Below are 288,358 nucleotides of genomic sequence, written 5' to 3' on the forward strand. Positions count from 1 at the left end.
ATTTTATAGAAGTCCTTGTCTTAACAGGGAGCAGGGAGCAATGTTAAGTTACAAGAATGTTCAGATTGTACAGTTTGTCATATCTTCCCCAAGACCAATCATCTTAGAATCGCTGGACACGGAGTCAAACATCAGGATATCAGCCCTGTCCCCTCAAATTGAATGTAACTTGCAGGCAGTTTATTTTTCTGCTTGCGTGTGCGTGTGCACTTAGGTATCCACGGAGGACATTGGCTCCCTTGGAGATGCAGTTATAGACGGAGCTATAGGTGCCTCGTGTGGGGGAGGGGAACCAAACTCTGCTCCTTGGCAAGAGCAGGTGGCTCCGTTAACTGCTGGGCTATCTCTCTAGTCCCTTACGGCTTTTCTTAAGAGCTTGTCAGCCGATTGTTAGAGAAGATTTCCCCTCAGAGAGAGACTAGAAGCCGAATGACTTCAAGATGTGCTTGTTTAAAGGGATCGGAACCCAGACACCGGCTGACATTTCAAAATGAGAAGTCACCAATGGCTAAAGGGCCCCGGAGTTGCCAGGCAGAAGAGTGTCTGTAGACCGAAAGGATAAGATGGAAAGAAATCTTGCCCTGGCTTTTCCACATTGATCTGGGGGACTTTTCGGGCATGGAGGAGGCTTCTGAGATGCTCAGGCGCTCGCGGCCTGAAACTTCAAGGAGCTGTGGGAGCTCTGTGGATACAATGTGTCTGTGAAGTTTCATTCTCAGAACAGCTCTTGGAGGTAACGCTGTTATTTGCAGTTTAAGATACTGACACTGAGGAGGACCAAGTGGCAGCTTTGAAGGCGGGTCTGCCTGTACACACTGGACTCGGGGGGGACGAGCAAGCAACCTCTGAGGGCTGACATTCAGGAGACCTATCAGCATCTTTCAGAAAAGCCAGCGTTCCCTTTCTATCTCTTCCCAGGTCACACAACAAGCACAAGGGTCTCCGGAGCAAGCTGGGCAAATTTCTAGCACCCTATCCCTATGTCTTGACTGCGATTGATTTTGTGACTGAATATTTTTTTTTCCTTTTTTTTTTTTTTTTCCGGAGCTGGGGACCGAACCCAGGGCCTTGCGCTTCCTAGGCAAGCGCTCTACCACTGAGCTAAATCCCCAACCCCAATATTTTTTTTTTAATGCACGTCTCTAGGTAAGAAACTCGAGCTTCATCTCTTGCCTTTCCCCGGTGAACTTTTTATTTTTGCTTTCAAAAGGGGCATTGGAATTAACATACCCGTTGTCTCCTTCCAAGAGCATCGCTTTTAGACACAGACTTTGATATAGCGAGACTTCCATTTCTGGGACTCATACCTTTATAGCACTTCAGCAAAAAGAAACTCATTAACTTTATTTAATGGGAAAGCTAGAGGCATCGCACGCCTGTTGAAGCCAAAGTTTTATTTTAACAGAAGAGTACGGCCTGACATATGCTGTTGGGCTTGAGATCATTCTGGGGGTGGGGTGTCTGACCAAACACTGACCCCAATTACAGGCGGTTTTAAATGCTTCTGTGCTGCTGTTTCGAACAGAAAGCAGTAACTAAACCCAGCAGAGAGGGCCTTATAAATGTTCCCCGAGAGTGTATAGCTCATTTCGTTTTCCATGGTCATTGAATTGATTTTCCTTGCTAATTATATGTAGTATTCAATTATAGTGAATTTCTAAAATCAGATGACAATCGGCCATCAGAGACGCTATGGAGCTCAAGGGGGCGGGGGTGGGGAGTGGAAAGTTTTAAAGCTTCTCCCAGCCTCTTGGTCTTTCATCCTCAGAGTACCATTTTTAGACTGTTTGATCAGGCTGTTTATACTTTGCCATTTGTGAGAATGATCAGTTACTGCCATTACCACGAATGTATAAGTTGTTAATCTTCTATTTCTGGATGTTTCTAAATCTGATAATCTTCTATTTCTGGATGTTTCTAAATTGTAAATGAAATCATTGGTAACCCCCCCCCCACACACACACACAGGCCCTTTGTAATTAATCTTATTTTGCCATTAAAAACAAGTTAACCACCACTCAAAAAAAGTATAGTAAGACAAACCACGGGCCAGATCCAGATGAGTGTGTGTCCAACTTGAACCAGTTAACTTGATGGCCCGAGCAGCACCTAGGGGAAGGGCTCCAGGGGCATAATGACGTGCACAGTCACGTGACAGGTAATATGGACAGGTGACGCTGGAAATGCTGGCTGTTAGGGGATGTACAATAATCTTAGGGGTAAATGTAGATTATAAGTAAAGTGTGTTCTCCAAAAACGATGTGATAATTTAGGAACAAATAATGCAGAGAATAAAATAGGATTATAACGTGTGACTTGGATCAGCAGTGATTCATCCTTACGCTGGTAAAATCGAGCCAAAGTTTCTTTAGGATAGCAGCAGAGAGCAGAAGCAGCAGAGGAGAGATTTGAAGGAGGCTGCCTTTGATGGAAGAGGCTGCTGTCCCTGCAAGCTCTCCAGTCTTACCGTAGGGCAGTGAGCACTCCAGCCTTCTAAAAACATGTGCGATTTTGATTAAAAATAATTAACTATTTAATGCTGCGCCTTTGTACTTCTTTTGACACGTGATAACGCTTGGTGCTTTCCCTTAAAGCTTTTCCCTTAAAGCCTTCCCTTGTGCTTTGTGGTGTCATGCTAAGGGCTGGTGAGACCTTTCCCCAGCATGTGGATTATGATGCAACAGCAGACTTGGGGTATGTGTGTAACAACCGTAGGACGCCCTTCTGTCTGGAAGGGGCCTGGTTGGAGTGTGGGCATAGCCTCTTTGGCTTTGGACTGTGGTGAAGAAGAAGACAGATTTTCACAAGGCTCCTAGGGCTGAGCTGTGAGCGTGCATCTGAGCAGCTGGGCTGCACCTCAGTATTGCTGCTTGTGGTTCTTGTTGTGAAAAGACGTCCTTTTGCGTTGCCTGAGTGTGCAGGACTAGTGCTTAAATCCTATACTGTCAGGATAGCTTGCAGGACATGTCCTTTGGGTAAATATAGAAGTAAGAGGCTCAGGACTAAGGCTAGATAGGTTTTTAAATGGGTTGGGGTTTACCCTAAATGCTTGCCTAGAAGCAGAGACGGTCTGCGGCTCCTGGTCCATTTCTAAAGAGATGTTTTTACTTTAGCAGACAGGATACAACGTTGGTGGCAGGCGTGGGCTCCGAGCCACAGTTTGACTCCAGGTTTCAAAGTCTTCCATGTGCAGGTCTTGCCTCATGACTAACTGTGTCAGTGTTCACTCATGCCTCAACCGTCAGATGGCAAAAAGCCTTCTGGGACTGGCAGCTGGTCCCAGAGTGAGGCATGTGACATATTTGTTTACAGACTTGAATATGTACAGTTGTTGATATTCGGGTTAGGAATTAAGAGAGTGATACATTCTAGTGAAGGCTCAGATTAAGAAGAAATGTGTGTTCGGGAAAATAAACTAATATTAGTTAATCATCTATTCTGTACCTATCACTTCGTGTATGTTATTTTATTAGTTCATATAAAACCATGTACTATTATTCTTATTTTATATGAGATCTGAAGAGACCAATGGGCTCTACCCAAGACTCCTAGTTAATAAAGAGTAGAACTAGAATTTGGGGGGTTTTGTTAGCAATAAAAGAAGCTTGTCCGATCTACAGATTCAATGCAATCCCTATCAAAATACCAATCCAATTCTTCAGAGAGCTAGACAGAAAAATTTGCAAATTCATCTGGAATAACAAAAAACCCAGGACAGCTAAAACTATCCTCAACAATAAAAGGACTTCCGGGGGAATCACTATCCCTGAACTCAAGCAGTATTACAGAGCAATAGTGATAAAAACTGCATGGTATTGGTACAGAGACAGACAGATAGATCAGTGGAATAGAATTGAAGACCCAGAAATGAACCCACACACCTATGGTCACATGATTTTTGACAAAGGAGCCAAAACCATCCAATGGAAAAAAGATAGCATTTTCAGCAAACGGTGCTGGTTCAACTGGAGGTCAGCATGTAGAAGAATGCAGATCGATCCATGCTTATCACCCTGTACAAAGCTTAAGTCCAAGTGGATCAAGGACCTCCACATCAAACCAGATACACTCAAACTAATAGAAGAAAAAGCGGGGAAGCATCTCGAACACATGGGCACTGGAGAAAATTTCCTGAACAAAACACCAATGGCTTATGCTCTAAGATCAAGAATCGACAAATGGGATCTCATAAAACTGCAAAGCTTCTGTAAGGCAAAGGATACTGTTGTTAGGACAAAACAACAACCAACAGATTGGGAAAAGATCTTTACCAATCCTACAACAGATAGAGGCCTTATATCCAAAATATACAAAGAACTCAAGAAGTTAGACTTCAGGGAGACAAATAGCCCTATTAAAAAATGGGGTTCAGAGCTAAACAAAGAATTCACAGCTAAGGAATGCCGAATGGCTGAGAAACACCTAAAGAAATGTTCAACATCTTTAGTCATAAGGGAAATGCAAATCAAAACAACCCTGATATTTCACCTCACACCAGTGAAAATGGCTAAGATCAAATGCTCAAGTGACAGTAAATGCTGGCGAGGATGTGGAGAAAGGGGAAAACTCCTCCATTGTTGGTGGGATTGTAGACTGGTACAACCATTCTGGAAATCAGTCTGGAGGTTCCTCAGAAAATTGGACATTGAACTGCCTGAGGATCCAGCTATACCTCTCTTGGGCATATACCCAAAAGATGCCCCAACATATAACAAAGACACGTGATCCACTATGTTTATAGCAGCCTTATTTCTAATAGCCAGAAGCTGGAAAGAACCCAGATGCCCTTCAAGAGAGGAATGGATACAGAAAATGTGGTACATCTACACAATGGAATATTACTCAGCTATCAAAAACAATGACTTTATGAAATTCATAGGCAAATGGATGGAACTGGAAAATATCATTCTGAGTGAGGTAACCCAATCACAGAAAAATACACATGGTATGCACTCATTGATAAGTGGATATTAGCCCAAATGCTTGAATTACCCTAGATGCACAGAACACATGAAACTCAAGAAGGATGACCAAAATGTGAATGCTTCACTCCTTCTTTAAAAGGGGAACAAGAATACCCTTGGGAGGGAATAGGGAGGCAAAGTTTAGAACAGAGGCAGAAGGAACACCCATTCAGAGCCTGCCCCACATGTGGTCCATATATATATATACAGCCACCCAGTTAGATAAGATGGATGAAGCAAAGAAGTGCAGGCCTACAGGAACCGGATGTGGTTCTCTTCTGAGAGACACAGCCAGAATACAGCAAATACATAGGCGAATGCCATCATTAAACCACTGAACTGAGAACGGGACCCCCATTGAAGGAATCTTAGAAAGGACTGAAAGAGCTTGAAGGGGCTTGAGACCCCATATGAACAACAATGCCAACCAACCAGAGCTTCCAGGGACTAAGCCACTACCTAAAGACTATACATGGACTGACCCTGGGCTCCAACCTCATAGGTAGCAATGAATATCCTAGTAAGGGCACCAGTGGAAGGGGAAGCCCTGGGTCCTGCCAAGACTGAACCCCCAGTGAACGTGATTGTTGGGGGGAAGGCGGTAACGTGGGGGGGGAGGATGGGGAGGGGAACACCCATATAGAAGGGGAGAAGGAGGGGTTAGGGGGATGTTGGCCAGGAAGGGGAATAACATTCGAAATGTAAATAAGAAATACTCAAGTTAATAAAGATGAAAAAAAAAAAAAAGAAAGAAAGAAGGAGAAGAAGCTTGTCTGACCAAGTTTTGCCAACAAAAATCCACAGACAGGAATGTCACCCATGGATTTGGGGGTCACCCATGGATTTGAGGGAAATGGAAGTGGTGGGCCTCACCCTGTTCCAATAAGACCCATAGTTCTTACTACTCTGAACTGGAGGTCCACCTCTCACACGATGCTCCAGCGACTGCAGATTCTGTGATGTCCTCGCCTGGCCGGCCTTTCCTTCCAGTGCAGCTCATACAGATCACGAGAAGTTCTGCAAAGCCTATATGAAGAGCACGTAAGGCCTGTGCAGAGTGGCACACGTCTATAAGCACAGCCCTAGGGGAACCGGGGCAGGAGGATTTCCTTGAACTGAAGCTAATCTGAGCTACAGAATGGGACCCTTCTTTCAAAGAAATGTGTCGTGTGGTTCCATGTTAGACAGGAATTGGAAGCATGGCGGAATGGGAAGCATTGGGTTGAGAAGACTCGGTTATCCTGTGTGGGCAATCATAACAAGACTCATATCCCTTTATTGGCTATGGGGGTCATGATGTCCCCATCCGTTCTGACTGATCTGGGTGCCCATCTCCCCTCCTTTCAACTTCACACGAATTCTCTCTCCCTTTAGCCTTCATGCATGGCTTATGTGTCAAGTCCCTTTAAGAAGATGTGAATATTCCCAGGAACCCGAGAAAAGCTGTTGCCGGTTATGTTACTACACATGTTTACTAACACATGCATGGTGACGGATAAAGAACCAGTGAGATGAGAAATCCAGAAGCGAGGGAAAACAGATAAGAACAGAAGAGTTGGTCCTTGTTCATGTTTTCTTCAACGGAAGTAAACGGGCCATGTCCTCCTAGATACAAGGGCAGAAATGGCGGAACGAAGACACAGGGCAGATGACCTTCTCGTTCCTTCCGTGCCTCTTTCCATTAAAACAAAACAAAACAAAAAGCTCGCTCATGTAGGAAGCAGAGGTAATCAGAAGGCTACCAGAGTATTCATTTTGATGACCATAAATCAATGGATATTAAAACAGAAAACCATATCTGTGCCATCGAGTCTGAACTTAGCAAATACTGATTAATTGACCTCGACCCTGAAGCCCCACAGATTCTGAAAGGCTGAACTGTTCACTCTTGGTGCCATCAGACTCGAGTTCAAGTCCCGCTTCTTGCATTACCCCAAAGCAGGTCCCTCTTCTCCACCACCCCTGCATCTCTACAGAGGAAAAAAACCCAGCAAGCCGGATGTGCCTGAGGGTCATACAAACTGTGGCATTTGCAACAAATGCACCATGAAAAAAAAACCCAAAATACAAAAAACAAAAAAACAAAACAAACAAACAAACAAAAAAACACTTGGGTTGTTTAGGAAATTTGGGGCAAGGTTGTCAATTTCAATTCTGAAAAAGATTAAAATCGTACAGAGAGATCCTGAAAGCTGGCCCAGCAGTATTTTTTGACTACTACAGCCAGTAAACACAAAGCCGGTGAGAGCCTTAGGTAGCATGTGCTTTGTGTCTGAGACAGTTATCAAGTTGGCTGTTCTGCTGATAGAAAGAGAGGGGGATGCTCAATTTGCAAGGCAGAGAGAACCTGGCTTATCTGCATCCTAATTACCCCAAGGAGATACCTTATCTGCACTCTACTGTTTCCCCATGCATTGACAGGTTTACTGAGTTTCAATTGATACATGGGGAACTTCGCGCTCTAAAGTAAATAGTTTTATGTCATGGTCTATGCTGTCTGTGCGTAGGTTCTGTGTGACCAGGAATCCATTACCCAGTCAAGATAATCAGTCTGCACAGTACTCCCCTAAGTTAAACTGGGGTTCCTGGTCATCACCCTCTCCCTTCCTGCCTCCCCTGTTGCTACTGGTTACCAGGCAACCAGTGGTTTGCTCTTTGTCACCTCGCACTCATTTCCATTTCCGAGGCTTGTATGCAAACAGGATTATAAGAGCGCATCTTCTTCTGCCGTTTATCTAAACCGATCGGCTGTTCTCAGAGTCACTCACGGAACGACATGTGTCAAGTTTATTTCATTTACTGCCAACTAGTATTCCATTGGATGGGTCCGACACCGTTTGCTTAGTGACTCGTGAACACGAGGGTGGATTCGGGTTTGGGGCTGTTACAGATTCACCTTTTAGGAATCTTTCTGTGTAAGCCTTTCTGTGGGCACACACAGAAAAGACTGGCTCACTCAGCAACTACAGAAAGAACTTCCAAACTGGGTTCTGGATAGGCTGCTTCGTTTAGATAACAGCAGCAACACGTTTGCGGTTGTTGCTACAATTTATTTATCTTTGAATAAGATCCTTAGCTCTGAAATCTACTTAGTGTGATTGTGACAGACCATGCCTGTCATTTTCCCCTCTGATCTACTTGTGCCTTTCAGTTTGATAGGTCTCTTATCCATGTCTTTCTATTCAAAATAATAACTCTGCCTTTAGTTTGACGTGTTTAGATCATTTGCACACCATGCGATTATTATTATAGCAAACTTTAAATATCTCATTGTTTTCTTTTTTATTGTGTGTCCTCTTTGTCTGTCCTTTTCTTTTTCTGACTTCTTTTGGATAAACTTGTTTTCTCGTTTTAGTAAACTCCCTGGGGCTTATAATATTCCTCTTTAACTCAGAGGAAACTAACTTAAGTGCTATTTGTACCGTTTCTCACGCAGCATAAGAACCTCGTCGTCCTTGATTTTCATTTCTCCTCCCTTGGTTTTTGTACAGTCCTTACCCAGTCTGCTTCCACATACCTTACAACTCTGTATCCTACCTCTGTGCTTTTTATATAGTAAAATTCCCGGGAGATGTTTGAGTCTGACAGCAGGACTTCTTGCCTTTGTGTAGAAGCAGATTCCAGGCGGTGTTCTTCATGAGAGCCTGAGGGACTTCTGCAACTCCTTCTACAAATGCAAGATGACCTGTATTAAACCCTTCCCACCTATCAATGTTGGACAAGGCTTCATGTTGCATTTTGTTGAAAGATGCCTTCATTGGGTACAGAATTCTAGACAGATGGTGGATTGCTGCCAGTGGGTCCTTTAAAAGGTTGCTTTGTTTTGTATCCAGTGGTGTTGTTTTGGACAAGATATCGGATATCATCTCGTCCCTGTTCCTTGGCATTTAGTGCTTGTTTTCCTTTTACTTGTGAAAGTTCTCTCATGACCACTGATGTTTACCGTCTGTGTCAGGTGTCGGTGCAGTGTTCTTCACATTCCTGGTTCTGAGGGCCTTAGCGGTTTCTTGGCTGTTGTTTGTTTGCTGTTTTCCAGACAGTGTCTTGTTATGAATGAAGCCCAAGTTAGTCCTACAAGCGTGACCCTCCCTTCTCAGCTCCCATCCCGCTAGGTTACAGCCCGGTGTAATGGGAGTGGTTCACGGGAATCAGCGTTTTGCCTTCGTTGCTGGGAGTAGAACCCAGAGCTTCTGACATGATGGAGCAAGTGGTCCAACCCCGGGGTTCTTGACTTTCTTGATGGGTTAAAGTTTCCATGAGTGGGAAAGCCTTTGTCTATTATTCCCCGACTATAAGTTTTGCAGCCTCCACTTTCCTCCATGTACTCTAGCACAGACGAGGTCGTTCCAAGATGCCAATGATGGTTGCCCTGTTCTTCTTACTGTCTGGCCTCTTACCCTTTGTCTCATTTTAGACCTCAGTTACGCCTCCAAGTTCACTGACCTTCTGAAACACTTAATGTGCTATCAATTCTGCTACATAAAACATTATATAAGCATATTACATATGTTTAGGAATATATATTATATAAAACCTATATCTTATATAAATATATAAATATGTTATATATTCATGTATATGTCATATTATCATATATACATATGTTTTTCTCTGTGATATTTCATTTAATTTTTACCTCTGATGTCTGACTGGGTCTTTTTTTGTTTGTTGCATTTCTAGTCACATGTCCGACATTTCGTCCAGCTTTGAACATAGGCCACAGAACTGCAACGTTCTCCTGCCCTGTTAGTTTGTTCTCACACATCTTTTAGCTGTGGGTTAATTTGGCTTCACAGGATTTTCTCCTCACAGTGGTGTTAGCCTATACTGAACGCTTCAGAGCAGATCCCAGACATTGTATATTTTGTCCGACCAGGTGCTGCGTATGGATGTTTGTATTATAATACCAAGACTAGCTAGCTATTTGGCTGCTCCGAGCCTTTGTTCTGGGGCCCGGTTAAGTGATTTGGAATCAGTTTTATCCTATTTACTATTGGTTTTTAAGACCGTCTAGGCAAGCAGTGTTGTTCTCCAGGCCTGCCTCTTCTCCACTACTGAGGCAAGTCTCTTTCTGTGTACTCCAATGCTTCAGGGGAATTTTCTTCTCTGAGAGAAAACAGCATTTTTCTAGCCACTTGTGATATCTTGCTTCTATGTCTTTGAGCATTTCTTCCCAGCCCAAGACAGTCTCTGCCCACACACGTCCTGGTCACTACTCTGCTCAATGAGGAGGCTTCCCTGCTGACCTCCAGGTCAATCTTTGAACCTCTCCTTTCTAGAACTCTGCCCAGCTCCACAACGCAAGGGTTTCCCTGTTTCTGCCTTTAAGGTTTCTCTTTCCTGTCCACTGGCCTGGAAACTCTCTTGAGGCAATGGCCAAGCTTGTTTATTTACTACATCTAAACTTGTTTCTGTATCTAAATGAACAAGTGTCTTTACTTTGATAGTTTAGCTGTTCAGGCAAGAGGTTAAATTTAATTCTGGTTAATTTCTCCTTGTTAAAACTCTAAGTCTGTAAAAAAAATAAAAAGTTTTTTTTTTTGAAGAGTAACTATATTTAGAAAAGAGAGTAGGAAGACAGAAATCATTGGGGTGAACATTTCAAAGTATTTGGGCGGTAGAAATAGCCCTGATGAGTTTGAATGGATGAATTTTTGAATATGCAAATAAAATAAACATTATTATAGCTTGGGTTTTTAAATCCAACTCGCAGAAGAGCTCGAAAACAGCTTCCGGAAATATATTATTTATAAGCGTGCCTTATAAATTTCTTCACAGCCATCAGTACTTTTACATAATCTCCATGTAAAATATAAAAGCCAAAATACCATTCCAGCCCTGAAACTAGGTTTAGTTTTAGACCCCGTGAGCGTTCCCTTTGCCCTAATTTAGCTGTGCTGATCTGTTTACCTCGCTTCCAGTAACTTCCATCTGAGAAGACTGTGGGTGGCATCCAGACTCTGAATGCCTTTCTGTGAGAGGAGTCAGGTCTTTTGTGGCTCCTTCAAGTGATCGCTTCTGCTGTGAATTTTAAATAGAACAATCATTTTGATTGCCCTGCTAAAGTCTGACTCAGGGAGCCTGCAAAAGCATCTCCCTCTTCATAGAATCCTAAGCAGAAATCTCAGGATTCCACCAGATGTTTTCGGGAGGAATTTTTCTTTTTAAACGCCGGGGTTTCACGCCGGTGTCAGCAGGTCGGTCACTGTGACTCCTTGACTGCTTGAAAGGATCTGTGGGTATGGAATGGAAAGACCGACCCGGACGATAGAACATAATGCCACGTTAAAATCAGCTCTTGAGTTTTTAGTCGGATTTCATTCTCTATTATTTTCCCTTCCCCTTCGCAAAATGCTTTCCTGATTTTTCTCCGTCCTACGAAGAATCTGTGATATTTAAGTTTCTTAGGGTGCTTCAAACAGCCGCTCACTACATGTAAACAGCAATCTGCTGTAATGGCTGACCTACTTTGAGGGCAAAGGCCTCCCATCTACAGCAAGAAGAGAATCCATCCTAGTCTGGTGGGATGCTAAGACTAGAAAGACCCTAGAGTTTGCCTAGTCCAGAGGAGACGAGCATCAGGCATAAGGGACCCCATTCTTGTACCTTGTGCTTAGGGGAAACTTATCAGGAAACATTCTCCTAACACAGAGAGATTGAGCTATCTCAGGTCAGGACCCCAGGCAGTCAGTGATAATCACTCAAAGGAAGACTATAAAATTCTAGCAGGTCTCTGTCCTAAATAGGATGTCTTCATCAACCACTGCCCTCCCAACCCCTGAGCAAGAAGAGGCAGAAAGAGAGTAAAAGCCAGAGGCGATGGATGACTATAAGGAACCAGTTGTGTTCCAGACATAACAAGGCTGATGGACACACAAACTCAGAGTCTTGTGGTGACACGGGCAAGACCGGCACAGGTTCAAGCCAGACAGGGTCGAAGCACTGAAAAGAGAACGTGGACATGAGGTGCCACCCGTACCTAAGAAGTTAACTAAGGTCGATACCCTCTGGTAAAGGGAAAAACCAGTTTCTCCCCAGTGGCTTATCACCAGGTACACCAACCACACTCCAGGGCGGGTCCCATAACCAGGGGTAGTGGCTAACACAGAACAAAACCAATGGGATTTTTTGGTGGAGGTTTTTTGTTTGTTTGTTTGTTTGTTTTTTGCTTTGTTTTGTTTTTGTCTTATTGGTCCTTTGTTTATTTTGATTTTTTTTTTTTGTGGGTGTTTGTTTGGTTGTGTGTGTGTGTGTGTGTGTGTGTGTGTGTGTGTGTGTGTGTGTGTGTGTGTGTGTGTGTGTTTTCCTGGAAGGAACATTTTTTCCAAGATGGGTGGATAGGGAAGAAGTTGGGAGGAATTTTCATCAACATATATGAAAAAAATTTTTTTTCAAAAGATATCCTAGCTGGACAGGATAACACACACTTGTAATCTCAGCTATTCGGGAGACTGAGGCAGGAGGATTGCAACTTTGAGGAGTACCTAACAACTTAGAAACACTTCGTCTTTTTGTTTTTTTGTTTTTTTTTTTTTTAAAGAAACTTATGGAGAAAAGGCTGGGCAGACTGCTTGGTGGCACAGTACTTGGCTACCATGTGCCGGGCCTGGGTTTGTCTCTAATAATTGAGGATTTAAAAAGAACATAGTTAATAAGAAAATAGTCACTCTCTGAATTTTATAGATCTAGGAACTGAGGCTTCCAGTCGGCGGCAGCAATAGTAATGGGACCAGGCGTCTGTCTGAGCAGAGTCCTTCCAGAATATTCCCGCAGTCCTGGGGCAAATATATTTGTGTGAGGCAGGGAAATAGAGCCGGCAGGGAAAGAAGGCAGTATCTTTTAATCTGTCCTTGTAGCCAGACTGAGTTTAAGTATGAAAAGGTTTTTTTTTGTGAAGAAATACATACCTTTTTCCTTTAAATTATTCTTGAAGATGGGTCCATAGGAAAATTGAGCCTCCCTCCCACTTGGATCCCCATCCCATCAGACCTCTTTTTCCCTAAATATTTCCTTCAAGCTGGACCCTAAAATAGATGACCTCCAAACAATCCAGAATCCCAGGTAAGAGGAAACATGAGGAGGAGCTTGGTTTACAACATTAGGGTTATCAATGCTATTCACGAGAATAACACTTTTTTAAACTTGTATTTTATTATTATTTGTTGTTGTATAAATATAAAAATAAAAAAAAAATGTATTGTTGTCTTTTACCTTGCTGGGTCCGCACTGTGGTGTCCCAAGACATCTGCTAGATATCTCTGCGGAAACACATCCCAACTCTGCCTTGAGTTTCCAAAAGAACACTTTCCTACGTTAAACCCTCAAGAAAAGGAACACACAACACAATTTTTTTTCAATTGATAGGATTTTGCCCACCTAAACATACAAACCCAGTGCCATCCATCCCTAAGAACATTAATAACAACTGTAAATACACAGAGCAGAATCTTAAAGTCAGCCTCCATTGTCCTGCCAGGCTTCTCTCTCTCCTTCCTGTCTCTTCCCTCTCTATTCTGTCTCCTCCTCTTCCTTCAAACTTCTCTCCCCCCCCTCCTCCTCCTCCAATGGGCCTCCTTCTATCCTGTGAGACAGGCCCTCACCTGTAGCCAAGATTCAATGGGGAGACAGTTTCAATCTGATTCCTGAGTACTGACTGAGGCAAGCTGTCCTTGGGGCATGGATTAGCATCAAAATACATATAACTTCAGGGCAAACCACAACAATTACTATTATCTTTAATCTTTTTTTTTACAGTCCAGTAGTTGTCTCCCACCTAGTCTACCCTCTGACAGTTCCTCATGCTACCCCTCAGCCTCCCACGCCACCCCTAACCCCGGTCTCCAAGATGATGTCCCCATCCTCTCTCACCCCGCCCCACCAGGACTCCCCGCTCCATGGGGTCTCAAGTCTCTTGAGGGATTTGGGATACAGAGCCTGGGACGGTTTCTATATGTTCAACCCAGGGAGTGGCACTATTAGAAGGTATGCCCTTGTAGAAGTAGGCGTGGCCTTATAGGAGTAGGCGTGTCCTTATAGGAGTGGGCGTGGCTGTGTTGGAATAGGTGTACTGTGGGCATGGGCATTAAGACCCTTATCCTAGCTCTCTGGAAGCCAGTGTGACGATGCTAGCAGCCTCCAGATGAAGATGTAGAACTCTCAGCTCCTCCGGCCCCATGCCTGCCTTGATGATAATGGACTGAACCCCTGAACCTGTAAGCCAGCCCCAATTAAACGTTGTCCTTTATAAAACTCACATTGGTCATGGTGTCTGTTCACAGCAGTAAAACCCAAACTAAGACAGTGACCTCCCTCCCCTTTTTTTCACTTTCTGATTTTTGCTTATCCGACTCTACATTCAACCAGAGGAGGTGGATACATATTTCCAATTCATTAGAAGTTTGCAACATATGAGAATTCCTTTTCTCGGTTCCTGACACCTGTAGCTGCTTCGATACCTATGACCTGTCCGTACATACTGAATACACTAGAAAACAAATTGCCCTAGGGAGAAGAAACCGTTGCCAAACCGTGTGCAAATCTCAATGGATTACACTCGGGGGGAAAAAAGTTGTGATAAAGGAAACTCAAAAAAAAAAAAAGCGCATAAAAAAGGATGGGTGCTAAAAATAAGTCTAGGGCAGCCCATGTCAACGGCAACCCTAAAGGTGAGAATTTAGTGAGCTCTACCAGGTCTTTCTGGTGAGATGAAATTTTAAACCCCAAATAATCCCTAATCCCTTGACTAGATCCAGGCAACATTCTATTTTTAATGCAGCTCAACCCATCCCTTAGAAACCTTGTCTATTACCCAAAATAGCTGACCTAGGATGAAAATAAACATCTACAAGACAAGCATGTGTTACGTGCGGTGGTAACTGCTAGGTGCTTTTTCCGGCAGCACCTCAGCGTGCACACGGGGCTCACGGGATATAGTTTTCTACTCTCTTTGCTTTATAAGTAACTGGTAATTTAGGTGATTCCTTTTGTGCTGTTTCTGGTGACCATACTCTTGTCTGTGACATCCGTCTATTCGTAAAACCACTGACTTGACTTTTGTCGGGACCGTTCTTTCTTTTAAAAACTGCTGTGTGAACTCTGAAGCCAGGGGCCACAGTTTTAGATTGGCTTATGTCGCTTACCCAGAATGCACCGGGTATTCCTCCATGGTGTTCATGTGTCACGAGTCTGTTCTTATTTCCTACTGAGTAACATTCCAGCATTTGGATTAACGGCAGCTGGCTGAACAGTTTCATTCACTTGCTGCCGAAAATCTGGTGTGTCTTCAGTTTGAGGTAACTATTAATATGCTACTTAAATATTATAGACAGTTTTTAAATGTAAATACAAGTTTCCCTCGTCTCTAAAGAAAGCTACTTAGAAAGTACTGTTGGGTCATGCAGGATATAGACACACCTTCCTAAGGAAACGTCAAACCCTTTCCTGCTTGACTATGACATTAAATGTCTTGACAAGGAACGTGTGAAAACCCCAGGGCTTCCACACTGTCAAAACTTGCTGTTCCTAATTTTGGGGTGAAGGGTTATTTTTTTAATTATTCACTCTGTGATGGGTGTATGGACAGCACATAAACTTGCCAAAAGATGCCGAACATATTGATCACTGGGAAGACAAACCTTTTGAAGCCTAGGAATGTGATACCTGTTAGTTTTGTTTAAAATACAATTACACCATCTCTCCACTCCATTTTCCTCCTCCAACTCTTCCAATGTCTGCTCTTTATTCCCTCTTAAATCTATGGCCTCTTAGTCTTTATTGTATACACACACACACACACACACACACACACACACACACACACATACCACCACACACACACACACACACACACACACACACATATCACATACACACACACACACACATCACACACACACACACACCACACACAACACCACCACACCACACATACACCACCACACACACATACACATACACCACACACACACCACATACACACACACACACATATCATACATATTACACCACACACACACATATCACATATACATTATACCACACACACACACACCACATATACACTACACAACACACACACACACATCACATATACATTACACACACACACACATCACACATACATTACACATCACATATACATACACCACACACACACACATCACACATATCACATACACACACACACACACACATGCACACACACACACATACATATACATTACACCACACACACACATATCACATATACATTACACCACACACACACACATATCACATATACATTACACCACACACACACATATCACATATACATTACACCACACACACACACCACATACACACACATTACACATCACACACACATATACCACATACCATATATACCACACACACACACACACACATCACACACACCACACACACACACACACATATACATTACACACACACACACACACACACACACATATACCATATACCATATCACATACACACACACACACACACACACACACACACACACACACACACACACACACCATATAAATACAACCCTCTGGTTCCAGTTAGCATTGCTGTGTCAGTGTTGACAACTTAGTATTGGGTAACCAAGGTGCCATGTTTTATGCTACAAAGATAAAAACATTTGTTTTTTCTGGGAACATACAATTGTGGAGATGTAGGAAGAGCTGACCTAAGCTAGATGCAGCCTGTGTTCTGAGAAGTCAAAAGGAGGCACAATAAAGACGCTGGAGGAAGGCCCAGTCTAAAAATAAGAAAACACCTCGTACCTGCCCACTCCCCGAAAGCCACTTGCTAAGTCTCTCTAATCTGTTGTAAGAAATCAGGGGAAGAATTGATTTCCCAATAATGGATTTTTGACAGTTGGTTAAAAAAAATGTTTTCAGTTGAAATGTGTAATTTTTTCTGTGCTATTTGAAAATTCAATAGTCCCTTCCCTACAGGAAGCAGCGTGTTATGAGCAGATAAGTGGAGGTAAAGTGAATTATGGGGCATCTGGCTCACAATAGGTCTCCATAAAATCGAGAGAGACACTTCAGTGGTTTGTATAAGTGCCTGAAATGTGAAGGGTAATTATGGTCGCAGAATTACCACCCTGCCAAATGCAAGCACCCCCAACAAGTTGTCCTTCCAGAGAGTTCACGATGTCTCCATTCCCTTCTCTAGTTCCTTTTGGTTGCCTGGAAATGTGGGCTCCCTCCTTCCCTTTATTTCTTTTTTTTTTTTTTTTTTTTTTTGGTTTTTTTCGAGCTGGGGACTGAACCCAGGGCCTGGAAGTGCTGAGCTAAATCCCCAACCCCTCCTTCCTTTATTTCTGAAGGATGCACGAGACCCACGCTGTTTCTGCTCTTCGGGTCTCATTGTACCTCCCATTTTCCCCCAAGCCTTTTTTCCTCATGTGTCAGCCTAAAAGCACGTTTCTCTGCTTTGAGGTTGAGAAGCGCTGTCGGCTGAACTTCGCAGCACACGTCTGAGTTTTGGTTGAGCTGTTTTTTTCCCACTTGACTATAGTAAGTTTCCATCACATTTCTTCTTGCACTAATCCTCGTGGTGGATTCATTATTTCAAGCCATTTAAGCCCAGTACTAAACTGAGTGCTTCACTGTTTGGTGAATGATTAGCGCCCAAGAACGCTGGTTTCCACAAGCTCCATTACTGGGTTGCTCTATGGTATGCTGCCTTAGGGAAGTCCTTTGCAGCCAATCATTTTCCTCTATTCATTCTGAAAATAAGAGATAACATTCTCCTGGGAGGAAGAATGACCTGAGAGTAGGTACAATAAAAGCCTGGGGTACAGGCACGGGGTGATTTGTGTATCCGTTCTGTTGTGGACCCATGGCAGGAGCTCGGAGAAACTTGCTTCTTGTTACCATGAGAAGTGCCATCTCTTGGGTTTCAGAAGAGGGAGGAGTCCTTGTGGGATCTGTTTCCCAACACAGAGCAAGCCCTGGAGCTCCTCCACTGCAAAATCTGCTCGGGGAACTAGGGAGATATCTGCCTTGGATACCATCACACAGCCTTCCTAGTTAATTTCTTTTTATTGGTTATTTTATTTCTTTACATTTCAAATGGTATCCCCCTTCCCAGTTTCCCCTCCTCAAACCCCCTCTCCCATCCCCCTCCTCTTGCTTCTGTGAGGATGCTCCCCCACCCACCCACCTACTCCTGCCTCCCCACTATAGCATCCCCCTACGATGGGGCACCAAGCTTCCACAGGACCAAGGGCCTCTCCTCCCATTGATGCGGGACAAGGCTATCCTCTGCTACATAGGCAGCTGGAGCCAGGGGTCCATCCTTGTATACTCACTGGTTGGTGGTTTAGTCCTGGGGCACTCTGGGGGTGGGGGGAGGGTCTGGTTAGTTGATACTGTTCTTCCTGTGGGGTTGCAATCCCCTTCAACTCCTTCAGTCTTTCCCCTAACTCCTCCATTGGGGATGTTGTGCTCAGTCCTTTGTAAGGAGGATAACTTGTGGAAACTTGGAGAAATATTGTCTAGATGACTGTGTGAAAATATGCACAGAATGAAGAAAAAGCTTTAACCCCAGTTTAACAATTCCACAACACTACAAGCTTAGGTTAACCAAGCCTGGGGCCCACAAGGTCCCAGGAACTTAAGGATCTTTCTCCTCTGACCACTCTGCAACCGTGTGACTAATGACCCAATGACCTAACATCCGCCTTGCTTAGAGCCTAAGTCCGGTCAGAGCAGGTATGGTGTCATACTGTGCTTAGCGCACTGCTGAGGGCGTAGGAGAAAAAGCAACTTTCTAAAGAAACATCCAAAATATGATTTGAGCATGAAACTAATGTCAAAATCCATTTCAACTGGTATTCCAAGTTACTCAGGAGTGACTGATCAATTCCCCTCCGCTTATCTTGTCAGCACAGAGAACAATTACTATTCGGTGCGTGCGAGCGATTACGGGTCTTTTCTGTATTTATATTCCTGTGTATGATATGGGTGGCTGCGTGTCTTCCTGTGAGCTTGTGGAGGCCAGAGGTCAACGCCAGGGGTAAACAACTCACCTTTTCAATCGCCCTCCTCCTCACTTCCGGAGTCAGAGTCTCTCATGGAACCTGGAACTCACTGGTTCAGGCTGGACTGGCTGGCCAGCCAGGTAGTTCTAGGAATCTGCTTGGCTCTGCCTCCCTAGCGCTTGGACTGCAAGGGCCACACTATTAAATCTGGCCTTTGCCAGACAGACGTTGGGGTCCTCGAGTTTGTGCGACACTTTACCAGCTAAGCTATCTCCTTCGTCCCCAACTCTAGATCTTTAAGGTAGGTCTATCTTTCTCATTTTCGATGACACTAAAAAGTCAGCGTAATTTGGCTGACAGACATTTCTGAAGCGTAACAGCACAAAAAGACTACTGGCACAGGCAAGTTTGGCTAGAGGTGTAAATTGCGATAGATTCACGGAATTTAATCGTCAGTAAAATAAGTCAATCCTCATTTACTTGGTTTTTACTAAATATTAGTTCTCTAATCTCTCCTGTTGATAGGAGGATCCAGCTTTTCCTTAAAGCTTTTTTAAACATTTAAACATTTAATTAATTAATTAATTAATTAATTAATTAGTGTGTGTGTGTGTTTGAGTGTGTGTAGGGAGGCGTGCACATGCCATGGTGTGCACGTGGCAACTGGAAGACAAGTTATAGGAGTCAGTTCTCTCTGTGCACCATGTGTCCTCTGGGACTGAACACAACCTGTCGGGTTTGGAAACATCAGCTTTTATCTACTGAGCCATTCAGGCTGCTTTTTCCATTAAAAAAAAAAATCTCTGTCTATAGTCCAATAACCCTCACGGATCTCCAGTCTGAGTACTCTACATCACAACCCTACAATCTAAAAGCCAGCCGTCCCTAAAATGGCTTCAGACCCTGAACCCCAAACTCTAGCACATGAAGAAGTGTATGTAACGGTTCAGATAGAAAGACTGAATAAAAATTAAAAGGGCGAAATGGGAACGCCCCCCCCCAAACATCCTCTATTATTCGGATCAATGTCAGGAATCGGTACACCTAAGGACCAACAACCTCCAGACGAATGGAAGACGCTCCAAGATCTGAGGACGCTCTTCCTTTATCTTCCAACTATGGAAGAATGTGCAGCAGAGTTTTAAAAGGACAAGGTTGTCCCACACGGTGGCAACCAGCATGGGAACGTTTTGCCTGAAGAGGAATGGCGAGAAATGCTTTCCTTCCTTCCCTGCCTAGTCGCCACTTTTCTCCTTCCGGTGCGCACAAACAAGAAGAGGGCAGAGTGTTTTCTTTATGTTCCAATTAAGTTCCGCGCTATCAATCGCCGACTCCGAGTGGGGACACAGACTGCTTTCTGTTGAGAAGGCTTGCAAAAGGATGGAAAGGATCCGGCCAATGCATTTTCCATGCTTGTTGTTTTGGTATGCAGGTGGCTTGGATGGTCCCTATGGTTACATGCCCCGTTAGCCCCGGCACTTCCTTCGAGCAGACAGAGGTGAAGAAACAGAGTAGATGGGACAGCAGGAAAAATGCCTAGCCAGCAGTTTCGGTGGGAAAAGTCATGGGTTCTGAATGATGCAAGAAAGAATGGTTTGAAAAGCAGAGACAAAGTTAGGAGAAGGATGCCGAAAAGAATGCTGGGAGTAAATGGGGGAAAACAAGGTTTTTATCCACAAAGGAACAGAGAGACGGAAACAAAACAGTTCTTACAAAACCAGATCCCCGGAAGTTTTGAGCTCCTGAACTATTATCTGAACTTTTCGAATGTAAGACATTTGAGTCTTATTTTAATAATAAAAATATTTTTTCAGTAAAACCTGGATGTTAATCTGTTTAACGGTATAGACGTCCTCGTGTTTCTAGCCCTAGGGATACGGTTTTTCAGGTTTTTGAATCACATTATTTCTTATATCTTAAAGAACTAGGGAAAAGAGTTAAGGAGACCAACCTCTGTGGAATATCCCATGCATCTGGCCTTTATTTGTGGGATTCCAATATTCTCTGAAAAGACTGAAACAGAGTTTACCTGACGAGTCAGGTACAAATCGTTGTTCAGAACGATCCTTTTGGCCAGTGGATTGTGAGGACCTCAGGAGGTAAGCACTGGAAGAAACATTTTTTTTCCTTAATCTCAAACTCTGAGAAATTATTAGCATTTCCGCTCTCTTATGCTTTGGTACAAATTAAACCCAATGTAAACAGGGCTGCCGGGCCAACTCAACAGGGGCCGCTTACATGTTTTCAGAAAGAGTAAAAAATGAACATTTCAATTGATCTTGTTCATGTAAATTGCTCATCTGGTCCGAGGCAAGGGGTCTTCAGAGAACAGGGCACAGAGAACCAGGAGAAACAGAGCCCAGGGGTGCGGGTGGGGGAGGTGTTAGAGACAAGCCGTGGACTGGAGATTTCAACCTTGAAAATTTGAACTGGCTCCGTGCGTGGAAATAATCATCAACAGCTGGAACACGGACAGGGCAAACCAGGAAACAACCGAACGCACTCCAGTTTGCAGGACGGACTCTGCACAGCACTGAACTTAAGTCTGGTTTGCAAGAAGGACTCTGCACTGCACCATACTGCAGTCTAGACCAAAATATAAAGGCCCACAAATTGCTAGACTAAACTTTGGAATAGAAACCACTTCAGTGGAAAGAGAGAAAAAAGAAACTGGAGAAGCTTGAAAGAATTCTATGGGCCAGTGAATAATAATGGGCCAGTGTGAGTTTCCATTTTAACATATGTATCATGGCTGCATAAGATGTTGCTGGGGAACTTGGGGAAGGAAGTAAAGGATATTTTGGGTTAGATTAATATCACTTTTGCAAATCTAAACTTATTTTAAAATAGAAGATTATTTTTAAAAATTATCATGGACAGGGGTACAAAAATGGATCTTGGGGGGGAGGGGGAAACCAATCAAATAATCAAGTATGATTCTAGAAAGCTAAGGGCCGCCATCCTACTTGGGAAGTTTCCCCTGGGTTCCTGCTTCCTGGCCTTGATCCATGGTCACAATCTGTCTTACATCTAACACAATCCCTTCCGCCATGCCTTGCTTCACTCACCATGAGAGGCAAATGCCTGTTTGTGCACGCTTTAGCCTTTTGTATTCCTGACTTAGCGCTTCTGTCTCCTGAAGCCCAAGGATGTGTCTTTAATCATTTTTGGCAGTCAAGTCCAGAAATCAGCCATTTCTGTTCCTCGCGGCCTTGTTTCGAGAGCCTCTGTTTCTCTGAGGATCCCATGCACAACCCGGTTTAACTGGGAGAAACATATTATTAAGTGGAACATCTCGGTATGTAAGCGGGAGGGAGAGGGAGTCAAAAGACAGCTTCTCCAGTGTTTGAGGAAATATGTTGACTAGCTTGATTTTTAAAAGAAAGATTCACTGAACATTTCTTACATAATTCAGTACAGCAAATGTGCACTGAAAGTTATGAACCACGGGATGGGCAGGCAAAGCTAGACGTCCCCTATTTCAAAGAGGATTCCACAGGCAAAGGGACCTTGTACCCAGTGCCACTCTGAGAAGCGCATTTGGGGCATTGCAGGATTGTGTAGGAGGACGACAGGACTCTGGCCAAGCGTACAGTGGATCCATTCTTTCTGCTTGCTGTTAACATCTCCATATCAGGTGGGAATGGTGCTTTCCTGAGGCTCTCCCTGCCACAGATGCTTTTTTTCCATAGTACAAAGGACCCTTAAATTGTTCGCCTCGGAACACAATGGCTCTGTGACAACCATTCCTGTGAACACTTTGTTGTACTTTTCCCTAACATGTTCTTTTCCCAGCGGCTATTTATCATGTGCTCTGTGCTTGCCTAATGAACTAAAAGTGCAGGCCTAGGAAATAAACGTGAGCAGAACAACAAGAAAGCAATCACGAGCCATCGATTTAGTGGGAGAGGAGAAGGAGAAAGACGGTGGAGGCTCAGCTACACCCGAATACCGGGAAACGGCATCTGTGTTTCTCAACACGTTAATGGCACCAGCTGTGCCAAGCAGAGGGCTGAAGGCGGGCAAGAGCCAGCCATGTTGATACAGAAAGAAAAGAAGGAAACAAAGAGGGAGAGAGAAAGAAAGGCCGTTCATATCTCATGTGAACACACACTGTGGCTTCTCTTACTGAGATCGTGGAATAGAATACTTCAACGCTCGGAACCGCTTGTATCAACCAGATCAGACTTCCATAACAAATATCATAGGGTTTTCTCGATGGGAACAAATCTGTCCCAGTCTGGTGTGATGTGTAACATTCCCAGGGAAAAAAAACCATAAAGCAAGTTCTTGGACCCACATCTAGAGTCAGGGCTAGCCTCAGCAGCACCTGGATCTATGAGTGCCTTCGGCACACCCTCATGACTGTCAAAACGAAGAGAATGTTCTGGAAAACCATGACAACACACAGGAAAGGGGATGACACGGTGGGTGGGCAGGGGCTAGGGAATGGGTGGACGCAGAGGTGGTGACGTCTGGTGAGCAAAGCTGTCCAGATGAGGGCGTTAACACTAGGAGACCTAGTAGGTTTCTGCACTCATTCATTACAACACACTGGTGACTTTCCGAGTAACACCTCAGAGGAGTGTAAAACCCCACATTAAGAAGAAATTTGAGGATGGGTACGTAAGTGCTTCCACATTTCTGTTTGGATGTCGTGGAATGATTTAGTGCCTCCAATGTTTACATAGAACGGCACTGACAGCTAGGACTTACTGGAGTAAGATGGGGCATCAAATACAATGCTTCGGTACTCAGAGCCAGCTTCTTCATAGGACTAGGACTAGCAGTCTAGGACTGCTCTAAGCTACCTATCTGACAGTGTGCCCCTTTGACACGGAAAACGAGAAAGCCAATTCTCAGACAATCATCTTCATTCACGACTATCTATCGAATGCTTGCTGTATGCCCGCATTGAACTCCAGGGTGATGTCAGGAAGTCAGTATCCCTGCAGGGTCTCTCCTTACAGAGGAGGTGGGAACTGAAGACTTCCTCCTGCTCCTCCCAATGTCTACCACTTCCGTGCACTATGAAACAGACGGTGACATTTTCTTTGACACTGCACAGAGCTCACCCCCACTCCCATTTTATTTTGACTTGAAGATGTAGCAACAGGTCAACATTACGGAGGAAACGGACTATATTTGATATCCTCCGTGTGGCTTGCTGGCCCGGAGAGATATCAAATGGTTACTTTACACAGCCAGTTACAGGATACTATGGTTGACTCCAGAATAATTTCTTTACTTCATTTAGGTCAATGGTGCATCAAGTCTTGCTTGCACGAGCACTGATCCAAATAAGAGAGCTAATGATAGCAATTTCACAACCAGAGTAATGCTCATCAGGAGAATAAATATCCAAGATATGCAATTTATAGAAAGGAAAGGTTAACCCTGCTTCAGGGTCATGGAGGCTTCAGGCCATTGCCTAAAACGGGGGGGGGCGGGCAAGGGGTGTTGGTAATGTTCTGAAAAACGTAGAAGCCTGGACCAGAATGAACCCGATTTTCTCTATATTCTTCTCTTTATACGTTTATTATCTCAAGGGTTTAATATAGTGATGGGAAGGGATGTAAGAGCTAGGGATTGCCACAACTTGAGCTAGGGTTTGCCATTTCTACTGAGGCCGTAGGATTGTGGATTCACATACGTTCTCATTAGTTGTCTGTTGGATGTATGGAGAACAGCCACGTCGTGTTCAACATCCCTACATTCCAAACTTCCTAACAGCCCTTCTTGCCAAGCCTTTCAGGGAAGACAATTGCTTTCCTCCTTACAATTACCTGGGCAGCTGAAATCAGAGAGGTTGCTCCTTAGGGTCTTAGGGTCAGAGAATAGTGCTAAAGGGAAATAGACTTCATTTTTATTTATCTATCTATCTATCTATCTATCTATCTATCTATCTATCTATCTATCTATCTATCTATCCCAAAGGCTCCCTCGTCTAAAAATGGATTACTTGGTTTCATTTGTAGGGAAAAACAAAACACTTCATTTTTTCATTGCTGAAACAAAGCTGAGAGACATTTCTAATTCTTAGAAGTGAAGGGAAAGTGCATGGAAGCGTTTGATTGAAAGGGAAGGGTAGCTTTATTAATATTCACCTCTGTGGTGACTGGCTCATGGAAACAAGAACAAAAACGAGTCGAGAAAGAAGAAAACTCAGGGGACCGTCTTGTTTTGGTTTGGTTTTTTGCCTGTTTTGTGTTTCTACTACACTGTGCAAATGCTACACATCCTTAATTGTGCTTATGCAATATCAGGTTACATAAGACAGCGCTTGCATAATTATTGACCAGGTAATTAGGTAGTCTTGTGTTTCCCTTGACAGAGCAGGGTGCTGCTCCTGTGACTAGGAAATTCTGCTCTACAGCTTAGCAGGTAAAGAAAAGGCAATCAGACTATAAAAGACAAATGTTTAATCCCAATAGCATAAACATCTAAATTTTATTCTAATGAATTAAATGCAGATGTGAATGTGTATAACTTACAGTGAGGCTATGCTTTGGCTTGCTACTCTGTTTACTGCAACTATCAGGACATTGACTTTTTTGTTTTATTGTACCATTTACATCACACTTTAAAATATCAAATCAATATAATTCTGATTTTTGCCTATTGTTTTGAATACTTTGTTTCATAATATACATATCGGGCCCGTTATTTGAAAAGCTTTGCAGAGTGATGGCAGTGTTTAACTCAGTTATTTACTGAATTCCAGCATAGCATCCTCTGGAGATGACTAAGGAGAGCATTAATGTCATAAGCTAAAGAGTTTAGCCTAATAATCCAATGAGCTGGTGATGAACTGTGACTACGGGATGCTCAGACGCCATCTTTGCAGAAGGATGATAGGCGAATTTTCATGCTGGAATACTATAGAGTACTTCTCAGACATGAAGAACAAGCCAAGGATGAGAGCTAAAATCCCTGCCCACATCCTCTCTTTTCCTTCTTCTCGTCATCCTCCTCTTTCTTCTTCTTCTTCCTTTTCCTCCCTCTCTCCTTCTTCCTCCTCCTCCTCCTCTTCCTCCTCCTCTTCCTCCTCCTCTTCCTCCTCCTCCACTTCCTCCTCCTCCTCTTCCTCATCCTCCTCTTCCTCATCCTCCTCTTCCTCATCCTCCTCTTCCTCATCCTCCTCTTCCTCTGTTATTGGAATTTAGGACAACTCTCAGGCAAACTTGGATGCCTTAGTCTCCTAGAAGCCTTTGTTCCTTCTGCCCACCAGAAGAACAAATGGGATACACCAAGGTGTGGGAACCATCTGGAAACATAAAGACAAAAGCTTTCTGGAATGATTAAAACATCAAGAGAAAATTCATGGTTCCCCACATGAAGAAATTGGCAGTCAGAACAAGGGGAAAACACAGCCATTCTAAGTACAAGTGTGAGTACATTACTTCAGAAAAGAGGAACCCAGAAAATATTGGTGGCAGCCAGGGGAAAGGGCCTATAAACATTGGAAACCAAGGTTCTAATCATGGTTCTTTAGAAACAGTAGGAAATACCAGAGGTGTCTTAGTTAGGGTTTTACTGCTATGAACAGACACCATGACCAAGGCAACTCTTATAAGGACAACATTTAATTGGGGCTGGCTTACAGGTTCAGAGGTTCAGTCGATTATCAAGGCAGGAACATGGCAGCATCCAGACAGGCATGGTGCAGGCAGAGCTGAGAGTTCTACATCTTCATCTGAAGGCTGCTAGCAGAATACTCACTTCCAGGCAGTGAGGACTAGGGTATTAAAGCCCACGCCCACAGTGACACGCCCACTCCAACAAGACCACACCTACTCCAACAAGACCACACCTACTCCAACAAGACCACACCTACTCCAACAAGACCACACCTACTCCAACAAGACCACACCTACTCCAACAAGACCACACCTACTCCAACAAGGCCACACCTACTCCAAGAAGGTCACACCTCTAAATAGTGCCACTCCCTGGGTCAAGTATATTCCAATCATCACAAGAGGGAAGCTTAGGGCTTGAGGAAGATGACAAGAACCTAGGCAAAATCAATAATAGTGTACGTGAGTAAACTATATCCCTAACTACAAAATACACATAACTTTCAAGTGTACATGGTAAAGTCACCAAAGTCACACAAAATATATTTTTTTAGCCACAACAGAAGTGAATAAAAAAAAAATCAGTAACTAACACATCTGATATTTTGTTGCAGACCAGAATATACAGACAAACTTACTGGACATATTGAAAAGACAGTGTGCTACAATTCATGCCTAAATATTACTGGTCAGAAACTATTGATCCAAGTAATATAAAACAAAAGAATTATTATGAAATGTCCAAATGTCAAGCTCTGGGCAACAATGAAAAGTTATAAAGGAAAACTTGAGTGTGAGCATTTCCAGATTAAAAAAGCAAAGGTGGAGAGACAAACTATTAAATAAGTTAATTAGCACATAAGGTGAAAATTGTCCACACTTCCAGGAAAGGTAAACAATTCTCCATTCATTCACAAGTTCTTGTAGCATCTATACTGAGGAAAGGTTCTTCACAGCTCTTTTTCCTGTTGGACTCAGCACATCCAGAACATGTCAACTCAATTCTCTGCATCTTAATGCTTCTGTTTATTCGTATCAACCTTGGCCATGGGCTCTTGGAAGTGTTAATGAATTAGCAACCTGAAGCCGCTTATAACTTGTGAAGATGATGATATAGGCTTTATTCCTTAGAGCAGCAGTATTGATGGATGGCCAGTGTGCTTTCTCAGAAGCAGAATGAAGCAGATGACTACAGGTTTTGAATGATCGGGGTCTCTTCTATCTGGTGATGAGTAAAGCTACCATTTACTCTGAGAAGTCTCTGGGAAGGAAGGCCTGGGGACCAGAGGCCAGACTTTAATCACCCCTGGCTGACAGTCTGAGTGACAGTTTCCAAGATGGTGGAATTCTTGTAGAACTCATTAAATGTGTGTAGTGCGTTCCTCTGCACTCCCACCCCAAGTGACCTTGTTAGCCAATTCTTGACTAAAACTTACAGAGCATAGAAGTCTCATTCAATAATTGGGTCACTGAAGAGGAGGGCACTTATCTCCCCAAAGGAAGAAAAGCTGTTAACTTTACCTTAAAACCGATTCAATGTATTAAATTAACAAAACCAACTTTAAAATGCTTCTCAGTTTCTCGATGTAAAATCGTATTTGGATAAAATCTGTTCCTAAAACAGATTCAAACATGGCAACTTAATAAATGTGTTTCTCGAAAAAGCCTATGGCTTGAATAATCTGACATCTTCTGTTTTGATGGCACTATATTAAATTTGAACTATTGTGTTTTGGAATAACTAAGGCCCCTAGTAGACTGTACGTTAGAGAGAAAGATACCATGATTGCTTTGTGACAGTATTTTAACCTCTCGGATATGCTGAAGAGCTCAGACGTGAAGAGAGCTAACCTTCAGTAGATAACCTAGCAGAAGAAATAACAATAACCAAGTTGTGTTTTTTCAGTCCATCTCTATTGCCTCACCCATAGACTATCAAGAAAACATCGTTACTAAATGTTGTAAAAGCCTAGATTACATAGGACAAATAAAGTTCCTTAAGACGCTTGTTTCTCAAGTCATATATCACCATGTTCCTGCTTACTCTCTTCATCCTCCCTCACTGCTCATGGTCTTTACCAGGAGCTTTTGTCCATCCCTTTCTCCTCTTCCTTGCTTCTTCCTTTGCCCTGTTCCTCTCTCTGTCTCTCTTCTCTCTGTGTGTCTCTGTATTTCTCTCTGTCTCTCTGTGTCTCTGTCTCTCTGTCTCTGTCTCTCTCTGAGTCTCTGTCTCTCTGTCTCTCTGTCTCTCTCTGTCTCTCTGTCTCTCTCTCTCTGTCTCTCTGTCTCTCTTTCTGTCTCTCTGTCTCTCTGTCTCTCTCTCTCCCACCCACCCCCTGTGTCTCCTCTCTCCCTCTCTTCCCCTTCAGGTCATTGCTTTTCCCTCGGCCCTTCTTCCAGGAAGGGTAGTGGAGGTGCTGGTAGTGTTGATGAAGCCACTACATTGGGGGACACAGGCTTGTGCAGCATGCCGCTTGGATAACAAGGGTGAGAGAGCAAAGTGTGCGTAGTCAGCACTCCCCAAATCTGTGGAGCCATAACTTTTATTCTTGGTAGTTTCTCTCCATTTTTGTCATATGATTTAAGATCCTTATCCTTCTCTCTGAAAAATAGCTAGCGAGGGTGCTGTCCCACTCTTTCAGCATTTCAACACAACAAGACGATCTACAGCCTTGTGATGCCTCCATTCTATGCTAGATCTGGAGTTTACCCATCTATGTGTCAGCCTCACCCTGTCAAACCCAATCCTAAGTCTTTGAGGACTGACTTTGGCCAGGGCTTATAGTTTTCCCTTCAATTTGCACATAATATATGGAATTGTAAGTCAAGTTCATCATTCTAGCACCTAAACTCTGTTTATGGGGGTTTTTGTTTGATTGGTTTTGCTATTTTTTTTTTAAACAAGCTTACGTATAAAGACTTCAGAGGCCAGGATGGCATTTGAGTTGACCCCTTACGTATGTTGTCATTGTTGCTGAACCGCAAACTGAAGTGACATTATTTGCTGAGGAATTCATAGACTGCAGCTTAATGGCCTTTCTTCCTCGTGTGGCATCGGTTGTGGCCACTCGTGTGACCGTATACAAGTGACAGATCCATGGGTTCTGGGCTCCCATTTAGCTGTGATGGAGTTAGGTCCAGATGCCTAGAAGGCTCTGTTGTCAAGTCTGACAACTTGGCAGTAACGACTGGGCAGGCAGAGGCTGGACGGGCATCCTTCTCTGTGTGGTTTCTGTAGCCAGGAAGCTGGATCTCTTCGCCAGACTCTAGTATGTGGTAATGGCAAACAGGAGCTCTCATCATAGCCAGCATGCTCATTTGTTCACCATTCTGTTAATCAAGGCTAGTCCAAGGGACAAACAAGATTCAAGTAGTTCACATAGGGGGGTGGGGAATAACTTCTTGGGCAGTTTTCAAAAACCTCCTTTAAAAGGGTCACATGGAAAGCAAGATGTGGGTGTGGCTATCTTTAAAAAACAGAACCCACCATACTTGGCCTACTTCCTATTGTGTAGTTTGAGTACATTTGAAACCAGCATCTTTGTGTGTTAGAGCAACCTAGTGGTTTATTTTTCATTGATTTTTTTTTATAAAATGTAACATGGGTTTGGTTTTTTTTTCCCCATTGTTGTTGCTCTGAAAACCCTCCTTTCATTAAAGCGAATTTTAGGCATAAGTTCAGGATTACTTTTTCGTGTGATCATGAACTTTTGACCACTAACTGCTGTTTTGTGTCTGTTCCAGCCAGTTTTGCACATGCGCATAAACATCATTAAGAAAGAAAAGAACCATAGATCTTACCAACCTAACATCTCAACCAAGCGTCAACATACCATAGAACATCCTGTAGTCTAATGACCTCTCGGTGCCCAGACATGCGCTGTGACATGTTAGTGGGCCATATGATTTTCCTGTGACTTCCGTAATCATTATTTAAGTAAAAACTATCCTTGCATTGAATTGAAAGTAATACCAGATTCTTTCAGTAACAGAAATAATTCTCCCTTCTTTGTTCCTTGCCGTTCACTTGCTAAAGCACATTGGAACTTTCCTCTCTGTACATAGCTCATTGAATCTTAAAAATGTTCCTCTTCTTGGTGTTTCCGGAAGAACAACAATTCATTCCTAAGGTCAGAGTTCATTTTGCTAGCCTGCATGTTTTGCAGGTGATATTGAATACTCTTGACTACATCCTATCAGGAGGGCACAGAACATCTGGTTGTCTCTTGTTACTTGAAATGCTTCCGTGGGCTTAGATACCGTCTGTCTAATCTCTCCAGTGAAGCTTTCTCTAGATAGCTCCCTCTTAATTCTTCTCCCAGTCAAAGTGAGTCCTCTCATTAGATGTCGTGACCTGTTTCTTGCATATGTCCTTTTAAGTTTGTAAGGTGGAATTCTTCTAAGAACTTTTGATTCTTTGACTCCACAGATCGTAGCCAGGTAAACTTAAGACTTTATTTTTATTTCCTCTTGTTGGCTAGTTCTCAGAATACTGATATGGTGCCTAGTAAGCTTGGAAAGTGACCAATACACTTTGCATTTTGTATGTATGCATGTATGTACGTATGCATGTATGTATTTTATGTGTGCATGAGAACACACATGCCACAGCTTACATATGAAGGTCAGAGGACAACTCTGGGAGTTTGTTACCTCATGACATTTTGCCCAGGTTGTGGTAGCTGGACTCCAGTCATTAGTTTTCGTAACAAGCACCTCTACCCACCAAGTCATCTTGCTCCCCGGAAATTAGTTTTTAAAAGACTTATTTTTATTATCTTAATCGTTGTGTACATGAGCAGGTGAATGCAGATGCCCTTGTTGACTGGAGATGTAGATTCCTCCTGGGTCTGGAATCAAAGGCAGTTGTGAGAAGCTGACGTGTGGGACTCACTCTTGGGTCTTCTGAAAGAGCGGGAAGAAGCCTTAACCACGGAGCCCTCTTTCTAGCTCTCTCAAAATGTTTTGTTGAATTCCTAAGTCTTAATGAGCTTGATTCAGTCCGTCGGAATCATTGTTTTGTTGACTCATAGACCGTTCTTTTTTTTTTAAAGATTTATTCATTTATTACATATCAGTACAGTCTGTCTTCCAACACACCAGAAGGGGCACCAGATTGATTACAGTGGCTAGAATTCATTGTTTGGGGGTGAACTCAGGACCTCAGAAAGAGCAGTCAGTGCTCTTAACCTAGCCCCTAGTGGTGCTGACACTGTGGTATCTTGAGTCTTCCTGAAAAGGACAAAGGGTCTTTGGACACTTTCCTCCCTAGCATCTTAAACCGTTGCAGGCAAATGCATTTCTTCCCAAGAGGAGGCACCAGCATTTCTCTGAGGATCTCTGGTTACTTTTAGTTCAAAAAGGTACTTTCAAAGGTTGGTCATGGATAATGTTTACTCTGTTGAAATTATTTCCAGGAATTTTTAGTGAGTGAAACTAAGACCTAATTTTATTTTAAGTAAAAATAATCATGAGTTTATACTGGTCTAAACAATTCAAGTTTTTTCTGTTTTTTTTAATTAATTAATATTAACGTATAGGAGAACACTGTCATTGTCTTCAGACACACCAAAAGAGGGCCTCGGATCCCTTTACAGATGGTTGTGAGCCACCCTGTGGTTGCTGGGAATTGAACTCAGGACCTCTGGACAAATAGTCAGCACTCTTAACCACTAAGCCACCTCTCCAGCCCACAGTTCAAGTTTTAAATGAGGACTTGTTTTTCTTTCCTTTAACTCATTTGATGATACTTGCATTCCACTCCACACATTTGAAAACAAGATCTCCTAAAGATGTTGACATAATTATTTATGGGTAAACTAAGTAAGCAAGTTAATGGCCTCTATGAGAACATAACACATATCTACATTGACCATAAAATAGTGGCAATATTAACTTCCCCTTGAGAATTGTGAAGTAATCGCCCCAGACAGGGCACCGGCGGCAGACAAGATACTGAATCCACTCAAGCCTTCCTCGGTGAACCAGTGGGCTTGTTGAGCTTCCTCACGGGAGCACGCGTGAGGGTCATCTTACAGGAGTACGACTCCTGTACAGCTACACCACAGAAGCGTTTCGCCCCAGAACAAATGACGACTTCCTCTTTCACCTAGCTTTCCACCTTCTACTTACTCTGGCTCTACCAGGAACCCCGCGCAGCTGCAGTAGAATTTCAGGGAGCCGAGAGGGTGGGACGAGGAGGAGGGAGTGGCTGGCAGCTCAGAGGAGCATCCAAGGCCGCTTCTCTAGCCGCTCTTTCTTAAACCTCACTGAAGATGTGCCGCAGGTGACGGCTTCGCACGACATACACCCGCATGCTTAAGATCTGTTTAACAACCAACTCGAACGACTGACTTTTGAAATTCTTTGAAGGATTTCTCTGGGCAATGAAGTCATCAAATAACGCACAGATGCTCTCACTTGTTTCATTGGGTTTTGTTTTACTGAGGAATTCATTGGGTTTTTTTGTTTTTGATTTTTTTTTTTTGGTTTGTTTGTTTGTTTGTTTGGTCAGGTTCCTTGTATGGTTGTCGTTTTAAAAAGATTTGTAGAGGTATAGGTCACAAAGTTATATATATATATATTATATATAATATAGTATATATTGTATATTGTATAGTATAGTATATACTATAATGTATGGTATATGGTATACTATATTGTATACTATAATGTGTAGTATATGGTATACTATATTATATACTATAATATATAGTAGTGTATAATGTATAATATATAATGTAATATAGTATGTAATATATGATATAGTATGTATTGTACATGGTATATATGTTATAATATAATAAAGTAGTTATATATTAATACAATTGTCCAGTCATTACCCAATGTAAGTTTAGATGATTTGGTTTCACTTTTAGAAAGTCCATTTTTATGAGCAGGAACTTGATTATTCTCTAGTACCTCCATATCTGCAAACTCTAGGAAATGATTAGTCTATGGTTCATGTCTATGGAGTGTCCACTCTGGACAATGAATAGAAACGGGACTATGTAATACGTAGACTTTTATAACTGGCTTCTTTCCCTCATTGTGAAGTATTGATGCTTCATTGATGCTGCAGTGTGTACCAGAGCCCCATGCTTTATGTTGACGTGCAATATCCTAATATAGTTATATGTAATATGTATTACATTTCACTTTTCTCTTCATAAATTGATGGACATGTTCGTTGTTTCCATTCTAAGTATGTCTGCGGTGGTGGCGAATTTTGATTGACAGTTTGATTGCAGAATTCCCTAGGGTATTCATGAGGTACGTTTTGGGGATGCCTGATATATTTCCAGATGGGATTTAATGATGGGACACAGATGTGGGTGCCACTGTCCCATAACCTGGTGACTGGGTCCTGACTGAATAAAAAGAGAAAAAGGGAAAAGCCAGTCGAGTGTCACTGTGTTCTGCTCTCTCTGCTTCCGGGGCCATCAGGATGTGAAAGTGCCCCACCCACGATCCCACCACCATGAACTCTGCCATACCTTGCTGCTGTAATACACGCACCCCTTCCAAGTGGGAGTAAACCCAGTAAAGAGTAAACCCCTTTCCCCTTAAGTTGCTTCTATACAGCATTGATTTTCATTTTCCTCTGGTATGGCTTCAGTGAAACATGCTGCTTACTAAGTTCCAGCTCCTTCCTAATAATGTTTTGCCATGTGATAATGTCGTATATAGTGCTAAGAACTTTATATGTATTAAACCATGTAATAATGCGGGGGAAAAGGGCAGGAGAGGTGACTCAGTGGCTAAGAGTTGCTCTTACCGAGGACCTGGGTTCAGCTCTTAGCATCTACACGGCAGCTCACAACCAAGTGTAGACTCCAGTTCCAGATTTAATGCCGTTGTCTGGCTTCTGAGGGACGAGGAACACATACATGTTCATACATGCAGGCAAACACTCAAACACATAAAATGTAAAACATGAGAAATGTTTTTCTGTCCTTTATTTTTCTTGGTACATCAACATACCAAGGAAAGGGGTTACCTCAAAAGTAACAAAGAACCCCCCAAAGTCCCTCCTGCACTTTTTCAACTCAGAGTGTGAATGTGGTTCTAACTCTCTGTCTACAGATCAAAAATAGATTTGATGGATTTTTTTTCTCATTTTGTGCATTCCCTCTTCATCAAAGCCAAACTGTCGGGGAACTCCAGCTACAACGGAGGAAACAGAGAACCATGTAGGCGAGCCTGTAGCTGAATGTCAAAGGTTTGGTTAGACTGTGTGATTCGGAAGCAACATGTTCCAAAGCAAGTGGCTTATCTTGTCTGTCCCAGGTACTTCTCTCTCAAGTAAAGAAAAAAATGGGTCACACATACTTTGTCAATCTTGTGAGGATTCAATTTCTTTTTTTTTTTTTTTTTTTTTTTTTTTTTTTTTTCGGAGCTGGGGACCAAACCCAGGGCCTTGCGCTTGCTAGGCAAGCGCTCTACCACTGAGCTAAATCCCCCAACCCCGAGGATTAAATTTAAAGATGCAAAACACATATCGGGTGCCTGTCATGTTCCATGCCCTTGACAAATAATGGAAATGCTCATTTTTAATATCAATCGGAATTTAAAGTAAATCATTTTATACTTCAGTAGAGTTTGGTAACTTAACTGAGCTATCTCTGGCTACATATCTATGTATCTCTAGGCTGTATATTATGACTACTGCCTACTCAACAGAAGTGGCCCGTTATCAGGATACACACGCTAAGGTGGCTGGGCAAATCACTGAGGGAAACTTTTAAGTGTGTATTTAGCGACTGGTTTTTCTTCCTTTCTTTCATATATTGTAACATACAACTTGAGAGTCTCAACTGGACTGAGGAGTTTCAGAAGGAAAACCTTGACTGCAGGGAAGCGTCAGGCAGCTGGGCTTCCCAGCTTCCTCTGATTAGTTAGAGGTAAATACTCACTTAGCTTCCTCCATTGGGACTTAAAGCTCTTGTAATAAAGTAAAATTAATTTCTCTAGACTGAGTTCCTAATTATAGCCATGGGTTTCTGTGCTCAGTGACTGAATCCAGGTTAGAGGAGCGCAACCCAGAGCCGTTTGTCTCAAATTCTGTTTGCCAGGTTCAGTTTATTCAGTAGTCCAGAGGTTGCACCATGCTTGTACATTTTTCAAGCACTGAAGTGTAAACTTAAGCTTAGCAATTTAAAAATAATATTTTATTTTATTTCCTGTAATACTGTACAGTCAAGATGACAATAGCTCCATGATTCTTAAATCACCTTCCTTTGCTAGTTACTCTGTATCCCGCATTTCTTTCTTGGTATCAAAAACAACAAATTTTTATGAAATAAGACATTACTCTATAGTAATAAGACTTTTCAGAATCCTTATTTAATCGCTATTTTTAATTATACATAGAGGAAATCAAAGGTGCTCTATCACTGGTTCTCCTAAACGTGTTTTAAAAATTGATTAGTGTTTGTGTAGCATCTGCGTATGGAATACTCATGCCATAGCACACGTGTGGATGTCAGGGGACAACTTTGTAGAACTGGTTCTCTCCTCCCACCTTTACATAGGCTCTGGGGCTCAAACTGGGTTCTGGCTTCTAGGCTTGTTCAGCAAATGCCTTCACCCACTGAGCCTTTGCTGACCTCCACCCTGGGGTTTCTGACTGGGTTTGTAGTTACAAAGATGTAGTAATTCTCTGCAGAGCAGGCCCAATTAGAGAGTGGCTGGCAAGTCCCACAAGTGTCATGCCACGATGGCACACATGGGCACATCATGCCTATCAGGTTAATGTCACGGATCCTGGGGTTCACAGCTAGATAAGACCATTGATTCCCTTTTCCCTCAGCAGCTGAATAGTACCTTTGACACTATGAAAGAGAACCAGCAAAGAAGCTTCCAGATCAGTTCTTCTGGCCTTCTCCATAACATACAATGAACATTTGTGGGGTCTTCGAAATGGTCTTATCAACCAGTTCAAACAAGAGGAATGGTGAGATCCTGTGTTATTTGGAGGCTTTGGGGTCCCTCTGATCAATAACTTATCACCCCACACCTAACATTGGAGGTTCTGTTTGATAAAAGTTTCTGAGAACAGACTTTCTAGCCATGCTGGGTATTTCCCTTTAGACGCCCCTCTCTTCTGGAACCTCTCTACTCCTGGTGTTTCTCCCCTCTGCTTCCCTATGACCTGGATTCTAATCTCACCCATCCCTTAAGGCGTCTCCCTCCAAATGGCCTCTTCCTACTTTCCTGGCTTCTAGACGAACTCCGAATCGAGCATGCACTAGAGATTCAAAGCTGGGAACAAGGTAGGAGGGAGAACATGTGGTATTTGTTTACCTGTTTTCCTATGCCTCGATCAGTATAACCTTTCCACAGTAACATGTGCTTACCCACAGGATTCGATTTCCCTTTACAGCTAAACGAAACCCCATTGTGTGTATGTAGCACGGAGTCACCTTCAGCCCCAGCTATGGTGAATAGGGCGCTGAGGTTATGGATATGGACGAGCAAATATCTCTCTAGTAGGATATGGAGTCTTTAAGGAGGACGCCCCACCTGGCAGTTCTGTTTCTCGATTTTGGAAAACCTTTCTTCACACTGATTTCCACAGTAGCTGAATCAGTCTGCACTCCCATCAATAGAGAATATGGGTTCCCTCCCCACAACCCCCTGCTTCTTGAAGTCATTGTTATTTGATTATTCCCTGAATGCCATTCTGATAGAATCTCAAAGTGCTGTTAATCTGCATTTCCTTGGTGACTGAGGATGCTTCGTAAGAGGTTACAAGCCCTTTGCGTCTTATTCTGAGAATTCTCTGTTTCTACAGCCCACTTCATTACGTTGTTTGTTTTGGTTTTTGAGCTCTTGGTGTTTTCTGGCGATTAATCCTCAGTCATGTGTACAGATGGCAAAGGTTGCCTCATTTCATAGGCTGTCTCTTCACTGGACTGTTGCCTTTGCTCTGTGGAAATTTTTCCATTTCCTGAGGTCCCATTTGTTAGCTGTTCACGTTCTTTCCTGAGTGACCAGAGTCCTGTTAGTTAATCTTTGCCTATATTTGGATGTTGTGACAACTTCCCACCTTCTCTTCTGCAAGTTTCAGAGTTTCATGTTTCTGTTGAGGTCTCTGATCCATGTGTAGATTAAAATACCTTCTCAACTAGGTGTCAGTCCATTGGCTATCTCTGACTGTCCAGGTTGGTTTTGTTTTTTTTTTTTTTTTTTTTCATCAACCCTAAATAAGCAAGAGCCATGTGGAAAGAAAGATTCTCAATTGAGAAAATGATTGATTTTTTAATAAGCCTGTAGTACATTTTCTAATTAAGGAGTGATGTGGGAAGAAGGCCCAGCTCACTGTGGGTAGTGGCAACCTTGGGCAGGTGGCTCTGAGTTACATAATAAAGCAGGCTGAGCAAACCAGGAGGAGCAAGGCAGTAAGCAGCATTCCTCCATGGCTCCAGGTTCCTGCCTTGAGTTCCTGCCCCGACTTTCCTCGATGAACATACACAGAGAGTGGTGGGAAGAAATAAACTCTTTCTTCCATACGTTGCTTTTGATTGTGGTGTTTTACCACAGCAACAGAAATCCTAAGTGTGACACTGCACTTTTAGTCAACCTTTTAGAAGGTAATAAAAAGCTCTTAGGGTGTAACACCTAACGCATCCCCAGAATGCACACAAGAGTATGCACATAAAGGACTGAATTTCAAGCGACAGCGTTTAGTTTTGGCTTTCAAGAAATCTGTTTGATGGCCAAAGAGAACCTCATTCTAACAACACAGAACTGACAGACAAGCCTGGCTTTTTAGGTTATTTTCCCCTGACACTCTTGTAACTTGTTCATTTATAAAAGATGTTTTCCTCCTTCACCCAAATGAATACTTGATTGAGGATAAGAAGAAGAAGAAGGAAAAAAAACATCCAATAGGTGAAGTAAATTAAGTAATTTAGATTTCTGTCCACTAAATGTCTGGCACAAGAAAAGAGATTCACTGTCAATGACACAGCTGACTCCTCTCCACATTACCCAGATGTGTCATTCGTCCATATTTACAGAGCCTTGTCCAAGCTGGTTAAATGTGTTCTTTCTTGTCTATGTCTTTCATCATCTGAGGTAATTTTGCACCTTAGCATAAAACTTGAGTTTGTGTCATAAAGAAAGCCCCTAACACTGGGCTGTGGAAACGGCTCGGCAGGACAACAGTCAGCTCAGCAGGTAAATGGTGTTATGGACCTGGGTTTGGATCCATAGACTCCACATGAAAGCCAGGCATGGTTTTATATATCTGCAACCTCAGGACTAGACATTGAAAACAGATGGATCTCAGGAACTTGTGGCCAGCCAGTCTAGACAAAGTAGCAAGCTCTGGGTCCAGCAAGACAACTTGTATCAAAAATGAGGTGGAGAAGCAACTGAGGATGACATCCTGATGTCAATCCCTGCCCTACACACACACACACACACACACACACACACACACACACACGTGTGTGTGTACACACATGTGCACACACACACATGCAAAACCATGTGCACTTTCACACATACATTTATGGAGACAACATATATGCATACAGAGAGAAAGAGAGAGAGAGAGAGAGAGAGAGAGAGAGAGAGAGAGGGGTATTGCCATACTAAACCAGCAATGATAATGAATTGGCCTAGTATTTTCATATCTAAATTTTATCGTCTAGCATTAATGTAATGTAATTATATTAATGTAACTGGAATAACAAGTAAGATTCACAAGTAACAGAATTCAACGAGCAAAGCCATAATTTTGTCTGTAGGGTGCATTTATGCAGACTACACACACGAGCGCGCGCGCGCGCGCACACACACACACACACACACACACACACAGACTCTCATCATCGACAAAAAGCTATAGACATCTAGTGCATACTAATTATAATCTATAAAGAGGAAGAGACTATAAACAGATTAAAGTGTAACCAATAAGTTTCTTAACAGTCTAGGATAAAAGTGACTAATGCACTGATATTTTTTTGGTTAGTATTTTGTTAAATGCCACTAAAGTTTTCTATGCTTGACATGTTTTTTTCTTGCTCCAAAGCTCAGATCAAAGCAACCTCACTCATAATTACTTCTCAGTCATTAAATAACTGGAAATTTTTAAAAAATTAGGGCCATCTCTACTGGGATCCTAACTATTAAGTGAGTATTCACAATTCTTTATTCACATTTAAAGGTATTATTACTATGGTGTTTAATAAGCCAAACTTGCCCCAGCGGCTTTTTTATCCTAAGAACATCCTAAAGACTGTGTCTCCATATGGCTAGTGGGCACCTGTTCTCACAGGGCACCTCTAGCTTTCCTTCCTACTGATACACGTAGGTCACTGAACAAGCCATCTGTACGTAGCACAGTTAAATGAGTTTTTCTGTTACATCATGTCGGTGTAGTTTTCGACTATAATAGTTCATGCAATATGTACATAGTTAGAATTTGAGGAATAATATTCTGGCACATTCTAGCCCCAATGTTTGATATTTTCAGTATATTATGTGTATGAATTACTTCAGATATTCTTTTTCTATTTATTTCTGTGGTGTGTGTACATGTGTGTGTATGTAATGTGTGCATGTGTGTATGTATGTGTATGGGTGTGTATGTGTGTGATGCATGTATGTATGATGCATGTGCATATGTGTGTGTACATATATGTATGTATGCATGTGTGTATATGTGTCTGATGTGTGTATGCATGTATGTATGTGTATATATGTATGTATGTACACATGTGTATATGTGTATATACATGTGCGTGTGTGCATATGTGTGTGTTTGTATGTGTATGTGTTATATGTATGTGTGTGTATGTGTATGTGTTATATGTATGTGTGTGTATGTGAGATTGCACTTGTATGTAAACATGCAGAAGACAGAGGAGAACACTGAGTGCCCTGTTATACCGCAATCCATATTATTCCCTTCCTGCATGGTCTCTTGGTGAATATGGAACTTGCTAGGGTTTTTGTCTGGGTTCAAGCTCCAAGAATCCTCCAGGCTCAGCTAGCTCTTCTCCAGCGCCAACAAATCAGTTTTGTTTTACTTTGGTTTGGTGGGTCCTAGGGAATCCAACCTCAGGTACTCACAAATAAGCATTTTACCCGCCAAGCCATCTCCTCAGCCCTAAAAATGACTTTTATGAAGAGCTGGTAAAAATTGAAATTTCTATAAGTAGGAATGGCAAAAGTTTAAGCAAGTCAGAAACAGAAATGTCCGGTGATTAATCTGTTTAAGCTGAAGGAAACAGTGTCTCTTTGAATGGGACATAAATAAAATGGTCTATTTAGTTATTTTTCTAGGACTCTTGAGACACCTCAGGCAGCAGTGTGGCTCTCCAATAACACCAAATATTGGGAAGCCATGTTCTGAATGCGTTTCTGCTTCCCATAACTAGCACAGTGGTGGGACTCGGGATTTGCTGTAGGAAAGCTACGGTCTCTCATCTCTTCAGTGATATGCTGGTAAGGGCCTAACAACTGGCCCAGGACAGGGGATCTCTGATTTATAGAGCTAGCCAGCCAGTTTCCTTCCGTGGCTACTTTAAGCTAACAACCAAACATTGTACAGAGCTTGGGAGAGATGGGTGGCTGCTCTCTGTTATACAATATCTCCTCAGTACAGATAAAATAGATGTAAGTCACCTCAAGGACGCAGAAAACACTTAAAAGATGATGCGGGTACGTATAAGCTTAATTGCATATCACTTAGTTTTGTACTGTGTAGTTTCTAGGAACCACTGTGTCTAGCAACCGGCCTGCAAAATTCCTGAAATTTTGACGTTTGGATTGTCAAGAGTCAAACAGCAAGTTGGAGTAGCCTCTAAGATCACCGATGTCTGGATGGCTGCAGGCCTTAGGGCTAAGAAATGAACACACGTGTAAAGTAATCGATCATAGGTAGTACACGTAAGGGATAACTTGACTGCGGACCTCCGTGTTTGAGATGAGGCCCTCCTGCACCCTCTCTGTCTGTGAAGGAAGACACATTCACAGTTGACTATATTCAATCTGAACTCGTCTTTCTTCTTTGTAGTGTGAGTTCTGCTCCACGTCAGCCTTTGGCATTGGTTTTGGTTGCTTTTTTTTTTTTTTTTTTTTTGACTCTATTTCCCGAGTTGCTTTTATATTTCTTTCACTATCATCTAAGCAGCCTTTTATCCTGACACGTAAGCCAAGGTAGGAACAAGGTATTCTCCCAATGCCTTCAGCTTATCCTGCAGGGTGACAGCGTCTTTCAAGGGAAAGAGTAAAACTATGAATTGTTTCGACCTTCCAATTGTATCATAACTACGTACGTCTCCTTGGCCAAAGCAAGTTTCCCGGATGGACCCAGAAAATCAGCAGGAAGACATCGCAAGGCAGCATGGCACAGGCTATGTATATGAGGGATGAAGAATTGTTGTCACTGGTGCAATTAACCTACTTCACTTATCGTCGTCGGGAAGAAGTAACTAAGTCACCGAATCATGTATTGGATGTGCTAAAAGCGCTGATTACCAATTTTCAAGATTTTTCTTTTTAAGATGAAGGCTAGTTGTTAAATCGGTCTGTAGGAAGTATTTGTCATGCAAAAGCCTGTGACTGCTGCAAAGCCGGGTCTGTGTAGAGGCAACCTACTAATGCCACTAAGCTCATTGCAAAAGAACTCATCCTATGGTTCTCCTGGGTATAAGTCATTATGCGATCAGGTTACCGTCCCACTCCGCATCGGAGAAAATAGCACAGGCATGATTACGCGGTCCCGGGTTCTCTTTTTCTTAGTTACCCATTACACATGCAAAGAGCCGAAATTAATTGTTCTAAAGATAGACGGCTCATCGCTTCTTCAACAGGTACTATAAAATGGTAATTAGGTAAATATCATCAAGGAAATTACTGAGTTTAAAGCTTCTAATTTGCTATTTTAAGAGTATTTTAATTCTCATTAATTCTGTACTCTGGCTACAAATTTACTTTAGCTAACCCCGGGGTCAGCATCAGTTTGCAGTAGTGCTTGTTTGCTTATTTTTTATTTATTTATTTATTTATTTATTTATTTATTTATGTATTGCTCCATGGAGAGTTGAAGCTGTTAAGTTAGGCTGACATGAGATTCCTTTTTGCTACTCAAAGAATTTGAACATAGGTATACCCCCCTTGTATTATAAATAAAAATGGAAACTCATTCTGTCTCACATAGAAGGAAAGATGTGTCATAAACCCCAATACTGATGGTACTGGGGATGCAGGAAACTCAGGTCTTGTCAATTTCAAGGTCACTCTCCAATTCCATTTCATATCACAGTTATTGTTGGGGCTGGGGCATGACCAGGTCACAGTTCAAGGAACCACACGGAATTTGAAGAACTGAAAACGGACAGGTCTTGGTGTTTTCCCTTAGAGGCAAGGCAATCATTCCCTTTTTGTTAGTTTGAATTTTTCATTCTTAAACAAACTCGCGGCATACTGTTTCCTTGGGGTTTGTATGCATATTCCACTTCAGTTGATCTCTCTCCCCTGCCGTCGCCCCTTGGCCCCAGTCCACACTTTCCGCACTACAGATACACTTGCGAGTCCATGTCTATCGGCATTCCTCTGACAGGAGAAACACGGGGAACGAGCCTAGATGTCACGCAACAGGTGAATGGGTAATGAAAATGTACTTTCTTTTAGCTGTAATAGTTGGTTGTGGAAGTAAACTCATATTGTTTCCTATTGAATAAAAATAATAAATGCACAAATACATACCATTTTGTCTTTTTTCTCATATATATATGTATATATATGTGTATGTATATATATATATGATACTTATGCTACTGGAAATATATAAGTATGTATGAATATATTTATGTATATATTTACTTATAAATGGAGAGAGAGAGAGAGAGAGAGAGAGAGAGAGAGAGAGAGAGTGTTTGTAAGCTGAGGTAGAAAAATCACAAGTTCAAGGACTGCCTGGCCTACAGAGTAAACTTAAGGCCACCATGGGCACCTTAGGGAAATCCTGTCTTTAAAAACGTTTAGAACAGACCAGTGGTAGAGTAATTGTCTGGCACCTATGAGGCCCTAGATCCAGTTCCTTGACCTGGGGAAAAAATTACTCATGTTCAGGTATTTTTAACGATAAAAATCACCATGTTATGAATATTTACTGACATTTTTTAATCTTTAAAGAACCGTAACGTCATCCTAGAGCGAGGGTGAGGCGTAAGTGACGAGTTGGTAGAATACGCCTAGCAAAGTCCAGAAGAGTGACTGGTTTTGGAAGGACATGTGAATTACCTGGAAAATAATGCCATAATCTCATAGTGTGCTAAAAAGATATATAGACTGTTCTATATTGTGTAAGCACAGAGCTTGCATAGAACAAGTAATTGGAAATCTCCTCGACAAACGCATGAACGTCACAATGAAAAACACCTATTAATGTAAAAACTAAAAGTAGAGAAGTTAATATAAAAATGTTTTCACAGGTGCCGATAGGTAAAGAAAAAATACAGTAATTATATGATAGTTGTGTGTTCAGAATCAACCAGGGTTGAAGCACTATTCAGAAGCACATATTTTTCAAATAACAGCATTGTTACACCAACTTCAGTGGGTTTATAGTTAGACAAGATAGCAGAACAAAGAATTAATCTGAGAAATAGTATGAAGGTGTATTATAAGACTCACAAAGTCTTTCCTTACACAAAAAGGCACATTGTCAATGTACCTCGTCTCATATTCTTTGTTTAAAAAAAAAAGGCTACTGCATATACAGAACTCATGCTTTCCATTAAAAGAATGATACTTCAGCAGGAAAGAGTATAGCAGTGGCTCTCAACCTCTCTAATGCTGTGACTCGTCATGCTGTGGTGACACCCCCCCCAACCATAGGACTATTTCATTGCCACTTCAGGACTATAATGTTGCTACCACTATGGATCCTGCTATAACTTAATCTGTTATGCAGGATATCTGATCTGTGGTCCCTGTGGGGAACAGGACCCACAGGTTGAGAACAGTGTTTGATTCTGCAGCAGTGTGCAGATAGGAGACCTCTGTCCTTTCAGTGCTTTGGAACGAGTTATTCATAGACTTCCCCTCCTGAAACTAGTCTGACATTTTTATACCCTGCACAACAATGGTTACTCCCTCTACCACGGCACTTGCTACTTTGTGTCTGATTGTTAAGTTCTACTGTTTGTGGGAAAATATGTATTTACAGAGAGCTTGGGGATATCTTTGATGTTCTATATCTTTCATCCTACTTATTTCCAATTTTCTTAATCAGTACCCCCAGTGTACATGATTACTACATAGAATGCCAAGGTCAATTACCATCATAAAACAAACCAGGACCATGGAAAAAATTTTAAAGTGAATTAAAGACATGGTGGTTTGTTTTATACATTTTCCTTCAGATGACAGTCTCCCAGAAAGCTGCCAATGTCTTTCTTTAAAACAAAACAAACAAACAAAACCAATCTTTTTAGTACGTACCAAATTCTGAGAAGTGGGTTATCTTCATGAAGGTAATAGCCCTCTCACAGGTACATTCATTCTCAGAATAAAGCTATTTTTACTTACCAGTGTGTCAGCACTAAAGAGCTAAAAGCATTTGTTCAGGTTGGTAAATCAAGCCAATGGAGACCACATTTGCTTGTTCTAGTGTGTAAACCAAAGCCACCATGTGGTTAACTACCTCCCCAGTACCTACCAACCGTGAGAGAGGAAAAGACAGAGAGAGAAGACGCGGTTCTGAGGTTTGTGAGCTGAGGGATAGCAAACAGGCGTGTGCAAAGCCTCCAGAATAGAACTCTAGGGTAAGTTCTAAGTCACCTTAAAATTGGACACACAAAATTTTCCATAAATTTCTCCTCTCCCTCTTTAGAAGCCATTGTTATTACAAAGACACATGAGCCTAAAGAGTGATGAACAAAACAAAAAACAAAAACAGAAGCTCTGAAACAAATGTAACATATTCAAATTAACTACCTGAAGTGTCAGGGAAGAAAAGAAAAAACAAACCCAGGTTTTGGCCGGCATAGACGTGGCTGTTCATCCATAAGGCGAGGCTAATAAGTGTCGTCTGTGCCATCGATTACAGCACATGAAGGTGAGAAGCACAGCCATCGCATGCTGCACTGGCCGAAGCCCCAGGTCTCACCAGACGCTGAAAAACTATCACACTAGCATAAGAAGTTAAATGCTTGATTTGTTCTGTGACACCAGGCAGACCGGTCCGATCGACACACACTGACCCAGATCTTTGATACCACTAACTCACGTTCACATGGTTAAAGACAGCCTGAAGAGAGAGGGGCAGGATAGAGAGACTCCTGAGAACTACAGCAGACCAGTGAGAACCCATCTGTTTAGCTTTTTTCTCTTTTCCTGTGTCCATACACCTAGCTGGGTACTAACAAACAAACAAACAAAAAAAATAAAGATTGTCTGTAGACAATCACTGATCCATAAAAGGAAGAAATGATATACAGTAGCAACCAGGACAACAGGATTAGCAATGCGCTGCTTGGCAGGAGTGAGCCAGCTGTGCTCAGTCTGCTCGGGGGCTCAACTTTGCAAGCAGCTAGACTGGTGGTTTTCAACCTGTGGGTTGTGACCTTGTTGGGGGCTAAAGGACCCTTTCACAGGGGTTGCCTAAAACCATCAGAAGGCATAAATTTATATTATGATTCATAAAAGTAGCAAAAGTTACAGTTATGAAGTAAGGATGAAAATAATTTTATGGTTGGGGGGGGTCATCACATGAGGAACCATATTAAAGGGTTGCAGTATTTGGAAGGTTGAGAGCCACTGAGCTAGATGAAGGCTGAACTCAGTCCACCAGTTCTTCTGCAGTCTGAGGGAACAAGTGTGACTTCTGAGAACCCAGTTTTAGGTGGCAGATAAATCACGACCTAAGCCCTATCGCATTTTTGTGAAGGGAAATGAAACTCTCTGTGTGACTGGATGATAAGAGGACCGTCATATGAGAGACCAATGAGCTTTCTATCACAACTATGGCATTAGCCAAATCCACAGAAGTCTGTGAGAACCTCTCCATGAATATCGAAAATGAGACTCCTTCCTTATTTCATGGGCTCTCAAGACCTCCACAGTCTGGAAGATTAGCTCAGAATCTGTCCCCCCCAAAAAATGTGTGAAGCCAATAATGCTTTGCGGGTATATGACATTTATCCTAAAAAGAAACTCTTAACACCATGACTTAATCAGGTCTCTTGACATGTCCCGATTTTAAAATCTTGGATATCACAGAATAGCCAAAGACACTGTACAAAATGTAACTATACTACAACCGTTATGTCCTTTTTAATATGTTGGACATAACTGGTTTCAATATCACCTATGATTTAGAAGAATGAGACCAGTTGGTATTTTTTTTCCAGCTTAGAACACAAGCCTTCAAGACAGCTGTTACGTGGAATGCTAAAGCCACGTTTGATCAACTAGGGATATGAACTGTCACACACTGATGAATAGGAAAGAGAATTTCTGAATATGAACAAAGCTGGTACGTGGGTGAGAAGCAATCCTAATCAAACAGTTCGGATGGCTGCAAGCTGCTCCTTCAGGCAGTGGACCATCACCACGTAGACCTAGGTGCTGTGTCCTTAACAGGAAACTTTAGAACTCATTCAGAGAGCAACAGGAACGCAATCTTGAGACAGGCTGCAGTATTTGCAAAGGTTTTGTCTAGAGGAAAGAATCCGAAGAGATATTTTGAAACACAGAGCAGGGGAGGGAGAGGAGAAAGGAAACAAAGAGACAGAGACTTCTGAAGAATAGTTAAGTGCCTCCAAGAGAAGTCCAAGAAGCTGAGTCCTTGATATATATAACAAGGTTATGTCTTGCTCCTTAGGTAAACCACCCTTCAAAAGGTAATATAGTTTTCCTAATATTAGAAATGCCCACATTACAACTTGTTCTAGCTATTATCGATAAGCCATATATTGGTAGTAAAAGAAATGAGAAATCCTATGAAAATTTGACACCTTTATGAAGATTACACGATATACATGAAAACAGACTAGAGCATTAACATCTCATTCACATGTTCCCAAAATAGAGTGTCCTGGCTAGCAAAAGCTGACAATTACCTGTCTATGTGCCCTTCAGTATTTCCATCATCTTAAAGTCCTCCTGTGAATAGCTACTAGCATCTCCTCTTGCTAAATATCTTTGATACAAGTGCATTCTAAGTGTCTACCCACTTATCACCACTATAAGAGTGATAACTTGCAGTAGGAAATCCTGGTAGGAAAATATCTTTGTATCCTCACAAAAAAAAATAATAATAACCCTAACAGTCAATAAGATGTGTTTATTTCTCCCCTTCTCCACAAGTGTGTGTGTGTGTGAGTGTGTGAGTGTGTGTGTGTGTGTGTGTGTGTGTGTGTGTGTTATGTGTTGAGTCTTCCTACCTAAAAATTTCTCATTATGGCCCTTTGAGGAGGCTAGTGTAGACAGGGTTTAGAAAATGAAGCCTACCTGAGAGCTGTGTGATAGTTCTTCAGATATAAATATCACAGAGAAATCTCTGGGCGACATGTGACTGTTACGTTACCTATTCTTCTAGTCATGAGTCTGCAGCACATAATGCACAGGTGCAACAGTGCAGCCAAAGAGGGATCTGCAGGATGTTTGCAAAAATAGGAAGGCATTTAGGTTTCTATAGGCCTATGTTTCAGCTTAGGAAAAAAGCTCTCGGAAACTAAGACCTGCTCATCATTATGAGAGCTGCTGCTGTATTTTTGCTAAGATGAAATGTTGCCAGGACATCTCTGGGCCATATTTAAAGAGACACAGAGACAGTGTTTCAGAAGAACTATGTTAGAGGGAACTATCCCAAAGCCTTATTTGTCAGTAAAGAATAAGAGGATGCCGGGGGTGATGGTATACACCCATTATCCCTGCACTTAGTCGGTAGCCTGTGTTACATAGTGAGGTCAAATCAAGACCCCAGCCTACCATCTTTTATCCCCTGAAACAAAATCACTTCACCTGTAGCCTATGGAAAAGCATAACCTATAAAACTGCATGTGTGAAGGCAAGAAAAATAACTTGCGGTAGAAACGGCCATATTATGACTTATGATGACCACATACTCACCCACCCCCTGTTCATCATGTCCTCATTCTTGAATATGATGCTGTTCTGCAGCAGATGATGAAAAGAAAGGGCGGGGCCACTGAGGAGAAGAGAGAAACACTGAGTACCTTCCTCCTAAAGAAGACCCTTCTTTTCCCCACTCCATTCATGTCAAGACTCCTTCCGTCAACACGAATTTCTTTAAATCGTGACTAGTGACAGCGGAGGACGGTTCAAGGCAGCCTGATCTATGGGCCATTTCTGTTAGCTTTATTTATTTACAAGCTTAGAATGGCAGCATCTAGAGATTTCGCTTTAGCTTTTAATAATCTACTGATACATTGACCAAGCCAGCTCAGTCAGTCAACAGGGTCTCTAGGGAGGGAGGGAGGATTAAAGGAAGAAAAGGCAATTAGACAACACTATAACGTCAGCACAGCAAGTGCTAAAGCAGCTTTAATTTTTCCAGTCTGCTTTTATACAATTCTAGGTTCACACAAAGAATAGCATCAGTTCTAGATCAAAGGCAAAGTAGTCGAAGAACAAACAAGGCATAAACGGAGTAGTTAAGGGACTTATAAGGCATAAACAAAGGTCACTTGATTACTGCATTCAGGGACAATCAAGATACAAAGAACACGTTCCTCAGCTGTATTCATCTTGAGCCTTGTCCTAGCCCAATGTCAAATTCTTGCCCGAGTCTACTTCCTTGTCCTAGCCCAATGTAAATATTTTTGCCAATACCCTTGAGGTGGCATCAAGAGCTCTCCATTCTATATCATTGGAAAACAGCTAGTGGGTTTTAAATAGTGGGATAATATATAGTCGTTGTTCCTTATGGAATTATTATTTATAATATATAAATATTATTATAAAATAAATAAACTTTATCATATGATTTTAGTATTTTTGACAATTTTGGAGATATAGTACTGCAACATCACTATCATACCCACTGTTCCTTTTTCCAACCCTAATTATAATAATTCCTAATCTGTAATAACTCAAATTTTTGCCTACACCGTAATTATCCCCCAGTCTCTCTAATCTCCGTCCATTCTGTTCATTCAGTGAAACAGACTAACCTCACAGCGCTGCTTTGCAGTTTTATGTCTGTCTAATGATATTTTCGCATTAATCCTAGAAAACGGCAGCCTTGTCATTTATGGAGCAAGTACTGATTAACTGTTCTCATGCACTGGTCCTAGTAGTGGTTCAGATTAAACAGGGGACATAAAAAGGATGGTGTCAATGACTGTCATGGAGAAATTGATAAATTAGAAACGATGACAAGAATATTAAATATGTTCATTAGACAATTGGAACAGACTTGGGGGGCGAGGAATGGGAATTTGATAATAAAGGTGGGAGTTGAAGCATCGAGAAGAGATTAAAATTCATGAGAATACATGAATTCTCCAAGGAAATAGCTTTAAACAGGAAGGAACATGATGCCAAAGGTTGAACTTTAAAGACTATCTGCCCTCGAGAGGACAGGGTAGAAGTTAGAGTTGAGAAGCATTAAGTTCCCAGGCAGAGAGAGATCTAGGAGAGGTCAGCACTACAGAGATTCAGCAGAAAGAAAACGCTGAACTATCAAAGAGACTGCAGATGAAAGGAGGCCTTGATATTTAGTGATTCGAAAAACCTCACCAAATTGAACTGACTTTCGAAGGCTAAGAATCAGAAGGCTATAGATTGGCGATCCATTTTATGAGGGTTAGTAGTGAATGGAGGTGGTGAATAACTTTGACAGCACTTCCCAGCTTGTGGTGAGTTTCTTGTAATATTGGAACAAGCATTCACAAACTGAATAGCGATTTGTCCAAGTAAAGGCATTTTTTTTTTCTAATTAAGGAGATTTGAGGGTGGGCAGAGACATTAGTAGAATCAGGGGATGGGAAAGACTGAAGAGGCTGGAGTTGGGGAACGCAAGATAATTACAAACTTCTGATGGGAGCATGGATGATGGGGTGGGGGAGAGAAGCAAGTTTTACCAAGACCCATTGAGTCAATGATGAGAGCAAAGAGCTAACCCTTCAACCTTTATTCCTGGCCCTCAGGATAATTATTTACATTTATAAATTTAAAAACTTTCTACCTCTATTGAGCTATGATTGACATATAAAAATTCATATATTTAGAATGTTCTTTTGATGTGTGTGTGTGTATATATATATATATTTGTATAAATGATCAGCACAATCAAACTAATTATCATGTCACTTCAGCTGTGTGTGTATGTGTGTGTGTTTGTGTGTGTGTATGTGTGTGTGTTCGTGTGTGTGCGTGTTCATGTGTGCTTGTATGTGTGTGTATGTGTATGTGTGTGTATGTGTATGTGTATGTGTGTGTGTTCATGTGTGTGTGTATGTGTGTGTGTATATATATATATTTGTATAAATGATCAAACTAATTATCATGTCACTTCAGTTGTGTGTGTGTATGTGTGTTCATGTGTGTGTGTATGTGTGTGTGTTCATGTGTGTGTGTATATATATATATATTTGTATAAATGATCAAACTAATTATCATGTCACTTCAGTTGTGTGTGTGTATGTGTGTTCATGTGTGTGTATATGTGTGTGTATGTGTATGTGTGTGTATGTGTGTTCGTGTGTGTGTGTGTGTGTGTGTGTGTTTGGTAGGGACATATTTGATCTATTGTTAGAGCAAATCCCAACTTTGGCACACATTTCTGTTATCTATAACCACCAATCTGCGCATAGGTCTTCAATACTCAGCTACCTCACAGCTGAGATTTGAACTCTTTGACCAATAGACCCCCTTCTCTCTACCAATTACAAATAACCACTACCACTCTATTCCTAACTTTAGTTTTGCTTTGTTTTAGATTTCACATACCAGTGAGATCACACAGTGTTCATTGTACCGTGTTCAGCTTAGTGTAGTGTCCTCAATGCCCATCCATGTTGATACAAATAATAGAATCTCTTTTGTCAAGGTTAAATAATATTCCATTACATATTCACCAGTCAGTGGATGTTCAAGCTCTCTCAGTACCTCGGCCTTGAATGATGTCAAACATAGGAGTGTGAATCTATCTGTAAAGCACTCTTACTTTTAGGTAACTGTCCAGTGTTGGAATTGTTGGGTCATATGGTAACTCTTCCACTATGACCTTGAGACAGCGTCATACTGGTTTTCCCTTAGTGCTTATACCGCCCTACATTCCCCCAAGTTTTTCTTTGTCCCATATTCTTTCCAAAACTTGCTCTCTCTTGACTTTCTGATGACTACGTTACTTATTATTGTGGAGTTTTACTTCTATGATTGTTGCCATTGAGCATCTTAAATATTTTCTTATATCTAAATTTTATATTTCTTCTTTGGAAAAAACTGTCTATTTAGATCCTTTGTCCATTTTTTTCCATTGGGTTACTTATATTTTGCTATTGAGATTCTTACATGTTTAGTGTGATGCTAATAACCATAGGTCCTATATTTTTTTATATTACTTAGGATGCTTCTCTGTGTTATCTTGCTATGCAGATACCTTCCAATTTGATACACTCTCTGTTGTCATTTTTTGGTTTCGATGACTGTATAATTGATGTCAAATCAGAAAATCCACTTTTAGATCCATGCTAAATATTTACTCTGTGCTTTTTTATTGTTTTATGGTTTCAGCCCTTTACATTTAAGTCTTTAATCCATTTTGATTTAATTTTTGTGTATAGGAGAGGTTCCAATTTCATTATTTTTATATAAGGTTAAGTCTGATCACTCTCTTTCTCTAGTGTATATTCTTGTGTATAGTTCTATGGGAAACTGACTGCACATGTGTGAGTTTAATGCTTAGTCTTCTACTCAGTTCCAATAGTCAACATGTCTGTTTTTATGTTAGTAATCCAATGTTTTGAGCACAAAAGCTTTTGAATATAGCTTAAAAAACAGAATGTGTGGTGCCTCCAGTTCTGTACTTTCTACTCAAGCTCGCTTTAGCTCTTTGAAACATTTTATAGCTTCATGACATTAAAGGGGATTTTTTTGTGTTTCTGTGGAAAATGTCAGTAGAGATTTGTTAGAAATTACATCGGATCTGTACACTATGTTGGTTACTGTGGACATTTTTATATTACATTTTCAGATGAGGTAAATCGATAACTTACATTTATTTGCCATTTAAAAGTCATTTGTTAAATGTTTGACACTAATTTTAGTGATCTCTAAATCGTTGGTTAATTTTATCCCTTACACATTTTAGTTCTTATAAGTTACTTTACATTTAATTATGTATATATGTACATGTGTGAGGGTATGTGCCTGAGTTTTAAGTACCTGCATAGGCCAGAAAAAGATGTTGGCTTCTTACAGTTGGTACTAAGCTGCCAAGCACATACACTGAGGCCTGAACTCCAATCTCATGCAAGAGCAGACTGAGCTCTTGATGGCTCGGTCACCTTTCCAGACCTACTTTTATTCTTTGGACGCTACAGAAAATGAGATTACTTACTTGTTTTCTCTTTAATTCCTCAGCAGTCTATACAAACACAACTAACTTTTACATATTAGCTTTTTATCTTGCAACTTTCTTGAATTTATTCTGATGATTTTTTTTTTTTTTGGTGGCAATTTGGGAGTGTTTTCATAGATCCAGGATTTAGTTAGCTGTAAAGAAACAACTTAGCTGCTTCCTTTCCCATTTGACTGTCTTGGCTTCCACCTAATTATTTTGGCAAAGGCCTTCAGTACAATTGCATAGTTGAGTGGAAATAGCACTAGTGAGCATTTCTGCCTTAGTCCTGATTTAGACCTAAAGAGCCTTTTGATATTACATGTGCATTTGTAATATCTGGCCTGTATTTTCTCAAGGTATATTCCTTATACAACTAAAATTTTGAAGGTCTTTTTTTTAACATGAGAGAGGATGTTAAATATTGATAAATAGTTGTCTTGTATGTATTGATGAGCCTCCTCTTTTTATTTTTTGTTATGTCAATATTAGTGCATTAATTGGTTTGCATATTCAACATATTCAACCATGATCTTGTCTTAAAAGTCTCAGTACTATAATCATAAATCCAATCCAAATATACAGATGTTCTTGGTGTTTTAAAATGATTACTGAACTAGTTCAAGAACTCTGTACTACGAAAACGTTTACATTTTTAAATATGAGATTCTAAGTCTCCACAGACAAGAATAGTCTAACCTTGTATTTATAGTTCATATAATCCTGTTATACACAGTTCTCATTTGATCTTTTGTGTCGGGACACAATTTAGGGTCACAACAAATTAATTAAAATTAATTAAATTAATTTGAATTTAAGATATTTTAGTTGCTCTCAACCTCCTATCAATCCTGAATTTTCTTTTGTCCCACTGTTCATAATAAAGGCTTAGGAAAGGTTATAGCAATGTTATGAGAGGAAATGTCAAAAAAAAAAAAAAAACTCTGCCTTCGTTTATTATGTGTTTTATAATGGTTTCTATGGTTTCTATGGTTGTTCGGCTTCCTTTCTGTTTTTCACCGAGGCATGGGGAACTAGGGGTTTAGAATCCTACCCAAGTTCTGTTGCCTGCTTTCCTTTGGCCTTGATAAAAACCCTAGGCAGTCCGGAGGAAGACGGATAAGCACAAAGTTCTGCCATTCAATTCAATGACTCCGCATGTTGTACGGCGTATCGTCCTTGGTGGACTCTAATAAATATGTACCTAAAACAAATACCACGAGGGAAATAAAACAAAAAAGGTTTGGAAGGAAGTATCAGTTCTGTATTTACAAGGTCAGGTGGTCTGGGCAGCTAACGATGTCTGACAGAAAGGTTAACCTTGTGTTGCACCACGAAATGTTTGACAAGGAACAAAGAGACAGCATGATAGACTACTGTGCTTTCCTTTATATTTTACTAAATCCTAAACTTAATGAGTTTGTATATAGATTTATTAATTTTTCAAATATCAATCCCAAAGTTGTCAGTAGTGATAGAGGAACTGGAAACAATGTGTATTGGCAACATTTGAAATAATTAGTTCTGTCTTTCTTCTAAGCTCAAATGAAGAAAGTTTCGAAGGAAGTGGACTGTTGAGCTATAGATTTGAATATACACAACAGGAGAAGAATTACTACTATGTAATTCTGTTACATAACGCTTTCCTCTGAGATTGAAACATTCCATTCTACAGAAAACCCTCTTAAACCAGAAGGTAAACATTTAAACAGCAGCTTCAGGAAGTCCCTGAAACTTACCAGATTCACTAGGCCCTCCCTGCCAGAGTAAACAATAAATGATGAATCATCCCTCAGACCAAAGGAAGCTGAGCCACAAAGAAGACTCTCAGAGAATGAAGAGCTGCAAAGAAGACTCAGACCACACCAGCTGCATGGGAGATGCAGAAACCAGCCAAGCTGCCTAGAAGAGGTTTGGACCAATCACTTGGAAAGGATACTTATTGCCTACAGGTTGCGCTATGTGGTCCAAGTTCCAGTCTTTTGTGAACTGCCATTCATACTGGCACGGGCCTTGGTGATGGGTCTTTGAGTCATTTCTGCTCCTGTAAGGAACCCCATACCCACTCCTGAAAGTAACCTTCAGCCATACTTCTATAAGTGACTCCAATAATTTCACTGGTTTACCAGGCTGGACTTTGGTGGAATCCATACTTTTGTCTGTTGAGAACTCTCATCTAAGTAGACATGAGTATGTGTTGCATCTCCCCTGAAAAAGTTTTGTCACGCAACAAATATTAAAGGAGGAAAAATTGGGGCTGGAAAGATGGCTCAGTGGTTAAGAATACTGGCTGTTCTTCCAGAGGTCCTGAGTTCAATTCCCAGCAACCACATGGTACTTGCAACTGTCTATAACTGTAGTCTCATGAATACCAATGCCCCTTCTATCATGCAGATGTACATACAGACAAAAGTACCCATATGCATAAATAAATAAATAAATATTTTCAGTAAAAATTAATGACCTTGTTGGTGGCATGTTTGTGTTCAAAATAAATACAGTTTAGATGAGTCCATGAGGACTTTATCTGTACAAGAAGATAGCTTCTTGTCAAGGGCTCCAATGTTAGGTAGGGTGCTGGTTAGGATATGATTGAGAGGTTTCTCAAATTTGATTGAATTCTTGATGTACACATAATTCTTGATGTAATAATTCTTGATGTACACATAATTCTTGATGTACACATAATTCTTGATGTAATCATAATGTGGTTGTCTTTATAAGGGAACTATAAGAAACAACTGTAAAAATAAAACAAGAGAGGTGCTGGAAGAACTGAATGTAATTACACGGACCAGCTTAAAACGAACGGTACAGGTTTTCACTGTGACAGCAAACGGCTCAAGCAGATAAGTGATTTGTCTTATTTTAAAATGATTCCTGGAGACATAAAGAGGTTCTGCCCCCTCTGCACTCCATTTCCCTAGCCACAGCCTAGAGGCTGCTGACTGACTGCTAGGGCCAACCAGGTGAGTTAGTTCCCCAAGTCCCAAACTCCTGCCTGCTGGGTCCCCAGCAAGCCCAGCAGCTTTGAGGTCTGCCCTGACCTCATTGTGTTCCATCTTCTGGTTCCACACCTTTAACCGCAACCCCAGACACCTGTAGCCATCAGCAACCACCATATGAGACCCTTATACCCAACAACCCCTTGTCTGAGGAAGAGGCTCCTCTGGACAAACCCAACAGCAGTGAGTTCTACCCTGCCCCTTCCACACTCCTTTCTGGGGTCACAACACCACATATATCCTTGGAAGCCTGCTGCTGCCCAGGACAAACAGAGGCTTGCAACCATCCAGGTTAAACCAGCTCTACTTGCAACCCTGGAGGCCTGCCCTGACCAACGGAGAACAACTATCAGCCTAAAGTCACGAGGGTCTACCGTTATAACTGCATCCCTGGGAGCCTGCTACCTTCAGGGGCAACTGGCTTTATCTGTAATTCCAGAGACAACAGTAACCTTAAATCTCATGAATATGATAGAAGCCTTTAAAGAGAAAAGGAATAAATCTCGTAGAGAAATACAAGAAAATACGATCAAGCAAGTGAAAGAAATGAATAAAACCATTCAAGACCTGGAACTGGAAATAGAAGCAATAATGAAAACACAAACTGAGGGAATCCTAGAGATGGAAAACCTAGGGAAGAGAACAGGAACAAAGGATGCAATCATCACCAACAGAATACAGGAGATGGAAAGAGAAAATCTCAGGTGTAGAAGATACCATAGAAGAAACTGATATATTGTTCAAAGAAAATTTTAAATCTAAAAAGTTCCTGACACAAAACAGTCAGGAAATCTGGGACACTGTGTAAAGACCACATCTAAGAATAACAGGAATAGAAGAATAGTTGGGAATAGAAGACTCCCAACTCAAAGGCCCAGAAAATAATCTCAACAAAATCATAGACAAAAATATTTCCCTAACCTAAAGAAAGAAATGCCTATAAGCATATAAGAAGCTTGTAGAATACCAAACAAAGTGGACAAGAAAAGAAATACTGCCACAGTAATAAAAACATTAAATGTACAGAACAAAGAAAGAATATTAAAGGATAAAGGCCAACTAACATATAAAGGCAGACCTATTAGTCTACACAAGACTTCTCAACAGAGACTTTAAAGGCCAGAAGGGCCTGGGCAGATGTCCTACAGTCTCTAAGAGATCACAGATGCCAGCCTAGACTTCTATACCCAGTGAAATTTTCAATCACCATAGACAGAAAAAAACAAGATATTATATGACAAAACCAAAGTTAAACATATTTTTTCATTTAACCCAGCCCTAACAGAGAATACTTAAAAGGAAAACTCTAACACAGGGTATGTAACTACACCCAAGAAAACACAAGATATAGATAATTCCAACCAGCAAATCCAAGAAAGGAGAATCACAGACAGACAGATAGACAGACAGACAGACAGACACACACACACACACACACACACACCCACACACACACATAGGTCCACCATCAAAATCAAAATAGCAAGAACTAACAATCATTGGTCATTAATATCTTTCAACACCAATGGTCTCAATTCTCCAATAAGAAAGACTCAGGTTAACAGAATCCATCATTCTGCTGCATACAAGAAACACACCTCAGCAACAAAAATAGACATTACCTCAGAGTAAAGGGCTGGAAAAGGTTTTCTAAGCAAATGGAGCCTCCAAACAAGCTGTAGTAGCCATTCTAATATCTATCTAATAAAATACACTTTTAGCCAAAAGTAATCAAAAGAGATTCAGAAAGACACTTCATAGTCAAAGGAAAAAAATCCACCAAGATGACATCTCAATTCTTAACATCTTCGCCAAATGCAAAGGTACCTGCATTCTTAAACATTACATACATAGCATTAAATCATACGAAGAACCCCACATATTACAGTAGGAGACTTCAACACCCTACTCTTACCAATTGACAGGTCAACGAGACAGAAACTAAACAGAGAAATAATGAAATGAATAAAGGTTATGAATCAAATGGACCTAACAGATATCCATAGAACATTTCGCCCAAACACAAAAGATTGTACCTTCTTCTCAGCACTTCATGGAACCTTCTCCAAAATTGAATACATAAACTCAGTCACAAAGCAAGCCTTAATAGATACAAAAAAAAAAAACCTGAAATAACTCCTTGTATCCTATTAGACCACCATGAATCAAGGTTAGACTTGGACAACAACAGAAAGCCTACATACTCATGGGAATTAACAACTCTCTACTCAATAACCACTAGGTCAAAAAAGAAATAAAGAAATTAAAGACTTTCTAGAATTCATTGAAAACAAGGGCACAACATACCCAAACTTATGGGACACGAAGCAGTTCTAAGATAAAAGTTCATAGCACTAAGTGCCTCCAAAAAGAAATTATAAAGTTCTTATATCAGCAATTTAAAAGTACAGCGGTATAAATTTTTTGCAATCTACTTTTAATAAGGTTTCAACCTCTCCTCTAGCCCACCACCCAGCAGAGGTAGTGGAAGAGAAAAGCTATTAGGATCTGGGGGAAGTTGACCTGTTGTTCAGCAATAGTTCTTTGGGAGCGAGCTCGATCTTCTTTGGCAGAAGTTTAGTCCCGTAGTAAATACCAAATATAACTCAGCAGCTGCAGACTAGTCCTCTAGGCAGGCCGATACTACATAGGAACCAGTACCTGTAGTTCAATCCTGAAGAAACTGCTAGATTCACTAATGGGCCTGAGGCAAGGCTGTGGAAGCAGCAAACTGCCTCAGAAACATGCCAAGCAGTTCTTGGACACATTTCTCTCAATGTCAGAGTTATCACAAGTTGAGCTCAACAATGGTATGTAAGGTGAAGCAATACATATGTGTAATTATTGAAGAATAGCGAGGCAGATCAAACCAAACCAGTGCTCAGTGCTTTTCTGCCACCGTCTGTGGGGTCATATTTACACTCCCTCATCAAGCACCCTTCCATGTCTCTGCTACATCCAAGCACCCTTTCACCTGTGTCTGCTTCAGGAAAACACTCTTTCATATGTCTGCTTCAGCAAGACATCCTTCACCTGTGTGCCCCAACACAATATCATTTGGCATAACTAACGTTCCAAAAAAAACTACGTTTCCACTTCAGAAACTCTAGAAAATAAAGACATAAGCACACCCAAGAGGAGTAGATTGTAGAAAGTAATCAAAATCAGGGCTGAAATTAATCAATTAGAAACCCAGAGAACAACACAAAGAATCAATGAAAGCAAGAAATGGTTCTTGTTGAGAAAATCAACAAGATAGACAAACCGTTAGTCAAACTATCTAAAAGGCAGAGAGACAGCACCCAAATTAACAAAATTAGAACTGAAAAGGGAGACATAACAACAGACACAGAGGAAATTCAAAGAATCATTAAATCTGGGTTGGGGATTTAGCTCAGTGGTAGAGCGCTTGCCTAGGAAGAGCAAGGCCCTGGGTTCGGTCCCGAGCTCCGAAAAAAAGAACCAAAAAAAAAAAAAATCATTAAATCTTACTTCAAAAGTCTGTACTCCACAAAATTGGAAAATCTAAATTAAATTGATTATTTTCTTGAGAGATACCACTTACAAAGTTAAATCAAGATCAGATAAACTATCTAAGTAGTCCTTTAACCCCCCAAGGAAATAGAAGCAGTTAAAAATCTCCCAAAAAAAAAAAAAAAAAGCCAGGGCCAGGTGGTTTTTAGTGAATCCTACCAGACTTTCAAAGGAAGTCTTTTAATACCAGAGAAGAGTTAATACCAATATTTCTCAAACTATTCCACAAAACAGAAACAGAAGGAATATTGCCAAATTCATTCTATGAGGCCATAGTCGCCCGTATACCTAAACCCCATAAATACTCAACAAAAAAAAGAGAATTTCAGACTAATTTCCCTTATGAGCATTTATGTAAAAATACTTAATAAGGGGCTGGAGAGATGGCTCAGTGGTTAAGAGCACCGACTGCTCTTCCAGAGGCCCTGAGTTCAATTCTCAGCAACTACATGGTGACTCACACCATCTGTAATGGGATCTGATGCCTTCTTCTGGTGTGTCTGAAGACAGTGACAGTGTATTCGCATACATACGATAAATAAATCTTTACAAAAATATTTAATAAAATACAAACCAAATCCAAGAACACATGAAATAAATCATCCACCACGATCAGTAAGGCTTCATCCCAGGGATGCAGGGGTGGTTCATTACAAAAACCCATCAACATAATATACCATATAAAGAAACTGAAAAAAAAACTTAATGCTTTCATTAGATGATAAAAAAAGCCTTTGACAAAAGCCAACACTCCTTCATGTCAAAAGTCTTGGAGAGATCATGGATACAAAGTGCATACCTAAACACAATAAAGGTAATATACAACAAGACAATAGCCAACATCAAACTAAATTTGAAAAAACTTAAAGCAATTCCACTAAAACCAGGGACAAGACAAGGCTGTCCACTCTCCTCATGTCTTCAATACAGTGCTTGAAGGTCTAGCTTCTCCCTATCTCTTCAATATAATCCTTGAAGTCCTTGCTACAGCAATACAACAACTAAAAGAGATTAAGGGAAACAAATTGGAAAGGAAAAAAGACCAAGTATCACTATTGACAGGTGATATGACTATATATATATATATATATATATATATATATATATATATATATCCCAAAAAATTCTACTAGATAACTCCTACAGTGATAAACACCTTCAGCAAAGTGGCTCAAAGTAATCAGTAGCCCTCCTTTATACAAATGATAACGGGCTAAGAAAGAAGCTAGGGAGAAGACACCCTTCACAATAGCCACAAATTATGGAAAATATCTTGGTGTAACTCTAACCAAGCAAGTAAAAGATCTGTATGTTGAGAACTTCAAGTCTTTGAAGAAAGAAACTGAGGAAGATCTCAGAAGGTGGAAAGATCTCCCATGCTCATGGATGGGTAAGATTAACATAGTAAAATGGCCATCTTGCCAACAGCAATCTACAGATTCAATGCAATTCCCATCAAAATTCCAACGCAATTCTTTACAGACCTTGAAAGAACAATTCTCAACTTCATACGGAAGCTAAAACAATCCTGTACAGGAAGAGAACTCCCGAGGTATCGCCAACCCCAACCTTAATCTGGACTACAGAGCAACAGGAAGAAAAACTACATGGTATTGGTATAGAAACAGTCAGACTGATCAGTAGAATAGGATCAAAGACCCAGAAATAAGCCCACATGACTAGGGACACTTGATTTTTTACAAAGAAGCCAAACTCATACAATGGGAAAGGGAGAGTATTTTCAACAAAATGGTGTTGGTCTAACTGGATGTAGAAGAACACAAATGGATCCACAGTTGTTACCCTGTCCAAAACTCAAGTCCAAGTGGATCAAAGACCTCAATGCAAAACCACATACAGTAAATCTAATAGAAGAGAAAGTGAGGAATAGCTTTGAACTCATTGATATAAGAGACAACTTCATGAACAGAACACCAATGGCTCCGGCATTAAGATCATCCATTAATAAATGGGACCTCATGAAACTGAAAAGCTTCTGTAAGGCAAAGGAAAAAAACAACCTAAAGATGGGGAAAAGCTCTTCGCCAACTCTACATCTACAGAGGGCTAATACCCCCAAAATATAAAGAATTCAAGGAGTTAGACACCAGCAACTCAAATAACCCAACTAAAAACTGAGGTGCAGAGCTTAACAGAAATCTCCACAGAGGAATCTCTAATGGTTGAGTAACATTTAAAGAAGTGTTCAATGCACTTAGTCATCAGGGAAATGCAAATCAAAACAACTCTGAGATCCCACTTCACACTCATCAGAATGGCTAAGATCAAAAACTCAAGGGACAGCACATGCTGGTGAGGATGGGGAGCAAGGGGAACACTTCATGGCCGATGGGAATGAAAACTTGTAAAACCACTCTGGAAATCAGTTTGGCAGCTTCTCAGAAAATTAGGAATAGTTATATCTCAAGACCCAAGTATAAAACTCCTGGGAATATGCCCAAAGGATGTTGAACCATCCCATAAGGACACTGTGTTCATAGCAGCTTTTTTTGATACTAGACAGAAACTGGAAACAACCTAGATGTCCCTCAACTGAAGAATGGATAAAGAAAAATGTGGTTCATGTACACAATGTAATACTACTCAGCTATTAAAACGGACATCATGAATTTTGCAGGCAAATGAATGGAACTAGAAAATATCATCCTGAGTGAGGTAACCCAGACCCAAAAGGACATGCATGGTTATGTACTCACTTATAAGTGGATATTAACTATAAAGTACAAGATAACCACGTTACAAATCCACAGACCCAAAGAACCCAAATTACAAGAAGGGCCCAAGAGAGGATGGCTGAAGCTTTCTCAGAATCAGAAATAAAAGAGACATCAGAGTTGGGTGGAGAGAGGGAACAGAGTGAGAGAGGGGACAGGGAGGGAATCAGGATGGGATGTGCGTGTCAGGTGTAGGAAGAGCAGGTGAAAGAGGATGGAAATCGGAAATTGGCAGTGGGTGGAATCTTTAGGTCATGCCAGAGACTTGGGTCTGGGTAGGCCCCAAGGTGTCTGTGGGATGACTGTAGCTGAAACTCCTAGCAGTGGGGGAGATGAATCCTGAAGTAGACATCTCCTTTAGTTAGGCAGGCCTCCCAGTGGAGGAATAAGGACAGCAGCCCACCCACAAAACTTTCTACCCAAAATGTGTCCTGCCTACACACTGTGCAGGGACAAAGACAGAGCGGAGACAGAAGAAATGGCCACCCAATGACTGGCCCAACTTAAAACCCATCCCATGAGCAAGAACCAATCCCTAACACTATTAATGATACTCTGTTATGCGTGTAGACAGGAGCCTAGCCTAACTGTCCTCTGAGAGACTCCATCCAACAGTTGACTGAAACAGATATGGAGACCGACAGCCCAACATTTAGATGGAGCTTGGGGAGTCCTGTGGAAGAGTTGGGGGAAGGGTTGAGGGACGGAAAGAAGACAGGGACTCCACAGGAAGACGAACAGAGTCAACTAGCCTGGACCCTTGGGGACTCCCAGAGACTGAACCACCAGCCAAAGAGTGAGCATGGACTGGACCTAACTCCACACTCCCACTCCCCCAACCCAACACCCTTCTGTATATAGCAGATGTTCAACATGGTCTTCATTTGGATTCCCCAATAATCAGAGCAGGGGCAATCCCTGAATCTGTTGCTTGCCTGTGGATTCTGTCTCCTTAACTGGTCTACTGTGTCTGGCGTCAGTGAGAGAGGTTTATCTAGTCCTGCAGTGACTGACGTGCCTGGTGGTGATGGGGGACCCCTTCTTACAGGAGAAGGGGAGGGGGAGTAAGGAGAGGAGCTGTGAGGGAGGACTTCGAAGAGAGGGGGACTGATATTGGAATATAAAGTGGATAGGTAAATACACTAATTTTTAAAAGAAAAAGGTTCCATGAACTTGAAAATCATGCCAACGGTTTTTGGAATAGAATGGAGATTTCTACTTCCTCTTGCGTCTGTGACATTCCTTTCCTCTAGTCGTTTCTAGTAGTTTGCTTTAAGATGGTGACCACAACTTATGCCTGTGTATTTGTTTTTGTTTGCTTGTTTTCAGTTCAATCCATTGGCTTTTTCTGAGTGATAAGTAGCATGTCTTTGGTAGTTTGGATATTTCCGGCCAGAAAGAAAATATAGTGTTTGCTAAAGGCACCTTGCTCTTAATGTGATGGTTCTTGGCCATTCTCTTGGCTATCAACCCAGCTACAATATGAGTACTGAGGAACGTTTAGCAGGAACAGGAACTCCTGCCTTCCATGTTATGGGTTGAATCTGAAATCTCCCCCTCGGGTTCTCGGTCTGGTTGATGCTATTGGGAAGACTGTGGAGACCTGGAAAATGGACACCTGGATGAAGAAGTGGGTCACTGGGACAGGTCCTTGGAGATGTATTATCCTTGGCTGCTTCCTGCCACTCAACATGCTTTCTCATCTGCCATTAGTGAATATGGCTTCCCTATTATGGTAGGCTGACTGTACCAAAACCGAACCAAAATGAACCTTTCCTCTTCTCAGCTATGGTAGCAGTTTGGTAATAGTAACGGGAAGTAATTAATACATTCTCTTTGCCTATGATGTCCTGCTCAGTTGACTGAGTGAGGTCCCCGACTGGGATATATATTCTCAGTACCGGGTATATTGCCCTGATATACTTGTAATAATATTTATATGAATTAAAGTTCTAATGTATGCATATTATATTTTTCAATTGTGGGTAAACTATATTTTGTAGTTTACAGTTCCTTTTGTGATTTATAAACCTGAGAATTCTCAGAAAGATGAACCCACTGTGCTTTGGCTGTCAATACCCAGTTCTACTGATCTAGGCTTTTGAATATAAGAAATTCACCAGTAACTACTCTCTTGTCATTTCCCTTGTCAAACAGTAATTTACTCTCTCCTTGGAGTATCTCCTGCTTTAATACTGAAATGTTTTTCTTTCCAGCTCAAAACAAAAGGTTCATCTCATTAATCCCCAAGTTCATAACGAAGACATTTCACTTAATGATACCAAATTACCTTACACGGATTTTTATCAACCTTTGATTGTGCCAAATTTTCTCACGGGCTTATTTTATCTAAGTGGGTCTTTCCATTTTATGAGACTTCAATCAATTAGATTTAGTTGTTTATGGCTAAACGGATGTGACTTGAAAAGGTAGCATATAGCAATCTATATGTAAATTGTTTTTATTGGTGAATAGCTATGCTTGAAATTGGCAAATCAGTAAAACAAGGAACATAAATTATTACCAATAACCATAAATAATACAAGGGGAGAGGGGCCTCTTTTGGTCCCGTGATATCAAGAAAAACAAAACAATAACATTCCGAATCAGCAAATGGCAACAGAGGCCAACAGGCTGTCACCTATATCGACTTTATTTGTAAAACCTTTGTGCCATCATAGTGCACTGAAATATCTTAGGTGCTACCAAAAGCAATGGGGCGTGCAAATATGGCATAACTGGAAGACCACAGGTCCCCCTTTCATTTTCTAGGGTAACAAAGAACAGGTGATGTGCTTCAGCCTGCATTTTCAGTCAGAACAATGCCGGGCCCAGGGAGAGCACTGAAGACTTGTTTGTTGGGTGAGAAGGCAAGCTTACAAGTGGCTGTCACCCGGAAGCTGCCTCCTCAGCAGCCAGCCACCAGCTTCCTGCTGCCTCACCTGTCCCACAGCACCGACCTGAGTTCTTGCTCCCTGCCCGGTGCAGTCCTCAGGTGGCCGCTCATTCCTCACTGCGGGGACCTTGTAAGGAACGTCGGCTGGGCTCGCAGAGCCGGGAAAGGGAACCTTAGGCGGTTCGGGCCTCAGTTTCCCAATGTGTGGTCAACAAGCAACCAGCGCGCGCTTGTCTCGTCGCAGCCCGGGGTGGCAGTCCTGGCTCTGCCTGGCATTGTGAATAGAGCCTATCCGCCATCGCCGGGCGAGCGGACGCGCCGAGCAGCTTGCCACAGCCCGCGCTTCTGGCGCGCTCCATCCTTCTTCGCTTCCCGCGTGAGAAGGCGCGCAGGCTGCGGCGCCAGGGAGAGCCGAGAGCGCGTGCGCGCGGCAGGCGGGGTTAGGGAGGCAGTGTGGGCCGCGCGCGGCGCGCGGGAGAAGCCGGGGTAGGGTCTACGCGCCCGCAGGTGGGTTGCGGGTGCGCGCCACCCGGCGAGGGCTGCGAGGGAGGCAGCGCGCCCGCGAGTCAGAGCGCGCGCGCGGCATTGGCTGGGCACAGAGCCCTCATGAGAAGAGCGGAGGGCGCGTCCTCGTCCTGAGCGTGTGCGCGCGCGGGGGGGCGGGGTCCGCGAGAGGTAGAAAAGGGGCGGGGCCCGTGTGCAGACAGGTTGGCGGGTCCACGGACAGCCGGGCCTCCGTGCGCGTGCGCGTGCGCGTGCGCGCGGCAGACAGGGGGCGGGGTCTGCGCGCGGTAGGAAAGGGGCGGGGCCCGTGTGTAGGCAGGTAGGCGCGTCCACTGCCAGCCCCTCCCCCGTGAGCGTGCGCGGCCCTCCCTTCAGCCGAGAGCGCGCTCCTCCCGCGCTCGCGCTGGCCGGCGTTCAGTCTACGAGCCGCGCACTCGAGGGAGCTTCTGCCGCCGCCGCCGCCGCCGCCACCGCTGCCGCCGCCGCCGCCGCCTCGGCCGCGACTCCCGACCGGAGGCTGCCCTCGTCCTCAGCCGTCTCAGACCTTTCCCGCCCTTCGCCCCGCCGGCCGCTGGCGCCTGGCTTTGACGCGGGGTCGCGAAGATGGAGGTGCCGCGCCTGGACCATGCCCTCAGCAGCCCCAGCAGCCCGTGTGAGGAGATCAAGAACCTCAGCCTGGAGGCCATCCAGCTGTGTGACCGTGATGGTGAGGCACGGGGGCACCGGCGGGAGACAAAAGGAGGTGTCCGGTCCATGGGAGAGGGCGCCTCTCGGGTCCGCGGGAGAAGGCTACTGGAGGGAGAGGGCGCCTCTCGGGTCCGCGGGAGAAGGCAGCTAGGGGAAGAGGGCGCCTCTCTGGTTGTGGGAGAGGGCGCCGCTCGGGTCCGCGGGAGAAGGCAGTGGGGGGGAGAGGGATCCGATGGGTCCATGGGAAAGGACTTCACTGGGAAGAAGGAACCGTTCGGATCCACGGGAGAATGCTCCGCTGTGGAGAGGGCGCCTCTCGGGTCCGCGGCCCGGCGCAGCCTAATCTGCAGCAGACAGGTCCAGGGTTTCCCGACCGGCGACTTACCCGCCACCGCCAAGGCTAGATAGGCTTGACCAGAAACTTATCCATTCCCCTGCAAACCTCTGAACCCCCCAGAAGTGTCTAACTGGGGTGAGCCTCTTAGTGTTTTAGTCGGGGGCAGAAAAGCTGCGTTTCAGCACCAAGGACAGACACTAGGCTCTTGTCTCTGGGCAGGGATTGTGAGACTGTCAAAAATCCTAACAGGAATTGGTCCTTTACGCCTGCTGCGATTCGGTGTGTGTGCAGCACACACCATTGTGTGTTGATGTGTCGGTACTCTATTGTTAAAGTTGGCAGTCTACGAAAAAAAGAAAATGACTGATCACAGGTCCCACTGTTAAAGTGTTGGCACTCTGCAGTGTGGGCACAGCGCTGTGTGTTGGCTACTTACAGGATCAGTGTTGGGCACAGAACGGTGTGTTGGACTAGTTGGTGGATATGTGTTGTTTCGGTGATTTGTAATAAAACTTCATTTGTAAAGAAGACGTCTGATTGCTGATTGGCCAAATAATTGTTAAATTCTGCATACAACACGGGAAAACCGGTTGACATGGAAACACTTGGTTTTCAGTGAAAATGTTTAACTGTATGTGAGTCATGGCTATAAAGCATTTTAAAGAAAAGTTATGAGAGATATTAATTGGTGCATGGTAAGGTCACAAAATTTAGCAGCTTAACGCACAGAGGAAACAAAGATCTTGTTTTTAAAGGCATCGAAATGGTAATAACTGTTTTATGCCTTGCTAGCTTAAACATTTAAGTCGACTGAGCACCGAAGTCCTGCTTACTAATAATTTTTAATTGTTAGCATGAATTTGTTTTTAATAATCTCGAAATGGAAATTCAAGCTCTTTGAGCGGAACAAACCTTAACTCATGAAAGAGAGGTAGCCAGAATAAATAAGTATTCTTGTAAAGGCTGCTTACTTCCTTTGTCAGTAGATCACCTCTGTAAATTGCAGCTATTTTTATTGTCTCAGACTGGTTTCAGAGACAACCAAGATTCTAACAGAAGTAGATTGGATTTGGATTTGATTCAGCGGCTTAGCAGATGCTCGTTCAAATAGTAAGTGGAACTAGATAACCTAAGCTGTTCCTCAGACCTTAGTAATTTCAGTTTTTAAAATTGCATTCTCTGTGTTTTTCACGGGTGTCAGGGAAATGTTTGTTTTAATGAAGTTCAGAGTACTAATATAGGGTGTGGGAGTTAGTTCTGCTTTTACTACAGTCTGATCATCTGGAATAGTAGCTCTTTGGATCCATTTTTAGTTGTTTCAGTTGGCTGAACGAATCTGCAAAATGAGCAAATTATGTAACCTTTAATTGAGGGGGGGTGTTGGGAGCAAGCCATAGCTATAACAATTATTATTTATAGTCCTCTAGACTAGTCGGGTTTCATTTTGTAAAGTAGTTTGAACCAAAGAGTTACAAAGAACCATGTCTTTAAAAATGTGAGGGGGTGCGGGGGGGGAAGAGAGACATTCCACTGAAAGGCTGTCACATGCTTATGGTCCTCCCTCCCCCTGACCCTGTTCCAATATATGGCAATTTCTAATCAGTAAGTTGGCTTTGTGACAGTCCTTTAGAGGGAACAACACAGGTTTTTATAGAAGGGTTTGTAGTGTGCTGCATTCAATCTGTATTAAGACTTTCCTTAGTACCATTTCCTATTGAGATCTTTCCAGATGCATGGTGTCTGCTCCCTGCCTTTCGCTCACTTTCCTCCCTCTCAAGTCTCACTTCTATCGATGTACGGAGCGGAAAGGCAAGATTACGTATATTTTGTCTGTGTGTGTTTTAGGTCTACAGATCTATAGTTTTATTTTATTTTATGAAGATGGGACTACGTAGTTTTGTTTGTGGCTTACGTTTTACCCTTCCATTTTACTCTTGCTAATTTGGTAATTGACAAGACAAATTCCTTGGAAATGAAATAAAGTGGATTAGGGCAAAATATGAGATGATTGTTTATGTCCATTCCTTTCGACTTGCAGACGTTTTGAATTGTATCCTGCTCTGTGTGTCTCATGAGTCACAAGCTATGGTTCTTGGTAGAACATAACTGTCTCTCACTTCTTTGGCTCTCCTCTTTTACGCTTGGTCTGTAGCTGATTTGTCCTCTAAATTGTAGTGTGTGTTACTAGCATCCCCCCGCAGCATTTCTTTTCATTGTTTTTATTGTTTCCAAATATTTAGTAATCTTGGGAGACTATCTGAGTTCAAATAGTCATGCTTTTGATTTTTTAATAAAGCAAGAGGATTCCTGTAAGTGCGCATCCGTATATCCTCATTTCCTAGTTGTGTCGTTGTTGCTGGTACATGGTCCCTGCCTATGTGCTAGTCACCCTAGTTCAAAATGAGGATTCTAGATAGGACTGTGTAAGGAAACGGTTGGAATATGGACAGTAGCTATGGGGCATCTGTTAGTCCATTTTCTAACTAGGCAAGTACTCCTTTCCTAAGCTCTAGAGAGCTCTGGTATACTTACATTGAATGCACCGTGTAGCTTCATAATGGTTTTTTGTTTTGTTTTGTTTTTCGTAGCTGGGGACCGAACCCAGGGCCTTGCACTTGCTAGGCAAGCGCTCTGCCACTGAGCTAAATCCCCAACCCTTCATAATGGTTTTTTAACAGGAGGAAAATATCCAGTCTTATCTCTGAAAATATCAGGAATATGGGAATCCATTTTTAGTTTGTTCCTTCCCATAATAGCACGTGGCACTTGCTAACCTGTCGCAAGAAAGAAAAAGGAAAAGAACAGAGAAAAACAAAAGCTCACTGCCCGTATACAAAGTTCCATATCTGTTCTGATTCTCATCATGTTTCTATCACACACACACACACACACACACACACACACACACACACACACACACACACGTGCTTCTGATCCTTTCTGAAAAGGGTTTATTCACATGTTGCCATAGATAGGTAGGTAGATAGATAGATAGATAGATAGATAGATAGATAGATAGATACAGACAGACAGACAGACAGACAGACAGATGGACAGACCAATAGAGATGATAGATCTCTATGTGTTTCTTCAAACTAACCATATTGTTGTTATAGAGGTAGAAAAGACTAGTTTTTTTTATACTATTAACCCCCCCACACACACATCCCGGCTTTCTCTTCTTAACAGTCATTATCCCTCTGAGTAGGTCATTTTATGACTGACTGGATATAGTGTCATCACCTCTAGGTATGAGGTTTATGACACTACTTAGCAAATGAATACAGCTTAAGTAAATTACTGTTTATTTGTTACCGTCCTTCGGTGGAGAAAGGGAAAGGAAAGTTTTTCTCTTTTATATATTCCAAACATAGATTTCTCTAAGGAACCTTGTTTACTTAAATTACAGGAGCTGAAACCTCCTTTTATGCCTTTGACCTATGAACTGAACACAGTTTAACTTTGGCAGTATAATAGCCCAAATATATGTAATGGCTCAGTTCGCCTTAGGTGGCCTGTAATGACATCTCTAAAACAAGCCAACACCTTGGAAGAACACCTGGAATGTGTCCCTTGAATGCCCTCATCACAAGAATGTGAAGCAGTCATGACTCAGTCCCACTGACAGCAGCATGGAATAGCGAGAATACCTTTTCAGATCACATGGCCGGGTTACATTGTTGGCCCTGTAACCGTGGGCCAGTTACTTAACCTCTTAGCCAGAGGCACTCTGGTGCAAAACAGGCATAATAATGCCGTACAGGATTTTGAAATGTAAAATGGAAAATTGTGTAGCATAGACCACAACTCTTGTTGCAAAATAGAAACAAAAAAATTGGGAGTGGAATGTTATCTTCCACATACTCTCTTGAGTTGACTGCAGTTCTCTCTCTCTCCCTCCCTCCTCCCTGCCCCTCCCTTCCTCCCCCCTCTCCCTGGCCAGCATTTGTATCCCTGTTAACAATTCAGTTGTGTGCCCTTGAGGAAAGCATTTCATGAGAAATTATTGGCAACCATAAATTCTGAATTTTAAGGGCAAATTGAAAACCATCTCAGTGGTGGTATTGAGACCCTTGGCTTGGTAGTACCCCAACAGTAACACTGTTGTCACTCCTAGTTCTAGAAGCTTCCAGTTCACATCTGCTGCTGCCTTCCCTGTGCCTTATGACCTGAACACACTCTTTCAACCAGTGTCTGCCTCGGCTCCCCTCTGCCCTGGCTTGACAATATTCTCCTTCATGCTCCTTCCTAACAGCTGCCCTGCTCCGTGTCATATGTCTCTGTATTCATTTCTTTGCCTCAGATAAGCACTGCTAGGGGGAGGTCCATTTGCCTTAGGGAGCAAAGGACCCAAATGAATGAATAAAAGCTAAAAGAATCACACAAGCGCAAGAAAACCATCATCTGTGTTAAACCGATTCTTACTCTTGGTAGGAGCTCTGTCTCATTTCCATAGACGACCAAGAAGTTTTAGAGGGAAAGTCCCATCAAAGGCAACGTGAACAGACTCCCTCCAGTGGCAGAATGTGTGTGGCCCAAGCAGTAACTGGCACTTGACTGGCTGCCCAGGCCTCTCAGAGCCTCATTCTAGGCAGAGGGTTGGGTAGACACACACAGGCCACTTGGTTTTGTCTTCACTAAGAGTTCCTGCTCATTTTGGTCCACCTTGCTTTTCCCCTAACTCAAGTGAGAATTCTGCTTGCTTTTATTCATAAATCAGCTTCAGCAATCACAACAATTGATTCAGTCACTGTAAGCACAACACTCTTTTCTATGTTCATTTCACTGCCCTCAGTAAAAGTTTCAAAATTTAAGTTTCACCTCGTTGAATTTATCTCTCTCTTGGGTTTATTTTCAATTTATCTTAAAGTTCTTCCCAAGAATCTCTTGATTCGTTTTCTCTTGATCTCTTCAATGATCTTTCTTACTATGTTAAAATAGATAGCTAATATTTTAACTATTTGAAATATTTTATTACTGTCAGACTATAATTACTGTAATGTCTCACAGAGTAGACTATGTTTGTACATATACATTTAAGGGAAAAAGTCAGCATTTGCGGAGACGGGGAGCGGAAATACGTTGCGAAGCAGCACCATCTGGGTTTAATTGTGCAGAGGGATTTAGCATGCTCTGCCCCCTGGGGTCAGGATGCAGGGCGATGGCAGGGCAGAAGGATGCACAAGTACAGATTCCAGGACAGAATTCCAGGCAGTGCAGAATATGATCAGGAATAGCTAGAACTGTAAGTCTGGAAAGTTAGAAATCAGAATTAGCGATGAGGAAAAATGAGGCAAAACAAATGTTTGAAGGCATCTTGATAGCATTCGTGTCTTAAACTTCAGATGTCAGGTCTCAGTGTACATCTGGGTATGTCCTACATGCTTTTCAAGAAGAGCTCCTCTGGGCCTGATATAACTGTCTCCTGAGAGGCTCTGCCAGAGCATGACAGATACAGAGGTGGATGCTCACAGCCAACTGAGAACGGGGTCCCCATTAGAGGAGTTAGAGAAATGTTAGAAGGAGCTGAAGGGGCTTGCAACCCCATAAGAACAACAATACCAAAAACAAAAACAAAAAACAAAACAAAACAAAACACCAACAATACCAACCAACCAGAACTCCCAGGGACTAGACCACCATCCAAAGACTACACATGGACAGACCCATGGCTCCAGCTGCATATGTAGCAGAGGATGGCCTTGTTGGGCACCAGTGGGAGGAAAAGCCCTTGGTCCTGCCAAGGCTGGACCCTCACCCCCAGTGTAATATCAGCATGGGGAGGTGGGAAGGAGTGCGTGGTTGGGGAGGGGAAACACCCTCATAGAAGAAGGGGGAGGGGAATGGGATAGGGGGTTTATGGGTGGGAACCTGGGAAAGGGGATAACATTTGAAATGTAAATAAAAAATATCCACTAAAAAAAAAGTCTCATAAAAAAAAAAAAAAAAGCGCTCCTCTGCTTCCTAGCCACTGTATGGCTAAAACACTGTGTACTGCTTTGCCATTGTTTCAGAGGGAATGCCATATTCTTTCTAGGGCCATCTTTTTTGTCTTTTATACTGTTCAAGATAGTTCAGACTTTTTAATTAAATTGTCTTACCAAGAAGGATATATACACATATCTTTGAGAAGAAAAATAATGTTTAGAAGGTTTGCAGCAGAAATGCAGAATACTTATAGTCTAGTGATAGATGTTTTAGAATTATTACTCATCTACATAAAGATGGTGTTGGAATCTTGGGAGGCATTTTAGGTGGATAACTATAAAGACAGAAAGCATTGAGCTAAGGCATTTTAAATCCAACTTTAGGAAGCTACTCGGAAGCATAGCCTGCGTTCTTCAGTTGTGTTCTCTAAAGAGGAGTTCTAGAACAGGGAGAACAATTAGTCATGGCAAATACCCAGGTCACTAGGGAGACTAGAACGTATGGGGAAGAAAGAGGTTTGGATTTTCCATCAGCTTTAGAGTGGTCTTTAAGGAGCTTCGTAGTATCTCCCTCCCAGACGAAGAGTGAACCCAGTCTGGGGAAGGCTGAAGTCGAATCCAAAAGATGAACTAAGTCTGCAATCCAGGTTGGTCACACAATGCTAGCAAGAGGCTGGCACTTTAGAGGCGCACCGTAGCTATGAGGGAACCAATAGCACCTCAACTGCATTTGCAGCTAGTTCGCCATTTTATGACCATTTGAACCGTGGTTGTGGTCCATTTACTCTGGGAATTCCCTCTGGCTAAGGGAGAGTGGCAACTTGTATGACTACGTCCTTCTGTTTGGTTTGGTTTTCTACAGCATGCAGGGCTTTCCTACCTGTCCCTAGTACAGAAGGTTTATAGCTTCGTTCACTAGTCATACGCCACTAAAGATGAGGGACACACAACTTTACTGTATACTTTGGGTTTAATGAAAACTTGTCCTCCAGGAGTCAGAAGTTGATGAACTTCTCGATCTTTAAAACTTTAAAAGCTACTGACTGAGGCCAACAAGAACCAAGATAATCTTGCATGTTTGTTGTGTGGCCAGTTCCTAGTGGCAGTATTTTATGTCTATGATGTAAACCAGAAGTTAGTTATCACGGTCCTTGAGCCAGATCCCCAAGCCTGCCACCTGTTGATATGTAAAACCACACTGGAACACAGACATGCCTGTCCTCTATAAATATAATAAATGTATATTTATAAATTTATTTTTCTATTGATTACACATTATCTATGTTCTTAGAAAAGAGGTAACAGGCTGTGACAGAGACCACATAATCTACAAACCCACAAACCCTTTTAAAAAGTTCCTTTGTGACCATTAACTAAGGCATACACTCACACCTACTCTAAGACTGGCTGGGAGCTAACCCCTCTTGACAGGATAATGTTGAAGTTTGTGAAAGAAAGTTGGAGGCTGATTTACTTTTGCACATTACCAACGTTTTGAGATTGTGTACATTGTGCAGAGATCCAGAGGAACTTAAATAATACAGTAGCTTAGTCCTGGGTAGGGTTACTCCAAGATGGATGACCCTCTAGGTCCTCCAGTTTGAGTTTAGGAAGGAATGTTTCTATGTGCAGACACATATAGGTGGACTTAGAATTCTAGTACTAATATGTTTTCAAATGCCAGAGGGGGGTATCAACTCTGAAGGCATGTTTATCTAGACTAATAAATATTACTTAAGTATATATATGTATTATATTATATTCTTTATTCTTTTCTTTTTTTTTTTTTTTTTTTTTTGAGCTGGGGACCAACCCAGGGGCCTTGCGCTTACTAGGCAAGCTCTACCACTGAGCTAAATCCCCCAACCCTATATTCTTTATTCTAAACCATGCTATTAGAAAGGAGTTGAGCCACGCATGGTGAAACATGTATTCATTGTAGAGTCATTGTAGAACTTGAGAAGTAGAGGCAAGAAGATCAGAAATTCCAGGCCAGTCTGAGCTATATGAGATTGACTCTCAAAAGAGTCAACATTTTTTTAAAAGATTTATTTGTTTATTATATATAAGTACACTGTAGCTGTCTTCAGACACACCAGAAGACGGCATCGGATCCTATTACAGATGGCTGTGAGCCACCTTGTGGTTGCTGGGAATTGAACTCAGGACCTCTGGAAGAGCAATCAATGCTCTTAACCACTGAGCCATCTCTCCAGCCCAAGAGTCAACATCTTATCATTTTCTTGTCCATAATCTATCTAACTGTCTGTAGTAAAAGACATTTTGAGAGCAAATTTCCTACTTGCCAATGCCTGATAAATAAATTTAAGGTACTAAAAGTGAAAATGAAAAAAAAAATGACAAGGGTGTCACCATACAAAATTAACTGATATATATATATAATATATATATATATTTAAGTTTCTAAATGAGTGGCTGAGAGATGGACAGTTCACACACCATCCTTAGTGGCTGAAGCAACCGTCTAAGTAATATCAGTGCCATTTTGTTCTCTGGGGATTCATTTACAGGTACTGATCTTAAGTAATTAATATGAGGTCTGCTTTGGGGCAGGAGAGATGGCTCAGCATTACAGCGCTGCCTTCCAGAGGACCCAGGCTTGTTTCCCAGCATTTCCATGGTGGTTCACAACCTTTATAACTCCAGTTTCAGGGAATCTGAAACCCGCTTCTGCCCCTTCAGGCACTGCAACATGCTCTGACACAAAACACTCTTACACATAAAATAAAGATAAAACCTAAAAGAGCCCTACTTTCTTTCCCATTGTTCTTTTACATGCTGTTTTTTATGCTATTTATTTGTATATGTGTTCCACCCTTAAGGGTCTCTATTCAGAATAGGCAGAGGTAGAAGGAAGGCTCCCAGGATTCATAATTACTTGGATCCTGCATTCAGAGGAAGTTGAAGAATGCAGAGAAAGAGTGTTGACTCTGTCATCAGTTTGGGAAGCAACTGGATGTTAAAAGTAAAATATCACAGGGGGAGAAGTAGAAGACCAGCATTTCTGATAGAGATGACAGTAGGATGGGCGCATTCGTGTTTACTCGTGCTCATGCTCTCAGGGTACATTGGGTGTGGTGTTGCTGGGGAAAGGAAGTGTGTCTGGGATAGGAGAGTATGCTAAAAGCCTCTTAGAGCTGGCTAACAAGTAACTTGTAATGCATAATATACATATATGTATATGTAATATGTAATACATATATTGTACATTGTATATGTATATTGTAAATATATATTACACATATATGCATATACATATATATTTCATATATAACTTGTAATTATGCTATAACCTAATGGTTAGGTTCCAAGTATAAGTTTTCTTGTTAGTAAATAGCTGCTCTCAAACTTTCTAATTGATAGAGGATCTTTTTTCTCTTTTGTTTTTTACTGCTTTATAGGTCTAAACTTCTGATTCAGATGAAAGGGAATAGCAAACTGATACATTTAGCCTTCTTTTCTTTCTCAGTGCATCCCCTAGCTTTGCTAATCTGGACTAACTGAGAAATAGTAAAAGTCTCCCACACTTGAACTGTGAAGGGCAAAGTGTTCCATCTGAAGGGAGGTGGCAGTGTGTCAGTTTAGCTCATTGTCGATGGAATACTATTTTATGAAAGCCACATACTTATTGATCATATTTTAAATGCACGTTCTTTTATGCTTTTCTTTATTAAAATTTCAGACCCAATTTGTATTGCTTGAATGTCGAATCTCAGCCTTAATATGCAGTTTATTGCTGTATTTTATAAACATGGAAATATTGTGGACATATTTTCGTTTTTGTTTTTGTTTTTGTTTTTTTTTGTTTTGTTTTTTTTTCGGAGCTGGGGACTGAACCCAGGGCCTTGCGCTCGCTAGGCAAGCGCTCTACCGCTGAGCTAAATCCCCAACCCCAATGGACATATTTTCAGGTTGAGGTTTAGTTCAGCTTTCTAAAAGGTTTAGATAAATTTGTTTTTCCAAGTTATTTATATTTGAGAGATAGTTATCAAAAATTATTTTAGTTGATAAAATTGTTATTTCCTCTGAAACATTTATATTTCATTTCACAGTGCTGAGCTAATGATTTTTGATATTTTCTGTCTATAATATTATAGTTTGTGGGAAAATCATCTGCAATATGAAAGAACAATTTATATGTGATTATCCAACACTTTTCGAATACCTTAATGCCTAATCGTTACCAGTGGCAACTACTACTTTATGAAATCTGACAGCAGATTTATAAGAGATGCCCTCTCCTGGTATTTCTAATTTCATCTTCTCCCCTTAATATAGCTGTCTCAACATTCCTTAGTATCTCATTGATGGGGCATTAAAAATTGACTTTGACATTCATTCTTTCTCCGTTGTGTGTGGCTTTACCATTTCGAAGTGTTTCGAATCCACACGTTGAACTCTGCCACTTAATCCTTGCTCTCTCTCATTCCACTAAGCTGGTAAAGATGTTAGTTAAACTCAGCATTTGTGTGACAGGATCCTACTGAATACCTTCTGTATTCTCTGCACTTGAAGACAGATATCAATGATCTGTTTAACTTTTTAAATAAGAGCTGATTTATTTAACATATATTTGCAATACTAGAAATGCAAATTTAATATTTTTAAATCCATGCATATCTCTTATGTAGTATGATGACTTCATTTTTAATACATTTTAATTATCTGATTTATAATAACTTCAGCCACTATTTTGCTGCAAAACTCTGGAACTGTCAGAGATCATCTAATTGTTTTGTAAAGTATTTCCATAAAAAAATCCAAGGAAAACTTGTCAATTTCATCATTACAGTCTAAGTCCTGACCAAAAAAAGGACTATCTTTATTTAGTTTTAGTAACAATTTCTGAAAGCTTATAGCTCTGTCTCGTTTTATTTATTTATTTATTTTTTTATTAACTTGAGTATTTCTTATATACATTTCGAGTGTTATTCCCTTTCCCGGTTTCCGGGCAAACATCCCCCTAATCCCCCCCCCCCCCCTTCTTTATGGGTGTTTCCTCCCCATCCTCCCCCATTGCTGCTCTCCCCCAACAATCTAGTTCACTGGGGTTCAGTCTTAGCAGGACCCAGGGCTTCCCCTTCCACTGGTGCTCTTACTAGGATATTCATTGCTACCTATGAGGTCAGAGTCCAGGGTCAGTCCATGTATAGTCTTTAGGTAGTGGCTTAGTCCCTGGAAGCTCTGGTTGCTTGGCATTGTTGTACATATGGGGTCTCAGGCCCCTTCAAGCTCTTCCAGTTCTTTCTCTGATTCCTTCAATGGAGGTCCTATTATCAGTTCAGTGGTTTGCTGCTGGCATTTGCCTCTGTATTTGCTGTATTCTGGCTGTGTCTCTCAGGAGCGATCTACATCCGGCTCCTGTTGGCCTGCACTTCTTTGCTTCATCCATCTTGTCTAATTGGGTGGCTGTATATGTATGGGCCACATGTGGGGGCAGGCTCTGAATGGGTGTTCCTTCTGTCTCTGTTTTAAACTTTGCCTCCCTATTCCCTCCCAAGGGTATTCTTGTTCCCCCTTTTAAAGAAGGAGTGAAGCATTCACATTTTGATCATCCGTCTTGAGTTTCATTTGTTCTAGGCATCTAGGAGTAATTCAAGCATTTGGGCTAATTAGCCACTTATCAATGAGTGCATACCATGTGTGTTTTTCTGTGATTGGGTTACCTCACTCAGGATGATATTTTCCAGTTCAACCATTTGCCTACGAATTTCATAAAGTCATTGTTTTTTTTGATAGCTGGGTAATATTCCATTGTGTAGATGTACCACATTTTTCTGTATCCATTCCTCTGTTGAAGGGCATCTGGGTTCTTTCCAGCTTCTGGCTATTATAAATAAGGCTGCGATGAACATAGTGGAGCACGTGTCTTTTTTATATGTTGGGGCATCTTTTGGGTATATGCCCAAGAGAGGTATAGCCTGGATCCTCAGGCAGTTCAATGTCCAATTTTCTGAGGAACCTCCAGACTGACTTCCAGAATGGTTGTACCAGTCTGCAATCCCACCAACAATGGAGGAGTGTTCCTCTTTCTCCGCATCCTCACCAGCATCTCCTGTCACCTGAGTCTTTGATCTTAGCCATTCTGACTGGTGTGAGGTGGACTCTCAGGGTTGTTTTGATTTGCATTTCCCTTATGACTAAAGATGTTGAACATTTCTTTAGGTGTTTCTCAGCCATTCGGCATTCCTCAGCTGTGAATTCTTTGTTTAGCTCTGAACCCCATTTTTTTTTTTTTAGTCCCCATCTCCTACACCGCGAAGGTACTTCCTGGGGTTATTCTTTTTTTTTTTTTTTTTTTTTTTTTTTTATTAACTTGAATATTTCTTATATACATTTAGTGTTATTCCCTTTCCCGGTTTCGAACAAACATCCCCTTCCCTCCCCCCCTTCCTTATGGGTGTTCCCTCCCCACCCCTCCCCCATTGCACGCCCTCCCCGACAGTCTAGTTCACTGGGGTTCAGTCTTAGCAGGACCCAGGGCTTCCCCTTCCACTGGTGCTCTTACTAGGATATTCATTGCTACCTATGAGGTCAGAGTCCAGGGTCAGTCCATGTATAGTCTTTAGGTAGTGGCTTAGTCCCTGGAAGCTCTGGTTGCTTGGCATTGTTGTACATATGGGGTCTCAAGCCCCTTCAAGCTCTTCCAGTTCTTTCTCTGATTCCTTCAGCGGGGGACCTATTCTCAGTTCAGTGGTTTGCTGCTGGCATTTGCCTCTGTATTTGCTGTATTCTGGCTGTGTCTCTCAGGAGCGATCTACATCCGGCTCCTGTCGGTCTACACTTCTTTGCTTCATCCATCTTGTCTAATTGGGTGGCTGTATATGTATGTGAACCCCATTTTTTAATAGGGTTATTTGTCTCCCTGCAGTCTAACTTCTTGAGTTCTTTGTATATTTTGGATATAAGGCCTCTATCTGTTGTAGGATTGATAAAGATCTTTTCCCAATCTGTTGGTTGTCACTTTTTCCTAACAACAGTGTCCATTAACTTACAGAAGCTTTGCAGTTTTATGAGCTCCCATTTGATGATTCTTGATCTTAGAGCATAAGCCATTGGTGTTTTGTTCAGGAAATTTTCTCCAGTGCCCATGTGTTCGAGACTCTTCCCCACTTTTTCTTCTATTAGTTTGAGTCTACCTCCATTTTTTTATGTGAGGTTTTTAGGGTCAGTGCATGGCTGGGCCTCTTAACACAGCTCTTTTCCAGCTCATGAAGCTGGAGATCATGACAGTGAACATGACAGGCTTGTGATGAACCCCCCATGTGTTCTACAGAGAACAACAACTTTTCCAATTTTGTACCCTTGAATTTAGAAGTCACAGGGAGAATCACCACATGGCCATCCAGAAACCAGAAGGATTCTTTTGTCTTACACACTCACTTGCTTATCATGTGCTGTTTAATGAGCTATCTATGTTCACTCAAATGCAAAAACTTGGACTTACAGACAGCAAGTTAGGCTGAATCTCTAAAATGGTATACTGTATTCTGTTCAAGTTCCTAAGGGCTATGGGAAGGCCGGTTTGAGAACCACGGCCACAGTCACCCTCTTTTCACTTCACTTAATAGGCAAAGTCTTCGTATTTGATATTTACTGCAGATCAGGTACTGCAGCCCAATTCGATATATGCTATTTGTGTCCTGGTTTTTAAAATAGCTTAAAATAATCACAAAGCTAAACGATGTTTGGTAATCCTTTAATCATCCCTGTACTAAAAAAGTTTAAATCTCTTGTCAGTGGGTCCGATTCTCAAAATATAGTCTCAAATCGTATCCCCTGGAGGGCCTGTCTGAACACAGCCCTTAGGCCTCATTCCCTGAGTTTGTGATTGATTAGATCTGGGGTGGAGCCCAAGAATTTGTTTTTCTAACCAACTTCCAGATGAGCTACTCTTAGTAATCCAGGGTGCACACCTGGAGAAGCAGTGCTCTGAGAAGCATGACCAAATGCTTTCTTAGGCTGGCAAACTATGTTAACCCATGGTCCATTGCCCCAAGGAAGTACCAGAGCCAGAGGGAGTGCTATAGTTAATTAACATTTGCGGCACACATCTGTGAGCTTTGTGATTTTACTAACAGGATGCTATCTATGTGAAATAAAAGTCGACGATGGCTTAATATGCTAGATTGCGGGTTGACTGTCTTTTGATACAAGTAAGTCAGATTGGGCTGGTTAAGTGAAGGGAATCTGAAAGATTAAACTTAGTAGTAAGTGACCGAAGTCATCTGAACAACCTGGATTTGAAATGTCTGTGATGGAGCTAGCAAATAATATAATAATAATAATAATAATAATAATAATAATAATAATAATAATCTGGAAGAAAGGCTATTAGAAATAGCCATCAGGGGCTGGAGAGATGGCTCAGTGGTTAAGAGCACTGACTGCTCTTCCAGAAGTCCTGAGTTCAAATCCCAGCAACCACATGGTGGCTCACAACCATCTGTAATGTGGATCCGATGGCCTCTTCTGGTGTGTCTGAAGACAGTGACACTGTATTCATACATAAAATAAATTAATCTTAAAAAAAAAAAAAAAAAGAGCACTGACTGCTCTTCCAGAGGTCCTGAGTTCAACCTAACAACCACATGGTGGCTCACAACCATATGTAATAGGATCTGATGCCCTCTTCTGGTGTGTCTGAAGACAGCAACAGTGTACTCACATATATTAAAAAACAAACAAACAAACAAACAAAAAAACCCACTTAGCTCACCCTTAGTAGTAGTAGTACACTCACTCAAACAATCTATTTGAGGTGTTGTATGTGCTTGGTTTCAATGATAAAAACATAAATTAGGGGGTAGAGAGAAGGTTCAGTGATTAGGGGAACTGGCTGCTCTTCTAGAGGTCCTGAGTTCAAATCCCAGCAACCACATGGTGGCTCACAGCCATCTGTAATGGGATCCGATGCCCTCTTCTGGTGTATCTGAAGACAGCAACAGTGTACTTATATATAATAAATAAATAAATAAATAAATAAATAAATAAATTTAAAAAAAAAAAGAAAGAAATAGCCATCAGATTCTCATGGGAAGAGAGTTTGAGGACAAGGAAAACTTGGTGGTCTGTCCCAAGCTGCTGAGGTGGCCTCTGTCTCCTCATCAAGCATTCCTTGCTGTCCTTTAGTCAGTTTTGATAATTCGCATGGAAGTGATGGGATAGGAAGCTGGTGCCTAGTTGGCTGGTTGGCTTGTCATCTAAAAGCTTTTGATAGAGTTCTTTTTAGAAAAGATATTGCTATCAAGCAGTTAACATGGAAAAAAAGCCTTTGTAACACAGAGCTTTCCCTCCTTTTAAATGGTAACTTTTTTCATGTTTACTGTGGAAGACACTAGATTGTTTTTCTCTCTTAGCAGTACAGTATGCTGAAGCAAATATTAATTCGTAAACCAATTAAAACGTTTAACCTTAGATTGGAAGAAAAATAATGGTACTGGAAGCTAAAGGAAAACTAAAATATTTGTCAAAGCTATTTTTGTAGTTTCTTTTTGAACATATATTTCTTTTTTTAAAAAATGTGCATTCGGGGTTGGGGATTTAGCTCAGTGGTAGAGTGATTGCCTAGCAAGCGCAAGGCCGTGGGTTCGGTCCCCAGCTCCGAAAAAAAGAAAAAAAAAATGTGCATTCATGTTTTGCTTGCATGTCTGTGTGAGGGCATCAGACACCCCCCCATCCAGGCTGTGAACAGCTGTGAACTGCCATGTGGTTGCTGGGATTTGAACTCAGGACCTCTGGAAAAGCAGTCAGTGCTCTTAACCACTGAGCCATCCCCCCAGCTCCCTTCAATATATATTTCTAACATGTACTTTTGACCTAGAAGTCTCAATTTTAGTGTTCAGTGGGTTATTTGTTTAGTGCTAGTGTCTTTTTACACTTAGAGTTTGTTCTTCCAGATTATTTTAAAATAAGTCACTTTATTTAATAAGCTTCACTTTGCATAATATTTTGTATGTCATGATTGGGCATTTGGATCTATTGTTATGCATTGTCTTCTGGTGCAGTTTACCTTTTCTGGGACTTAAACTGTAATAGACCTTTCGAAGTTATTTTTAGTGATTACAAAAGAAAAGGAAGTTCAATTGAGCAGAAACTATTGATTTTGGAAACTAATATTTAAACCACTTGCTTTGCTAAAAGCTTTGCTCATGAAATTCTAATGACACAATTTACAGCAATAAGATTTGAACTCGAAATAATGGTAAATAAATCATTAGATACAGTGCAGACAGTTCTAGCAGCAGACCATGCTTTGTACGGAGTGTAGATGTGTGTTTCACCTCTCTGCTCCCCCGTTGAAGCGTCACACACACTTGGTAAGTGTTCCATCTGGATCAGCTGGTAAACTTTTCCTCAGACCTCCCCTTCATAGGCTAAAGACTCTTTTCCCGCGACTTCTTTGCCTGTGGTTTAATACTTTCCAGTTTTAATTTTCTGACGTGCAAAGACCTCTTAAGACTTGTTACCATGTAATGTTTTAGTAGCAATAGTCCGCGTGTTTTAGGTGTATATTCATGCTGTTCACACAGATTTGGTGTCTTATTTTCACTGTACTTTAAAATGCAAATGTACCTTCATACTTTAAGATCATATATCTGAAACATAAACTTATAAAATATATTAGTGATGGAACAGTTATTTTCCCTAAAATTGTGTTTTCTCCGCATGCTTCTGAAGAATTTGTCAGGAATACAAAATGGCATTGACATGGGATGTCAGCTAGTTGCTAACACCTAATATTAGTTACTCATTCTCTAGGATTAAAGAGAGGAACTCTATGGGATTTGGCCCCTACCTCCTACCCCAGCCCTATTTCTTACCGTTCTTTTTAATTTTTTAAACCAATTTTTTTGCATTTCCTTTAATAGTCCAATGTCATCTTTGAAAGTTTGGGAATACTTATAGAAAACTATTATTCAAAAGAGTTTTGAATCTAGCTAAGTATGGTTGTACACACTTTTAATCTCAGGACTCATTAGGTTTAGGTAAAAGGATGCTGAAGTTAAGGCCATCGTGGGCTCACCGGCAAGTCCCAGGCCAGCCCAAGCCACATAGTGAGATCCTATATACCAATGAATGAATGAATCGGCGGATGATTTTTTTTATGTTAGAAAACTAATTAATTTTGAGAAGAAATAGTTTTTTTAAAGAACATTGAAAGTAAAGCATTGTAAGTTACAGAACACAGCCTTCATGTAGAGAAAAATGAGATTCTAGAAAAATAATGAACGATTATTAACTGGCATTAGTTGTTTATGGGTGGTGCAGCTCAATAGATAAAGCCATTTGCTATAGGACAGAATACTGGGTTTGGAGAACAGTTGAGTGCTATGCTTCGGGCTCTTTTGGATTTGAGGTGGCTTGGAAGCACATCATGAAGTGTAGCACACTGCAGTTCTATCATGGCGGAAGGTTTGTGGTTCACTCTGAAAAGTAGCATTTATCAGGAAAGAGTCTACAGCAGACCCCTGAGAAACACGAAGCTTTGGTGTGACAAAGTTCTCAAGCATGGGAAGAAGTAGGTGCCAGAGGAAAAAACTCTAGTGTGTCACTTACCTAATTCTAAAACAATCAGGGCCTCGAGACCCATGCAACCAAGGAGGCTACCAAGAGATACACAATTTATCGAATAAGTATTTAGTGTGACAAAGGACTTTAGAAACGAGGGCATAAAAAATCAAAGAGAGCTGTGTGTATTTTATGCTCTGTGTGATGAAAAATAAATCCCTGTTGAGAGGATTGTACAAAGGAGGTGAGCCACGGTGAGGTCTGGTTGTTGGAGTCTTCTCTGGGTCTTCAGAGATAATGACATTCTCCCTTTCTAGGTATAGGGAAGAAACTTCAGGAATGGGTCTTAGAGACCTGCTTTGGAAGAGTGTCAGAATTTTTCATGCTGGCAGAAGTGGGCTACCTCAGACATTCCCTCCAGTGCAAGTATGCGTGAGTGGCATATCCTAAACCCCTCAGAGAAGTCAGAGGAGGACTGAGAGGGAGCTGTTGCCGCCATCTCAGGACAGGAGGATATTTGCTGGAGTCCTAGAGACTGGAACTCAATTTGACCAAGCTTAAGAGTTAGTATGACTTAAAGAAAAAAGCAAATGTCCTGAGAAATTGGATTATAAAGGGAAGCAAATAACTTACCTGGGGAAAATGTGTAGCACTAAGGGTTTAAATTTTGCATATAGACACATGTGCATGTTTCTAGACTGTAATACACAATTTTGAAAGCATGGACCACAATGTCTCATAATCTCATCTCTAGTCCTCTTGTACTGATGGACAGCCAACAAATGTGCATATCTGTTGAATATAAGTCACAACTTTCTGTCAGCATAAATGGTTTGATTTTTTTATCTAGTCTGAGGGTGAGACTATCTTCAAAACTGTATATATTTACTGTTATAGCTATAAAGTGATGTGTTTGGATATTATATTGACAATCTGTGAGGACTTCTTCAGAGAGGTTTAGCTGAGGAGGGGAAGCTAGTGCTAAATGCGGGTGGCTCACACAAGGGTCTGGAACCTGTGACTGAATAGGAGGAAAGAGAAAGCCTGGTTGAGCATCACCAACAGCATCAGCATCAGCACCAGCGCTGGCTGCTTTCTGACTGTGGGTGGGCAGAGTGGGGGCCATGCCTCATGCTCCCGCTGCCGTGCCTTTCCCAGCATGTTAGACTGCATCCCCTCAAACCGTGAGCCAAAAATAAGTCCTCGTCCTTCGTCTCTGAGTTGCATGTTAGGTGTTTGGTCATAGTGGATAGAAACATAACGCACAGATTGACCGAGCAAGAACTACTCTTGCCTTCCGGAGCCTGTAGTTGGCAGGCGATAGTACGCTGTGACGCCTTCTTCAAAAACACATTCTCGCCTGTATTTGTTTTGAAACCGAGACACCTTTTAACCGTCAAGTATGAAGGGAATTTGAAATGATAGGGGAAATGAACCATCTGTTCCTGTTGGGGGAGGTAGATGCCGTTAAGCTTATCAACTTCATGACAGCTCTCTGAGCACAGCATCATTTTTTTAAGGGAAAACACATCAGAGTGCAGTAGATTGTCTTGTTTATAAGCTTGCATGGCGAAAATTGGAAAAATATAAAATAACTAAGTAATTTGTCAATATCAGTACTTAAATGTTTTAAGGTGCAAGTTTAATTGTTTTCTAGGGTATAAAGATGTCCATCTTCATTTTTTCTGTAGTAGACAGTGTGGTTCTTACATGAAGAAGCTCCTCGCCTTGGAGGGTCTCAGGTGTTTCTGTGCATTCTGGTCTCTGTGGTTAGTATACTGCTGTTGTCACTGCATTTGAAAACACTTTATATATAATTGTATCAAGATGGAAGGGTAAATATGGAAAACAATACCCAAAATGGGGTATAGGAATTATCTTTTAAGATCATTTAATTAAAAATATTCTTATATATACCCATAATGATTCATAATGAGAAAGTCAAAAAGAGGGAATATAAGTCAGGTTTTCCTGGATAAATATAATAGCATTGCATCATGCCTGCCTCATTTTAAAATTGGTTCTTTTTAACCTTTAGTCCCTTATATCCAGGAACCCAGGTATGTTGCCAATGTCAACTTTCAACTAAGAGAAAACTTACATTCTGTTCAGTCTTTGTTACTTTGCAGTTGACAAACCAAAATAAAAAATAAATAAATAAATGAATAAATAAATAACAACAAAGTTCTAGCATTAGAAATTCATCTCATTTGTGTACATACCAGTAGTCTGTGTCATCCAGATCCCTTGGCTAAGAACTATTGGTTAACTCTCTGATCACTTACTGTGTTGGGATTGCATATTTGTGTTATTGTTCTAGGCAGCAATGGATCCAGATTTTAGGGCATATCAAGGTTTTGCAATTTTGAGTGTCTTGAGAAAAGCAGCATAATATTTTGAATATAAGAAATATAGACTAGGGTCTCTTAAAAATGTAAACTTCATTGGCTTCCTGGTCGATTTACCTGTCCTGGCGTAGTGAAAATACTTCTCTTCACTTTTAAGGTAAATCATTTGAACACAAATCATAGAACTGAAGGTAACGGAGATCCCTGACCTCAATCTCTGATTCCCAAAGCAATTCAGTACTGGAGAGTTGGACAGAATTGAAGGCTCCGGCCTGTCTGCGTATAGGTAGGTACTGTCAATGCCAGAGGAGTTGAGGGACAAGCTTGCTGGAGTCCTGGTAATTATGAGGCACGCAGGTCGTATGACCAGTTTTAATGAACAGTCAAGAACAGCAAAGAGCTGAGGGGACGGCAAGTTGGGGAAAGCACTTTTACTTCACAAGGATGAGGACTGGAGTTTGGGTTCCCAATACCCAATCTCACTGTGAATCTCAGAGGAAGACACAAAGGTACCAGATAGGTGCAGAGGTCAGCCTCAGGAGACAGGCTGGAATAAGACTAGCCCAGTCAACAGGCTCTGGGGCCAAGTGAGAGACCCTGCCTCAGTGTGTAAAGTAGAAAATGGTGAGAAAGACACTTGACATCCACAAGCACATAAGCACACACACACACATGAACATACATGCATACCATATGAAAATAAACAAAATAGGATTATTAACAAGACTGGGAGTGTTGGGCAATCTATGTTTTAAAGTGTGTGAGATGATTCGGCCAAGCCTACGTAACATTCCAGTGAAAGATACTCACAGTGAAAGTATGGTTGATACTCAATGAACTGAACTTTTGCAAGGAAACAATGACAAAAGAATCCCGAATACGAGGATATTTAATCATGAGGCAGTAGAAAATTCATCCAACAAATAAACTTTAAAAGTCTAAAGGGGCTAGAGAGAAGGCTCAGCAGTTGTGAGCACTGGCTGCTCTTCCAGGAGACCCAGGTTCAGTTCCCAGCACCCACATCGCTCAGCCCACAATCATTAAAACTCCAATTCCAGGGGATCTGTTACTTTGTTCTGGCCTCTGTGGGCACCACATATATGCACAGACATACAGACAGACAACTGTTTTTAAGTTCAAGAAAACGAAGCTTGACAAAATATGGTAACTAATGATTCATATATATCAGAGCTATAAGTGACGTTAGATTCTCATGCAAACCATTTCTAGTCTATAGATTAAGGAGAGTGAATGGTATAGTAAGGAGAGTGAATGGTATAGTAAGGAGAGTGAATGGTATAGATTTTTCCCCAGAATGCAAATAGTTCTAGAGCAGGTAGGGCAAACCATCTTGGGGTGCTTTGATGGTTCTAAGCCCACAATTGAATGGCCCAGCACTTGGTTTGAAATCATGGCTTTCCTACCAGTTGTTAGGCGTCGTACACGTTATAAAGCATCTTTGGATGTACCCTATTCCTTCATTTGGTAGAATGGAGATGATACTGATACTAGTCATAAAATTCCCTAAGAATTGAGAACAGGGCTGGAGAGATGGCTCAGTGGTTAAGAGCACTTGATATTCTTACAGAGGGCCTGATTTCTTTTCCCGACACTCACAATAGGTAGTTTATGACTACATATAACTCAACTCTAGGAGATTTAATGCCCTTATCTGGCCTTGGCGGATACATGATCATGTTTGACATACACTTCCACAGATACACACTGAAAAGAAAAGAAAGGAAGGAAGGAAGGAAAGAAAGAAAGAAAAAGGAAGGAAGGAAGAAGAAAGAAAGAAAGAAAGAAAGAAAATATATGCTAAGGATTTAAAATACTGTCTTGCTAGTGTAAGTGCTAATAAGATTTTTCCATCATTAAAAGTTCTGGTCTGATGCTATCTAATCTTATCTATAGTGGTCAACTGGGACTTTATTTGTATCTTAGTTAGTTTGCCTAGATAGTGGGAGAGCCTTAGATAGAATCACCAGCTGTGTTTTTTTATAATCATATCAAATGATCCCTTTTATTACAAAGATCTGCTGAACTTTAGAAAAACTGTTCCTGTTCGATGTTAGCATCGGTCAGAGGCTTTCCAGGTGTACACACTGGATGGTTTTTAATACTTTTTAGCTATGGCGCCAAGTGAAAGGAAAGCACTTCATCTTAAAAACATACTTAATAATGGGATCTTCTGTCATTTGTGGGTTTGCTTTTATAAGGGACGTTAACAAAAATCTTATTCCTTTTGCCCATATATACATATATTACTAGTTATCCCAATTTGTGTGCAAGTGGGTGCATGCACATGTCTTCACTTGTTGCATGTTTACTATTCCTCAGTTTGTCTTTAGGGACATTGACCCACATCTGCTTTAAAACTCATTAGAAAATGTAACGTAGACTCTGACACCAGATACTGCTATTAGAAATGAGGTTATGAGGACTGTGAAGTAGTAATTTTGTACCACTTCATGTTTAATGAAACCAGAAATTTATGTTAACTTCTATGAACTGGAAAATCCAGGGTTGTATGTGAAGGATCAGCCCTGCAGGAGAAACAGGGTTTTGTTTTTGGTTTTTTTGGGGGCGGGGGGGGGCGTCATAAAAGTTTAACACTCTAAAACCAAGGAGCAGAACATACTAACTACATTCAACTTCTTTCCAATGCTGGTTCTTGGTCGTCCTAATCCAACAGGAATAGTAGCTAAGACCCAGTGCTGGGTTTTTATGATTTATGGTTTTAAGAATGAAAATGGGGATGAAATTTGTAACTACTGTGTACATGCTCCTCAAAAAAATATATACTATGCTTCTTTGGGTGTAGAACTATTGTTAGAAGCAAAGATAATTAGAGGCATTGCACGCCTAGATAGAAAGAAAACTGCTTTGTGAAGAATGTTGAGGGTATAGGAAGGAACAATAAAATATGACATCATATGCAAATGAAGCTCAAGCCTTCCCTCTTCTGTATTACCAAGCAGCACCGTCAACTCTGAACCAAAACAGAACCTTAAAGACATCTCTCGGAGATGCTCTGCAGTGGGATTCCCTTAGCAGAAAATAAAAGGGGGGGGTGTATTTGAGAGAGAAGCATGAAATTAAATTTAAATCCACACATAAATATTACATCAAAACTAAGAATCGAAGTCTCTTTTAACATGGACTTACTAGAAAGTATATATATATATATATATACATGTGTGTGTGTGTGTGTGTATACATACACACACATCTCGCCACTAACAAATGTCAACAAAATAGAATTTCCAAAGAAATAAATCATTGAAGATTACCAGGGGTATTGACAGCAGAGTTATATATTAATTAGACCAAGGGAGAGTGAGGTTTTAATCATTTCCTTTTGTGTGAGTGTAAGCTAACATTGATTGTCTAATTCAGGCCCAGAACTTAGTTTTTCATATGTGGTTTATTACCTCTTTTTACACTTGCTCAAGGTCACACATCTCTAAGACCGTGTGACCTGTACGCACGCGTTTAATCATTCTGTAAGTAATATCGGGCCCTTCTGCAAGTGAGATTCAGCAGTCGGCACAGGAAAATAGCTTAGGCATTAGCATAATGGAACTACGTAATCTGTAATGATTGATTAGAAGTATCAAAACAAATACCAACTGAAAGTGAAATGTTAAAGGCCACATTGTCCTTTGCCTTGTTTGTGAGGTCTGCGCATGTGTCCCCTTAGCCTCTGCCTTGAACTTTGTCCTGCTTCACCGCTACTTTTCCATCAGTCCTGAGACTCATGCCTGTCTCTTACAGAACGGTGTGTTCTCTTTTGCTGCTGCCTGCTTTTTTTTAAAAGGTAAAATAAGAGTTAAAAAGGATAGATAGATAGATAGATAGATACATACATACATACATACATAACATTCATACACACATATACACACATACACAGATACATACATACATACATACATACATACATAGACAGATACATAGATTTTTTTGTGTGTGTATGTATGTATATTCTGGCAAGGTAGGAATTACATAACTGAAAATATAAAATGAATGCAAATCAAGATCCTTGATGGTTACAGACAGTGCGTGAGAGCAACAGTTGCCATTCTTAATGGAAAGGCTTGACACAGGGCTAAGGAAAAAAAGGAGATTAAGCCCATTTTGAGAACAAACACAGTGGTAACCAGGAGTAAAAAAATGTAATATTCCCTAAATATTCAAAGGAATTTAAAGCAAGCAAGCAAATGAGTAAACAGGAAGAAACACAAAACAGCAGAAGATACACTACAGCATGCACACACAAAGTCCGTGACAGATTTGTGCAGAAGTGAGTAAACTGTGAATCCCCCGGTGCTGAGTGTGCCCGGCTCACCTAGGAACTTCCAAATCACTTCCGGCTCTGAGAATGTGGTAGACAGATCATTAAAATAGTCTTTTAGCAGTCTAAAAATAAATGGCAGAAAAAATGCACAGAAAGATAAGAAATAAGAGAGTAGGTGTTGCTCTCCTGTCAACTAGATAATAATCCAAGCTGGAAGGACAAAGGACAGTTATAAATGTTAAAAGCCCAACTCATAACTAATAGAGAAGTGTGCCTCCCTAACAGAGAACGAGCTCTCAGGCACCAGTCACAGAAATAGACAGCGCCGACCAAGGCATCACACACGACACCAGTCACACACAGGAAACAGAACTAGAGGTTAAGATTGAAAAATATGCTTTCACCTCTGGGAGAAAGCAGCAACTTCTGTTAGTCATGCGTGGGTGTAAAAGGAAGAAAAAATTATAGAATTTCTCTGAAAATACAGCAAAAAGACCGTCCATCAAAACGTACAGGGTATCCGTAAAGTACTGGCCAAGGAGAGATAATCAGTGTACACAGTTCAAGAACAGAAGAAGGAGACAGCGGAAGCACAGAAAATGAATTCAGTGTTCATCCTGAGACGGGACTATTGGATTGCAAAAATAGAAGGCAGATGGGAAACAGTAAAGATAAAGGCAAAAATGAAAAAGAGAGAGAGAACTAAGCCTCATCAGTGCAACAATGTTCAGAGCCCGTTTTTCCAAAACTAGTAAAAAATACTCACTGAAAAGAAGACAAATGTCCAAGTAGTAGACAGGACAAATACACACTTAAATTTCAAGGCACTTTCAAAACATGAGCCAACCTTGCATACTTCAAATACTTTAAAGAGCGTTGGTTAGATGGATACTGGATAAGGAAAAGAAAATATGTGCACGGGTGCTTAGTTTTGCTAAAAAAAACTAAACAAAATAACTGCAGAACCCAGATTGAGAACGTGATTGGTTCATGGCTAACGGGGTGGACCTGTAGCATGGAGACTCCTCTCACAGGGATTTGGAGGGGAGGAGCAGAAATGGCTAAATCCAGCTGCAAACATACCATTTGATTAAATAGACTTACTTATAAATACACTAGTATTCACCATCAAAATGTGAGTGGAGTCCTTATTTATTAAATACTTTATCAAGACAGACCTAGTCTTATTGTAAGTAGACCTGCAGTGTGTACATTGACGGGACAGAGCCATTTCTACTAGGAGAGGAAAAGGCACTTGGCAATAGGAAGGGGGAAGAGAAAGGTCTGAGAATTGAGTTGCCTTGATGTCTGGATCTTTCCCATGTGTGACGTATGCCTTGCCTTCTTCCTGTCGATCATTAGTAAATTTTCATGCAGTATTTCTGGCCTTTGTAAGGCAGATTTGAGCGTCTCATTTCAAATGTGATACCTGCTCTCCCCAGGGGCTTAGCTTTACACAGGAACATAAAGGTGGGAACTCCCCTGAGTATTGCTCCTCACAGAGTCATTTGAAACCATAGTGTGTCTTCAACAACAAGCAAAGAAAAACTAAGTTTAATCATTTTTTTAAAGAAATGGAAATTTTGCTAGTATACTTTATTTTTAATGCAGTTTTAAATATCCAAGCATACCAAAAGGCCGAGGTACACGACCAGCCCTGTTCCTTAGCATGACATACACTGATTCAGTGTAAAGCTGTCCTTAAGCATGCATGTGATTTCCTAATATGTTTTATTGAGAAACTATTTTGAGTTAGCTTGGTTCAGATTTACAAAGTAATATTTTGACTATTTAGCTTTGACTAAAGATAAAAACTTATCAGTGTTGAAGTAGCAAGTACATTTGCTTCCTTTAATGAAACGGACTGCAGTTCAGAAGTTCCTTGTATGTATTCTATGGTGAACAAATAAACACATTATGAATAATTAAAGCAATTTTCTAGCAGTTGACATGATAGAGGTTCGAAGGAGGAGTATTGTTGTGTGCTGTTGGCTAAGAATTGGCATGTGAGGATACACACTGATGTTGTCATGTGTGAGTACATGTTTGTAGATATTACTGATCATATGCATGGGTTTCTGGCTCTCCTAACCGTTCAAAGGCCCTAGAAACAGGACCATTTAACAGAGCTAATTAAAACTACAACTTGGGTTTTTCATCTCTGCCTGCCAACCTCTGAACCCAGCTCTTAGAGAAGTGATTGATTTCAGTACTTCCATGGAAATGTAGGACATAGACCTTGTTGATAGAAGCAGGAAAACACTCGATTAGGTAGTTAGTTGGGAACTTGCCACGAAGAAGTTTCAGGCCCTGCCTTGGGTACATGGAAGGCAAGTTGAGTAAGGAAATAAACAGTGATAGTAACAGACGGTCTTAATCCACGTCTGCTGCTCTAACCAAGTTCCTGAAGCTGAGTATTTTGTAGGATAGAAATGTATTGCTCATAGTGTAAGGGGATAGAGTGTACAATCAAGGGGCCAGTAGGTTCAAGGTCTGTTAGAGCGTCTTTCTGCTTTAAGATGGTCCCTGGTTGTTGCACCCTTCCAAAGGTACACAGGCTGTAATCTAACTCCACAGAAGGTGCGAAGGCTAACTAGGAAAAATGAGACTAAAGGCTTTGGTAAGAGTCCACATGCACTGCTGGAGAGGCTGTGAAATGGTGTCACTTCTTTGGAAAAAATAGTCTTCTGGTTCCTCAACAAGTAAGAGTTAGTCTCTGATCTTCTAATCCCTCCCACTCCCAGGGATACACACAACAGAATTCAATGTGTGCGTGCACCAAAACTCATACATGGCTGTGTACAGCATCAGTGTCTGCTCAAGGCATAAATGAAGGGGGGTAGCACAGTGTAACATAGGCGAGCATGGTGTTGCTGGAAAGAAGGCGATCATGGAGGACCGTGGTAGAGTCCTGACTCTCCAGTGTTGAGGGAATGGAGCATGGGTGTATGTGGGTAAGGACAGGATGATAATTTGAGTGGGTTTCCCCACCCCAGGGGCTAAATAAATGATCTGTGCTTGGTTTGGGCAGCGATGCACAAATATATAAGGCACTTTAAGCTCATCGAGTAAGCCATATGCAAATATTCCTAGGCATACTCTGCAAATGTCTTTATCCTGCACATCAGTAAATGCTGCTATTAGGAACTGCTTCTGAAATATTGTTTTAAAGTAGGATTCATGTTTGGACGGACAAAATGTATGAAACTACATATTTGCTCTGTGGACAGTTTCTAATTAGCACAGTAGCAATGCATGTTAGAATCATCTAACATTAAAGCATTATGGCCAGCATTGTATTTTGTGCATATAATGCATTGTTTGCACGAATGCCTGGTGCTTATGGAGGCTGGAAGCAGGTCCCCTGGAATTGGAGTGCGGATGGTTGTGGAGTGCAGATGTGCATGCTAGGCTCTCTGCAAGAGCGGCGTGTACTCTTAACCACAGTGCTATCACTCCAGCCCTCAGAATTCCTCTCAAAGTCCCGTCTTACTGAGGACGGAGAGCTGACTGGGGACGCACACTTGACAGAGAGCCAAGAGTGACTGGGTGGTTACTGCATGATGGAGTAACCACTCTTGTTCTGTCAGGTTTTATAGGCAAAATCTCTCTTTTTCTATCACTTAGCTCAGAATCTCAGAAAGTGATCATGACGTATGAGGAGGGAGAAAGTTGCCTAATTCTTAACTTTTCCTAAGCAAGTAAGAAAACTGCATACAGGAAGTTAGTCTGTCTAGAACTGGGGCTATGAGGAATAGCTTTGAAATAGAGATTTTTGACACAATAAAAGCTTTGTAATGTCCTTAGGGGGAAAATAGGATTTAATCACAGAACTCCACATTTTAATTTGTTTTTCTCACATTTTAACAACAATAAAAAAAGCTTTTCGTGAGGGTATGTATCAATTATTCATCACATTTAGCTGAGTAAGATAAATGGCCAAAGTTTAAATGGCAAATACGTCTATGTTTTCTCCCTTTTGTTGTGCTGCTAGAAAGGTGGTAATGCTTTCTTCAGTGAAAGTGTAGGGATGATCCCTCGAAGTTCTAACGAGATCAGTCGGCATGGCTCGCAGCTTTTGTCTTTAGCGTTCTTATTATTTCAGCACTCAAAAATTCAATTCATCAAGGCATCATAGAGAAATGATTGCCGCAGACACCCTTGGCAGAGTAAGTGAGTAGACGATGGTGTTATTTGAACGTACAGCAGTGCCTTTGTATACCATTGTTCTATACAGTGTGTCCAGAGTGGAATAGGAGGAGCAAGTCTCTGTCGCCGCCCACTGCTACCTCTCACTTTACAGAAGCATCTCCTTCCTTTGACTGGACCACTTCCTTATCAGCATCTCCTTCCTTTGACTGGGCCACTTCCTTATCAGCATTTCCTTCCTTTAACTGGGCCACTTCCTTATCAGCATTTCCGTGGCACCATCTGGGTCTGACCTGTGTAGCTTAGGCTCATGTTGACTGGTCAGACAGGAAAAATGATCTTTTGAGGCTTTTCAGAGAGAACCTAGCCAGGCAAAGCTGATGTTTTATAGCCAAGATGGATCATCAAAGTGTTTCTATAATTCAAAAATTGGGAAATGGAAATAGAGCAATCATAGGATTGAACCATCTTTTTATAACCACTATGGCGTCAGAAATATCTTTTATTAGCATTTGAATGACTTCATGAGCAAAATTGAATTTTAGATTTAGTACTTAGTACTTAGGTAATTGACTTCAGATTAGATAGATGGATGGATGGATGGATGGATAGATAGATAGATAGATAGATAGGATGGATGGATGGATAGATGGATAGATAGATAGACAGACAGACAGGATGGATAGATAGATAGGATAGATAGATAGATAGATAGATAGATAGATAGATAGATAGATAGGATGGATGGAAAGAAAGAAAGAAAGAAAGAAAGAAAGAAAGAAAGAAAGAAAGAAAGAGAGAAAGAAAGAAAGAAAGAAAGGAAAAGAAAGAAAGATTTCAAAAACTGGAAAAACCCATTCATCAGCAACTAATTTTCCATGCACTGTTTTCTGGCAGGTAACAAATCACAAGACAGTGGCATAGCAGAGATGGAAGAGCTCCCCGTCCCACACAACATCAAAATAAATAACATCACATGTGACTCCTTCAAGATCTCATGGGACATGGACTCCAAGTCGAAGGACCGCATCACACACTACTTCATTGACCTCAACAAGAAAGAGAACAAGAACTCTAACAAGTTTAAACACAAGGTAAACCTGGGACGACTTAGGCCATTTCATCCAGAAGACATTTTAAAAGAAAGAGTAGTTTCCGTGAAGAAGAATCAGAAGTCTATGTCATTTAAAACATTCTCCCCATAATGAGTTCTCGAGGAAAATGAAATGCCATGTTAAAGGGTAAATCATGACTATGTGCAAAGATGAAAATCAGCAGTAAGCTCATTAGAGGACACTGACCTAGTGCTGTGAGGATAGTTCGAGAGATAATCCACTTATGAGTCACTTATATTAAAAGCTATGTGGGTGAAGTTGAAACTGGCTTGGAGAGGGCAGTGGAGTGTGGACAGAAAGGAAGGCTGCCCACAGCTCGCAATCCAATGTGGAGAATAGCTGAAGTGTTTATGAAGCCGTAAAAAGACAAGCTCTATAGTTTTCTACGGAAGCACACACATCCTTCCCTGAGTCAAACTGATTGGCTTAGAAACTTTGTGGAATTGTATAATCACTTGTGGCCTGAAAATATGCCCTAAAGAGTCCATTCCTTTTTAAAGTGGGGAGGTTGTTTACTAAGCTTCACATGTGGTAAATGTTCCTGCTGTGTCTGCCATTGTTTACCCTTTGTGATACATGGAGCTCTTCCTCCAGATGTGGCCCTCAGCAAGAACCCTTCCCTAGGCCCATTGTTTCTCCTCTGCTTCATTGCTTTTTCTGATCATGGAAACAGACAAAAACCCCGGTCTTCAGGAAAGACTCAATTTTACCTTGGGAAGATTCTATGCATCTTCGTTTCCCGAAGTCGTTGCCTTTTACTGTATGGTTGCGTACAAACAAAATGTAAGGGAGGCGTTTACATAGTGCAGAAAGGTGTGAAAGCAAGAGCGCGAAAGAATGTCAGGCATTATTATCAAATTTCAGTTCTCATCCTGGGTATTCTCTTTGCTGGCATTTGCCTTCTCGAAGCGTCTTTGATATGCCTGCCATTAAATGATGATCACTTAAGGCTTGGCTCCAATGCACCCATTCTGTAGCCTTGGAAATGCAGTGCGTGTTCAACCCACAGGTTAGCTTATTCATCGTTGTTTGAAAAAGACCTAACCTTTTCTCAGACACAGACACCACACTTGTAGGCAAGTTCCCTAATCTACGTGTGAAATGGATCTGTCTCTCGTAATACTTACTTTAAAAGCATTCTCTCCTTTACATATAAAATATTTAGCAATGAGCCTCTCTAGCAAAATCAAGCCATAAAAATCAAGCATATATATTTTTAATTTAATAGGCGTTAAATCAATAAATCTTGCTTCTTTTATGTCTTTTTTTTAATCTGCTTTGAGGAAGTTAGCAGGCACAGAGGGAAACTGTATATCATAAACAAAGGCGACTGGAATACGAGTTCTTTCCTGGTTTTGAACTGTAGGACGTTAAGCCTATCTCTTGGTCTTCCCATTTTAATTTCCGCATACACAGAATAAAACTTAAATATGATAATTGTTGGGAGTTCTTACACAGGAGCCCTGCTCTTAGCCAGGAGTTTAGGTCCCTCTCTGTCGTTCACAGTTTATGAAAGTCCCGCTTTAATAGCCTTCCGTCTCCCCATCTCTTCCTGCCCTATTTGTTTCCCCCTTTATCCGTTCCCACCTCTTCTTCCTTCCTTTTCTTTCTTCCTAGGATGTTCCAACAAAACTGGTGGCCAAAGCTGTTCCCTTGCCAATGACTGTTCGTGGACACTGGTTTTTGAGCCCAAGGACTGAGTATACAGTAGCGGTGCAAACGGCCTCAAAACAAGTCGATGGTGATTACGTCGTGTCGGAATGGAGTGAGATTATAGAATTCTGTACAGCAGGTAAGGGAGCTGTGGATTATATCAATTAATGTTCTTGGGAGGGTAGTCGTCAGATGGACTCTGTGGACTCTGTGTCCCTGCAAGGTGAGTGAGTATTGCATCGGACACATGGTCCTGTTGGCCTCATTGCATAACAGGTGCAGCGAATTCATATTGGTTCGAAGGAACTAAGGTCCTGGGGCAAACAACTTGAGGGGCGGACTCAGACTGCCTTTTTGCTGCATGTGTAAGTTTCCTCAAAGTGAAAACTCTACAAATAAAAGCTGATGTAATTTCTGAATCAACTCCACATTCTCAGAGCCTCTGACTGTAAAGAGGCTGCTCGTTCACTGTCATAGCTACTGAAGGGAAGAAAGCAGAAACAGCATTTAGGTTACAGACAGACCTCAGTAACCGCCCAGCAAAACTGTTTCTGCCATTTTCACCTTCGTGCCAGAAGGGCTGGGAAAAGCTCTCCACTAACTCTTGTCATGTTTGCGTACTTTTGCTCCATTAAACTCACTACATAGTCATTTGGTCTGGAGACACCCTCCGTGGAGAGCCTGGGCTCTGACAGAACCTCTCATATTCGTTTGAATGGTTCAGTGTTCTCTCAGGAATGCTGATCGTCCTTCCTCCTGCTCATGTTTACACAGTCATAGGACACATGTTTGTTGGTGTCCTTGAGCCCTTTTGTCATCTTCTCCTTTTATGGATCAGAATGGGGCTTCACTGCTTCCTCTTCACTTGGGTGACTTTTTCCTATTTACAAAAATGCAGAGAAGGCTGGGGAGACAGCTCAGATACTAAACTACTTGCCATACAAGCAGGGAGACCTGACTTGGATCCCAGAAGCCATTTTAAAGAGCCAGGCATGCCCTTAGCCCCAGCTCCGGAGTAACAAAGGCAGGCAGTTCCCAGGCACTTGGTAGCCATGCGGCCTAGCTTCTTGGAAAGCATTGGGTCACTGAAAGACCCTGCCTCAAAAAATAAGGTGGGTGGCACTCGAAGTGACCTCTGACCTCCAAACTGTGCACATACATGCACCCAGATACACACAGCAAAAAACAAGAGAGAGAGAGGCTGTCGAACATAAAAGAGCTTATAGAAAAAAAATCTAGAAAACAATGGGCTGGTTTGTTTCCAGGTTGCTTAGCAACTTCCCCATCTGTGGGAATCTTCCACCCAACCCAGACCCTTCTCGAGTGGCCTCACACCTGCATCCTTTAGATGCTGCCCAGGAATGCCCACTACTTACCCTGGTATCAAACCCAGTGTAAACCTCTAAGGGCATGCTCTAGGGCTGAAATCCTATCTCATTTTGGTTTAATCTGCATGCCTCTTTGTTTACTCTACGAAGAAGCTGATAAGAATTGTTTAACACCCTAGACTGCTAAAGATTTCAGTGTTTGAGAACAAGGTGAAAAGATTTCTTACACATACCATATTTTTATATTTCTCTTTAGTTTGTGGATTATAAGATCTGCCATTTTAATGTACCATTAGGAAGAAATGCCAACTAAAGATGTTAGACACTATCAGAGATGTTAAAATGTGAATAGAAATTTTAGGATAGATTAAGCAGAATTATGCTGCTTCACTAATCAGCAATGAAATAGCTAAAGATGGCTGCATTGAATTAACAGCAGGCAGAAGGGCTCTCCCCTACCGGTAGCTTTGCTATGTTTGCTGTGGCATGTTGGAATTCCTCTGCCTCTCTGGAATCTACCTCACCATAGTCCCTTCCTGAATCCCTTTTTATTTATTTTTGTAGCACCCAGCAAGGGACGTTTAATGTAAGTCAGCCATACATTGTCTTTGCATATCGTATTGTTGGTTCTATAGCCACAATCCAAAAATATAAATTGGAAGGCTCTGAAATCTGAAAGTTTTAAAAATGTGTCTGTCTGAGTGCCTGCATAGGCGTCTGAGCTCCAGCGTGCATGCCTGGTATTAGCCCGTGAGGGTGGCGACTATCGGGTGCCCTGTAACTGGTCCTGAGCACCAAGTGGGTGCTGGGAATTAAACCAGATTCTCTGAAAGAGCAGCCAGTGCTTAACTACTCTACCATCGCTTCGGCCCCTGAAACTTAAAACTTTCTGAGCTCTGATAAAAGTGCCCAGACGATTTTGAACTTTGGAGCAGTTTTGATTTTTGGAAAGAGAATGTAAAACTATTAAAGTATTTACAAATATTCCAAACTCCCCAAATTGAAAATCTGAAACACTTCTGGTCTCAAGCATTCTTGGTAAATGGAACCCCACCCAGTCTACATTCATTTTTCTAGGAAAATACACAAATAGTATCCTGGTATTTTCCAACTCAAAGAAGCTATATAATTTATCTGCCAGAACCTACTTCAGGCTAAAGAAAGGTCTGAGATACTATGACTTCTTTAGCTTAAAGAAAATGAATGTTCGGCAGTTCTAACACACACACACACACACACACACACACACACACACACACACAAACACACACTGATGCATAAGCTGTCATATGATACATTGTTTTTACTTCTGGAAATAAAAAAAAAAACCAAAGCCCATCTTTTCAGTGTGATCTCTGTATTACTTTCTTGTTTTTCTTACACCCCATAACTTTTTGAGGAGTTAGGAGATAAATGACGACTGGCAGCTTTTAACTGGTCTCCAGTATTTGCTCTATTTTCATAGTTAAAAGCGAATGGGAACCTGACGCTCCGGCTTATCAACTAAGGGCCATTTCATAGTGCCCTTGAGTCTGAATTTTGACAAAGCTGTTTGAATAATTGTCTTTAATACCGTGACTTAGACACTGTGCGAGGTATTGGAAATAGAATAAACTATATCCTTACTGACTAACCTGTTTCTAGTCTAGAACAACCCAATACCATTTTAAAAAAAGTTGTTCTTGTTTATATTTGTCTTCCTTTAGACTGTGAGTCCTTCCAGGGAGATCATATGGTTGTCTTTTAGCCTCGATATCTAATTGTGCATGTGTTTGGTGCACTGCAGGCTCTAAAATAAATCAGCGACTTGCATCAGTTTAACCAGGTTGGGCTTTGACTCTGTTTTATTTATCAAAAGTTTTCCTTACTTTTTGATGGAGGAGCTTGACAGTAATTCTCCATTTTAAAAACAAAAGCTAATCAAAACTATCTAAGTCTGCTGTGTAGCAGGAAACCATCTAGTAGGATCCAGAGGCCTAGTCTTGAAGTTGACAGCTGTGAGAATCATTGTACTTTGGCCAGTTGCAGTCTCTGCACCAGGAAAATGGCTGCCCTGATCTTGTCTACCTCAGGCAGTGCCTAGCTCTGGTTTCTCGCCATGCACAGAGTGGGAGGGGCCTTGAGTCCTTGTATCAGCTGATGGGTACAGTGGTGAGGAGTGCTGCCAGCTTATGAAGCCCTGTTGAACACCGTTACTTCAGGGTCTTTAACTTGAAAGAGTAAAACAAGCACATGAATATTTTAAGAAATAGCCCTGAACCATAACAAAAATATTTAGGTAGAAATAAAAATAAGCCAAGGAATTTTTTATAAGTTCCTATTTTACAAAGTTGAATTCCCTAAAGATGTATTTTAATAATCTCTGATTTATCGGTGTGTGGCTGACACTTCTGGTACTATATTGCTTACTGGAACACTTTGAAATTTTTCAGATTACTCAAAAGTTCATCTGACCCAGCTGCTGGAGAAGGCTGACGTGATTGCGGGACGCATGCTTAAGTTCTCTGTATTCTATCGGAACCAGCACAAAGAGTATTTTGACTATGTTAGGTAAGAATCACTAGCATCTATGTGTTTAGGAATCTTGATTTCATATATGTCTGTACAGCACGTTCTTGCAGAGGCCAGAGAGGGGCATTGAGTCACCTGGAACTGGAGTTGCATATGGGCGTGAGCTGGGAAACCAAAACAAGATTCTCTGGGATTGCAGTAAGTGTTGTAATCGGGTGAACCATCTCTCCAGCCCCGGCAGACAAAGGCTTTGAAAAGGACACATTACAGTGGTTCTCGACTTCTGTACACAACCCACATAATCGCCTTGGTTTTGAAGCCTTAGCCTGCGTGTGCTGGCTCGAGTTTATACAACCATCATTTGAGAGGATGAGGCCAGAGGCTCACCATGAATTCTAGCTCAGGGTAGGGTGCTGCCAAGAGACCTGGGTCAAAACAAAAACAATCGAAATAAATAACCCTAATCCCTTTACAGTTATAAAGGAGTTTTGTCTTGACACAACTATGTATACAAAGAATCCGGTAGTTTTGATGGATTTTTTAAATTTTTTTGCATACTTTTCTAATTTCTATTAAATTGAAGTCATGTTTTGAAATGAGCACCAAGCTGTAGAAATGCAAGGAATTGTAGAGGAAGAAGTGTGTTCAGCGTGTGCTGTAGAAGTAGACCTCAGTCACTTGTCACCACTGAGGTCATGAGAGGCCGTCTGTGGGAAGAACATTTTGGGGCAGAATCTGTCCAGGAAGGCATGGTAGCAGGCAGCTCAGTGCTCCTGAGAGCACCAGACCCCTGGGAAAGTGTGGCCTGATATGCTAGGCTAAACCCTAAGGGCCCACGCCAGGTACTCCTCCCCCCAGCAAGGGACCACCCACCACCAGCTGGAGGCCAAGTGTTCAAATGCACAGGCCTGAGGGGACATTTTATAGCAAAACCAAAGTACTGTTGTGCTGTATATTTTTATTGTATTTTGATGACAGGAAACATGTCTGTTTGTTGTCTGACTATCTTATAAATACAGATTTCAGTCTGTTGTTCTAAGTGGCCTAGAGTCTATATATTTTTGAGTGGATATCATTCACCTAATTTAAACTGAAAGACAAATTATTGTGCTGGTCAGCCGTTCATTGAAAATAGCTAGTATGTTCAGCACGAAAATTTTTTATGTTTTTAAACATCAAATTTGGAAACCAAAAAATGTCCACTATTGCTACTGCTTCCATTAAGAAACACATTGTTGGACTTTCGCTGTCTATTCAGGGGTCCTGCCAATTACTGCTCAGTGTGGCCACTGGAGGTCAGTATTTCTCTAAGATAGTCTGACTCTTCCATGGGAAGAGGCGTTCCTGGCCTATAATATTTGCTTAATTTGTTCTCATAAATGTTTCCAAAAATTCAAAACAGTTAAAAACAGAGTATCTGGAAATGGATGAAGTAATTGTACACATTACATGGTTTAATTCCAGTTTATCCGCATGAAAGATGTTTGTACCAACGACAACGAAATTTACTTTTGTTTTAATTTCAAAACTAACAGTAGTAAAACCCGTGTAACTTGTATCTTGAAGCTTTAAATACAAATACTGTTACTAGGGCATAGGTAGAATTCTTCAACATTTTTTAGAAGCTTTATTTTAAAAAAGACAAAGAAAAAAGCCCTCTCTTTGGTGGAGGCAGGGCTCTAGGAGAATGCTTGCCTGGCATGCAGTGGTCAAGGTTCAAGCCCCAAGGCCACAAATAACACCAACAATACTTTTCTATGCAATGAACAGTAAGGCTGTTTATGTCCCGAATCTTGATTTGCATTTTAATTAGTAAACCCTTGTGCGGATAGAATCCCTTTAAAATGTTCTCTTCAGAATGCTTGATAAGGGAATCTTACAATGACCTGGTAGTCTTTACAAATTATTATAACTGAAGAAGTTGTGGACATATCTGCTTCAGTCCGTAAGGGCTGAACTAATTTTTGTCTCTTCTAAAAATAAACTCTAAAATGAGCATGCCCTACCCTCCAACGAAAACGCCTCCTGCACCCCTGTCTGGTTCTTATCCACTAGTGAACTAGGTGCTTCTCTACCTGATTACACTTCCTTTCTTCTTCCTCTGCCCAGTTGTCAGAGACCCACAAAGGACAGGAGGGTGGGGCTGAGACAGAGCTGGAATATTTCCACGTTTAGCAAGCAGCATATGCCTATGAGTTTTGGTTGAGAAACCCTCAAATGGTATAAGGTTCTGACAAAATATATGCCAAGGCACATCAGAAACTCCTGAAAACTGAAGAAAATGGGGGGGGACATTTCAGGCAGTGAGAAAGCAAGTTGGAGAAGATACAGACTTTGCTCACGGACTACGTTTCCCACTGGCCTCCCTGTGGCCTGATGCAGCCTCTAATCTACTTCTTTATCCAGCTCCGCTGGATAGTGGAATTGAGGGCCTGTAGCTGTTCAGGTCCCCAGCATACCTTACTGTCTCACAGACTCTGAGAAGCTGAGTGAGAGTAAACAACAACAACAACAACAATCAGAGTACTAGTTTGGACTTTGCATTCTTAAATATGCTGGTAGGCACCCATTGAGAGAAAGACTAGTTGGGGAATTCTACAGAGAACCTCCGTTCACTGAAGTGTAAGCATAGCTGAGCTGCCAACAAGACACCAAAGCAACCAGCAGATGTCAAGTGCGGTCTTACTCTCCTTGGCAACAGAAGGGAGTCCAGAGTCAGGCGGCAGCAGCAGCAGTGGGCAGAATCCAGCCTTGATAGAGCCACAACATCTTGACACATGAGGAAGTGAGGAAGACACCCAAGGCTTCTCTACTAGAGACCACTGCTGCTTCCCACTGGTGGGATTCCACAGTGAGGGGAGAGTCAAGGGACTGGACAAGAGAGGCTTGGTCCACACAGAAGGCAAGAGAGGTAGACAGTGTGGTTGGGGGCAAATGAGAAGAATTTTGGTGCTGTCAAACAAACAGCCAGAGGTAACCTGACGGAAGGGCTGTGTCTGGACTTAAAATGGCCAAAGCATAAGGAGGAAACCACTTCAAGCTGATCTAAGTGGGTGACACAATTTCTTTCTTTTCAAATAGCACATACAACTGTATAGGCTCTCGAGGCAGAAACAGGTGAAGCATGAAAGCCTGTCTATTGTGTCTCTCCTCTACTCTCTCCTCCACTCTCTTTCTCTTCCACTCTCTTTCTCTTAATTTGAAAATATCTTGGGATTCCTTCCACGGTTTAGCTGTGCAGTCAGGGTTAGGGTCTCTTTTCACATTAATAAATATGTATGGTTTTCCAAATTTACTTTGAAAATACACAACAGGGACTGGAGAGATGGCTTAGCAGTTATGAGCACTGACTACTCTTACAGAGATCCTGAGTTCAAATCCCACATGGGGCTCACAACCATCTGTAATGAGATCCAATGCCCTCCTCTGGTGTGCATGAAGACAGCTACATTATATGATATAAATAAAATAAGTCTTTAAGAAAAAAGAAGATACACAGCCTAACAGGCTAACTGTCAGTCTATCTGCCTGTCTTCTGTAGTATGATGGTATAATCCTTGACCTATGGGTCTTCTGTGACCAGCAGTGTATAATGGACATCTTTATGTTGTGATAATTGACATACACGCTGTGATAATAACTAAGGCAATAGAAATTTTGTCCTCAGCCAGGTGTGGTATCATACCAGCCCTTGGAACACTGAGTTGAGAAATTCTGAATTTGAAACCACCTGGAGCTTCAAAGTGAGACATTGTCTTTAAAAAGTCTACTTCTTAAAAAAAAAAAAATCCTATTCACTCAGAAAGTGCTGTGAATATTTGCTTAACTATATCCTAAATCTTACAGGCTTTCTTTGTGCATTCTGTACTTTTGTTGGCTAAAAGATCAGCTAGTTTCAGAAATTCTATCTATCCTCACGTGTCTTAGTAGTTTGCAATTGTATTTAGTTCATTGATTAAGTATTTTGCATCAAGGTTTCTGATTGGTTCTTGTGATGGTTTGTATATGCTCAACCCAGGGAGTGACACTATTAGAAGGTGTGGCTTGTTGGAGTGGGTGTGTCACTGTGGGTTTGGGCTTTAAGACCCTCATCCTAGCTGCCTAGAAGTCAGTCTTTTCCTAGCAGCCTTCAGATGAAAATGTAGAACTCTCAGCTCCCCCTGCACCATGCCTGCCTGGATGCTGCCATGCTCCTGCCTTGATGATAATGGATTGAACCTCTGAACTATAATCCAGCCCCAATTAAATATTGTCCTTATAAGAGTTGCCTTGGTCATGGTATCTGTTCACAGCAGTAAAACCCTAAGAGAGTTCTATTTTATGATTTTTTAATATCCTTGAAAATGCTATCTTTTATGTCCTAAAATTGTTTCTTCATTGCCTTATACTTATATACTCTGAATTCTCACGAGTTTCTTTGAAATCCTTGTTTTGAATTGTCTTTCAAACATTTCACTGACTGTAGATTGTTTTCCTTTGGAGTTCTGTTTCCTTTGCCTTGGTCTGTGTGTCTGGCTGTAATTGTATACATCTATTGTAGGAACATGTCTTCATGCATTGACATGCGATTCAGATGGCACGCTGAATTTTAGTTAGCTTGGCTGCTTTTGAGTTTGATCATAAACTGAAAAGTGTAGTCTCTGTGATTTGTCTTGCAATGATGATGTCCCTGGTATCGTAGCCAAGGCGACTGACTCACTGTATGACAGACAATGTTCCCAGACTCCACTCTAGCATTGATGCTACTAGAACTTGGGGACAGTTGCAGGGTGCCTCAGGGTAAGCACAGGAGACTCCAACAGGTGTGTGACTGCAGCCTCTGTCTTCAGAGCACAGAATGTGAAGGAGGTTGTGGGGACGAGGACAGGAGGTGTCTGAACTGTGCAGCAGCTCAGTTCTGGAGCCATCGGACAGGATGGATCTTCTTTGAGTAGACAGCACACGTTTAAACCTTAGCAGTGTTCGCATATTCAATTTTTTCAGGAGTATCCTTTTTAGAAAGGTCACTTGTGAAACCCTTTAGGTACAGATGGAGCCGGTTTTACCTATGAGACTTCTAATTGCAAATCAGTTCTTCAGTCCGGGAAATTGACTGTTCAAGATCCCCAAGGGTTGTAGGTCCTCTTTATTTTGGGTCCAAGGCCATGATAAATAGCATCCCCTTGGTTTGGTTATAGCCTGCTCTTTCAAACCTTTAACGGTGGGTGGTGATTTTTGCGCTGTTCAGATCTGTAAATCAGTCAAATAACCACGATTGCACTGAGCAGCGGCCATTTCCTTTCTCTGGCAGAGATCACTATGGCAACGCCATGCAGCCTTCCATCAAGGACAACAGTGGTAGCCACGGCTCCCCCATCAGTGGGAAATTGGAAGGCATCTTCTTCAGCTGCAGCACCGAGTTCAATACAGGGAAGCCACCCCAGGATTCACCGTATGGAAGATACAGGTTTGAGATCGCAGCAGAAAAACTGTTCAACCCCAACACTAACTTATACTTTGGGGACTTCTACTGTATGTACACTGCTTATCATTATGTGATTCTTGTCATTGCCCCTGTGGGATCGCCAGGAGATGAATTTTGTAAGCAGCGCCTTCCTCAACTAAATTCCAAGGATAATAAGTTTTTGACCTGTACAGAAGAAGATGGGAGGCTGCTGTACCACCACGCCCAGGATGTCATTTTAGAAGTCATTTACACTGACCCTGTGGCTCTTTCCCTGGGCACCGTGGCAGAAATCACTGGTCATCAGCTCATGAGTTTGTCTACTGCAAACGCAAAGAAAGACCCCAGCTGCAAAACCTGTAACATCAGTGTCGGACGCTAACGCCACTTTCGTACCCCCACCCTGTCTTCCCATAGGTGCATTTCCCTCTGTTGTACATCCGCCATCAGATGTCCCCACTGAAGCATGCATATGCCGCTGTCACCAAAAGCAGACTGTCACTCAGAGCCTTTCCATGTCTCCTCTTGCCCACCCTTGTCCACTTCCAGCCATGTCCCCAAGTTGTCCTGACACTTTGTTTGCCTAGATGCTGCAATGCTTTTGTTTCCTTTATGCCAAACATAACAAGACAGTTATAGAGGCCGCTTTAGCGAAGTACAAAATAATGGCTTATAAATGGTGTTTAAATGTGCATCCATTTTAATCTACTGAATAAATATTGGGATGACTCCAAACCGCATGGAAGAGTGTAATTGTAGCATGAGTTAACCCTAAAGCCTAGAGTCGTCCGCACTTCCGCCTTGTTGTTTGACAGTGTTGTTTATGTTATTTATATTAGCTAACAGGAAACAGTTACTGTGCTTTCAACATAATAAATATAATAGAAAAATATTTTATTTGGATGTTGTATAAAATATTTACAATCATATAGAATATAGTTACATTTTAATAGCAATTGTATACATCTCACGAAACCATTTCCCTTATCAAAGATGTAATTTGTAAACCTCAAATAGTTGTGTATCTGTCCTGTTACAAGTAGATGACTTCAATTAAACAAATTTATGAAGGCCATTACTCTGATTCATAAAAGGTTGAAAACGTCAGGTGAATACAGAGAGAACAACACACCTCTGACATAGTCCGTGTCTAGAATCTGTTTTCTTTTCTCCGCCCAAGCAATATGAAAATCTTGAGTTTCTTCAACACCATGCTTAAACATTACAGAAAACAGAAATATGAACAGTGCTGATAATGAGAAAATGTCTATCTGTTACTTGATTTTACAAAAACCAAACCGAGAAGTGGGTGAGTGGAGAAAAAGCAAGATACACTGACTAAAGCAAAGAGAAGGTCTCTTGGTGATTTCCAAGCTTCTTACCCTGTGCAGAAGGAATGCGGCTCACGAGAAAGGTATTTCACTTTATAAAGGACAGACCTTGGAACGTTAACAAAGATGCACATTCCCAATGGAAAAATAGTTATAGAATCTTAGTATAGGAAACAAGAAAATCAGCAATAGTACTATGGGCACAGTAGCTTATTACTGCAGACACATCTATCCAAAATACCTATTTTAATAGTTTACTTTTAATATAAACATTTTTCAGTTATAGACAAAGATAATTCACAAAGTACATGCCATCCAAGTGAACTTTGGTAACTGGAAATGTAAATTTTCAAATAACAGATAGAGTAATGCACTACTTCCATAGAAATAAGAGGTTAGCAGTGACACAGCCGAGTTACTTTACAGTGTTGACCGTCTACAGACTTAGAGGACAAGGTAGTGGATGTCATCTCACTGAAATTCCCTTCTGTCTGGCTGCTTTCCTCCCTGGATGTAGAGCAGAATTTTTCTTTGCCTCACCAATGTATTTAAACCGTGTTCTTCCCATACATCAATAAAATCAACTTGGGGACCTCTAAACCTTTCCTAAGCAGGTAGACTGCCTACGTGTTAATTTTGGTTTAACAAGATATTAGACGTCTTTTGAAACAATTACATTTGACTCTGGACTTTAGTTTGGCATGGAAGCTTTTGCCCATCCCAGTATTACCTATCATTTCCCTATTGAGACGCCTTCTTGGGTAGAATTACGCTAGCTCTCCCTTCATCAAAACAGCTAATACTATCTCTAAAGTGCTTCCGCTTTCAGGACATCAGAACTACTGAGCAAGAACGGTAGAGGGAAATAAATTTGACTTCTATCTTTAGAGGAAGTGATCAGAGCCGAACCTCAAATCGTTTTGGCCACATCCTGCTTGCTGATGAGGACCTCCAATAGCCTCAGTTTGGCTTTTATGTGCTTGTATGCACAGTACTCGTCTGCCATTGGCGTCCTGTCTTCCTTCTGTGGGCTTCTGCAGGAAAGAAGACACAATATATTAGTCAATACTCGAGCCAGGTCTTAAAAAGATCCTCTTATAACTGATGGGCCCGTGGCTTCCAGGTGGCTCTTTTTTAATGGTGCCTTCTTGACGTCCCTTTGGTCTCATTCCACCCCTGCTCCATTTCTCTAAGCAGCAGCAAACTTTGGCCACGTGACTTTGCCAATACGAGACCCCATGCCTGAGCACAGAACAATGGTGCAGGTACAAAGATTTGAAGAAAAGGCAATGGCTAGAGCCTCCAATATGGCCTTTCCTCTCATCCTCTTACTTCCGGTAGCTCCATAATCGTCCTGAAAACACTGCAGGGATTCAATTATACGAGTAACCCATAAGTTCCTAGTGGCAAGACCTTCCCAGGGGCTGCCTTGTATGCTGGGAATGTTTCCAAGTTTCCTTGTGGTTAGACCTGTTTCTGCTGATGGGAACTCCTGCACTTCCCTTTGACGGAAGTAATCATGAGTCTAAATCATCTGAATTGAGACCAGTGCCATGGCTCAGTGGGTAGTAACGGTGACTGCTACCAAACCTGATGGCCTATGACCACATGGTGGAAGAAAGAACTGATCCCCCAAGTTGTTCTCTGGTCTCCGTTCATGTGAACACATCCATAGTTTCAATTGCAACGGCACACTAATTCAAAGGCTGGGCATGTTTCAATGCATAGACCTTGCTTGGTCCACACACAGTTGGAGTGCGCTTGTCCTATTACCATATTTACAGTGTCACTACATGTATAAAAAAACCATTCTCATGGTCGTTTTAGCTTCATAAATGGGTTAAATCTTAGTGGTAAATAGTCTTAAAGAAACAAGATAACGCTATTGTCTTGCCATGTAACACAGTTTAGTGTTAATAAATGAGCGTTTTCTCATTGAGATGACAGGTTATCACCACAAGAGGACATACAGTTTCACGTAGATCAAGCGTGGATGTATGTTAAGTAGGTTTAGGTAGTGTAAGTACAATGAAATGAAGTGTTCCCTCACTGCAGTAGGGCATGGATGAGCAGCAGTCCTGGTTTTCTGCATACCCTTTCTTAGATATAACCTGATGCATGGATTTACACACAGCCACAGTCAATGACTACTACTAAGAACAGGGAGAACAATTAAACCACCATTGTTGCCAAAAGTCATGTGAAATAATACTGAGAGATCCACAGGCAGACTCGTCACACTGAAACCTCCCAGAATCCATTGCACACTGTGTTCGAACAGGTCCACGTGTAAATTTCTTCAGGGACCTCAAAGTAAAGAAAAGACTATGTGTGTGGCTTAAACCTAATTAACTCATTTTTCATGCAATGACTATTTAAACTCAAAATCCTGAACCCACAGCAGATGTTTGGCTGAATGAAGACCCTCCCGCTGAATAACTTTAAAGAGGAACTTAAATGCAAATCAGATGTGTGCTTAGAGCACCTAGTGAGCCTGTCGCTTTGCCGAGCCACAGGTTTCTCGCCTGGGAAGCCTACTGCTGATGGATAGCAAAAGAGAAAAGCTCCCAAGGACTGTGAAGCAAGCCCTCTAGGTGGATGTCTCTTTAGTACAGTCCCGCTCCCTCACAGCTGAGAGGAAAGGACAGCAAGGCAGGCAAGAAAGGCAGTAGATGCTTAGAACCTCATAGTCATCTGCCATTTAGATTGTGACTTTGGCAAAGTCACATGCTTGCGAGAATGTCCAATCTTTTGACATTTTTGCCCAGTGTTGTTGTCTCCCAAGTTCAGGCTGGAAAACACACAACCTCGCTTTTTAAAATTTTTAAATAAATGTCATTGTATTGGGTTTTGTTAGGCCATTTGCACTGCCGTCCTCTGGGAGTTGTGACAAGTTAGAAACGCTGATGGCCAGGGCGTTGAGACTAATGTCCTGTCCTAGCTTTCAAACTTATCCCAGGGGACAAAGCGTTGCAGCTTATTGAGGACAGAGACTGAGGGCAGCTAAGTAATTTGTCTCTTCTCCAAAAGACACTAACATTCATTACCTGATTCTATATGGAACTTTGTTGGTAACGCAATAAAACAAATTACTAGGAATTAATGGGTGTATTCCAACAGCTGGGTTGGGATAGAAAAATATAGGAAGACAGGTGGGCCAACTAAATATTTAAGGGAGCGAAAAATAGCTATGAACTTTTTGACTAAAGCTTGGAATAAAACAAACAGGAACGGATGGTGGTGTTTAGAACAGATATTTAAAGGAAAACATTCGTGGAACAGGCAGAGAATACCTCGTAGAACCTGAGAACAAGGGCGGAAAAGTAAATTTTCAAAAGGCTTAAGATAATCAGTAGTTGGGGTGAAACTCATGCAAAACACTTTCAGAGTTAAACTTCCTTTTTGTAAAGACTGAAGTTAATACCTAACAGCCATTAACAATATTCCACAAAGCATCCCTAACACTGTTACCATCAGGGTATCACATTGGAGAAAGCACAGTCCCCAGCAAGGATTTACCTCTCAACTACTGTCCTACAAAAGCAGAGTTTATTTGGAATTATAGTTCTTTAGGAAATGTTAGCATTTAAAACAACAACAAAAAACCTCTCCACTCACACTTACCTTCCCGTCTGTTTAAAAAATTGTTCTTCAAATTCTCGCAGGGTTTTCCGTAGCCTCTTCTTGTCAGCCCGAGTTTCTCGGAGATGGTCGAGAAGGACAGGCCTGAATCAAGTGAAAAGCATTTGCTGTTATTAAGCGCTAGCCTGACTAAATGATCATGCCTGTGTTGTATCAGACCAGCACCATGGGCCCGTTATCACGGAAAAGTGATTATGGGAGGGAATTCTGAGTGAGGGAGTGAATTTATAATGTGTGCCTCAGTGTTGGAACAGTACGTGAGTCTCCTATTCCCTAACATTAACAGTGTCGTGGGCAAAGGAAAAGGGTGGGGTACTGCTGTCAGAAATGGTGATGGTTATGATGCTATAACAAGGTGATGGGGGCGGGGGCAGGCATCTAAGTGTTTGTTGAAATAGATAAACACAAGAGGAAAAATATTATGGCCTTGGAGTGTGGGGAGAAGGGCAAAGCCTTTGGGAATGGAACTGAACCAGGGGAGGGCTGACATTCCACTGCCGTCTACTTCATGGTAGAATTTATCTATTATGCTTCCAGAGACTGAATACTAACGTTTTCTCTGGGCATTTTCTATAAACCAAGTCTATCGATCTCAAAAATGCCCCCACCTACCCAAGTTGAGGAATGACTTTAAAAAACAAAGAAACAGATACAACCCAAAGGTTGGGGAGAATGGGAGAAGGAAGAAAATATGTTGTTTTTACAGCAAGCTAAATATTACATGCTATCCCTCGTTTTGCCTCGTCTCCATGTGGGACACGCCCTAAGCAGTCTATATAATGCATGTTAAAGATGACCTTAGCGGGGTTGGGATTTAGCTCAGTGGTAGAGCGCTTGCCTAGGGAAGTGCAAGGCCCTGGGTTCTGGGTCCCAGCTCCAAAAAAAAAAAAAAAAAAAAAAAAAAAAAAAGAAAAGATGACCTTAGCATGTGGGTTGTCATGTGCAAACCCAAAGCCCACATGACCAAGAAGTGTACCAACCACTGAGTGAGTAGTCGTCAAAGTCCAGACAGTTCTGAACTGGGGAGTCATTCAGAGACAAAGACCCACTCATTGACTGGTGGCCAGTGTGGTTACCTGGAACACCATGCCATCTGCATGGGATAGAGGAAGAAAAGAAAGGAAACACTTTGGCCATTGTTGCCCCTCTAAGGATCTTTTTATTATTATTATTTTTTTTTTCCGGAGCTGGGGACCGAACCCAGGGCCTTGTGCTTGCTAGGCAAGCGCTCTACCACTGAGCTAAATCCCCAACCCCCCCTTCTAAGGATCTTATTCCTTTGGGTTCAAAGTATCAAAGACCTGCTCTCCTTTGAGATTGCTCAGGGTTACAAAGGGTGACAAGTAGCAGCACACAACTGAGAAGCAGGATCAGAGTAAATCGCACATCAATACTTCTGACATATTACGATTCTGCTGTGGCTCGTCACAAGCTCTGTCTTCTGTATTTCCCAGTTAAGCCAACTGGATGGTGCATTTTTTTAGGTCTATTCATTGCTGGATAGTAGGTTTTAGGCTCTGAACAAAGGTTGCATTTTTCATGTATGGGTAAGCTACCCCAGCCTGGAGATTTGAGAGCCCACACCCAGGCTGCTCACTCACATGGTGGCCTCGTGCAAGTTGGACATGGAGAGAGCAGGATGCTTCCCTTCTTTCTTGTCATCTGGTAGCAGAGTCCTCATGGGTTCCATCTCCGAGTAGATGAGGTGATCACTGACGGGTAGGCGGGACACTGGGTCTGGTAAAGAAGGTGGTTGACTTCCCTGTGGACAGTCTTCATCAGAGTCCTCTTCCTCCTGCTTGTCACGAGCAAAGCCAAATTGTCACAGAGTGCTACATGTCCCTTGAGCACACAAGAGGACTTGCCAGATCCTAAAAGCCAGTAGACACCCAGCCCGCATGGCTGCTGAGAACTGGACTGGAAACTACTACCAAGAGCCCTTTCTCATTTCCGTCAAAAACCTACAGAAGTCAATGAGAGAAGAAGCTACAGTGCTTCCCAACTTTATCTGTATTCACTGGGCCAAGGAAGATGGGCATCAGGGACCTGGCTGAGCTTGTACTGTTGAGCCAAGTGGGCCCTCCCTCCCCCCAGGCCTTCTGTGCCCCAACATCAGGGCAGTGATATGGGTTAGGGCACAATGCTCTACAGACACCTTAGTCAGAAATTGCAACACTCAAACCCAGAGCAGGCCACGGTCAAGACAGAGGCTGTAGGTGACAATGTCAGAAGGGCCCTTAGAAGGCCAAAGAAGCAACAGTTATTCCTCAACCTTTCCAGGAAGTATGACAGCCCAAGGGTTTTCTTCAAACTTGAAAGGCCTACTTCTCTTTAAGCTATTCCTCTTCCTCACAGGGAGGATTTCAGACAGAATGCATCACTCTAACGTTCTTTAAAACACAGAGTCGTAAGTGTACTCGAGTAGATTTCAATTCAGAGTTGTTAACATTTGCTGTGTTTTCCACTGATGCTTTGAGTGGCTGTTTTGAAATTGATGGAGCAGGATGTGTGGTGCTTCCCTAGTTCTGTCTGCCTATAAATTTGTTTTCAGAAATTAGCCTAGTTCCATTTTGGTATTTTTTTTAATTGAAGATAAATTTATTTTACATCTAGTCTAGTATGATCAGACGGAGCCAAAACAATGTTCCAATATTTCAAATAATACATTACCAATTTATTAGCCACCACACAGGGAATGGAGAGATTCTGTCTCTTCTAACTGTGTTAAAAATTAGATAGTGCCGGGGCTGGGGAGAAGGCTCAGTGGTTAAGAGCACTGACTGCTCTTCCAGAGGTCCTGAGTTCAATTCCCAGCAACCACATGGTGGCTCACAACCATCTGTAATGAGATCTGATGCCCTCTTCTGGTGTGTCTGAAGATAGCTACAGTGTACTTATATATAATAAATAACTCTTTTTAAAAAATTAGACAGGTCCACAGTGAGAACCATTGTGTCTTTTCCTTGCCCAAAAGAAGGGTTTAAAAAAAAAACGAATATTAAGAGTGGTCCAATCTGCCAGTTTGGTATGTTCTGTTTCACAGCAGTTTGTGGTAGCCATCACTGTTAAGCACTGGGCTAGTGAGGACCATAGTAGCTGGTGAGATCATACTATACACAGCTAGGAAGGCCACTTGTTAACATTGATGGTGCGGTCTATGCCATGGCACTAAATAACATCGATTTGAGGTGCTACTCAAGGTTTCCAGAGAGTGCGGCCATCTTTACTTACAATCGTTGGGATAAGGGATGGTGTTGACAGGATTTGCTTGAGACCTCTGCATCGGTCATAAAGAGGCTTTGTGGGGTTCTTGTCTTGCTTAGTTGCCTGAAAAATAGAAAATGCATTCTGATTTTTTCCCTCAGACAATATTCTCCCTGTCCCCACCACGAGATGGGGAGCCATCCCAGAACCCATACAAGCTTGACAAGCGGTGTGGACAGAGATATGGTCCATTCCCTAAGGCCAAACAACAACGGGTCATGTTTGGAAGCCGCAGAGATCAGAGCACTTGAACGCAGCAGTGATTAATGGGAAGGAAGTGAAAAGAGGGTGTCTGCTGCACATTGTGTCTCCTAGGAAAAAATCCCATAAGGGGTAGGGGCGAGCACAGAAATTGGACCCTAAAGCTTTGTGGACTAGTCTGCAAAACACGAGTAGTGTTAAGTCTGGAATTTACTTTTAAGTGACCAATCAAGACCTATCGCTTTTTCTTCTGAACAACAATATTGCTTGGACTTTGGTAATGACATTTATGAATACCAACGGGGTACAGATCTCCACCCACTATTACACACGTAGAATGCACACAGCCTTACTAATTCAAACAAAGGGGTTAGAGGTTCAGAGCTCCTTCCAGACTACTCCAGAAACAGACAGGTTTTCCAGTTGACTCGCTCAAGTTCCAACTAAAGCAATTCCCTACCTCTTAGTATACTGACCCATTCTGTGCCAGTCACACATGACACATCCCTACACACCATTGTAGCAGGTCAGGTTCCACATAAAAAGTCAATGTCTCTCTTGTCTGCTTATCCACGTATCTATCCAAAGTGGCCAAGCCCCTCTTTTCCCTTGCCCCCCACATATCCACATGCTGTCTCATGCACTAATTTACTGTATGCTCATTACGCACAGCCTTCCCTCCATTCTCAACCAATGGTTCTTCAGGGTGGGGTATGGGAGGAAACAAAGTCACCACATAGTCACCCGCATTGTCTTTTATGGACGCACCTACTACAGAATGTTAAAACTCTGCCTTCCCAATCTGTCTTCCCAGAGACGTGAGACAAAAGAACATAGCTCCCCGGTGACATTTAGGATGTCACCCATCAGAGCTACAAGCCACCCTGGTCCATGTTGATCTCCCTGCTCTGTGAACCTTCCTATTTCAATATCGGGACCTGAACTTTTCTGTTTCAGTCTTACCTGCCCAAAGAAAGGTTCACTGGGGCCTGAGATGCCGCCATATTATTTAGCTTCTTACCACTATCTACCGTATCCCTGTCCTGATTACTAAGAAGTTCATAGGTACAAAGAATTCTAAGTTTTAGTAATCTCCATATGTGTGTATGCGTGTGTGTGTATACAATATATATATGTGTGTATAAATATATATATATATATATGTGTGTGTATGTATATATATATATATATATATGTATATGTATATATATATTTGCCTTGAACTTAGAGATCTACCTGTCTCCTGAGTGCTGGAATTAAAGACCACCATGACCTGGCTACATATGATCCTCTATGAGCATACACACACACACACACACACACACACACACACACACACACACCCCACATTCAGTCAATATGAAGTCCATAGGATTTTAATACATTTTAAGAGGGAAAATATAAATGTAAGCTCAAAAACATTTAAACAGTTTTTCTTTTCAGTACCTCCCTGGGACTTACATTCTCTAGAAAGCACAACAATGTACCTGGAGCATTGGTCTCTTCTGAAATTCGACTGTGGTTTTTCTACCTATATCCCCCCACCCCAGTTTCTAGGATAAACCAAAAGGGGGGGGATCATGACATCTGCTGCAAGATTATGTCTTCTAGGTATGACCTGGAAACTGCACCCATGTAATCTCAACCCTATGGCAGGCTAAACGAGGCCTGAACAACGGACACACCAGTTTATAGACAACGTGGGTGGGGGAATCTTACAGGGCTCCACCCCAGGACAGAGCTACGGGAAACTAACAAATATAGAGGGAAAATTAGTCATCCCTAGGGATGAGCCCCCTAATTGGTCAAGTGGTCGGCCCTAAAAACATGCACATAAGCAACACTAAATGGACTTGGCACACTGTATTGATGCATTTGTGTGCGCACACCTGTTTGCGTGCATACGTGCACGTGTGTCTGTGCATGCACACATGTTAATTAAAGAGAGGCCATGAGTTTTAGAGGGTGCAGGACCGAGGAACTCGACAGCATGGGAGAAGTTAGGAATGAGAGAAATTATGTGATGAAAATGTATTTTAATTTAAAAGAAAATAAAAAATTAAAAATACGCAAGTACAAAGAAGCTTTAAAAAGCATATATATACATACACATATATGTACATATACATATATACATATATGTGTATACACACACACACACACACACATACACATACACATGTATGAGAACAAGGAGGCTCTAGTATCCCCGGATAGTAGATAAAGACTGAGAAACACATACAATACACACATGTCCTCTGCATGCTAATGACTTTACTCCTGGGGTCGTCACTGACTAATCTCCAAGTAGAAACAATCATGTGAAGCCAGCCCTCCTGTGGGCCTCAGACACAAAGAAATAGCAACCGAGTCCCAAAAGAACAACAAAATAACAACACTAGTTTCCTATCCAGAGGAGGAAAATGTCCGTTTTACCGAGCTCCCTGAGCAAAAGCACATTTAGAGGTATGAGTGGAAGAATGAGTATATTTAAAAGGAAAACAGACACATGGCTAAATCTGCTTTAGCTCCAGCAGATTTGTCCTAAGTAACCTCCTGACCAGCGCCAGAAAGAAAACATCTGGGCTAGCAACTTTGTGGCAGTTTGGAACGCTATCTTCTCTCCCAGTTACAATGCCAGGCCTAAGAAGGCGAGCGGCCTGGGAAGTGAAGAATTGTCAGCATGGCAGAGTGAGCAAGCTGCCGACAGATATTACCCAATGGCGTTTTGGGAGAGTGCTTTCTCCCTTAACCTCCCCTTCCATGTATGCCGCATTCCACAGCAGAAGAGGGAAGGGCTGACGGTTATCGTTGGGGTTTATCTGTTCATAGTGACCTAGAAAATGACACCCATCACCCTGGATAGCTCTCTCTGGCTAGTTTATGTGGACAGTGTAGATAGTTATTAGTGAGCTATATCTTAGTGTGATTCCCTTCACGAATTAAAAAGAGAAAACTTTTTTTTTTTTGTAGTGTAGATGGCCAGCAACATACAGGAGTAGAAAAAGAAAATAGATTTGTTTCCAATGATTTTTCTAATGATTATCTCTTTTTCAAAAAACAAAATCCCTAAGTAAAGGAGGGTGGTGGTGTAAAATTATAAAAATATAGCGCTGTCTTTTTACCCGCTCTAGGTCGGGTACTGCAGTGCCTCAAAATATCTGCTAGATACCTTAATCTCAGTCAGCAAAGGGTCTCACCCGCTCTGCTCCATTTCATATCACATCTGAGCCTGGCAGCAATCGCTCTACCCATCTAGTTCCCAAGGCAGGTTTCCATGCCAGAAACACACATCCCAACTCCTTGGTGGCCCAAACTAGCCACCGTACACTCTCTTACACTTAAATCGCTACATAAAAAGAACACACAACACAATAACCTCTGATCCAATTGATAAGGTATAATTGCCCACCTAAACATACAAAGCCCTGGACACATCCATCCCTTAAGAACATTCGTAACAACCTGTAAATACACAGAGTGGAATCTTAATGTCAGTATCCATGTTGTGTCCCCCCTCCCCCCTCCCTACTCTGCTGTCTCCTCCCCTCTTCCGTTCCTGTCTCCTCCTCTTCCTTCAAACTTTTCTCCCGCCCATCCGTCCTTCTCGTCCCATGACAGGCCTCATTCTATCTTGCACCTGCCTCACCTGTGACATCATCCCACAGAGGGGGATTTGCAGGGAAAGGCTGAGTCACAATATCTGAACAGGGTCATGCTGTATGTCAGTGGTCCTCAACCTTCAGAAGCCTGCTCTGATTTAAGACAGTTCCTCATGTTGTGGTGACCCCACCTCCCCACACACAACCATAAAATTATTTTGTTGCCCCTTCATAACTATAACTTTGCTACTGCTATAAATCATACTGTCAATAAATATCCAATATGCAGGATACCTGATATGTAACCCCCAAGGGGGTCGAGACCCACAGGTTGAGAACTGGTACTATAGTGTTTACTGGCTTCAGTGTGAGTTCTGACTAAACACCAACGCAAGACGTTCCCGAAACATCTTGGGGTGAGGGGAAAAAATTCACTCACCACGGCCATTTTTAATTTGATTTAGATATATGGCAAGAAGGCTAGATGAACGCCATCTTTCCACTCAAGGTTTAAGAAACTGGACTTCCGGAGATGAACTGACATGCCACAGTGTGTTACCGAGGCAGGGAACAGGCTAGATGTTATAATTACGTCTCCTTGAGTTCTGCCGTGGCCTCTGAACTTAGCCTGGATTCCCTCCCGATGGCCCCCTAGGGTTCCGTGTTACACGTCTCTGGAGCGGCACTGAAATGGGCAATCAAAGCCCGCACGTCCTGCGGCAGAAACCTCTGTCTAAAAGGCTCGGCTCTACAGCAAAGCTCCCGGGGCTGTTGGAAGACCTACTCTGACCCTCATGAAGCCACTCCATAGCTATTTGGTTGGTGCTGGAGTTTCTGCCATTTGTACAGGGGCGGTTTCTAAGCATTCAGGTTCCCGTCTGGAGACTCGTTTCACTCAGTTGTCACAGGAGGCCAACCGACCATCCCGGCCTGCTCAGGACCACCGAGGGCTTTCAGTCCTCAAAGCAACAAAAGCCCCACGCAAACGAGGAGGGGTTGGTTACCCAGTCCCTCGGAGATCTTAAATTTGAGGCACCCCAGCATATGTCACTTGTTAACATTTTCATCGCTACGCCAAAATCTGCCACCTCGCATAGTCCTGGTATGTCGGTAAGCGGACTGGTCTCCATCGACCCTACCTCATCTTTCTTCCCGCTAAGGCACTGGTTCTCAACCTGCGGGTCGCGACCCCCTTTGGGAGTTTGTTTATCAGATACCCTATATATCAGATATTTACATCATGAATTTATAACAGTAGCAAGATTACAGTTTGGAAGTGGTAACGAAGACGGTTTTATGGCTGGGGGTCACCACAACATGAAGAACATTAATGGGTCGCAGCATTAAGAAGGTCTTGAGAACCCCCAGTGTAAATCTTCCGCATGTGCTTTTGTTCCAATTAAAATAGGCTTTGAGGATGCTGTCTTTCGGCCGATGTCGCTACAATGACCAAGGCATGCTGGGTGGTTTGTTCACACAGTAATCAGCTCTTTTAAATGGTTATCATCTCGCACTGGTTTTCTGCTCCCACTTGGCCACCCTTTAACTCCACTTCCCAGCCCGAGAGGGCCAGCGTCATTCCACTGGCCACAGCTACTCTGACCGCATCTCACGCTGCCCCATATCTCAGCCCCCATCCCTGAGATTCTTCTGTATACACAAAGCTCTTCTCTCATCACAGCCTTAATACTGGGGAGTTCTATCTGGAATCTTCTTTGCTGCTCTCTTGGCTGCCCCATTTTCTTGATTAAATGTCAACCGTGTTCAAGAAGGACTGTTCCTATTGCCTTCTGACGTGCGTCTCCTTCATTCCTTGCACAGTGCTTACCAAAAATCCTTGTCTATTTAAGCCAGTTCTTGCGTCCCAACTCTTAGCAGAAAGGCAGTCCAGGACAGTAGTCCTGATGTGACTTCTCTGTCTTGATTTACCTGAACTTACATGACAAGCCCTTGAATCCCTTTGGAAATGTGTAACTTTCCGCATCAATCAGCAACTATTATGGTTTGGATATGAAGTGTCCCCCACCCAAAATCTCATGTGCTATGTCTTGGTTCTCCAGCTGGTAGCTCTACTGAGAGGTGACAGAGGCTACTGACATCATCAATGGATGAACCCACTGACTAATTAAGAGCTGAGGAGACCCCTGGGAGTTGGAGCCTTGTCAGAGGATGTTGACCAATCAATCATGAGGACATCAATACTGACTGACTAAGATGTTTAGACAGATAGGGACAAGTTAACTCTAAGATACAAGAAAGCCCCTTGGAAATACTAATCAATAGGAAATCCGAGATGTGCCTATGTGTACATTACCCGTTGGCCATCATTAAAGTCTAGAACGTTGGGATTGGGGGATAGGCTAGCCATGTGTTAAAAGACAACATACCAGCCTGTGAGCGAGCCATTACTGATCTCCCTTTATTACTCAGGACACATTGGTTCTTTCTCAAACATAAAAGGAAAAAAAGGAAGATGGCAGTGACTGTGGTCCCATGTGTACTGCAGTACACAAGACCCAGGGAAAAAACTGGAGCAGAACATATAGCCATTCTGGGATCTGGTATATATGATCCTGTCCCAGTATGACCAGATCGTTCATGGCAGAATAGCAAAAGCGATCACACTTCTCCATAGGACTTCATTCTGGAGTCAAATATCATTCATTTGTCCAATTCTGTCAAGCAAACGCATACCCAGTCCCTATTATGTGTAGGCACCGTGAGGCTCTGAACAGGCAATAGTCTTTCTGTGTAAGCGACACGATGGGTGTGGGGTGGAAGGTATTCGAGAGGTGACAAGGTGACTCCTGCTATTATATAGGAAATAAAAGGTCAACCACATCAGCCTCGGCTTTGATACGGGAGGGACCTCAAGAAAGCTCCCCTGGCCTTAGCCCGGCAGAGAGCATCACAAGAAGGGATTACCCAGGTAAGTGTTGCTTTCCTTTATAAAATATAATCTTTTCTTGCTAAGCCCTAGGCTTATGGGTCCTAATACCTCACTGACAACATTAGCCCAGCTGTCTCAGATTTCAAACCTCAGATATCTATAGCTGGAATCTTTGATCCCTACCTATCACTCCCTAGAAATCACGGCTCTATTCTTAGGGCATGAAACTCTTACTGGATGACTCTCTCCTCTTTATCACACTTTACCATGTGGGGAGGGGCCTGACTGGAGTGTTTGCCAATTATTGCTTGAGTCTACGTCCTAACTTGGTGGAGCAGAAATTGTATCCTCCCCCCTCCTGACCATCGTCCACAACACACCTCTCCTCCAGAAGTGGTACATTCTAGGATCACATAGCAGCACTCCTAAGTCACAGCCATTAACCCACCAGGAACTGAGCAGGTCAAACAGACAGGACTCTGGTGGCGAAGTGCACTGACAGGTGACCAAAAGCATGTCCTTGCCACCCCGTGCTAAGGCAGTGAGGTACCTTCACATCATCCTGGGGCGGGATCTGCTCTCTCTTCTCCAGCATCACTGCATCTGAAGTCTCCTCGCCTGAGGAGCCTGGCTCGGGTCCCACAGCTTCCGACTTGCCATTTTCTCTGGGGCCTGGAGGTTGTTCACAGGACAGGTTTCTCCGAGGGCCTTTGGGAGTGCTCCCTTGTTCTTCCGACAGCTTCAGTTTTAGTTCTAAGAGAAATGCCCGGAGTCACCATGAGCATGAAAGGACTCGCTGGCCCAAATTAAAACATGACTTCTTCTCACGGATTCCCTAGGTATGAGCAATGCTCGTGATGTCAGCCTTAACCATAACCAATATCATAAGCGCTCCAACAGCCATGCAGACAGAGTCCTAGAGACCCGGCTCTCATGGGGAGAACCGTATGAGACAAGAATTCAGATTTGGATGGCAACAGACTTCTGGAGGAAGACCTGCTCTCCCCTGCCCCCAGGTTTCCACCATTGCCTAGTGTAGCAATTAAAATTCTCTACAGAGCAGTTTGTGGGTGTGCATGGTAAAAGCTGTGTATAAGGTAAGGCCTCTGGAAATGTAGGGGCCCATGCATCCCATATGTAAAACTCAGGAACAAGAAGAGAAGAAAGAGGCTTTGGAAATTCCAGCTCATGCACTTGTCACACTTCTCATTTTTAATCTAATGCTCTCTCCCCTCAAAGATTTAACTGACACATTCTCCCCCTCTCCCCTCCCTCCCTCCTTCCCCTTTCCCTCTCCCTTCCCTCCTCCTCTCTCTCTCCTCTCTCCCTCCTTCCTTCTCCCATCCTCTCTCTCTTTCCCTCCTTCTCTCTCCCCTCCCCTCCTCTTCTCTCTCTCTCTCTCTCTCTCTCTGTCTCTCTCTCTGTCTCTCTCTCTCTCTCTCTCTCTCTCTCTCTCTCTCTCTCTCTCTCTCTCTCTCTGTATGGGCGTGTAGTTACAAGTGGCTATCTGTGAGCCGCCCAGCAGTGAGAGTTCTGAGAACTAAACTTAGGTCCTCTAGAAGAGAGAGAGAGGCAAGCACTCTTAAACCCTGAGACTTCTCTCCGCCTCGTTAATTTTCAAAATTCAGAGTCCACCATTCTAACAATGTGGCTTTATTCAACTGTAGACATTAAAAATAAAAAACCTGCCTAGAGCTTACCAGGGAATTGCATTTCAGAATATGCCACAACAAGGAGAAGTTGAGTTTGAGTAAGACCATTTACGCTGATTTTTCAATTATATATATATATATATATATTTTCAATTATATACTATGGCTCCCTTTCTTCATCTAGCTTTGTGCTCTGGCTTTATGGTTTGTTTGCCTGTTTGTCTGTTTGTTTGTTTGTTTGTTTGTTTGTTTTAATGTTGCTCACTCAGCACCTAGCTGCAGGGCATGCTTACCTGAAACCTACTGTATAGCCCAGTCTATCAATTCTCCTGCCTCAGTTTTCCAAACACTGAGATTATAAGCCGCCACGCCAAGCTTGAGGTTTAAAGGCTGCGTGTTTCACAAGCGTGCTACACCATTACCATCTAATTACCAGTCCCTCTGGTTTTTGATCCTGGAACTTCCAGAAACTGGAACCAACTCCCCCCCTTTATCTTAAAGTACTGACTTACAGAACAAAGGGAGGAAGAAAATAACTTTCTGAGCCTACAGCGATTGCCCTTAGCACTGATAATACACTGACACCCCAGAAAGGGACAGGGGAAGAAAAGGATTGGACCCAGAGTCTGGGAGCCAAGTTGTCTGCATGGCTCAACACCTCTAAGCCGCATGACTTTCCTGCCTGGCTTAGCACACTCACCTGGGTGGTCTGGGAGTGGATCTGGGAAGTGGATTGGGGTGTTTTTGTTTCTAACAATCTAGTAACCAGGGGAGTTAGAACTCCACAGGTCGGCTGGAGGTCCCAGGTCTCTCTCGTAAGGAGGTTTATTAAAGGCGCCTGAATGATGTGTAGGGTCACCTCAACTCCATTTGTTCCTTCAGTGCAGGCAGGAACCCAGCACTCAGGAAGGCTCGGGTGGAAACGGACTGCAACTGCCCTGAACACTGTTATAGCCGGTGCTCTCTGAGAGAAGAGACACTTGCCTTTGAGCTGTTTGCGCCCTTTAGCCAAATCGTTCATCCATTTCAGAACTTCAGGATTCGAAGTCTTGTCCCCGTGTGACGGCTACAGAGCGAGGGGAAAGTACAGTACGGAGGGGGGAGGAGGGAAGGGAGGAAGAAAGATGAGCAGGGGAGAGGGAAGGAGAGGGAAACGAGAGAAAAAAGAAGAGCGAAAATGTTAAACAGCCGAGCCACACAGGGAATTCAGAGACGTGCCCTGACCTGGACACTGGGGCAGAGTTCCCGTGAGTGGAATTGCTCTGCACCTTTGTTCCTACACCAGCGTTATTCCAAAGCATGCCAAGGCACCCAGCGCATTTCCACCCATCCCAGTACACCCCGCCATCTACCCTCAGTCACCACATAAGCCATCCACCACCCATACCACTGCCAGGTCATACTCTGCCAACAGAGACGAGCGCGATGACAGTACAAAAAAACAAATGCTTTATACGTGGCTCAGGACTCGGCCCTGCTGGGAAACACTAACCAATTGGGAGACTGGGTACTCACCAGTCATGTCCTTGGAGCTCAAGAAAGCAGCCCCCACGGTCTCTGAAACCTGATAATTGTCAAATAGCTGCTCTGGGAGGGAACAGCCCTACTTCTAATCACTATTGGTACCAAGGTACTGAGCTGGTGTGAAACTGAAACTTACACATCTGACCTTGGGCAGATGATTGAGCTTTTCCACGCTCTGCTGTCTCACATATTAAACATGCAAGGATTACAGTGTCCCCCTCGCAGAGTCCCTGTGGTGGATTAATATCTATGAAACACTGAAGACAGCTCTGGGTGCACGCCGAACAATGCACAAGTGATAGGTCAGACGGTAAACGTTACTGTTACCGGCTTATCCTCACTAGCAGCACAGGTGGTAACAGGAATATTCCCGCCAAACCCTCAAAGGCATTCTGCATGTGTCTTCACTGACACTCACACACACGGAGGGAGACGTGTGACTCTGCCAGTCAGATCATTCACTTCCGAATTCCTTCTCAGCACAAAAGTGAACTGTCCCCAGACAAGAGAAATCAGTAGATTAAAACTGGCAAAATATTTTTGGTTGTGAGCCTAGCCCTTGGTGCTCTCAGAGACTGAACCATGAACCAAAAGCATACATGGGCTGGACCTAGGCCTCCCCGCACACATGTAGCAGATGTGCAGCTTGGTCTTCATGTGGGTCCCGAACAACTGTAGCAGGGGCTCTCCCAAAAGCTGTTCCCTATCCATGGGATATGTTCTCCTAGTCGGGCTGCCTTGTCTGGCCTCAGTGGGAGAGGATGTGCCTAACCTCACAGAGACTTGATGTGCCAGGGTGGAGGGATACCTAGGAGGGTCCACCTCTCAGAGGAGAAGGGGAGGGTTGGGGAGAAGATTATGGGAAGGGGTGACCAGGAAGGGGGCAGTGAGTGGGATGTAAAGTGAATGAATGAATGAATGAATGAATGAATATGGCAACATACCCTTTCCCTCTATATGCCACAGATCATAATGTAAATTTCCATCCAAAGCTACCATGCTAACTTAAAAGCAGGCTCAAGAGAGTTACCCCCACCTGAGACGACGCTAGGAACTTGGCTGGGAGGGCTGGGAGGCCTCCTGCACAGAGGTACCTGTGTCTGCACTGTTAATAGCCACTCCGTGAAGACCCACTTCCCCCCGTAAGATGTACGACCAGAGCGATGTCTTCAGTGAGAGACGCAGGATGATGGCAGAGCACATTCTTAATATACATACTTAACAAAGGCACACAAGAAAGCTTCGCATGACATCCTCTGATACACAAGAGTTTGTGTTCACCGCGAATGATCCCGTCAGTTATGGGGTGACACAGAAACATACATCGAAAAACAAGGTGGAAAGGAAGACTGAAGAAAAGTCACTGCCCCTCCCGTGATGGAGCCAGAACCATGGACAGAGACACGGGTTGCCCAAAGCTTTGGTCATGGGGGGTCGGGGGGTGGGGGACGACATGGGACGCGGCATTGCTTAATGGAAGCCTTACGCTTAGAACCCTGGTGTGTAAGCCTAATTCTTTGGGCTTAGCTGTCTAGCCATATTGACAGCCCGAGTTTTACATTTGGACTCTAGAACCCTCAGAGGATTCTCCAGACTAAGGACGTGTGTACGCAGGTAAAAGGGAAGCTCACTGGATCTACCCGACGCACCACCAAAAGGAGTACACCAAATACACAAAACACACTAGGAGCTCAAGCCAGTGACCAACAGGGTAGTAAGTGTTTTGCTACCCGCAGGGTGGAGGAGGACTCGGAAGCTGGATTTTATGGTAAAGTACTTGAAAGCCCGAAATCAGTTGCAGAAATGAATTTTGTTTTGATGGTTCTGCCCTTAGGGAAGCTCACTTAAGGTTAACTTCAGGTTGTGTAGAAGATGGCGCCCAAGCCGCAGAAGTTTCCACACATTCATAACGGCTTTTTTAGGCCTCTTTGTGCCTGAATGGAAATGTCTATCTATGGTTAGATACCCGAACTCACTACTTTACTAGGGGTAATTAAAGTGAGGCCGCCAGGTTACTGTTACAGATACTATTGTGGGAGATTCCTACAAAGAAAGGTCATTCATAACACACTTTAGAAAGACTTCTGCTTGGCCATGAAAAGACCTGAGTTGTCCTAACTAGAATCTTGGCTGTGTGACTCTTTGAATTCATGTCACCTCTCTGGGCCTGTTTCTTCAGTTACTGGGTAAGAAAAAGTCTGGCTGGCTCTGTCCAGTTTTAACATGTTCTATTAATAGTGAACATCTGAGCCCCTCAGGAGGCAGAGGCAGGTGGATCTCTGTGAGTTCAAGGCCAGCCAGCTCTACAAATCAAGTTCTAGGACAGCCAGGGCTACACAGAGAAATCCTGTCTTGAAAAACCAAGTGAGAGACAGAGACAGAGACAGAGAGAGAGAGAGAGAGAGAGAGAGAGAGAGAGAGAGAGAGAGAGAGAGAGAGAGAACATAGTGAACATCTGGATGAACTGCCCTTTCTAACCAGGGCTACAGTTGGCAGAGACAGAAAGACATGTTTATGTAGACATCCCAAAAGCTGAGATGTCCAGCAGGAGCTAAGGTTCAGAAACAACCAGCAGGCTGGTAACACCATTGTCCGACGAATGAGAAGGAAAGCAGGCAGGTGGCTTGCCAGGCTTCTGACCACAGCTTGGCACCTGACAAGAGGCACAACCAGATGCCATTTCCTAGGATATATAAGTTGCTGACTGAAGTGGGGAACAAAGGTAAACACTGATACAGCAGTGAATATCAACCCTCCCTGCCTACTGCTCTAGCATCTATACCTGTCCTCTGTTCGTGCATGCCTGCATGCATGCGTGCATGCATGGGTAGGTGCACACATGCGTGTGTATGTAGGCATGTGACAGGTGCGTGTGGGTGCATGTGTGTGTGTGGATGGGTGCGTGTGTGCTTGGATGCGTTTGGGAAGCAGGGAGTGATGGGACCGATTGCCTCTTCATTGCCTTTGAAGCTTCTCAAGGCAGGGTAAAAGATGCCAAGAGAAATTCTCTAAGTAAAACAGACAACCATCAGTGGCCATAAGATTTAGAAAAAAAACACATGTGCACAGCACAGGTGGGGACCCAGTGCATATTTAACGTGCATAGGTCCCCTTCCTTTCCTCCCAAGACGGAGCCCGTCATGTGGCCTGCTTGTATTGCTCAGACAGATTAAAAGGTTGGTGATACCTAGGACCTTTTGCTCCCTTCATAGCCAACACTGCAGGGTTGTAAGGGTCACACTGGTTCCTTCAAGAGTGTCCTCAAATTTCAGTTACTGCTGTATGACTCAGAATAGGAAGTAGCGTGTGCAGACACAGGAGGCTGCCGAGGCTTTGTGTTGGATTACAATCTAAAACAGTCAGACTCAGGAAAGGCAGAGGTGTTAACGAGCTTGACATAGAACCCCCACTGTCACTCCCCATTGTCACTCAGAGCTGTCCATCATGGTTGTCTGGTAAACTCTAGTAGACCAAAGGTGAAACCAGCTCCTACCAGAACACTGGGCTACCCAAGATAGACACTAAGAACCCTACGACACCACCACTCAGGTCTGTTCATCATTAACTTACTGCTCCCAGCCTCAAAGGATAGCTCACAGCTAGTTAGAAGTCTTCGGTGGATCGGGGCTTATTTATCTGAGGATAAAGACCGAGACGGTAGGCAGAGGCAACCCTGCTGCATGAACAGAGAGTAGTCATGACTGCTCAGTGGAAGCCATGCAGCATCCTGGTTCAGACAGCCGTAAAAGTCAGTCTGATGGCGCCCTTCCTATAAAACTAGATACCCCTCCCTAAACACTCTCTCTCTTCAAAGCCATAGCCACGCAGGACAGGAAGGGAAGAACAGACCACTACCCACTCATCGCTCTGCTGCAAAACTTACCACACGCTCACAGACACCTTCCGATTGCCTATGTACTGAGTGCCTAGGGAGCCTTTCAATATTTCAAGATGTTTGCGAGATTGCTCCCTGCTCTGTTTTATTCTAATAACAAGCTGTTCTGGGCTGTCTGCCAGAGACCCACACTGTCTTTATGCAACTCCCTGTGAACTTGAATTTTTTTCCTACTCTTTGGTCACCAAGAAAACAAACATAGGCTTCTTTGGTCGAACAGACACTTATCTGCGATTCTGTGGTTTCATATGTGAGGGAAGATAAAACCATGCTGGTAACCCTGCTGGCCCCACAGAAGGACTGGGGTCTGCTGGAAAAGATGGTTCTGTTTGGTTTTAGTGAGTGGCCTCGGCAGGTACCACCTGAGAGGTCACCACTCACCCACCATGAAGTCCCTTCATGGCAAAAAAAACAAAAAAAACAAAAACAAAAACAAAAACAAAACAAAACAACAATAACAACAACAACAAAAAACCCAACATACAGAACCCAAAATTCTCCATCACTATATTCTTCAGTTACGAGGAAGAACATGTTTTGGGTCCCAAAGTTCTTATCAGCACAGAGGTGAAGGAAGTTCAACAGAAAGCTCTCCAAATTTTCGATCTAGAAAACCTAGTGTCCAAGTTAGTTGACTCTGTTGGTCTTCCTGCGGAGTCCCTGTCCCCGTGGAGTCCCTTAATCCTCCCCCCAACTCTTCCACAAGATTCCATCTACTGTGGGGTCTCTGCATCTCTTTCCATTGGCTGCTGGGTGGAGCATCTCAGAGGGCAGTTATGCTAAGCTCCTGTCCTGCATGTCCTTTGGAATCTGTTGTCTGCCTGTGGATCCTGTTCCCCTAACTGGGTTGCCTCATCTGGCCTCAGTGGGAGAGGATGTGCATAGTCCTGCAGTGACTTGATGTGCCAGGGGCAGGGGGTGGGGTCTAAGTGGGGAGAGTAGTGAATGGGTGATACCCAGATGGGAGCTCCTCTTCTCAAAGAAGGGAGGATGGGGGGGATGGGAAAAGGATCTATGTGAGGGGGGTATTGGGGTGTAAAGTCAATTAATTAATTAACTAATTAATTAGTTAAAGAAAACATAGTGTCAATAAGGATGCTCAGAAAGACCAGGGAAATAAGAGCTAGAGCGAGTGGGAAGTCTCCTAACAGAGGTTAGCTGCCAGCAGGTGAGAGCAGGACAGACTCGCCATCGGACTCAGTTAAGCTCAGCTCTTGGTGTGAGGTATGGGTGATCAGTGGATACAGAGCTGTCCTCCAGCGAGGAAGGGAGCAGCCACAACCAAGGGATGGAGACCCAAGAAAAACCCGCATGCTTCCCAGACACAATCTGGGCCGCCTTCCCGTTAAACCCTGGGGTACTTACGCGATATTTCTTTTCTTGTTCAAATTTCTCCTCAAACTTCCGAATCTTCCTCTTGAGGCTTTGGATGTGCTTAGTGAGCTGTGTAATGGTCTGGGGCTCCTTGCCATCCCCACCACCGCATCGGGAAGAGCTTCGTGGCCTGCCATGGTTATATAGACAGACAAAGAGTTTCAGAAAGGGTCTCAGTGAGCATGGCTGCCTGACCTCTGAACCCTGGGAGATCACAGAATTCCAGGCGGCAGCTCCTTACGAGACTAGTGTACCAAGTCATCCCTTGGGATGACCTCTGACCTTGTGACATGCAATATGGGCTGATGATCTTGTTGGGGACTCTTTTGTATACAAACGTCAAAATATCAGCACAAGAGATACATATTTCAAAGCGGAGTGAGGCGGACCTGGGACTCAGAACAGAGGCCTTGCTGAGGTGCGCCCTTCAACAGGTTATGCAAGCTACACCTAATGGCATTTTCAAAGCAAGCCTTAAATGGGTAGTTAACTATTCTGACATAAGGAAACCCTTTCAAATATGTCAGAAGGAGTGGCTCTCTCTCCAGACAATATTTCCACAGTCTCAACATGACCCACAAATTTCCATGCGACTGCAGTGACTCACTCTGCCCGCCCTGTTCATCATCCATGATCCCTGGATAAACTCAAGAATGGCAGTTAAGCCGTGAGAGAGGCGCTAGGGGCATGGAAAGAGAGCAGGCTTCGGCCAAGGGCATCTTCCTTTTTACTACGCGTCAAAAGTATTTGCGCAAAGCTAGAGTGGACCACAACACAGATCCCAGAACTGACCCCAAGCAGACGGGGGCAGGGGAACACTTCTGGCACACAAGGGGATGCTGCTCAATGACCGATGTGGAGGTCACGTCTGGCACGGACAGAGGGAGACTGCTATGCTAGCTGCCCGTTGACTCTGGGGAGGACCATGGTTATTTCGGGATACTACTTTTCTGGAACCTAACAAGTTGCTGAAGGGGAAACTTGCTAATGTATATTTCCCTCTACTGTTGGGCCTGGGAAACACACTGAGCTAATTAAGAATGACACTTTAGATGTGTGCAAAGACACACGCTTCTTCACTCTTTCCGAAGCACCCAACATGTCTTTTGATCCTTGTGGCCGTCTCTCTCTGAGACCCCCACACCTCGGTAAAAGAACGGTATTGCCAACGGGAGTGAGAGAGAAGCCTTGCTTTATCACGGTCTGACGGAGTAACCCATGGGCACGTCTGCCCTATTTCAGAGCTGAATTTCACTGTAATGCTATGAAGGTCTTTGGGGGAAACTACAGGAAACGAAGGCGTAGGCTTCCTTACATCATAAACTGCTGGCTGCTGGGTGGGGATGGAGCTGACTCGGGGTCCAGGTTGAACCTCTGACTTTGGCTAAAGATGGAGCATCGTGGCGACAGCAAGGGATTGTCGCCATCTGTGATGTGATAGAGCAGCCTGCTGGTCCCTGCAGACTGGAGGTCATCTGGCGTACCGTCGGTGTCGCCCTGTGCATCCTTATGAGCTGGCACGGGGTCTGGGGAAACGAGATGAGAGATCCAGGCTTAGAAGTGACAGAGAGCTCTTCTGCCGTGTTCCTAAATAAGATGGTAGCGTCAGTGGTAACGGCTTGTTTCTGTCATGGATCATAACATCAGTGGCTTGTTTCTGTCACGTCTCCCTTCTGGAGAGATGAAAAGCTTTCAAAACACTGTCATGTTTGTTCTCGCACAACCTGAATGGAAAATATTACAGAGCCACCAACAAAGGTGTTGGAAGACAAGTCCAGAAGGAGTTGTCCTGGCCAGCACAGCACAAGGATCTCACTGGATGTTATCTGAGCGAGTCGGAGGGTACGCGGAGAGAAGCTAAGAGCGAATCAGAGCTTGGGTACCAGATACAGGCTGTGAGGAAAAAGGGGGTTAACAGAACTATCTGCCAGGAAAGGAGTAGAGGGAGGAGGTAGGAAGAGAGGAAGAAGAGGGAGGAGGAGTCAGTCTCCAGCTCGAGGCCATTTCAGCATGCACAGTGCGCAGAGCGTGCCCGGCAGAAAGCACAAAGTTCACAGCACGGGAGTGATACTCCAGGCCAGGGAGAAGATGGCTGCCTCAGTGGGCAAAGGTCAAGGCTGAGGGAGCTGAGTTCAACCGCTGGGACCCACATGGCTGGAGAAGGAAACCAAATCCAAATCAAAGTCATTCTCACATGTGTCCTGACATCATGCGTGCAAGCACACATACATACAAGTACATGTAATAAAACCCTAAAACAAGAAGGAAGAAAAGAGAAGAAAAAAGAAAGGAGGGAGAGATGGATGTATAGATAGATAGATAGATAGATAGATAGATGCATACATGTGTACGTATGTACATACATACATGCATACATACATGCATACATTCATAGGAGAAACCAAAGAGATTACACAGTAACTCCAATATACAGAGTTAGGAATGGCTGTTCTGCTTTTCAAAATATTACATAACTCTGTGCTTTGGACAAAATCAAAATGAAAGCAAAGCCTGCTGCAGGGTCTCCCCCCCGCAGGCCAGCTCTGGGCCTGATTCTCGGTGTGACCTCCTCCCTGTCCCTCCTAATTTAGGTCCTTAGTGCCCATCAGGGCCAGTCCGGATTCCCCTGTGCTAAGGGGAAGATGAGAGGTAGGCATGCTCCCAGAGGATCCCTGAGACACTCGAGGCTAGTCTCGAGCTCACAGATCTATCACCCCCCTTTGCCTCTCAAATTCCGGGACTAAAAATGTGTGCCACTACACCCGGCCCAGATTTTTTTCTTAATTAAATCATTTGAGATGCAGATACACGGCTTTAATCCAGATCCTTGGAGGTAGGAAGACACACTTCTAATCTGGGGCACGCCTCCTGCTGACAGCCTTATCTAGGGGACATGGGAGAAGGAAGCTTGCTCTCTGGCTTCTGGCTCTCAATCTTGCTGGCAAGTTCACCCTTTCACTGCCGTTACAGTCTACTTCTTCAGGATTGTGGAGCACAATGAAAACCAGCTGAGACATCCAGCCTTGTGGACTGAAAGAACTATTGAATTCGTAGACCTTCAATTTGTAGACAAGCCTTTGTTGGAATATAGATAACCTGTAAACTGTCTTAATAAATCTCGTTTATATATGTGTGTGTATGTATATATAAATATATATGCATATACATATACATTTATGTTTATATATATGATCATATATAAAATATAGATATACAATATACATCTATGCATATTATATAATGCATGTACATTGTATAATATGTAATTGTGTATATTATATACTGTGCATATATATACATATAAAATATGTATATACATATGTGTATATATGTGTATATATAAACATATACACACATGCATAAGTGTATGATATACATATATATAATATAGTATACATATATGTATATGTATGTGTAGATGCGTATATGTATACATGTTTAGTGTATATGCGTATGTATATATGTATATAGAAATATATAGAATTATATATTAAATTATAGCATTATAGTATTATGTATTAAATATGTAATATACTATATATTATCTATGTGTGTATATATATATATATATATATATATAAGAGAGAGAGAGAGAATGTACACTAATCTATAGGTTCTGTTCCTCTAGAGGATGACTACGACTGGTAATTTCTTGTCCAAACATACCATTTGAATTGAGAACAAGTTTAATTAAATCAGTTGGCAAGTGTATTTGTGTATATACTTGTGTAGACAGATTCACTGAGCTCTCTGTTCAAAAGAGGCCAAGGCAGGACTCGAAGCCAGCGCTGCCATCTGGGAACAGAGTTTGCAGCCCCTTTCCAACCACCTGCAGCAGAGGGAGAAGCGTGTGGCCACCTAGAGCTTGGTGGCTCCTCCAGGATCCTGAGGACATGATCTTTGTTTCTTCCGAAGTAAGGGGCAGCTTGCCAGGGTCCACGGCATGATATGTTACGGTTTAGGGGAAGGGGATGGGGAGTCAAGAGCCTGGTAACTGTATGCTGGGCGGGGAGGGGCGGATTCAGCCAGTTTGCTGGCTTCCTTCTGTTTCCTTGTATCAAACACACGGGGCTGTGAGAAGACACAAGAGGAGATCTGCTCTACGGACAAGCAACACAGTACTCCACTTACAAATGGAGTACTCAGGCAAGCGCAAAAGACATTCTTATTTATAACTTCCAAAAATCCAGGTAACATACGTATCATAAATCATAGAAAAAGAAAACTCACAGTAATATAAAATTTGAGGCTGTTTTTTGGGTTTTTTTTTTTTAAGATTTATTATATATGAGTACACTGTAGCTGTCTTCAGACACACCAGAAGAGGGCATCGGATCTCATTACAGATGGTTGTGAGCCACCATGTGGTTGCTGGGATTTGAACTCAGGACCTCTGGAAGAGCAGTCAGTGCTCTAACCACTGAGCCATCTCTCCAGCCTGCAGCTGGGGTTCTTGAAAGGTGAAATGGAAAATATCTTAACCTGTCAAAACCCAGTCTGGGAATGAAGTGGTGGGAGAATTCTAAGTGCTTGCGAGAACCCTCCAAAGGGCAAAACGGGAGTCTAGTGACCTCGGTTTCTTCAAATCGCAGAATAGTTCTTGGGACATATTTTCGTGCTCGTCCTAGGTGTAGCGGGTAGGAGTGAGTTCACTTCAGATTGCTCGTTACCATTGGCTGCTGTTAGTCTATTAAATGCTTAAACTATCCTTTATATGCCTCCATGGAAAGACATGGTTTTGCCACAGTCCTCGTGACTGTGTACAACTTGAACTCATGAGAACTTCACTCCCGTGACCTCTCTTAACCCTCGGAGGGTAAACTGTCTGAGGCTATGAATAAAGTTGGCTGTTGCAAGAGACTTTAGTCCACCTCATTGATGGGCTCCATTCTTCCAGGTCCCGCGGCCTTTAGAGAGGTCATATTAAGGGCAACAGAGCAGAAACTGAGTATGAATACCAGGTCTTCCACTGGCTAAGGGGTATGAACCAAAATGAAGTTTTAATGGTGTGTGTGTGTGTGTGTGTGTGTGTGTGTGTGTGTGTGTGTGTGTGTGTGATGTGTGCTGGCATGTGTGTACACACACATGTATACCATGTGAGGCCCAGAAGATAACTTTCCCAAGTTGGCTCTCTCATCTCCTAAAATATGAATACTTGGGGTCAAACTTACACGGTCAAGCTTGGCAGCTTTTCCCCCACTGGCCACACAATGAAACTTTTAAAAACTCATTCTTTTTTTCATGGCTTGAGGATGAGAAAAATGAAACCTCCCTCACAAGGCTAAGCAAGGGTGACCTTAAATAAAGCCACATCCTCACACCCTCGCAGCATATCCGTGCCAATCATTTTTCGTACTATATGCGTTTATCTAGACGTGATTGCCGCGTAGTTTTTGAAATTTTCAGTCTAATCAAGAGAATTACGTGTAAGATGTTCATCTGATTGGCTACCCACACCTATTAAACTAATCAGCGTTAGACTAAATTCATCTTAAACTTCCCAGGGTTGGGCTGGGGATGAGTTCGGGGGCTGCACGCTTGTACTAAGCAAGCGGGAGGCCAGGAGCACAATCTTTAAAAATCTCTAAAAGGAAGACAAAGTTTGCCTGCTAATCCTTGGTGAGACACTAGGATAAGGCATATAAAGGCGCTCCCCTTGAGAACTATCATTTTAGTAACAATCACAAAATGAGGAAGATAAGGAATATTCCAAGAACCTCCTAGGTGCACCTACAGGGTACGCCATGAGGGCTGTCAGTCGATTTATGCCTCAACGTTTTGGACCTCCCCGTCAGTGCTTCTTTCCAAAGAGTATCAGCGGGCATTTGTGGAGTGACTCACAGTGTCCTGACACTTGCTCTGAGAGCTTTGCATCACGGTCATGTGAAGCTGCTTTTCTGTCCTGTCAGGAAGATGTAGAGCTAGGCTGACCCATTCTGGTGGCGGCGTGGGAGGAAAGAGGGGGACAGCTCTGACCAGTTCCTCAAGTGGAAGGTGACACATTTCTGTTGCTGGAAGCCAAAGCGTCCCTGGCAGCCCCACTCACTGAATAGTAGGGGACGCAAAGCCGAGGAATAATTACCTCCAGTATGTGGAGGCCAAGAGACCACTTCTGATCTGGCTGCAACTGCAGGCAGAAGCGGATGTTACGTTACAGTGACTCAGTCAGATTTAAAAATGGATCTTCCTAATACGGATTTTTCAAAAGCAGCTCAAACTTTCAATAAACCTCTGCAAGAGCTGGAGAGGGCTCGGCTGTGTAAACCAGAGGGTTGCAGACTCCTTGTTTGTACTCTGGGGTTTGCCATTGAGATAGGCCCGTAGGCAACTTTCAGATATATCCCAATGGCTACGGGAACCGTGGTGGTTTGGGGCGTGAAATGAGTCCAAAGCATGCCCGCGATCTTAGCAAGTTTCAAGCCTCAACATTCTGGCCCTGGTGGCCTCAGAGCAGACAGCATGGAGGGTGGTACGCACCCAAAGGGAAGGCTGTGGAAACAAGCTCAAATGTCACGGTGGGCTTCATCTGTCAACTTGCCGTGAACCTAGAGTCACCTGTGAAGAGGAGACGGAAATGACCTATGGCTCCTTCACCTTTGAGTCATTTTCTTCATTGCTAATAGATGGCAGAGGACTGCGTCCACCATCCCTAGATGGGTATGGCGGGCCTCTGAAAAGTAGCTGTGTGTGATGCACGGAAATAAAGTCAGAGAAGAGCACCTGAGAGCTAGGCTCCTCCTCCACACGCCTCTGCTTCCTCCCCAGGTTCCTGCCCTGGCTTCCTCATTTTATCATAGTGCCAGAAAGCAAACTAGGACAGCAACCAAAAATATCTGGTGGGTTCTGGTGGGTTGTAAGGATGTAATTTTTTTTTAAAGATTTATCTATTTATTTCATGTATGTGGGTACACTGTCGCTGTCTTCAGACACACCAGAAGAGAGCATCGGATCCCATTACAGATGGCTGTGAGCCACCATGTGGTTGCTGGGATTTGAACTCAGGACCTCTGGAAGAGTCAGTGCTCTTAACCGCTGAGCCATCTCTCCAAACCAGGGTGTAATATTTAAGCTTCTGAAGGAGCTAACAGGTTCGCAAGAAGGCAGGAAAGAGCATGAGGTCAACCTAGAGTCATGGCGATGTAGTGGCTGCTGGGGAAGCAGACGGACCGGCTTGGATAAGAGGTCAATCAGGGTGGAGGATAGTATCACCAGGCCAAGGTGGCCATGAGCATCGGGGCAAATGCAGGGGATTCTGGGTTGCGCTAGCAGCTTACATAACTATCTGGCAGTTAACAGTTATAGGAGTCATACTCACTTCCTTTCAAAAAGGAAGCTATAGAAACGACCTCAGACGAGGACACGGCCATCTATGAGTTTTGAAATGCTTCCTTTGGTTAAAAAAGGTGTCAGTGTAATAGTACGTACCCCCAACACTGCGAAGGTCATTTTCAAAGCACGGGAGAAAAATTAACTGGACTTGTAGGCAGAGCGCACGCTACGTCTATTACAGCAAATGCAGTTTGAGCTCTGAGAGTGGCGATTAATAATAATAATAACAATAATAATAATAATAATAATAATAATAATAATAATAATAATAATTATAACCTGCTCTACAGATTATTGTCTTTGTAGATACCCTCTGCCTAAGGAAGCTAGAACCGTGTCAATCACATTCGAGACTTCAGCAGAGATCTGCAAAACGATCTGCGAATGTTGTCCCCACCCCCTGAAAACATTAGACATTATGAGACAGTCGGTATTGAAAGCCATATGTAATCATCGTGAGCTGGAACTAATGGGATATACACTCTGAACTGGGCAAGACTGACCACCTGTTAAATACTGAGAGGTGGGCTATGGAGATGATGCGGAGAGCACGGGTACTTGCCCCCAAGTCTGCATCCAATCTTCAGGAAGAGCATTGAGAGAATCGACTCCCGAAAGGTTGCCCTCTGACCTCCATAGGTTCATAAAGATGTGTACTTGTACCCATATGCAAACACACAAATGCAAACCACACACACACACACACACACACACACACAAATTAAAATAATCTAAATTAAAACTTAAAGATAATAACAGCTCACAGTTCTTGAACAAACACCAGGATTGACATGGGCCGTGTTTCACAAATCTTATTCTGTGCAGTTTTACAACAAAACCAACAGTGCTTAGCAGCCTTGCTGCTATTTAGAGAAAAGAAAGCTGAGGTAGGGAAGATTAAATGGCCGATACAAAGTCACCAAGTTGGCTCATGAAAGCGTGCGCCGGGTTATTATTTCAGAACAAAGCTGAGTGTTGAATATAACATATTTAGCCTTTGAAGAGGATTATGGTCCACGTTTCATACCAAGGTCATTTAAAAATAAAACCAAATAACTGGGCCATGTTTTGTGATCAATGCAAACTCTCTTGACATATGTAGCAAAGGGCAAAGCTGAATTAATATCTTTTTGACAGACATGTCAGTCCCAATGCTTGCAAACAGATCCTATATTAATCTTTGTTTACAGTTCTAAAATGATAAGTATTAGTTTGTAGTTTTTTTAATATGTGTGGGTGTCTTACCTGCTATGCACTGCCTGCGTACCTAATGCCCAGGAAGTCTAGAGTCTACGGGATCCCCTAGAACTGGAACTACAGGCAGTCATGAGTCACCACGGAGGTGCGGGGAATCGAACCAGGGATCTGTGGAAGCGCAGCCAATGATCCATCTCTCCAGCCCCAGCTGGAGTAAAATACCAAACAGCCTCAGGTCAAGGTCTCAAACTGTGGGAGGCACCATGAGGGCAGATACTGGCAATGTGGACCAGTGGTGATGAAGCCAGTAGGACCTGCCCCATCTGCTCTCAGTATGTAACAAGCATGGAGTTATTAGCTCGACAGGCAACAGACTTGGAGTTCTTCAGAACACAGGGATATAACCGGAAAGTTGATACAATGATTCACAGTAGGGGTAGCTTGGGAGATAATCCTAAAGCCATTGTTATTTTGTTAAAATAAAAAGGAAATTTTTATGCCCATAGCTTGAAAGGCGATAAATTAGTTTTTGAACTGATACAATTATGGATTCCCATGGTGGTATGAGATTTGATGGACAGGGGTCCCCTGATCATTCACTGCCCCATGCCTGTGAATGAAAATATTTGATGACAACTAAACTATCTCTCCCCATATTCATGAATAATATTTTAATTCAGTCCAGTACTAATCAAATGGCACACATCAGAAAGTCACAAGAACCAGAGAAACTAAAATGACTGTGGGGACAATGAGCTAAAACAGACAAATTAACCACAAATCTGGGCCATAGAACTTCAGTGTAAGAACTGATTCAAGGGCTGGAGAGGTGGCTCAGTGGTTAAGAGCACTGACTGCTCTTCCAGAGGTCCTGAGTTCAATACCCAGCAACCACACAGTGGCCCCCAACCCTCTGTAATGGGATCTGATGCCCTCTTCTGGTGTGTCTGAGGACAGTGATAGTGCACACATATAAAATAAATAATAAATCATTTTTTTTAAAAAAAAAAAGCATAGATTCAAACAGTCATTTTCAAAACAAAGCAGTTATAGGAAGTGCACACAAGCTGCCAACTTAATTTCAAAATCTGAAAGATTTTAAAGAAGAAGACTAAGTTGAACTGGATAGTGGATACTTAGTGGGAAAAAACTGAGAAGTGCCCATCCCAACCCATCTCCTTTGTTCCCAATCACCGCCTACCCCTGCCTGTGACACCTTCAACAAGTTGCACTGACTCTCCAGAGTTATTTTCTCCTCTTTTTTTTTTTTTCTTTTCTATTTTTCGGAGCTGGGGACCGAACCCAGGACCTTGTGCTTGCTAGGCAAGCGCTCTACCACTGAGCTAAATCCCCAACCTCTATTTTCTCCTCTTTAATCTAGGGGTTGTGATGAAACCAGCCTGACTTGACTATTACGATAAGACAGAAATATCCATTCAACCATTGGAAGCAAGCCAAGAGATCACGGTTTGTTTATGTCAGTGTTCTGCACCAAATGCTACATTGTACACTTCCAAGCCCAAGTGTTACTGGCACTGGGAGCTGGAGGCCTTGGGTCAGGGAGGGCACAGCTTCAGTGCATTATAGAAAATGATTAGCATGAATCCCTGGCCTCCAGCTCGTAGTGCATATGCCTACCCTAGTGGTGACTATTAAATCTATATCCAATATCACCAAATGCACCCAACAGAAGCGACACAAAATGGAGCCCAGCTGAAGTCGACTGAGGATAATTACTGTCGGGCTACTTTGCACATCAGTAGCCATTTTGTGCTTCAAGCAGCAGGTGGTGTGTTCTGAGAAGATCAAAAAGTTCTAGCAAGGGCCTGCTGATGCGTTTCAGTGGTTAGGAGGCCTCGTGGTCCTTACAGAAGATCGGAGTTCAGTTCCCAGAACCCATGGGGCAGCTCACAACCTTGTGTTAACTCTACTTCCAGAGGATCCATGCACACATGGTGCTCATACATACATACATACATACATACAGGCAAAATGTATGCATGTACTACTGGCTGGAGGCCAGGGAGATATAGCATTTGGTGTAGACCACTAACATAAAAAATATACTTATTTAGAACATAAAAATATACTTATTTTATATGTAACAATAATAGATAGAGGGTTCAAGAAGGGTTTGCAAACATATAGACACAAAACCTATGCCGTTGTACACAGCCCCATAAGTAATGAAGCATGTAAGAGGTATTTGGGGACTCTGTGAGCTTCCGAGGTTGAAATGATATACAACAAAACCTTCATAGCCTATCTGAGGCTAGCCCACAGATAAATAAAGGATCCGGTTATATGAATGATGATATCCACTTATTGGTACACCTAGGATACTACCCTGTTCTCTATATCCAACTGTAAGCTATAGCTACAACAAGAACATATTTCATGATACCCTGACATGGTGCTGAGTTCAGGGAAGCTTGTCCAGCATCTAGCTTCATCCCTACCTTTTAACTTTGCACTCTGAGGTGAGCAACCACAACATCTAGAGATTCACTAGCATTTATTTCCAAGTAATCCGCAACTCTGGTCAAGTGCGGTGTCTTGAGGTAAGGATAAGAAGACAGCGCCCACTTTGACAGAGACTAAGACAAGACCTATCATTCTCGGGGAAACCTCTAAGAGAAAACAGATGGTCTACATCACTGTCTTACTCAAATCAAGATCTTAGAAAAAAAAGGAACTAACCAAACCAGGGCCTTGCACTTGCTAGGCAAGTGCTCTACCACTGAGCTAAATCCCCAACCCCAGGAACTGTGCGCTTCTAAATGAATGTTCGGAGTCGTGGGTGTTCAGCTACCTTTAAGGACAGTGCTGACTGTAACTTCTAACAGTCATCCTTGGAGAGACAGAACCAGGGCTACACTTGGCCGTAAGAAATGCCAAACTGTCTCTGTGCAGACTGCAAAGTGGAAAGCCATCATAGAGACAACCCTCAGGCCACTTTCCACCCAGTGACACCAGCATAGGCATTCACTGTGACCGGAAGGAAAATATTCACTTGAGCCCTAAATGCTGATCCAACTACTTGAGTTTTGACACTACCAAATGGATTTCTGTCTTAGTCAGTCTGCACTGCTATGACAAACTGCCAGATGCTAAGGGGCTAGTAAAGAAGGAAAGTTCCTTTCTCACAGTTCTGTAGGTAGGGAGTCAGAGTTCAAGGCACCGGCCATGTCTAAAGCCATTGAGAGGGCCCTCTTCCAGGCTATGATTAACTGACTCTTATTCTACCCTAAAACAGTAGAAAGCCAGTCAGCTAGATTTCTAGACTCTTCTGACAGGAGTCGCCCCATTCATAAGGGCAGCAGGGTCAACTAGAAGGCGACACAAAGACCCACACCCTGTCACTTTCTATCTTACACGATGTGTTTGACAAGTTACAGGCAGGATGACCTATGCGAGATCATATTTGGGACCGAGGACTCCTCAAGTATGTGAGAGATATTTTAGCCCCAAACCACAATTCTTCACAAGCAAGAACAGTTCATGGATCTCCCAATGCTCTCAAATTACCCATCACTTTGCTCCAAAGACCCCTGTATTCTTAAGATGTGTCTACCCCCCAATCCTTGTCCATGAGCCATCTCCCCTGCCTGTGACCTTGGTGCATGAGTACCTTTCCAATCTCAATGTTAATGTGTGAAGATCGATATGGCCTGGGTTGATTGATATGACCTAGTTGATTGATATGACCTAGATTGATTGATATGACCTAGTTGATTGGTCTGACCCTGAACTCTGAGTCTTAAGTATCCTGTAGTCCATTGATAACAACAGTAAAGCAAAGTCTGAAGCCTTGAAATCCTCTCTCCGAGACATTATCCTCTTGACTCGTGGGTCCTGTTGCTCAGGGTGTTTATAAAATATGCAGACTCTGGGACTGGTACCCAAAACTGTTTAAGGTAAAGAGTGAAAGCCTCCATGTGGGTAAATCTTCCTGATGACGATGGGGGAGTGTAAGAAGTCTCTAGAATGTTGCTGACCAGACCGTGCCTACAGGGCACCAGGAGATCCAATCTTGTGGCAGGCACGGTTTGAAACTGGCTTCATAGTACAAGACGCCATGCCAGGCACCTTACTGAGTGAGTAGAAACTTCAAAACCCATGAATTGACTTAGAGACCAAGGTTTGCGCCGCCAGACAAGATGCTGCCCTTCTATCAGTTCAAACCTGTACTTCGAGATTTTAAGTAACTCAAGTCATGTACTAATTAAGTCTGAATCGAATCCAAACCTTTTTATAGTGACGTCGACTTCTATTTGGGAATCTTACCATTAGTAGTCATCGCTGGCAAATCATATCCAGGAATTCCTATAAAAATCATTGGGGGGGGGTTTTATCCCTGCTTATACTAATTATTAAATCTACTGTTAAATGGAGTTTGGGGCTATTACATTTTTAATATAATCTTCTATGGACTTGTGGTCATTTGGCATAATCTTATACAGTCCTCTTTTTGACGAGGATTTAAGTGTACGTGCATGCACACACATGTACTCATGCACAGGTATCACACACACACACACACACACACACACACAAACTCACAAATTCCAAAATAACGATGATGATGATGATGATGATGATTGATGATTGATGATGATAAAATAACCCCAGAAATCCATATACACTTCCTATCAGTTAAAAACTGCTGATCGATCTGTGACCACGGAAGGTTTGGACATCCCACAGGGCCCACCCCTAGACAAAGGACTTCAGGCAACTGTTGAGGTAAGAGAAGTAGGTCTTCCCCAGGGAGGAGCCCCCTGACTGGTTATCCAATACCAAGTAGTCGGCCCTGAAATAAGATACAAGCAAGACACATGTGAGTGAGTGAGTGAGTGAGTGAGTGAGTGAGTGAGTGAGTGAGTGAGTGAGTGAGTGACTGGTGACTGAGGGGTGGGTGGTGGTGAGTGAGTGGTGGAGGAGTGAGAGAGTGAGTGACTGAGGGGTGACTGAGTGGGTGAGGAGTGGTGGTGACTGAGTGGGTGAGTGAGTGGTGAGTGAAGGAAAGGAAGAAAGAAAATAACAAAAATGAGGAGGCCAGGAATTTAACGACGCGGTAGGAAGAGCTGGGAAATAGAAAAATATGGAAACAAACGCTGTGACTACATTCTGACTAGCAAAAGCTAAACTGCTGTTCCCAACCGTAACCAGTGAGACTTTAAAAAACGCCCGGGCTTCCTGTGAAAGTGTGACTTGGGAGTGCCGCGAGACCAAACCTCATCCCATGGAACCACTTTACAAATTCGACTTGACAATTCCTCAGCTGGATGGAGAAACTCTTGGGGGCCCACGAAAACCCTTCGTTCTCTGTTTCTCCAGAGTCTGTTACCTGGGCAGAGGTCTCAGTACTTTCAAGTTTTCTGCATTTAAAATTCAGTCTACGGGCTGGAGAGTTGGCGCAAGGGTTAAGGGCACTCGTTAATGTTGCAAAGGCCCCAGGTTCCTCTCCCAGTACCTACGTGGAGGTTTGCCCCTTCCTCAAGCCCAACACATGTGGTGCATAAAATACTAAAAATAAATCTAAAAATTTTTTTAAAAATCCAGTATCCAGGGGCTGGGGATTTAGCTCAGTGGTAGAGCGCTTACCTAGGAAGTGCAAGGCCCTCGGTTCGGTCCCCAGATCCGAAAAAAAGAACAAAAAAAAAAAAAAAAAAAAAAAAAAAGCCAGTGTCCAACCCAAGAGCCCCGTCTCAAAGGAGCCTTTAGCCTGGTCCCTTCAACTTGTCACTCACTGAACGCAGAAGGTCTTGCTTGCCCAGTTCTGTGAACAGTCCTAGGTAAATTCACAATTTATTTACATCTCACGAGAGGGTTTTAAAGTTTGTTCAAAGCCCAATCTACCCATAATAAAAAAAAAAAAAGCATGAAATCATCTTGATATTCAAAAATTAAAAATCATTAAAACACACCCCCCAAAAGCATCTATCTCTAACATATAACAAAGACTAAACTCTCCAGGCTAGATACTTGGGCAGCTAATTCAAACACCAGACAGTTCAAAGGCTAATTTATAATTTTGCGTTAGACTTCTGTATGTGTTGCATATGCTATTTTTCAGAAAAGACAAAATCCAGGGTTGGCTAAAAGCATTCATGGGCTGCACCTAGGTTCCCCCCACATACGTAGCAGATGTGCAGCTTGGTCTTCATGTGGGTCCCCCAACAACTGGAGTGGGCAGGTGGCTGTCCCTGACTCTGGTGCCTGTCTGTGAATCCTGTTCCTCTAACTGGGCTGCCTTGTCTGGCCTCAGTGGGAGGGGATGTGCCTAGTCCTGTAGTGACTTGATGTGCCAGGGTGGGTTGGTACCCAGGGAGGGCCTCTCTCTTATCAGAGGAGAAGGGAAGAGGGGATGGAAAGAGAGGATATGTTGGGGAGATTGGGAGAGGGAGAGGCTGACTAGGGTGGGGGACTACGATCCAGATATTAAATAAATAAATAAATAAATAAGCAAAAATACAGGGTTGAAGAAGAGGGACCACATTGTCTGACAATCTGACTTAAAACACTGATTAGGCCCCTGACCCAATCAGTATTCTACCAGTATTTGACCCAAACACAGTGGCCAGTACAGGAGGGGTGCTTACCTACCACCCAAGAAGGCCACCAATTGTCAATGGCACGTGGCCACAGGGAACTCTTTTGCCACTTACTATGTCCCCCTAGGCCTCGGGTCCTCATGCCAACAAGTATTATTTCACGGTTCACTTCAGAAAGTGACTATCACCAAATGCATAAACAGTTCCTTCACAGTTTCATAGGAATGTAAGTAAGGGGAACAGCTACCCTTAGCAGCTCCTATGAACACTGTTAATTGAAACAAACTCCTACGCTGCAGATGACCACTCGACCTGCTTAGACCACGTGAGATGTTCTTAAACAGAAGTGTGTTAAGAACTGCTGTCCGTGCTGCTGAACTGAATTGCCATTTTCAATCTCTTCCTCTAACCCCTGGAGATTTAAAGGCTTCTTCGAGAGCGAGCTCCCCTAAGCCCTTTGAGGCCCCGCCCCCAATCCAGGGAGCTGGCGGCGAGCCTCTGGCGGATTTGTACAGAGAAGGAGAAGCTCCCTCCTCAGGTAAATCGCTATTTCCTTCCTCTCAAATTCTTCCTGAGAGCATTAATTTGCCTTCTGTTGGTTAGCCAATCAGCTGTCCCTAGGATTGAAAGTAGAAAAAAGCGAAGGAAAAAAAAATCAGACCCATTTTGAGACTTTTTGAAAGGAGAATTCAGAAGAAGCCAAGAACAAGGGAATACAGGACGACGGGAATGAGCCAAGAGCTGGACGCTCGCCCCTGCCTACTGTGCTTAATGATCAACCTAAGATCAGTTATACACAGAGAAACTCCCCTGGTCCTCAGTATCTCAAAAGCGTGCTAAGTTTTAAGACAGGACCGTCTAAGCCAAGTAGAACACACTACTCCTCCTTACAGAGCAAATGACAAGAAGTTGTGACTGACGCTTTCAGCTGACTCCCATTTAAAATAAAGTCTGCCTCCTCGCAGGCTAATCCTAAATCCTCCCGTCCCCTCTCAGCAGCTCCTGGGCTCGGGCTTTGATGTTGCATCATTTCAGCCAGGAGTCCAGGCGGAGGCTGAGCTGTCTCCTGAGTACCACACGGGACATCCCCAGACTCTGCCTCTTACCTGCAGGATCCACGCTGTCGGCAGGCACGCTCTGCGTGGAAGCTGGGGCCGGGTCCTTCGCTCCGTGCACTTGGCCATCTTCTTCCTGGGTGGTCAGAAACGCGGAGCACAGACCGGATTCGAGGGCTTGGAGCTTCAGCAAGGAATTCTGCCAACAAAAGCAGAACATGAAGCCAGCTAAGCGGGTGCCTAACACACAGCTCCGCGGCTGCAGCTCTCCGGCACCTTCGACCGGTGCCTGGCAGGAAAGGGGTCTCTCGGCTAAATGCTGCTGCTTCGGGGGAAAGGAGCTGCTGGTCCCCGAGTCAGATGCGCATTGGTCCTCACGCGGCTTCAATGTCTGGCTCGTTCGAGTCCTAACGTATATACGGTTTATCTGTGACACATGGGACCTGGGCTTTCGTCAGCAAGAGACACTGCATCTGGAGAGCCAATCTCAGAAGGTGTCCGCTTCGCAAGTGCTGAGGCTGTACCGCTCCTCCTCGCAACTGTTCATTCACTGTGCTGACATCAGGAGCCAGACCTTAGGCCACTCCCAGGCTACCATTCATAAAAGCCGCCGTCCCTCCAAAGACACAGACTGCGGCAGACCGCGGCACACAAAGGGTTACAGCTGCAGAGGCTGCCTGGCACCTAGGAGGGGCTTCTGGGCTCCTTCACCCAGCTTTGCACGCCTTCTAAAGTTACTTCTTTTGCAGGGGGTGTGGGGGAAATGCTGCAGCTGCCTCCTCTGGGGACCGGAGTCTAGGGAGACGGCCCTGGTCCCTTTAGCCTAACTCAGCTGCTTGGTGGAGAGCAATTGATCTTTTGCAGCCTACCGTACCATTCTCCCGCCTACCCCTTCGTGTCGCATTTTTAATTTCTTCCAGGTTCTTAGTAAGAACAAGTCATGCAGACTGACGCACGCATGATGCAGCAGCCCCGGGCAAACTGATTCCCCTGGCAGGTGAATCTGAATCATGCCTGAGTCCAGGCTGGGCACTTTCGAGGCCACAGTGGGACAGCTCAGCAGGTTACAGGAGCGACTCCACCCGCCTCCCTCCAGCTGCTACAAGGGCTGCCATGGGAAGCAAAGCCATTGGTCCTTTCCCTACCCAAACCTGCCAACACAGGCACTCTTACACTATTCGCCCCCTCACATATGACACACAGGCACACGCTGGAGGCACCCCACTCTACAGTTCCACCCCTGCCTGCCCCTCACACCTACACACACACCTCCCACACACACCTTGCTTCCAATGCCGCTCACACATACATATACTATAACATACCTTAACCCCCAAATGCTGGTACTATATACATTTTCATGCTAACCTCAACCCCCCACTTCCATACCCTATTCTGCAAGCACATCCCTTACTCTACCTACCACCCTCATACTAACGTGACCCTCCAACTCTTCGTCTTTCAAACATATACCCTTACTTCTACTGCCCCCACATCCTTCTTCATGCATGTCCAATATCATCATATCAACCCCCGTTCCTACACATCGTGCCTCTAATTCACAACACTCGGCTTTCTAAATGCTCCCGTATGCCTCCTTACCAGAGCATTTCCTCCAGCATCACTCTCTCCCCCTACCAGCTCTCCCCACTGCTTTTACCCACTGAGCTGACACCACAGCAGTGTTTTTTACACGATGCTCCCCGAGGGATGTTTGAAACATTCTCAGATGTTCTGAAGGCAGTAGGCACCTCGGCAACTCAGGTCCCTCCTCCACCAGACACAGATATGTTCAGGAAATGACATGCACGCTGTCCGCCCTCAGAGGTGATTCCTAATAGCCAAGGCTCAGACAAAGCAGCCTGACCTGAGAGTGGATGACTTCAGTGACCCTCTTCTCCCTGCTGGGACATGTCTCCAGCAGCTGAGAGCTCAAGGAGAAGCAGATAGAGCAAGGGCACCAAGTTTCTAGAAGAATCTAGCCATTAGTCACCAATCAGTTGGAAGACACTGATCAGTTGGAAGTAACCAATAAGGTGGAGGTAACCATCAATTAGTGAATACCAATCAATCAGTTGGTGGGTATCAATCAATCAGTTGGTACTAACCAATCAATCAATTAGTGGCCATCAATCAGTTGGGGGACACCAACCAATCAGTTGGTGGACACCAGTTAGTTGGTGGACATCAATCAGTCAGTTGGTGAAGACCAATCAATCAGTTGGTAGTAACCAATCAATCAGTTGATGGGCATCAATCATTTGGTGGACACCAATCAGTCAGTTGGTGAAGACCAATCAATCAGTTGGTGGACACCAATCAATCAGAAATTAAGACAGCGGGCACTTTGATGTTGAACTTTCAAATTTAAGGCTGTGAGAAAATACTTTTTTGCTGTTTAAGCTACCCAGTCTGTGGTGCTTTGCAATGGCACCCCCCAGAGACTAATCCCAGGTGATAGAACCCAAGGGTCCACAGGCAGATGAATGGACACTAAGAACATGTGGATGACCTTACAGAGAACATCCCTCAAAATTCAAGTGGAAGACAGTGACTGACATAGGCTACCACAGAATGAAACGAACCAGCCGGAGAAAGATAAATCCTGTGTAATTCCACTTAGACGAGAGAGTAGAAAACCCATAAAACCAGGAAGCAGAAGCACTGATGGGGGCCGGTAGGGGAAGGGAGAGAGTTGTCTCATAGGTTCAGAATTTCAGGTCTCTGGGATGAAGAAAGATTCAGGTGTGAAGGATTCGCAGAAAGGCGTATTAACTTGGTATGACTGAGTGGTATATTTACGGGGGCTTAGGACAAATGTTTTTCATAGTAAACGTATTTCACACTGACTTTTTTTAAGGAATCTTGTGTAAAAGGAGGTGGGCATTTCCAGTGCTCTATTTAGTGGCAGGGTCGCATGTAGCCCAGGCTAGCCTAGAGTTCTGAATGATCTTGAATTTCTGATCCCCATGACTCTATCCCCCTGAGTTGTGGGATTATGGATGTGTTTCACTATGCCTGGTTTTAGGCAGTGGAGGGGAAGAACCCAAGGCTTCCTGCACATTAGGCAAGCAATTCTAGCGAAGAGATTCATTCCCAGTCTTTTTTTTTTTTTTTTAAATGTGGTGCCAGCAACCTGGCTCAGGATCCTATGTGTTCTTTCGTAATTTGCAACTCAAAAGATGGCTTTCAGGTTCCCCCAGAACCACAGGGGATGCCCTCTGTGGTCTGTATCCTGCCCGACTGTGGGCAAGCATAATGGCTATTCTAAACCTTATTTTTCATCATCTGTAAAAAGAAGCTGACATAACAGTAATGGGTTAGAGCCCCTGCTAGGAGGGCCAGCTGTAGGGAAGAGGTCTGGCCATGTGGAGAGGACGCACAAGGTACCTACTGTTCATGACTCATCGCTCTACCTCCCAGGGTTTTACTTCTGCATTTACCTACCAGGAACCTCACTCGAAATGACTTTGGAGTCCCCTTCTATTGAATGGAAAACCAGGCCTGTGCGTACACCGAGGACGGAGGTGCAGAAGCTGGCACACGTGGGTACCAAGACTGGAGCAGAACCAGCGACCAAGTTAGAGGAGCAGCAAGGGATGTCGGGACACAGGGGTACATCAGACTCTGAAGGTTCTGGGCCCTAAGTGGGAGTGCGTTTGGATGCCACTATCCAAACAGCTGGGACTATCCAGCAGCTGGGAATATCCAGCGGCTGTCACTGCGATACCTTCTCCCTCGTGCATGCTCGCTGGAACAACAGTGAGTGACGCAGGACATCTACTCGAATGGCTGGGTTGGTCCTCTCTGAGACACTGGAGAGAACCAAGCATAAAGGAATGGGGAGGAGGGGGAGGAGGGGGAGGAGGAGGACCAGGAAATAAGATCAAGGCAGAAGGGACGGACATCAGCAATCCAGGGAAACCTCTAAGCAGAAGGGAAGACAACTGCTGGGGAACAAAGACAAGACAGTAGAACAGAAGGATCTCAGAAGCCCTTCTGTCCCCACCACGTGCCACCCCATTCCCTGTTGCTGGGTCCCACAGCCCTCCTCAGTAGAGTCCTCCTCACATGGACGCCCTGTGTGGATGGGTCTGCACGGATCCCAGGGTAACAGTGCAGAGACTGAACTGTAAGCCAATGCCACCATCATCCCTATGTCTGCCCAGGGAATGATGGGAGAGACCTAGCCTATCCAGTCAGGAGGAGGCACTGTAGAGCTAACCCAAAGAGCCCCGAGTTCACCTCCCTGCACTGGCAGGGTCTGTGCAGATGTGCTAGCCACGTGATGTTGCATTCTCAAGGCTTGCATGAAGACTGAGAGACTGACATCAGTCAGGTTCTTCCTCCTGGAGCTTTCAGTCCAGCAAGGAAACAGTTAATCAGTCAACAAGCAGCAAAGCTTCGGAAGGAGAAATTGACAACCCAGCCATTTCCCGAACCAATCACATCGGACTTGGTGACCTTTCACACAAAGACATACTTTCCCCACTACAGAGAAACAAAGGTGCAGTCTGGAAGCTACCCTGCTGTCTAGCCCTTCTCCTACATGATTTCTGCAAGACCATGGTGTCTCCAGACTCTGGTCAGCCTGCTGATGCTTTCCCGAGCTTACCCCCAAAGTCACCATAGTAGGGCACCTAAAGTCAAGAGGGAGATAACACTGCAGAGAACCATCCCGTTGGGAATGATAATCACTCCTGCCTGCCCAGCACGCCCTGTGAGAGGACCGGGGAGAAGACTGCACAGCCTAGGTAACGGTTTTCTAAAGTTAACTTTTCTTTTTCACACAATAGAGCGCACGCATCTCGTTTTAGAAAATACTCATTTTCCCGTCTCTGCAATTACTCGGGCCCCACTTTAGCGGGGCTGAGAGAGAGAACACCCACATGGGTGGGTTGCAGGAGAACTATTTTGAGGCGCCTTCATCTGCGAGCGTGCAATTAGAGAGCAGGAGCCATTCACGTCTGGTTTCTAGGAAGGGGTTTGGTGGCACCTTCCCATCCCTTGATGTTTCTAGGAAGCGCACGTAGTTATTGCTCTGATGTGAAGCACATTGAACAGGAACCTTGCTGAAAACCCGGGATGCGGGTCAGTCCCTAGACTTACTACTGTAGTTCCCTCAGTTTGCATAATCATGGGCATAAGCTCCCAAGCCCATGTATGCTCTCGATGAACACACAAGACCATTCCTTAGCTTACATTCACTCACCTGCTCCCTGCTCCGACATCCCGAGAGCCCCCCAGATCCTCTTTGGCATCCTCCTATGAAGGGTCCACTGAAGGGGACAGGGAAGCAAGCAAACTGAGAATGAGAGTTCCCCTCCCTCTTCTTCCTACCTGCACGATGTAAACAGAGCTTCTCTACCATGATGGACTGCATCTTCTGAAACCATTAGCCAGTCATGTATGTATGTATGAGGAGGGCTGGATGGAGGGCGCTTCCTCTTTGAACTTGTCTGTGTCTGGTAATCCTACATCACTACAGTGATCTACTTGTTTGGGGGCTGGGACAACAGTAGGGTCTATCAGTAAAAAGACTGTCTTTACCTGTCAGTTTTAGTTTTGGAAGGATGGGACTCTGAGTATTGAATCTGAAGACCCTCCGATGTTCTGGTTAATAAACTCCAAGGTTATTTAAAAACAAACAAACAACCAACCCATTGGGAGTTTACAAAATACATACATTCCCCAAATCATATCATCTTTGTTCCGATTTATGAGGTCTGGAGCAAGAGCACTTTAATAAAAGTCCCCAAGGTCTATAAAGACCTTGAGAAATAGTGCCCTATCTTCTGAGACCCTGACCCACCCTAAATGGTATCTTGGTTGCCTGATTAATACCTCAGCCCAGGGACGAGTACCTTTCCCTGCACTGTGCCACACCCACTGTCTTCTAGCCTTGACCTTCCCTTGGGATCTAGACCCACACACACTTAGAATTATAAAATATGAGGTGCACGAGATCAACAGGTCACCTCCCAAAGGGCTACTCAGAGACTCTCAATGTTCTCACCAAACAGCGGTTCTTGACCTTCCTAACCCTGCAACCCCTTAATACAGTTCCTCAACCAAAAAAATTATTTTCATTCGCTACTTCGTAACTGTGACTTTACTGCTGTTATGAACCACAATGTGTAACTCCGTGTTTTCCAGTGGTGATAGGTGTCCCCCGTGAAAGGGAATTACTGCTTTGAGAAGCCCAGATTCTCTCTCCCTGTAGAGGCGCTGAGCTGTAGTTAGTCTCCCCGGGGACTGTATGCCTATAACCCAGCATGCTTTGCGTCAGGCCACACCTCCGTTCACACAGTCCAGCTCCCCTCTGTGCAGGATGCTAACAAGCTTCCCTCGCTTTCTTGCTAACAGAACTAAGAGGCAGCTACTCCTACCAGGGAGCCAGAGTGCTGACCAAAGTATCCAGATCTTGATTGCATCCTGTCCGTACTTTTTTTAAAAAAAAAGACGAGAAATGGCACAGCTGCAGCACACAGTAATAGAACAGCTCTTCCTTTCAGCCAAAGGATTTCAGCCTGGAGGTGGGGAGCTCTGATTATCACAGCTCATGGTGAGACTCTTCTTGTCCCTACCTCACTAAATTAACAAGCAAATCACAGGACAGGAAACAGACCTTCATAATCTCATATTCTGAGTCAGAGGTTTTCTAGGTACGGCTTTTTCCTCCATAAACAAAACACGTATCGCTTACGGAGTGCATTTCCCGGGGGGAATTGCTAAGAAGCAAAGCGCTATGAGAAAGCCATACCATTTTGTCTTGTCCTTAGTTGTTGGGCTCTATAGTATTGACGATAGTGTTCCTCTTGTAGCCATTCCTACAGCACTTTATATCAGTCTTTAAAAAAAAAAAACTCAAAACTAATGTCAGTGAGCTGGAGAGATGGCTCAGTGGTAAGCACACTGGCAGAGGACCCAGTTACGGTTCTCAACGCCAGACCAGAGTTAAATCTCCAGCTCTAGAGAGCTCTAGGGAGGCCCCCTCTGGCTTCAAGAGGTATTGCACTCACAAGGCAGACATCCATTTACATAACAAAAAATAAAATAGACTAACTAAACTCGGTAGGAAATGAACGCTACAGAAAACCCACTGATCCCTTACTTGGTCCTTTCTGTGTCACTGGGCAAACCATCGACCCCTCCCTGCCAGCCCCCAAGCCCATTCTTATTTCTGAAGGCACTGCTTTAACCCACTTTCTGGATATTGCTGAATATTGGAAACCAGTAACTTTCCTGCTGTTAGTCCTACGACGTAAGCGAAGCTCTTGTCTCGTAAGGATGAGGGATCACACTGGAAAACATAGCTATTTCCCCAAATGCTAATATTGTGTTAGGAAATCTGAAAACTTTCTATCTTCCTGCCCTGAGGCTTGTGCTATAATTATGGCCCCAAGAAGCGCTGTAATTGTCTAACATGCAAAGAGACAGGCAATGCATCCATGCGAGGACAGCTAAGCTCTAGGACCCTGGTATGTGTCCCTGCGAACTTCTTGGATGTAGCGTTGACAATGCTCACTCATCTATCCAGCCCCCTCTCCACTCTCCAAAACAGTCCTGGGTCTGGGTATCCATTTGCTTCTCAACAAATACTACTGAAATGCATAATCATCTCCTTGCGGGAGGGGGGAGGGAAACCCAAAAGTCATAGCACCCAGACAAAATGTGGCCTTAAGACCCATAGGCATATATGCACATTCACATTAAAATGAAAGAGCTATTCATGGACGGTGCCTTCCTGGAAAGCCCCTGACCCACGTGGTTTCTGCATTTATCCTTTTGTCAGAAAGCAGCAAACACTGCAGCATGGGCTGACCCCTAACAGTTATGGAACTCTTTGGGTTCTCATCAAAATAGAGGTGGGCATGGGGGGGCGCGAGAGATTAGTAACCGGAAGTGGGATGAGGGGGCGGGAACTAGTAGCCGGAAGTGGGATGGGGCGGGAATTAAGGGAATAAAAAGGAAAAGAATGGAGATGTGGCACCAAAGCAAAGAATCGGGAACCATGGGGACAGCTGATAAGGAGGAAGCAAACGAGGATGAGTCAGCTGCTTCTCCAAGCTAATGTGGTTACCTGCTGGGATTAGCGTGGCCTCTTCCTTTACTTACAGCAGCCGTTTAGGATTCCAGACCTGGTTCTCCTAGAAATAAGCAGCCAGGCTGGAGAGTGGCCTCTGAAGGAATGGGGGAGAATCGACAAGCTCTAAAAGCAGTCCAGCTCCTTGGCTGTCTGCTCACTCACCTGGGAATGAGAATTAGGACTCAGACCATGACAACGTGGCCACGAGAGGTCCCAGCTGACACTGACAACAAAGGGTGGCTAAAATTAAATGACTCACAGGACACTGCTCCAGCTGGGGAAGAAGAACCCTTGGTAGGGGAGCAAGGTCACTTTATTCCGACTCAAAACCAGACCAAAAAAAAAAAAAAAAAAAGTCCAGTGGCATCCTGCCGTGATCTAGCCAAGAGGAAAATTACCTTGGAGTTCATGCTTCCAGAGACCAACATCCAATTATCCATCCTCTACGAACCGCATTCCCAGCGTGGAAGGGGGAAATTCGGGCTTCTAGTAGCCAGCCAGCTCCTTCCAAGCTCCAAGGTCATGGCAAATAGTTCAAGGATAAATGCCCCACCTCATGATTGAGACTCAGGGTAAGGCTTTGCAGAACTCTCTAGTTTTAGAAGACTGTAATTCTATTAGGTGGCAGGCCAGACCCTAAAGGTGGCCCCCAGGGTTTTCATACCTTGGTTATTCAAATGCTAATCTATGCGCTGCCTCGAAGGGCTCCTCCGACCCCCACCAAGAGGTAGTTGAGCTCTAACTCAGCTGGCAAAAGATACAGCCATTATTTGGGTGTGCCTAGCCAAATCAAGTAAAATCTTTAAAAGCAGAGCCTCTTCCAGCTGGTGCCAGAAGGCTTCATCAGAGGAATTAGAAACAGAGGCAGATTGCGAGCAATATAGCTGGCTTGAGGGAGAGCCAGCTAGTCACATGAGCAGAGTGTGGCAGACTCGGAAGTTGAACGCTAAACCCAGCTGCCAAGCTGCAAGGGGGCAGACATGACAGTCTTGTGACAAGACCCTGGGTTAAAGCAACCACCTGAAGGAATTTTCCCATGGCCCCTCCTCCAGATAAAACTCTGGCCGATGCCTTAATGTCTCTTTCACACAAAGCCAAGCGGAGAGACTCCAGCTGCTCTATACAACCATGGGCTAAGAAATGGATGTTTGAAGCCATTAAGGTCTTGGTGACCCGTTATACCATAATAGTAATAGAAAACTCAGCTGAGTATGGTGGCGCACGCCTTTGAATCCCAGCACTCGGGAGGCAGAGACAGGCAGGTCTCTGAGTCTGTGGCCAGCCCAGTCTACAGAATGAATTCCAGGACAGTCAGAGATACACAGAGAAACCCTGTCTCAAGAAGATGTCAGATGCTTCAAAATAGTCTTCAGTAGAACCTGAACTCGGACCTAACTCTATAGGCTGGGTTTTAACTTAAATAGAAAGATGCAGCTGTCTTTCCTAACAGGAAAAAACACTTCTCGGCCAACACTGGAGCGTCATGGAAGCCTTTCATGGGCTATTTCATTTTATTTATTTTCACAGGCAAAATTATTAAAGTAATTTTGAAGAAGACATCTCAAACAGTAAAGCCAGTCCTCCAAATTCGTGAATTTCTGCATCCATTAATTCAACCCACCACAGGTCAAAAATTACTGTTAAATTGTCTGTATTTGATGTACACAGAATATGCATTCTTTAGCAATACAGTGTAATAGTTACTTGGACTGTATCTTAAATTGGTATTAAGCTATCTAGAGATGAGCTAAAGTATGCAGGAAGGTGTGATCAGATTGCTTATGAATACCACACCATTTTACATAAGGGGCTAATAATCCATGGATTTTATAACTGTTGGGGGGGGGCTCTTGGAGCTAATCACCAAACAATAACAAGAGGTAACCTTCTTGAGGCCTTTATGGTCTGATGCCAAAATATCTCTGTCACACATTCTACATGCTGATAAGGGCATATGCCCTCCTCCCAGAGACACAGTATGTAGACACATGTATGTAGACACACTGAGACCAAAGACAGCACTCAAATGTTTGACTGTTCCGCTTTTAACAAATTTTAAGTATCCATGTAGCTTTGGAGAGACACTGAGGGTGATGTTGAATTACTAGGGCAAACATAACCCAACCAACATTCTACAATTGTACTATGTGAAGGAAGGGCTAACCCTTGGCTTTGATGTTCTGTAGACACTTAAAATCACCATCACCTTTGTACAGTAGTCACTAAGACTCGGTGAAGCTTTCTATTGATATCAGATCATTGAGTACTAGTTTCATGCTCAATTTGTCACCTATACCTTATCACCTACACCGGTTCTGAAAATTACATGGTATTCTGTTGTTTGGACTTTACCTCAACAGATAAAGGTGTTAGAGTATTTGATCTCCAATGGGTGGCACTGTTGAAACAAGTTATGGGACCTGGAAGAGTGGAGCTTACTGGAGGAAACGAGTCACTAGGTAGGAGCCACAAGGTGGCCTCACTTCCTGTCCACTCTGTCCTCTGTGTTGTGCATGTAACCGGTTGACTTCTTGTCCCTGCGACTATGTCTTCCCCACTGTGTACACTGCGGTACAGGGATCCATAAGCCCTTTCTTCCTTAAGGTGCTCTGTCAGAGTATTATTAACAGCAATAGAAAAGTAATGAAGACATTGGTCCTGGTGGGTAGAACTCCAGTCAAAGTACCACACAACTCGGGACTAAATCCAGTATTACTTTAAGCATCTTCTCTATGGTCTTTTGTTGAACATGAAAGTGGACCCTACACATAAATATAGAAATCTCCCTACTTTCATGAAGTCAAACCAACTTCAAACCAACCTTAGAAGTATAAACACATCGCTAGGGTGACTGATGAGGTCAACTCAGACCCAAACTAAGTAGATTGTTGGCTAGAAACTTAAGGAGGATCTAAAACAGAGCTTTCTTAAGAGCTGTTCATCTCGTGGCTGACCGCCTGGCCGGTGTTTTGACATACTAGATAAAGGCAGACCCAGAAGCAAGCCTATCTGACACCTCACTATTAAACACAGGACATCCTCATGGCATCTCTGAGGGAAAAGATCAGCAGAGAATCTGAGACATATGTCATGAACAATTTTTAAGTAACCATTTTCCTCTAGAGTGGTGGTTTTCAACCTTCCTAACAGTGTAACCCTTTAATACAGTTCCTCATGTTGTGGTGACCCCAATCATAAAATTATTTTCATTACTATTTTGTTTTGCTACTATTATAAATTGTAATGTATATATATTTTCTGGTGGTCTTTGGTGACCCCTGTGAAAGGGTCAGTCGGTTTCCAAAGGGGTCTCAGACCACCACTTTAGAGGACAGTTATGTAAATGACTGTACAATTAACAAATAAAATGGCAGCTTTCAACAAATGGACATTTCAGATCTTCGGCCACTCCCTACCCTCCTCTTATAACTTGGTGACCACCAATGAGACCAGTAAAAAACAGTGATCAGCATCTATGTCATTCATATAACATGGTTTCCCCATTGTGGTGGTTTAAATAGGCTTGGCCCACAGGGAGTAGCACTGTTAGGTGTGGCCTTGTCTGAGGAAGTGAGTCACTGCGGGGGTGGGATTTGGAGGTCTCCTGCTATGCTCAGGCACCACGTATTGCAGAAAGACAGCTTCCTCCTAGCTGCCTGAGGATGCCCGTCTCTCCTGGTTGCCTTCCGATCAAGACGCAGAATTCTCAGCTCCTTTTTCAGCACTATGTCTGCATGTATGCCACCATGCTTCCTGCTATGATAGTAGACTAAACCTGCAAGCCAGCCCCAATTAAATGTTTGCCTTTCTAAGAGTTGCCTTGGTCACGGTGTCTCTTCACAACAATAGAAACCCTAAGACACCCATCTGGACTTAGAAGGTTGATCATGAGGAAGTCTCAACCCTGAATATGACAGGACCCTCAACTAAATACTATAAGTAATGAGAAAAATCAAAACATTGTAGAATCACCCTGTTAAGGGTGAAAAGCCTTGGGCTGGAGAGATATCACAGTGGTTAAGAGCATTGACTGCTCTTCCAAAGGTCCTGAGTTCAAGTCCCAGCAACCACATGGTGGCTTGCAACCATCTGTAATGAGATCTGGCGCCCTCTTCTGGTGTGTCTGAAGACAGCTACAGCATACTCATACATTAAATAAATAAATAAATATTTTTTTAAAAGGACTGAAAAGCCTTTTAGAGCCAACTAAATTCAAAACCTCTCTCCAGTCTGAAAGATCCGAGATTCAAATTAGTTGACATCCTGTGATAAGCAGTCTAGGGTTTGGATAACAGCTATGACATCTGCCACTCAGTTGATCACCAGGGTTGATTCAGCAGATCTAGGTAGGGCTACCTGGTTCTTTCCTTCTCTCCCCCACCTCTCTGTGTATCTCCCCAGAGGCTTTATGCTTAATCAGGGAAGATAACCTTCTCCCATGGAGAAGAGCCATTCTTCTCTCAATGCGACCTGAGTAGCTGTGCTCTCCTGCTAGAACCACCTAACAATCTCTGGGGCTCTAACGTGGCATCACTGCTTGGTGGGAAAGTTGCCCGTTCAGTTTCTTTACCATCCTGTTAGCTTCTTCGTGGGGATTTAAATGAGAAATAACATTTATGAGCTACAGAGGGTAAATACCGTTGTTTCCCCTCATTCTAGCTTTAAAGTGCTTTTTGGATCTAGTGATCTATTAGTAATATGGACAAGGCAAAACAGCCCGGCCTGAAGATGAAAATGGATGAGAAACAGATTGATTCGTAGGTCTAGGTATCTTACAGAGGGGGAGCCAGACAGCTCAGGTGACTGAGTGGCAGGTGCACAGTCAGGTGTGTGGAGCCAGACAGCTCAGGTGACTGAGTGGCAGGTGCACAGTCAGGTGTGTGGAGCCAGGCAGCTCAGGTGACTGAGTGGCAGGTGCACAGTCAGGTGTGTGGAGCCAGGCAGCTCAGGTGAATGAGTGGCAGGTGCACAGTCAGGTGTGTGGAGCCAGGCAGCTCAGGTGAATGAGTGGCAGGTGCACAGTCAGGTGTGTGGAGCCAGACAGCTCAGGTGAATGAGTGGCAGGTGCATAGTCAGGTGTTTGAGAGCAGATTCACAGCCCCAGAGACATGTGAAGAGGGTAGAATGGAGACCAAAATCCTATCAAAAAACCCAAAGTCAAGAACAACTAGATACTCCAGACTGATGGAGAAATGTGATATTGGTCATATACTGCCTAGGAATACTTTTCTGGATGCATATTCTACATACATTCATTTTATATATATGCATGCCCCATAGGACCATCATTTAGGAAGATATTAGTGGATTTTTTTTTCATAAAAGAATGTAGTGTTAAGTTTAACGCACGTTTTAGATTTACACTCTCTGAGATGTTTCTGAGTGCGACCACACCATCCCTCACACCACAGTATTGACCTCACTTCTGCTGCCCCCTCTCTCCCAGCTTCTCTGCATTCTCTTTCCATGTCGCATATTTTCATCACAGCTGGAACTGCCTGCAAGGTCGTGGGCCTGCGCATTCAGCCTGCCCAGTGAACTGGAACCGAACTACTCTGAACACATGTTTTCTGTGTTCCCACACCCGGTCTGGAGGAGCCACCTTGGCCTGGAGGTGACCCAGGTCTCCACTCTGAAGCACAAGGCCCACGCACAGTCCTTGCGATCTGCAGACTCGACACAGGGAGGAACAGGAGAGCAAACAGAACTTTTTAAAAACTGTTCAAGCCATCTCAGTATTCCCGTCATTTCCAATCGCAAAACTCAAAGTTTCTCTCTGAGCTTAAAAAAAAAACATAGTGATTCTTCCAGGCCACGCCCCTCGTCTAAGCCACGCCCTTACGCCCAAGCCACGCCCACTTCCTAGTATTGTGCTTCAAAAAACAATCCTCTGAGGATTCCCATATTGCTTTCTGCTCGCTGACAGAAAAGAAGACAGACACGTGTGCTGTTTCAAGCTCCTCGCTCTTTTCCACCGTGAGTCACATGCTACTCGAAGGCTGTGTCTGAACACACAGAAATTTAACAGCCTTCGACAATCTCGTGTGTGTTAGATTTATGATATTTGTGGTGAATTTAGCCATTTAACCTGGCTTAGCCAGACACCTGGTTTAATTTCTCTATCAAATTCTACCACCACCACCACCACCACCACCATCATCATCCAAGAAAGATAAATCACATATTTAAATGCCTTTTATGGGGCCTGGGAACTAAGGGACAGAAGAGGACCATATCTTCAAAATGTTAAATTAACAATCTGCCTGAAGCTGCTCCTTTCTCTCCTGGGCATCTGCGTATCAAGCCTATTTATCTTCTTGGCTATGATACTAATCAGAGACACTGGATACCACCCGCTGCTCCAACTTAATGAGGGTGAGAGAAACCAGCTGAGTATTCCAAACCAGCGTCTCAAGCCAAGGCATTCGCAGCAGCAGGCGATCTGATTATATCATACTGATTTCCGACATTACAATCCAATTACATATTTCAAAGAAACTCTAGAACGAGCTAACTAATGCACTGTCCAGTGTAATGGGATGCGATTTGGACTGAAAACCAGGGCCCCCATATCTCAAAGCATATGAGGAGAACTAGGGTGCAGACATCGACTTGAGTTATGCTCAGCGAATGAACAGTCAGCCCAATTATGTTTGAGGCTGCAAACACTAGTCAGTGGGAAACGGAGAAGGGGAAATCCAGATAAAATTCAATTAAGGGAAAGTTCTACAAATGTTAATTATCGCAGCCCTGGTTATATAATCCCGAAGTGAGGCTGGAAAGTAGACAAAGAAATGACAACTGGACTTGGGCAAGGGCCAAGGTGTGGTGAGCAGTCTCGAAAATACCATTTTAAGCGTTTTGCTCCAACACAAGGAAGAACATTAGAGAAGGAACATTTTATTATCAGAACTAAAAAGTTCGCTTAGGAGTGAAAAGACTGAAAAGTTTTAATTGGGGGGAAAAATGGTTTTTGCTGGTGCTGTGAGAAGAACAGGCAATTCTGAAACTGGCTAGCTCCTGTTGGTATAACCCGTAATTTTTTCCACCTACCTCATGTAAGTCCTGCTGAGTTCCAAAAGCATCCTTTGGCCAAATGGTAGCCCTCTGGTCTATTCTACAAAATATAAAGGAAAATTATGTCTATTTGAAAGAACCATTTCGACAACACACATTTGAAGCTGGTGGCCACAGATCTGGTCATGTTCCTGTTGAAAGTCCCAAGAGGTCCCCTACCCATCAAAGGGTAACATTCAGCCTCCTTCGGTGGCCTGGGACACACAGAGTATGTGAGCACCGGTGACCTCCCTGATCTGCTGCTCTCCTCTGCTTCTCTAGCCCTCTTCCCTAGTCGCCCTGGCCAGCCCCACTCCCCGCCACCACAGTTTCTTAAGCCCACAGTCCCTATCCTACTTCAAACCCCATCCCTTCAGCCATTCTGGGTCTGGGATGTTTTACCCAGATCTACACACATCTCTTGTCAAATAATCATCAGCTTCGGTTCACATATCCCCTCTCCGAGCAGGCCTTCTTACCCTCCTCTTCCCGGAATACACAGGGGCTAACAATAAAGAGATCTCTGTGATAAATGGAACGGACAGACCCATACCCATGGTTGCCCCATGACCTCCACATGTGCACCTGGCACCCATACACACACACACACACACACACACACCATATGTACACACACTCACAAAGGTCTTGTCCTGTCACTGAATTCACAAATTCTAGAGCCGTTGCCATGTCAGATAGCAAAGCTGGGTTTTCTAACTAAATGCCTCCAAATAGAAGGAAAAGGACCTGAAAGCAAGACAAACGCATATGACATTGGGTCCCTTCTTTGTTTAAAAATCAAAAGAAGGGGTTGAGGATTTAGCTCAGTGGTAGAGCGCTTGCCTAGGAAGCGCAAGGCCCTGAGTTCGGTCCCCAGCTCCGGAAAAAAAAAGAACCAAAAAAAAAAAAAAAAAAAAAAATCAAAAGAAAACAAGAACCCCCTAACTCCTGGTAGATGCTCAAGTCCAAATCCAGACTTGTCAAATTCTATGCCCGGTGGCATGTTAGACACCACTCGAGTTTGTCTGCAGGAGCTCCTATTTTCCTCTGTAATAAACAAATTACAGTTCTTATTAAAAGGCCAGCTGTCTTAATGAGTACAGTGTAGGATGCTTAGTCCGTAAGTTTGCCAGCTTTTAAAAAGACGTTTAAAAAGTCATTTATAGCTGGAACACTGAGTCAGTGTACATTTCAACTGAAGACAAAGCATTCCCTGAACGGCTACCATGGCTAACGAGTGCATTGTGGTGTAATACAGTTCAGAAAGGTACAATGAACAACACCAGAGGCCTAACTCCTTCAAAATAAGTGAGATTTTTCTCTGTAGCAGCGAGTCGGGCTTACAAACAACCACACCTCGCTAACAATTGGCTTTTACATGACAGCATATAAAAGTATGGCAGAACACGAAGACGATGAAAGGGCAACACTGAGGCTGTCGTCCACAGCTGCACAAGACTGGCATCTTCCTCCTGCAGTCATCAGGAGAAGGCCGGGGCTCCCAGTCACCAGATCAGCCATGCACAGCCACAACGAGCAGAGAGTGAGGAAGATTTTCCAGTTCAGCCGCACCACCTCTCCTGGTCTCCTGAGCCACCAACATGGCATGATAGCAAAAGGACTCAAGGGAACGGGGATTAAGCATCCCTTCTTTTCAAATCATTGAATGGGTCCTACGTTCTTTGTTATCTAGGGTGGTTCTCCACCTACACTTCCATAAGAAAGCAGGAGTGTGGTGTTTTTAAGATTTATTTTAGATCATGGGCCCATGCGTCTGTATTCGGGAATAGGCATGTGAGGGCAGGGTGCATTGAGGGCAGAAACAGTGTTGTAACCTCTGGAGCTGCAGCTGCAGGCAGCTGTGAGCCATCTGACATGGACATTGGCTTATCTGGCAGCATACCAAAACTTGGTTATTATTAAAATATGCCATTAGTCACCAGAATTATATAATGATTCCAGTGTGGTGTATTATGTGACTCTAGACTTCCTGTATTGTTTTCTACAGCTGACAGTGACAGTAAGAATCGTTTATGAACAGCCTTTCGTGTCCCATGAGGTAGCTATTACGCTCTTCTTTAGAACTAACCCAGAAGACAAAAGACAGACAGGCCATGGGAGCTGGGCTTTAGGTCACTGGCAGAGACCTTGCTTGGCAAGTGAAAGGCCCTGGGCTTGGATCCTGGGCCTGATGAAGGAAGGAAGGAGGCAAGGAAGGAGGGGAGGGAGGGGGAGGGAGGGAGGGAGGGAGGGAAGGAAGAGGAGGGGAGAGGAGAAAAGGAAGAGGAGGGGAGAGGAGGGGAGGGGAGGGGAGGGGAGGGGAGGGAGGGGAGGAGCAAAAAAGTCAGTCATGAAGAAAATGGAGAAGCAGCATGCGAAGACAAGAAGCCAACCAGAACCTGTTCCATAGTTGCCAGAGAGAAAACAGTTTCAAGGAAGAAAAATATCAAGAAACAGTTTCAAGGAAGAAAAATATCAAGACTTCGCCAGCCCTCATGCGTCCAGCTGGTCCTGTCAGGTGGTTTAATCAAATTACTTCATTTAATGCTCAAGAGAACCACATGAGATTAGTACTGTTATGGCCCTTGGTCCAAAAGGAGGAGGGAGGGCAGCTAAGCAATTTCATCAGTCATTCAACAAGTATCTATTAGCATCAATTATGTTCCTTAATCAAGATCAGGTACTGGACATAGAAAGACCACTGTCATGATTCTTTTGAGGATTTGTCTCTATTTTTATGTGTACGGACATTTTGCCTGCAAATGTGTCTCTGTACCATATTCGTGCCTGGTGCCCACAGAAGCCAGAAGAGGGCATCAGATCCTCAGGGACTGGAGTTACAAATGGTTGTCACCATCATGTGGGTGCTGGGAATCAAACTGGGTCTTCCAGAAGAGCGGCCAGTGCTGTCAACTGCCAAGCCATCACTCCAGCCCTAGGATCTGTATTTTCATGAAAGGAACGAAGCCATAAAAAAACCAATTAAGTCAACAAGAACTGATAACCCGCCGGATGGCAGGATCGTGGAGAAATGGAAAGCAAGGCCCAGAGACCAGAACTAGCAGGAAAAGTGCTCAAGCCCTCACAGTCAGAAAGCGCCAATCATTCGGAGACAAGGACAATGACAGCCTGATGTTAGAGTGTTAAAGGTCAGGGCTGGAGAGATGGCTCAGTGGTTAAGAGCACTGTCTGCTCTTCCAGAGGTCCTGAGTTCAAATCCCAGCAACCACATGGTGGCTCACAACCATCTGTAAAGAGATCTGATGCCCTCTTCTGGTGTGTCTGAAGACAGCAACAGTGTGTGTGTGTGTGTGTGTGTGTGTGTGTGTGTGTGTAAAATAAAGAGTGTTAAAGGTCATATAAGGAGGTAAAACAAAACAGAAGTCTTGCTGGGAAAGCTCAGTAGTGACTGAGGAGATCAGTAGGCAGCTGAGTCCAATTCCTTCTCCCCCATACCCTTAAGACACTGCTCCAACCATGGTCCATCCTGCCAAGAAATCATTTTATACATGATACTCGCACCACACCAAAATTCTCCCTTCAGTTCTACTGCCTTCCTGCCTCCCACAGCACCAGGCAAACGGCTAACATGTCTCCATCAAACCCACATTTGGAAGGCAAAGATGAGCAAGTCAGAACACTGCCAATCCATCACAACTCTGGTTCCTAGCCAAGGCCTAGGTAGGCAAAAAGACATGCAGTGTGTACTCCTCAGAGCCCGACGGTGGTCCTCACTACTGATGCCTCGTTCACCACAGATCATCCCATCATTCCGGTTGCAACAGTGGCTGCCACAATCACTGCCACCACTGCCAACAGCTGTCACCAACACCACCATTAGCATCCTCACCACCATCAGCAGCATTAACATTAGAGATACCATGATCACTTAGAGCATCACAAGCCATACCTCCACCATCACCAGCAGCACCAGCACCATTACCATGAGAACACCTCCAACATCACCACAAGAAATACCACCACTGTCACACCACTAAAGTGTCACCACTGTCACACCTCCACCATCTGTACCAAAACCACCTTCATCACCACGATACGGTAAATAAAAATACTGGTGCTTTAAATGAATACTCTTCAATAGAGAAATACCAAAGGTAGTTGTGTACTGATATTAAAACGGCTTCTCCCCAGGATCTATGCCTGTGAGCTTATGGACGGGCCATCGAAAGGCAGCTTTTAAAAAAAACGGCGTTCCCATTTTGCTGGATTCCTGAAGTGTTTGCAGAGTCAGGCGTCAGGGTCATCCTGCAGCGGGCCTCTCTGGGGAGGTGTACAGGAATCTAAAACAACAAAACCAACTAGGCATTCAAATATTTTTCTTGGCCCCAGAACAACTTCAGACCACGGGATGTGATAATTTGTGAGAGAAACACTGTATTTTAGCTCAAGGTTTTATTTTTATATCAACATTTTAACTGTTATTGAATTAGTTAATGGAACAGGCCTGCTTCGATGAAAAGCTTCCAGCTAGCCAGTGGCTGGTAGAAGCTATCCCAGGGTTCCCTAAACTGTTTATCCTTCCCTTGTAGCCAATATGTTACCAGTATTTCAATGTCTTACCTCTAATGACTTGTCTGTTCCCTCCTCTTCACACCCCTCACCACCATCTTGAGCAAAGCTATTGTTATCTTTTGCTGGAATAGTAAAGGTCTCCTGGTCTCCTTACTCCTTCTTTCCAGAGTATTCCCCGCACAAGATCTGGCCCCTCAACTACTCTCTGCCCACTGCACTCAAAGGATACAATTCTGAGAAAAATCTACTAAGGATTCGCCAGCGGCTCTAGAATGAGTTAGGCAACCTGGACAGGAGGAGGGAAGGACACTGTGTAACTGTGTTCAGAAAAGTCCCCCGGAGGGACACTCTGCAATTCTGAAAATGTCTAATGAGGTCTGAAGGATTTAGCCTTGGCCCACCTCTTCATTCTCTGCTCATACCACGCCCATCTGTGCTGTAGTTAAAAGGGCGTCCCTCCAGTGCCTCCCACGAAGTACATACCTTCCAAGCTCGTGCCTTTAGCTCATGTCTGTCTTAGTTAGGGTTTTACTGCTGTGAAGACACCATGACCAAGGTAACTCTTACAAGAACAACATTTCATTGGGGCTGGCTTACAGGTTCAGAGGTTCTGTCCGTGATCATCAAGGTGGGAACACAGCAGTGTCCAGGCAGGCATGGTGCAGGAGGAGCTAAGAGAGTTCTACGCCTTGTTCAGAAGGCCACTAGGAGAAGACTGGCTTCCAGGCAGCTAGGAGGAGGGTCTTAAAGCCCACGCCCACAATGACACACTTCCTCCAACAAGGCCACACCTCCTAAGAGTGCCACTCCCTGGGCCAACCATATTCAAACCACAATGTCCTTGTGCCTACCTAGTACTCTCCTAGTTCACTTCATCTCTGAATTAACTCATTTATCCTTTAGCGAACACGTACCTCCCAATTACATCTTCTTTTTCTGGGGACCTGTTGCACAGGAAACAACTCAGTTCATAATCCCATGTCTTTAGAATTATTTAACAGTCACTTTTGATGGCAAGCTCTGTGAGACAGGAATCAGGAATTTTGCTCAACATTTATCTTTACGGCTAATCCCAACACAGGATATCGGGTTTTATTTTTATATCGACATTTTAACTATAACTTAATTGGTTAATGGAACAGTCTTGCTTCGATGAAAAGCATCCATTTTAGCCAGTGGCTGGCTAAAATCTAATCCAGAGTCCTCTAAACTGTTTATCTCTCCCTAGCCCAACAGCCAGTAATGTTTTATATGTGTGTGTGTGTGTGTGTATGAATACATTTGTATGTATATTTGTGTGTGTGTATATATGTATACATTTGATAATAAAGTATTTATCTCAGACCCCTGGACAGCTGCCAATTCTGATAAATTACCAAGTCTGCGTGGCCCATGCTGCCTCCTCTGAGTCACCTGCAGGCTGCAGTGACTCTCCCTTCCATAAGGACATTTCTCCCTTGAGAAGGGTGACCTAAGAAAAGTCAGTGCCTAACTAAGACTAGTTAGACGGCTACCCTGGAATCCAAAGAACCTTGTCAGAAAGAGTAGAGGATAAGCACCTTAACCGTGTTCAGAATTCTTCACAGCCTTAGGGCCAAACAGAGCTGACCACAAATCTCATCGCGAGATTTACAATATTCCGTGAACTAAAGCAAGCCCCGATATTAGGACACAGCCCTTGGGACACAGGGATGGATAGCCGGACGGCTACTGGCTGGTGGTATGACTGTCATTTCCTGAAACTCTTTTTGAAAACAAAAGGTACATCCCAAGAGGGCAACCCTGAGCAAAACGTTCTTCACATCACACAATACCTCTACAGGCAGACGCAGACGAGATGCCAGTAAACTCCAGGAGTATTGTATTAGAGACAACCACCACCCTTGGCGCCAGCATTATAAAGGGCCTCTCTCTATGGTGTCTAGTACACACCAAACACAATCTCTTACTGATTCTTTGTTTTAAATACATCTATTTTTAAATAAATATATTTATTTATTCCAGAAGGCATCAAGTTCCCTGGAGCTGTTGTGAGCGGCCCAACATGGGAACCATCACCTCAACTTGGATCTTCTACAAGAGCGGCAAGCACCCCTAACTGCTGAGCCATTTCTCCAGGCCCTCTTTTTGGTTCTTTATAAACTTCTGAGCCAAATAATGAAGATCAAAGAGCACAGGTTTTAACTTTAAAGTCATTGAGTTAGAAATTATCACAGACTGTCACTCACACATCGAAAAATTAGAAGTCAAGAGATGCTTCTCAGCTGACTAGTAATTCATATAGCCACTTATTCAGGTCAACAAATTCCCCTTGAGAGGACAAAGATGTCACAGGTCAACCCAGGATGCTGATCCCCAATAACACACTGCCAATGACTAAGGACTCAGGCCCCACCTCCTACCTTACAGTTGTGGAGATTAGAGTCTATTTCTATTATTAAAAGCAGAAATAGACCAGACTGGGGTAGTACACAACTTTAATCCCAGTACTTAGGAGGCAGAATAAAGTGGATCCCTATGAATTCAAGGCCAGCCTGGTCTACCGAATGAGTTCCAGGACAGTTAAGGCCACATGGAAAAACCCTGTCTCCAATAACAACAGCGAGCAAACAACAATAATCAAACAGAGATAGATATGACTTAGTTCAGACCTCCTAAATCAAAATATTAAGAGAGATAGAGTAATAACCAAACAATTTGGGGGATTCCTAATTGGAAATTTTATCCTAAAAGCCCTTAGGCAATAGCTTGGGAAGTGACCAGTGTAGACTCACTCTCTGGGCTGGCCTCCCAGGGATATATTACTGTAGACTCTTGTTTGAAGTCATCACAAAACTAGTGCTTAATTCTCTTTTTTCTCCAGGCTCCTGATTCTCCTGAAGCCAAGCCACCCAATACTATATTGACCCCGGATACCCACTATGTTCCATCCCTAGCACCCACGTTTTCTGAAACCAATCTCCTTTTCTGTGACATGTGGTCTTGTTGGGATCCATCAGTTATTTCACTCTGGAAGTTAATTTTAAGCAGTACTCGTGTTCGAATGTTCCCTAGGTTCTGAACTGTTTGAGAAGTCTTTGACGTTTCAAAAGACCTAGTCTCAGGGTGTTCTCTGCCTCCTTCTTCAGTTCGAGATGTGAACTTTTAGCAACTGCTCCAGTTGCCTGATACCTGCTACCTACACTCCACCATCATGGACTCAAACCTTCTGAAACCAGAAGCCCATAATAAACTATTTCTTTTATAAGTTGGCTTGGTCATGATATCTTATCACAGCAATAGAAAAGTCACTGGTACTTTTATAGTAATACAAGCACCAATGAAAAATCCTTAGCACAGATCTCCAAATGGGACACCGCAGGGGTCAATCCCCTATCCCTGAGAAGCCAGAACTCCATGAACCAAGACTGATCCCTTTCTAGTCCCAGAGCCAGACCATTTGTCCCTAGTTCAATTCGGGAAGCCAGTCTCATAATCTTCCATCAGATCCTGTTTCGAGATTCATTTCTGTTAGTGTAAAAAAAGTACTCTGCCCAGAAGCAACCTATGGTAGAAAAAAGGAGAGTTTATTGGGTTTACAATTTCTAAATGCACCATTTGTCCCTAGTTCAATTCAGGAAGCCAGTCTCATAATCTTCCATCAGATCCTGTTTCGAGATTCATTTCTGTTAGTGTGATAAAAAATACTCTGCCCAGAAGCAACCTATGGTAGAAAAAAGGAGAGTTTATTGGGTTTACAATTTTTAAATGCACCCACGCTGCCTGCTTGCTTATGCTCAGGTAGCTTTCTGTATGCTTACACAGTGCAGTGCCCAGCCCATGAAACGGGCCCATTCATGAACAGGGTGGGCCTCTCTGCCAATCAAGACAATTCCCCACCAACATGCTCATGAGCTAACCTAATCTAGGGAAGCTCTCTTTGCAGGTTGTAATGGCCATTCCTGGTTGTCAACTTGACTATATCTGGAATTCGGAATTGGAGAGTTCACCTGTGACCCAAGTCTTGAGGCTGGAAGACACAGGTTTCTGACCTTGGCATGGAGATCTTGAGGCACAGTGGCCATGAAAAGCTTAGGCCTAGGCAAGGTAGGACACACTTTTAATCCCAGGAGACTGAGGCAAGGAGACCTCTGAGTTCAAGGTCAGCCTGGGGCAACCCTAAGTCCCTGACCCTAAGTCCCGGACCTAGGCTCGGTGGCACATACCTTTAATCTGGGCCACTCCTTCTACTGGAGGCCTACATAAGGACATAGGAAGAAGGAAGACTCACTCTGTTTCCCCTGCTTGCACTTCCTTGCCAGCACATGTGTTGGAACCTTCTTCCACAGAAGACCAGCTCAAACAACTAGCCTCATGGGACTGAGCAACTACTAGACTCTTGGACTTCCCATTCACAGCTGACCATTGTTGGCTTAGTTGAACTACAGGCTATAAGTCATGCCAATACATTCCTTTACTATATAGAGACACTGCACAAGTTCTGTGACTCTAGAGGACCCTGACGAAACCTGGAATCACTTGTGTGTACAAGTGATTCCAGGTTTCGTCAACTTGACAGTTAAACCCAGCCAGCACAGACCACCTCTTACACATCAATTCATCTTCCTCCCACAGATGCTAAAGTTACCAAGAAACAACCATTTGGCCATTGACACCCTGGGGATCTTTGGCTGGACACTAACAAGATCATCAAGACAGGCAGAAACTACACATCGAAGGACCACACTCTTTGACATTGACTCTCCAACCACTATGGCCACCAAGGGCTACCTTTGCCATGTACAGTCCAGGAATGTGTCTTTGAAACATCATAACCTCACATTTAAGTTGTGCAAAGAAGGGTCCAAGTCACTGGAACCTCAACTAGCAAATCAAGGAATTCAGCCAGTTTCGAGGAGCCAAGGAGACGTTAAAGTCTAGCTTAAAGATGTACAGAAAGACCCTGGTCTGGTCTCTGCAAGGGATGGAGGAGAAAACAAGGCAGGTTCCCGCAACCCAGACCCTATGATGATAATACATGTGGCGAAGGGAGTCTTGGGACCATGGAGGGAGATCTAGACTTCAAGGTCAGCATCAAGGTGAGCATCTCATGAATACAAAGAGAGCTACTCACTCCAAAGAATCAAAGTCAGCTTTGTAAGGAGTTGAAATTAGGTTTTAAGTCTTAATTACTGTCCTGAAGAGATCCGTGGAACCTATAAGCCCCTTGCCCAAGGACAAATACTTCTTGAAAGCTGCCAGCTATTATTTGTGGGCGATTACAAGCCATATGTTTTCACTCCTCTAAACAGGTTTGTCCAATCGATCCACACCAGATGTGCTTGACCACATCTGGGCGGGAGGTATGTGAACAGGTGTTGTGGTTTGCCCTGGAGTTATCTGTATTTTGATGCTAATTCCACTGCCCCAAGGACAGCTGCCTAGTCAACTACTCAGGACTCAGGTGACTTCACCAGAACCACCTCCCCATTGAATTTGTAAAGTACAGGTTTGGGGCAGGTACAGGATAGAAGGAGGCCTGTCGTTGGAGGAGAAGGAAGGGTGGGCGGGAGAGAAGTTTGAAGGAAGAGGAGGAGACTAAAACAGTGAGGAGATAGAGAGAGGGGAGAAGCCGTGGTGGTGTTAAGATTCTGCTCTGTGTATTTACAGGTTGTTATTAATGTTCTCAAGGGATGGATGGTACTGGGCTTTGTATGTTTAAGTGGGCAATTATATCTTATCAATTGGGTCAAAGATTATTGTGTTGTGTGTTCTTTTATGTGAGGGTTTGAGTGTAGGAAAGTGTGCAGCTGGGATGTGTTTCCGCCAAGATATCTAGCAGATATCTTGGGACACCACGGTGCGGACCTAGCAGGTAATAGACAACTACTCTTTTTTATTTTTATATTTTTACAACAACAAACAGGAAGTAGGTCAAGATGTATGCTTGCCCCTGACTGGACATGATGGGAAATACTGTGAATCGTTGGTTTTGCATTTTTAAGCCCATGCAAAACATGACTCAGAGCCATTCTCTAAAAACCCAAAAATGGACCTGACCAGAGAGCCCATCGACCTGCCTAGTATTTAATTAAATTTGCTTCAAATTTGTCTTGAAATTTCGGTAGTGGTCTTATTCTCAACCGGTGGGCTTAACAGCTTCTGTGCTGTTTGAAGTGACAAACCAAAGAACTTTTGAGGTCAACCGGGTGGCTGGGTCAACAGAACATTTTCTAAATGTGGAAATTTATGTTGAAAATAAGAGGAAAAACTGCATGGAAAGTTGGGAGTGAAGAACTAGGGTCTGAGGTTGGGGTGGAATTAAATGGGGGGGGGGAGAAGAGAAGCGTTAGTGAGAAGAGGGAGTGTGAGAAGAAGGTAGATCAAGTCTGGTGGAGCAGGGAAGAGGGTGATGATGGGTGAAGGTGGTGAGGACACGATCACCAGTACCTGCCTCAAACCAGCACCTGTGCAGAGCGCTCCGTGACATCCCTTGTCTAATCCTGAACAACAGGAACCCTGGGCCATAGACCTGGCCATTCCCTTGTTAAGAAATCCATCCAAGAAGGACGCAGAGCTAGAATCACCACTCAGGGCTCTTACACTGCCCAGGCCATTCCTTTCCCAGCTCAAGGCCTTAGACACATATCCCAGATCTTTCCCAGGGGGCTCCTTGCCATGGTTCGGGGTTTATTCAATGAGCTGGGTGTGAGCGAGTTTGTTCTCGGACTCCAAGGCACAGTCTAAGAAGCCTCCAGCATTTAGCTTACTCCTGATTCTGCTTCTCAGCGGTTCTCCTCCACACCCCATCCATGTGAAAGGTCCTTGAATTTCCTTTGTTCCTGGCACCTGCAGGGGACTGGGTGCTTGGTCGTAACTCTGTGCTATTAGACTTCTCCAGACATGCAATTTTGTTCAGCATGAGAGAGAAAAAAAAAAAAAAAAAAACTACCCACAAAAGTAAACCACTTAGAGAAACAGGTTACCGGGCCACAGACTGACCCCATAGCAAAGCCATCTTTAATATTTCTATTCCCAACTGAGCTAAATCATAAGGATACCAGGACCACCAAACATTCCATTCTAAGCAGGGCAGTGGTGGCACACACTCGATCCCAGCACTCGGACAGAGGCAGATGGATCTCAGTGACTTTGAGCCCAATCTGGTCCATAGTTAGTTCCAGGACAGCGAGGGCTAACACTGAAAAACTAAAATTCATTCATTCATTCATTCATTCATTCATTCATTCATGTATGCATGCATGCATGCCTTCTATTCTATCCTAGAGGCTGAAGAGATAGCTCGCTGGGTAAAAGCATGTACTGAGAATGCCGAGTTTGGTTCCTATGACCCAAGTCAAGCTCCTGTAACTTCAGTTCTAAGGGATCCAGCACCCTCTTCTGGCCTCTGCAGGTAACCACACATGTGACACAAACAGTCTCAGTCTCCTCTCTCTCTCTCTCTCTCTCTCTCTCTCTCTCTCTCTCTCTCTCTCTCTCTTTCTCTCTCTCTCTCTCTCACACACACACACATATTTAAAAACAAATCTTTAAAAGTAAACGTGGTTCAGAGTTTACTATAAAATGTGCAACTACAAAATTAAGTCGGACAAATCACACAGCAATGTGCGTCCGACATATTTTAAAAACGCGCACCATACCTAGTCCTTCAGGTTATGGACAGAGGGAAAAAATAGAGAGGAGATAAAAGGGATCTTCGTGTGGTATTGTGCATAGTGCGAGCATCGTATTTAGTGTGCATTTGGAAAAAAGACATCGTTGATGACAAGAGAAGCCATTGTCTCACTGAGAGGCTGAGACGGTGGCCCTGACCACAGCCCTTGACGGGCTGTCCAGAGTCCTTAGTGACATTCAGCTCACACACGCCTCTGTCTCTTTTGTTCCTGAATCTATCCCATAGTAAGCCACCAAGGTTTCTAAAACATTCAGATATCAAGGACAACACGTTCTTTCTCCAGGAAGTGCGTCTGACAACGATCCCTAACCTTATCAAACATCTTCCTTACGGGAATTGGATGTTCGCGTGCTTAATTCGGGAAATTATGGCTGTTCGTTTTAGACATAAGCGAGCTCATCTTGCGGGTAATTACCGGCCTACTTGGTGCTCTCTCACCTTGAACAAACACGTGGATACATTTAAGTATTCTGTGCTCTGGATGTATATTTGGTGGTCCTGTCTACTCTGAGACTGGTTTGAACTGGAATCAAGTATCAATCCAGCAGGGATTAACTTTCACACACAATTCCCTTTCACATCAACATTGAAACAGTAGCCCTAAAGCCTCAGTGAACATAAAACGGTGGTTCTATATAAGTGGAAAGATTACAAAACTGACATTTAGGTAACTTTTCTGCATTTTCCAATATTTCTATTATTATTATTATTTTAATTATTACTACCATTACTGCCAATGTGAATGTTAATAGATGTCCTTTTACCTTGTAACAAACCACTGTCAGACAAAAGTGCTAACTATGTATGGAATGGCGGAGGGTGGAAAGGAGGAGGAGGGGGAGGAAGGCGTGAAGAAGCAGAAGATGCCAACGGGTTTCCACCCCCTACTGATCAAGATGTCTTCTTCAATCAGTCCAAGGACTGGGTGTGGGACTTTGTTCTCCCTAACAAGAGGAGGGAAATATTTTAATCTGTGTCATCGAGAACCCGCATTCTTAAACTAATGTCTATCTGTGTCTAGCTTTTACACAGCTAACGCAGTGAACATTTTCAATATGAGAGCCAAAAGAGCTTACACCATCGCTAGAACAAACTTTTTATGTTAGAAGAGAACCTGAGAGGCGGAAGCAAGGAGATCACAAGTTCAAGGGCATCTTCAGCCACGTAGTAAATTTGGGATTACTCGTGGTTAGTGAGACTCTGTATCAATCAACCAAGAAACAGAATGAAAAGGACCAAGAATTTCAAGGCATGAGCAAGGTCACCTGTAAGACCCTGAGTTTCTTAATTCAAATGTTCTTTTCACCTCACAGATTGGCCCCGTGTCTATACGGGAGTGGGATGGGGGCTTGCTGTTCAAAACACACACTAGAGAACCCACTCATAACCCAAGCATGTACCAGGGGTCTCAATACCAGCAAGGTAAGCTATTTGCTATTTCTGCTTCATCCCTGCCCTTCTCACGAAACACTGAACAGAACCTCGGTAGCTCAGTAATGAGGAAGAGCGTATGGGAATGCGCAAAGCCCCTGCCCTGGAACAGTCCACGCATGCGCAAGGGGATGGCATCCTTTGTATTGCTAGAAAGCTCGGTCTGCTCGCCCCTCAATGGTCTTTTCTCCTTCAAGCGGAACTCATTAGGAATCTGCTCACTTCTATTTTTAAAAATAAAAAACTAAAAAATAAAAAACTAGCTACACACACACACACACACACACACACACACACACACACACACACACACACACACGTCTCAAAACAAAAGATAAAAGGCTTTATTCCCCCGAGGGAAAGTAGCTGCCAAGAAAACTTCCTCTCTCCATAAAACAACAAAGCCTTCAGCCTTTCCTTTCATCTGAAGAATCGCAAACAGAGAAACAGGGAAAGCCATCAAAGGCCATTATGTCTGCTCAGGATCCTCAGCCCCATTGAAAACTGGAGACCAGCAGATAAAGAAACCAGTGAGCTCCCAGTGTAACCATCGGCCTAATTAACACCAACGCTGCTGAGAAACAGCTCCTGTTGATACAGAGGAGGTCTTTAAGGACACTGGAGGCTTAATTCTGTCATAAATTTTAATACGGTATTTTAAATACAAGTGAGTTAATCACTCTCCAAAGTAAATTTACTGAGCTGAGGGGAGAAATCCCCGCCTTCATTGGTATTCTCTGACATTCCTAAAAAAACCCTTTTTTCTCATAGCTGAGGGCATACAAGCCGAGCATAGGCTTTAGCAATAGAACTCAGTCAAACTCATGCATATTCATGAAGCTGCTCTAAACTGATTTATAGTTCTTGTCTTAGCCCTGGTACCCACGGGAATGAGAAACCAAGGAAGCCACAGACTCCGTGGGTTCCAAGCTAGAAAACAGGAGTTGTAGTAAGCCACTCAACTGTAGTTTCCAGTTCCGGGGGGAGGGGAGAAGGGGGCGGGGGGAGCAATTCTCTACTTGCATAGATCTCGTTAAGTACCAGACATCCAGAGCAGCCAAACATCTGAAAACCATGGTAACGTGTAAACTGTCAACTAGAAAAGAGTTTCGAAAACTCTGCTGGCCTGTATGTACTATATTAGGCATTAGCTGGAGCTCCCAGGATGGGCAGTTGCTAGGAAGAGAAGGATTGAGGTAGGCATCCTTAATCAAACGCCAGGTAGCCAACCGAAGTAAATGGGAAGGGAGAGGGGAAAAGGAACTCTGCCTGCTCACTATATCCTGGTGCAAAGGAATGTATGCACGCCCCGGCAGCCCCACTCTTGGAAGTTTTCTAACAAAAGCTGAAAAGTCTAGATTTTTCAATACGGGCTCATAATTGTTTACAACATTGTGGGAGCCGAATGTGTCTCCTCACCACGCATCTATATAGGATCTCACACTGTATTTGGCCCGCTGTTCTGCTGAGGGGTATAGGATGGGGGACAGGAAGGACAGACGGACAGAGGGGCCAAGTGGAGTGAAGTAGCCAAGAGAACGTTCTAGATAGCCATGAGAGAGACAAGAAGAAGAGCTCGAGACAACAGCTTCAAAACTTTTAATTGAGTTCCCCCTAACAAACGTTTTAGGAATTGTTCCCAAAAAGATAAACATAAAAGCAGGCAGAATAAACCACCGAGATGTCCTTAACCTCAGTCTTTGCCGGTACCCGCCATACGACCGTGCCCCTCCATTGAGTGCATTCAGGCAGGACGCCATGCTTCTCCTACCTTGACCTAAGAAACCTAAGAGTGTCATTTTAGGCCATAGTTGGTGATCACTTGTCACACTGACAGAAAGACAAAAAGATATGTCCGAATTTTAGCCTCAAATACAAGCACCGTGCTGCAGGTATAGCCAGCATCTACTCTGTGGTCTCTAGCAACTCCAGGACTCCCACATCCACAAGGGCTGATGCAGTCCCTTCACAATTACCCTTCACAATTACCCCTAACATGAGCGGCCCCTTAGAGGCCCTTGTCACAGAATGATCTTTGACACTTATTACTTTAATGCTGTCTCACCTCCTCCCCCCTCAAGAAAGTCGCAGCTTCCCCTGTTGAGTTTCCATTCCGACTTTTCCAGGCATTTTTGATCCAGACCAGAGTCTGGCATATCCTGTTACTATATATGTCTACATACATCTCTGTCAGAATTCTACCTACTAGCACAACAGCCAAGATCAAATTAGAGTACCCTGCAGAGCCCTGGTTCACAATCACAACAAACAGGACTTAGCACGAAAAACAAATTAGACACACAGATGACAAGGATAAAAGGTGTAGAACTAAACCTATTCGTCTATGGCTTCCTACTTCTCAAGAACACTGTCAGAACATACATTGGAGAAAAGACTGCCTCTTCAGTGGGTGGTGCTGGACAGACTGGAAATCAAAATTAAAGACCTTAACGTAAGACCTGCAACTCTGAAACTATCCAGGAAAACGTTTCAAGATACCTGAGGACTTTCTGAAAAGGACTCTGATAACTTGCGATTTTGATCGAATTATGGAATCACATGATATTAAGCTGCCACCCAACAAAGGAAATTGTTGTGGTTTGCCCTGGAGTTATCTGTATTTTGATGCTAATTCCACTGCCCCAAGGACAGCTGCCTAGACCCATACTCAGGAATCAGGTGACTTTGCCAGAAACGTCTCCCCATAGAATTTGTAAAGTACAGGTGGGAGGGGGGGTAGATACAGGATAAAAGGAGGCCTGTCATTGGAGGAGAAGGAAGGATGGGTGGGAGAGAAGTTTGAAGGAAGAGGAGGAGACTGGAATGGAAAGGAAGAGAGAAGGGAGAAAGAGGGAGAAGCTGTGGCAGGACAATGGAGGCTGACTTTAAGATTCCGCTCTGTGTATTTACAGGTTGTTATCAATGTTCCTAAGGGATGGATGGTACTGGGCTTTGTATGTTTAGGTGGACAATTATATCTTATCAATTGGGTCAAAGATTATTGTGTTGTGTGTTCTTTTATGTGAGGGTTTGAGTGTAGCAAAGTGTGCGGCAGCAAGAGACACTGGGCCGCCGAGGAGTTGGGATTTGTTTCCGCCAAGATGTCTAGCAGATATCTTGGGGCACCGCGGTGCAGGACCTAGTGTGGTAAGGTCCCCTTTCCCTCGAGTGCTAAGACATGGAAGGAAGGAAGACAAGCGATCACATCTTCTCTTGATGTGGGATCAAGATGTCAACACACACATACACACAAAGCCAGAGGAGGCCTGTTACGGTGAGGAAGGCACGCTGGGGTCTGGCAGGGGTGGAATTTAGAGGAGAAAAATGTGACCAAGTCATTACAGTGGGATGTGTGAGTAACAATGCCACGATGAAAACCGTTTAGTTATTTCTGTATACTAACCAAGAAGTTGGTGATCTTTTAAAAATAAAAATAGCCTTTTAAAGGTGAAGAAGAGGAGGAGAAAGAGAAGAAGGAAGAAGAGGAAGAAGATGATGGTGACCCACAAATGCCTGAGCCTAGCTATGGGCTGGGCTGGGCTGACACAACAGGGACTGTTATGAGGAAGGTAAGCTGCCTGACTCAAAGATATGTTTACCCAGAGATCTCATCTCCCCTGGTCATCCCATTACATGATCCCTTAATATTTTGAGGTTTTTAAAAGTTCCCGGCGACTGTCCCTGGGTGATGCCACCACAGTTGCGGTCAATGACTCCATCGTTGAAGGTTGCCGGCCTAATCTAGCTAGGAAACCCAACAGGACTAGTCTTAACTGGCATGACATCATTCATGACCTGCGACTTAGCACGAGACCCTGTGATTGCGGACAGCAGCAACAGCGCACAGAATATTCTGGAATGCTGTGAGCTCAGAAAGCTAGATCCTGTGGAAAGGAGAAAGTCAGGCACAGAGGCTAGGAGAATGGATGAAAGGGATCTAGGCAGGGTTGTGACACGGAGAGGAAGCGGAAGCTGCTGAGGACCGCAGCAGGCTCACTGAGTAAGGCCAGCTTACTGGTGACTTGACACCTGGGTTTCCTCACAGTTAACAGTCTGGGAACATTCCAAAGTCTTATATACATATACATAGGGGTATATCGTGGTTTGTCAACCATCACCTTTGAGGGTCAGATTAAAGCACAACTCATCACCACCAATAATTAAGGTCTCCTGCTCTACACAGTTCCTCATGGAATCATCTAGGTCCATACTTTTTCTCAGCTGGTCACTCAAGGTCACCACAGACTCTCACTCATTTTTCTGACCACAGTACAATTCCCAGTTAGCATCCGAACCATACAAGCGACATAAAACGGTTTTCAGTTTGTTGAACTGGAGGAGCTCAGCTGGCTGATACCATTTCCCCGTCAGCCTCTGAGAAACGCCCACACCCGAAGGACCACACCACACACTTTCCGGACGCAAGCGTGCATGGTTTAGCTTTGAGATTGGTTGGTTTTGTTTGCTTCACGCTGTTTTGAAATATGCATGGGAACAGGCTGACCTTATTCTGGCTGAGAACAGCCTTCGTCAGGCTGTTGGGGCGGGAGGACGGGCGAGCTGGTCACTGCACGACAGAGTCAAGCCCAGATGAAAAGAGGTCTGTTGGAATAAGGCCTCACAGATTCCTCATTGGTGAGGAAATAACATGGCGTCCAACTGTGAGTTCTAGAGGTCAAGCAACAACATAAAGTAGGCAGTGACCGGAAGGAGGGCACAAGAAGCAATGTGGAGCAGGAAGACTTACTTTGGGTCGTTGTTTGAGGGACAAAGGTCATCATGGTGGGCAAGGCATGGTGACAAAAACTTGAGAGTGGCAGTCGTGTTACATCCACAGTGAGAAAGCACAGAGAAGACAGAGAGTAGAGTACAGGCTCTAAAGTTCTGAGACCTCCCCTTAGTGACCCACTTTCCTAGAGGTAACAAGGGTTCAAACACATAAACTTTCGGGAGAAATTTCCCATTGCAACCACAGTAGAGTCAAATGGCAGCCCGTGACTCCACTTCAAAGAGTGGACCATCCCTTTTGGGGTTTTATGCTCCCAAATTTAGTCTGTTGGGCATTCTGAAGCACCCTTACGTAGCACAGGCTGTGTTCCCTCTGTGACTCAGACTGCACTGCCGTCAAAAACAAAATTCTAAAGGTCACCCTCAGAGGCAGAGCATTCTCCGTCCCCTGAGTGAGGACTCCAGTTATCCAAGTACAGGGTCCTACAAGACAGCTCACAGAACGAGCCATTGACTTCTTTCTTCTGTTTATTTCCAGAAGAGACTTTTCCGTAGGCAGCTACCATGCCAAGCTCCTGTCAGAGGGCCATGCCAACCTCCTGTGGGCAGCCTTCTACCCATATCCTGGCTCTAGATTCAGAGCTATCTCCAAAGAGGTCTAGTGGGGCTGAAGCCAGCCCTGGGCTGCTTCTGGACTGAGGTCACTCAACAACACTTAGGTCAGCACAGACACTGCCCCTGTCCTGCCAAGAGCACGCGCTGGAGGTGCCCACTCTGCTCAACTCTTTTTTTTTTTTTTTTTTATTTGTTCAGGACTAGGCAAAGGGGACTTAATGTCTCTCAGGCTCACGTCCTCCATGCAATTGACCTCATGAGCGATGCCTTCTGAGCTCATAGAGACTTAGTGAGATCTCAGGTAAAAGCAACCGGCAAGGTGTGGATTCGAACACCACCGTTGCTTGTCAGGATCGTCAGAGACCACAAATGAATACTGAATTTTCAAGGCCATAAAACAGAGGGGCTACACAAATTCTCCTCCACAGACAGATCTACCACCCTCCCCTCCCTGAATCTCAGGACTTGCGATCTTCGAACAGAAAGTGAGGAAGACCCTGTGTGTCTCTCTTTAATGCAACGGGCTGCCATTCAAGGCCCCTTTAAGTAGCTTCCTCGACTGTGAGGAAAGCCAGCCGGGTCAGGAATCCTTGACTCCCATGAAGGTGGCATCAGCACGTCTAGTGAGCAAACCAGAGGTGCAGTGTAGTTTCTGAACAGACTCACTCACCTTGGTTGAAGTCGCACTGTTTCCTGGCACCTGAAGATGTTGCTCTGTGGACTCTCATGAGCCGGGGTTCCCGCTCTCCCGTGGCACTCTGACTGGCTGGGTACCACATGCTCTGTCTCCTACAAGACAAAGAGAGTCATCCTACAGATGAGCTGTCCGAAGCGGTCATTTCTACAGTACTGCGTCTGGCTGGGCTCGTTCAGGGCAAGAGACAGCTACAGGTACTACTCACCCTCCTGACTTGCATGTAGGAAAGGAGACAGCTCAATGACCAAATTTTTTTTTTTAAGATTTATTTATTTACTATATGTAAGTACACTGTAGCTGTCTGCAGACACACCAGAAGAGGGCATCAGATCCCATTACAGATGGTTGTGAGCTACCATGTGGTTGCTGGGATTTGAACTCAGGACCTCTGGAAGAGCAGTCAGTGCTCTTAACCACTGAGCCATCTCTCCAGCCCTCAATGACCAAATTTAATAGGCATTTTTCTCCCACATACCTGATGGTCTGAGATTATAGAAAAGGGAGGATGCCACTTCCAAAAATATAAGTTAGCCAAAAATGTAAGAATTTTTTTAGGCATTAAAAATTATATAGTGGGTACTAGAGAGATAACTCAACAGTTAAAAGAGTCTGTACTCTTCTTGCAGAGGGCATGAACTCAGTTCCCAGCACCCATGCTGGCAGCTCACAACTGTCTGTCACTCCAGGCCTGGAGGGATCCTACCATTCTAGGTTCCATAGGCAGCTGCACTCCAGTGTGCACACTTACACAGAGGCATGGAGTGTTAAAAAGCTAAAACGTGCTTTTTAGAGATACCTGTAGTTTATGAGTCTTTGACTACATATATATGCATCCTGTGCATGCTGGGTACCCAGAGAGAGGCCAGAAGAGGTATTGGAGGCCCAGGACTAGATGTACAGATGGTTGTGAATCGCCGTGTGTATGCTAGGAACCAAGCCCAGAGCCTCTGAAAAAGCAACAAGTGCTCTTAACTGCTGAGCTTTCTTTAAGCCCAATAAAAGAGTTTTTTGAAAGGACATTATAGAATACCTCATAAATATAGCTATATATTTAATATAGCCACACTTAAAAGATATTCATTCTCATGGAAAACACATGTACGCGTACTCACAGACGTAAACAGTGGGGAGGAGCTCAATAACATCTCAGTAGCAATTATCTGTGAAGATGTCATTTTTGCTACATTTGGGGGTCCATACGGATTCCCCAAGTTTCCTGTGTCAGAGATGTCCTTTCCGTATGAAGGAATAACTTGAAGCTAATCTGAACCCTAAGGCATATTCGTCCCATGTCTGCCTGATCTCTCGCCACTGCCGCCTATGTAACTATGGCCGCCGGCTTACCCAGAATTCACACAGACCCCAACTCCCAAGTGCCCACAATGCTGTCACCACTGATATAAAAACCCTCCTGAGGGCTGAGCTGCACTGGACAGCACAAACACATTCATACTACGACTAACCCTGCTTCAATACATACATACACACACACACACACACACACACACACACACACACACACACACACACACACACGGGGTGGGGGACGGGAGGAGGAAAGGGAGAGAGGGAGAGGGGGAGAGGGAGAGAAGGAGATAGGGACAGGGAGAGGGAGGGGGGAGAGAGAGAGAGGGAATGAATGGGGGACAGGAACGGAAGATACAAGACCTACAATTGAACTCCTGTAATCTTTTAAGCTGTGGCAAGCCTACGGCAAATTCCTCTCAGAATGAAACGGTCCCTCCGCACCCACCGAATGAGATACTAAGATGAGAATCCACGAGCGATTCGGTGAATCAAAATGACCAATAAATAGAGTTAAATTATCTGGGATGTGGGGGTGATGTTGCGTCTGTCTCTGTGGTGTAGATCATTGTCAAGACCCAGACTCTTCCAGGGGGATGGGTTAGAGCCATCTAGGCCAAGTCACTTTTCCAAAATATTAGAATAACCTAGCATGACCACATAGTCACCAGAGTCTTCTAGCAGGAAAACTGTATGAATGTCATCCTACAAGAGGTAGGAGAGACCTCTAGGAAGCTCCACATAGCAATTGACTCAGACGGATGCAGACGCCCACAGCCAAACGGTGGATGGAGCTTGGGGACTCTTATGGGAGAATAGGAGGAAGGACTGAGAGCCCCAAAGGGGATGGGACCTCCACAGGAAGACCAACAGGGTCAACTAACCTGGACCCTTGGGGCACTCAGAGTCTGAACCACACCCAAAGAGCATGAGCAGGCTATGTAGCACACATGTAGCAGATGTGCAGCTTGGCCTCCATGTGGGTCCCAAACAACTGGAGCAGGGGCTGCCCCAAAAGCTGTTGCCTGTACGTGGGATATGTTCTACTAGCTGGGCTGCCTTGTCTGGCTTCGCAGAGACTTGAGGTGGCCGGGTGGGAGGGGAGAGGGAGCGCATGCTCAGGGAAAAAGAAGAGGGGAGATGGGGAAAGAATTGTCAGAGGGGGTGACCGGGATGGGGCAATGAGCAGGATATAAAGTGGATAGAAATTAAATTAAATTTTAAAAATGTAGGACGGATGAACAACAATGCCAACCAACCAGAGCTTCCAGGGACTAAGTCACTACCCAAAGACTATACATGGACTGACCCTGGACTCTGACCTCATAGGTAGCAATGAATATCCTAGTAAGAGCACCAGTGGAAGGGGAAGCCCTGGGTCCTGCCAAGACTGAACCCCTAGTGAACGTGATTGTTAGGGGAGGAGGGCGGCAATGGGGGGAGGATGGGGAGGGGAACATCCATATAAAAGGGGAGGGGTAGGGGTTAGGGGGATGTTGCCCCGGAAACCGGGAAAGGGAATAACATTTGAAATGTAAATAAGAAATACTCAAGCTAATAAAGAAAAAAAAGGAAAAAAAAATGTAGGATGGAGAGGGAGAAGGCTAAGGGACAAGGATAAACAAAGAGAATCAAGACAATGTCTTTACCCTTCCAAGGCTGCAGATTCAGGCCAAGAAGACCCTCAACTTGGAAAAGTTTTATTTGTATTCCAGGCTCTCCAGACTCAGTAACTGCTTCCAGAAAGGTCTATGGTTATTCAGAATATTGGCAAAAGTTTCTCAAACATGATGCTTCTCAAGCAAAAAGAGCACTGCTTGCTACTAGCTAAGCATGTGACCTTAGACCAACTTACATGAACTACCTAGGCCTCAGCTCCCTCGTCGGTAACACGGTGATCGACTCTGCAACCTCACAAGGGTATTAAAATGTGACTAGAATCTCTCAGTGCCTTTCAAACAACTAGAGGTAACAACAGGAGAAAACGCTCAGTGAAGATGTTTGATAAAAAGGCCCTCGGCGATTTGAAACTGGTGCTAAGAGATTCCAACAAAAAAGAGATTATTGGGGTTGGGGATTTAGCTCAGTGGTAGAGCGCTTGGCCCTGGGTTCAGTCCCCAGCTCTGAAAAAAAGAAGAAAAAAAAAAAAAAAGAAAGATTATTTTGTACAGCACTTGTTTCACATTTCTATGCGAGCATCAGAATATATACAATATTGTAGATACCTTTTTTTTTTTTTTTTTTTTGTTTTGTTGTTGTTGTGGTACTGAAATCCAGTCTTGCTATGTAGAGCCTGCTAGGCTGGCCCGAACCTGTCTCAGCCCTCCAACTGCTCTCTCTCCTGTCTGTCTTCCTGACATCCAGCCAGGTGGAGATCTTATATCTTATATCTTCATTAGCTTTTCATTTCACCCCTTGTGTGCCTCGAGTCTAGCCTCACTGGTGTGATGGACTGAGAACCTGAGAGCCTGAGAACCTGGCTTTGCATCCCTAGAGACCCCACAGAAAGCCAGCACGGTGACATGTGTCTTTAATCTAAGGTACCTATGACAAGATGGGAGGCAGACACAGGAACATCCAAGGAAGCATGGGGGTTGCTAGCCTGGTGTACACAAAACAAGAGACCCTGCCTCAAACAAGGAGGAAGACGAAGTCGGACAACTGAGGTTGACCTCTGACCTCACACACATGACACCTCAAACCCGGCACTTATGCACACACACAGGAAGAAAGATGATGAAAATGTGACTTTGCTATTAAAAAAAAAAAGAACTGATTCTTTTTTTTAAAATAGCTTAGAGAATAAATTTTTTTAGTCGTATCTTTAAAATAACTGATTCCCTCATTGTTCCCTCACTGTTCCTCGTTGTCACGGTATACACGACGGTGAGGTAGGACCACATAAGCCCCTTTTCTGTGTAAATGGCCTCCAGCTCTTGTCCATTTACGAAATAAATTTCTAGGGGAAGACAAATATATAGGGGATGTGTGCATACCTACTTCCTTTTTGTCTGTCTATCTGTCTGCCTGTCTGTTTGAGACAAGGTTTCACTATATAGCCCTGGCCGTACTGGAACTCACTCTGTAAACCAGGCTGGCCTTGAACTCAGAGATCCATCCGCCTCTGCCTCCCTGGTGCGGTATTAAAGGCATGCACCACCACTGCCCGGCTACACACTTATTTTCTAAATCCAGTGTGAACGTCATTTACTAACTTCCTCAAGTAAGCAGGGCACTTCTTAGTACCTACATTACGTCATTTAAAATCTAGGAATGGGCTTTAATTTCTCCATTCTCTGATGTGAGAAAAAATGAGAGGGGGGGGGAGGGGGAGGGGGAGGGGAGGGGGGAGGGAGAGAGAGAGGGAAAGAGAGAGAGAGAGAGAGGAGAGGAGAGGAGAGGAGGGGGGGGGAGGGAGAGGAGAGGGGAGGAGAGGAGAGGAGAGGAGAGGAGAGGGAGAGGAGAGGAGAGAGAGACCTACCTAAGCTAGGAAGATGGCCATTTATGCAAAAGGTGAATTCAAAAAGACTTTGAAATATACAAACTGGCATTTATACATTTTTAAGGCTTTGAAATATACAAACTGGCATTTATACATTTTTAAGACTGTTCCCATGACAGTAGACATGTTCTCTCACCTACTAAACGAGTAACAAACACAGCTTGTAACTTTACAGGCCTTACATAACTGAAGTCATATAGTTTCTTATTAAGTTGAGGAAAACTGTATTACTTAAAGTCGTTTTCATTAATGGAGACCATAATGTCAATTCAGTGCTTAATTCAAAATGAAACGGGACCGTGCCGTGTTACTTGGCCAAGCTATGGAGCCCATACTTCAGACCTAATCTCCCCAGCCCAGATCTGGGGTTGGCGCCGCCCCCTTTCAATGATCACGCACAGCCCCTGTGAGCGCAGCTACACTTCACGACACTAACAGCTGGCCCGGCGGTAGTCAAGGATAAGACGGATGGATTGTATGAGGATTCCATAGCTGTTTTCTGTCTCTGTCCCATACGACAATGGAAAGGCACAGGGGGCTCTGAAGTGGGGAGAGAATTGTAAGAAAATGTCTTCAGTGAACATCTGAGAGGGAATGGAGTAGGAGGCAAGAATAAGCTCCCTTGGGTATTTTGACAAAGAACTACTCCCAATCTAACTGCCTCTTTCCAGGAACGCACAGCTTCCTGCCTCTTGCCCTCACAGGTTCTTGGAACATCATTCTCGCTGTATTACAGAGCGGGTATGAAATGTTCCTCGTGGACTCTCTGCGTTGAGGACTCGATGTCCAGCCGGTAGCCCTGTTGTGGGCGACATGGGAGGTTGAATTTAGCTGACAGAGATAAGTCACTGGGAGTCCTGAGAGTGTATTATTCCTGACCACTACCTGGTTACGTCTCCTGTGCGCCTGTCTGCTAAGAAATGCAGACCAGCCTCTACCTTTAGCATTCACTGCTGTTAAGGTCCCGCTGCCACTATGTCCTAAGTTCATGGGACTGAGAGACAGTAGGTGGAAAAATGCTAATAAAACCATGACCCACAATAAAGTGTTCCTTTCATGAAGGGTTCTCTCTGTCAAATACAGGGTGACTATCTGTTTGAATGGGCTTGGCCCCATAGACTTATGTGTTTGAATGCTTGGCCATGGGTAATGTCGCTATTAGGAAGTATAGCCTTATTGGAGGAGGTGTGGCCTTATTGGAGGAGGTGTGGCCCTGTTGGAGGAGGTGTGGCCTTATTGGAGGAGGTGTGGCCTTGGAGTAGGTGTGGCCTTGTTGGAGTAGGTGTGGCCTTGTTGGAGTAGGTGTGGCCTTGTTGGAGGAGGTGTGGCCTTGTTGGAGGAGGTGTGGCCTTGTTGGAGGAGGTGTGGCCTTATTGGAGGAGGTGTGGCCTTATTGGAGGAGGTGTGGCCTTGTTGGAGGAAGTGAATCACCGTGTAGATGGAACTTTGGGGTCTTCTGTGCTCAGGCTCTACCCAGTGTGGAATCAAGTCTACCCCTTGCTGCCCCCAGAAGACAATCTCCCTCTGGCCATCCTCTGATCAAGGTGTAGAACCCTCTGCTCCCGCAGTACGCTGCCATGCTTCCTGCCATGATGATAATGGACTGAACCCCTGAAACTGTAAGCCAATCACAATTAAATGTTTTCCTTTATAAAAGTTACAGTTCTGTGGCTGTGAAGATACACCGTGACCAGGACAACTTATAAAAGGAGGCATTTAATTGAGGACTTGCATACAGTTTTTGGAGAGTTAATCCATGTGATGGTTTACATATGCACAGCCCAGGGAGTGGAACTATTAGGAGGTGTGGCCTTGTTGGAGTCACTATGGATGTGGGCTTTAAGACCCTCATCCTGGCTGCCTGGAAGCCAGTCTTCCACTAGCAGCCTTCAGATGAAGATGTAGAACTCTCAGCTCCTCCTGCACTATGCCTACCTGGATGCTGCCATGCTCCCACCTTGATGATAATGGACTGAACCCCTGAACCTGTAAGCCAGCCCCAATGAAATGTTGTCCTTGTAAGAGTTGCTTTGGTCATGGTGTCTCTTCAGAGCAGTAAAACCCTAACCAAGACAATCCATTATCATCATGACAGAGAGGATGGTGGCAGGCGGATGTGAAGCAGAGGCTGAAAAAGCTGACATCTGATCAACTGTTGCAACAAAGGGAGTGGTAAGCAGACTAGGCCTGACATGGGCTTTTCAAACCTCAAAGCCCATTCCCCAGTGACACACCCCCTCCAACAAGGCCACACTTCCCAATCCTTCTCAAATAGTTCCACAAATGGAGGCTTGAACATTCAAAAATATAAGCACATGAGGGCTGTATTGGTTTTTGGGTGTCAACCTGACATGAGCTAGAGTCCTCAGAGAGGAAGGCGCCTCTGCTGAGGAAATGCCTCCATGAGATCCAGCTGTAAGACATTTTTTTTCAATTAATAACCAATTCAGAAGGGCTCAGCCCATGGTAGGCGGTGCCATCCCTGGTCTGGTGGTCCTGGATTCTATAAGAACCCAAGGAGCTGGAGAGATGGCTCAGCGGTTAAGAGCACTGGCTGCTTTTCCGGAGGTCCTGAGTTCAATTCCCAGCAATCACATGGTTCATAACCATCTGTACTGGGATCTGATGCCCTCTTCTGGTGTGTCTGAAGACAGCTACAGTGTACTCATACATAAAATAAATAAAAATTAAAAAAAAAAAAGAACCCAAACTGAGCAAGCCAGGGGAAGCCAGCCAGTAAGCAGCACCCCTCCATGGCCTCTGCATCAGCTCCTGCCTCCGGGTTCCTGCCCTGCTTGAGTTCCTGTCCTGACTTCCTTTGATAAAAACTGTAACGTGGATCTGTGAGTGAAATCAACCCTTTCCTCCCTGTGTTGTTTTCTGTCACACTGTAACAATAGTTTCATTGTAGCAATAGTAACTTTGACAGGGACTTGGTGAACCACTCCTTTAGTAATCCATTAGCCAATTACAAATTCTGGGGGGGTTTATGAGTCCCTTTGCAGAGCAATCATTAAACTATCTATAGAAACTTGAATCGAGGTTAATGAGCCCCTCCCCAGTGACAAATTTTCCCTAGTGATAAATCCTTATGGAAGAGCAGGGTCTCATGAGCCCCTACCCTCAAGCAACCATTACCTGCTTATATCTTCTGGAAAGGGTCAAAAGCCTGGTGAGCCCCTCGTCCCGGCCCCTTTTGCTGGAAAGCTAATGAGCCCGACCTCATGAGGGCCTCTGGCTATTAACCACATCTGCTAATAGTTCCAGAGGACAACGGCCATGCCATGCGTGCCGAGGAGACAGCTGTCCACAACAGCTTCCCACGCCAGTCCAGGAAAGCAGAGTGGAGCGTCCGATCAAACCTCCACTTCCCGGAGAGTGGGTCAGAACTTTGCAAAGCGTGCATCGAGGCAACAGACCTCTTCAGTGGACATCTCTCTTCGCCCACACCGTCTCGTGTGCTGCAGCTGGACTGAGGCTGGGAAAACCTGGCCTTGGGCAAGGCCTTGAACAGCTCGTTCTACTGAAAAAATAAACTACCGAGCATAGCCATTAGCGCTGGCAAAATGCAGACTCGTTAAGCAGCGTCCCTGCATTAGCGTGACTCTCAAGGGTGGTTTTAGATGAGGGCACTTGGGTGTTTGGCATGTTTGTATTTTCAGTGTTTTTTTCTTTTTCCCTTATCATTATTCCAAAAAAAACCAAAATAAGATAAAATAAGGTTCAGGGATGATGGTCTCAAACCAGGCATTTTCTTAGACATTTCTAAGCATATTTTAATGTGCTGGCCTTCTGGCCTTCGATTTGCTTGCAGAACATTAAGCTCTCTCCAAGAGTCGAACAAAACAAGGCATCAAGCAAGGGTTCACAGCCTTGGACACTGGGTGCTAAACACGCTGTCTGATCAAGAGAGACATGAGTCTACCTTTCCATGGGCCCAGTCCTTGTGGATTTGAAGAGAAGCGTGACCATCCAGCAAGCCGGTCCAAGCTGCCCCTTTAAGGGTGCTTTCAGTTCTCTCCAGGCTTAGCAATGGGTCTCTATGTCTGTCTCAGTCTGTCTGTCTCTCTTTGTCTCTCTGACTTTGTCTCTGTCTCTCTGAGTATCACTCTCTGTATATCTCTCAGTGTCTCTCTGTGTCTCTGGCTGTCTCTTCTCTGTGTGTCTGTCCGTCTCTCTTTGTCTCTCTGTCTTTGTCTCTGTCTCTCTGAGTATCACTTTCTGTGTATCTCTCAGTGTCTCTCTGTGTCTCTGGCTGTCTCTTCTCTGTGTGTCTTTCTGTCTTTTGGTCTGTCTTTCTCTGTCTCTGTCTCTCTGTGTCTCTGTGTCTCTGTTTCTCTATGTCTCTCTGTGTCTCACACTGTCTCTCTCTCTCTCTCTCTCTCACACACACACACACACACACACACACACTTCTTTCTTTGGATGGAGATCTTAGACTGGAGAATCCCATTACTTCAGGGACCACAGGTGTGATGAGAAGAAATGACAGCAGAAATGAGACGGTGTGCACTGGACTCACAAACTAAACAAACTGATCGTAAGATGGTGGATACTGACCGGGAAATGGCACTATGATGTCTCAAGAAAACCGACATTGAAAATGGCGGTAATCCTAGAATCGCAAACTTTACCTGCTATTAGGACTTCACAACCTTTCATGAGATGCCCTGTCCTTAATGTCAGGGGAACAATACTTCCTCAAGACGTGAGGCTTTGGGGACAAGTTTCTTTAAAGTCTACTGTCTACAACACAGCACAAAGCAGGACCCCACATGCAGTGGCTGCTGCCTCTGGTTTCCCAGTGGAATCTTCTAGCAGCTTCTGCTGTGGGAAGCTTATTACCATGGACAGTCCTGGAAGGAGCTTTGGTCCTGTAAGAGGTGGGGCCTGCAGGAAGTTCCAGAATCATTAGGTGGTGCTTTGAATAGCTATGACCCCCATAGACCCAATGCTTTTGAATGTTTGCCCCGTAAGGAGTGGTACTATCAGAAGTGTGGCCTTGTTGGAGGAAGTGTGTCACTGTAGGGCCGGGCTTTGAGGTCTCTTTTGCTCAAGCTCTGTCCAGTATTGTGAAATTTTTGGTTTCTTTAAAACCCAAAATTACATGATGTGAGTAAGTTTTCATTTTAATCCAAGGTGTGGGAATAGGGAGCTGTTTCCGTTTGAGGGGCGTGACTTTTGCCTACGGCAGACAGTTCCTGGTTGGAATTCTGGGGAATCTGGAGAGGGAATAAATGTCAGAGCTCCAAGAGGGCCTGGAGGGGCTCTGAAAGAAGAGTTGGCTGCTTCTTCCCCTGCTGCCCCTGGCTACTACTGTTCCGGGTTGTCAAGTGGCCATAAGCAAAGAGAGAAGTTGGAGATGCTCTGACTACGAAGACTGGACTTGCTCCAAGGATCCCAACAACAAAAATCAGCAAGAAGAAGCCTAAGGAGAGCGATGGCCCCTTTCCCGTTTAACCTTCTTTGTCTACCACCTAGATGGGGGTGGGGAGAGATGGGGTGTGGAAGGGATTGGGGGGGGCAATAAAGGTTGGAAGGGCGAGAGAGGTAAGAACCCAATAAAATAGTCAAGAAAAGAAAAGATCCACCAACACAGCATGGCACACAGTCTCTTTCTACTGCTTGCAGACGAAGATGCAGAACTCTCAGCTCCTCCTGCACCATGCCTGCCTGGATGCTGCCATGTTCCCACCTTGATGGTAATGGACTGAACCTCTGACCTGTAAGCCAGCCCCAATGAAATGTTGTCCTTATAAGAGTTGCCTTGGTCATGGTGTCTGCTCACAGCAGTAAAACCCTAGCTAAGACATGAGGTGCGTGCCCTTGAAAGGATTGCGTCATGCTGCCTGTTCTTGCTCTCTGCTCCACTTCGCCAGGGGACCATGTGGCCCTGCATAAATTCCAGCTGCCATGTACCAATCCCCACTTCAATCAGCCGAGTCAGGAGCTACCACCATGGCCCAATCCTAGACTGTAAATGTCAAAAGCTGAGACCTGAGTCCCCTCTATTTACCTTTTAAAAAGCTTGTGTCTGGTCTTTTGCTAGAGTGACCCAAAGCTGGCTGATGCACTTCTCAGACACAAGCAGAACATACGGAGCGTTTGCTTCCAAGGACGAGAAGACATGTTGGACTGAACTATTCCCGTTAAGGGTCTTCTATGAAAGAGCTGTGTGCTGCATAAACGAGATGTAGGTATAAGTCCCCAAGCCCTTGGGAGGATGCATGTTGTCTTACTTTGGGTTTCCATTGCTGTGAACAGACACCATGACCAAGGCGACTCTTATAAGAACAACATTTAATTGGGGCTGGCTTGCAGGTTCAGAGGTTCAGTCCATTAGCATCAAGGTGGGAGCATGGCAGCATCCAGGCAGGCATGGTGCAGGAGGAGCTGAGAGTTCTACATTTTCATCTGAAGGCTGCTAAGGGAAGACTGGCTTCCAGGCAGCTAGGATGAGAGACTTAGAAACCATGCCCACAGTGACACACTACTGCAACAAGGCCACACCCACTCCAAGGCCACACCCACTCCAAGGCCACACCCACTCCAAGGCCACACCCACCCCAAGGCCACACCTCCTAATAGTGCCACTCCCTTGGCCAAGCGTATACAAACCACATGTAGAGACTAGAGACAAGAGGTTGATACCAAGTATTCCTCAATTTATCTCCACCTTAATTGTCGAGTTTGGTTCTCTCACAGATTTACCCTTAGGCAAGGCCAGCTGGCCCTCCCACCTCCAGGATCTGCCTGTCTCTGCCTCCGAAGAGCCGGGGTTGCAGGCCCACTACCATACGTGGCTTTCTACCAGAATGCTGGGAATCCAAAGTCATGTCTACATGCTTGCACAGGAAACATTTTACTGACTGAGCCATCTCCCCTGCCCAGAAGGGGCCGATGATGGGGGTTGGAGGAACGCCTAAGAAAAGCTATGAGATCTAAATATTAATTGGACTGCCTATTACTCCAAGAAGACTTTAACTCAGAAACCCAGCAGCTAAAACGCAAGAAAAAAAAAAGAACACCACGCAGAGCACTCAGACTCAGCCCCCGCAGCTGGGATGAAGGTGACCAGTATTTCTAATGTGCAGGCTATGTTTCAAACTAATCTCCATAGGGCTTAGAGCTGGGGGGATGGTTAAAGGGGACAGAACCACACCAGGCCAGTGACATCAAGGATAACCGAAGCAAATCTGTGATAGAGAAACTTGCGATCTTGCCCATCCTTGTTGGCCTTGTTAGGGTCGCTATGGCCTTGTGCTGATGTTTCACTCTCCACACTGGGGGTTTGCCACTGCCTACCAACAGCCACGTGTAGGAAATGGAAGCCTCACAAGGGTTCCTCTCTGATGGACTTCTTCTCCATCAGATCTGCAACAGATTCCCAGTAACTATTTGCCGGTAAATTCTTAACACGAATAATGTGGGAGGGCACATTTTAACAGTAATTTTTTTTTCTTTTGGTTAAAATTCATGAATAGGGTCCAGAGAGATGATAGCTTGGTGGTTAAGAGCAGCAACTGCTCTTCCAGAAGTCTGGGCTCGATTCCCGGAACCTATACAGTAGTTTAAAACTCTCTCAACATTCTGCAGCTCTAATATTAATTTTTCTAGCCTCTACAGGCAGTGCGTACATTTGATGTGCAGAATGCACGCAGGCTAAACACCTATACATATAAAATAAATTAAAAAATTAAATCTCAAAAAATTAAAAATATTAATAATAAGCAGACCCTGACTTTTAAAAAGACACGAGTTGCTCATGGTCAACACTGACTAGCAACTTGGCAGGCTTCAGAATTGCAAAGGAGACCATCTCTAAGCCTGCCTGTGTGTGTGCATATGTGTATGTGTGTATGTATGTGTGTGTATGTGTGTATACACATATATTTAAACTCAAACCTTTTTTAAAGTGAGACCACGTGATAACTAGCTAATTCACCACTGTACCGTGGTTACACTACATACTACAACCACGGTGTCCACTCAGAGCTCCCTTGTGACTACACAGGCTCCACCCCAGAAGTCCGTTCTATAAGCTATACATTCTATAGCCAAGAATGGGGCAGGTACCCCATGTCCTGATACAGAGGACGGGAAAGCCAATATTGACCTTTTCTTCTTCTGTGTATAGTGGAGAGGAGGTTCTGTTTTGTTTTCCCCCTATGAGAAATTCTCTATGCATAAATCTGAAGCATGGTGGCCAAAATAGGAGAGCGATGCTCTCTATGGAGGGTTTCCAAAGACACCTTCTCTTCCGATAAGGCCCAAACCTGGGGAATGTCCGAAAAGATCCTGGACAAAGAATCACTCTCGGATGGTGACCTATTTCACTCTCCTGTTGCTGCTAAATGTCACGGCCAAAAGCAACTATGGAGGGGGTTTACATGGGTTTATCCCTGGTCACAATCCATCACCTTGGGGAATCAGATCAGGAACTCAGGTAGGAACAAAGGCAGGAACCATGAAGGATGCTGCCTACCGCCTGTGTGACTCATGCTCACATATACAACCCCAGAGCAGCTGCCCAGGGATGTGAGCCCTCTCACATCAATCAAGAGTCGGAAACTGCCTGCACGGAAATGCCCACAAGCAACTCTGATAGATTCCATCCCGCAGCGGATGCTCTCTCCAATAAAAACTGGCTTTGTCAAGCTGGTAGCCGGAAGCTACCTAAGCAGGAGAGGTGGAATCCGCACCCCTTATGATGCAGCCTCTACAGGGTCTTACAGGCCAGCTGCATGCACACCTCTCCTTCATGTATGACAGTCCAGATGTGACAAGTGACCGGTGAGGAGAACCCCTGCACCATGTATTCCCTCAGCTTTGGAAACCTCCTTCCCTATCAGGTTTTCCACTAAGAAACTCCTACTGCATAAACCGGATCCACCCTGGTAAACCTGTCCGTGTGGCCCCATATCCATGGCCTCTATCCTTCATACAGGTCTCTACCTTTGGAGGAAGAAGTCCCAGCTCAGTAGCTGAACAGAAAACCCAGTTCACTGCAAGCTAAGCCAAGGGGAAGCCATACTTTAAGGGACAAAGACTTCCTGGGCAGGGCAGACAGCTTTGTGATCTTACACCACCATGTTGAGACCCTTAACTCACAAGTGAAACCACTGGATACCTGGCTGCCTTTCGCTTCAGGAGCAAAGTTGGAGTATGGCTGACTGTTAAGTCAAAGAAATGCAAATGCAAGAAAGGGTTAAGCTCTTCTCTTGCTTTACAACTAGGTCCACTGGCCTGCACACTGACTAAAAAAAAAAATACAAACCCTGCCCAAACCAATGACTCTAATGGTCCCTTGTCACCATGGCCACAGAGCACCAGCATTTGCCTGAGAGGAAAAGACATCTTCATTTCTATTCTCACTGCAGTGACAACATACTGAGATGTGACAGCCATGGTACCTAGCTAACGTTCTAATACCTATTGATCTCTTCCCAAGTGCCACCCATTGCGGTGAGTGCTTTAAAAGATCACCTCACTTCATCTCCACAAGGACTTACAAGAACGTCATCCCTCATCTGACAAGACAGGTCACCAGAGGTGCCACACTGGGATCCAAATGCAAGCAAAATGACAAACTTGGCTTCCACCAAACATGATGGGAAGGGCCATAGTTATGGATGTCACTGTCTCCTCCTGGGTGGATTATACACCCATCCCAGCCACAAGCACAAGTCTCATCTCTTTACATCATGGTGACAAGAGTGTTTCAAGGTAAAACCTAGTTTATTTGTCTATGAACTTTATAGCTTGCCATCCCACCAAGGCCCCAGTTGAAGGTAAATTAATACTCAGAGCAGTGTGTCACCTACATCCGTAATCTTAAGAAAGCCAGACCTTAAAGGTCACATAGTCTTCCTGGTCACCAGTTACTTCAGAATTCATTCTTCATTCTCAACAAAACTGCTTAAACTCAGGCAACCTGTTATCAGCCTGTGTCAGCTTCTCCAGACAGCAGCTCCCAGAAGCATACAGACAGACAGAATTACCACAGTGTAAAATAGGCAGAAACTTATCTTGCTACTTTCTGCTCCTTCATCACACTTAATAGAACTGCCCTGGTCACTACCTGTGGTGGTTTGAGTAGGCTTGGCCCAGGAAGTGGCACTTTTTGGGGGTGTGGCCTTGTTGGAGTAGGTGTGGCCTTGTTGGAGGAAGTGTTTAACTGTGGGCAAGGGTTTGAAGACCCTCCTCATAACCATGTGGGAACTACTCTTCTCCTAGCTGCCTTCAGATGAAGATGTAGAACTCTCAGCTCCTCCTGCACCATGCCTGCCTGGATGCTGCCATGCTCCTGCCTTGATGATAATGGACTGAACCTCTGAACCTGTAAGCCAGCCCCAATGAAATGTTGTCCTTAAAAGAGTTGCCTTGGTCATGGCATCTGTGCACAGCGATAAAACCCAAATTAATATAGTACCTGAGAGACGGGTACCCCCATGATGTCTCAGAACTGTCATACAAAAAGTGACAAATCATAGTATTTGCATACTATTAAGTCTCTTTGATGACACCGGAGTATCTATTTCCCGCCCCATCTCTCCTCAACAAACACAAGGAGGTCCGAGGAAGTCCACCTACAATAGAGCTCTATGTTAAAAATTAGGCCTTGGTAAGCAAGCAGGGCATGTTAGCATTCATTTCTCTAAGCTCTTTGTCGTACGTGTGATGTGATGAGCTGTTTAAAGTCCCCACTTTGTCTTCCTTACAATGAGTGTCTACAACTGTAAGCTGGAGGGAAAAAAACCTCTTTTTCACATAAAGATTTAGGCCTTGGAACTATAAAGATGACTTAGGTTAAAAGCACTGGCTACAATTCCAGAGGACCAGGGTCTGACTCCTAGCGCCCACGTGCTGGCTCACAACTGCAAGTCCGTTACAGGGAATGTGATCCATTCTCCTCTGTGGGTTCCAGATATGTATGTCGTGCACAGACATGCATTCAGCTAAAACATCTGTATACATAAATAATGCATTACTTATCAGACCCAGTCTTCTAGAAATGGGAGATTTCCCTTTTCCAGAGTCCAGGCTGGCTTTATTCTCCCAAGGCTCGAGCCCCGTGCAAACTCAGTAGAGACCATTTACTGTGAGTACTGATAACTCCTTGTGTGTTTAATGTACCCTCCAAATCAATAATCAGCCCGCCGACTTTTAATACAGTCACCAAGATGAAAAGAGACCACCGTCCAGTGCTCCCCCTTCTCTGCCTGGAGCAAATGAATTCTCTGTGTCTTCCATTTCTTCCACAGCAAAAGGGGACTGTGAGAGCCAATGGACCTCCAGGGGTAGTCCTGAGACTTAAACGAGTTATTGCTTCTGACACTCGAGACAAGGCTGCGCGTAGACAGCCGGTGTAGAAGCCACCGCCAACCAAGGTTAAGATGGGGCAGGCGCAGAGACGCGAGCAGCATCGGAAATCACAGTTGCTCTTCCTTGACTCCAGGAAGGGACGCTGAGGTAAACCAACTCCAAAAGCAATTAGTCAGCAAAACGTATTCAGAGGCAGAGCATCCCATCAGCAGATGCCATCGGAAGCCCGGGTTGTGTCATTTCTAAGACTGGAACCAAACACTGAGAGTTCAATTCTTGGAAAGTTGAAGAATTATTGTAGCTACCAGTTTTGAGTTTTGATGAAAAACAAGGGGGTTTTAGGTTTGTTTTGGTTTTTTTTTTTAAGATTTATTTATTTTATGTATATAAATACACTGTCGCTAACCTCAGACACACCAGAAGAGGGCGTCAGATCCCATTACAGATGGTTGGAGCCACCATGTGGTTGCTGGGAATTGAACTCAGGACCTCTGGGAGAGCAGCCAGTGCTCTTAACCGCTGAGCCACCTCTCCAGCCCGAAAAACAGTTTTTTAAAAATGGAGTCCACAAGACCTTCATGACATTTGGAGTTAGAATTCCTGCCCACTGCCCAGAGACTAGGGCCTTTGACTAATCCATCACGAGCCTGAGAAGGCATCATGCTGACTGCCGACCCTGAGTCTACCTTGAGTCCACCAGTGCTAGTCAGACATTTCGTCCCTGTGAGGCCATTCCAGGCAAACAGCTTCTAAGGAGGGAGGGTTTCTTTCCACTCATGGCAGGGGCAAGCCTGTAGAGAAGACGGCTCCCACGGTGTTGGCCAGAGAGCAGACACTGACTTCCCCCATACTGACTTCCCATGCCAGCGCCCTTCTTCACTTTTGTCTTTTACTCCACGCCAGCCTCCAGCCTGTGGGAGCGGCTGCCAGCCAAACCATGCACACATGAAGGGTGTATGCTCCGTTCCACATAATCCCTTCTCAATGTAGTCAACCGATCAGCGCTAACCACTGCACCACTCAGATCTGCACACAGCTGACTACTAGCAAGTGGCTTGAGGGAACAGCAAACTCTCGAGTCCCCGTGATTCCTGCCCAGCACATGGCCTAACTCCTCTAACCACCAATCCTTGTCCCGACAGATACTTCTCCCACCAGAAATGGTTCCTAATTCCCCATGATGTTGGACTTTTAGATTTGGGGTGTTTGTTTGTTTGTTTAGCATAAGAGTGAGACCTTTAGGAAACAACACAGGGTTTTTTTTTGGGGGGGTTGTTTTGTTTTGTTTTGTGGGTTTTTGGTGGAGAGAGGTGCTGTCTTTTAATTTTCTTCATGGGTCGAAAAGGTCGTCAGAGCTGTCCTGTACATAACGGATAAAACAAAATTAAATCAAATTTAATGAAATTAAAAGAAACTAAAAGGAAGGTACTTCCCGTGCTTACTTCAGTGCTGTTCATCACGGCCAGGAGATGGAGTGAGCCTTTACCCATGAGCACAATGAATGGGTAAAGGAAATAAGAACAACAAATACACAGGAAACAAACTCACGTCGCTTGCGGGGAAAGTGGACGAAGCCGAAAGGTACCATGTTAAATGTTAAATGAAATAAGCCGCACAGAGGGATACCGTCACATTTTCTTCCTAATAAATGTACGTGCAAAACAAAAGCAAGACAGCAGAGGGCCAACAGGACAGGACGGGGGAGAGGGGATGCCATTAATGCACTGGCTGTGCATGCGGTGAGTCTCACTCACTGGACATTCATGAGTAACTGTAGTAGTGAAAACTTAACAAGGAAAGACCCTCAGATCTTTAGCCTTTGCCTGTTTGGTAGGTAGAACTCAGCTAATCCAGGCTTTAGTGTAATTCTCGTGTTCTTCACAGAGCCATCTCGGTCTCTGGGAGGCTACACTGTTGGCAATCCTGAGCTAGCTGCAGTTTCATAGGAGAGGAGAAGGCATTGCTTACAGGAGGAGGTGGATGGGAGTGGAAACCATGTCCTCTGTGAAGCCATAAGCTATGACGGCCAATAACACCCCTGGGCGTTCAGTTCTGGTGGGTCATACTTAGGGGTGGTCAGGATCTTCCAAATTGAAACAAGTTAACATGGTCCACTATAACCCTCAGGCCATGCTGGTTGATTGACTTAACTCTAACCGTTAGTAGTTTCCTGTTGGTGTTTTAATGTTAGTTGCAGCCAAACATCCCACCAATCAGCTGCCTGAATGAACTTACGCTAAGGAAGCTCTTCCTGGCCCATGCTATTACCTAGTCGGCAAGTCTAACAATGTGACTCGGTGCTGTGTGGAGCAAGGCTCAGGTCCCGTGCTCCGTTTCTAGTGACTACAGCTTACCAAGAACTGAAGCTGGGAGGGCCGGGGATGACAAGAACGTTCATTGCAACAAAGTCAAGATTTGTTGGATGAGAAAGCCAAGGCTAACCACAATCACAGAGGACCAATTAGATAGCCGGGCAGTGATGGGACCAGTATTTCAAAGAGTTCAGTGGTCCTCGCGTGCGAGCATGCATACAACACAAGCCTCAGTGATATAAGCTGCAGTTTTCAAAACCAGCAAGCTCTGGTTGGCTGCCTATCTTCAATGGGATTGGTGCACAGAACAAGGTACTATTGTTCTGTGGCAGAAAAAGTGTGTCACTTTTTATTATTTTAATACAGAGGTAGCTCATTGAAGTCAGCCTTCTTAACATAAAATAGATGGATAGATAGCAGATGATAGATACATGATAGATCAATTATAGATACACAGATGATAGATAGACAGATACACAGATAGATGATAGATATATAAATGGATGGATGGATAGATAAATAGATAAATAGATGGGTAGATAGATAGGATGGATAGAAGATAGATAGATAGATAGATAGATAGATAGATAGATAGATAGATAGGATGAATAGATGATAGATGGATGGATAAATAGATAGGATAGATAGATGACAGATAGATGGATAGATAGATACATGGCATTATTGCAGGGGTTGTGGCCCTGTTGGAGGAAGTGTGTCACTGTTGGCGATGGGCTTTGAGGCTCCTTTCTCAGGCTCCATTCACTGTGGAGAGCCTCCCCCTGGCTGCCTTTGGAAGCCAGTCTTCTCCTGTTTGCCTTCCGTTTAAGACGTAGAGCTCTCAGCTCCTCCTGCACCATGCCTGCCTGGATGCTGCCAGGCTTCCCCCTATGATGATAACGGACTGAACCTCCAAGCCTGTCAGCCAGCCCCAATTAAGTGTTTGTCTTTACAAGAGTTGCCTTGGTCATGGTGTCTGCTCACAGCAGTGAAACCCTAACCAACACAGTCCCCGTTATTAGATCACCTTTATCCTCAAAAGACGTACAAAACCCGTTTAAAGGTTTAATTGGATGTGCACGTGCATGTGAGCGCAGCACCACCAGAGGCCAGAAGAGGGCAGTAAAATCTACTGAAGCTGGAGTTCCAGGTATCTGTGAGTTACCCAGTATAGGTACTGGGATCTGATGTCCTGTCCTTTGCAAGAGCAGCACAAGTGCTCTTAACCATGGAGTCATTAGAAAAGTCTAATTTCTGGCAGGTATGGAGTGACAGAGGTTACCATTGTACATACATACCCTAGGAAGAGGTAGCTTGGTCAAATACCACACTGCTCGTTCCTGATAGGCTCACAGAGTTAGCAAATAAAACACAGGAATGTAAGTTTCAGATAAACCTTGCGTTTGTGTTAAGTAGTTTAAGTACATAACATACAATATTTAGACCACATTTATTCTAAAAATATTACTTATCTGAAATTTAAATTTAGTAGGTCAGTCTGTATTTAATCTGGCAACTATACCTTTCCAGAAAGCAGAGCCCCAAACCGCAGGCTTGCAATGGACATAATCTCACCATCAGAGCTAACCACAGTTGACAGCGTTTAGATTGGCCACTCTTAGTTACCCAAAATGTCAGCTCATTCTTTTTCTGCTGTCCAGACTTTATAAACACCTTTTTTTCCCTAGCTGCAGAACAGGCTGTGTCAGCGACTACTCAGCTATCTTCTATCTTGTCAAAAGAATGGTGATCTGTTCTTGACAATGTCACTAAGATCGGGAAGGTGCGGATTGTCACGTGTCCATAGTAGGCACCCAGCTCTCATGGCACACAAATATACAGATGGCCAAATCATCCTCTTACAAGCCTTTTTGTATTAAATTTTAAAATGCTTCCAAGCTGGGACATACCCCACAGCTGTCCCTAATCCAAAGGTCAATTGGCCCCAAGTATGTGAGACCACATTTTGCCCTTGAAATAAAACGGCAAAATTCGTGGGCTCTAAAGTTTCACTTGGCTATCGAGCATATTTAAAACTAGACTTTCTTCTCATGTTCCTCGAGATAATAATGAAGGGAGCGCTTTAACTGACGGACTGCTGCAGAAAACCTGGGCGCCCGCTTCAATAATATAACACAACAATTAAGCTAATTAGTGTTCCTTTCTCTTCTAAGCTTTGCCATTAACATCCCTAATACGTCTATATTTTGAAGGACCAGAAGACGGGGGAAAGGGCTAATTATTATAGGTTCCTTGGGTTAGACGTTCCTCTTGAATAAACAACGTGAAAGTCATTTGTGCCACTGACCATCACTCATTCCCTGTCCCCCGAGGCACTGTGTAGAGCGTTTCTTCCTGGTCCAGTGCATTACGGGGTTGTAATTAGCAGGGTAGCACGTGAGCAGCTCTGGATAATTAATTATGAGAGAACACAAGTTCCGTGTAGTCCTGTACCCCTGAGACTTGGAGTAGTTGCCACAGTAACCTCCAGATCCTTTTTCTCTGAGACTCACAACCAGACATGCTCACTCTTTCAAAAAGGCTTATTCACTAAAACTTCAGTGAACAGGGCCCTCCCATCAGTCAACCAAGGCTACAAGGCACGAGGGAGAAGTGCATCTTGGTGGGTTTACATCACTGAAGCTTTGGGTTGTTGGTTGGGTGAGCAGCCTAGTTTAATTCAAGGTATCCGTTTACTTAGGTTTAATATATACCCAGCCAAATGGAAATAAAGCATCCTATAAACCACTTGTACCCCACCCCTAAAAGTTGCTGAACAGGTAAGTTCCTATCGTTACTTGTTTTATTTTTAACTTGTAGGGGTGGACCCCAGAACTTTCTGGGTACTAGACAAGAACTCTAGCTCTTGATCTTGTCTCTCATTATACCTTCTAATCCACAAAAACCTCTTAAGAGAAATTTGATCGTCTTCATCTTACGAAAATAGAGAAGGCGTGTAAGGGAGTGGCTTTGATTCCCTAAGTCACGCAGAAAGCCAAATGACTAAGGAGGGCGTGTGAGCTCACATCCACGCGCTCCTGGATCCGTTCCTTCTTTGATCAGGTGATATTACGGTTGCGACAAAACACGGGATAGAAGCCACAAGAAGGAAGAGCTTCTTTTGACACACAGTTTGACGGTTCAGACCTTCATGGTGGAGAGGTTATTGAAACAGGAGGGTGAGATGGGTGCTCACGTTGTGTTGTGTGGCCAGTAGGGGAAAGGTGAGCAGAACAAGGTGACTACTGGGTCACAGCCAACTTTCTCCTTTTCATTCAATTAACAACCAATGGGTTGGCATTGACTGTGGATATCTCCACCTTAACAACCAATGGGATGGCATTCAGGGCAGATATCTCCACCTTATCAACCAATGAGATAGCATTTAGGGCGGGTCTCTCCGCCTTATCAACCAATGGGATGGCATTCTGGGTGGGTCGCTCCACTTTAATCTAGATATGTCTCACAGACTTGCCCAAAGACTGTTACCTTTGAGAGTCTAGATCCTGTCAACTTGACAACAATATTAACCTTCAGTGTACCTACAGTTTACTCAATCAATAATACACTGTTACCCAAATGTTCATCTCTGGGGTTTACTGAAGGAAACTTTGAGTGGAAGCATAAGGTCTCGAAACCCAACGGACGGATGCAGGTGCAGTGGAGCAGCCGCACAGAGGACCCACTTCTTTCAAGTGCTGATCATTCTTGACGATGGGCTGAATTTATATTGTTACTGCAATATAGAACTGTCTTCGGAACTAAATAGAGATCAGAAATTGCGTAAGTTAGCCTTTATTTACACAAGATGCATACGGGGCAAAGGGAGAAACTTGAACAGCTGTTCTTTATGGGAGGAATCTGCGTCTGCGTTAAATTTTCCCGGAAGTGTGTACACGGATATAAGTCCTCCCCCCTTCTCCATGGTTACAGTCAGCCGGTACCATCAATACTTCCCTGGTCTGTTCTGTGAGTGTGCAGTCAGTGTGTGTGTGTGTGTGTGTGAGAGAGAGAGAGAGAGAGAGACAGAGAGAGAGACAGAGACAGAGAGAGAGACAGAGAGAGACACAGAGAGAGAAAGACAGAGAAAGAGAGACAGAGACAGAGAGACAGAGGCTAGGGATGATGATCAGGGCCTCTCACTTGCTTAACTATCCTCTCTCTACCACTGTTCCACAGCCCCGGTTACTCTTTTTCATCTTTTAAAAGAAATTCCGAAATTTACACTGCATCAACCAGCTGATTTGGCTCCCAACACCACGATGCCATTCCTTTTTGCTTGCAAACTTAAGACCTTAAGCTCAAACAAAATCCACTTGAGTATCTTTTTTTTTTTTTTTTTTAACAGTTTTCAGGGTGAATGCATAAACAACAAATGAAGCCTATCTCTTCTAAGATTTCTTCATGCCATTCGGAAGAATGTGTTTGGCTATTCTGAAAAAGCGATGTAGTTAGAAGTCTTCAAAAACCTAGTTATGTTAATCGGAATATATTTTTGTTTTAATCCCAGATGTGGGATAAGAGGCTGCTTCACAGCACCTCGTGCGCTAGCAGGAACGTGATCACTGCCAGTTAGATACTTTAATTCTGGGGACTCTGGAGACGGTATAAATGGGAGAGCCCCAAGAGAGCTTGTGGCGGCGGCTGCTCCTGGTTTTTTGTTTTTTGTTTTTGTTTTGTTTTGTTTGTTTTTGTTTTGTTTTTTTGTTTTTGGCTGAACGAGATCTCCGCCTCTTTTCCCTCTAACCTTCTCTCTCTCTCCTACCTAGTGTTGGGGGTTGTAAGGCATCAGGGTGAAATAAAGGCTGGAAGAGAGGTAGAGGTGTAAGAACCCAATAAAATAGCTAAAAAATTAAATTAAAATAAAATAAAAGCCAACGCGATAAGGTTACTTTACAGATATCCCAGATTCCTTTCTAAACTTGTATTTCAACAGCTTCATTCATCACTTAGGAGACTGCTAATCATAAGATAAACTTAGGAACCTGAGGCACCATGGTAGGATACCAGAGAAGTCAAACGCCAAGCCTGCTGACCTCACTTCCAAGAACCCTCAACTCACCGGGACTCCACTCTGCTGAATCGCCACTCTACTTTACCCTTGTCAGGAAAAAAACAAAACGAAACAAAACAACCAACTAACAAATCAATGGTCCACTTTTCTTTTTGACCCAGGAAGATCTTATGAGAAATAAAGGCACATGAGGGAACCACAGTGTATTCATGTTCTCAATCAACTCAGGAAGGAAGAGAAAGAACAGCATTCAAGGTAGACTCATAACCCGGAAGAACATCAGTGATGGTTTGGCTATGCTCAGCCCAGGAAGTGGCAATATTTGGAGGTGTGGCCTTGTTGGGTGGGCGTGGTCTTGTTGGAGTGGGCGTGGCCTTGTCAGAGGAAGTGTGTCACTGTGGGTGTTGGCTTTAAGACCCTCATCCTAGCTGCCTAGAAGCCGGGATTCTGCTAGCAGCCTTCAGAGAAAGATGTAGAACTCTCAGCTCCTCCTGCACCATGCCTGCCAGAATGCCGCCATGCTCCCGCCTTGATGATAATAATGGACTGACTGAACCTGTAAGCCAGCCCCAATGAAAAGTTGTTCTTTTATAAGAGTTGCCTTGGTCATGGTGCCTGTTCTCAGCAGTAAAACCCTAACTAAGACACCATCTTAGTTGTTTGTGATGGCAGGGGACAGCGGCACCGAATGAAAACTATCTTTCTTTCAATTTAAAGTTGATCCCAATAAGAACTACCTCTTCTAAAAAGAGAAATACAGTAAATATTTAATAGGTTATTTTGCCTCAAAGTATTTAAAGAGTTTTTTTTTTTTTTCTTTCTGCAGAAGGACGAAAACGAAAAAAATTCACAAACAGACCTGGATGGCGTGCCAGCCTCTTAACATACCTACTGCAGCCAAATGGAAGAAACCCGATGCCAGACCAAACAGCTGGTCTCCCCAAGGAAGTGGGCTAGCGAGAGGCTGGCGGTCCACAGCTCACTGTGGGAAAAGCTCTCCTTTGAGCCTGCTACTTTTTGTATTCTGTTAAAATAGCCACCAGAGGGGAGGACATATGGATGGGGTGCAGCCTGGTACCAGATGGTGTGGGGTGAACAAGACAAGACTCCCATCTCCCAACACTAAAAATGGATGCCCTCTGGGCAGCTTGGAGTACCAACACAGGAAGTGGCTTCTCACCATCCAAACCTCAGCTTCCCACCTCAGGTTGTGGGGGACGGATGTTCTGACTTCTGCGGCACTCAAAACACAAGTGCTTTTCATCTTAAGCAAAACACTGGGAGGGATGATCCATGCCTCGAGTCAGTTCCCCTTCTTGGGAAGAGGGTTTGCTTATAGAATTAGACACTCTTAAGTGGGGAACAATCTGTTCCTGGGTTCCAGCCGGACCAGGCTTTAGGAAGAGCACATCTTGCTCTGACTTCTACCGTATCAAGGAATTTTACTAACAGTTACCCTGGCTTTTCAGGGGACCGCTCAATAAGGGTCCTTATCCAAGTCATGTTTTCCCACATGGCTTATTGTCTAAGAGGGAAAAGGATATGTGTCTTAGTCAGGGTCCTATTGCTGCACAAAACACCATGACCAAGAAGCAAGTTGGGGAGGAAAGGGTTTATTCACTTACACTTCCACATTGCTGTTCATCACCAAAGGAAGTCAGGACAGGAGCTCACACAGGGCAAGAACCTGGAGGCAGAAGCTGATACAAAAGCCATGGAGGGATGCTGGTTTCTGGATTGCTTCCCCTGGCTTGCTCAGCTTGCTTTTTTATAGAACCCAGGACTACCAACCCAGGGATGGTTATCACTCACAATAGGCCTTTCCCACCCTTGATCACTAATTGAGAAAACGCCTTACAGCTGGATCTCATGGAGGCATTTCCTCAAGGGAGGCTCCTTTCTCTGTGACAACTCCAGCTTGTGTCAAGTTGACACCCAGAACCAGCCGGTACGATAAGCAAGCATAAAGGAAAACTGTGGCTCAGATAAACACTCGAATCTCAAACACTTGAGCTTCACAGAATGGAGTCTTGCATTCTCTCAGGTGTTTCTGGTCTTCTGTCAGTAAATAGGCCTAAGTCCCTCCCTCCTTAAATCACTTAAATGGATGCAAACCTGGAACCTTCAAACACAAAGACAACCCCCAGAGTCTCTTACCGTACCTCCCTTCTCATGGTTGTGGCCAAGGTCAAGAGGGAAGCATGGCGGCTGAACCTGACCCATCAGATGGGAGCCGCTATTTCTGAATATGGAGTTTATTAAGAGAGAGCAAGAAAAGTAGGGGAGGAAGCCATGCTGTCCACAACTGCAGGGGGCCCCCCTTTCCCATAAGAGCAGCACTCTGATTAGGATGAAAATGAAAGGCACCTTTAGGGCTGTGCATTCTAACTTTACGAACAGAAAAACTCAGAACTGGCTGCAACCGCAGCCCTACAGGAGTGTCCCACGGCTTCCCAAGACAATGCTTTTAAACTGAAGAAGCTGATGTTTGCGGGTTTTCACGGATGTTTTGGGGAAACCTTGTGACAGCCGTTGGAACTGAGGGGCTTAACTGAGCAGGAAGCATCAGGCAGAATTCACAGCTGCAAAGGAGGCTCAGCGCCCGCTCCCTTCCAGAGAATCATCCGTTAGTCTTACACAGAGAGCTCTCTACCACACTGTGAGATAAACCTCATCAATGCCGCCCCTACCTACGTAAACCCAAACCCTTATGGAATGGCTGGGTCTATGTTTATCCAAGTCACGGTGGGGCTTTACACGCTGCTAGTCAATGCCAAGTGTGAGGGATGATCATAGCTATTGTGTAAACCTGTCTGTAGCCTTGGTCCCTTGAATCTAAGTCACCAAAGCCACTGGTTTTTAGATGGGGAGGTATGCTATAGCTCGCGCTGCATTAGAGGTCACGCTCCCCGTGGAACTAAGTAGTCTGTTCTGATAAACTTCATTCTCGAATATAACAATACAGACAAAATGCTGGTTGCATAAGAGAATCTTTCCCAATTATGTTCTAGCTAAAAGCAGGGCAGATGGTCTAAAGAGCTTAATAAAAATACAGACCTAGTCCCCCACTTAGTACGCTGTTTTACTGATATTCTTAGAACTGTCTTCTAGGATCAGGCTGTAGATTAAGGTATTGTTTCCTGGGTAAGAACTATAACCCATCCATTATTTTAAAGATTTATTTATTTATTATATATAAGTACACTGTAGCTGTCTTCAGACACACCAGAAGAGGGCATCAGATCTCATTACAGATGGTTGTGAGCCACCATGTGGTTGCTGGGATTTGAACTCAGGACCTCTGGAAGAGCAGTCAGTGCTCTAACCACTGAGCCATCTCTCCAGCCCCTAACCCATCCACATCCATTTTTATAAAAATCAGAACCTGGACTGCCTTAGCTCCTTGGAGAACAACCTCAGTGACCATCCTTCAAAGGTACTTTTTCTAAAATTCAGAGAAATTGACTTTATTATCTGTTTGCATGGCTGGTATGACGGATGCTCAGACCTTTCAGATCTCAAAACGACTGGGAGTCGATCTGTCACAGCCCCTTCTGTTTCTGTCACCTGCAGACAGCTGCTGGTCTTCCAGAGTTGGCTTGAGATTGTACCTAGTGTTAGGGCTGGTTTGGGTCTCTGACCAAGAACAACCTCAAGCAGCTTCATCGTGGAGAACAAGATACATTAAGCCCCTGACATGGCAAAGAAAACCCAAGGTATAAATCTAGGGCATACCCTGAAGATACCAGTGGAGTGGGACAGGATTTTTTTTAAAACTTTAATAAAAAAGTCATGGCTTCCCTAGAGTCAACCCAAGACGAGGAGCACCAAGGGTTAAAGACCCAATGGACCAATCAGGAAGATTTCATTACGGTTACTCCTTTAACACAGTGCTTCTTACCCTTCCTAAGGCTGCAACCCTTTAATATAGTTCCCCACGTGTGGTGACCCCAACCGTACAATTACTTTTGCTTCTACCTCATAACTGTAATTTTGCTGTTCTGAACCGCAATGTAAATATCTGTGTTTTCCGATAGCCGTGGGCGACCCCTGTGAAGGAGTTGTTTGACTCCCCGGGGGTCGTGACCCACAAGTTGAGAATCTCCGATTTAGCAATCCGCTCTATTTTCTGAGAGCATTGGCTCTGTCTGTCATTTTTATGTATTGGTAACCCCCAACAATTTAGTGCAAGGTGCGTACGTGAACTAAGACCTCGGCCCCGCTACCCCACGTCCGTGCCCACCCCCATCCATATCCGTGTGCTCTAACCACGTTTACACAGCCATGGGGCTATCTGTAGATCTCCAATCATAAACAGTCTTCCTTTGAACCAGGATATAGAAGTGGGGAAATCTGCTTTGCCTACAGTGTTTGCATCCGAGAATGAAGCTTAAATGAGTCAGAACAGGACGCTCAGCTTCTACCAGGAGGTCTACCTTCCAAGCAGGGCTGCAGTGCGGCGTTACAGCCAGAGCTCAGCCAACTCACTTTGCTCCTGTAAGCTTCAGGAACTGGCTGGGAATTCCACGCCCCATTGCTGCCCGCCCGCCCGCCCACCTGACAGTGTCGTCTCTTAGAGGCCACACTAGAGAATATCGAGAAGGAAGGCATTCTGAGGAGGAGCGGCTGGCCTCCCTGAAGTGTCACAGGTGGTCGCCTAGGGCTCGATCAGATCAGATCCCCACCCCGGGACCAATCCGTTTGGCATCTGCACCCCGACCAGAACTCTCCTCTGCAGGGATGCTGCGTGGATTTAGAGGCTCAAGCTCGTTGGAAACCAGGGGATACTTCACGTACCTGCCTCTCTCCAAAATAAAGTGGAAGCTTAAGATAATTACCTCTCCCCTTCGCAAAGCGACCGGTATGTACTCGGCACTGAAAAACGAAAGGCCTAACCAAGAGGTCAAAAAGCCAAATCCATGAAACCACAAAGACACAGAAAATCAAGTCAAAGAACCCACCAGCCAAGGCTGTTCTGACCGGAAGATCACCTGGTGTCAGTTTGCAAAGTGGACCACACTTAACAGTAATACGCAATTAACTACATGTGTGGTGACCCCAACCATACAATTACTTTTGCTTCTACTTCATAACTGTAATTTTGCTGTTCTGAACCGTAATGTAAATATCTGTGTTTTCTGATGGCCCTGGGCGACCCCTGTGAAGGAATCATTTGACTCCCCGAGGGTCATTAACGTATCTCGCCTTGGGAACCCTGCATTATTTTTTTAGGTGCCTAAGTGTTAACAAATCAAATCTTAACATTCATCAAACAGCCACATCCCAAAGGTTATGTTTGGTACGTTACAAAGATAATCTTCCTAGCATGCCTGTCATTGGTCCTGTTTATTAATTATCTTCTAAGAACATAAACTATCAGGGACCGTTCAACTAAAAGATCATTTTCTTTGCTGCGTTTCTAGACAACTAGAAAATTTCTAAACTTACACATTATCAGCCTAGTGTAGCGTCATCCAGCACTGTCCTCTGGGGCTGAGGCAGGAGGCTAGCAAGTTTAAGGCCAGCCTGAGTTACATGGGAAACTCCTATCTAATAAATAAATACACATTTCTATGTATAAAACTTATTAGCAACGTACTCGGTAAGATGCTTTAGTCACCATCCATTTTAATATTAGTTGACTTCAGAAAACCAAATGCTGCATACAAATACAGCAAGACGAACATACGTGCATAACTGATCATGCAAAGCCGCTCCTCTTTAGCCTAAGGAAAATGGCTTGAGACCAAAGCGAGGCTCCTAATTCACTGAGTGGAATCCCCCACTCTGCTCAAAGGCTACGTCATCCGGCATGAGCGCCAAGCCCTCTCCAAAGAACACAGTGCCACTTCCGATCGAAATCTCCAGTTTGGAACGAGGGGGGGTGTCACATCCCACCTATGTAAGACCCTACCTCATAAAGCCAGGGAGGAGAGAGAGAGAGAGAGAGAGGGCGGTGGGGGGTGGGGGGAGAGATGAGAGAGAGGGGGAAGGTGCCAGTTTGGAAGGGCGCCTGAATATTAGCTTTCTCGGAGCACCCAGTCCCTAAAGAAGGTACTGCTACGTCTCAGACCACATACACGCTATCCTCGCGGCACCGATCCCACTATGCAGGCGGCGCCCTTGCACCAGGGAGGCCTCTCCCCGGCAGAGACCTGACAGTGGAGCTGTACCTGGCTTTCTCCGTGGTTCCGGCCGCTCTCGGCTCTGAGGATGGATTTGGGCTTTCGGGACTTGAAGTTGCCCATACTGGTTCTCAGCACTCCATCCACTAGCGGGGCCTGTTCTACATGTTGCGGGGCCTCGTGGGAGGGCGGGACGAGTTCGTCTATTTGAGCTGCCACCTGTGGGTAGTTCTCTTTATTGTCTTCATCTCTGCAAAGAAAAAAAAAAAAAAAAAAAAAAAAAGACCCAATTTAGAACGCACCCAAAACAGAATAAACCTGCTGTGAAACGAGCTGCTGGAATTCACCAAGCTGTTTTCAAAGGGAGCCCAGGCACGGGCAATATATAGATAGACTTAAAACCCAAAAAACGGAAATGTCATTTTTGTTTAATTTTTATAGTCAGCGTCTCTTCTATCCCAGACTCGCCTGGAGGTCACATTACTCAAAGGTGACATTGTGCTTCAGTCCCTGTCTTTCCTCCAGCACCCACCAACTGCTTGGATTTCAGGCACGTTGACCACCATGAATGTTTATGTCCGGAGACTTGAACCCAGGGCCTCAGGCGAACTGAGCACAGCCCCAGGAATTCCGTCCTTCCTATCACTCTTTCTTCCTGGCCTTCGCTTGAAAACGCTTTGCTCCCATGAGTATCCTATTTCCCTCCCACGATCTCAGCGTGAGACCTTCCGGTTCTGTCTTGAGATCCCAAAGCGCTGTGTTTAAACAGCACTTGAGCGGCAGGCAGACCAACTCCTGGAACGATCGAACAGGTCTCAGTCTCGTAGGCTGAATCCTAGCCATTGGCAAAGGTAAGTTTGCCACATGGATCTGTTTGGAGAGGAGGCAAGTCATTCGGGCAATTTTTAAGTCACGTGATAAGTTGCCCCTAACCAGGCATTTGAACAATGGCTTGAACACAACATAGAAGACACCAGTGTGTGGTCTCCCTCGAGGCTGAGTTACTGAGAGACACGGGTCTGCTAATCCCCGCTATTTTAGAAGCTGAGGTAGGAAGATCAAAAGCTCAAGGCCAGCCTGGGAGACTTAGCACCATCTCAAAACAAAAAGACGAGGACTAGGGATATGACTTAGTGGCAGAATCCCAGGTTCAATTCCTAGTCTCACATGCCTACATCCTACTTGGTTCTGGCAGAGATCGCTCTAGTGGTCTTCCCTCAGCCATCAAGCTCCATATACTATATACCCAAAGGGTAATGTTCTCTTCTGAAATCATTTGCCCCCACTTAAATCTCTACGCCGTTTGCTTTCCGTATTGCTAGCAACGGCAGCCATAACTAAATGAGGGTATAAAAATCGAAGTCGTTGCCTTAGATAATCAATATCGGATAACAATTGTGATTCGCTGAGAGCAGCTACTTCCCAGCACCCTTTGCACCCAAGACAACGCTCTGGTTGAAAGACCCCCTCCCAGAAAGGGAATTGTACAAGCCCAAGGCCCTCAACTATAGAAGTAAAAAGTAAGTTTTTAGATACACAGACTCAGAACTAAAATAAGCCTGAGAAAGTTCAGATGTGTCCAAGCTTTGTGGGACAAGCTGACCCATCATTTAGACGAAACAGACCATAAAAGAAAACAAAATACAGAAACCAGTCTAAATTATTGGTATTGCTTTATGGGTCACCTAACAAGAGATAAGCCCCTAGCCCCTGACATTCCGGATGCCCCAACCTGCACGTATTCTCTTGCTATGTGGCAACCTCATTTGAATATATTTAAAATAGCCAATTGGGTGTAACCATACATCCGCGCCTCACTTGAATCCACCAACCATGCATCTGCTTCTGTAAGCCTGCTTCTGCTCCCCAATACCCTATAAAAACCCGTCCCTGGTTCTGCTAGGCGCGCCAGTCCTCTCGAGCTGACTGGGACGCCCACAGGTACCTGTGTACCCCAAAATAAACCCTCTTGCAGATTGCAGCCTGTGGACTCGGACTGGTCATTGGGCTTGAGGATCTCCCTCCTGAGAGGAAGATTCTCTCTGAGGGTCTTTCATGGTAAAGTGGAATAAGAAGCAGCAAGTCCCTAACACAAGAGGTGAAAACAGACAGATGGAACTCACGAAGCTGCGGGTGGGGGAAGGGGAGGCAAGGGGGCGGGGCAACACCGGGATTGGTGGTCTGGAGCTCCTCGTGTTCTTTCCAGAGAAAGAAAAGAACAGCATCTTTTACAGAAACATTTATTCCTCATTCAGGTAGGAATCTGAACCCCTCGATGACCAAGTCTGAGACATTCAATGTGTTTGGTGAATAACGAAGGGCACGTTGTCAAATTTAACGGAGAAGTTCCCAATACAAGGCTCTCCCCTGGGGATCTCAAAGCTGAGATGAGAATCTCAGAGAGATGTTTGGATTAAAAAAAAAACTGAGATGCCAGATCCAGACGGTCTCTTTTTTTTTTTTCTCCCAAATCAGAACCAAGGTTGAGACGTACCTGAGCCCAGAGCAGTCGTCTTTGTCTTCATGTAAAGAGTCTGTATCTTCGTCACACCTGAGGCAAAAGGGAAGGTGGCTTGTCAGATACAAATGCCTGCTGCAGTACAAGCAGGAAAAAAAAAAAATCTAGAATTGTGTCAAGGCTAACGTGGGAAAATGAAAAAACTCAATGATCCTCACCACTGTCTCTCCAAAGAAAAACAGAACAACGCTCGGCTCCGATTGCCAATGTCAGCCGAGCAACCATACAATACCGACATGCACACCAAAGTTCCTAAACTGAAAACATTGAACCAGCCGAGCCTTTTCACCTCAAGCTTTGTAGTCTGTCGTCTAAGACTTCAGCTCACAACCTTCCCTCTCATACGGTTCTTCGGGTTGTGCTGACCCCCAACCATAAACTTATTTTGTTGCTTCTTCGTAACTGTAATTTGGCTACTGTTATGAATCAAATTGCAAAGAGCTGACATACAGGCTGATGTGGGACCCCTGGGAAAGCGGCAGTCAACCCCCGAAGGGGTCTCGACCCACAGGTTGAGAACCTTTTGGTCTACGCTAACAGGCTCTCACTGACGCCAAGATGCTCCCAGCGTGGGAATACGGGACACCCCGAGGAGTGCTCTCAAAAGAGACCTCTCAACCCTGTATCCAGCACTCTGTCCCGTTCCCCATATCACAACGGCAACCTTGGCGATCTTTCTTTTCTACAAGACTCCTTAATTAGCCTGATGAAAAAGGTTTGGCTCGTCCACGTTGGGGGAAAAAAAATCCCCGGTGTCTCCAACCCCCTGGGGGAAACCTAGAGTAAGAGTGTTGTTCTCCATAGGTAGGAGGGAGTCTTTGTTCCTCTTTCCAGCCATTCACCCTGCCCCGCCCAGCCACACCCTGGAACATTTTCCCATCTCCCATTCCTGTTCACCCTTCACTGGCCAAAGCCAGGAGGTACCAGCTCTGAACAGGAGCCTTCTGAGGCAGATTCACATTCCCTCGCTCGCTCGCTCGCTCGCACGCACGCACGCACGCCTGTAACGGTGTTCGTTTTAATATACTAATGATGGCTCTTCATCCTTAGGTTCTGCCTCCGAGATGTTTTGAGTTGGTTTCTTACTGCATGAAGCATCTGTGGACACAACGGTACTTAGAAAATCACTACAATTCTTTTTCTAGAGCACCGCCGTGGCTCCCGAGCACACAGCATTGCTTCCAGAGGATGCTCAAAGAGCCTTGGTTTTAGGATGACTCTGCTCCCTAGGCAGAATAACTGAGCAGTTTAAACAGCTGAAAAGAGGACCGTTTATTAAGGGTTTGGCTGCCTCCCAGGAGCTCAGTTCGACTTTCGTGACGGTTGATAGTGATTGTCAACTTAACCGGAGTTTCTAGATCATGTTAATTGATGTGGAAAGACCTGGCCTGATTGTGGGCAGCGCCTGACTGCCAGAGGCTCGTCTTCCTTGCTTCCTGACTAGATGCAATGTGGCCAGTCTCCTCAAGCTCCTGCTTTTCCCACCGTGACGGACAGTCCCCCTCAGACTGTGAGCCAAAATAAACCCTTCCTTAAGTTGTTCCTGTCAGTTTGTCTTGCCATGGCAAGGCGAAAAGTTGAACCAATGTGTCTAGAGTTAAGGACCAACCTGCATGTTTTACTTGAACGTCCAGCCCAACGCGGTAAATGCTTCACAGCAATATCAAATTCCTATTAAAGATATTAAGTGTGGATGCCCTCTTCCCTTCTTTCTATTCTTGATTCGGACAAGTTAGACACAGCTATACTCGAGTTAGAGGTATCTACACTCAAGTTAGACATAGGTTCAAAGTAACGTTACTCCTAAAGGATACACGATTTTAGAAAGATCTGGATCCTCTTCTGAGAAATTCAGTGTAGTGAGTAAGCGGAAATAAAACAAACAAACATATGTGCAAATAAAATACGGAGCTTATGCTACATTCAATAGCATATTTAAATATTCATCCCTGGAGATGCTATATAATTAGCCCACAAAATTAACTCAAGAGAGCTCCTGTTCCGTTCCCTTACAGCCTCTTTTTAAATTATGGCTTTTGTGGTGAATTATACAAAGGCCACCTACAGACTTGAACCCTCTTTATTCTAACAGAATATTCCGTCCCCTCTGGCAATAAAACGAAGTTGGCCGAGTTAACAAAATGCCCATCTTGACTGAATCATCTAAACTTCTTTGCCCTCTCAAGTGTTCGGCTACCAACAACTCCATTCTACTTAGCTCATGAAAAGAGCAATTGAGGTCCCAAGTTTTCCTCTCTCCCTCCTCACCGGTATTCTCACACAGCTCACCCTGTAGGCTCTGCGATGTCAACGACAATGTTTTCCGAGAGTGAAACAGAAGACGTCACTGGATATAGAAACCTAGAATCCTCAGTTCTAAGGACTCCGATTCAACCCACAGTCCCAGCCCAGAGTTCAGCAATGCTACCTGGGGACTTTTGGTGGTGATGTGGTTCCCCTCTGTGAGTCACTGTTTTCTCCTCCAAGCATGACAGCTTGAAGACGGAAGGTCAGCACCAGAACCTACAGAGGGTAGGTGCTTTGTGGGCCATGAAGGCTGGACCAGAGATCAGTAGAGGAGAGACATCTCCTATACAATGGCCAACTGCCACTCAGGAGACACGAGCTCAAAACCCTTGGCCCGGCAGTGGAAATGGATGTCCTCCCAGGCCTCAGGGCCCATCCCTGCTCTTTGTGTGGGGTAGAAAATTCTCAGTTGCTTTCCTAGGGCACCACTGACCCCACTCGATCAGCATCTCATTTTTGTCCTCGGCCAGGAGGGCCTTACAAAAGGACAATGCCGGCCCACTAATGAAACTGGATTCTGCCACAGAAAGCTAGAAGCCTGGCTCTCCATGTCCCCAAAGCTGTCATCGACTCAGACTAAGAGCCTACCTGACCGAGCCTGGTGTTCTCTTATAATCCCATAGTGAGGAACGGGAGCTGATTTCCCTCATAGGTCCTCAAAACTGAAAAATACTCTATTAGGTGAGGTAACCGGGGCTCGCAAAAGCAGACACGTTTATATGTGTGTATTTGGGTAGGAGTGGGCAGGGGTAGAGGTTGGGAACCTAGAGAAGGTCCACAAGAGGGAAAAGAATAGAAGTTATGATATGCGGACAAGGAAAGGCAGGCGCAGAGAGATGGGGGAGGGGTGGAGGAGGACGGCTGACTGAAACTAAGGGTGCATGAGAACATTACAAGCAAACCTGTTAATTAAATACTGACTTAAACTTAAAAAAAAAAAACCATCATAGAGATGTGTGCAGAAGTAGCTGTTTGGAAGCAGAGAATGTTGTATAAATATTTGTAATCGATTATGAATTTGAGGAAAGGAAATTTCACAAGTCTCACAATAAAGAGGCATGTGGGGATGCTCTTCGGATTGAGCACTACCCCAGCGGGTCTCCGCAAAGTGCCTAGCTGCCAACATTTATATAGCCACTGTGCTTAGGCGGGACAGAAAATGTCATCAAGGCAGAGTTAACGGCTGATTCCTGGATGTCACTGGATCCTGATGTCCTGGATGTCAACCAAACTGATGGAACCCAGGTTTCTTATGGTTGTACCCTGGTGAAAAGCTGTAAAAACAAAACAAAACAAAAAACAAAACAGGCGTTAAAAGCCTGCTTCTCAGCAAGCATCCTGAGAGCACTCCTCAGCAGGTGGTTCTGGGTAATTCCCTTCAAGAGGTTGTCTGTGTCTGGGATCCAGACTGTGATGGAGAACCTGGTTTTTCTCTCTCTTTTACCATTTTGAAAAGGAAAAAAAAAAAGAACAAACAAAAACAAAACACGTTAAAGACACTTCCAGCTCCAAGACATTCCTCCCAGCCTCCTCAGTCAGCCTGTCATTGGGAGCCCTTCACTTTGGGGTCTGGATCTGGGGTGAGGGGTCCAACCTGTTTTTTTTCTTTTTTTACTTTTTTTCTTTTTTTCAAAAGGAAGCTGGGGACAGGTCACAGCTCAGGACAGTCCATACCTTCTCAGTCCAGCCTGACATTAGGGAGGAATACCGCCCTCGGGGATGGGGGTGAGGGGCAAGTTAATGCCCAAGATTCTAAGACGTGAAGTTCTCCAGGGAATCTCGCTAGTTCCTGCTGCACACCTCGAAGATCACGGGCAGAAGTCACATGACATTCCAGGCTACATTCTCAGAGGCTCCGGAGACAGGAAAACCAGACTTCTTGGAATAACGGGAATAAAGGTGTGCCCATGAGGAGTTAAATAGGAAGAGAGGCCCCAGCTTGCCTGGACGGAGGAGAAATGGTTTCTCTCTCCCTGCAACATCCTACTGATGGCGGAAGTTGCCGAAACACAACCTCTTGGGGAATTACCCAGAACCACCTGCGCCAGTGCTCTCTGGATCACCTGACTGAGATGAGCAGGCTCCAGCCTGACCCTACCTTAGCCCCAAATAGCTCTGAGGGTAGAATGTGAAACTCTGGGTTGGGTTCTGTTTTCTTGAACTGTCTCTTGTAGTCTACCCTAGTCTCAAAAACTGCTATGTGTAACCAAAGATGACCTTGAACTCTAGTCCAATCCTCTTGCCTCTACCACTGAGTACTGGAGATTACAGTAATCGCCACCACCACCATCCCGTTTTATTTTGGTGCTCGGAATCAAGCCCAGGGTTTCATGCATACTAAGCCGCACCCCCAGCCCTGTAGTGTATACTTTTTTAACTTTTATTTTATGACCATTGGCGTTTGCCCACATGTATGTCTGTGTGAAGGTATCAGACCCCCTGATACTAGAGATACAGACAGCTATGAAATGCTACGTGGGTGTTGGGAATTGAACCCTGGTCCTCTGGAAAAGCAGCTGGTGCTCCTAAAGCACTGGGCTATCTCTCCAGCTTCTTCTTGGATTGTAAACTTTTAAGCAGCACCACCCAGCCGCTTAACTAATAGGCTTCTAAAAATGTCATCATCTAACTGTTTCTAGAACCCAAGCTACCCCGGACCTGACTCCAATCCAAATACCCTTTCTAGGTCCTCCCTTAGCCTGAGGATCAATAGCTTTTACAGGAGCCAATCTCTTTTCCTGGTGGTGGTTATCGGTTCGTTTTTGTAAACCAGCCCTTAGAGAACGTTGGCAACGCTGGCACAAATCTAAATACAGTGACCCAGTAACAGACTTTTAAAGCAACACATCTTGAAAAAATGCTGCAGAAGTGAGGAAAGGCTAAGGCCACTCCGATGTTAAAGGTTGGGGGAGAAACTGTATAGAGAATGAGTTAAATTCGCCCAGATCTGCACAGGCATTGCCGAGGTCTGAGAAAAGCCAAGAGGATGCTGCCCTTCATACCTAGTTCCACTCTTCCTTTGACTCTTCCCAGGTCCTCCAGCTGGGGAGACAGAGACCTGGCTCAACTGGACATTGTCTTAGACTCCGGAGTGAGGACCAGAATGTGAATCCCCAGCAGACACTTTAAAGCCGGCTCATCATAGCCATGGTACATATAGAAAGCCCTCAGACTGGGGATGGATGGAGACAGAAGGCTCCCCAGAGCTCATTAGCCAGTCTCAGCCCATCCATAAACTCCAAGTTCAGTGAGAGATGAGACTGAATGAGATCAAAGGAGACATAGGAGGTTAACCTCTGACCTCCAAAGGCACCCTCACGCACACAGTGTTTGAGCGCGCTTGGCACGCAAACGAATACACTCGCACACACATACAATAATCATAACTGGCCAAGCAGTGTCCTTTCAGATTGGACTATCTAACAAAATAGTGCATAGGACGTAGGCTTGGATGTGCCTTCCAGGGCAGAGTTTTTAATTTCCATTTTAATAAGGATCAATACCAGACGCCTGAATCAAAGGAAAAGCTTCTCCTAGTGGAACTTCAGTAGTCTGGGGAAGTGACACTGGACATGGGTGGGGACAGGAGCCAGAGGACCGTCGCCTCTCCAAAACCCTGAAGAGGAAAGGGTCGCCTCAGGACAGACTAAGATCTCATCCAGGACACCTGGTACGTCTGTGTCTCAGGACAGCACCCTCTGGTCCTGCAGGGTAAGGGACTGTGCCCACAGATCCATGAGCAGGCTCATATTATTAAGAGGAAAAGACAAAAAGCGTTCTGTTTGACAACCACTGGTTTAGGATGCCCCCCCTGTCTGAGCTGCGTCTCACCTGTGGCGCTTTGGGTACGTTGTAAGTTCCTTACATTCTTACATTAGCCAGATGGCTTCCCAGACACTACTCACAGCCTCTGAGAAGGAACCTCTGTCACTTCTCTGAGGGCAACGTGATCTTATGCAATCAGAATTCCTTGGGGAGTATCCAAGGACAAGACACTATAGTCTCCCCAGCATGTAACCATAACAGACACACACACACACACACACACACACACACACACACACAGGCCATATGAAAGCTGGAACTAAAAGTCTCCATCTTGAAACCCCTGGGCCTGTGACTGTGGCTGACTCTAGGAATTCAGCCACACAGCGTTCCTAAGAATCAGGCCCAGAAAGCCCAGCAGAGGAAAAGAAAGGCATTACCTGACCACTTAGCAGGAAATTCAGGCCTCATCCTTGGCCACAGATGTCTCTCTGTCTGTCTCTCTCTCTGTCTCTGTCTCTCTCTCTCTCTCTCTCTCTGTCTGTCTCTGTCTCTGTCTCTCTGTCTCTGTCTCTCTCTGTCTGTCTCTCTTTCCCTCCCTTCTCTCTCTCTGTCTCTCTCTGTCTCTCTCTCTCTCTTCTCTCTCTCTATCTCTCTCTCTCTGGCAAGGCACTGTCCCTACCATAACCAGGGTTCCAGACAGTGCATCTTCAAAAGTCAACCTGGTCTTTATTTTAAAGAGACGCCACTTAGGTGAGCTCAAAGCAGGGTACTAAGTCAGTAGCAAACCAAGCAGGATAAGCAAAGGTGCATGGGGAAGAGGCCTCAGGAAACACAGAGGACCCTCAGACCTCCCTCTCCAAGTCTGCAACAGTGGCAGAATCTGAAAGCCAAAAGATGCTTTATCTTTAGCAAACAACCCCCAAGCCACTTGTGGCCTCTGTGTGAAACTCACGTTTCTCTTAAGTAGTGGGATATACAACTCTGCACGCGTGCGCACGCGCGCGCACGCGCACACACACACACACACACACACACACACACACACACACACACACACCCTGCTGCAAAGCTTTTCCGAGTAGCTTTGACCAAAAGTTCCCAGAAGTAAACACTTATTTCCCTATGACAAAACACAATACATACTATACATCCCAGCTATATGTAAATCACATACAGTGCCAGCAAAATCTACATGTTTGCTTCCAATATATAGATTTTATTATTAAGAAAATACTAAGGAAGAAATGACCAGAATAAAAACGAGGCACTATAATCGTCAACACACACACACACACACACACACACACACACACACACACACACACATGGGCTGGCCTGGAGTAAACCATTATTTCCCTCCGTCCACTCTGAACTGTTGTTAGTCAGGCGAGGCGTTTCACATTAGCGTGGCCAGATGAGAAAAATTACAAGAAGGCATCTAGAAAAGTTTACCGCGCTGTCTTAAAAAAAAAATCAGTACACACGGAGGAGGGAGATGAGTTTACCCTGTTTAAATATGCCGGAATTAAACTCCAGCTCTCTCACATCGGTCTATTTGGGGCAAATGTACACAGCCTGCACGCCATGAAAACTGACACTCATGTTGGCAAAATACCACCCAGCTTCCTTTCTGACATGTCACATAGATTTTTTTTTTAAGCTAAGCTCCAAGATTGCATATTTGGGGGCACAGAGCCTCCCGCAGCAAACAAGCTAGGTGTATTACTCCCTCCCACCCCCATTCCCCCCACCCCCAGTTGCTAAAATACTGGTTGCAACCTGTGTGAGGTTTGTGGGTCCCTCCAGCCTCGCAGCCCTCGGTTCCCGGAGACAAAGCATCGCCTGGGAAGAGGGGCTGGGAACTGGGGTGGAGTGGGGTGGGGTGGCAGCGGGAGGGGGATACCTTCACCCCAGTTGCTTCGGAGACAGGAATGCAAGTCGATTGTAATGGCAAGAAGCACTTACTCAGTTACAGCGGCGCTGCCGAAGGAATTATCCTGAAGGCTGAAACAGAAACAAGAAAACATGAGCCAAGTCCGGCGGGGGAGCCGTCTCCCTAATTGCTCTCCCCGAGTTAGAGCATGCACACAAACATGGCATTGCCAGGCAAGTCTTAGGGCTCGCCCGGCTCGCTCGCTCTACCTTGGGCTGCTGTCTGCACATGCTCCTGACGACACCCCCAGCAGGGGCCCAGCGGCACCGGCAAACCACAAAGCCCAGCAGTCTGCGAGGCTGCGGGGACGATGGGGCGGGGCGCGGCGGCGCGCGACCCAGGGCTTCTGCCCCAGGAACCTGGAGCTGCTCCTCGCAACCCTGGTAGCCAGCTAGGAGCTATAGGGAGTCCAAATTGCTTGAGCCTGCCACCTCAGCCTCAGCTGGCAATACGGATATCCCCCCCAGTGGATGCAATGCCCGCCTCCCATGGCTTGTTACCTCCCCAGCCCCCACACCACCCGGGGGATGCAAACGTGAAAAGATGCTTCTATCGCTTTTCCTGAAAGCAAGGAAGGATCGAAAAGGGGGAAAGGATATTTGACTTATTTTCACTGTGATGGTTTTTACTGCCTAGAACAAAAGAGGCTCCCAAAGGCAGGCTGCATCCTGACAGGTCGGTCTGCGCTCTTGTTATTTTATTCCGCGGGAGGAAGCGCCCAGCTTGGGACCACGGAGCTGTGAATGAATCTAAGCAGGGCAAGTGTAGAATGCTTTACAGGCCTTAGTCGGTGCCTAGGACACTAGGGAGATAGAATCCTACACCCACAGCAGCACGGCACCTTCACAAAAGATGGAGTGACAACTCATAAACGTTCCCTTCAATGGAGTCTGCTCTGTTGGGGAAAGGGAGGGCCGGTCAGCCCCACCCCCGCCCCGCTTTATTCTTGCTTGGGGATGTTTACCCTGCTCTGTTCTCATTGTCCATGTTTCCTGACGTGTTGCCCTTGACTTGGAATAAACAGACGTCTCTGAAAGACCTGTCTCTGAATTTTGAAATACGATCCCAGGATAGTACAACATGTACGTATTGGACCATACTGTGCATGTATTCTTACTCCTACTGTCCCATGGAACTAGGTTGTGGATGGCAGACACCTCACCGTGTTTGTGGCAACGTGAGGTCTAATCGCAGGCTAGCTTCCTGTCCACAGATCTGAAGACTGTCAAGTTCCCAAATGCCCCTGCCCTCAGGGGCTGTGGTGCTCATTCTGGGTAGTCCAGTGTGGGGAAAGACCAGCTGTTTTGTTGTGTAAACATCTCCAGTGATTCATCTGGGATGGGAAGGAAGATCGCTTTCAACTGAGAAACAGCGGTGGATACGAGTGCTGTGGGCCTATTGAAAATAAAAGGAACCCTCGGAGAGATCCAACAAGCATTTGAAAGAGTCAGATGCAGATACTAGCACCCAACCAATGGACAGAAGCCCCGGGGATCCCTGTGGATGAATTGGGAGAAAGCTGAGGAGGAGGGGGAAGAAAGGCCTCGTGAAAGACCAGAAGTTTCAACTGACCTTGACCCCTGAGATCTCTCAGACACCGAGTCACCAACCAGGCAGCATACACTAGCTGATATGAGATGCACCCCCCGACACCCTCACACCCCCGCCCCCACCCTCCCACCCTCCCACACCCCCACACCCCCACACACATATACAGCAGACGACTGCCTGGTCTGACTTAAGTGAGAGAAAATATACCTAACCTTCGATACACTTGAGGCCCCAGGGAGTAGGGAGGCCTGGTGGGGTGGGGACATCCTCTTGGAGAAGGGGAGCAGGGCGGGAGGAGGGGGATGGGATGGGATGGGGAGCGAGCGGTGGGGGAGGGAGAGAAGAGGAGACCGGAAGGGAGAATGAAGACTGGACTGTAAAAAAGGGTTATGGAATAATAAATAAATAAATATTTTAAAAATTTTAGAAAGGAAAAGGAAATGAAATGAGAGATGTGCTTCAGAAATCCAGAGATTCAATAACAACACGCAGAGGGAGGAAAAGTCTAGTTCTCAACAAACCACAAACAGAAAGGATCCAGACAAGAACTGTACACATGGAAGAAAGACAGTCGTTCAGTATATTATGGCTAAAAGTTAAGAACACTCTAGAATAAAAGCCTGCCGTAAAGCACTTGGGTTGCTAAACGTCTTATGTTGTTCGCAGCTTACATCTGATTTTTTTTGGGGGGGGGGTAAGTGGCTTTCAAGTACCTTTTTTTAAATGAGATGTCCTGTTCACCTTGGAATGAACAATACTGATCGCTATCACAAAAGGTTCTTTTGGAGCCCTCCGCTTATCTGAACAACAATTCAGGGAAAGTTCAAAGGGAGAAGAGGAAAATTATCTCTAGAATCTGTTAAGGAAGCACGAGTGTTTCCCAGGACAGCGACTGGCGTCCAGACTTCTCTGTGGTTGGACACAACACGGCCAAGACGGGTTTTCGAAAGGGGAGACGTTATCAGTTCGAAGACAGCAAAGAAAACTATTTTGTCTTTTTGACTCTGAGATGGGGCTTAGGTAAGCAAAATGTTGTGGGCAGGGTGAGAACAGAAGGGGACGACAAATGCACTCGATCGATGTGCTTCTCAAACGCCTTAAAGTCCAAGGGAACACTTAGACTAAGCAGACCGATTACCGTCATGCCTACCTGGCTTCCTTGGAAAAACTAATAAAAGCATATTTAACACTACGTCAGATGCAGTCCCTGTTAACCTGAAGCCTTTGCTCTTCCCATGCATGTGTGTGCAGAATGGACAGGATGTGCGGTGTACAGTTCAATAGATAGACTCACTGGGAACAGATAGGTTCAATGGGATTAGCTCACCGTCATGCTAAAAGCTTCCGTTTTTCTGAATTTCTCACTTAAATCTAATATCTAATTTCCTTCTTTATTTCTTCAGGGTTTTCTCTTTAATTTATTTTTATTTTATGTGCATTGGTGTTTTGCCTGCGTGTATGTCTGTGTGAGGGTGTCAGATCCCCTGGAACTGGAGTGACAGAACGGTTGTGAGTTCCCAGGTGGGTCCTGGGAATTGAACCCAGGTCCTCTGGAAAAGCAGTCAGTGCTCTTAACCGCTGAGCCATCTCTCCAGCCATGTGCATGCCAATAGCTTCTCGGTCATAGTGTTTTCATTCCAACATTCCGACTCTGCTGTGTCAAAAACAAAGAAATCAGGGAGAGCGTGTGAAAGGAATCTATGAGTCAAGTTCAAGACCAACCACTTACCAGTAGTTTAAACTTTTTTGAAAAAAAAAAAATCACCTTATGACTTTCTTTCCTCATTCTTAGATAGAGATAAAAATCTGTTCCAGTGGTTCTTCCAAAGATTAAATGACATTCTTGGTACCGAGAAATTTAAAAAAATTTTAAGGGGTTGGAGATTTAGCTCAGTGGTAGAGCGCTTGCCTAGCAAGCCCAAGGCCCTGAGTTCGGTCCCCAGCTCCGAAAAAAAAGAAAAAAGAAAAAGAAAAAAAAATTTAAACGATTAATAAGTGCTCATTTTATCCTTGTTCTCATAGTTATAAAAAGAAAGACATAAACATGGAGCTTGGAAGGAAAAAACTAGCTGTGAATGGATAACAGGTTTATAGACAACGCTGACTTTCTACCCCCAGGCTTCCACGCTGTTCCGTGGCTTCTTCACGTCTCTGAAAATCATCACGTTTGACCAGACGCAGATGGGGTGGGTTGCTCTAGGTGGAATGCGCTCCATGGACAATGTTTGTGGATTCGCTTTGTAACTCAATTTAAAATGCTTGCACATCCCTGGAGGACTAGACAATTCTGAGAAATCACTTTCTAGGGGACACTGGGGCATCGGGCCAGACTCTTTACAATGACAGGAAGTCAACAGAGGCTTGCTCCTTTGGCCTGGACACAGTGACCTGCTGCTTCCTGCCAGTCCTCCAGGGGACAGCCAGGCCTCTTGCCTCTCCACAGACATAATTTTCCACTAAAAAGATTCCCTCTCCTTATATCTGTCTCCTTTAATCCTTTGCTTTCTTGCCCTAGTCTTTGACACTTTAGCAAAAGGGGCCTCATTGCTCTGAGTGGTTATTGTCTGAGCTATTGAGTCCCCAACAGACACAGGTGACATTCTCTTTCGGGTCACCTCCATTTTGCCTCACGATATCTCTCTGTTCCACCTAACGTAAAGGGTATGTTCAGCGCAGATAGGTGGGAAAAATGAAACGTTAAATCTTATAGAGGATTCTGGATTTCGTGAGGACAGTGGAAGTGGTGTGGGAAAGATCTTAAATAAGATGTACACGGAACCAAAATGTAGGGATAACATCAAATAAAAGCAAGCCGAGATAGATACCTGGTGGGGTGGTTTGAATATACTTGACCCACAGAGAGTGGCACTATTAGGAGGTGTGGCCTTCTTGAAGGAAGTACGTCACTGTGGGGGCGGGCTTTGAGGACTCCTAGTGCTCAAGCTCCACCCAGTGCAGAAGAGATCCTCCTCCTGACTGCCTGCAGTAATCTTCTCCTGGCTACCTTCCGATCAAATGTAGAACTCTGGGCTCCTCCAGCACCATGTCTGCCTGCATGCTACCAGGCTTCCCACCATGATGATAATGGACTGAACCTCTGAAACTGTAAGCCAGTCCCAATTAAATGTTTGCCTTTAGAAGACTTGCCTTGGTTATAGCTTCACTAAAACACCTGAAAAGGGGGTTGGGGATTTAGCTCAGTGGTAGAGCGCTTGCCTAGCAACTGCAAGGCCCTGGGTTCGGTCCCCAGCTCCAAAAGAAAAAAACAAAAAACACCCGAAAAGATTTATAAAATCAATTGGGTGAATGCTGGGTTTTTATAATTATAATATAAATGAATGTGAGGCAAAGATTATCAATTTGAGCTATTAAAATATTTTCAGGGGTTCATCAAGATAGCTTGGTGAATTAAGACTCTTCCACTAATGCAAGGTTTGAGCCTAGAGATCTTCGAGGTAGAAGGAGTGAACCAGCTCCTACAGGCTGTGGGCTGTCTTCTGACCTTCATGAACATGCCATGGCACCCTTGTGCAAGGTCTGCATACTCTCTCTCTCTCTCTCTCTCTCTCTCTCTCTCTCTCTCTCTCTCTCTCACACACACACACACACACACACACACACACACTAAATAAGTAATCTTGAGGGGAAACTAATATGTAATCCTTCTAATGGAAAAAATATAATTTCTCATGTTTGTAAGAATTAGGTTGCTCTTCTGCTTACATCTAGAATAAAAGCTAAGAATCTTAATACACTTTTATCAGATCATGTCTCCTCTGCCCTGGGGCGGGGAGGGGGGCTGAACTATCTAACCACATGGGCCTCCCATGGTGTGACAACAGGTGATGTCACCCTACCCTAGGGCCCATGGGAATGTCATTCTTTAGCTGAGATGTTCTACCATGAATTTTGGACTTAAGGATATCTTCCCTGAAACCCTCCGAAGCCTGGAGTCACCTCCCACCCTTCTCCCCTTTATTTGCATCATCAACTCTGTACTGTTTTGCATTTGGCATTTGCTGTACCTTCATCCAGTTAGCGTGTGACTGTTTCTGAACAGCGGAACCGAAGTTCTTATTCACCACTGAAACTCCGGGGCTAAAATCGCTCGACCAAGCTAACTAACGAATACCTTTTTGTGGAAGGGAATCAATGAGTGGATGTTTAGCTTCAGTTTTCAAGACAATGCTTGATTTACCATAGTTTCCCTCTTCTTTCCCCATTTAGTTTGAACATCTCTAGTTCTTACTTAAATTCATTTTAAATAAGATTTTCCTCGAGACGAGTTATTTTTAGGCAACGAGGCTATCCTCTACCAGACACTCCTCCTTCCTTTGCTTAGCAGGGACAACAAACAGATCCCATGCTGTTCTGACAAACCCAGTGGGTCCCAGTCCAACGGGGAGAGGTAGGAGTTGGGTTCTCAGTAATGTTTGCAATGGAGATGGAATTGGGGTATGGTCAGACAGGGGAGGGGAGGAGTGGAGGTGTCAACATGGAATTTTTTTTTTTTTGTTCTTTTTTTCGGAGCTGGGGACCGAACCCAGGGCCTTGTGCTTCCTAGGTAAGCGCTCTACCACTGAGCTAAATCCCCAGCCCCGTGTCAACATGGAATTAAAGACTGTTTTAGAACAAAACATATTTCACTTTCAGCCCTTGCGCTTGAATTGAATTTCAGAGAGCCAATATCATCATGATCTTGACTTTCGTAGTTACCCTGTCTGATTCTTGCTCTTCACCACCCAAACTTCCAGGACCCTCTGTCTCTAGTCTTTAAATCTTTGATGTCCAAAAATTCATATTCCATAAATCTGCCTTTCTGGCTGTTCCAGTTCTTTCAAAAACAAAAACAAACAAACAAACAAACAAAAACAAAACACATATACACACACCAACAAAAAAATATATGACAAATTACATCCTCTGTCCCTGTTACTTCCACCCATGGCTGGAGTAACCGTGAGAACTAACCTATTCCATCTTCTATTGTGTAGCCAAATGTTGCCAGTTTCTTCTTTAGATCCCCATATGACATACTTAGACTAAAATGTAGCAGCAGCCTCTTCCCTGCACCTGGGAGTCTGGTTGTGGTCTACTGACAAGAGGGAAACAAGCTTTCCACCTCCTTCACTTGACAGTGAGCTCTTGTCTGTGCTCCAGGATCCCTGGGGCTCTCCCAGTTGTGTCTTACCTCCAGTTCTCAAGGTTAAACAACGCTCCAGAACCTCACTCGTCCCATCCAGGAGAATAGTTAGCTCATTGGCATCACTGAATGCCAGAGCCAATTTTGCACGTATTTCATAGAATTGTTAGACTTGGCATTTCGTACTCCTAAACCCAACCTTTCAGATCCATTGTTGCCACACGGTTTAGCAAAAATAATATTATCAGCCCTCCCAGCTCCACAGATTCAGTGAGCTGTGGATATAACTCTTGCAAAGAGATGTCGTATTTACTAAATATGGGTTCATTCAATTCACATTGCCTGGCTCACATAAATTAGGGAAAGTAACACAGTAGTCACTTCAAACATCAGAATTTTGATTATGTGAAATTACTTTCTTTACAAGTTTTGTGTAGGAAAAAATGAAAGAAATGAGAAAAAGATCTCATGCCTAATATTGGAGGTACTTTTAGGAAGAGAAACAGCTTTCTCCTCCCACGGTTGCCATTGACGACTCCTTTGTTGGAAGTCTCTGTCTTCATGTGTACTCTGTGACAATGGACCAGGCGAGGCTACCCACACCTCACCTGAAAAGTCCTTACATAAGTGCCCCTGTCGGATTTTCACACAATTTGCCCCGTATTTCTTTAAAATTTTCAAGCCATACCTATTATTCTCTGTAGTCTTCAATAGCCTAAGGCAACCGTGTCATTTTGTTCCAATTTTGAGGGTCGGGGGTTATAGGAAAGTGCTCCTGGGCTTCTAGTGACTGACCCATGTAGTTCTGTATGTGTGGGGGGGGGCTGAGGGTGGGGATGGGGGGGATATGTGGCTGGAGGCCATCTTTCAAAATGGTGTCTTCACTCTCACAGTAAATAGTTCAGTGTTCTTTGACCTTCTCTCCAGGTTTCAGTTCATAATTCTGGTGTCTCGATGCAGCTCCAACTTCTTCTGGTGAGAGGTTATTTCCCCACCAGTGAAATGAGCCAATTCGCGCCAGATTAGATTAGATTAAAGGCAGATGTCTTGGTAAGGGTTTTACTACTGCGAACAGACACCATGACCAAGGCAGCTCTTACAAAGGACAACATTTAGTTGGGGCCGGCTTACAGGTTCAGAGGTTCGGTCCATTATCGTCAAGTTGGGAAGCATGGCAGCATCCAGGTAGACATGATGCAGGAGGAGCGGAGAGTTCTACATCATCATCTGCAGACAGAAGACTGGCTTCCAGGAAGCTAGGAGGAGGATCTTAAAGCCCACGCCCACAATGACACACCCACTCCAACAAGGCCACGCCTACTCCTACAAGGCCACACCTCCTAATAGAGCCCCTCCCTGGGCCAAGCATAGTCACACCACAGGTGGTCTGTCTGCCTCATTAAAGCGGCTACTACAAGCAACGGTCATTGACGGTTGCTTTTCAACAGCCAGTCGTGCCAGGAACTGGAAGGTATATTACAACTTGTTAAGTCGTTTGTCAAATATTGACAATTGTGAATAATTTAACTCCTAAATAATAAATTAGAGCAGGTCCAAGTCGTTCCCTGCAGTAGTCTCCATCTGGTATGCATACATGTGTAACTCCATTCATCAGCGAAGACGAAGGGGTAGACTCCGTTACCGCTTTTTGGCAGGAAATGGCTCACCGCCAGGGCACACTAACTTCCACCTCGACCATCATCCATCCTCTACATCTTGGAGGAGAACGAACAAAAGGATTTAAAATGTGTAGCTTAGAGCCTCTTGCTGCCCAAGCAGCAGTAACTACCTGGAGAACAGCTGGGCAAAATCCAATTACGGAAAAATTCTGAAATTCTTTGCAATTGGTTAGCACTAGTGAACCACGGTCGGTCCTACCTTCTGTTTTTCTCTCTCCTTCCTCCGGCCTTTCCCCCTGAGGGTCTGCACACCGCCCTAACGAGACGTAGAAAAATGTAGCCGCTACCAATTTTCCTGGGAAAACAACTCAGTGGTACGTCTCCGCCAAACTACGGCAGGAACGGTGTTCGACAACATTTCAAATACAGCAAATCCATGTCTAGCTCTGGAAGCCTCTGTCTTACTCCACAATTGCTACTCTTTAATAAACGAGCACAGCATAGCTGTCTTTAGACACAGCGGAAGAGCATATCGGAACTCATGATAGGGGGTTGTGAGCCACCATCTGGTTGCCGGGAATTGAACTCAGGACCTCTGGAAGAGCAATCAGTGCTCTTAACTGCTGAGCCGTCTCCCCAGCCCCCATAAGAATGTTTAAACATAAAATATGCCCATATCGCCTCTGGAAAGGATCATTTGTTCTCCCTCTGCAGACCTTCCAACACAATCCGCTCATCTCCTGTGACTGGTGTGCACCTACCCACAGATAGTAGCATTCTCCGAGGCTCTGGAGCACAGAGCCGACCTCCTGTATTCTGCTTGAGTCCCTCAATGCAAGGTTTAGCTCATGTCACTGCTGGCCTTGTTGGCAACAGGGTTGACTTGGTACGATGATGACAGATGATGACAGACCTCTTAGTTGCCTCAAGAAATCACTGAAAGGAGCCAGGAAGACAGCTCAACAGAGAAAGGAGCTCACCACCAAGCCTTCCCCTCCCCTCTCCCTGTTGTTACCACAATAAAGAAGTCTACAGTTTGTGGCACTCATCTTAAGTCTCTGAAACCACCAGGAGGCATAGGTGATGGAGAGCCCAACCAGTTTTAGGTCCCACCCTTTGCTTCCTGGGCTATCCTCCCAACCCCCGTCTGTCCCCACCCCCACCGCCGCCCCTCCCCGCCCCAGCTCCCCCTGCTTTCTTGGCTGGTGGCTCCAGCTCACCTTGTGACATGTATTTGAAAGCTATACCCAACACTGATTTTTGTGTGTGTTGCTGTCACCAAGGATGTAGCCACTGGGATCCAGGATGGACAGAAATCTTTTAGAAGTTATGAGCCAGCCTCAACCTTTCCTCCTTTAAGATTCTTCTGGTGAAGTATTTTGTCCCGGCAACAAGGAAGTAACTAACACTGGAGCTAACCTTTTCTGGAATCCAGTGCGCCCAAGATATGGTCAGTTAGTGGTTTGGTCTGCTTGAAGCCTATGATGTGTGAGTAAATGTAAAATTAAACTTGTATATCTCATTTTTGAAAGGGAGGAGAGACAGGGAGAGAAGAAAAGAAAGGGGGAGGGGAGGGAAGATGAGACAGGAAGGGTACTGAAGGAGAGAAGGAAGGAAACGGGAAAGGATAAACAAAAAAGAAAAAAAGAAGAAAATTAAATAGGTGGGACTTTGAAGTTAAAATTATAGGTTTTACATTAACAGAAGGGAAAAAAAAAGACTAAATAAAACCGGTGAAGATCCGCTAGTAGTTAGAAATTTGAATCAATGCTATTGAAACATTGTTAAACAGTGGCTAGTTCCTGAGATGTGGGTTTCCAGGCTCTTCTGGGCAATCTCAAGCACCTAAGGAAGAAATTGCTTTCTCTGTTTTGAATGGAACCGGGCTATTCCTTACCGTTTCCTTCTGTTTTCTAGGGAACATGGAAATGTAGCTCGAGTTTCCGCAACACTAAGAGTAAACTGTGTTTAGTGGTCTAGCCTGGCTACCTGTGACTTTGCTGCTTATAGAGTTGGTTCTGTCAGAGAAGCTCACAGGGTGAAGAAGATCATCTCCCCTCTATTATAAGAGGGAGGGAGGAGGGGAGAGGAAGACAGAGAGGAGAAGGGAGAGGAGAAGGGAGAGGAAGAGAAGGAGGAGGAGCAGTAGCTGAAGCTTGGGGGCTTCTGAGGTAAAGGAAAAGGCTGAAGAGACCGCCAAGGATGAGAAGTGTCAAAGGTCTGGTGGGATGAAGGGGTGTGAGCGGTTGGAGACAAGGGGAACGCTCACATTTCCAGTCAAGGTCTGGGATGCCCCTGGTGTTATTCATTTCTGATCAATCCTCTTTCTAACATTATGAGAAGTAGCCCCATGGTGAAGGAATCCTCTCACACTTTCCAGGGTGCAGAGCGAATGTGGTCCCTGATGCTGCGTGCTTATGAGAACGGTGGTATAGTTGGGGGCCTTCCTTGGGGTTCTCATAAAGTTGGCCAGGCACTTCCTGTTGTGCAGTATACGGTCAAACGTTCAATTGGGAGATTTAAGTTCACGCTATAGCAACTAATGGGGACCAGAGGAAGCAGCTACAGGGGCTGCCTCTGGTCTCCTTGTCATGTTGTCTGTGGCTCTCACCCCCAACTCTGCTCCTCTCTTCTTCTAGGCCAGCAAAGTTTAAATCCAAAGGATTTTAGCCTTTTTTTTTTTTTTTTTTTTTTCGGAGCTGGGGACCAACCTAGGGCCTTGTGCTTTGCTAGGCAAGCGCTCTACCACTGAGCTAAATCCCAACCCCCCTTTTTTTTCTTCTTAAAAGAGTCTCAGTATGGCAATCTGAATGGGATGGTCCCCATTGTTCGGACGCTTGAATACCAGGTCCCCAGTCTGTGGCTGTTTGGGAAGCGTAGGAGGTGTGGCCTTGCTAAAGGAAGTACGTCAATGGGGGCGGGCTTTGAAGTTTCAAAAGATTTGTGCGGTTTTGAGTTGGCTCTGTCCTCTTCCTGTTTGCTGATCAGAGCTCTCTGGTGATCCTGCCCCTCGCGGCCATGATTCCCTACATTGATGGACTCTTTCTTAACCCTCTGGACTGATAAGCCTTCACCAACCTCTTCCTTCTATAAGCTGTCGTGGCCACGATGTTTTCCCACAGCAATAGAAAAGGATTAATACACCCGCGTAGTCCAGCTTGTCTTTGACTACATTGTGTATCCAAGGATGACCTTGAATTTTTTTCTGCTTCTACCTCTGAAGTGCTTGAATTTTAAACCTTTTAGACCACACCCAGGTGTCCTTTAAAAAAAATAAATTAAATTAAAAAAACATTTCCAATATACGCAAATTTTTTAACGACTAGAATGACAGATTCCCATTTACCATCAAAGCAATCAATTGATAAAACTGAGCTGATCCCCTTCTGGTAAGGAAGGGACTCTGTCTTGGCTGAGTTGGTTTTTATTTTTTTTTAAGATTTATTTATTTATTATATAGTTGCAGTTGTCTTCAGACACACCAGAAGAGGGAGGGCATCAGATCTCATTACAGATGGTTGTGAGCCACCATGTGGTTGCTGGGATTTGAACTCAGGACCTCTGGAAGAGCAGTCAGTGCTCTTAACCACTGAGCCATGTCTCCAACCCTTGACTGAGTTTTGATGCCCCGTTGATGTAAAAATGCCATACTTAGGATATGTATGAGCTTTGAGGGCTTGTTCAAGGTACATCGTCTACCAATGGGAGGAGGCCCGATAGAATGATGTGACTTCTTAGAATCTGCCCTGGATCTGTGCTCTCTATTAAGTTGAGTCATTTGGTAGACATGTGATGCTTTTATGGGAAGATTCTTGGGGTGGGGGAGACACATTTGTTGTCAACACTTGTCTTCCCAGACAAGAGTGCCCTGGTATGATGGAATCGAACTGATGGGGTGAGAGTATCAAGGCAGCTGAAGAGTGAGGTCTGTTCCATACACACCTCAGTTCTGTTGGTGTCATGGTTTGCTTCCTTGGGGTCTCCCAGGCCCTGTCTCTTGTTGTTCTTTGCTACAGTATCGAAGAAGATTGCTTATTTCCTTCAGATATCCAGTGCTGTCTAGCTCACGGTAATTATGTAAAATCTGCAATAACCAGAACCTTCAGACACTCGCTTCTCCAGTTCTATTCTTAGCTTTATCTGGGATGCCAAAGAAAGAGCTCTGGGCTAAAAATTTGCTGTTCTACTCTGGCATAAAAAAAAAAAAAAAACCTGCTGAAGACCGTTCATAGTCTCAGAAAGCTCGGAGCAGAAGCCATCTCCTTATTAGGCAAACAGCCAGGCTGAGCCACTCCACCAGGAGCTGAGAGAACTGGCAAACATCAATTCAGTGTGGGCTTTGTGGAAAGCGAGCCAGGGGCACTCAGCTCCATTTTAGTAAATTATACTCTTCTTCTGGAGGCAAAAAAAAAAAAGTGACCCTAAAGAAAGCAAACTTTGGACAACATAGCTTTTGCTGTCAGCTCCTTCAAGGTTCTGGTTAAAAAGAAAAGAAAAGAAGAGGAAGGAGAAGGAGAAAAGGGAGGAGGAGGAGGAAGAGGAAGAAGAGGAAGAAGAGGAAGGAGGAGAGGAAGAGGAGGAGGAAGAGGAGGAGGAGGAAGAGGAAGAAGAGGAAGAGGGAGGAGGAGGAGGGGAGGGAGGGGAGGAGGAGGAGGAGGGAGAGGAGGAGGAGGAGGAGGAGGAGGAGGGGGGAAGAGAGGGAGGGAGGGGGAGGAAGAGGAGGGGGGAGGAGAGGAGGAGGGGGGGAAGGAAGAGGAGAGGGGGGAGGAAGAGGAGGAAGGGAGGAAGGGGGAGGAAGAGGAGGAAAGAGGAGGAGAAGGGAAGAAGAAGAGGAGGAGGAGGGGAGGAGGAGGAGGAGGAGGAGGAGGAGAAGAAGGAAGAAGAAGAAGAAGAAGAAGAAGAAGAAGAAGAAGAAGAAGAAGAAGAAGAAGAAGAAATAAGAGCCGCATTATTAGCCATGCATGATTTTTAAGGTTTTACTTTTATTATTTTTAATATGTGTGTATGTGTGGGAATGTGCATGTGAATGCTGGTGCCTACACTGGAGGTGTTAGATCCACCAGAGCTGGAGTTACAGAGAGTTGTGAACTGCCTGACACAGGTCATGGAAACGCAACTCCCATCCTCTACAAGAGCAGTACGTGCTCCTACCAGCACTCAGTTTCTTGACATCACTGCTTCAAAACCTACTGTCTGCAATCTTGCAGGCTTTTGGGAACAGCGGTAGGGTGCCCACATACAGAGCCTGTCATCGGGAACCTACCAGTGTTTCAATACAATGTCTGCCTGAGAGGAAGGGGTTAAGTCAGAGAGCAGAAGTAGAGGATGGCAGGTTCTGTGGGGCTGCCAGGGACTATGAGATAATGATAATGAAAAAAAATATATATATATATATACATATATATATGGCTTTTTTTTTTATTTTAGAGGACTGGAGTTCATTTCCCAACACCCATGAAAGGTGGCTCAAAATCTCACCTATAACTCCAGCTCTAGAAGGATTCATATCTCTGTGACACCTGTGTCTCCTGTGATACCTGAACTTACTTGAACACACACACACACATACACAAACGAACACACACAACCATGGACACATGTCTGTGCACACATACAATTAAAAATAATCTTTAAAAATTTGTGTTTGTGTGTGATGTACACGCGTTATGTGCAGAGGTATATGACTGTGCACACTGGATATCATGCTCCTGGTCTCCACCGTATGCCCTCATGCACGGTCTTTCACTGAACTTGGAGCTAGACTTGCATTCAGCAAACCGTCGAGTTCCGCCTTCTCTGATCCTCACAGCCTGCCAGCTGCAGGTACGCTATACAAGGAACTGTGCACTGCTCTTCACATGAGTTCTAGGGATTTGAACTCTGATCCTTTGTCTTTGTAGTAAGGGTCTTCACCTACTAAGCCATGTCCTCAGCCCCATGATGACAATTTTGAGCAGGGTCCCAGAATGCTTAGAGCCAGAAGTATAATTTGACAGCTGTCTGAACAAAAACGAGTCTGTGTTCGACCTAGGTTTCATTATTATTGATTGGTCATTTGTGTGTCTGCCTGTTTATGGTTCTTGAAACCTCAGAGTCTCCTGTTGCCAAGGCTGTCCTCGGACTCTCTATGTAGCCCAGGCGGACCTTGAATTCCTGATCCTCCTACCTCCCACTCCCAAGTGGTGGGGTTACAGCATTAAGCCAACACCCAGCAAATGTCTGGGGTTGTAATGAACCTCATCAAGTTCCCAGTGACCCTGGTGATCTTCCAGCTGTCTGTGTGACTCAACACTCCTGAGCTACCACTGCCTAGGTCTCTAGGGCATCCTCCCCTCCGTGGCTTGGCTTATATTCCAGAAGCGCAAAGCAATCCTATCTAAACAGTCGGTTTCTGCATTGCCTCTGCCCCAGAGTGCTGAGAGAAAAGCTTGAGTCAGAGAAAAGACAAATGAACTTGTCATCCTCCCTCTCAGAGCAGGGATGCAGAAGACTTGTGTAATGAAGAGTTTCCCAGGAATGCTGGGAATCCACTTTGCCTGTCTTTGTTCCAAGGGGAACTATACACATTCACAAATGAGGGGGTATTGGCGGCTGAGGAGTTCCTCACAATTTCCATGGTTCACACCACTCAGGAACACTTTGCAGTTGAACTGTAGCATGCTGGCTTGGTTTCGTAAGTCAGCTGCAGGGTACACACACACACACACACACACACACACACACACACACACACACACACACACACTGGGGCGAGGGGGCAGGAACTTGGTGGGGAGAACACCCAAAAGAGGTAGTACACAGAGGTCAGCCACAGTACTTCATATTCATGTGTGGATATAAAACTGTTTCAAAAGCTGGTATGAATTGAGGGACATATGTCATAGGTTTTTATGATAAAAATTATTTTGTAATATTTCCTGTAATATTTTTTTACCAAGTTCCATTCTGCCACTTTGTTTGATGATATAAAAACTATGACCTTAATGGGACAAGAGATTCGTGATCATTTTGAGATGAAAATCAAAATATTACTGTAAGAATTCATTACTGTGGGGTTGGGGATTTAGCTCAGTGGTAGAGCGCTTGCCTAGCAAGCGCAAGGCCCTGGGTTCGGTCCTCAGCTCTGGAAAAAAAAAGAAAGAAAGAAAGAAAGAAAGAAAGAAAGGAAGGAAGGAAGGAAGGAAGGAAGGAAGGAAGAATTCATTACTGGGATCCTGATTCCTGGTTCCTATTGTTTCAGGTAGATGAGACTTTTCAAAGATAAAATTAATAATCACCAAAAAAAAAATTTCCCAAACTAGGATAACTCACAAAGGATGGCATTGTGGACACTAGGCAACCAATTATTTGAAGATCCTGATTGTAGCAACACAAATTATTCCTCTGGCTAGAAGAAAAACAAACAACCTTTCCTGCAATAAATAGAAAGCGCTTCATAAATTATTGAAGTCTTTGTGTTCTGACTTGTGCAGGCATCAGTACCTCGTTCAAAACACAACCACATGTGTGCGGAAATAACTATCTTTGACATCTTGCCAGATTTAGATTCAAACTAAACCTTAAAGGACATTCTTGGACAGAGGAGAGAGAGCTTAGTGGATAAAGGGCTTGCCGAGCAAGCAGGAGGACCTGAGTTTATTCCCAAAACAAGATGCATTTGAAAACTTTAAGAAATATGGATGAATTGTTATGATACTTTTTAATCTTAGTACTGAGGAGGGAGAAGCAAGAGATTTCCTGGAGCTTATTGGTCAGTCAGGCTTGCCTAATTGGAAAGTTTCAGATTTAATGAGAAACACTGTCTCAACCAGAAGAACATGGACAGCTCTAAGGTTGATCTCTGACATCCACATGAACATACATACTTGCACATGCAATAGCACATATGTGTATAACCAATACACACACACACACACACACACACACACAAAACCTTCTTTTATTGTGACAATGTATTTGCCACAGGAGGAGGACAAAACAGACTTCATAGTTGGTTGACTTGCTTTATAACCTTTAAGTTTTTACCTCAAGGCACTCACGTGTTAGGGACAGGCCTGTTTTCAGAAGTACCTTTATTCACTAATTGCTATTAGTCACTGATACCAATGAATTGATAAATAAATAGAAGGTAATAAATATTTAAAAGATACTAATCCATTTGCATATATTTTTGAAGGCCCCAGAAGAGGTTCAAAAACCCCCAGAGAGGCCAAGCAGACAATAAAAGCAACAGAAGTTGATGGGGCTAAGTGGGGGGTTCTTGCTCATGCTGTATCTGAAGGGGCCACCCCTGTAGTGACAATATTGGAGTCTTGGTTTCTTTAAAAAACACAGAAGTGTTATAAGAATATGTTTTCATTTTAATCCCAGGTGTCGGATTTGGGACTTCTTCAAACTGTCCACAACAGCTGACTATGATTTGCCTTGTGCTCTAGCAGAGGCGGGATTTTGCCAGCTGCATATACATAGTTTCTGTGATTGTGTGAATTTGGAATTCCAGGGGACTATTCAGAGAGTGTATAAATGCTAGGGCCCCTAAGTAAGGAGTGGTTGGTTGTTGGTTAGGGTGTGTTGTTGGTTGGTGGCTGTTGATTGGTTGTTGAAGTTTGTTAAGTAGTTGTATGCAAAGAAGAAACAACAAGAAAGAATTAGATATCCTCATGGCAAAAACTAAATTTGCCCCAGGAAATTCAGTACCCCTAATCAACAGGAAGTGTTCTTTCCCCTCTATCCTTATCTCTCTCCTATACAGTGTCAGAGGCTGAAAGGGTGGAAAAGGGGTGGAGAAGGGTGGAAGAAAGAAGAACACACTAAGTAGCAAAATGCCTACTACACACAAAGTAACAAAATGCCTGCTATACACAAAGTAGCAAAATGCTTGCTAACTACAAAGTAGCAAAATTCCTGCTTATATACCTGTTTCAGGGTCAACCCACTACTGTCATTCAAGATGTGGATGAGGATTGATATATTTTATGCTTTGCTTAAAAAAAAAAAAAAAGAACTAGAGGGTTGTGGATATAGCAGGTGTCAGAATGTTTGCCCAGGATGCTCACGCCCTAGGTTTCATTTCTCGCATGCCCAAAATGGGGAGTAATGATAGTCACCTGCAACCCTAGTTCTTAAGAAGGAGAGGCAGGGTGTTCAGAAGTTTAAGGCTACTCTTGACCCCATAGCGAGAATAAAACCAGTCATGGATATATGAGACTGTCTTTAAAAATTAAAATCTTTGGATTTGAAAGAAATGTTGTTAACTATATAGTTAAAAATTATATTATGCTAATGTTCTAATAAGTGGCCTCTCTTGAGACTCACATCCTCTGAGATGCTGAAGTTTTCATAAAGTCTCTCTCTCTGTCTCTGTCTCTCTCTCTCTCTGTGTGTGTGTGTGTGTGTGTGTGTGTGTGTGTGTGTAGAACTTCATTTTTCTGATTAAGCATTTATATTTATGCATTCGATATTTAAAATGTCAAACATCGCTTACCATTTCAATATGAAATACAGACGTCATGTAATTATTCTTCTGAAATCAAAACAGTATCTTGAATTATATGCTCTAAACAGCAGGCCCCACTTTAAGCAAAAATTCTGTGTAATCAAAAATCATAGATTATGCTGTTCTCCAGGCCTTGCCCCACCAACCATTTTTCAGTTTTCATCATCCCCTGCAACAAGCCAGGATCTCTTCTGCTTTCTGGGTCTCAATCCTTAAATGAGTTTCTTGCATTCAGCATTAGCTGTAGGTAGAGGGCCATCTCTCATCACTCTTTAACATATTTTCAGTAGATGAGTTCAAACTTGCACCAATAGTGAATTTTAGGCCTGTAAAGTCTTTGGACATCGAGCGTCTCACATTTTATAAACATGGATCCCCCAGACTCAGAGACACAAATGAACTTGGCCAGGGTTGAAGGATAACAACCTGCCTGGTTTCCTAGATTTGGAGTCATATCTCCTTTGTCACAATATCTTCCCATCACCTGCTGACATTTCTGGTAAGACCTGTAGGGTTTTATGAGAGTTACTTTTCTGTGTCCCATGAGGGAGGGGGTTATCAGGCTGAACCTGGATTTGGCCTGAGATTAGATTAACATTGGAATCAATGGGGAGGCAGTTATGCCTGCTATCATGTGGTAGGCTTCTTCCAATCAGACTGAATACAACAGAAAGGCAGATCCTTCAACAAGTAGAAAGGTTTTCCGATATATCCCCTCTCTCTTTGTCTGCAACAGCCTCTCTTCCTGCCTGGTGACCTGTGACACCAAAGTCTATGAATTCCAAGATCTCCTGGCCTGCTCTGTGAATTTTATACTCACCAGCCTACGTGGCTGTAGGACTCGATGCCTTGTAATGAATGCATGCATTTTCCTGTAAAGCATGACAATCACATCATTCTTTTCAACAATGTCTCTGAATCAGCCTAATTTTCCTGCTTCATACCCATTGGCGCGCCCGTTAAGGTCCCCTTTCCTTCTTCTCTTTCTCCATTTTTCATACCACAAAGTTACAGACTTTAGATGAGACTGAACCTTGTCTGACGAGTCGAATGATGTCATCCGGAGGATTGCCGACCGCCTTTCTGGACCACTCCATCACTGTCACCCTTCACAGGGGTCTTGCTCATGTGTGTCTTAAACTGTTGGGCATCCCGAGCCTCCATCACATGAGCCTCTGTCTCAGAAACAGAAAGACAAACTGGCTTCAGACGGTGCAAAGGGTCTGGCAATACCATACAGAAGTGCGTAGTGAGGGAAGTGCAGATTCCTGAATAGCGAAGATTGACCAATGGGATGGAAACAAATTATTTATCCTAGCTAGCCTGCACAAAACCCTGGTATTTTATTTACAAGCCCAGATCAGGCATGTTCTATGCTATTCTAGCCTATATCCAGCCCCTCTCGTTGACTTGCTGGTTGAGTTGTACCCACACTGTTTCTGCTTCATCAGCCTGTCCTCAAGATGCATGTCTCTCGGTCACATGCTCACAGCCCATTTCCTCTGATGACTGCCTCCTCTCTGCATCATCATGTTTTTCCTCTCTGTGGTCTCTCTCTGAGACCTCCCTCCTCGATTCTAGGCCTGCCTTCCTATCTTTCCTACCCAGTCATAAGTCCCAGCCATTTATTGACCAATTAGGAATTAATGAGGAACAATCTTTACAGCATATTGGTCAATACAGTGCCCCAATATCAGGTTACAGTTGGGACAGAGACACAGAACTCAGCCTCTGAATACACAGCGCTAGGAGAAAATGGGCCAGGAAGGGACCAGACACATATATCTGCTCTCTTTTCTGTGTCCTCCTTGGTGGGGGTGTGACTTCTGAATGATGGGACATTTTTCTGTCCTTCATCAGAACACGCCTAGTGTTGCTGAATCACATCCTGTTATCTCCATCTTTGATTCGCTTCTCCCTCCTCACCCTCCCTACCACCGGCTAATACTTCCTAAATCAAGTTGTAACATTTAGATTTCCCTTAAGGCTCTGCTTTCCGGGGAGAGTAGAGTTAGAACGTGCATGTCTTCTGAGATAGTCTGGTGATTTGTGGGTAGCAGTGTGACTCGGGAGTTAAAGAATTGTTAAATTCACCCAACAACTGACTATTAAACAAACCAAAATGAGGACTGGAGAGAGAACTCGGCAGTTAAGAGTGTTCGCTGCTTTTGTAAAAGACCCAAGTCTTGTTCCCAACACTCATATCAGGCTCCCAAAACCTGACACTCTAACTTCCAAGGGATCTGACGCCCTCTTTTTTACTCTGTGAGTATCTACACATACACTTACACACACACACACACACACACACACACACACACACATTCTCTCTCTCTCTCTCTCTCTCTCTCTCTCTCTCTCCTTAAAACTGTAAGTTATATAATAGTAGTTAAGTAACACCTTGCAAAAATATTTAGAGAATATACAAGGGTTGGGGATTTGGCTCAGTGGTAGAGTGCTTGCCTAGCAAGCGCAAGGCCCTGGGTTCAGTCCCCAGCTCTGAAAAAAAAAAAAAAAAGAAAGAAAGAAAAGAGAATATACAAGAGTAATTAGATAAAATTCTTGGCTCTCTGGTAATAATAACCCTTATGCTTCAAAACAAATTGAAAACTTTGAGCCTGGACCTCCAGATTAGCACAGAGAGTATACTTCATGCTGCCTCTTTGGTGCCTAAAAACCGCTCAGTGTTTTGAGCAATATTCCAAGCATTAGTCATGATCACATAATTCCAAGCACAGAAACATTACGAGTGGGTGACCTTGAGCTGCCTGAGATCCCTCTAAACAAACAAATCTGTCATCTGTCTCCTCTTAAAGTGACAACTTTAGGGTTATAAGTCTAAAACATCCCAGAGACCTAAGGCTTTCCTGTAAAGGACTTCAGGCTTGGATTCCTCCTCAGAATTCATCTGTGAAAGTGCCCATCCCCAGGGTGGAGTGTATTCGGGACCTGTATGGGTGATGAATGAGTGAAATACAAGATTATCAGAATGCTAACTCACTCTCTACCCTAAGAGCACATAAGAAACCGGCGGTCTGCAAACCAGGAAGATGGCCCTCACCACAAGGTCATTCTGTTCCCAGCCCATCATAACTGGGTCAAATACAAGTACAGAGTTTGGGTTGAGACCTTTGGGTATGGCAGATTTTGAGGGTGAATATGTTGGTGTTGGTAATTCCCCCAGATCCAAGATGGACATGTTTTTCTCTTTAAACGAACCTGTAAAAGCATAAGTAGAAAAGAACAAGAAAGGCAGATCACCCAGGAAGGGTTCACAGAAATACCGAAGTGCACTCACCACATTCGAAATCCTCTCTAAGCAAGCCACTAAAGAAATAAACTTCCTGTGAGCCTCAGAATCACTAATGCACGCTTTCCAAATACCTTAGGACTGGGTCCTATGGAAACAGGACTTAATGGCTCCATCCAAAGCCACAGTTTGGGCATATTCCGGTCAGCCAAAGGGACAAAAGAACCATCTGCAGCTCCCTAATTGTATTTGCCCCAAGAGTTCATTCAAATTTGTTTAGTGTGTTACGCACAAGGGAGAAAATTTATCTAAAAGTCACAGCTTTCCCCAAAGCCGGGGCTCACAGAAGCCAAGCACGCATTTGCTCACTCACACATCAACCAGGAAGACTTCTATAATTGGAGATTAGCCAGCTGCAATCGTTTCCGATGCTTCAGACAGCTGGGACGGGCTGATTTCATCTGTGTGTGTGTTAGGCTAGAATGCCCCATTTTTAACAGACCAGAGAGATGCGCGTGCAGAAACGATCACTTTTCCCCATCCGAATCCCTCACCAAAAAAAAAAAAAAAAGAAAAAAAAGAAAAAAATTGGTACCTGTGATGTGTTTCTCCCTCTGCCTTCACAGCTCTCCCAGCTAAAACGTCTCTATTACATAACTGCTGGGTGAGATGCCTAGTCAGTCTTTCATACTGACTTCAACTCTGACATCATTAGGAAAGGCTCTTTTGAACTAAATCCTACCTTCAACCCAAGTAGAAAAAGACCTATGCTGTCTATATTTTCATTTCTGGTACATGGGTGAGAAACCTTAAGATTAATAACCATGGCAAAACAATGACTTCAGCCCTCAGTACTCACGCAAAGCAAGCATTGCTGGGCTTAGTATGGGCTGACTCCTCATGCTAAGTCAATGGGACTATCCATCTCTTCTGAGTACCTAGAATCCTTCCAGTAAGAAGATAGATGTCTCTCTCTCTCTCTCTCTCTCTCTCTCTCTCTCTCTCTCTCTCTCTCTCTCACACACACACACACACACACACACACACACACACACTGCTGCCTTTGTGCTCTGATACTTCAGTCACTTTTTTGTTCCTGTAATAAAATGTCGTGATCAAGGCAATCTATAGAAGGAAAGAGTGTATTTGGGCTTACGGTTCCAAGTGGGTAAGAGAGAGTCCCTGGCAGTGGAGGTAGCATGGTATCAGGTAGCAGACGTGGTGGCTAGAAATGGAAGCTGGGAGCTGAGGGCTCACATCTCTAATCCAAACACAAATGGGAAGGAGAGAGAGAGAGAGAGAGAGAGAGAGAGAGAGAGAGAGAGAGAGAGAGAGAATATTTGTACTGAGAACAGTACAAGGCTTTGAAACTCCCGAAGCCTTCCCCCAGGACATACTTCCTATTAAAGTTTCTCCAGACGGTGCCATCTAATGCTCATAGCCAGACCCTATGGGAGACTGTGGTGGTTTGAATGTGCTTGGCTGGGGGAGTGGCACTAGCAGGAGGCGTGACCTTGTTGGAGTAACTGTGCCCTTGTTGGAGGAAGTGTGTCACTGTTGGGGGTGGGCAATGAGACCCTCCTCCTAACCACATGGGAGCCAGTCTTCCCCTCACTGCCTTCGGAACAAGAGGTAGAGCTCTCAGCTCCACCAGCACCATGCCTGCCTGCAAGCTGCCATGTTTCATAGCATAAATAGACTGAACCTCTGAACCTGTAAGCCAGCCCCCAGTCAAATGTCATCCTTTGTAGAGTTGCTTTGGTCATGGTGTCTCTTCTCAGCAATGGAAACCCTAAGATAGAGACCTCCTCATTTAAGCCATCGTAGATGGGACTTGGCTTTATAAATCATTGTTTACAGAAAGCTAATCAGGTACCCCCCAAAAGTATTACTCGGCTTGTTTGCTACAAGGATGGCATCGAGCCACTGAAAAGCTCCCCAAATCTAGGAAGTTCCATATTTTAAATTTACTAGAACCAGAGTTTATGGGCTAGAAGATAATCTTGTTGATGTAAAATTATATTTTACAAAAATGCTGCCTTTTATCCCACACTAGATCTGGTACCCCAGTGCCCCATGACATCTGTTAGACATCTTCATCTCAGTCAGCAAAGCATCTCACCTGCTTTGCTCCATCCCATATCACACTGCCAATGGGTACTCTCTGAGCCTGGCAACAATCTCTCTACCCATCCAGTTCCCAAGGCAGGTTGCCACCATGCCAGACATACACGTCCCAACACATCCCAACTCCCTGGCAGCCCAATGTCTCCACAATTTTGAATTCAAAGATTTATTCATTTATTATATATAAGTACACTGTAGCTGTCTTCAGATGCACCAGAAGAGGCCATCGGATCTCTTTACAGATGGTTGCGAGCCACCATGTGGTTGCTGGGAATTGAACTCAGGACCTCTGGAAGAGTAGTCGGGTGCTCTTAACCGCTGAGCCATCTCTCCAGCCCCAGAAAGGAATCTTAACATCAGCCTCCATGTTCTCTCCGCTGCTTCCGTCTCTCCAGTCTCCTCCTCCTCTCTAAAACTTTGCTCCCACCCGTCCTTCCTTCTCGTCCAATGACAAGCCTCATCCTATCTTGTACCCGCCTTCGCCTGCGCAATGACGTCATCCTACATAATCTAGTCTGAATTATTTGCTAGAGGTCCATACGCTCCCCATTCTGGGGTACATTGCTGACTAACGACTAACAAGCTACCTACTGCCAACAAGTAAAGTAGGTAAAGCCAAGAAAAACCAGCGATCGCCCCTTCCAGAACACAGCTATTTTAGGAGTGGAATTATTCTAACCGAAATCGTTCAAATAGTTGACACCCAAAGAAAATACGTGAGCTGGTTGTGACAGCCTGGTTTTAGTTCCTGAGGACTTCGTTGTGCAGGACCGAATGTTCTACTCTACGCTCCCTTCCCGTATTGTGTAAGTCAGCGTCTCACAAATGCTGTCAAGTGTGCATTCATTTCCCAGCCTCGACTGAAACCGGCCCTCAGAAGCACTTTTTGCTTCAAAGCACTGACTTCTTGTTTAGGCCCCCAAGATGAAGGAAGCAAAGCCGGACCTCCACCTCCAGTTTGTGTCTGCACTTTGACTGAAGCCACCGTGGAACGTCATTGCCCTTAACCTTGACTTACCTTGAATTCTAGGAAGAGCGACCTCACCCCTTAAACCCCCACCCCGTAAAAGGACACTTACACACATGAGATCAGAAGCCATATCGTCTGTGACTAATGGATTAATAATTTATCAGTATATGTGTGTACAGAGGCATGTCAGAGGCGTCTCTTTCTATTGAACTCTTAATTTTTAAGGCAAAGCTTTCACTGATCTTAGAACCCACCCTTTCAGCTAGGCTGGCTGAGTAGAAAGCCCCAGAATCCTCCTGTCTCCACCTAACCCCTCCAGTATCCCATCATGCTTTGGGGCTATGGACACATGCCGTACACGGTTGGATTTTATGTGGGTGTGGAAGATCTGAACGCAGGTCCTCATGTCTGAGCAACAAGCTCCTTATCCACTGAGCCATCCACCAAGATCAATGTATAAAATCAACTCCGTGTCTCTAGGTTAACATGGTCCGAAAATGCACCACGGGACAAATCCCTTTAGCAACAGCATCGAAATGAATAAAATGCATAAAAGTAAGTTAATAGGAGAACTAAAGTATTTTCATGCTGAAAACGAGAAAATGTCGAAAGAGATAAAGATAGTGTGCGTGCATGCGTGCATGCGTGCATGGGTGCATGCGTGGGTGCGTAGGTGCGTATGTCGTGCGTGGGTGCATGCGTGCGTGCGTTTTTCCACTACAATCAGTTGTCATTTTATTTTTTCGAGACAAGATATTTATCTTGATCCCAGAGTTAACCATTAAACTAGGCTGGCTGGCTAGTGATCTTCCGGGATCTGTCTACATAACTAAGGCTGCTCCCCACTAGTGTTGGGGGTACAGATGTGTGCTGCCATCACAAACTTTTACATAGGTGTTGGGGAGTCTGAGTTCAGGTCCTCATACTTGCACGGCAAGCACTTTGCTCACTGAGCTATCTCTCCAGGCTTGGAATTAAGGATTTAACCAAGTAGAAAGTCCAGGCACTTGGATAGTTGACTATCGTCAAGATAGCAACACTCGGGGCCTGGAGAGATGGCTCCACGGTAAAGAGCACCGACTGCTCTTCCAGAGGTCCTGAGTTCAATTCCCAGCAACCACATGGTGGCTCACAACCATCTGTAAAGAGATCTGATACTCTATTCTGGTGTGTCTGAAGACAGCAACAGTGTAATCTCACATATAAAATAAATAAGTAGAAAGAAAGGAAAGGAAGGAAGGAAGAAAGAAAGAAAGAAAGAAAGAAAGAAAGAAAGAAAGAAAGAAAGAAAGGAGAGCAATAAGCCCATAGCAATCTTACAGGCTCATTAAAATCGTCCTTGATGAGGTATTATGTTTGGCATTATTTCATAATTCATACCAAAATGCAAAGGACTTAATAGCCAGAAACAGCTTAATGAAGAGTGACCATAGGTAGCTTGCATTTTTTTTTTTTTTTCCTGAGCTGAGGACCAACCCAGGGCCTTCTGCTTACCAGGCAAGCGCTCTACCACTGAGCTAAATCCCCAACCCCGGTAGCTTGCATTTCCTGACTTAGAGCTTCAGTACAAAGATGCATTCACCGAGGTTACTTATAGATCAATATATAGACAATTGAAATAAAATCGGGTCTTGCATATAAATAATCCCATGTACGGCTACTTGATATTTGACAAAGTTAACAACAGAGGGGGTAGCTTCAGGATCGTGAGCCTTCTGTATTGAAACCTCCGTGTAATAAGAAGTGTGAATGTGGGGTTGGGGGTTTAGCTCAGTGGTAGAGCGCTTGCCTAGCAACCACAAGGCCCTGGGTTTGGTCCCCAGCTCCGGAAAAAAAAAAAAAAAAGTGTGTGTGTGTGTGTGTGTGTGTGTGTGTGTGTGTGTGTGTGTGTGTGTGTGTTTGGGTGACGAGCTTCAGAAGATACCATTTTAAAACGCACAGCCCATTTGTGTTGTTATAACAAATCACTTGCGACTGGACAGTTTACAGCTCATCAAGCTTTGTTTGTCAGAGTTGGGGAAGGGTAAATCCAAAATCAAGGTGTCAGTTAAATGTAGCGCCTCTTGAAGGCTAGGTCTGTTTTCAAGATGGCGCCACCCAATGGCATGGTCTCATTTGGCATGACAGTAACAATAGCCTACGCCAGAGGTTCTCAACCTGTGGGTCGCGACCCCCCTTAGATCACACAATATATATCCTGTGTAGCAGATACTTACCTTCGGAGCCATAATAGTAGCAAAATTACAGTTATGACGTAGCAACGAGATAAGTTTACGATTGCGGGTCACCAACACCATGAGGAACTGTATTAAAAGGTTGCAGCTTTAGGAAGATTGGGGACCGCTGGCCTAGATCTCTCTATTCTGTCATGAGGCACCATTCTCACATGTAGGTGGGCACCTGGAGACTCCCGCAAACACCCTCTCTCTGAATATCATCATGGCGGGGACAGGGTTTCACAGGGGACCCTACCATGTGAGTCAGGACTCATAAAGAATTATTTTGGATGACACCTTAGAAGCACCGGCCGCGGCATATTTCCATCAGGCAAACTGGGTCTTTGGCTGGGAGAATGCAATCTGAGGCTATAGAAGAGGAGAGAAAGGGATGCTTGGCCAAAGCTTCTCGATTCATCTCGAGGGCACCTTTTCTTCCCTGTCGCTTTCAGACACTGGAAGGAAGAGTTTTCGGATGGCCGAGGCACACCCACCATAAGGGACATTGACAACTGGGCTCTTTTGCTTGGCACTCGACTGCCTCAGGCTCTCGAGTGTATCATATTTCCACTGTGAAATGAAGAGTGTGTTCTCATGAAATCTGTTTTGCTAAGAACAAACTCTCTTTGAGAATATAAACAATTATATAACAGTCCTCGGGAGACCTGGCACAAAAGAGAAGTCCAACAAACATCATACTTATTATTAACCTTGTTCTCTTGTGGGTTATATTACGTTACCTAGTGGTTTTGTATGACTCGAGCTCACATTATATTACAATAATACTACCTATTATTATATTAATTATAACTTTGGCATTGCAAATCTCTAATTCTTTTCACTTAAAAAAAAGAAAGAAAGAAAGGAGACACGTGGAGACCTGGAAATCTATTTGCTTTTTCAGACGGCAGTGATTGGCTAGGGGCTGCCAATTCTCAATTCCTACTTCCTGTACGCTGACCTGAGACTGCCTTACTGAAGCCTCCCTGGCTTGATATTCCCTCACTAACGATACATATTTCAACTACCAAGTCTAGACCTCGAGGTCTTCAGGCCTGGGTCATCGGTATCCACTGTAACAATCATCCTAACACTAAACACACATGCAAATACTGACAGGAAGCTTGAACTAATTGACACAGCTCCTGAGAGTCATTGACGTTTCCTGACAGGGTTGAGACTTGGAGTAGGAGCAGTGTCTGCTCGCCTAAGAGGATCCTGGAGATTCAGCTGCTGTCTCAGTCACCAGACAAGTGACATCTCGAATGGAGAATTCAGGTTACCTGGCTTCCAATGAGTCTCTAATCCTCCTTTAAAAAAAATAACTTAAAGGTTTCTTCTCCAAGATACAATTGGACTTTCAAACAGGCTTGGCAACGTATTTTTGTTTTTTGGTTTTTTTTTTTTTAATTTGGTTGCAAGACGCACTAGGGTTTGAGCAAGAGCCGTAGACTCCACCCACGTGTTAGCGCACCAGCTGTGCTGTATGCTTACCACCCATATGCTCCCGGGCTTGCTACTCAACCTTCGTGACTACAATTTCACTCCTGCATGCCCGAAACAAAAATATTGGTGGCCTCGCAGCATCCGTGTGGATGATACTGGCTAATGTTTGTGTAGACATCCATCGGTGCTCTCTAAGGTGAGCTACTGCTATTTTAAGTGCTTTATGGCAATTAGTCGCTAATTGTATTATAATCATCTCCTCATAGAAATCCCCCATCTCGTTTAAAGATACAGACTTGAAGGCCCAATCCAGAGCGTCTGCATGTGAATGGCTAACTCAGTTCAAACAGCTTTCTTTTCCCTGAAATAGCTTGGCTTTCATTTGAGGCAAAAACAAACAAACAAACAAACAAAACAAAACAAAAAACAAGTAAGGAGTCAAGGAGTCAGCGTCCCCCCCCAAGATATTAATATAAAATAAAAACCTAGCTCATATTTGAGGAATTTATGACCCATCAATTTTAATAACAAGTAACTGAAAAGCAGGTGTGCAAGACCACACTTGATTGGAAATGTCAACATCAATTCTTTTTTTTTTTTTTTTTTTTTTTTTGGAGCTGGGGACCAACCTTAGGGCCTTGCGCTTGCTAGGCAAGCGCTACCACTGACCTAAATCCCCAACCCGTCAACATCAATTCTTCTTTTTTTTTTTTTTTTAGCTTACAAAGCAATTTATTAACAGAAAATAACTTGAGAAGTCCTGTTCACAGACGGCGACCACGATGACCACCCTTCCTTCGAGTGCTGTCAGAGGGGATGGGGGTGACATCCTCAATCCGCCCAATCTTCATCCCAGAGCGAGCAAGAGCTCTGAGGGCTGACTGGGCTCCAGGTCCAGGGGTCTTGGTCCTGTTTCCTCCTGTGGCCCGGAGTTTGATATGCAGAGCAGTGATGCCCAGTTCCTTGCACCTCTGGGCCACATCCTGGGCAGCCAACATGGCTGCATACGGAGAGGATTCATCTCGGTCAGCCTTCACCTTCATTCCTCCAGTTACTCGGCAGATGGTTTCTTTGCCAGAAAGATCGGTAACATGGACAAAGGTATCATTGAAGGATGCAAAGATGTGGCAGACACCAAATACATTCTCTCCTTCAGCCACCTGAGGTCCAAGGCTGATGACCTGTTCTTCCTTCTTTTCTTTCCCCTTGCGAGGTGCCATTTCTGAACGTCGTCTCCAGACTCCTCCACCGGAAAGTCAACATCAATTCTTAAGAACATTATTTTATGTGCAACTAAATGAAAAAAAAACCCTCTATTATACAATGTTATTTTTAAACATTTTAAAAATATTTATTGTATGTGTGTGTCTTTATTGTATGTGTGTTTTGAGTGAGTATATATACACACACATATATATGGTTTGGGGAGATATATATATCAATATTCATATATACATGTATCAACCCATACACATATACATATACACACATATACATATACACACATATTTACATATACACACATGCACATATATATACACATACACACATACATACACACACACACACGTCTGACTATCCTGTCTCTTCATCCCAGCTCATGGGAAGAAGAGAGAGGCAGGCAGCTCACTGCCCTTCTGAGAGCAGCCTACGCTACACAAGGAGTTCCAGACCAACCTGGTTGAAGAGAATGACCCTGCGTCAACCACGAAGCAAACCAACAGACATCACGAGCATGTCACCTTGTGTGATGGCATAAGTGGATTTACAACCCAGACATGCTCGTGGCTTCTTACCCCCATACTGAGCACATCCTCCAAGCCCTTTCGACTGAAATCTGTGCCAAGCGTTATCCGTGTCCCATCCCTGACCTGCATGTTTGATGCTCATCTGTGTCCTCTGAGACATGGTCTTGGGAGATTTGGCTCAGAACATAATTTGGAGTCACACCCTCCTCTCTCTGGGGCTTCCCATTTAATAGACATGATCATTCCTCCTTCCGACTCTGTCTTTTGAAACAGGTAAGTCTACCCTCCTTGTGGGCGTGGGCCTACAAGTACTGAAAAGCCAACTGGTGAAGGGTTTTGTTGGGTGATTTTGGGAAACTCAAAGGCCCCCTTAGGGCCTGCCCCATGACACCTGAAAGGCCAGCCCCTAACAGGGGGCCTGTGGCTCAGCCTAGAGCGGCTACCTACAGCCACCTCTTTCTGGACACTTTCAATTCCACCTTTATCCCCATGTTCCGGCTCTTAATCCTGTGTGAACATGGGTTTTTGTCTAAAATATTATCTCGTGGATTTTTTTTTATCCTTTATCTCTTTGGCTCTTAGAGCTTTAGTCTTTAATCTCATTGACCCCTAGGATTTACTGCTTTATCCAAAATGTGTGTTTTCACTAATAGTTAACTGGTAATCTCTTGCCTTCATTGGTTTTTATATTCTCCTATCTCTTTTATCTCTTCCTCTTATTTTTTTCCTAAGTTGCTTTTGTTTGTTGGTGATGGTGATGATTGAAGGTGGTGGTGGTGATGCTAGCAAGAGAGCTGATCGTCAGGGTAGGAGCCACAGAGGAAACCTAGCTAGGAATCGGGGGGTTAAAACGTTAGGTTTTAAGGTCTGGAAAGAAGAAATCAAACTTCAGACACCTTCCAGAAGAAGGAAGGTAAAACTTGAGCGTGGCAGGGCAGGTGACTCAGAGCAGCTCCCAGACTGAGTTTTTGTCTTGAAATGGATGCTTTCTCCTCTCTGCCCTTCCTGACCTCACTCTGTTGCCTTCTGTCCATCTTCCCACAACACCACTGATCTTTTATGTAGTTTTGGAAGACTAATTTGTATTTATACACTGTGGTGGTTTGATTATGGTTGGCCCAGAGAGTAGAACTATTAGGAGGCGTGGCCTTGCCAGAGTGGGCGTGGCCTTGTTGGAGGAAGTGTTTCACAGTGGGGTGGGCTTTGAGGCTCCTACGCTCAGGCACCGCCCAATGTGGAATGAGAGTCGCTCCCTAGCAGCCTTCAGATGAAGATGAAGAACTCTCGGCTCCTCCAGCACCGTGTCTTCCTGTACGTTTGCCATGCTTCCCACCCTGATGACAATGGACTGAACCTCTGAACCTGTAAGCCAGCCCCAATTAAATGTTGTCCTTTATAAGAGTTGCCTTGAGGGGTTGGGGATTTAGCTCAGTGGTAGAGCGCTTGCCTAGGGAAGCGCAAGGCCCTGGGTTCGGGTCCCCAGCTCCGGGAAAAAAAGAACCAAAAAAAAAAAAAAAAAAAAGTTGCCTTGGTCATGGTGTCTCTTCACAGCAATGAAACCCTAAAGACGTGCATGTTCCAGAGTAAAGTTATCTGACCTTGCAGACATCTCTGGGGTTAGCCATGGTTATACGCCACCCAAACTCAAGAGACATAAGAAAACCAACGAGCTATGAACTGTTCATCAAATGGAAATTGTCGTATAAAATACCAATGAACTGAACCGAGAGGAGGCTGTGTGTATGCATGCGGCTGCAGAAAACATTCCAGAGCGTCTGTTTCTCACACCCCCTGCACCGCAGAGCCCTGCAGCGCGACTCACCACACAGAGCCTCCTGGGTTTTTCAATCTTTGATATTAATCAGCGCCATTTTTTAAAATCAATTTCACTTTTCTATTTATGTGCAGTCTGGGTAGATCCGTTTTTCAGTGAAGCAAAAACACATCTTACTCTGTTGTCCCGATGTCCCCTGGTCCATTTCATCCTCAGGTGGAGCTTGGGGAGCTGAGATTGAGGCAAACTGGGGCTGAAAGCCTTCACTATCACTCCCCTGTCACTCTCCAAAGCCTGCTTAAAATCTGCCCCTCCCATCTCCACAGACAGTTTATCCCTTTCTCTTGCACCAGTGATTCAAGCTTAAAATAAGTCCCTTTCATTGTGTCGCAATGAATGTGGGACTTATCCAAGGACCTGTTTCAAAATAGGCCTTTGCTAATTTAAAAGGGAAAAGGACCTAGCCTTTCCTTTAAATCACATTTACACGTCTCACTGCTTGGAACATAAAACCCTTCAGACTGAAAAGTCGGTGTGGAGAGATTTGAGTTGACATACTTAGGGAAGACAGTTGGCCATCAAAGAGGCGGTGTGTGAAGGGCAGCTGCAGACAGGTGAGAAGCAAACTCTGAGTGTGCAAGACTGAGGTACTAAGGCGCCTGTCTCCTTGCGGGTGGAGGCTTTTTCCTCTTAGAAATCGAACTCACCACCATAAACACTGATACTCTGAATCTGCCGGTCAGTCAACAGCATCCATGCTCAATGACCCCCACCAAGTGAACAAACACAGGATCTCAACAGTGTACACAAAATGTCACAGGACGGCGTGGCTGGGCTTCATCAATGGGATGGCAGGGCTCCACGTGACCCGATGCAGATGCCATGACAATGTTTTTCAAACTATGACCAGAAACATGCCCTACAAGGCCGATTCATGTTTTGTGAGAATTTCCATTGTGATTCAAGTCCTGCATTGGCCTTCTCTATTTCATCTGGGTGACACTCGAGAACACAGGGGGACATGCAGAATTTTAGGAGTATTTAAATATCCCTGTATCAGGACCTTGACTTAAGAATTTATATCAAGGGGTGATAGAATCAGACTTTTTGAAAGGAATGGTAGACCAACTGCCAATAATGAAAATGTTTAAAAGTATTTGAAAATGTGTCAGGCTGTAGTGGCCACGCCTTTAATCCCCAGCACTCGGGAGGCAGAGGCAGGTGGATCTCTGAGTTCGAGACCAGCCTGGGCTACACAGAGAAATGTTGTCTTGATAAAGGTATTTGAAGACTGATGGGGATCCAAGCCCCTTCATGTCTATGGAGAGGAAAGAGGGGGGAAGAGAATCGGGAGCCCTGAAAATGTTTGGAGACTTAGTAAAAGAAGCTGTGCTAAAAAATGTGGATGTGTGCATGCACACACACTCTTCCACACACACACACACTCTCTCTCCCATTCACACATACACATACTCTCTTTCCCATTCACATACACACACACTCTCCCAATCACACATACACTCTCCCATTCACACACACACACACACACACTTCGATTCACACACACACACACACTTCGATTCACACACACACTTTGTCCCATTCACACACATCCACACACACATTTTTCCATTCCCCCTTCCCTCTCTCTCTCCCCATTCACACACACACACACACCATTCACACACACACATCTCACATATACACACACACACACACACACACACACACACACACAGTCTCCTATTCACACACTTATTTATTTATTTATTTATTTTTTTGGTTCTTTTTTTTCAGACACTCACTCCTAGGCCTCCCATACATCCTCTACCACACAAAAACCCCACACATATTCACATAGACAAAAAATGTACTAATATATCAGCACACAGTAATACATACTCACACACACACACACACACACACTTTCATAGACACAAACACATATACTCTGACATACAAACACACTCTCCCATACATATAAACACACATTTACCCACACACACACACCCTTACACACAGCCTCACACACAGCTTTATACTCGGACACCCATTGCTACTCACACACAAACACACACTCTCTCTCACATACCCCAAAACACACACTCACAAACACACAAACGCACAGATACAAAATACACACAAATATCCACTGTAGCACACACACATGCACACTCACATGCAAAAATACATACTCACACATACTTTTACAGACACAAACACTCATATTCTCACATACAAATAAACACACTCTCACACACACATATCCACACTCACCTGCACATGCACACTCACGCCCAAAATGCACACTCACACATACTTTTACAGACACAAACACACTCTCACATACAAGTAAGCACTCTCACAAACACACAAGCACACACTCAGACTCGCATACTCACACAGCTTCATGCTCTGACACCCACTGCTATTCACACACGCCCTCACACACAGAGGTGACCCCACCCTCTCCTCCCACACACGCCCCACACACCCTCTCTAGAACTGCCTTCGCTTCCATACAAGGATCGTGTGGGGTGAGCAGCAAGAGCCTTAATGGTTTACAAGATAAATGTTAACCACTACAAGCATGGTGGCGAGTGGGCTGGTGAATAGCTCACACTCAATAAATCGCTTTGCTTTGTCAAAATACCGTTATGTAATAACTTCTTAAGACAGAGACTCACTGTGAGTCCTAAACTGGCCCAGAATTACAGGTGTGCATGGCCACAGTTTGTAATATTTAGGAAAAAAATCTTTATCCTGCAAATCCAAAATACTTATTATTCATTTACTTTATTATATTCTGCACATGTTTCTATCATGACTGCAAGTCTGGGCTTTGGGGGCCAGGATTCTCAAACAGCAAACAAAGACTGCTTTACTCTTCGCCTGGAGAGAGTTCGAGGACTCGCTAAAGCATATTCGATGTTTTTACCCATTTCCCCCCAGCCTGGGAACGTCAGCAGTTTTCTCTTACATGCCGAGGTGAGGATCTAAAAACAAATCCTGAATTTTTGAGACATCTATATATTCAATATGACTTTAAGTGTCAGGGCTGGTTGTTGTATTTTTTAATAAAAAATAATTTGTGGGGGTTGGGGATTTAGCTCAGTGGTAGAGCGCTTGCCTAGCAACCGCAAGGCCCTGGGTTCGGTCCCCAGCTCCGAAAAAAAAAAATAATTTGTGTTTGTGTGCTATGTGCACACATGTGAGCACGAGGCAGGGTGTGCAGAGGCCAGAGGAGGATGTCAGGTACCTGGCTCTGTCACTCTGCCTTACAACCCTGAGATGGAATCTTTCATTAAACCAGGAGCTTCTAGTTTTCCAGCTAGGCTGGCTGGCCAATAAGTCACAGCCACCCTCCTGTTTCCACCCACTTACCCGCATGGTTGCCCTACACAATGGGGATTATTGAAATGTGTGGCCACACCCACTGTACTCCATGACTGCTTGAGGTCTAAACTCGGGGTGGTGCTGATCTAGCTGGAGTTCTTATGCACTAAGCCGTAGCAGTGTTCGTCTCAAAAGTGTGTCCCGTCTGTCCATTTTTCTTTTGATCCAAAGCTTCCTGATCCGGAACTACTTTGAGATAAGACAGTGATGCTGCCTCTCTTTCATAGAGTATAGAAAGACATTTTTGATATGCAAATGTTATAATTCTGGTATCGTGAACCAAGAATTTCTTTGATGGGTAACCAAGCCAGCACAAGTATTACTGGAGAAAGGAAAGGATTCGGGCCAAACATTGCAGGATCAAAGATGTAGCAGACGAAGAGTCTGTCCTAACATTTAACTGTGGTCTAGCCAACACTTCTTTATGTAAGAGTTAGTGCTGTCAACTACATGGACTTATATTTTGCACCTGGTTCGTTTAAGCGACTTAGATAGACCAGCATACGGTTTCAGCGTTCCCAAACACACCCGCCTCTTACACACCCATTCTATCACGTTCTTTGTTCTACCGGTGCTGTAATCTGCTCTTTGAAATGTAGGCCTCAGCGACTTTGACTCGTGTGCACTAAATAAGGCAGGAGACACCTGCTGCAGAACATCGGGTAGGGGCGAGCCTCCCTGCTCAGCTCTATGGAGGGGTAGCTCTTTTTTTTTTTTTTTTTTTTTTTTTTTATGATGTGGACCTCGGTGCGTAGCTCTTATTCTCACATCTTATAAAGAATGGGAGCCCGGCTTTGTCTCTGTTAGCTGTTCAAGTACACAGCTGCACATTTGACTGGAAGCTTAGGCACAATCCATGCCCTTGTTATAAAGATATTTTTGAAACAGGCTTTCATTATGTAGCCCAGGATAGCTCTTAAACTCACTATGTAGTCCAAGCTGGCCTTGAACTCATGACTTTCCAACTGCTATCTCCAGGGAGCTGGGGCTACAGATGTATGCTGCCCTGCCCATCTCATCAGATGCTAACAGTGGGTACTCACTCTATTGCTTTTCTCTCATGTACCACGTCCCTGGTCAATGTAACAACCATCTTTATAGAGAATTTCTGCCCATGGAACTGGAGAGATGGCTCAGTGGTTAAGAGCACTGTCTACTCCCCTAGAGCACCTGGGTTCAATTCTCAGCACCCACGTGGCCACTCACAACTGTTTGAAACTCCAGTTCCGGGGGATCAGACACCCCCATACCAGTGCACATAAAATATAATTCTAAAATAAGAAAGAAAGAAAAGAGCTGCCCTATCTTGGTACAATCAAATGTTGAGTCTTCCCAATCTTTCGTCGGGGAGCCTGATCATTCTGTGAGTCTGTATTTGTAGATGGGGCCTGGGAGGGAGAAATTAAAGTTAAGCGATGCCTAAGAAGAGACTGGGGAAAGCTGTTCTTTTCTCTCTCCCTGAACGCACACATCGAGGCCCTGTGAGGACAGAGGAACAGCAGCCGACTGCAAACTATGGTCGGGGCCCTTTGTGGAAGCGGGACGCCATTTACCTTCAATGCTTTGAGAGAATGAACTCCTGTGTTTTTGACCAACTCAGTCTGTGTCTTCGTTATGTCGGGGTGACCTGACAAGTGCAGACCGCCGGTGAGAACTTCGGTTTCCTTAAAAACACAGATCTGTCATGGGAATACGGTTGTGTTTTAACCCCAAGTGTGGGATATGGGGATGCTTCAGATTGCCCACAGCAGCTGACTGATTTATCTTGTGCTTCTGGATTCTGGATTTCTGGGGACTCTAGAGAGGGTAAGAAAATGCCGGAGCCTCCAGAGAGGTGGTGGTGGCTGCTTCCCCTGCTGCTGGTGGTTGGAGAAATTCTCATGGTGCAAATTGGACCTGCCCCAAGGATCTTGGCACCCCCCTAATCAGCAGGAAGTAGTCTAAAGAGGTCGACACCCTTTTCCCCCCTAATTTTCTTTCTCTCCTACTTAGTGTTGGGGCACTGGAAGGGATTGGGGTAGAGAAGGGTAGAAGGTAAAAGAACCCAATAAAGTAGCCCAAAAATATCCTACACAGACCCCTGAGGATAAGTAGGGTTTCTAGGGACCCTGCCTTATACAAATCCCCTCTTTCCTTCTCAAAAGTGTGGCCACGGCTTACACTGAGCCAAGCAGAGTAATTTGAGGTTTCCGAGTTGAAACAAAGTTGGGGTACCCATTCTGTTTCCTGGGACGGTTCTTTTTGTAGCTTACAGACAGTCACTTGTTCATATCACGTCCTCACAGGTCTATCCTTAGTGTGTACTCCTCAGAGACAGAGAATGAGTAACTCTCTGGAGTCTCCTCTTAGAAAGATGTTGATCCTGTCAGACGCCATTTAACCCACACCCGTTCCTTACAGCCTGCAGCCACAGACACGCCAGAGATTACGATTTTGGTATTTGAATTTGAGGCGGGGGACTCAACATTGAGCGCTTAACGAGACAGGAAGCTGATGCTGCCATTTTGAGAGTTACTAGATGTAGACACATGATGTAAAGAAAAGAATCTTCAGTTGGCAAATGCAGCAAACATACTGGGCAGGAGAAAGCCGGAGAGTCTGGTAGGCCACCTCCTTGTAGCAATTCATGTCGACTTGATCCATTTCTTCCAGGTTGTGTGGCTAAAGCTGGGTCTCCGTCACTCACAGAGTCTAGTGCTGTTTAATACAGGAAGGACTGACTTCCAAGCCTGACACAACTCAAGGCTCAGTAATATTTGATGGAACACACACATCACCTGCTACGTGCATGGTCCACTTGTCCTACAGAACCATTTGCACAAAGTCATACCAATGTCCTAATGACCACTTAGGATCTGAAGCAGTCTTTTCTGTCACTGTCACCCTAAGAATCTCAGGGGAAGTCACGACCATAGTGTCTTCTATTACAGATAAATATGAGTGTACTTCTAGTTAAAGGCACTAAAACTAATTTTTAAGATGATTTATGCATGCGCACGTGTGTGTGTGTGTGTGTGTGTGTGTGTGTGTGTGTGTGTATGCCTCTACAACAGACATCGGTTGTGGGAGAAACTGGCAAGAATATCCACAAGGTTGGTAAGCAGCAGATAAAATGAGGTCAGCCAGGGTTTTGAGTGTTTATAGCAGGCTCCCTTAATTTGGCTCTCCAAAGGGGGAGGGGGGAGTCTTCTCTCTGGTATATTCTTTTCGCTATGATAAACTATTCGGAACAAATCCAACTTACAGAAGACAGGATTTATTTTGGCTTACTGTTCCGGGTTGATAGAATCCACCGTGGCGGGGTGTCATGCAGCTCCAAGTGTGTGGCCAGTGGGGAAATCAACAGAGAGGTTACGTTTTATCTGCACACAGGAGGCAGAGGGGGAGGGATGGGGTGGGAAGTGGGGTGGGGGAGGAGGGGAGATGGAGGGCGGGGGAGGAGGGAGAGGGAGAAGGAAATGGGAACAGGTTATAAACCTCAAAGCTTACCCCAAAACTTGAGATCTTTCGCTGCCTTAAAGAGGTTTCCTGGGCCTGCCTATCAGAAACAACAGAAAACATGTCATTGCTTCTAGGACTCCTGCTACATAGACCTCACCCCATAGCAGTGTTCATCCGTAGAGTGTTTGCCTAGCAGATGTGAGGACTGGAGTCCCACCCCAGCAAGACGGGAGGAACAGAAACCGAGCAGCCCCATAAAGATGAAAGAGAGGAGGACTCTGGGAAAAAGTGGGCAAACCAAAGAAATAGAAGACCTTTGGCTTGTTCTCAATGTAGAAGACATGCTGGGTGCTGACTTTATATTTTTAAGGCAAACTTACAGGACTAAAAGAGAGAAACTACGTAGTTATTGTTAGATACCCTTATCACCTCGAAGGGAGATGGCATGTATAACATCGGAGTGGAGTCCAATCTAACGCAGACGCTAATGGGAACTTTGAGAAATTCCGTGGGCTAGGCATGGTGGCCCAGGCCGTGATCTCTGCTGCTCAGTACACCGAAGCAATAGGATCAGAAGTTTAAGGCTTGCCTGAGCTACAAAGCAAGTTCAAGACCCCCTAGACACCTTAGCAAGACCTTGCCTCAGAGAGCGAAATCCGCTGAAGAAGGTGTGGCTGGATGAGTAGTTCAGAAGCAGAGTGCTCCCCTGGCCTTGCCTTGCCCTGACTTCAGTACCCAGTACAGCTCAGGGCAGGGAGCAGGAGATGTGAGAACCTTGTCTAAGGCTCGGAGTATGTTTCCTGAACAAGGCAACTTCACTTAAAGGGTGATTAAAGCTTCAGTGTACTAAATGTGAGGAAATGGTTTGAAGAGGGGCATAAATCAGAAACTACGAGATTGGGGGGGGTGGGGGGCGGGGGGCGTGGCCTGCTTAGTTAGGTCGCACTGATGGGTGCCAGGAGTTGGGAAAGACAGTTGGAGGTATCCACGGAGAGACATGTGCCTTGTGCTGGGTATCTGATCTCTCAGTGCCCTTTAGCCTTTGAGAGTCTCTGAGTTCTGTAACTGGAAGGAAGCAACGAGGTGCGTGAAGACATGAAGTAGGAGAGGGGGTAAGGCTGCAAAGCCTGAGGCAAAGCAGTTTTGGCGCGTCAGTCCAGAAAGGACGGAAATGACGTAAACCGTGGTGCATTGTGGTTACCGTTCTGTCCGCTAGGGAAGGAGGCGGCTCTTCTTATTAGATGGGTAAGCGCCTCTTCAACTTCGAGTCATCTTCACTTGGAGCCGCCATAGCTTAATGCAGATGGTCCTGGTCAGCTTCCTGTTCTTGGGGCCTTTTCTCCAGAGAAGTCTGGGCTCACAGGCAGAGCTAACCAACTGCAGCCCGACAAATCAAATCGGGAGAAAAATGAAACAGCAAGTTCTTCGAGTCAGCAACAAAAGAACATAGAGGATCTTGTTCTTCTTTACAGGGATTAAACTGGAGCAGCTGACACAATGCCTGGACCTCGGTAAATCCCAAGCATGTCAGGAAGATCAAGGGAATTTACTTTTTTTTTTTTTTTTTTAGCGAAAAAGCTTCTCATTCGGACTTCTGAGCACTTGGACTTCTTGTGGTCCACACATGAAGGCATTGTAAAGACAGATGTCAGCTAAAGAACGCAACTCCAGAGACGGAAGATATCACGGTTGGAACTTGAAGGGGACTTGTGTATCATTTCTTGGGCGTGTCTTTTAATTATGTTCTCTTAGACCAATTTGGTGATCTACAAGCAATAATTGTTTGTGGGCAATGCTTTATAAATATGGTGTCTTTAATCACTTGGGATGGCACGTGCATACAGGTAGCAGAGAGAGAGAGAGACAGAGACAGAGATACAGACAGACAGACAGAGACTAAGAGACAGAGACTAAGACAAAGACAGAGAACATAAACCTGACCAATGAACAAAGTCAAGGTAGGGTGTTCTGGGGGATTGGAAGAAGAGGTGGTGAATGTTATCTATATATATATATACATATATATGTATATATATATTGATAACATATATATATATATGAAATACTCAAAAAAGTAAGTGTAAAAGTCTACTTAAATACTTTCAAGTCACTGTCCCACTATCTGAATGAATAGCTAATATGGCAGTGCCACTTCATGTATGTTTGACTTCAGAATAGCACACTGGATTATCGGAAATATTTAGTTTACATTTTTGGTCCCTGTACTAGCTCATGGAGAATCTCAATGCTTATAGCTTCCTTTACTAAGGACGGAATTCTCATGCAAAAGTTCATACACCTTTCATATGGCTTCTGCATCGGTCTCTAAGCAGAGAGAGAATGATTGCTATGCATGGCTAGGATGTCTGCCCATCATTACTTGTGTCTCTGTAGATACTTAGGTCTACATCCATTTCTATTCAAAGACATCCATAGGTAAATCAAACAGACAACACTAGACACACAGGTTGGTAGATACACAGACAGGAGTAAACAGACAGCCGTTAACATAAGAGAACATTCCCAAGGATGTCAACGAGGGTTTGACATCAATGTGTCTGATAAGTGGTGTTTTGAGATCCTGCCATATTTTATCTTTCTCTTTAGATGCAGTCTTTGGTACTTAGATCATGGCCATCAATCACAGCCCATCCCTCCCTCTGGATAAGTTCTATCTGATGTATTCTCAATAGTGAGTCTTTACTTCTCATTGGCCATATTAATCAATGTTTCTCACCGTGGGTCTCGTCAATTCGCTATAGTTTAAAACGTCCCTGAGGAGAAAACATGAGGTAGCCACCATATAAAAACCTAATGGGAGGCCATTTAATATGCAAACCGAATTCATTCCTCTGTCAATCCTACCGACTGAACAGACAGTAGCCGTGACGAAGGCTGAAACACACAACAGGGGAAAATATAGCTGAAATAAAAATGACTGGGGGTTGGGGATTTGGCTCAGTGGTAGAGTGCTTGCCTAGCAAGCACAAGGCCCTGGGTTCGGTCCCCAGCTCCAAAAAAAAGAATAGAAAAAAAAATAAAAATAAAAATGACTGGTTTAGAGATTCTCCTTTGCCTTTGGTTTCTTAATGGAACATTTTCCCTCCAGAAGGCAATGGTAAGATCCTTGTCGTCACCTCTTCCTGAGGAACATGAGCAAATAAAGAAGCCTTTCCTTTTGTACCCTTTCCTTTTGTACCATCTCATTCATTTTAAATACTTAAAAAAAAAATACTATAGGGCATAAGAGAACTTATGGGAACTTGAACTGAAACTTAGGCACTCCATGAATACCATTTTCTCTACACACCTGTAGCTACACATGTTGGTCTAAATATTGTTGAGGGAGCTTTTTCTTTTCTACAGAGATATCACAGTAATTGTAACAGACACGCTAGCCCATAAATTCTGAAATATTTACTACCTGGCTGTGTGGATTACAGGATTAGTCATTGACTCCAAGTCGCCAATAATACATCGGTGTCCCATTAAGGAAAGGAATAAAATCACGTCCCTTCGGGCTTGTTTAACCCAGAGTGAGTCCCAATTTGAATTATTGATGTCACGTGCCCAGGGTCTTTGGCCTTCTACCTATCAGTTCTATGAGTCTCAATTTGTTCCTTCCTGGAAGCTGTCTGGTGAATCTGTTGGTCCCTCTGTCTGCCTCTTCTGTCTGTCTGTATGTCTGTCCCTGTAGGTGTCTGTTTCTGTATGATTGTGTGTGTGTGCACGTGCGTGTGCATGTGCGTGTATGTCTGGGTCTCTTTCTTAACTGAACAGGACAGAAAGCATCACATGGGGAAGGAATGTGCTACTTCACAGAAATCTTTAACGATTTTATGAGGATTTAAGTCACCGGCTCCCACTGATTCCAACTGACAAGCTTTCAACCTTTATGGTAGGTTTTATGAGCGAATCTGGTAGCAACCCTAACTGATTCAAGTTGGGGATCGTGACCTACTCAGAAATAACTTGGATCTTTTTTGTGGCGCATTGGCAATCCTGAAGAAGCTGCACCCTTCATCCTTGCTCTGGTGTTGTTTTTGAACAGTCATGACGTAAGCCTACAGATTTTCCCAACTCATGAAAATTCAGGATTTTCCCCATTTCTGTGCCCAGTCATGAGATCTTTCCCCTTTTTCTAGTTTTAGCAAAGATCCCACAGCTGACTGTGTTGTGGACCAAGCGTGGTCTTGGTTACCGTCAAGCAGAGTTCATATACTGAGTGTAGGGAGTGATGTCTGTGCTGAAAATGACTGGGGAAAGCAGAGAGATAGCTCAGCATAAAAACAAACAAACAAACAAATAACAAAAACAGGGGCTGGAGAGACTTGCTAGGTCAAGAGCAGGAACCACTCTTCCAGAGGACCTGTGTTTGGTTCCCAGCATCCACATGGGCATCCCAGCTCTCAGCCATCCCCCAACTCCAGTTGCAGGGGACCTGACACCCTCTTCCAGGCTCTGTAGGACCTGCAAACACGTGGTGACATACATAGATGCAGGCAAAACATCCATATACATAAAACAAAAATAAATGAATTTTGGAAAACTTTAACAGATGGTCGAGTACAAAGACATGCATTAGCTCTTCCTACTTTGGGGATAATATTTCAAGAAAGATAACTGAAAAACAGAGAACACAATGTAATTCCAAGCTAGCACGCCCTACTTTCTGATGCCTTTTCAAATAGCAGTTCCTGAGGTCCTAAGCGCGGAGATCCAGCTGGCTTCCATAAATTCATCCATTGATGCTGTGTGTCTCCCAGTTAACTACGAGGCCTATCGTCCAAAGACATTTTTATTCCACCTTTATACAAATAATATCTACCATTTATGAAGGCTCGGTGGGGAAAGATTTGGAGAACTGACTGGCTCGCTACCCAAAAGGGAGAAAGGGCGTCAAGACTGTTTTAAAAGCAGATGGTGTTGCCTGAAGGCAGTGTCGCTATGTCCCATCTTCAACCGTGATTGGGATGTTACCTGATGGCGGGACCACTATGTGCTTGGAAGATCTTAAACTGTGATTGGGATGGGGGCAGGTCATGAAGGACGAAGGAGGTGGAGAACCGCTGAGAGTCGGTCTCTGCTTGTCTCCTTATTTTGGGATCCTGGCACGCTCCCCAGGTGAAGTGGAGCCTCCGTTTAGCGTATAAACTAGGTACAGAGTCAGTCTGCCTGACGTTCCCATTTGCATCAGGGAGGAGGATTTTCATACAGATTCCTTATGGATCAGGAAAACCCCATACCCACCCACCCACCCACCCCCCTACCCCCCCCCCCTACCCCCACTCCCACCCCCCCCCTCCTACCCCCCACAGCTCAGCAGCAGGATGACTCACCGGGTGAGTCAGTTGTTAAAAGTCTGCCATCGGTCCAATCACATCTCGGGTGTTAAGCCGGTGATTGGGCCTTGCTCAGCTCAAAAAAAAAGGGTTTTCAGCGCACTGTGCCAGCCCCTGCCAATTTACTTCGCCCTTCACTCTGGGAGACGGAACTTGACATCTGCGAGCCTAGAACGTGACAATCTTGGAGGCTGTGTCGAAAATAAGCTAAGCATTGCGATCTGTGAGGTTTTTCTGTTCGGTTTCCAAAAGGAGCGAGATGCCTTACCTCCTTCGTCGTGAACTCGGCCCCGTTCCCAGCATTTAAACCAGCAGGGCACTCAACAGACGTGCGACTGAACCACGAGCTCCCTTCTGGTTTGTATTGAAAACACTAGGCTAGGTGCTAAGCGGGTACTACTGGGTTTTCAGTTTCCAGACTCCAGAATGTCAACTCCCTGGGACTTCCTCAGGAGTGACAGTCTAGCTGAGTCTTCCTTGATAGTCTCTCTTCCAATGGTCTGATTTGTATTGGAGCGCTGGTGTTCCTTAAAATAGCACAATTCTTTCACATCTAAGGTGTGGTTCCACACCTATTAAGCCACCCCCTGGCAGCCCCAGACTGTAAATAGAAGTGAACACTATTGGGATTCTGACACGGTCTGCTCCACATGCTTCAGATGATGAAGGAGTTAGACTTTCTGAGCTAAGGGAATGGAATCTGAAATCCCATTATGTGTTGGCAGTAAGGGTCTTTCTTTTTTCTTCCTGCTTTACTGGATGCTAAGATTCTTTCCTTTCACATTGAATGGGGTGAACCCCAGGCAGGTTAGAGAAAATGGTTTCTTTGTAGACTGAATGAGCTGTGATGAAACCAGCCGGGGACAAGCAAGGGAGGCCATGCCTTGATCAAAATGGAAACAGGACAGAGATTTCTACGAGGAGACAGAGGCCCCCATGATCCCTTTTGTCCCCGTAAGCAAAGCCATAAGAAAGAACTGTCAGTTGTGGGCACGAGGGGTGCGCTTTGCAATAACCATCAACGGCCTTTGCCTGGCCCCTCCTCTTCCGGTGATCTCAAACATGGCTCTCCTCCCCTGCTTTGGGGCCACATGCGAAGGGGCCGACTTGGCCTGCTCACATCAACTCTGGTTGACACCCTGTGCCTTGCTGTTCCCAAAATCCAGCCTCCGTAGGTCAACGGGTTTGCGGATGCAACCCAAGCCATTGCACAGGCGCTACAGTGCTTCTTGGGATGTGTTTTGAAAGACCCAGTGGGATCTTCCTCATTGACTCTCAAACGTGTACATGCTAGATGGGAATCTAAGTGTAGGCGATGTCCTTACTTTCGTAGAATGTCTGCCTCAGAATGAGACCAACGTGGAAGAAAATGAGACCCAAATGACTGTCACCCCTACTTATATAACGCATTGTATTCTCTGTATTCCTACACCAAACTACAGTGGTTTGAATGAAAAATGGCTCCCATACGCTCACAGGGAGTGGTGCTATTAGGAGGCGTGGCCTTGCTGGAGTAGGCGTGGCCTAGTTGGAGGAAGCGTGTCACTGGGTGGGGTGGGCTTTGAGGTTTCAGATGCTCACGTCAGGCCCAGTGTGTACCTCTCTCTCTTCCTGCTGCCTACTGATCCGGATGTAGAACTGTCGTTTCCTTCTCTGGCCCTGTGCCTGCCTGTGTGCAACCATGTTTCCCTCTGTCCTGAAAACGGACTAAACCTCTGAACTATAAGCCAGCCCCAATTAAGTTCTTTCTTTTATAAGAGTTGCCATAGTCATGGTGTCTCTTCATAGCAGTAAAACCCCAACTAAGACCAAACTGGGTCTGTTTTCCCTTTAAAATCCCAGTTACATAAATCTTAATTACTTTGTCATCTTGGTCATCTGACTTTTTTTTTTTTTTATTACTTGTGACTGACCTGACAGACACGGTTACCTTTTTTTTTTTTTTTTTTTTAATCCTGGATTGATAGGAAGCTGAGAATGGTGTTAAATAAATTAAAAAGATGAGAGGAGGGGCTGGGGATTTAGCTCAGTGGTAGAGCGCCTTACCTAGGAAGCGCATAAGGCCCTGGGTTCGGTCCCCAGCTCGAAAAAAAAAGAACCAAAAAAAAAAAAAAAGATGAGAGGAGATGCTCCAGCTACCAGGAGCCCTTCAAGCAGTCTCCTACTCGGGAAGCCAAGAGCAGATGTCATGGCTCCTCAGTCTGTTTTTCCTTCTCTTGGTGCTGTTGGAGAATTAGCATCTGAAGAGAATGTTCTCTGCACATTTCATTACTCAGCCCATCTTCTCGTGAGTCTCAGTTGGAAAGGATCCTGATGCTTTAATAGGCCCACTCCACTTGTGTTATGACAAGCTAATCTTTAAAATACACTTCTGGTTCTGAACGGTACGTGGGTTAAGACTGAGTCACGGCATGAGCAATGGTGATCTCTTACAGTGAGCCCTCCGATCTTCTTTTTAAAGCCTTCTGTCTGTGACTATTCTTTACAGAAATAAATTTTTTTGTCAAGTTTTCTTGTGTTGTGAACACAACGAAGAATGGTCTACTGCTGTATAATTTAGGGGATGAAGACTCTCAGGGTGGTAATTGTCTTTTAATGAAGGTGAGTGCTTTGCTCAAATATATTTCTAGGTACTGTGTGCACGCCTGGTGCCCACAAGATCAGAAGAAGGTGTCCTAGCCCCTCAAACTTGAGAGTTGTGAGCAGCATACATGGGTGCTAGGAACTGATCCCAGGCCCTTGTCTAGAAGAGCAGTCAGTGTTCCCTAACCACTGGACCATCTCTCCAGGCATCTCTGGTCATTCTTTTTTTGATTGATTAATTTAATGTATACTGTTGCTGTCTTCAGACACACCAGAAGAGAACATCGGATCCCATTACAGATGGTTGTGAGCCACTATGTGGTTGCTGGGAATTGAACTCAGGATCTCTGGAAGAGCAGTCACTGCTCTTAACCACTGAGCCATCTCACCAGCCCCTTCATGGTCATTCTTAATCACTCTATCTGACTCCCTATAGCACTGTTATTAGCGGTTGTTTGTTTGCTGGAGGGGGAAGGGATGGACGTAGCTAAAACAAGTGACTGGTGTTGAATAAAGGCCTTCATTTCCTTGGAGCCTTGTCCTTTTCCCAGTGGCCTGAGTCAGGAAGCAACTGCGTTTGTGAGTCATCCTCATCTCAACGTGTTCACACTAAGGGTGCACTTACTACTTATATTAACATGGTTTCCCTTGGGCTGGTGAGATGGCTCAGTGGGTAAAGCATTCCCTGCACAAGTGTGTGAAGACTTCAGTTCAAATCCCCACAGCACATGTACAGCTAGGGGGCATCAAAGAACACACCCGTAACCCCAAAGCTCCTCCAGTTGAGGTGGGAGGCAGAGACAGCATCCCCTGTAAATCTGCAGACCAGACATCTCGACGCAGAGTGGAGAGCAGGAGAGCCAGTCTCAGACAAGGTGGACGACTAATCACTCGAGGTTGTCCAATGACCTCCACAAATGAGCCATAGCACACACACGCCCGTACTCACACATGCAAAAGGGACTTTGTTTTTATTTTTGGAGAATTTCTCATAGCAATCCAAAACACTAAGCATGATCTCTACACTATTCTGATATTGTTTATTGTACTAAATAAGAAAAGGCAATCCGGGGTTGGGGATTTAGCTCAGTGGTAGAGCGCTTGCCTAGGAAGCGTAAGGCCCTGGGTTTGGTCCCCAGCTCCAAAAAAAAAAAAAAAAAAAAAAAAAAAAAAAAGGCAATCCACCGCGAGAATCAGGAAGCTGAAGTTCATCTCCTTCAACGCCCCTAAACCAACCTGTTCTTGGAAGGTGGTGGGACACTGAATTGTAGCTCTCATACTGCATGTGATTGTGCTGCTTAGGCATTACTTCCCAATGATCTGGGTGGGTGAGAAAAGTCACTGCGGAGCCACAGAGTCTTTATAACATCAGTCACATGATTTAAAAGTGATGCAAACCCCGATAGTACCATCACTCGATTTGAAATCTCTATTCGGTAAAACGACTCATTTCTCTGCAACCTATTGAACTTAATGGTGACGACGACATCATGGAGGGGATCTCTGAGGAGGCTGAGGGTCCTGTGCGTGACGAATTCTTGCAATCGGAGTCAAGTAAAATTGTTGCCCTTCTCTGTAAGATCCCGACTCTTATATCTGTATCCCATCCCCAGCAATAATGGCAATGGCACAGGATTGGAGAAGAGAATTAAATTTTCACCCTGGCTTGGATTTTGCATATTATTGTTTGTGGGGAAGTCTTAGGTAAGGAATTTTATCTAACTGAACTTCTTTCCTCATATAGAAAAATAGAAGTGACCATGACAGGATGGGTAAAAATTTTCTCCCGAAACATTGGCAGCAGGACCTGAGGGACTATCTAGAGGAACTGTAGCCCGTAAGACATGGGGACTTTGACAGATAAGTGAGAAAAATATCTTTATGGAAAAATAACATGGTGGTTAAGCACTGGGTGAGCCAGGGATTCGAGCTCCAGAATGTTCCGGAAACATCAGGGTTGAGAATGCCAGTGGTGTGGAAGCCCAGCTGAATCTGAGCTCTTTTCTGTCCCTTCTTTTTCCACCTCTCTGGATACTGCCAACGTCTGCTTCAAAGAAGGGCTACCATATTATTTAGCTTCATAGTACTACAATGAGATGCCTGAAGCAATTAACTTATAAAGAGAAAGGCTTTTTTCCCCCTTAGTTTTCAGTTTCAGAGGTCCAAAGTCCAAACAGCACAGCAAGTCCTGACAAGAGCTAACCCCTGGCTGCATTGCCTCGTGGTGTCCAATGCATGGAGGACATGGGCCAGATGATAGACTCTCAGAGAACAAGGGGAACAATAACGAGGACATCCAGGCCTCACTGCCTCCTAAAGGGACACACCATAGTCATCTAAAGAACCTTCCACAAGGCTCTGCCTCCACAAGTCTCCCTTATCCCCTGTCCTAGACAGCCTCAGCTGTCAGCTTAACAGTCCAGAATTGTCTGAGGGCGTCTCAGTTTGGGGACCATCTGACTGGCCTATGGAACATTTTCTTAATTACTGATTGATGGGGAGGGTCCAGCCCATGGTGCATGGGACCACCCTGGGCTGGTGGTCCTGGGCATTATAAGAAAGTAGGCTGAACAAGCCCAAAGGAGCAAGCAAGTTAGCAGCACCCCTCCATGTCCTCCATGGTCTCTGCTTAACTTCCTGCCTTCCAGCTCCTACTCTGATTTCATCGGTGACGGGCTGTTACCAGGTGAAATAAACTTTCTCCTCCCTCAGGTTGTTTTGGTCATGGTTTTTAATCACAGCAACAGAAAAGCAAGCTACAAAATAGTGTCATCCCAATAGTGTCATCTGCAAGACACTAAGTCTCTAGTCGTGACCTTTGAGGGACACATAAAACATCACCTTAACTAATGCTAGCAGTTACCAAAAAAACAAACCAAACCAAAACAAAAAAACCCAAAACCATAATTCATTTAAAATACCCCTTATTTCCCCAAACCAGGAAATGAACTCACCTAGGGGATAATTACAGACTGGGCACCTCCCTTTGCCTGTGGTATTTTATACATTGACATTATATTAGGCATACATATTGTTACTTATTTTTACTTCCGTTTTCTAGATGGGAAAATGGAATACAAAGAATCTTAGTGAGTGTTCATGAGTCAGAAAGATGGATTCCAAAAGTAAACTGCACCCGGAGCTGGGGGAGCGAGGGCTGGGTTAAACTGAGTAAGAAGAGTAAATGATGTAGCTGGAAAAGCTGAGTTAACCACAGAAACTAATGAGTCCACCATGAAAACAACAGGGACTAAGAAGAGACACGAGGCAACTGCGGCTAATACAATTACTAATTTCCCTATCAAACTATAATTATCCATCTATTATAATTATCCATCTATTAAACAGCAAAACCGAACAACGGAAAATACTTCTGGACCACAGATAATGCTAGGGTAAGGCGATCCCTCCCATATGGCTAGTAGCCACAGATACCGCTAAAGTCGTTTTGGAGAGGGATTAGAAAGACATTCCCTTAACCATTAGATGCTAACACCCGTTGGCCCCCGTGATTTTACTCACAGAAAAATAACTTTAGGTTATTCTCCGAAACAACAGTGGGCAAGATTTACCAACGTTTTACTATTGTAATAAGACAGAACGGGGCTGGGGATTTAGCTCAGTGGTAGAGCGCTTGCCTAGCAAGTGCAAGGCCCTGGGTTCGGGTCCCCAGCTCGAAAAAAAAAAGAAAAAAAAAAAAAAAAAACACGAGACAGCTAGCTGTCTTCTGAACTCCTCATTCACTGCATGGCTTATCCCCAACATAAAATACATTAGTAATTTTTTTTTTAAAGATTTTTAAATCTCCACTTTTACAAATAACTCACACACAATGCCCAACGTCTCATGGTTTTAGGTTTTTAAGAATAAAATATTTCGAGCCTATGAAAAAGTAAATAGAATGATTTAGTGAATGTGTGTGGAATGATGTCATCTAAAAATGCTATCACAGTGGAATCTCTTCGGCTTCTCATCACGTTCTGCTTCCTGGTCTCGCTGCAGGTGACGGATGCTCATTCCTTTGCTGGTAATCTCTGCTTTTCTTCAGCCCGGTTCCTTGTGTGCATGTTGAAACACCACGTCACGCTCAGGAAGAAGAGCATAGCATCTCAGGCTGGTGAAGGGGGGGACAGGGGGGGGGGCGGGGACAGGGGCAGGGGAGGGGCGGGGAGGGGGGAAGGGGTGGTTGGGAGATTCTCCATGACTGCAGAACAGGTTCTCCTCTGAAAGGCATTTGGATTGTTTGAACTCTTTTGTTATTCCAAAGCGGCAGGAACAAACTTTACTAGAGACCTTTGGAAAAGCTTCTTTAGCGCTCTAGGGTAACATAGCTGCCCGGTGGTTCTTGCACATCCATCTGTAGTCTGTATGGTCATGTGTCTCTCCAAATGGCTCGCCTGGATTAGCACAACGGAACCCGAAGTGTCCCAGGAGCCAGCATCCACAGGCAGAAATAGAGGGTGTAAATAATTGAACCAGTTCTAGCCATCAGTGGCTCCGTCTAGAATTCTCTCAGAGGCGCATGGAAACTGTTTGCCGAGTATGTCCGGGACCCTCAAATAGGGGTGGGGGTGGGGTGGGGAGCAAAATCCTTCAATTCTCAGAGGCCACAACTGGAAGGGGCAAATGAAAGAGTGAGAGGTGGCCTGTGCAGTTCTAGTGCAGTCTCAATTAAATTCGGCTTCCAGAGGCCTTCCCAGAAGCTGAGGGTCTCCGCCCCCAGCTGGACTTGATTGGCAATAAAGAATTGCCGTGCAACCAATGGCTAGACAGGTAGACTGAGGTGGGACCTACGGATTTGCAAGGGCAAAGAACCTAGGGCGAGTAGAAGAGAAAGATTACCATGACCGGGAAGAAAGACCAGACCCAAAGTCCTGCAGATATGTGAAAATCAGAGAAAGAAAATTGGGTCACTTCCCCAATTGTGTTTGGGGTAGCAGAGATAAAAATAAAGATTTTTAAAAGATGGTAACTCAGAAGTACCGGATGCTAGCAGTGGGAAGGATTAGAACTGCCGAGCCTTTGAGCTAGTCAAGGCATATTAAAATGAACTGGGGTGTGTGTGTGTGTGTGTGTGTGTGTGTGTGTGTGTGTGTGTGTGTGTGTGTGTGTCTTTCATTTGCGAATCCAGATGCTCCTAAGCGGGTGTGTATGTGGCTTAACCCTTTATCACTATAGCTAGGCTCAACATACAGGAGGCAGAGGCAGGTGGATCGCTCTGAGTTCAAGACCAGTCTGGGTGAGTCTAGGGCATTCAGAGTACATGGTGAGATTGTATCTCTAAAAAAAAAATAATAATAATTAGTTAGGCAAGGTAGCCAACAATCTTCTGTGAGATGAGAAGTCAGCAGCATGGGCAGGGGAGTGGCTCAGTGCTTTAGAGCATATGCAGTTCTTGCAGAGGATCCAAGTTCAATTCTCAGCACCTACCTAAGCCACTCACGTGTGCCTGTAACTCCAGCTCCAAGGATCCTAGAAAACCAAAGGTGGACCCACACCCCTGATACTCCTGTTTCTTTTTGTTACTGGTTGATACAATAGTCGCCATCATTTTAAAGCTCGGTAGTGACCCAAACCTTCCTACTATAAAAGCTACAATGATTGAAGGGCACATCAGGCAGGGGGGAAAGCTGCCCGTGAGGCAACTAGCATGCTGTGGTGGCTTTAATGAGATTGTGCCCCATGGGCTCATGTGTTGGAACACTTGATCCCCAGTAGGTGGCGCTGTTTGGGAAGACTGGAACCTGTGGAAGGGGGAACCTTGGTGGAGGAAATACATCACTGGGGGTGGCGTTTGAGGGGTTATAGCCTCCTTCTATGTCCCAGTTTTGTCCTCTCTGCTTCCTGTTTGAATTCAATCAGCTCGCTCCTGCTGCGGCTGCCGTGTCATCCCATCCCCACCATGATGGACTCTATCCCTCTGGAAACGTGCCCCAAAATACATTCTTTATTCCTTGTCTTAAAGACTAAAGGTAAGTATCATGGTATTTTTATCATAGAAACCGAAAACTAACCGATATAAATGGGAAGCCCTTTTAAAAGTTATAATGAAAAAATGGAACTGACATTTAATGCTAAGTGTCAAGGCTGGAATATCTCGAAGGTGCTTTTGCCGAAATTTACCAATTTTGTGAGCAATTTAATCAGTTTAGGAGAGTTGAATGACAACATTAAGTCAGCTCGCTCCCTCCCGATGCACGTGGCTGTCCGTCCTGTTTGCAATGTCATTTCTGCTCCACTAAGACCTAAGAAGATTAAAGGTTTTCAGCTGGCTCTGTGCCGCCACAAAGGATGAACTCTTAAAAGAGCTTTTTTTTAACTTTACTTCCTGCCCTGCTTGTGGCCACCAAAGATGACCTCACTCTCTCTTAAGATAGAAGCAAGAAAAGCAGATAATGGTCACTGACCAAAAATGTGACATTAACAGGCACTAAAGAGCCATTACAGAAAACACATCCTGGCCTCCCCCTCCCCACCCTAACTGCGGGACTCGGGGTGGTCTGAGGCCAAGAGGCTCCTGTAGGAGCAGACTGGATGTTTTCATCTCTGTTGGGACCACTCAAAATGTGGAAGGCTGGGGTTGGGGATTTAGCTCAGCAGTAGAGCGCTTGCCTAGCAAGCGCAAGGCCCTGGGTTCGGTCTCCAGCTCCGAAAAAAAAAAAAAAGAAAAGAAAGAAAAAAAAAAGAAAAATGTGGAAGGCAGGAGAAGCTTCATTTAATGCTGAGAAACTCTGGAAATTTTCTAAGAAAAGCCTTCTGCCAGCTTCTTCCCTTTTGGAAAGGAAAATCAATCTCTTTCTTTGGGGTTTCTGTCTCCTTTATTTCAGGACAATTCATTGACCTGACCCGGATCGGCCTGGCATGCCCACCTGAGTGTTGGTTTAGGATCACAGGAAATGTTGCTGTGTGTGGATTCAAGCCCCTCTCTTCATGATTCCTGTTACAGGAGAAATTAACAGCTTTTATTCAATGATGTTGGACTTTCTATCTACTTCTGGTCTGTTTTGGTGGTGGTGGTGTGTCAGTGTGTGTGTGTGTGTGTGTGTGTGTGTGTGAGTGTGTGTGTGTGTGTGTGTGTGTGTACGCACATGATAGAGAAAGAACAAGGTTAGGTGACCAGTGGGGTGGGAGGATCTAGGAGTTTAGAGAGGGAAAGACTATGATCTAAATACTTTGTATAGGAAAACATTTTAAAGGGGGAGGGGCTCGAGGGGAACAGGAGGAGAGGGGGCTGATATTGAGATGTGGAGTGAATAAACAAATAAATTAATGAAAAAAGAAAAAGAGAAATAATTTTATAGTACAAACATAGTCGACTATATTTAAATATGAAATAAAGGCAATTAAAACAGGATTGGAATGGCACGCACCTTTAACCCCAATGCTCAGAAGGTAGAAGTGGGCAGATCTCTGTGAGTTTGAAGCCAGTCTGGTCTACATAGCAAGTTCCAGGACAGCCGGGGCAACATACAGAGACTCTGTCTCAAAAACAACAACAAAAGCCGATTTTTGAGAAATCACCTGAGGTAAAGTGCCAGATGACACCTCTGCGGTTAAGCTCTTTTGTTGCTCTTGCAGAGGATCCAAGTGTCTTAGCCACTCTTCTATTGTTCTTGAGGAGACATCATGACCAAGGCAACTCTTTTTTTTTTTTTTTTTTTTTTTTTTGGAGCTGGGGATCGAACCCAGGGCCTTGCGCTTCCTAGGCAAGCGCTCTACCACTGAGCTAAATCCCCAACCCCCCAAGGCAACTCTTATAACAGAACCGTTGAGGGCATGTTTACAGTTTTAGAAGGTTAGTCCATGATCATCGTGGTGGGAAGCAGACAGACATGGCGCTGGAGCAGGGGCTGAGAGAACTTTAACATCCTGATCCACAGGCAACAGGCAGAGAGCAGACAGACACTGAACCTGTCATGGGCTTTTCAAACCTCAAAGAGCAATCCCAGGGACACCTCTACCAACAAGGCCACACCTACTCCAACTAGGCCACGCCCACTCCAACTAAGCCACACCCCCCCATCCTTCTCAAAGAGTTCCACTAGCTGGGATGAAGCATTCAAACATAGGAGCCCATGTGGGACATTCTCATTCACACCACCACACCAACTTTGATTCCCAGCATTCACACTGGGCAAACCACAGGCTCCTATAAAAGTGGTTCCAGGGGATCCAATCCCTCTTCTGGTTTCCTTGGGCATCTGCACTCATATGCATGCACCCACCCAGAAATTCACAGACATATACACGCACACACACAAATTTTAAATAAGATAAATCTTAAAGTAATAAAGCATTTTCCAAACTAATCTCTTATTAACGTTCTCTTGCCGGGGACCGGAGTGGGGGACAAAGAAAAGCACTTGCCACCAACTCCGATGACCTGAGATCAATCCCTGGAACCCACATGGTGGAAGCAGAGAATCGACTCCTAGAAGTTGTCCTCTGACCTCCACATGCATGCCATAGTATGCATGCTCACCCACACATGCACACATACACGCACATAAAAACAAGTAAAATTTTATGCATGCACATAAAACAAATTTTTTCAATAAAAAATTTAAAGAAAACAAATGTTTTAGTATGTACATGTTTGTTCCGGTCTGAAAACCCAGGCCCTCAGTGGGGAGGTTCTACCCTGTTCTACGCCATCCCCTCCATTCTCATTAGCCTTTAGCATACAACCGCCAACCATAGCAATGCATTTCTCAGCCCTGTTTGATGGTTCATCTTCAATGTCCGCTCGATGGGATTTACAGTCACCATGGAAACACCTCTGTGGGTTTTACAGAATTTGCCCTTTGCTGAATGAACCATCTTTATGATCCCATCATTACGACCTCTTCAACACAATCCCTGGTACCTGTGGACAGTTCAGTCCTCTTGTCTACTCCCACTCTGGATGCCCGTGCTCCTGTGTACCGCCCATCTCTACCCATTTGCTCTCTTTAGCTACATCAGCTTTTTCACGATGTCAGCGGAGAGAACCTATATCAGTCACTCACAGCAGGAAGCTGGGTGTGCTCAGAGGATGTGTGCCCTCTCTGGCAACTCTCCACACCATGACAGTACCATAGGCTTGCTTTACTGTCCAACTTCAGCAGACGTTCTTGAGTTGTTAGGGAGTGGTGGTAGCCCTGTCTTCTTCTTTTGGGTTTTTATTGAACATCTTCCTTTTCTGCCCCCAAGTTCTTGGTTTCTAGACACTGTCTTAAACATGCCCATCTCTGTTTCTCCTCAGCACTACCACATAACCAACACTTTGATGACCATGACCTTGTTACAGACAACACTTCAAATTTAACGGTTCAGAATGTTAAAATAATAGCCTGACAGTCACCAAATTCACACAGATGACAACAGCAGCCAGCCATTCTGACTTGAGCCCTGGTGTTTCTATTTTCCAGCTAGTGCGACCCCTATTTTCCCACCGCTGAACACCATCTACAGTTCACCCAGATGGCCAGTTGTGAAGCTTGGATAGACTTTCTTTTAATGGAGGGGGGAAAATAAGAGGAATGATTTTTGAAGTGCTTGGTTTTAAATACATACAAATGTGAGCTGATTCATACTCTTTGATTTTTATACTATGAGGTCCTGGCTATTCAAGCTTTCCAATCATTTTTAGAAACTTCCTTACCTCCTGTGCATTTCCTGTCTGTGCTGGACCGTTCTGGGTCAACTTGACACAAACTAGAGTCATCTAAGAGGAGGGAACCTCAATTGAGAAAATGCTTCCTTAAGTTTGGGCTGTAGGCAAGCTTGTAAGGCATCTGCTTAATTAGTGATTGATGGGTGAGGGATCCAGCCCATTGTGGGCGGTGCCATCCTGGGCTGGTGGTCCTGGTTACTATAAGAAAGCAGGCTGAGCAAGCCATGGGGAGCAAGCCAGTAAGCAGCATCCCTCCATGGCCTCTGCATCAGCTCCTGCCTCCAGGTTCCAGCCCTGTGTGAGTTCCTGCCTTCACTTCTGTTGATGATGAAGTGTTTTATGGAACCTTTCCTCCCCAAGTTGCCTTGGTCCTGGTGCTTCATCTCAGCAATGGTAACTGTAAGACACTGCTCCCAAACTCACTCGTCCTCCCGACCCCCGCCAACCTCTATCCTCTCTGTCTGGGCAGCTAAAGACTATTTTCTGAAGACAGTTGCCTCCCTGAAGCTCTAGAAATAAACGCCGAGTCTGAGAAAATGGCAGTTTATGTTATTGTAAGATCGTTTCCTGTGTCAACCACTGGTTTCCGAAAGAGACGAGACGAGACGAGAGATCAATGTCACTCACAGATGTCTCCCTTGCACAGATCTCGTCAGTACCATGCAGACTCTGCTTTCCAGAGTTGCTACTGATCGTGAAGTCAATTTTAAGTCCTCTGGGACGTAAGCAGCATGGAATTAATTACCCTGTGACTAGAAATTCAGGCTTTATCTTAGATTAAAATTCTCCTCCGAAGGATTTTCGTAATAAGTCGCTAAAGAAAAACAGTGGACGAGACAACAGTGCTCTATACTGTGGCAAGCTGAGATGACAGCATTTCGAGGTACACATAGTGGGCCTTCGATTTTCTGAAGACTTAAAAATGGAGTTTCGAAGTACTAGTGGAGAGCTGTGTCTTTGGAGTTCGGCCCCAACTGTGAGACTATCACATAGCGACAAACTGATGTGCCTATAGACACTGCCTACTTGTAAACTTTAAAGTAGTATTTCATCGTCATGGCTTGATGGTTTTGTTAAAAAAAATAGTTGCAAACAGGTTATAAACATGGTCAGATAGTAAATCATGGCCTTTGGTGGTGTTCTTGGACACCAGCTCTAAAGGTCAAATTCTTAAGTATTCTCATTGGTTCTAACCACTTCTGGGCAGGCACTACTGGGCCTGAGACAATAACATAGAGGGAACCCTCATCACTCTGGTCCCTGAATACCTTCATCTAAATTCTTACTGCTGGACCATAGGAATTCAGGGATAAACGTACAGGACTATCATAGGGAATACCACAGTTTTAGGGACAGGGTTTGTGGTTCTGTTTTGTTTAAGGAAGGAAGTGTAAGTTTCTGTTCTGGAAATGTCCTTTTAGGAATGGTACTATGGTTTAAATATGAAGTGCTCCCCCCATAGGCTATTGGTATAGACACTGAGATTGTGGTTCTGCTGAAATGCAATGGATCATGGTAACCCTTACCCCACCACTGGGTTGCCCTACTGGTGGGTTTGTACCAAATGGGATATTAAGGGATGGTCTCTGCCAGGAGATACCTAGGGATGTGGTTCTGAAAGGTGGGTCCTGTCTTTGGTATCTCGTCTCCCCTCTTCTCCTTCCACATCCTCCTCTTTCTTCCCTCCCCTTTCCATACCCAGAATTCCCTTTCCTTTTTTCTCCATCCCTGTCTTATTTTCTCTGACAGTGTCTTCTGAAAGGATGTTTCAGCCTTGCCTTGAGCCCAGATGCAAGCAAGCCGGTTGACCATAGGCCAAAACAGTAAATTAATTAAAGATTTCCTCTCTAAGTTACTCTTCTCAGTTCTTCTGAGAGAGTGATAAAAATCAACCAACGTAGATTTATGAAGTACTAGAAAACGACCGTTCTTTTCCTCAACCCAGTTACCAGTGTAGCCTAAGTGTAGATGATGGGGAAGAAATTGTTATAATAATTTTTACAACCACTTAAACAATAATATCGGACTTTTATTTGCTCCTTGTAATACTTGTATTATTTATCTTTCAAAATATGTAAGGGCTCTTTGTATACACGAGCTCGCAAAACACAAACAATAGTGAAATGAAATACTATTATCCCCAGTTTGACCCAAACCAGAACAAAACCAGAAAGCTTATTTCAGCTGAGTACATCTGCAAGATCCAGTGACTACCACTGTCTCTCCGCCCCAGAGCCTGGGCATTCATTGTGCCCCAATCACATGAGGACCAAGAGGAGACGAAGTTCCACGTCCAGGGTACATCTGCCATCCTTCCTCTTATTTTGAGTTAAAGTCACGCTCACAGAAAGATGCCTTTTGTTCTAAAAGAGTCACGTTGCTGTTGTCATCATGAGCCGTGCCTTTCACAGTGGGCCCGTCTCCTCTCTCCCACTGGTTGCTTCTAGCGCTGACCCAGGGCCTGCCTCCTGTCCGTCATGTGATGTGGGCCTTTGTTTCTATAGCTGTCAGCTGCCTCTCCCCCTATTCAACCTTTCTGAGTCACTCTGTTCGTGAAAGCAGTCACATGGCTGCTGGCTCAGTTGAGGAGGATCAGGCAGAAGAAAGCAAGCGATGGATCTCCAGGCTGTACTGGTAAAAGGCTTGATAAAGCTAAGGGGTCAGCAAATAGCGTGCCGCTCCGATCCGTCTCGCGCGCCACCCTAAGAACACAGCGTGCTTCACTTTGGGTTAAACCAAGACTCACCCCTGGTTTTCTAAGGATGGGCACAACTGAGAAAAACAGTTTGGGATTTCCAGTTTTAGCCACACAGTTGATGACAACGGTCCGCAAACATCAAATAGAAAGTCCTGGAAATAAACCGTAAGTTTTAAATTGCACGCCATCTGGATAGCTTGATGAAATCTCGTGCTGTCCTTCTCTGTTCTTTATGGGACATAAACCATCCCCCTGCCAGAGTATCCACTCTGTATACACCACCCACCCATTTATCAGTTACCAGCTGCCCCTGTTATCTGATTGAGCATTGTGGTATGGCAATGCTTGTGTTCGATTAATCCTTATTTCAATTATTAATGGTCCACAAAGCTCAATCGAAAACCATCTGAGAAACCCCTGATCGGTTCTCTGTTCTTACAGATGTGTCTTTCGGATGTGTCAGACAAGCTAAATGATACGTTACGTGGCTGTCGCTAAAATAAAATTGCTGATGCCCTTCCCTCTCCCTCCCCCACCATTACAACAAAAAACTAAGGCTCAATGAGTTAGTTAGCTGATAGCTCACAGATGACAGGCTACTTCCTGGAACGTGGATGTTCCCTTCCAAAAGGCCTTACAGCAAAGTCTTTATGCAGCACGGATCATGGCTTTCCCCATAGGATGATGGCTTTCCACATAGCTATATAGATGGTCCGCCTTCCTCTAGGCTTCCCCCATCTCACACACTCTAATCTCGGTCTGAAGCCACAAGGCTATGCACAGAAGGGAGGAATTACACACAGCAGGTGGTAGAGAGTGCCTGGAACTATTGGAGGATTCAAACAGACAACAACCCCAGCGGGGTGGTCTTTACAAGCGGGTACAGCGGAACTCCCAAAGATGGCGGTGGTTTGGCTCAGCTGATAACCATGCCCAACAGTGCTCCTGTATTGACTGCCTTTGCAACACTTATCATGCTCTTTCCACAGTCCTACGAAGCCCTCTATAAAGGGTTCCCTAAAAGGCCTTCCCACTTGTATGTAGCTTGGCCTTCATGTGGGTCCTAAACAACTGGAACCAGGGGCTGTTCCAAAAAGCTGTTGCTTGTATGTGGGATATGTCGTTCTAGCTGGGCTGTCTTGTCTGGCCTCAGTGGGAGAGGAAGGGCCTAGCCTCAAAGAGACTTGATTGAGAGGGTAGTGGGGAATACCTGGGGGATCCCCACTGTCTTAGAGAAGGGGAGGGAGGATGGGGAAGGATTGTGGAAGGGGGTGACCGGGAGTGGGCGGGATGTAAAGTGAGTGAGTAAAACAATACAATTAAATTTTAAAAATATTTTACATTTCCTTAAGTAGTGTGTACGTGGGCTGGAGAGACGGCTCAGTGGTTAAGAGCACTGACTGCTCTTCCAGAGGTCCTGAGCTCAATTCCCAGCAACCACATGGTGGCTCACAACCATCAGCAATGAGATCTGATGCCCTCTTCTGGTGTGTCTGAAGACAGCTACAGTGTACTCATATATGATTAATAAATCTTAAAAAAAAAAAAAAAGTAGTGTGAGCATGTGTGTGTATGTGTGTGTGTGTGTGTGTGTGTGTGTGTGTGTGTCATCATGCACATACCGTGTACCACGTTGCAAATGTAGGGATCACAGGACAACTTCCCATATAGCACGTGGTTCCACGCGGACAACACAAATTGTCCATTTATGGCAATGCCTCTACCCACTGAGCCACCTCGATTCCGCTGTAAAAATTATTTCTCGTTCCTATTTTATAGCTAAGGAGGGAAACGCAGAGATACACCTGGGCTCACGGCAGAGCTGGTGCAGAACGGCTCATTTCAGCCTCAGAGATCTCCGGGAATTGGGGGGAGGTGGTTAAAAAGTCCTGTTGATATGAGTTAGAAACAAGACTTTGTGTTTAATTTGGTTGCTACGGCCCCGGAATAGTTACAGACTGACCTTGGGCCGGGTTCCTAGATTCAGCCTGTTCCTTTCCAAAATGACTGCCTTATGATTTTGAACCATTATTTCTACCATGGATTCGTTTGAAAATCTAATGGAAAGTGGTCCTCAAGTATAATGGGGGCACGCACATGAACACACATACACAGGTAGACATATACATGCACATGAACACATATATGTTTATGCTCATAGACACAAACATGGATACACACGATACACTCATACACACACATACATGTACACGGATACACAGACACACATAGCCATGCGCATGGACAGACACACACAGACACATATATGTGCACATGAACACATATGCGTTTATGCTCATAGACACAAACATGGATACACACGATACACTCATACACACACATACATGTATACGGATACACAGACACACATAGCCATGCACATGGACAGACACACATATATATGCAAATGAACACATACGTTTATGCTCATAGACACAAACATGGATACACATGATACACTCATACACACACATACATGTACATGTACACATATACACACATACACACAGACATGCACATGGACACATATACGCACACATAAGCAATGCATAGGGTTTACAGGCTTCTTAAGCTCACCCAAGGTTAAGAACCCACAATTCCACAGCCTCGGTTTCCTTGGGCTCCAGAATTCTAACATGCCTACGGTGCAAAATGCAATTCTGTATTTTTGACGACGTTTAGAGAAACTATTTTTTTCCTCCTGCTTCAGCAGCAAAATCAGAGTAATGCAATTCAGAATTAAACCAGCAAGTGGATTTACTGCCAAAAAAAGATCACTGGAGAGCAACCCGTAAGCTAAGCACACAGGATGAGCGCCCCTCAGAAGCAAATCTTCCTAAGCTTGAAGCCCCCAGTCCTACCGCACCCAGCATACAGTTGTTATTAGCAGAAAAAAGAATGCAATGTGACCCGGCCTTTAAGAAAATATTCATTTGGGATTTATGGAAAGTTGACATATGCTTCTGTAGAATGAGAAAGAACTACATAGGTAAAGATTAAGAGTGCTAGCTGGGCTAGGTGGTAGTGGCGCTAGCTTTTAATCCCAGCCCTCAACAGGTAGAGGCAGCTGGATCTCTGTGAGTTCAAGGCCAGCCTGGTTCACAGAGTGAGTTCCGGGGACATGGGAGGCTACACAGAAAAACAAACAAACGATGTCTTGAAAAACAAACAAACAATGGAAGGGAAGAAAAAGAGCATTTGCAAAACCTCCAAGGGACCCAAGCTAGGAAGCAAAGGGGTGAGAATTACGACACGCACTTTCTGAAAAACTAATTTCAGCTTCTCAGAGAGAACTGATCCGTGCCCACACAGTGACATGCTACGTAGAGAAAGAAGAACGGCCAGGAACTTCCTCAGCTGGACCGAGTGGTGTCAGGGGGCAGCACACATGGGATTATGATTGCTGGAGTTCAGTAGACAGCGTCTTCCAAAGACCCACAGCAGATTCCAGGAAGCTGACCGTGCTCTCGAATCCTCAGTTGCGTTCTACTGGAGTCTAAAAAGATATAGAGGGGTTGGGGATTTAGCTCAGTGGTAGAGCGCTTGCCTAGGAAGCGCAAGGCCCTGGGTTCGGTCCCCAGCTCCGAAAAAAAAGAACAAAAAAAAAAAAAAAGATATAGAAATGGCACAAATGCTCATCAGACCCAGTCTGTGGGGTGGGATTGATATAAGAATACTTAGATTATTAATATTAATAGAAAGCCAGAGACACAGAGAACAAAGAGGGTTGCTCCAATACTATGCTTTACTCTGACCCCATCATTGTGGGGGAAAAAAACCCTACACATTAATATTCCTTGGGGGGCTGTCTATTGAGCAAAAAATTAGTGGTTATTTCCCTCTCATAAGGTTTTAAGAGTTTATTTTAATTTTAATTGTATGTGTATCAGAGAGAGAGCAAGAGAGAGGGAAAGAGGGGGAGAGGGAGAGAAGGAAAAGAGGAAAAGAGAGAGAGAGAGAGAGAGAGAGAGAGAGAGAGAGAGAGAGAGAGAGAGCCCTGTGTGGTCTAGCTGCCCTTAAAGCTCATAGGTTCTCATTTCCTGAAGCTGCAGCCCCTGACATGAGTGTTGGAAACTGGACTCAAGTCTTCTCTATGAGACACTTTTTTAAAAAAATAATTCTGTGGTTTAAATTTTTTCCCAACAAGTCTATTATTCGCATAGTCAGAATAAAAAGTAATGAAGTTTTTCATTATCTGGCTACGAATTCTTATTTTGTGAAAACTTGCTTTGCCCGGGGTTTCTGCTCTTGTTTCTGTCACGTTTTAAAAGTCCAGCTTGCCTAACTGTAGCATGTGTCTCTGTGCCTGTCTCCAGGCATTGCTGCTTGAATGCCCACGCTCTCGCCTGGTGCCCTCCAACATCTCTGAGCAGCTGAAATCAAGGGAAAGAAACAGCCCTGTTGGGTCATGACTCTCAGACTCACAGAGGGAAAGGGGAGTAGATGCCCCTGCTTGGTGAACAGGACGTACCCGTATGGCGTCTTCATCACTGTGAGATTATTAAGGCTAATTTGCATAAGGTAGGCTGAAAGGTGATTGTTTATATAAGACATAGTCTCTGCTCTGAAAGGGCACAGGTTCCAGATGTCACACAGCACAGGAACAGGACACACCCTTAATTAACACTAGTGCATTCTTCAATTGTGCTTCCACCTCAGACACTCGCGCATGTGCACGTGTGCGCGCGCATGTGCACGTGTGCGCGCGCGCACACCACACACACACACACATGCACACGACGCGAGAGCCTGTTAAAGAGGGCGAATTAAAGAGCAGGAACGAAGAATCAGGGCTGCCCGTGCTTGTGAAATAAGGAGTGTTGAATGAAAGATTTAAATCTGTGAAAACACGCCAGACACCACCGTGGTAATTATTAAAGCAACAGCCACTTTAAAAAACACCAGAAGTTCAGATTCCCAAGTGGCTTCCAGCTACGCATGCCCTTGTCCAAAGTCCGTGTGCTGGCTTACCACATTACCGAAGGTCTCACCAGGCTTTGAACCCGTGTCTACCACTGCTGGTTTTAATCTGCTGACCTTTTCCCAAATGACTAACTGGTGACATCTCAGGCACTCAGAATTATTCTTTCCACTGACTGACCTTCCTTAACATGAATCAGAAGCGATGAAAGACTTTTATTTATTTTTTTTTCTTTTGCTAATTATAGATTCTGGAATGGTCACAAACTTCATCCGAGGACTGGAGAGATGGCTGAGGAGGTAAAGGGCTTGCTAGGCCAAGGGCCTGGGTTCAGAGTCACAGCACTCAGGTAAAGACCGGAAGTGGTGGCATACACATGGGACCCCAGCCCTGGAGTATGAAGGCAGGATGATTGTGGAGGCAGTCTAGTCAAATGGCAAGCTCCAAGCTCACTAAGGGACCCTGTCTCAAAATTAAAGTGACGGAGGACACAGGAAGCTGGGCTCTGGCACGCATAGCCAAGAGCATCTGCACACGCGCCTTCATTCGAGGGAAGGCCAGTCAGTGTTACATCTGCAACCTAGACTGTAAGTGGGGCGGCACCTGCAACGCTGCTTCTAGGCACCTAGCTTTACAGCGGGTTTTTCACAAACCAATCTACTCTCGAACGCAGGGCGTGCTGCTCCATTTCATCTGGAAAGGATGAAGCTCAGCGGAGGTCTTCAAACGTTTCCAAGACAACACACACACACACACACACACGCATGCACACACGCACACACGCACGCACGCATGCACGCACGCACGCACGCACGCACGCAAAACTGTGGTGGTTTGAATGCTTGACCCAGGGAGTGGCACTATTAGGAGGTGTGGCCTTGTTGGAGGAGGTGTGGCCTTTCTGGAGGATGTTTGTCACTGTGGGCGTGGCCTTTAAGACCCTCATCCTAGCTCCCTGGAAGTCAGTCTTCTCCTAGCTGCCTTCGGAATAAGAGGCAAAAACTCAAAGCTCCTCCACCCTCTCTCTGAACCTGTAAGCCAGCCCCAATTAAATGTTGTCTTTTATAAGAGTTGCTGTGGTCGGGGTTGGGGATTTAGCTCACTGGTAGAGCGCTTGCCTAGCAAGCACAAGGCCCTGGGTTCGGTCCCCAGCTCCGAAAAAAAGAAAAGAAAAGAAAAAAAAAAGAGTTGCTGTGGTCATGGTGTCTGTTCACAGCAGTAAAACCCAAACTGAGACACATACATACATACATACATACATACATACATACATACATACATACAAACATGGGGGGGGAGAGGGAGAGAGGGAGGAGGTTTCTAGGAAAATTTGACATGTAGAATTATTTATCATCAACATACAAAAATGATTTGTGGTTCAGAAGAATTGCTTCTGGAATGTACAAACATCCCCAGGGAATCAGGTGGCAGCCATAGAATGACATCACACAAGTATTGCCTCATTCACAGTTATTCCGCCGCTAAAGACGAAGCAAAAATTAATCCACTGTATTTTGTGCCTGGATGTTACACCCAAAATACCCTTTAATATAATAATAGCCCTGTGCCCTAGGCCAAAGAACAGGAGATAAAAGGAGGTCATTAACTCAAGTCCTAAACGATAATGGAATTTTCTTCTTAATAAGATTTTCTGATTACCCAAGGCTCAGGCAGAATCAACTTTGGCGAGAAATCAACTTTCTGAAATGTCTCAGTCATTTGGAAGGGAACATGACAGAGAAGGAGTTAACGCTGCCTCAAAGTTCTACGGTTAGCATTACATACACTAATGTGTGTGCGTGCACATTTGTATGTGACTGCGTGTGCGTGCGTGTGCGTGCATGTGCATGGCATGAACTACTTTTAGACTATTTCCTAAAAGGATCCAGGCTCTGTTTAGGATTGGAAATGGCTACTTAATAAATAAATCTGCCTGCCTGGGTTTTGCCAGCTTTTCCTATCTGTTACGATTAGTGGATCCAGGTTGTTGGGTTTTTGGTTGTTGTTGTTTTTTTTTTTTTTTTTTTGTTTTGTTTTTTTTTGATTTTCCCCCAGACAGCTTTTCAAAATTCTAGATGTTTATTCTTATTCTATATCTTTGTCTGGGGTTTGTGGGAGGCATTTGTGTGCCCTGAATAAGAAACACCATCTGGGGCTTGGTTCTTCAGTTCTGTTCAGAAAGAACATCTCTGGCATTTAAATCTCTAAGTGCTGAGTCGTTCTCTGGCTGCTGCCGATAAAATCTAACAGGAATGAGGGCTGTGTTTTTCCCATGGGTGCTTCCGAGGCTGAGATTTCACAGTTGCCCCACAGCCGGCTTGAACATCCTCTAATCAGATTAGCATGCTTCTCCTCTTCCTGATAGGCTGGCAAATAGGCTCTGAAACAAATGACCCTGGTTCTGCCTCCTGCCCACGATTACATGCACTGGCTTGTAAATTTCCAGCCAGTACACTTGAAGTCACTTCCTCAAGTTTCAGAAAAGCTGTTGTTTTCTATTAGTCTAAATGCCTGGAGACCAGGGCAGGAGCAGGCCTGGTGCCACTTGGTTTTCTGGGTATTTTACACAGACCTGGAAGGTTTTAAATGCATTTCCATCTCCAAACTTCCAGGGGAGGCTGCACCTATGATCGAATCGTGATCAAGGTCCCACTGCCCTAACTCACCGTCACACATGTGAGCTACACGCGTCTTCTGATAGCCTGCCAGAGAGCGAAACCCATCCTTCCCGGTCTTATCCAGTCAAGATCACCAACAATAGAATCTGCCATTCAAGGCCTTTCATTTGAAGAAGGTTTTAAACACCAAAAAGTGAATGCTGAGGGATGAGATGCCGTCACCCCATCCTTACAACAACAAAAAATATTCTGAACCCACAAAAAAATCAACGACATTTCTTAGACCAGGGGGAAACTGAAGTCCCAGGGGGGAATCACCACACTGAAATCTGAAAAGACTGGGGACAGAAGACACAGCCCAGGGTGGCTCGGCGGGCAGACGCCACCTGGGCTATCAGTTCAGGTTTCTGGATGAAGTTCTCCCGGCTGTATGCACACTGCTCTGAGAATCAGGGATGGGGAAGGTGGGGGGTTGGTTTTGATCTCAGAGATGCCCTGTCAAGTCAGGGAACGACCACTTAGGAAACGCACTCATTAGGTAATGGATACCAAGAAAATCGCACTAACAATACACACCATGGAAAGACGGAAAGCAGTCACTTTGAAATATATTCAGTATGCTTTCCACAGCGAAAGCCAACACGTCAGTGACAGGGACTCCACCAGACCCTAGCTTAGCTTGAGTGGAAGAGACACGGCCAGACTCCAGTCTGTTTTGAGTTTGTGTCTCGTGCAAGGGCCAATGAGAAAAAACTAGCCAGGGGGTTCATAGCCCACGGGTAGAGGGGGCTGCTGAAAAACCGAGATAACC

The 288,358-nt window shown here is 44.2% G+C and overlaps 3 protein-coding genes across 5 annotated transcripts; 1 reads left to right on the top strand and 2 right to left on the bottom strand.

Moving 5' to 3' along the window:
• Window positions 1-66,246: 66,246 nt before the first annotated feature.
• Phyhipl (phytanoyl-CoA 2-hydroxylase interacting protein like) lies at window positions 66,247-108,177 on the top strand. The gene is made up of 5 exons (XM_032889149.1): window positions 66,247-66,483; window positions 95,955-96,151; window positions 97,790-97,964; window positions 101,586-101,703; window positions 106,955-108,177. The coding sequence occupies exons 1-5, from the start codon at window positions 66,381-66,383 to the stop codon at window positions 107,487-107,489; spliced, it is 1,128 nt and encodes a 375-aa protein (XP_032745040.1). The 5' UTR covers window positions 66,247-66,380; the 3' UTR covers window positions 107,490-108,177.
• Fam13c (family with sequence similarity 13 member C) lies at window positions 107,985-221,933 on the bottom strand. Of its 3 annotated transcripts, XM_032889152.1 has the most exons (15): window positions 221,763-221,933; window positions 221,586-221,624; window positions 213,522-213,578; window positions 211,076-211,277; window positions 181,418-181,536; window positions 161,763-161,826; window positions 146,672-146,819; window positions 131,798-132,008; window positions 130,474-130,612; window positions 124,674-124,755; window positions 122,588-122,790; window positions 115,312-115,407; window positions 113,682-113,878; window positions 112,063-112,164; window positions 107,985-109,472 (listed from the first exon to the last, which is right to left on the bottom strand). In XM_032889152.1, exons 4-15 carry the CDS (start codon window positions 211,148-211,150, stop codon window positions 109,349-109,351), a joined length of 1,560 nt encoding a protein of 519 aa, XP_032745043.1. In that variant the 5' UTR covers window positions 211,151-211,277; window positions 213,522-213,578; window positions 221,586-221,624; window positions 221,763-221,933; the 3' UTR covers window positions 107,985-109,348. The 3 variants fall into 3 exon arrangements, with proteins under 3 accessions (XP_032745043.1, XP_032745042.1, XP_032745041.1); XM_032889151.1 differs by lacking the exon at window positions 221,763-221,933 and having other exon boundaries at window positions 113,682-113,875; window positions 221,586-221,756; XM_032889150.1 differs by lacking the exon at window positions 221,763-221,933 and having other exon boundaries at window positions 221,586-221,756.
• Window positions 221,934-250,072: 28,139 nt separating this feature from the next.
• LOC116887023 (40S ribosomal protein S14-like) lies at window positions 250,073-250,626 on the bottom strand. The gene has a single exon (XM_032888517.1). It carries the CDS (start codon window positions 250,589-250,591, stop codon window positions 250,136-250,138), a length of 456 nt encoding a protein of 151 aa, XP_032744408.1. The 5' UTR covers window positions 250,592-250,626; the 3' UTR covers window positions 250,073-250,135.
• Window positions 250,627-288,358: the final 37,732 nt, after the last annotated feature.

The sequence above is a fragment of the Rattus rattus genome, chromosome 18 (assembly GCF_011064425.1).
Source record: "Rattus rattus isolate New Zealand chromosome 18, Rrattus_CSIRO_v1, whole genome shotgun sequence".
Classification (NCBI taxonomy): domain Eukaryota; kingdom Metazoa; phylum Chordata; class Mammalia; order Rodentia; family Muridae; genus Rattus; species Rattus rattus.

Excerpts from the sequence above, each read along its gene's own strand:
- Phyhipl (XM_032889149.1), top strand. The coding sequence starts at position 66,381 with ATGGAGGTGCCGCGCCTGGACCATGCCCTCAGCAGCCCCAGCAGCCCG. Across the intron at positions 66,484-95,954 it reads CCAGCTGTGTGACCGTGATG|GTAACAAATCACAAGACAGT; the intron begins GTGAGGCACGGG and ends GTTTTCTGGCAG. Across the intron at positions 97,965-101,585 it reads TATAGAATTCTGTACAGCAG|ATTACTCAAAAGTTCATCTG; the intron begins GTAAGGGAGCTG and ends GAAATTTTTCAG.
- LOC116887023 (XM_032888517.1), bottom strand. The coding sequence starts at position 250,591 with ATGGCACCTCGCAAGGGGAAAGAAAAGAAGGAAGAACAGGTCATCAGC.
- Fam13c (XM_032889150.1), bottom strand. The coding sequence starts at position 221,647 with ATGTTTTCTTGTTTCTGTTTCAGCCTTCAGGATAATTCCTTCGGCAGC. Across the intron at positions 181,537-211,075 it reads GGAACCACGGAGAAAGCCAG|GAGACAGAGCATGTGGTACC; the intron begins GTACAGCTCCAC and ends TTTGTCTTGTAG. Across the intron at positions 132,009-146,671 it reads CGACAGCGTGGATCCTGCAG|ACCCCGTGCCAGCTCATAAG; the intron begins GTAAGAGGCAGA and ends TCGTTTCCCCAG.